Genomic DNA, 288,358 nt, shown 5'->3' with positions numbered 1-288,358 from the left:
TATGATTGAAAATAGTCAAAATTTAAAATTTTCGAATTTCAAAAAACTGAATGTTGTGCCAATTTGTGCTAGGTTAGTACTCATTTGTGCCGTTTGAATCAACTTTCTATCTCAAACCGTTTTGGAGATATTCGCAAAAACTTTTTTTAAAAAATGCCAATTTATGATTGAAAATAGTCAAAATTTAAAATTTTCGAATTTCAAAAAACTGAATGTTGTGCCAATTTGTGCTAGGTTAGTACTCATTTGTGCCGTTTGAATCAACTTTCTATCTCAAACCGTTTTGGAGATATTCGCAAAAACTTTTTTTAAAAAATGCCAATTTATGATTGAAAATAGTCAAAATTTAAAATTTTCGAATTTCAAAAAACTGAATGTTGTGCCAATTTGTGCTAGGTTAGTACTCATTTGTGCCGTTTGAATCAACTTTCTATCTCAAACCGTTTTGGAGATATTCGCAAAAACTTTTTTTAAAAAATGCCAATTTATGATTGAAAATAGTCAAAATTTAAAATTTTCGAATTTCAAAAAACTGAATGTTGTGCCAATTTGTGCTAGGTTAGTACTCATTTGTGCCGTTTGAATCAACTTTCTATCTCAAACCGTTTTGGAGATATTCGCAAAAACTTTTTTTAAAAAATGCCAATTTATGATTGAAAATAGTCAAAATTTAAAATTTTCGAATTTCAAAAAACTGAATGTTGTGCCAATTTGTGCTAGGTTAGTACTCATTTGTGCCGTTTGAATCAACTTTCTATCTCAAACCGTTTTGGAGATATTCGCAAAAACTTTTTTTAAAAAATGCCAATTTATGATTGAAAATAGTCAAAATTTAAAATTTTCGAATTTCAAAAAACTGAATGTTGTGCCAATTTGTGCTAGGTTAGTACTCATTTGTGCCGTTTGAATCAACTTTCTATCTCAAACCGTTTTGGAGATATTCGCAAAAACTTTTTTTAAAAAATGCCAATTTATGATTGAAAATAGTCAAAATTTAAAATTTTCGAATTTCAAAAAACTGAATGTTGTGCCAATTTGTGCTAGGTTAGTACTCATTTGTGCCGTTTGAATCAACTTTCTATCTCAAACCGTTTTGGAGATATTCGCAAAAACTTTTTTTAAAAAATGCCAATTTATGATTGAAAATAGTCAAAATTTAAAATTTTCGAATTTCAAAAAACTGAATGTTGTGCCAATTTGTGCTAGGTTAGTACTCATTTGTGCCGTTTGAATCAACTTTCTATCTCAAACCGTTTTGGAGATATTCGCAAAAACTTTTTTTAAAAAATGCCAATTTATGATTGAAAATAGTCAAAATTTAAAATTTTCGAATTTCAAAAAACTGAATGTTGTGCCAATTTGTGCTAGGTTAGTACTCATTTGTGCCGTTTGAATCAACTTTCTATCTCAAACCGTTTTGGAGATATTCGCAAAAACTTTTTTTAAAAAATGCCAATTTATGATTGAAAATAGTCAAAATTTAAAATTTTCGAATTTCAAAAAACTGAATGTTGTGCCAATTTGTGCTAGGTTAGTACTCATTTGTGCCGTTTGAATCAACTTTCTATCTCAAACCGTTTTGGAGATATTCGCAAAAACTTTTTTTAAAAAATGCCAATTTATGATTGAAAATAGTCAAAATTTAAAATTTTCGAATTTCAAAAAACTGAATGTTGTGCCAATTTGTGCTAGGTTAGTACTCATTTGTGCCGTTTGAATCAACTTTCTATCTCAAACCGTTTTGGAGATATTCGCAAAAACTTTTTTTAAAAAATGCCAATTTATGATTGAAAATAGTCAAAATTTAAAATTTTCGAATTTCAAAAAACTGAATATTGTGCCAATTTGTGCTAGGTTAGTACTCATTTGTGCCGTTTGAATCAACTTTCTATCTCAAACCGTTTTGGAGATATTCGCAAAAACTTTTTTTAAAAAATGCCAATTTATGATTGAAAATAGTCAAAATTTAAAATTTTCGAATTTCAAAAAACTGAATGTTGTGCCAATTTGTGCTAGGTTAGTACTCATTTGTGCCGTTTGAATCAACTTTCTATCTCAAACCGTTTTGGAGATATTAGCAAATTTTTTCTAAAAAATAGCAACTTGGCTTTGTATTCAGTTTCCAAGTTTTATAAGGCTTGAATGTAGTGATATCCCAATGGGTCCCATAAAAAGACTATTCATTGATTTGAATGTATTTATTTTAATAATAAGCTTAAACCTCTATATTACGATGGTCAACATCACAAGTCTTCAAGCTTTGTATAAAATATAATTTGAGGATCAACTAGTGTGTTAATATTAACACCAGTTGGAGATTTTTCTGATGATAAGTCATCGTATTCCAACCAGTGGTGATTTATTCGCACATAGCCAGTGTAGTGTCCAATCGATGTAGTGCTGTAATTGCCTCTGTAGCCGACGAATCCCGCAATCTTGTACTTAGGGCCCCCACAAATTTGTATTTCGGTGGGTATATCACAAACTTTTAGCCGGTTATCCAAACCAATATCGACACTAACTAGAAGATGGGGACTGTAGTAGCAGTTGCATAGCATGTCCTGGCTGCAACATCTTTTGACTCTATTTGTGAAGTCCAATGCCTCCGCAAGATGTTTTATTCCTCTCTGTTTTATGATGTCGAGATGAATCCGAGTATCTACAAACACATCTGTCTTCGAAGAGTTGCATATTTGACATTGATACATGACGACATAGCTAGGTGCTCCGGAGAGTAGTTCCTTTGCCAAATCGGTGATGTTACACTCGCAACTAATGTTTTCCATGGTGCACGTTGATTTGTAATTGTTAGTGAATTTCGAAATTCTTCTTTGAGCAGTCCGCATTGATCGGAGTATAGATGCTCGCTCACGAAATAGTTTTGCACAAAGCCTTTCCTTCAAGAACATCCTGGCACAGCTAAACAAAGGAATGTCCACGTTTTGTAATTGTTCAGCATACGAAGACTCGTTCGCCAGTGCAATACACACAATCTCAAAAAAGCTATCGAATGCACATGTGTTAGACAAAGACACAGAACATCCCTTTAGCTTCACATTTGGACAACGGGATCCGTTTGGAATAACAGGGAGGTAGGTTCCTTTATCTTTCGTAGATGGTTCAAATTCTGGATATTTTTCACCATACCGTGCCCGCTTTATTTTAACCTTTTTGGATTTCTCTGATTGGAATCGTTTGAAGTCGGATACTACTTCTATTTCACTCTCAGAATCAGGAGAATCTTCCGGCAAAACTGCAAATTCTGCTTCATTTGTATTTCTTTTGTTGTTTTTCTTCCGCCAATCTAACTCCAAAGAAAGTTCATTCTCAATATTTACATTTTGTTGAATTCGCTTAGGTTGTGATGGGCATGTTTTTGATGTATTCTCCAATATTATTTTCCCTTCGATGTCGGTAGATTTTGCTATATAATCGACGTCTCCATCTTTGTTTAATTTGAAGCACCCGGTTGTAGACTCATACAACGTTTTTTGAATTTCACGTATGTGTATTGCGGCGAATTTATCCACACGAAGCGGAAGACCTACCGCCCGAAACTGCCTGTGCTTCAGATCGTTAAAATAGGATTCCACGGGTGCAGACGTTGCATTTACTCTTCCTTCTCCACGAAGACCACGCATAATTTCGGTAAATATTGGAAAATACATCATTAATTTTTTTAACTTCACAGCGAAGTCGGGAAGCATATATCCATTAAGGTCATCGTCGATATCCATATACTCCCTTTTGGCGTTTTCAGCAACTTCGTTGTATGTGTTATTCACATAGGTCTGAATACTTGAATATGGTTCTTCTTCTATATGATGTTCTTCGACTTCTGAGTCCTCCAGTTCAGAAGAATATAATTGGTCATCAAAATTAAGTTCTGGACTTCCCTTTATTTTGGACCTCAAGTACTCTTTGGCTTCAAATGCCGGACTTCCTTTTTCGCCACTTTTGTGCAATGCCAATTTCAAAATTGAAATGAATATTTTATGCATCTCTGAAAAATCACTTTGGGTCCTCAAAATACATAAAGAACGCATGTACATTGCTCTTACTCCAGTCTGGTGTTTGGAATAGCACTTCCACCGAGCAATTATGTTCGTAAAATGACACACGTCTAAACGTAAAATACAAGAGGGAAATGTTTTATTATTACCGCAAATAATATCGAAGCACCAATCTAGATAGTGGTGCAAACTATTTGCATTCGAGAAGACGCGCGATGCCGCACCTAGTAATGCTTTATCGAAGTCGCAAATAAATTCTTTCGGTACCGTTATGTTTCTCGTTTCATTTTGGCATTTTCTTAGAAATTCTAAGAACCAACTTATAATCGCAACAGTTGTTTTAACCGTGGTTAGCATTTGACATACCGGTACCGTTTTGTTGTTAATTTGAATGACCGCCTGGAACAGAAATATGTGCGAAGATTTTTCTTTGTTTGGTAAAACAATTGATTTTACTACACTGCCCGTTGCGTCCACTATTAAAGATTCGTTAAATTTCGAAAATAGGTACATTTGATCTCTCGACCAATAGTGAACAAAAAATGGATCAAGACCGATATTGTGAATTGACGCAGAGTATTTGGTTGTGTATTTTAAATTGTAAATTCCGTCTATTGCATTTGTACCCGTTATTCCTAACATTCTATTCATAGCTTCCTGTTTCGCTTTCCCTAGGTTTTCAACTTTAGTCAAATTCGGCGGACTGGTATCTCCAAGCGTTTCAATTAACCGGTGAGCTTCGTTTCTTCTATATTGACACGGCAATAAATTTTTCTCTACCAAATTATTACCGATGGCTTTTCGTAAATTGCCTCGAAGCGGTCTCTTTTTTACGTGATTTACACTACCGTCAAAATCGCTAATACTACAATACATTTTGACAATTTCACCTTCATTAGGCTCTTGAGGAATTCTGCCCAGAAATTTGCAGGGACATTCAGGACATTGACCAGATACCGATATATATATTCCCGATTCGGACACTTGAGATTTTTTAAAAATGAATGGGCATGGAATATTTGTTACATTATGAATCTCTTCGTAAAGAACATACGTCCATGTATTTTTTTTCAACGTTTTTATGGTACGATCACGATTTTTGAAAATATGTAAACTACTTTCTGGTTTTAAACTAGACCAAATCTCCGTAATGTCTATATTGAATTCAACGATGTTAGATGATGTATCGGATGAACTGTTAACCTCGTTTGATTCGTTGCACGGACAGTCAATGTTAAGGATCGATACCAAATACGTATACAAACTATAACGGTTCGCTTTGAAAAGAGTATAAATATACTTCGGTTTCATTTTATTACAATTTTGTAACGAATCACTTAAATTTTTATACACGTTTGCGGAGGGAGGGGCTACATTTCCTTTTGAATCAATCACGTTGGAAAATTTGGGTTCACGAATAAGTTCTCTTAAATTTTCGATTTTATTATGAACTTGATTTGCAGACGATTTCTTCACTTTACTAATTTCTGGAACGACGTTAGTTTTATTGTTATCAACGGATTCACTATTGATCGAACTCTTTCCCGAACTCATTTTAGATTTCACTTTTATAAAAATTGATACAAAAGTTGGCACAGAAACTTCGAATATAAGCACTTTTGATATGACTATGTAGGTGTTTACAGTTTGAGGTTACGGTTTTAATTGATTGGGAAAGTGTAAACCACGCTTCATTGAATAGGATAAATTCTTACAAATCATAAATGAGTACAGGTACACTCTATACGTGGTAGATCACATGTGTTTTCAACTCTCACATTATTGGGAAATCCTATAATTCGATTTGTTACCTCTTATTCATTCACAGATAAGGAAGTCTATTCAGAATTTATGAATGAATCGGTGGATTGTTACCTGTATTGCAGTGGTACGGAGCACGGATTTCCCAAATTTACCTGTATATGGACCCCGACCTACATTTTGCCTGTATATGACCACGTCTGAAATTGCCTGTTATCACCAACGAATTAAGTCATGGAAACCTGTGATCATACAGAAATAGAAGACGATTAATGATAATACTATTATAGGACCATTTTAAACAATATGTTTGCCATTTCCTTTCCATTGGCACAACATTCAGTTTTTTTGAAATTCGAAAATTTTAAATTTTGACTATTTTCAATCATAAATTGGCATTTTTTAAAAAAAGTTTTTGCGAATATCTCCAAAACGGTTTGAGATAGAAAGTTGATTCAAACGGCACAAATGAGTACTAACCTAGCACAAATTGGCACAACATTCAGTTTTTTGAAATTCGAAAATTTTAAATTTTGACTATTTTCAATCATAAATTGGCATTTTTTAAAAAAAGTTTTTGCGAATATCTCCAAAACGGTTTGAGATAGAAAGTTGATTCAAACGGCACAAATGAGTACTAACCTAGCACAAATTGGCACAACATTCAGTTTTTTGAAATTCGAAAATTTTAAATTTTGACTATTTTCAATCATAAATTGGCATTTTTTAAAAAAAGTTTTTGCGAATATCTCCAAAACGGTTTGAGATAGAAAGTTGATTCAAACGGCACAAATGAGTACTAACCTAGCACAAATTGGCACAACATTCAGTTTTTTGAAATTCGAAAATTTTAAATTTTGACTATTTTCAATCATAAATTGGCATTTTTTAAAAAAAGTTTTTGCGAATATCTCCAAAACGGTTTGAGATAGAAAGTTGATTCAAACGGCACAAATGAGTACTAACCTAGCACAAATTGGCACAACATTCAGTTTTTTGAAATTCGAAAATTTTAAATTTTGACTATTTTCAATCATAAATTGGCATTTTTTAAAAAAAGTTTTTGCGAATATCTCCAAAACGGTTTGAGATAGAAAGTTGATTCAAACGGCACAAATGAGTACTAACCTAGCACAAATTGGCACAACATTCAGTTTTTTGAAATTCGAAAATTTTAAATTTTGACTATTTTCAATCATAAATTGGCATTTTTTAAAAAAAGTTTTTGCGAATATCTCCAAAACGGTTTGAGATAGAAAGTTGATTCAAACGGCACAAATGAGTACTAACCTAGCACAAATTGGCACAACATTCAGTTTTTTGAAATTCGAAAATTTTAAATTTTGACTATTTTCAATCATAAATTGGCATTTTTTAAAAAAAGTTTTTGCGAATATCTCCAAAACGGTTTGAGATAGAAAGTTGATTCGAACGGCACAAATGAGTACTGAACTAGCACAAATTGACACAACATTCAGTTTTTTGAAATTCGAAAATTTAAATTTTGGCGTTTTTCAAACACATATTTTTGAACTTTGTTAAAAATTTAATTTGGCTGTTTCTCGGAAACGGCTTGAGATAGAAAGGTGATCTCAACGGCACAACTTAGCACAAGTCGATAACGGTTTAATACAATATTAAAATTTTCGAAATTCGAAAATGGCGATTCTGGAAATTTTTCGAAATTTTAGAATTTCTCGAAAACTATAAGAGATAGAATTTTTATTTAAACGGCACAATAATGTACTCGGCTAGCACAACTCAGCACAACTGTCAAAATGTCGAATTTCGAAAATGGCGATTCTGGCAAAAATTTTGTTGAAAAAAGTTTTTTCGAAATATCTCGGCTATTTGATAAAATTTAAAAAAACAAATTGCAGCACAAATCGGCACAAACCTAGCACAATGCAGCACAACTTTCAAATTTTCGAAATTCGAAAATGGCAATTCTACTTTCTTGGACATGAAGATCAGTGATGACAATTTAAATTCAGAAAACCACTCATAATTGAAGTAAAAAATAGACTCCCTCCAAATATTAATATTTCAAAATTTAATGGGGATAAAATGTTTTTCTCCGCTGAAAAAAAAAATAGTGCGCAATTTGAAAGACATTACTGATCAAAATTAATGGGATGATCAAGGTGTGCACTTGAAAAGAGGTTCATAAGTCCATAAAATTAAAAATGCGTCAAATCAATAAACAAAAATTCTATAATACATCTTTGGAAGTTTTTATTTTTTTTTTTTTTTTAGTAGAGCATTGAATTTTAGCTGGCTTTAGAAGTTTTTGGTGGTGGGAATTGATATGTTAGAATTTATAATATATTGTTACGTTTTTATATAATTAAAACACAGTTCTTTTCAAATAACGACAATTTATTTGCATAACTGGTAGTTTTCACTTATTTGCTCTACGTTGTGTACTGTTTGCCTTTTTAGTTTACGACTGACTTCACAGCAGTGCTGCCGCTAGTGAAAAATTGAGTGAAGTAGATTTTGGAAAAAAGTGGAGTAGATTGAATAAAATTGAAGTAGCATACATTTTTGAAAACAAAACAATAGAATTCATTTTATTAAACCCTCCACCATAGGATATTAACTTTGTTATTTGTATATTAACTTTGTCATTCCGTTTGTAACACATCGAAATATTACTCTAAGACCCCATAAAGTATATATATTCTGGGTCGTGGTGAAATTCTGAGTCGATCTGAGCATGTCCGTCCGTCCGTCTGTTGAAATCACGCTAACTTCCGAACGAAACAAGCTATCGACTTGAAACTTGGCACAAGTAGTTGCTATTGATGTAGGTCGGATGGTATTGCAAATGGGCCATATCGGTCCACTTTTACGTATAGCCTCCATATAAACGGACCCCCAAATTTGGCTTGCAGACCCTCTAAGAGAAGCAAATTTCATCCGATCCGGCTGAAATTTGGTACATGGTGTTAGTCTATGGTCTCGAACAACCATGCAAAAATTGGTTTACATCGGTCCATAATTATATATAGCCCCATATAAACTGATCCCCCGATTTGGCCTGCGGAGCCTCTAAGAGAACCAAATTTCATCCGATCCGGCTGAAATTTGGTACATGGTGTTGGTATATGTTCTCTAATGACCATGTAAAAATTGGTCCACATCGGTTAATAATTCAATGATTAAATCCGCTATGTTCATCGTAATTAAAGGAATAGGACAAATAATTAGGTAATATGGGGAAAAATTTAAAAAATTGAAGCAGAACAAAAAGTGAAGCAGATTTTTGGAAGAAGGAGTGACGAAGTAAATTTTGTGAAAATGAAGCAAAATACTTCGATTGAAGTAGTAGCGGCAGCACTGCTTCACAGCTCCCTCTGTCAACTCTTTTATAGAACTGGGGGCTAATCACGGCATTCGATATCGAATTCATAATCGTATCGAAAAAATTGTCGATACGATTAAAAGTTTGGATCACGGCATTCGATCGAAATTTGATGCAATTTCTCAAGCGTTGCCAACAGCAAAAAACGAAGCAGAGCAAAATGAAATGACAAAACTAAGTTAGCGTCACAAAATAGAATGTAGAAAAAAACATGTTTTTGGAGGTTTCAAAGTAAAAAGTAAATTGTATTGCATTATATCTTATGGACCCATATCTCTTTTTACATTCCTCCAAATTCCTTCCTAATTGGAGGATGAGATGAATATAAAATAATTCGGCGACAAATAAGGAATAAAAGTGCACATTGTTATTGGTGTAAGTACATGGGTTTGAAATGGTGTGCACTGTTAGAAAGTCACCTTTTGTAGGCTCAATGGACGATTTCGGCTGACGAAGGAGGCGTTCAAATGGAAAATAATTTTTGGTGGCATGTCAACGTCAATTTTATCACTTTACAATTGTCTGCCGTCTTAAAACTTTTTGCGAGTGGGAGCCTTCATAATTCACTATTCTTACAAGGTGGTCCAGAAGCGTTATGTTGTCACGGAATGGTACGGTATTTGGTCGATCACAATCTCTTGAATATCGATCTAGCATGTGCGCTTTATATATGGTTCTTTGCCAAGCTAGAATGCTCGCTGCGAACACTACTATGACCAATTTTTGTTTAACTTTTATTGGAATTGCATTGGTCCTAAATATTAAAAATATGTTCATTATATGTAAATTTACTACAAACTAGCAACAATTCGAACTAAAACTAATATATTTACTATTCCTATATGGCGAAAACAATGTAAAAAACATGTGAAAAATGTTTTACGATTGCAATTTACCAATCGAAAAAATTGTCGATCAAAAAAACTCGATATCGACTCCCGTGATCCGAAAAATTTCTCGATATCGAATGCCGTGATTAGCCCCCTGTATACAGCGTTACCACAATGAATTTTTATTTTGGACCAATATTTTTCCAAAATTGGACCAAAATTCGAACCAGCATACTATTTTTCCAAGTTAAATTAAATTAATATATAAATTAATGGTTCTTCAAGCTCGAGGTCTTTTTAAAATATTTTATTTATTATTCCCAATATTTCGCGATTACGATATTGAATCGCTTCCTCAGGGGTCTACAATAGATTTATAGAAATTACATTTCATAAATATCACAGTATTAAACATTTAATAATTTAAAATAAGTGTAAATCTTAATTACTTTTAGTTAATAATCTTAAATGGTATTATAGGATAATATAATTATACAAAAATCGGACAGACATATCTTAATCTCATTTTTCAAGTATCAGGCGAACAGAAAAATTAAAACAGTAACACAACCAATGACTTACATGTATAGTATCCACAACACAAAATACTTAAAGCTACTGTAGATTCACTACCCTCGTCAGCTGTCTGTATTGCACTGAGTTGTTTTTACTATTGCACGATGATCACTACCATGTATTTGTTGTTTCCTTTTCCGAAGCAAATGCCTGTAACAGTGAGCGATGTTTTCTGTATCAACTTTGAAGTTCATTCGTTTGCTTGCAGGTACATTGTTTATGTGAAGTGTTTCTAGTGTAAACCTTTTGCTGTAATTATTCTCTCTTTCTAATATTCTTACGTCGTCAAAGTTTGGGGTATGATTGTTTCTCGCACAGTGGTCTGCTAGTGCCGTTTTTGTGGTATTCGAGTTGGTGCGTAATTTAATATCCGATTTATGTCCTGAAATTCTTGTTTTTAATTTGTTTTTGGATGTTCCTACCTAAACTTTTTCACATTTTTCTTTATTATTTCCACCGCACGGTATTTCATAAATCGTATTATGTTTTTCCATAGTGGGGATCTTGGTTTTCATGTTGGAAAATAATTTTTTGAGAGTATTGTTTGACTTGTGTGCTAAAGTGTATTGTCCTTTATCAAAGATTTCAGAGTTTGTAATTCGTTCTGATAATTTGTTGACATATACTAGTGACTTGTATATTGTTTCCTCGTTTTTATTTTCGTTTTGTTTTTTCCCCTCCGGTTTAAATTGTGATATTAAGTCATTAATTAAATATTTTGGAAAATTATTGTTGTGTAGAATATCTCTAATAATGGATTTGTTTTTAGAATGATATTCTTTGTCACTTATGTTTAACACCCTGTTTATAAGATTTTTTGCTGTGTTAATCACTATCCTTTTTGGGTGTTGTGAAAAATAATTCATTATTCTCCCCGATGCTGTTGGTTTTTGGTACCAATCTAAACCAAGTTTATAATTTTCCTTCCTGATAACCAGCGTGTCTAAGTATGGAATTCTGCCGTTTTTCTCTATTTCTACCGTGAATTTTATGCTATTATGGAAGCCATTTAATGTTGTCAAGATCTCATGTATTGCACCTTCCCGAACCACAGCAAATATATCGTCCACATATTTCGTCAAGATTTTTGGTTTTGTTGTCAAGTTTTTCATGCAGTTGTCCAGTAAATGTTCCATAACTATATCAGCTACAATAGGTGAAGCAGATGATCCCATCGGCAGTCCTCTCTTTTGTTTATATGTTTTGTCTTCATACGTAAAGTATCTATTCTCCACTATGCAGAATTTTAAAATTTTCATAAATATATTCTTTGTAAGTCTAGTATGGCCCTCCAATTCTTGCCATCTACTTTCGATGATTTTTAAAGCTAAGTCAACCGGTACACTTGGGAATAGGGACACAACGTCAAAAGATACTAATTTTTCATCCTCCTTGATAGTCAGGTTCTTGATCTTATTTTTAAATTGCAGGGAGTCCTTTATATTGTACTTCGAGTCCTGTGTTAAAATTTTTAAAAGGTTTCCAATGTACTTGCAGAGATTGCTCGAAGGTGAATCTATAGATGAGCAAATTGGCCGTAATGGATAACCATCTTTATGTGTTTTTGGCAAGCCATAAATCCTTGGTGCTGTAGCTACGTCCATTTTTAGTCGCTTTTTCTCTGCAGGCGAAATCATGTTGTTTCTGTCCAGTTCCTCCACTAATTCGTTATTTTTTCTTTGCAACGATGTCGTTGGATCCTTGTTGATTCTTTGATACATCATCATGTCGCTTATAATATTCATCATTCTCTGTTGATATTCACTTTTTTCCATAGCAACTGTTGTATTGCCTTTGTCTGCATTTAAAATTAATATATTTTTATTTTTCTTTAGAAATTGTCGAGTTTGCTCCACTGTTCTTGTAACGAACTTCTCCCTACTGTTGTATTTCATTTTATTTAAATGAGTTTCTAAAGTTGTTGCGAACATTGTTCTCGCAGTTTCCTGTTCTTCCTTTTCTTTGCGAGAACAATGTTCGCAACAACTTTAGAAACTCATTTAAATAAAATGAAATACAACAGTAGGGAGAAGTTCGTTACAAGAACAGTGGAGCAAACTCGACAATTTCTAAAGAAAAATAAAAATATATTAATTTTAAATGCAGACAAAGGCAATACAACAGTTGCTATGGAAAAAAGTGAATATCAACAGAGAATGATGAATATTATAAGCGACATGATGATGTATCAAAGAATCAACAAGGATCCAACGACATCGTTGCAAAGAAAAAATAACGAATTAGTGGAGGAACTGGACAGAAACAACATGATTTCGCCTGCAGAGAAAAAGCGACTAAAAATGGACGTAGCTACAGCACCAAGGATTTATGGCTTGCCAAAAACACATAAAGATGGTTATCCATTACGGCCAATTTGCTCATCTATAGATTCACCTTCGAGCAATCTCTGCAAGTACATTGGAAACCTTTTAAAAATTTTAACACAGGACTCGAAGTACAATATAAAGGACTCCCTGCAATTTAAAAATAAGATCAAGAACCTGACTATCAAGGAGGATGAAAAATTAGTATCTTTTGACGTTGTGTCCCTATTCCCAAGTGTACCGGTTGACTTAGCTTTAAAAATCATCGAAAGTAGATGGCAAGAATTGGAGGGCCATACTAGACTTACAAAGAATATATTTATGAAAATTTTAAAATTCTGCATAGTGGAGAATAGATACTTTACGTATGAAGACAAAACATATAAACAAAAGAGAGGACTGCCGATGGGATCATCTGCTTCACCTATTGTAGCTGATATAGTTATGGAACATTTACTGGACAACTGCATGAAAAACTTGACAACAAAACCAAAAATCTTGACGAAATATGTGGACGATATATTTGCTGTGGTTCGGGAAAGTGCAATACATGAGATCTTGACAACATTAAATGGCTTCCATAATAGCATAAAATTCACGGTAGAAATAGAGAAAAACGGCAGAATTCCATACTTAGACACGCTGGTTATCAGGAAGGAAAATTATAAACTTGGTTTAGATTGGTACCAAAAACCAACAGCATCGGGGAGAATAATGAATTATTTTTCACAACACCCAAAAAGGATAGTGATTAACACAGCAAAAAATCTTATAAACAGGGTGTTAAACATAAGTGACAAAGAATATCATTCTAAAAACAAATCCATTATTAGAGATATTCTACACAACAATAATTTTCCAAAATATTTAATTAATGACTTAATATCACAATTTAAACCGGAGGGGAAAAAACAAAACGAAAATAAAAACGAGGAAACAATATACAAGTCACTAGTATATGTCAACAAATTATCAGAACGAATTACAAACTCTGAAATCTTTGATAAAGGACAATACACTTTAGCACACAAGTCAAACAATACTCTCAAAAAATTATTTTCCAACATGAAAACCAAGATCCCCACTATGGAAAAACATAATACGATTTATGAAATACCGTGCGGTGGAAATAATAAAGAAAAATGTGAAAAAGTTTAGGTAGGAACATCCAAAAACAAATTAAAAACAAGAATTTCAGGACATAAATCGGATATTAAATTACGCACCAACTCGAATACCACAAAAACGGCACTAGCAGACCACTGTGCGAGAAACAATCATACCCCAAACTTTGACGACGTAAGAATATTAGAAAGAGAGAATAATTACAGCAAAAGGTTTACACTAGAAACACTTCACATAAACAATGTACCTGCAAGCAAACGAATGAACTTCAAAGTTGATACAGAAAACATCGCTCACTGTTACAGGCATTTGCTTCGGAAAAGGAAACAACAAATACATGGTAGTGATCATCGTGCAATAGTAAAAACAACTCAGTGCAATACAGACAGCTGACGAGGGTAGTGAATCTACAGTAGCTTTAAGTATTTTGTGTTGTGGATACTATACATGTAAGTCATTGGTTGTGTTACTGTTTTAATTTTTCTGTTCGCCTGATACTTGAAAAATGAGATTAAGATATGTCTGTCCGATTTTTGTATAATTATATTATCCTATAATACCATTTAAGATTATTAACTAAAAGTAATTAAGATTTACACTTATTTTAAATTATTAAATGTTTAATACTGTGATATTTATGAAATGTAATTTCTATAAATCTATTGTAGACCCCTGAGGAAGCGATTCAATATCGTAATCGCGAAATATTGGGAATAATAAATAAAATATTTTAAAAAGACCTCGAGCTTGAAGAACCATTAATTTATAATTCTAACAAAAAGGTCGACCAAAAATCAAACAAAACTTAATAATTAAATTAATATAATTTAAAAGTTAAAAATTTTCCAAAATTTTACTTCGATAGAATATTTTTCTATAGAAAATTTTGTCAAAATTTTATTTCTATAGAAAATTTTGTCAAAATTTTATTTCTATAGAAAATTTTGTCAAAATTTTATTTCTATAGAAAATTTTGTCAAAATTTTATTTCTATAGAAAATTTTGTCAAAATTTTATTTCTATAGAAAATTTTGTCAAAATTTAATTTCTATAGAAAATTTTGTCAAAATTTTATTTCTACAGAAAATTTTGTCAAAATTTAATTTCTTAAGGAAATTTTGTCAAAATTTAATTTCTTAAGGGAATTTTGTCAAAATTTTATTTTTAAGGAAATTTTGTCAACATTTTATTTCTACAGAAAATTTTGTCAAAATTTTATTTCTACACACAAAAAATTTTTTTTGATTTCAATCACGAAAATCGCGGATTCAATCATTTTTTTAATTGAAATGTCTTCAATCACGAAAATGATAGTATCAATCACCCATTTTGATTGAAAACCAACACGATTTTCAATTAAAAATTTAATTGACTTTTGTAACGGAATCAATTATTTGTGTGATTGAATCAATTAAAAACGTGATTGATTTTTAACATAAAATTCAATCACAGTTTTAATTGAATCAATTAAAATTTTAATTAATTTCGCGACAAAAATTAATCAACTATTTGATTCATTCAATTAAATAATTAATTGAAATTGGCTAAAATTTCAATCAAAAAATTTATATATTGCGCCCCCAAAATCGTATTTAGTTTTATTTGAAATAAAAGAAAATATGTGTTTCTTATAAAACATATTTAATATTTTATTATTTTTTGAATTATGCAATAGACAAATAAATTTGGTTCTTGTCATTTGTGTTTTGTTCTAACTAACTTACAAATACAATTACTATCAATAACAACTATAGGGTGAAAAAATAGACTATATAAATCATTATCTTCCTTATCATAATAACCATGTCAGCATGTTCCATCTAATATGTAAATGCGCCTAGATTTCCAATAAATCAGCAACCTGTAAGCTAAATTAGTTTTTCTGAAAGTAAACAGAATAATTCGAATTTAATTTTTTTCAATTAAAAGTTAATTTTCCTAAAACTTACCTGCATAGAATATCAAGTTAAATTCTTAGTTACAGGTTGCAGATTCATAATCTTCTTTTGCAGTTGTAGTCTTCTAGTATCAAAAGGGTGTATTAAGGAGCTCGGTAATTTAATTTTAGTACAATTCCTTTCCAAAATTTCCACACACTGAAATCGTCTATTAAAACTTGAACCAATCAAAGACAAAAATAATGGCAAAACAATGAAATATTTGGTATTATGTTTATGATACTTTGCAAATTCTGGAAATAGAAAAAATATAAATGGAAAATACATATTTTTATTATTTTCGGATATTTTTCATATTTTTAAATTCAAAGGAAAGAACTTTTTTACCGTTACATAATTCAGCTCATTAGTTTATATATCAGATATACTGCTGTCTACTTGGGTTCCAACTGAAAAAGACAGGTAAAACAAAAATTCAATCTAATGCCAACGCTACTTCGCAACTTCAAGACCCATACCAACAAACCCACACCGCTCTTGGTTTTAAGAAAACTAGGAGTGAAAATAATTATAATTTTAAAAGATCAATATGGTACCCACCTTTTGATTGCAAACATATTCTTATATTCTTATATATTTGATAAAATGATGCAGTTGATTGATTGACCAATTTCACGAAATAAAATTGCTCACTAAAATAAATGAATAAAAAATATATTATTTTACTTTGTTTAATGTAAACAAGCTTCAATAGAAAACGGTATTCACATTTCACAATGTCTTACCTTCAATAAACGTAGATTGTTTTCCATTTTTACAATACCACAAACACAGGTAATTTCTAATGCGTTCTGTCATATATTTTTTCAAACGTTTACCACGTGGCCATTTGTTGTTGCACACTTTATTTATTTCAACCCTTTGCTATGATTTGTTGTTGCGTTCAAAATATTTATGCACACATTTTGAATGCAGCAGACAGAATGTCGCCAATCATGTTTTTCAATTTACGCGAAAAACAAAAACCCAACCGTTCGTTACGAGTTACTTCCACAGACTGATCTCTCCATCATACATTGTTGAATAAATACCTATACTCTTGTTCTCTTTTCGCTCTTTCCATTGCTCAAAATTATTCAGTTTCAATCACAAAGGTGATTGGATCAATCACATGTGTAATTGGAAACGGAAAAAATTTCAATCACGTTTGTAATTGAAAATTATTTCCGAATTGATTAACAAATTGATTGAATCAATTAATATTTTAATTGGAAACGTAACAACTATCAATCATTTTTTTAATTGGTTTTTATTCGGATTTGATTAAATAATTAATTGAATCAATTAACATATTAATTGAATCCGTTTCCAAATTCAGTTAAATGTTTAATTGAAAAAATTTTGGTGATAATTTTTTCTATATATAGAAAATTTTGTCAACATTTTATTTCTTAAGGAAATTTTGTCAAAATAATTTTTTTTAAAAAGTTTTCTTCCTATACAAAATTTTTGCATAATTTTGTATCCATACATTTTTTTTTAATTTTATTTCTGGCAAAATTTTATTTCTATAGAAATTTTTGTCAAAATTTTATTTCTACAGAAAATTAAAAAAATTTGGGCAAATTAACGATTTGACGAAAATGGACCATCGAACCAAATTTAAAATTTAACAGCCTATTTCTGCTATGCGAATTCTAGTCTTTGTTCGCATACAAAACGAAAAACAGCTGATTTTGGTTTCTCTAAGGGGTGTCTAAACGAAATTCGAAACGAAAGTCAATGCGAACGAAGACGTAACGTAAGATCTAAAATTGGGTTTCTCTAACTAGATTCGTTCGCATTTTGACGAACTGAAATGTCAAAACCACTCACTTGGTAAAGACCTTTCGTTTTGTGGAAAAAGGCATTTATAAATGGAAAAACTTAATAATTGATTAAAGCTTTTATTGTAAATTTGTAATAAAAGTTAATTATATCGATCTATTTTTTCTTTATAACCGCCATAGAGACCGTTTAAGGGAAAGTCTAACACGAACAAACACATACATTTCGAATGAAACACTCATTAAAAGGAGAACTGAACTGTAATTATTTTAGAAATATGGAAATTCAAATCCTTATCTCTCTACGCGGGCTAATTTGTTAAAAAAATCATTGAGCTAGCGGGAAAAATTTGCCAAAAGAACGGCGATGCCAGATTGAATTTTATGGAAAATAATAATTTTTAAAATGTATGGATATTTTTCAGGAAATTTAAATAATTGAGATCTGGTAATGCTAGCATTTGACAGTAACGTAAGCCATGCGAACGAACGAAAGGAATTGATTTCGATTTGGACCAATTTTTGTCCGATCGGACCAAAATGGCAACCCTGACTGTATAACGATACCCACCTGACCACAACGTTCGTTATCGTATTCGATATAGAAACATTCTCGGTTTTTCCTCGAAGAAAACTATCGAAAACGATATCGAGAATGGTTCGAAAAAATTTCGAAAAACGTTCATCTGTCGTGCTGTTACTGCCAGCAAACTCTTCGTTTTCGAAGGCTTGCTAGTGATTCGTTGGAGAAGGTTTCGCGATATCTATAATTGATCGTTAACGAATCTATTTCGAATTCGTTTTCGTATTCGATATCATTTCGCTTTCGAAGGTTTTCTATACTGTTTTATTCCCATTTTGTTCCCATTATAAGTTGTGTAGTAAAAGAAAATGTTCAAGTTTGTTTTTATTTTATTACAACACAATATAGATAATTATAATACAAAATAATGTAGATATTAGGGTTGCGAACAAAATACTAGAAATATTTAAATTTAGGAGTATATATTTAAAGTGATTTAAGGCACTGCTTTGACTCCTTTGCGCGGAATTTCTTATTAAACCGGTCGTGGCTATGCCATTGAAAAGGACTATAAACAATGAGAAACATTTTCCTGGATACATCTGCAACTTAAACAAGAAAGAAAATTGGTTTTTTTTAAATATATATAAATAAATTACTTACCTCTTTTAGATTCGCTAAGACACTTCACCCGCACTTAACAATTTCTTAAACTGCAATGACTTTTTAATCTCTGTATGGCGGAACACCAACAAATAAGCCGAAAAATATTCGTTATTACTTCGAAACAACGAACGTTCGAAATTTTTCTATTATCGAACTTTTCTCGAATAATGTGCGCGTTAATTTATTTCGAAAAATGTTCGCTTTAGCGAACCTTCGCCATTTCTCGGCACTTTGGTGGGGTGGGTATCGAAAATTGCCGGTAGTCTGGGGCCAAATCGCCGCAGTCTAAATCGAGTACTTCGTCATCGTAATGTAGTTTACGCGAATTGTTTGTACTCGAAGTTGAACATGCATGCTATCGAAAACGAAGTATGTAGTGATTTTTGAGCAGAAAAAAGGTAAACAAAAAGAAAAAAGTTGGTGAAAATGTAATTATTATTCTATTTTGGCAAAATACATTTAAGAAAATATAATCGGGAAATAAAACCGCATGAAAGACTTGCGGGGAATTGTTCCCGTAGGGGTTGTTCTGCATGCAACCTTGAGAAAACGCATTGAAACTTTTCTAATTGAAAATATGTGTGTTAATGCTTTTTAGATTACAACGAAGTATGTATGAATATGATAATGCTTAAATTTTAAAAAGAAAACAAACACATTTTTGAACCAGATAAGACAAATTAAAACAATATTTTTGATCACAGATTTGCTATAAACGATGGGGCAACATAACTTCTGCAAAGTGCCGCACGCAAGAGTCAGTCAATTATAATAAACTGCGTTAGAAATTGTCGGCATCGAGAGAAAAAATTTATGCTTCATTAAATTATTTGTTTTTATTTATATATAGAAACATAAAATACAAAATAATACGCATTTTTCGAATTTAAAGGACGATGAAAATTCATAATTACATTTGCAATAGATTTTAGTGCGAATATCAATATTTTTTTCCAAAAGCGTTAAATGTTTTGCGTGCAGTCCTAGTTCCTCAAATTTGGAGCTTGACTCTGAACTCTTACAATAGTAAACAAAACATAATTGGCCGAAAATGTAAGAACGATTTAATAATTAATTTAATAATTATAAGTATTTTACAATCCAGTAGTTTTTCTTTAGATTGCAGAACATGAGTTTCTTCGTATTTCCTTAACATTTTACCACAAACTTAGAAATAAAAGGATTTTGCCACATATTTGATTATATGTTTACATTTTTCTCTGCAAATCATATGATCTGCAGACTATGACTTTTCGGCAAGCGATTTCAAAAAATCTTGTTTCACGGGAAACCAAGAACAACCAAAAATTTTTGGGAGGAAATCAAAGTGGAAGGTGAAATCTTTTTGAAGGGAAATCCAGAACATACCCGAATATTACTTGCATTTAGGGAAACGGATCAAAGAAAGGAATGCTCAGTAGCCACTTCAAAAAAACTTATTTTTCAAGAACATATTTAAAAGCTTAAAAACACAATTAATTAAAAGTACTCACTTCAAAATAGAATCATTACTCTACTTCAGGCAATGCTAAAGTACTGCTTTTTTTCACGAATACTTTTCCTTATTAATGCCACTTTGTACTCATTCTCTGAATCCGAAGACGAGGAAACCAAAAAAACAGTTGGATTCATAATATATTTTTACACATATATTTTAGCACACAAAAACAATATAAATATCTCAGAAAAACCATAATTTGATAACCAAAAATTATTTTGAAATTCTACTCTCTTTCAATTTCTTATTACCATATGTTTACAGCAATGTAAAAAAAAGTAGTAGACAAAATAAATTACGATCGAATGCGGTGATCCAAAAATTTAATGCGATCTCTATACGAAACAGAACTCGATGACGAATGCGGTGATTTGGCCCCATGGTAGGCTGTCCATTACATCTCTTTTAAAGAGAACATGTTCTCTTTTTGTGTTCGTGTCTATTTGTTCACTCTCTTTATTTGGTGCCGTATTTTTATGTCCAAAAGTGCTCTTTATGTACTCTATTTAAAAAAAATCCTAGATTGATGGAATTTTATTTATTTAGTAAGAATTCGCCACAATTGTTCGCCACTAATTGTTTACTGGGTTGCGACTTTTCGACGTACTGCGTAAAAATTAGAAATAGATGTAATTGAACGTACGACGTAAATACGCCAATACGTTGTCGTCGTCAATTGTGGGTGAGATCATAGGAACATGTGTGTTTTATTTCTGACAGCGTATTTTTGAATTTATTATGTAAACTCTTTTTTAGTTAAAATGTTCTCTTTTTTTAAAGCGAAAGTTCTCTTTTGAAAATTATCCATATGGAAACCCTACCCCAGGGGCCTACAACATTCTAGTTCTACTACTATCTGGTAGATGTCGCACGGGCGATATCACACATATTTATCGGCTTATGCTAATTGTCTTGGCTACAATCATCTAGAACATTCTACTATCTGGCCGATGTCGCACAGGGATACATGATTATGGTCATATTAATACAACTATAACAATAAACAATGAAGATAACAAAACAAAAGGGGTTACTTTACAATGAACGATTGGGAAACTAAGAACACAAAAGATGTTTAGGAAAGTACTAGAAAATAAAGAAATGATTTTGACAAGTGATGACGCAATTTGACCGTTACAATTTGAAATTTTAAATTAACGGAAACTAATTTGAATAAACTTAAATCTAGAAATATCAAATTCGTACTACTGCCTCCCGCTTAAGCCTGGGGCCAAATCGCCGCATTCGTCAACGAGCTCTGTTTCGTATCGAGAAACATTTCGATCGCTGTAAAATTTTGGATCACCGCATTCGATCGTAAATTATTTTGTCTACTACTTTTTTTTACATTGCTGTAAACATATGGTAATAAGAAATTGGAAACAAAAGATGATTTCAAAATAAATTTTTGTGATCAAAATATGTATATGTGTAAAAATTATTATGAATCCATGTGTTTTTGTTTTCCTCGTCTTCGGATTCAGAGGTCGAGTACAAAGTGGCATTAATAAGGAAAAATATTCGAGACAAAATCAGTCGTTTAGCATTGCCTGAAGTGCATTGCCTGTAAGTGATTCTATTTTGAAGTGAGTGCTTTTAACTATTTGTGTTTTTAACATCCATAGATTTAAAAGACGCTTTTGTCTGTCAAAAGAAGTTTTTAAATATCTTCTTGAAAAAAATGAGTTTTTTTGAAGCGGCTACTGAGCATTACTTTCTTTGTTCCGTTTCCCTAAATGCAAGTAATATTATATTTTCTTAAATGTATTTTGCCAAAATATATTAATAATACTTCCATTTTCACCAACTACTTGTTTCTTTTTGTTTACCTTTTTTCTGCTCAAAAATCACTACATACTTCGTTTTCGATAGCATGCTACCTATCGTGTTCAACTTCGAGTATAAACCATTCGATAACGACTGCGGTGATCCGTGTAAACTACATTACGACGACGAAGTACTCGATTTCGACTGCGGTGATTTGGCCCCTGTTCGTCCCGAATAGGCACAGTATCCGTTCCGTAAGTAGCCAAACGTTCCAGATGTACAACTTTCATCTTTGACCTTGGGCTGTCGTCTTTTTGAATGCGGTATACAACATCCCTGCCAACATTTTTTGAATTTGAGGGCGCTTCTGAGATTCCCCACTACGTCGAAAACAGTCGTATACGATATCCAAAACTCCTCGGAAAAGCGCCGTCACTATTGAGAAGTTGTACCACGCCAAGTTACTACAAAAAAGTATCGGATGAGTGCAATTATTAGGTGCCCTTCTGGATACATTTAGAAGAACGCCAATAAGAGCCCCTTCAAACAATCAGACAAAGTGCATTTTAAGATAGTTGTAAAAGAATCATTGTGGTCAAGTAAAACACGATTGTTTAGATGTTTATTAATTTTATTAAACATTTATAAATTCTCATAAATATAACATTTATACGACTATCACATCACATTTAACATATTTTATGCATTAATAAAATATTGATGTTGAGTTACAAGTTGCAAGTTACAAGTTGTAGCGTCTATCCGCCAGTGCTTTTATTCCCAATGGAGGCAGCGTGTCTGGAAAAATATTTGAAAAACTATCACTTTATTCCATTTGGAAGTCAACAATTATTCACCAATATACCTTTCACAATTTTAAGCGAAATAACTATGTTTTCAGCACTTCATTATCGTTTTTATTTAAATAAATTATAAGAAGCTGATTGTGCTTGGTGGTTCACAAAATATAAAATGGCTCTTGTAACAATAGTGATGGCAAAATACTTTCATGCGAATAGCGATGGCAAAATACTATCACAGTTGTCGATTGTTGCAGTGTCACTTACGAGTCTGTGGTAGCGATGAGGATGAAATTGAACTTTGAAATGCTGGCAGGGATCAGGGCTGTTTTATTTTTGCACTGATAACCAGTGCTAAAATAAAACGCAAAAATAATCTCAGCTCAAATTTCGATTTTTGATTGGCAACACTTGGTCCCCAGCTGTCAAAATGAAATTTTTTGTTTACAAATGAAAAAATGAATGACCGCCAATATATAGCAACAAGTGAATTTTGATAATATTAAATACAGATACATAAACAAAAAATTAATAAACCAAAGTTTGTGGTGGTAATTTGCATAATTGTTTTTGCCCTAAATCAACTTGTCGGTAGTGAAATGGATTTGGAAAATGGATGGATTTAAATAGTTCTGTAAACAAGTGGAACAATTCCAAAAGCTATTGAGAGCTTTACAAAATGAACACAGTTATTTGTATGAAGTGATCAAGTAAAATAATGTTGAAATTCCACCTATATCTGCCTTACCCCCAGAGCCTGAGCCACTACAAACAAAGCCGATTACAAGTGTTGCGGACACGGATAAAATGGAAATTATGTCCAAGAATTGTGCAGAACTAAGGCAGACACTGGCAAACAATTGCAAGTCCAAGAAGAAACAAAAGGAAAAGTCTAAATCTAAAAAGAATGATAGCAATCAAGTGACCAATATCAGTAAGGAATCATAACCAGCCATATCGGAGGAAGTAGTCGCCAAGGTACAAGAATCCAGCGAGGTGCAAGAAAATAGTATAAGCAATACAAATGGTGACGTTGAGACGAATAAAAAGAGGCTGTCAATGAAATACTAGCGCATGCCGCGGAAGTTCCTTCTCCCAATGACATAATTGTAACAGAAGAGTCTGTTGAACCCAGGGCTGTGGAGTCGAGTCAATTTTGCTCGACTCCGACTCCAGCATTTTTCATCAGCTCGACTCCGACTCCGGGCAATATAACTAAATATCATTTTAATTTGTAGTTCTATTGTGGGGGTATCATAAATGGATCGATATAAAGTATCGTATTTATTTATGTGTAGAAAAATGGTCTTAATTTCACACTTGTTGCCAATTGAACTATATATTTCAAATTTAGGGCAATGTCTGTCCTATATTTACAAATATATTTACAATTTTTGATGGCAATTTCGGAACAACGCATTTATGATTCATCAGTCGATAGATATGTATTAGAGGTATAGGAAAATTTGAGTCATTTTTACAAGTTTTCGGCTTAGGTAGTGAGTATCAGTGAGCATCAGTAAGAAAAAAATTGAGAAAATTTGTTATAGAAATAAAATGTGTAAAAAGTGAAAAATTGCTATAGAAATACAATTTTGAAAAAAAAAAATTGTAGAAATAAAATTTTGAAAAAAAAAATATCAATAGAAATACAAATTTGAAAAAAAATTGTGTATTGAACAAAATTTTGCAAAATTTTCCATAGAAGTGATATTTTGCAAAAATTTCCTATAGAATAAAATTTGGAAAAATTTTCAATAGAAGTAAAATTTTGCAAAATTATCTAAAGACACAAAATTTTGAATAAATTTTTTTATAGAAAAAGAATTTTGACATAATTTTCTATAGAAATAAAATTTTAAAAACATGTTTGTGTAGTAAGTAAAATTTTGCAAAATTTTCTATATAATCAAAATTTTGAATAAATTTTTTATAGAAATAAAAATTTGACAAAATTTTCTATAGAAATAAAATTTTTACACAATAAAATTTTGAATACAAATTTTTTATAGAAATAAAATTTTGACAAAATTACAATAGAAATAAAATTTTGAAAAAGTGTAGTAAATAAAATTTTGCAAAATTTTCTGTAGAAATAAAATTTTGCAAAATATTATATAGAAACAAAATATTGACTAAATTTTCTATTGAAATAAAATTTTTACAAAATTTTCTGCAGAAATAAAATGTTGACTAAATTTTTATATAGAAATAAAATTTTGACTAAATTTTCTATAGGAAACAAATATTTATATAGTAATAAAATTTTGACAAAATTTTCTATAATAACAACTTTGAAAAAATTTTCTGTCAATATTTCAAATAAATTTATATGGATCGATTCGGCCCATCTGCTAACATTCTAGGAAACATAAAATGATCTCCGTAATTGGAAGTTGATTTTCATTTACAGTCGTGCCGTACATTGCTCGAATGAATAACGCAATGGAAACTAATTTTCGTACAAACGTGTTTACTTACAAAAATATGAAGTGTTGTAAAAAATTTAGTTTAGCCGGAGTCGGAGTCGAGCAAAATTTTTGATACTCCGGCTCCAGCAAAATCTTCAGACTCCGCCTCCACAGCCCTTGTTGAACCAGTGCCAGTTTCTAATTAGATATACAATACCAAATTTTATTATATGTATCTCTTTCTTGCACTTGCTGCTCTCTCTTTACACATTTAAATTGTTCCTATCATATGGACTTATAATTACTGATATTGTTCCAAATTAGCCCTTTGGCCTTGGTACATTGACGTAATTTATAAAAAATAAATAAAAATGTTGCTACATTTAGTTCATTAAAGAATAACCATAAATCCATACGATATTATATCAAGCTCTTCAATTGTTCTAAGGGCTTTAATTCACCACCACATATTTCTCTTTCTCATTTATATCATATTAAACGAAAACAATATCTATTTCGTATTTGTTTATTTTTTTTTATTAAAACGATAAATAATAAATGACTTTCGTCTTACTTGTTAAAGAAGATTGTAAAAGCTTTTAATTATTGGATTAGTGATAGGCTTTGTTATAGTCATGGCATGCAAATACACGAAAAGTCTGCGTGTATGTAATCCTCTTTTCTATATTATCCATTTTTTGAGGCTCAACAAATGATTTCTCACCTGCCCAAAGCATGCGAACGTGTATTTAATTGTTTGTAATTATCCTTTGGTGTGATGTTGGCGGTAGTTTTATGTAGGCATCCAAGTTTCTAACCCACCAAAAATGGCGCATTCAACAAGTTAGTTTTGGTTTGATAAAATTTTCTAAGAAATAAAAAATTAAAAAAATTTCTATAGAAATACAGATTTCGTAGATTATTTTTGGCGATATGGACCAAATGTTGTGTGATTGGCCATTGGCTATATTTAACTAAAGACCGATGTGGACCAATTTTTGCATGGCTGTTAGAGACAATGTACTAACCCACGTACCAAATTTCAACCGGATCGGATGATTTTACTCTTTCAAGAGGCTCCTGAGGTCAAATCTTGGGATCGGTTTATATGAGGGCTATATATAATTATGGACCGATATCGACCAATTTGGGCATGTTTGTTAGAGACCTTATACTTACACCACGTACCAAATTTCAACCGAATCGGATAACTTTTGTTCCTCCCAGAGGCTCTGGTGGTCCGTTTATATGGAGGGTATAAGTAAAAGTGGTCCGATATAGCCCATTTTCAATACCATCCGTCCTACATCAATAATAACTACATGTTTCGTCTCCTTCTGATTGTTGCAAACATATGCACTAACTGGTCCACAGTGTGGACAAGGTTTAAAAAGGGGGGAGCTCGTAGCCTGAAAGTGAACATTACTGATTCAGGCGTTCGAATACTACAAACTCCACGAGAGTAAAAGTGAGTACTAAGTTCGAGTTTAATCACTAAAGTGAAAACTAATTCAGCAAAAAAGGCATAAAATTATACATAGAATAGCCCAAAGCAAATTTTCACAAAGTTTGTATTCCTTAAAATGGATTATTAGGAATTCCTTGGATATAATTTTGAACAATATGTTTCATTGCGTAAATTGATTTGTTTCTATAAGGCTATTCAGTGATTGCCACCCGCGGATTTACTTTCGAAATTTATTTTCTCCCACTCTGTTAGGAACCCACAGATTAACATACCTCAGATTTCATGTTCTACATTCGAGAGATCGTACTAGAATTTGGAATTCTCTCCCGATAACACTCAGCTGCTTCAACTTTACTGTTTACCAATTTAACCCTGGACAGTCATGCTTCCTCAAAATCACGACGCGTAATTTCATTTTCGATCTAAAATGTATTTTAGTCGATTGGGAAATGATAAATTTAAGCTATACTATTTCAACTATTTTATGAATTTTTGTTTTATACTAATTAAAAACAAATTGAATAAGAAAATAAACTCAATTTTCTCATTTTTGCTCACGATGCGAATTATAGCTGTTTGGAATAAGCCGTAGTCAAAATGACGAAGGATGACGTTAGCGTACAAAAAATAAGGATGACTTTCCAGGGTTAAGCAATTCTTTTTAAAGAGTTTTCTGAATGAATGATTTATAGAAGAATAAATTAATTAATAAAGATTTCTGTCATTGCCAATGGTAGTTACCCTTATTTTCTGGAATAAGTATTGGTGGATATTATTTGAACCTTTAGCCATATTTTTATTTTTTACTTTTTAGTTTTATTTTTATTATTTGCTTTATTTTTGCTTATTTCGTTTACACTTATATATTCTACACTTTTCTAAAAATTCATTCATATTGTTCTTTAATTAAATAGTAAATTTATTTTAGATTTTATATAATTAATTACTTATATAGGCAATGCGTAAATAAATAAATAAATAAATTATGCTTGAAAATAGTCAAAATTTAAAATTTTCGAATTTCAAAAAACTGAATGTTGTGCCATTTGTGCTAGGTGATTTATGCTTGAAAATAGTAAAAATTTAAAATTTTCGGATTTCAAAAAACTGAATGTTGTGCCAATTTGCGCTAGGTTAGTACTCATTTGTGCCGTTTGAATCAACCTTCTATCTCAAAACATTTTGGAGATATTCTCAAAAAATGCCAATTTAAATGCCAATTTTTGCTTGAAAATAGTCAAAATTTAAAATTTTCGAATTTCAAAAAACTGTTGTGCCAATTTGCGCTAGATTGGTACTCATTTGTGCCATTTGAATCAACTTTCTATCTCAAACCGTTTTGGAGATATTCGCCAAAACTTTTTTTTAAATGCCAATTTATGCTTGAAAATAGTCTTACAGTCTCTTCAAAAATTGAGTCTATTATCAAATTCCATTGATATTGAATCAAAAATCATAAATTAGTAAGGCTATATAGCTACATATTTATTTGTTTTTGTTCTAAAACCAATGACAATTTGTATTTGATAACCAAGATAATTTTGTTTTGTTCCTTATAATTTTTTGGGGAATGGTAATTTACAATCCTATTAATTAGCTCTGTGGGGAAGGAAGAAATTAATATATGTTAAATTTTTGCAATGCAAAACTCACCAATTCTCCTTATCTTATTAATTTTATGCACTTTATCCATTTTATTATTTGTTTTAAGGAAAATCTGCTACACAAACAATCTATAATCAACGGCCAATTGTCAAAAAGTGTCAAATTAAAGTAGTGATAAAGAAGGGTAAGACCTACAATAAATTTTTGTAACTTATGAAGAAGTTATTAAACATATTATAGGCTATTTTATGTTTATGAATGAGGTTACAGCAAAGATAGCCTATTTTCTTTTGATAAACCTTTGTTAAAAATTTATGAATACGGCTGTTAATCTTTCATTTCTGTAATTTAGGAAATTCTTCCCATTAAACATTTTTCTTATACCAGCCTTTTATTATCAAAGAAACACACATTCTTAAATTCTATTGGTTTATCCTTGTGTTTTATTGATAAATTTTACAATTTTATGTTCACTAAATAAATTTCTAATTAGAGAAACTTACTTTCTTGAACATATAAAAAGATAATTTTATAAAATTTCGGCAAACACGTCTCTACAAGATCTGCAACAAAACTTAGCAAAGGATTAGACTTAAAAATAGAAGAAAAGTTTAGATGTTACTAACACTGTTATGTTTATAAATATTTTACACCTAACACTTATCTAACACTGACTGTCATATATATTTTATTTTATTTGTTCGACATGTAGTTTTTGTTTATTATTTATCCCAAAGATTTGAATTAAAATTTGTGCAAATTCGTATTAATTCTTTATTATGAAACAATATTTTCCATTTTTTTATATAAATTTCTTCATAATTATTCATTTTCTAATACTGTTTTTAGTCATTCATATCCGAATAGAGCCTTGACCACTTCAGTATGTTTTTGTTTCCATTTATGCTTTTTCTATAACTCCTTCGAATTTTCTTGGGAACAAGCTTGGAAGGGTATGGCAAATACAAAGGGTCATGGGTTCGAGTCTTTTACCATCCAAATCCCAAATCGAATTAATTTCGAAACAGACCTAGGTAAAAGAAATAGCGTCTCGTTGTATCAATACTTACCTTACCATATGACTATGAAAATGCATCTTTCATAGACGCGGGTACTCTATGATGAACGCAGCATCGAACTAGACAAATGGGTAAATATAAATACGAAGAAATCCCTGGAAAGAGAATATGGACCGATCAAGATAGAAGAAAATCACACAATGCGCACCTTATCAATCGCAATTTCTTGTTCGTTTACTACGTAAGATTTCATTACGAGTTAAAAGTTCTGATCACTTATTCCTACTCATCAGGTAGGTTAGGTTAGGTGGGAGCCATCGTGGTGCAATGGTTAGCATGCCCGCCTTGCATACACAAGGTCGTGGGTTCGATTCCTGCTTCGACCGAACACCAAAAAGTTTTTCAGCGGTGGATTATCCCACCTCAGTAATGCTGGTGGCATTTCTGAGGGTTTCAAAGCTTATCTAAGTGGTTTCACTGCAATGTGGAAAGCCGTTCGGACTCGGCTATAAAAAGGAGGTCCCTTGTCATTGAGCTTAACATGGAATCGGGCAGCACTCAGTGATAAGAAAGCCTGATACATCGGGCTGCCACCTAACCTAACCTACTCTCCAGGTAAATTATTTCATTCTCTCTTTCGTCGTTCACAGATACTCGCCAAAGTTTCCAATTTTGATTAACATGATTTATTTTTTATCTAACGCCACTGTTTACGATCGTTAAGCCCGATTGAAAACATCTCATACACTTATTCAAATTCCTACCCAACATCCGTCAGGGTACATAATTCGAGTTGTTGTTAATTGTTTTTGTCCATATATGAATTTATGGAATTATTTTGATCTGGAAGATCAGTTGTCTCATATTGGCTAAACTTCGAGGAGATAATCATACGATATTTATTCCATGGAAGTGTATTCGCTTAGGAACATGTTATAATTTGTATAAATGCAGTCAATTCTGCAAGAGGACAATTTTATAATTTCAGAATATCATGATCTTCAAATGGATACCTACAAAAGATAGGTATCACACTCAAATTAAATTTCGTTTATGGAAAATTATGACCACCATCTTCCATAGGATAACAAGCGCACGTTACTTTTAAAACAAGATATATTGGAATTTTGTCTGTCCTCCGTAATACGTATTTGTTATTTACATTCAGTTTTGACCAGGGATCCGGAGCGGAGCGGAGCGAAGCAAGCCCTTTTTTTGCCGGAGCGGAGCGGTTTCCAAATGAAAAACCGCTCCGCTCCGCTCCGAATAAAATATTACTTGAATGAAATGTGTAACTTTGAAATTACACTGTGTAGGTAATTTAAAATATAGCTAGTACTTAGCGTAGTGTGAGTAAACGTTTAAAATGTACGATATGTATTTTTGTACGTACGTACATCGGGGAAAACACAACGTGTTTTTTTAGTAATTGTTTTCAAAAACGGCAAATGTCAAAATATATCTCTAGTATGTGTTGTAAAAGTAACAACAGTACTTTCGATCAATTTCATCCCATATTACTACAAAGACGTTTGTAATGAACGTCAAATAAATGCAATTAAACGATCTTATTTATATTTAATGTTTTAGTTTTCTACACTGAAAAAAATATTATCGTGAAGTCAAAGATTTCGTGTCCTTAGAATAAGAATGCAAATTTTGCTTAACATGGAAGACGCATTTCTCTAAAATAAAGTTTTTTTCCTCGTCCAAAAGTCAATAAACTTTGGAATGAAGTTGTAATGTCCTTATAATTAAGTTATTTTACTTAAAAATGTGTATCATAACATGAAAGATAAAATTTTTGAGGTAAGGTCAACGTGACTTTAATAATTAAGAAAATTTCTTTTTTTCAGTGTAAGGACATTCATATTTGCTTTACTATTGTACTATATCCTAGCATTCTCTTATTTCTGATATTAGTTCTCGAAAATTTAATTAAAATTATGGATAGTTTCAATTTTGGTTGAAAAATGTGCGCATATACAATTTTTTCAATACATAATTTTTTCTCACATTGAAAAATAATGACTTGATTTGTATTATTGCATGTTATCTACTTTTTTTGAGAACGAACATTTCTTAAAAACGCTGTTCGAAAATGTATTTTTACAATAAAGGGGAAAAAAGCGAAATTAGGTAACACTAGATCTGAGTAAGAATATTCGTAGGTATACCACGGACTGATTTCGATGGAGTTTGTTGCAAACATAAACACAAACATACACACACATTACAAATATAACAAAACCTCTTCTCTACGTCTGTTGCAAAACAAAAAAAACTTTCGGAGAGTAGTTACTTCTACTCTGAGTATAGACTTTCAATTCCAATCAGCATTGCCGTTTTGGTCCGATCGGACCAAAATTGGTCCAAAAGATTTCTAATTTTTAAATTTGGTCCGATGGTCGGACCAAACAGAATTTGGTCCATTTTCATAAATTTGGTTTCTAAAGGGTGATTTGTTAAGAGCTTGATAACTTTTTTTTAAAAAAAAACGCATAAAATTTGCAAAATCTCATCGGTTCTTTATTTGAAACGTTAGATTGGTCCATGACATTTACTTTTTGAAGATAATTTCATTTAAATGTTGACCGCGGCTGCGTCTTAGGTGGTCCATTCGGAAAGTCCAATTTTGGGCAACTTTTTCGAGCATTTCGGCCGGAATAGCCCGAATTTCTTCGGAAATGTTGTCTTCCAAAGCTGGAATAGTTGCTGGCTTATTTCTGTAGACTTTAGACTTGACGTAGCCCCACAAAAAATAGTCTAAAGGCGTCAAATCGCATGATCTTGGTGGCCAACTTACCGGTCCATTTCTTGAGATGAATTGTTCTCCGAAGTTTTCCCTCAAAATGGCCATAGAATCGCGAGCTGTGTGGCATGTAGCGCCATCTTGTTGAAACCACATGTCAACCAAGTTCAGTTCTTCCATTTTTGGCAACAAAAAGTTTGTTAGCATCGAACGATAGCGATCGCCATTCACCGTAACGTTGCGTCCAACAGCATCTTTGAAAAAATACGGTCCAATGATTCCACCAGCGTACAAACCACACCAAACAGTACATTTTTCGGGATGCATGGGCAGTTCTTGAACGGCTTCTGGTTGCTCTTCACTCCAAATGCGGCAATTTTGCTTATTTACGTAGCCATTCAACCAGAAATGAGCCTCATCGCTGAACAAAATTTGTCGATAAAAAAGCGGATTTTCTGCCAACTTTTCTAGGGCCCATTCACTGAAAATTCGACGTTGTGGCTCGTTAGTAAGTCTATTCATGATGAAATGTCAAAGCATACTGAGCATCTTTCTCTTTGACACCATGTCTGAAATCCCACGTGATCTGTCAAATACTAATGCATGAAAATCCTAACCTCAAAAGAATCACCCTTTATCACATATTAAATAGTAGATGATGCACTGCAAAGAATATTGTCGGGAGGCCAAATATTTCACTTGCTTAAAATACGAATACGAATTTTGCTTAGAATAGAAGACGTATTTCTCTGAAAAAAAGTTTTTCCTTGTCTAAAAGTCTCTAAACTTTTCACTGAAGTCTGTTTGTCCTTATAGCTAAGTGATTCGACATAAAAATGTGTATCCTAACATGAATGCAAATTTCGTTTTAATGAAGTCAAAATGGATTTAATATTTCTGAAAAAATCTTCAAAATTAATAAAATGTTTCAACACATTGTTTTAAAGTCATTATACCCTAAACCACATAATGGTTAGGGTATAATAAGTTTGATCTGCCAAAAAATGTGCCTACAAGAAGTATTGATTTTAGACCCCATAAAATATATACCGATCGAATCGGAATCACCTCCTGGTGCTTGGTGTCCGTCCGTCCATCCGTCCGTTTGTCCATGTATTTGTTGTTCACAGGATTTCGGTCGCAATTATTAACCGATTTTGATGAAATTTGGTACAGGGAGTTTTTTGGGCACAAGGACGAACGTTATTGAATTTGGAAGAAATCGGATCAAATTTAGATATAGCTCCCATATATATGTATTGCCCGATTTCGACAAATGGGGTCACGTTGCACTTTTTTACTAACCGATCGTCGTCAAATTTAGCACAAAATAATCTTCTGTATCACCCTTTAAGTCTGAAAATTTCTTATTTATCAACCGATCTTACTCAAAGTTGGCGAAATGTAATCTTCTATAGCACTAACTATATGTGCAAAAAATCATCGAAATCGGTTCAGATTTAGCTATAGCTCCCATATATGTACCGCCCGGGAGTGGAGCGGAGCGAAAAAAATGGACCGCTCCGGATCCCTGGGTTTGACATTTGTAAATAAACAACATTAGGAACCTACACGACATCAAATGCGCAACGACCACATTTGACGAAATGTTATAGCATCATATAACATTTTTATGAGATTCCCTCTTTTTAGCTACACAGGTTTCATGAAAAGAGCTGGCTTTGTGACGGCTACTATTTTTTAGTATTTTCTTTGGAATTACTTTTGAGTTCCCATTGTATTTTTGGTTGGACGATTTATTGATTTGAAAATAATGACATTTACAGCCTATTTCTGCTATCCGAATTCTAGTCTTCGTTCGCATACGAAACGAAAAACAGCTGATTTTGGTTTCTCTAAGGGGTGTCTAAACGAAATTCGAAACGAAAGTCAATGCGAACGAAAACGTAACGTAAGCTCTAAAATTGGGTTTCTCTAACTCGATTCGTTCGCATTTTGACGAACTGAAATGTCAAAACCACTCACTTGGTAAAGACCTTTCGTTTTGTGGAAAAAGGCATTTATAAATAGGAAAAATTTATTTACAACCTATTTCTGATATCCGAACGAAAGCAATTGCGAACGAACGGCAGTCACTCACTTTCGTCTAGATTTGGGTTTCTCTAACTTCCTTTCGTTCGTTCGCATGGCTTACATTACTGACAAATGATAAATTACCAGATCTCAATTATTTCAATTACTTGAAAAAGGCCCATACATTTTAACAATTATTTTCTATAAAATTCAATCTCGCATCGCTGTTTATTTTGCAAATTTTTCTCATTGTTGATATTTGGTTTAGCTCAATATTTTTTTAAAGAAATTATCCCTCGTAGAGATATATGTATTTGTATTTCTATATATTTGCAATAATTACGTTTCGGTTTTCCTTTTAATGAGTGTTTCATTCCAAATGTATGTGTTTGTTCATTTTAGAATTTCCTTTAAACGGTCTATATGGCGGTTATAAAGAGAAATAGATCGATATTAACCACTTTTATCATGTATTTTCACCAAAAAGCGTTAATCAATTTACCAATTATTAAGTTTTTCTCTATTTATGAATGCCTTTTTCCACAAAACGAAAGGTTGTACAAAGTGAGTGGATTTGACATTTCTGTTCGACAAAATGCGAACGAATGGAATTAGAGAAACCCAATTTTAGTGGTAACATTACGTTTTCGTTCGCATTGATTTTCGTCTCAGTTGTCGTTTAGATAGAGCTTAGAGAAACCGAAATCAGCTGATTTTCGTTTTGTATGCGAACGAACAGCAGAATTCGGATATCAGAAATAGGCTGTTATTTTATTTATTTACAAGATATATTTCATAAAATAAATTTATAAAATATAATTAAAAGGCACCGGATTACACGATAACAGATCATTTGTGCCTGTTGTATAGTTAAATTATTGGTTTAAATTTTATTTATGTACATAATATGAACAATCTTTAATTGATAATGATATTAATATGGTTTTAGAATATATAAAAGAAAAAATTAGATGTTTTAGATTCCATGAATTCTAAAGGATTCTCGTATTTTCGGGATCATTACTTTTTATTCTGGATGATGGACAATCGGAAAGAATATGTTTCACAGAGAGGTAATCGTCACAAAAACTACATTTGGCGGGTTCAGTTTGATCATAATAGTGTTGTGTATTGAAAAGCGTTTTATTCACCCTAAGGCGAGCATTCCGATCTACTAAGGCGAGAGTTGTAGTTAGATCTATTTATAGTAGGGTCTATCAAGCTAAGAAATACACTGGAGTCGCACCAAATCCTAGTGTTAATAATGGTCTTTTTGGACAAACAAGGTGGAGTTACGATTCGATTCGAATTCAAGGATCTCTTTGCAATCTCGTCCGCGTACTCATTACCGCTTATATCGATGTGGGAAGGTATCCACATTATTACAATGTTAGATCGAGAGGCGTGGAAAATTAAGTGGTCGAAAACTTGAGCCTTGTTGGATTGAATGGCTCTTAACACACTAAGGCTGTCGGTACAGATTAGTGTTCTGCCGAGTTGCTCTGGAGCATATGCAATGGCAGCTAACTCAGCAGAGAATATGCCCAGAATATGAAAACCCAGTACGAATTCCATCAAAGGAACCGTCTGTATATAATACAGTCTGTGGGTTATAAAGATTTATTTTCTCAGCCATCAGAGACTTATATACATGGGGAGCAGTAAGATCTTTGTTGTATCTGCTTAGACCGTCGTCGAAAATAATTCTGTTGTTAAAGTCGAATAGTTCGACGGGTCTATCAGGAATATATATGTCAAAGTCGGAAAGTAAGCTCATAATTTTGTTGATAGCAGACTTCGGTAACTGAGATCCATTTTCGATATGTTCCCAAAAGGCCTGATGGAGTCCATGCCTGATCATGGTGATTGCTCGAGAGGCCAAACATATACAGTATTTCTCATGTAATTCACGAAAACTTTTAAATTTACCCTCATGCCTTAACGATTCGATTGGTGTCGATTTCAGTAAATCAGTAGCCGTTCGATAACACTTATTAATGGAAATGTCAAGTTTGGAAATATTGGACTGCGAAGTCCATCCATATAATGTTGTACCATGTGAGAGAATTCCTGATACGAGTAACCTACATATATGGATCGCAACGTCCATGTGAGGACCCTTGGTTCTAGAGCAGATAAGTCTCAATAAGTTATTGACCTTTGTCAATTTACTTACTAAGTACGTTATCTGATCATTCCATAATAGATTCCTACACTCATAGAAAAAAGTCTGCTAAAAACAGCAGTCGATATCTGCTGTTATATTTTTGTACTTCAGGGCGTAATGAACAACAATTTATAAAATTTTTAGGTTATAAAATTTTCCCCAAAGCCTATTTAAGAACCAAAATTAGTTTTTGGTATATTTTTGCACTGTAAAATACTTACAAGCTCCTAAATACGATCAGCAAACATTTTGTTTGCTGTTATGCCTCAATTCGATAAATATTCAGATTTTTGGTCAAATACTATAGATATTCATAAAATATTGTGTTAATTATGTTAGGATAGCTCCTAAGTTGACATTTTTATTTGTTTTAGCCAAAATAAAACATGTTTTAGTGTAATCGAGCTTCAAAAATTGCAGGAAATGTTTGCTATTTCAGCAAACAGTGACTGCTGTCCCTTTTTCAGCAGACTTTCTGCTGTTTTCGCAGACTTTTCTGCTGTCCCTACTAACAAATTTCTTTGGGTGTAGTAAAGATAATTCCTAGGATTTTAATACGTGTTTGAATAGAGATATAATCGTTACCGAGACGAAGATTGTCGATGCGACAATTTCTTTTCCTACATACGTGAAGGAGTTCTGTCTTCGAGTCAGGAATGATTGCTCCCGAATATTTAGCCCAGTCCTGAACACGATTGTTAAAACTTTGTTAAACGACATAATCGATAGATTGGTGAGTCACCATGGAATCGTCAAGGCTATTGGCATAGATATTGTAAAGTACAACGGACAAGGGAGACCCCTGTGGAATCCCATTGTCAAGTTCGAATGTTTGGGAATAGTGACCATCGACCTTAACCACGATTCTTCGATTTGATAAAAATGAATGAAGTAAATGAAGTATAGACGAATTCATTCCGCATCTTTTCAATTCCGATATTATCGGAGTTAGAGTGACGCGATCGAAGGCTTTTTCCAAATCGGAAGACATAAGGATGGAATGTTTCCTATTGGAGATATTACTACGGAGCCTTTCCTCGATTTGATGGCAAATGCTATGTACACCTTGTCTCGGTATAAATGCATGTTGGATCCGAGAGATTCTGCCCTGAGTATATGCAAAGAATCGTCGCGCTATTATCTTCTCCAGGATCTTCGACATTATCGGTAACAGCGATATAGGTCTGTAGCCTTCTAGACGGTTATGGACCTTTCCCGGTTTTGGTATTGGGGACAATGTCGCAGTTTTCCAATCTTGTGGGTAGGTTCCAGATTGGATAATGTTATTATAAAGTTTGCATATCCTTTCTTTTATAATAACAGGTGCATTGTCGACCATTGGATAACAAAGTTGAACCCCTAAGGGTCATCAGAGTCTGATCCAGTTCGGAAACGTCAATATCTTGTACCATACCTGGAAAGTGGTCCACATGCGACGTGATAGTAGAAATAATGCCGAATTTCTCTCTAATTACAGCGGGGTCAATAGCTTCGTCAGAGCTCAGAGAACTCCTGAAGGACGCAAATTCAGAAGCAATTTCCTGGGGTTGTGATATACTTCTCCCGGAGACAGTGATCATAGGAAAGCATAGGAATTTTTGCGATCTTAGGCGTTTCACCTTGTCCCAGAGTAAACGAATGTCTAAACAGGGGTCGAAAGAATTTAGAAAGTTTGTCCATGTCTGGCGTTTGGAGATTTTACATTCTCTCTTAACCATTGCACAGGCCCTTCTATAGAGTCTACAGTTTTCGTTAGACCGGGATCTTCTAAAGGTAATCCAGGCCTTATTTCTTGCATAAATTAATTTGCCAATATACCTGTTGAACCAAATGGGGTTATTTCGATTGGTAGGTTTTCGGGTTAACGGCATAGATTCGTTAGCTGCCTTTCGAAAAAGACGCCCAATTTGAGCGGCTTCTCTGTTGACATCATTAGAATGTTCAAAGTAGTCGTTAAACTGTGATAATTTCGATCGAAATAGAGGCCAGTCGGCTCTCTTAACTATGAGTCGCGGTATGAAATTTCTACTGTGGGTTGGTGAGGGCTGCACATGGTTACATCGATGGCAGTAAAAGTATTGCGTGTACTGAGAAGCGTCGGTGAACCGTCATTCAAAAAGACCAAGTCTGTCTTCTGCAAAGTTTACCCAAAGATTGCCCAGAGGTGAATCTGTGCAGGATCCCCATACGCTAATATGTGCGTTGAGATCTCCCAGAACTATATTGTACCCGGTTGTAACTAATGGTATCCTATCAATCACCTCAGCAGATAAGGTGATGTCATGTTCATGATAGATATTCGTGATGGTCGTCGGGTGACCAATATCAACTGTTACTGCCTGAAAGAGTAATGTATCTGTGGATATGATTTTAAGCGAAAAGTGTAAGCCATTTCTGATAAAAATGGCAATACCTTCTTTAGCATAATTATAATTCTTGTTGTGAAATAAAACTGACTAGCCGGGTAAATGTAGTACACCCAAAGAAATTTGTTAGTAGGGACAGCAGAAAGTCTGCTGAAAAAGGGACAGCAGTCATTGTTTGCTGAAATAGCAAACATTTCCTGCTATTTTTGAAGCTCGATTACACTAAAATATGTTTTATTTTGGCTAAAACAAATAAAAATGTCAACTTAGGAGCTATCCTAACATAATTAACACAATATTTTATGAATATCTATAGTATTTGACCAAAAATCTGAATATTTATCGAATTGAGGCATAACAGCAAACAAAATGTTTGCTGATCGTATTTAGGAGCTTGTAAGTATATTACAGTGCAAAAATATACCAAAAACTACTTTTTGTTCTTAAATAGACTTTGGCGAAAATTTTATAAACTAAAAATTTTATAAATTGTTGTTCATTACGCCCTGAAGTACAAAAATATAACAGCAGACATCGACTGCTGTTTTTAGCAGACTTTTTTCTATGAGTGTATAATGTGTGTTTCTTGTAAAGCGATTATGTTCGGTTTATGTTTAGCAACAAGCATTTCTAATGCGAAATAATGGCATAAGAATCCCTGAATATTCCATTGTAGAATCTTAACATCTAAATTTGTCATATTTGAAATCTAAAAAAGAGGAAAAAAGATATGTAATTAATTTATGATTTATGGTTAGATTTTGATGATGTTTTTCTGTAAGTTTCAGGTGTTATTAATACTTTTAAATCTGGAAACATTTTGAAGGCCTGCGAACAGGGAGACATTTCTATGTCGTTGAGATATGAATTGTCCCTAGGGTGTGATTTGTAGAGATGATAGTGGATTTAGAGTTGGAACTAGTGGTTGGTTCACTTTGAATAAGATTGATGCTGTTGAAAGAATTTTGGTCGTGTGTTTCATTATTTTCGTTTGAGTATTTTGAAGTTGTGGTTGTTGTTTTTTCAGGATTATTTGCTGATATAGCTAAGTTGTTTATTATTATTTGGTGAGAAGCTATTTATGAGTGAGTTAAAGGTTGTTGGTTGTGGTAAGTTGGTGGTTTGCTGTCTTATATGTTGAGGTGGTGGAGAAAGTGAATTTGGTGGTGGAGTGATTTCTGCAGAGTGTAATTTAGTAGTTTGGTTATTGGTGCAGTAGTCATTGCTGGCTACCTGAGCGTATGTGGCGTTTGGAGTATAAGGAGTTATTAGGTGAGCTGATGGATTGGAGTTAAAAATTTTCCAGGCTTCTCGGACTGTGCATCGATTGTTAATTTTTATCTTATTCACAGATTTGTGTTTCAAAAACGTTGGGCATTTTGGATCATTGGATGTATGTGATTCGATATTGCAGTTATAGGCCGGTATGCACCTCTAGCGAAATTTTCGGTAGCAAAAATTTATTTAAGTCTACAACAAAAAAACAGGGCTGTGTACACAAATTTTAAACCAGCTGATCGCTTTTAAAAATTGTTAATATATGTTCCAAATATTCCTCAAATAAATTGTTTATTATTTACAGACCTTTTAAAACTTTTACGCACACAATGATTGTAATAAATTAAATGTTTGCTGCCAAAATATGCTTTTGACAACCCTGTTATTTTCATTAGAGGTGCGTAACAGCTTTCATTAGAGGTGCGTAAAATTGAACGCTACCGAAAATTTCGTTAGCATAAATAGCAATGCATTTCTTATGGGAATGAAATTTTTCGCTAGAGGTGCATACCGGCCTTAACGCAAAATTTTCTGTTGCAAACATCATGAGGTGGTGGTTGAGCACATTCCCCACAAAGTGCGACATTCTTACAATGGTTTTTTGTATGACCGAGTTTTTGGCAGTTTCTGCACTTTAGTGGATTTGGTATATGCTCAAATACTGTGCACATGTTGTAGCCTACTTTGATGCGTGACGGGCGATGTTGTGTTTTGTTTTTTCGTTTTTTGTCCGGGGAAGGGTCCAGTGATAAAACACTGAACTTGTTGTGGTTGGGGGGGTAAATCCCATTCATTTTTATTTACAATGAAAGTTCTTTGATTCTCTTTTATGTAATATGACGTAGAGAGAAAATAAAAACAAACGAAAGAAGAGCGCAGGAAAGACGTGAGAGAATAAAATAAACTGTTAGTGCCTTTGATTTGCTTTAACCGTGTAGACGCAAAGATGATGTTTGCTCTGGCGATAGCCCAATCAAGACTGTTGGAGGAAAAACTTAATAATTGATAAATTGATTAAAGCTTTTATTGTAAATATGTGATAAAAGTTAATTATATCGATCTATTTTTTCTTTATAACCGCCATAGAGACCGTTTAAGGGAAAGTCAAACACGAGCAAACACACACATTTCGAATGAAACACTCATTAAAAGGACAACTGAACTGTAATTATTGTAGAAATATGGATTACAAATCCTTATCTCTCTACGCGGGCTAATTTGTTGAAAAAAAATTTTGAGCTAAACCAAATATCAAAAGCGGGAAATGTTTGCCAAATGAACGGCGATGCCAGATTGAATTTTATGGAAAATCATTTTTAAAATGTATGGGCCTTTTTCAGGAAATTGAAATAATTGAGATCTGGTAATGCTAGCATTTGATAGTCAAAGATAATTGAGAAGAAGATGCAGTCTTGTCATAGCAAAACTGAAGCACCAGAGGACTCTGCCAACAAAATATCATAAAGTTTGCGCCGACGTGTCTCTCAAATGTACTGCCGTTTGCGTCGGAAAATATCATAACATTTGTGTTTTTCATAAATTTTTGAATAAAACCCCATAAAAGTAATACCAAAACGATTGTAGAAAATTAAAATAAAACGTATGTGTATTTTAAAGCGAATATTCAATATGGTTTTATGTGAATATTGCCGTTTTAAATTTATTCCTGGGCAGAGCTGCTTTGGAAAAAATGGACAAATAAAACAATTTTTATAAGAGCACAACCCAATAAACACAGAATGAGCGATTTTCAAATGCGACAACTTTTCAGTTTGAGGGTAAATATAATTTTCAACATAAATTCAACTTGAATTGAAATAGCTCATCTTCAATAAATCTTCAAATTGTTTGCGAATTACTTCAAATTTGCCAAAATGTTGACGAAATCTTTGAAAAGGTGTTGAAGATAATATGAGAAAACTTTGACAAAACACTACCCTAAAATGCAACGAAAAAACCATGTGGTTTTCAATACTTATTTGTACAACGAAGTTCGTGGCCAATTGCAAGAAATAAAAAATGGGAAAATTTTAGACAAATAACCAAATAGTTTATAAAAATAGGAAATAAAACTGAAAGTAAAAAATGAAATGAAGCTTTAAGGAAGTCATTAAATGTATATCTCTTTGCAGAAAACTAAAATTATGGATTCTACGTTCTTGATGATATTAAAAAGCAGACCAATGAAAAAATGGTTGACAATTAACTGGAACTGCTTCAAATAGTTTATAATAATTGGTACGTCAATATGAAAAATTAAATCAACACTTTAAAGAAGTCACTAAATTTAAATCTCTTTGCAGAAAACTAAAATCTTTGGATGCTACATTCTTGCAAACATTAAGAAGCTGACCAGTGAAAACTGAGGCTTATCGACAAGAAAAAGTTTCCAGAAACATTACAAGTGCAACCAATTAAAATTGTTAAAAACAACAAATTGTTGAAATCAACAACTTCTGGATGAAAATGTGCACCACATCGTCAGTTTAATTCATATGCTATTATCAGTTTAAAATGGATATTTTGTGAATTCCTTCTGCTGGAAATCAATTCTAACACGCGGTCCAGTACGTTCCTAATTTCAAATTGCCCGCATGTTAATAAATTTTAATGCTGTTTTATGACACCAAAAGGAAATCGAATTATCAATGCAAAAGTGTTTACTAACAATGTTTAAGATATTTAAAGTTTTGTTGTTTGTTTTTTTTTTTTTTTTTTGTTCTTATTTGTTGATATGTTTAATAAGATTATTATTATCAATTGGTATTGTAGTGTATTATTATATATTTTATTTAGATGAAAATGAATAAATTATACAAAATTCATAGAATTTTGGCTTTGACTTTCAATTTGAAGTGGGGATATCATTCATACAAATTTAGGTTGAAAAGTATTTGCAACGATGTTAATTTTGAATTTGACTCGCATCGAAAATTGTTTGACAAATTATTGAGTAGCGATGCATTTCAATTTGAGGATAACACTTGAGATATTATTGGTAATGTGTTGAATTTCACTGTTGAGGGTAATGTCTGTTTTTTGTTGAGAACGCGATTTTCTCAACAATTTCTCAACTTGAATATTACCCTAATCCTTTGAAAAAATGTTTGAAAAATTGTTGAAATTTAGCATTTTTCAAACGTTTGTGTTTATTGGGAATGCTTAATCTTGTTATACTCAATTATCTTTGTGATAGTAACGTACAGTGTTGCCAATTTGGTGCTTTTAGCACCAAATGTAGTGCTTTTTGATTTCTAAAAAGCACCAAATTGCCTTTTTGGTGCCTTTTCAAAAAAAGCACCAACTTGGTGCTTTCTGGCATTTTCATTTAGTGCTTTTGGTGCTTTTTTTATTTTGAACAGTATTAAGTTTAATTGATACAAAATTTTTGATTAGACTTTAGCCGAAGAAACTCAAATTTATTGCCAAATATAGAATTTGATTGTTATGAAGTTGGTATTGATTATTTTTTAATTAATACTGTTATTTAGGGTATTCTGTAGGAAAGTCGAGCGATGAGTGTCGAATTTTCGAATTTGGTAAAGATGTCATTAAAATCGTTTGTATTAAATTCACAAAAGCACGCACAACTGAAATAAGACTCCTTCCATATATTAATATAGACTCCGTCCATATATTAATATTTTGAAAGTTGAAAAACATCACTGATCAAAATGAATTGGACGAAAGCATTAAAACTGATCAAAGTGTATACTTGAATAGCGGTTCATAATGGCGAGTACTAAGTTCGAGTTTTGCCGCTAAAGTGAAAACTATATCAGTAAAAAAGGCATAAAATTATGCATATTTGCTGCAAATTTTATTATAACTTGATGGGGAATAGCCAAAAGCAAATTTTCACAAAGTTTGTATTCCTTAAAATGAATTATTAAAGAAATTGTAATTGTCAAAAAATTACTATTTTAGCAGCTAAACTCGATCTTAATACCCACCTTAACTTCTTAAAATTCAATTCACAAAAGTTCTATAATAGGTACATCTTCGGAAGTTTTTTTTTTTTTTTTTTTTTTTTAGTAGAGCATTTAATTTTCGATTTTGTGGTGGAAGGTGGTATGTTAGAATTTATAATATATTTTTAGTGCTTTTTGGCCTTGGGGAGTTGGCAACACTGGTAACGTAAGCCATGCGAACGAACGAAAGGAAGTTAGAGAAACCCAAATTTAGACGAAAGTTAGTGACTGCCGTTCGTTCGCAATTGCTTTCGTTCGGATATCAGAAATAGGCTGTTAAATATAGCTATCGATGGCACGGTTATAACGGCTAGATATTGACAAGCGACGACGTTAACATAGGACAGGGATGTTTTTTATAAGAGAGTGGATTTGGAATGATCAGAGTTTTGACATCGCTCTTTCTAGCTCGACTCTTCACCCAAGCCACAACTAGTTCTGCAGTAAAATTAAAGTGTATATTCCGCAAACCAAGCGATTTTTAATAATTAAAGTGAAGATATCATACAGTGCAATTTATTAATTTTATTTCCCTTTTTAGTTGATTTTGAGGAGGAAGGTAAGAAATACAAAATGGTTGTGGCAATTGCGTTAATAAATTTCATTTTGCGGTGATATTCATGATCTTGTTGGAAATAAAATTTTCTCAATATTACAAAAATTAATTCTTCTTTAACTTGTTGTGCTAAAAAAATGATAAAGCATTTAATTGGGAAGGCTTAAATCTACAGTACAAGTGGTCCGATTGGTCCAATTGCGTGTATACTTTTCGATTCTAAACACAAAATGTAATATACCACCCGATTTTCAGATGTCGACATCTCGAAAACTAGGCTTTTCCGCCAAATTGTTTACTTTACATATTCGATTTGAAATCCCTTCTCCTACACTCAAAAAAATTTGGTTTATTTTTAACAACTTGTGCTAAAGTAGATTTGTTCCCCTAGTATTTATCAAAACACGTGGATCATGAATAAATCCCAATGAATATTCCGATTATTAAATTGTAATTTTTTCAAAATCTTTGCTCTAAACAAAATAGGTTTTTTTGGCGATAACGCCATCTCATGCATTTTACACGTGGCTCACATGTGCTCAACTAGACATACGTGAAGTTAAATGGCGCTGAGAAATCCAAGCCACAAATGTAGAAAAATAAAACAATAAACAATACAAAAAAATAATAGCATATATTTTTACTCATAAACAGAGCAAACCAAAGTTATATTAGCATCGATTAATACTTTCTACAAAAAATTACACCCTTAAATTTAATTAAAAATTAAAAAAAAATAACATGCTGAATTTCCTTTATATAATATATTAATAGAATATTGATTCTTAGTTTGACATCCAGATTAAAATATATATATTTTAAAAAACACAAATATGATACATTTGTTAATCCTAAGAAATTTTCTTGAATTATGATGTACATGTTATACTTTGAAAAAATTTTAAAAATAAATTCCACAGAACCGTAACTAAAATATATTTCTAGTTCAATATAAAAGATTACACTACATTTTTCGCTATCAATCTTGTTTATATTTTTTTAATGTTTCTTACTATAAATTTTTACTGTTCATTATTATTATAATTTTAGAAATATTTAATGTCATAAAACGTATTTCCAAATAATAATAAAAAAAAAAAATTTGTAGAGAACTGTAAAATAAGTTAAGGCGACGAAAACACCATGGATAACCTATTGAGACATTAACATCTGTCTCACACATAAATCCGAAATTTAAAATCAAATTTGAAATGTAACGGTCGATTAATCTCCAAACATTACACTTCAATTCCGATTAATTTTTTTTAATCACACTTGTAACTGACAGTATACTCAATTTAAAATGAATGGTACGAAAATGTTTGTGATGCTTCAGCGGAAAAGAATCCCCCAGAATCTTCTCTCTATTATCTTTGATCAGAACTTTATTAAATAGTTCAATAAAGGGGTATGTTTAATGTATACAAACAATTAAACAGCTATGATTTACACAGAGCAATCACGAACACGCCCTATCTCTTCTCTTGTTTTTTTTTTCTATTCTAAGGTGGGTATTAAGTTCGAGTTTAAGTGGGTATTAAGTTCGAGTTTAAGTGGGTATTAAGTTCGAGTTTAGCCGCTAAAACTGAAATTAAATCAGTAAAAACAGTATGAAATTATACCTCTTTGATGCAAATTCTATTAAAACTTTAAAAGCGGCTAAAGCTGAATACTATGTTCAGTTTTCAAACTGAAAACCAGCTTATTTTCCCGGTTACTTTTTTAACAACATTAGATAAACAGCATCAATTTCTGCAAAGTTATTTCATTTATTTCCGCTAAATGTGCGGTGCAATATACAGGGACGAATTATTGAACAATTGCAAGCATTTAATATCACATCACACATTGTTTGTATGATGCGTTACAATATCCAATCATTTATTGACAAGGGCAAGACGGATACGACATCACGTTCAAGATGGTCGATCCAATTACAGGTACACACCAAACCTCTGCAACGAATACACAAGCGAATACTTCAAGCACACGCCACACAATTCGAGTAGTAACTTCAGTGTCCATTTCTCAAACGAGTGAAATAGAAACCTTGCACATTGTGAACCAAAACAAATAGAACCCAGTAAAGCAAGCACCCAACAATGTTTTGAAGTATTCGAATGTAATCGGAATTCCAAATGCATTCGTTTTATAATTTCCATTTCTGTGTAGATGAAGTTATTTCGTTTTCTCAACTATAATAGTATGCTACACACACATACACACCATTCCTATTTTGTTTATTGTTTGCACATACAATAAAAAGCACAGACCCGCTCACAGCCTGCATTCATTGACTTCTGCCAATCAACTGATCGACGATTGTGTTTGGCTTTTGTTTGATAGTTACTTCGTGTCTCATACGAAGTTTCGTCGTTGCTAATGCAAAGTATTCTATCTTCACTAAAAATGTTTTGATTTACTCGTATCGTGACGATTACTTCAAAACCAAAATATTGAAAAGAACTGTAAAACGATTCCTTTTGAATGTTATGGCTCTGCAATGCTTGACACTGTAATCGCTTTACAGTGGTTTTGTTTTATTCATAAATCGAAGTATTCGAAGTATTCGTGGAGTGTATTGCCTTCACTAGAACATCGATTACTTCGAATAGGCTTGTGCAGGCCTTTGGTACACACTAATTATTGCTATTATTTGTTTCCATTAACAATTCATTTAATTTTGCAGGGGCATCAACGAATAAAAATCTAAGCGCAATGAATTACTATGCGTATCGTATGATGATTCGTACACATGAGGAGAATGTCATTCTTAAGTGCCGTCGGCTATTCCAGCAATTCGCTGCCGATATGTATGTCAAAGTCGAGACCGAACGTTTATGGTTCATCCGATTCAATCAGGCAAAGCTACGATCTGAGGACTATATACACTTCCGTGATTCCATTCATTCAGATGTTCAGAATATTGGACTGACGATTCTCCCATCATCTTATACCAGAAGCCCACGTCACATGCACGAATACGCTCAAGACGCTATGACGTACGTGCGAAATTATGGAACTCCGGATTTATTTATTTTATTTATTGTTTATTTTAATCATACAGTAAATGTATGATAAAAAGAGAAAAGTAGCATTGACTGCTAAGGCCATCAGCTAGGATTTATTTATTACGTTCACATGCAATTCGAAGTGGACGGAAATTGAACGTGAGTTGGTACTGGGCCAAAAAACTCAAGATCGCCATGACATAATCGTATTTCAGCAAAAACTCAAGGTTATGATGGATGTCCTTACTAAGTATCGAGTTTTTGGTGACACACGTTGTTATATGTACTCGGTGGAATGGCAGAAGCGTGGACTACCGCATGCTCATATACTAATTTGGTTGCTGAACAAATTATAATCAAATGAAGTGGATGTCACCATATCCGCTGAAATTCCTGATCCATTTCCATTATCGCCTTGCATGGCTGATGGAAAGTGCACAATACGATACCTGCGAAACAGTCACAGGTAACGAAGATAAGGGTCGAACTATCCAAATTAAAGTCAAAATTCAAGATATTGAGATCGGAAATGAATTTATTGTACCATATTACCCGCTTTTATCACGAATTTTCGAAACATGAGAGTTGTCATTCGGCAAAATCAATCAAATATTTGTGCAAGTATGTCACAAAAGGCAGTGACATGGCTGTGTTTGGTTTGCGTCGGAAAATGCGAATGACGAAATCAGTAACTTCCAAATGGGCAGATATGTCAGTACTAACGAAGCATTGTGGCGATTATTTTCATTTCAAATTCATGAAAGATATCCCACAGTTGTACACTTAGCAGTGCATTTGGAAAATGGCCAAAGAGATTACTTCACTGAGGCTAATGCGGCACAACGAGCTGAGAGACAACCATCGACAACATTGACTAGCAATCTTTGGGATTGACATTGCATCTTTGCAATGTCAATCCCACGGCGGCGGGTTCTACGCACCGGATTGACCCGATGGATACCAGCCATCGGCCAGCGGCGGCCACCTCAGCGTACGTGTTGTCTCGTCCGTTTTTTCGTGTTGGAGAAGGTGCGTCCCGGGGAGCCTTCTCCGCCTGCTTTTGGCCCGAGCCGGGATAGAGGAAAACCCCGGACCATGGTACTGTGCCGTCTTCCGAAATCGAATTCACCATCGCTCGGTAGTCCATTGTGATACCACATTAACTAAAAGTACCTATTACATATGGGCACTTCTAGTTTTAACCGTTGAACCTTCTCGATTATTTTCTTCTGTTGAACCAACCAGATTGTTCCAAAAACATTAGCAGACTGCTTAAGTTAACGTTTTCCAGGTCCGCTAGTAATCTGAAGCTATATGCCCCTAAAATTTGCTTACGCCTTACACAAAATGCAGGACACTCACACAAGAGGTGTTTCATTGATTCCTTTTCCTCCGCATCATGACAGCTCATACAATAGTCATTATACTTCGCATCAATAGTTTTTGCAAAATCGCCTATCAGGCAGCGACCCGTTATAGCAGATATCAGGAGTGATATCTGGCGACTCGAGAACACTAGCATATCTAGTGTGCGGTTTAAGTTTAAATGGGGCCATATTTGCTTGGTGTCGTTACAACCCTTACAATTCTCCCATCGAACATTTGCCATCATGACAGCCTTCTCACGCAGTAAGAGCTTGCAGGTAGCCAGAGGCACACCAACAGATTCTAGTTCCCCTGGAATACGTAAGGTAGTTCCTAGCCTTGCTAGCTCATCTGCTTCGCAGTTCCCCGGTATGTTCCTGTGGCCAGGCACCCATATTAGGTGAATATTGTGCTGCTCAGCCATCTCATTGAGAGATTTGCGGCAGTCGGTGGCCGTTTTCGAGTTGAGGAACACAGAGTCCAAGGATTTTATTGCAGGTTGACTGTCTGAGTATATATTAATGCCAATATTGCTTGGAGCATTACTTCTCAGCCAATTCACCACTTCTCTTATTGCTAATATTTCAGCCTGAAAAAACACTACAGTGATCAGGTAATCTTTTCGCTATTCGAAGTTCCAGATGTTTAGAATATACTCCGAAACCCACTTGGACATCCAATTTGGAGCCATCAGTGTAGAAATCTATATATCTTTTATTCCCCGGGGTCCGTGTACACCACGCCTCACTGTTGGGAATTAGAGTCTCAAACTTTTTGTCGAAAAGTGGACTCGGCAAAGTGTAATCCACTACGTTAGGCACATCTGTCATTATTTTGAGGACCGAACTGTGACCGTAACTTTTTTCCGACAACCAATAGCTCGCGCAACCGCACAGCCGTTGTTGCAGCTGACTGTTTGGCCAAAATGTCTAAAGGCAATAGATGCAGTATGACATTAAGGGAGTTTGTTCCTGTCTTGCTGAATGCACCTGAGATACACAAGCACGCCATACGCTAAACTTAGTCTAAACTTTTCGGCTGGTGAAGTGCCGGCCACCAGACTACAACACCATATAGCATTATAGGTCTAACCACTGCCGTGTATAGCCAATGTACAATTTTTGGTTTTAGTCCCCACTTTTTCCCTATTGCCTTTTTGCACGAGTATAAAGCTACCGTTGCTTTCCTCGCCCTTTCTTCAATATTAAGCCTAAAGTTCAGCTTCCTGTCCAAAATAACGCCAAGGTATTTTGCACACTCCCTAAAGGGAATTTCAATACCCCCTAAGGAAATGGGCCTAACCGTGGGAGTTTTTCGATTTTTGCAGTACATGACTATTTCTGTCTTTGCAGGATTTACCCCAAGACCATTATCTTTCGCCCATTTCTCAGTCATCCGGAGGGCTCTCTGTATAATATCTCTAACTGTTGATGGGAATTTTCCCCTGACTGCTAGTGCCACATCATCTGCGTATGCCACCACTTGTATCCTTTCTTTTTCTAGGGAAATCAGAAGGTCGTTTATAGCAACATTCCAAAGAAGAGGTGATAGAACTCCTCCTTGAGGAGTGCCTCTGTTCACATACCTTTGTATGTTTGCTTGTCCTAGTGTGGCTGAAATGCGTCTCTTCCTTAGAAGTTCGTCTAACAGCCTAAGTATACCTGGATCAACATTCAGAGTTGTCAGTCCATTTAATATCGAGCTCGGATGGACGTTATTGAACGCCCCTTCGATATCTAGAAATGCCACGATTGTGTATTCTTTGACAGATAGTGAGCTTTCAATAAAGCTGACTAGTTCATGTAGTGCGGTCTCAGTAGACCTGCCCTTCGAGTATGCATGCTGTCGTTTCGAGAACAAACTTGAATCGACGCTAGTTCTAAGATAAATATCTATCATCCTCTCCAGAGTCTTAAGTAGGAATGATGATAAGCTGATTGGTCGGAAATCCTTCGCATTCGAGTGAGAGGCTTTTCCCGCTTTAGGTATGAAAACGACTTTTGATTCTCTCCACTTTCGTGGAATATATGCTAAGTTGATACATCCTATATATCGCCGACAACCAGGGGATAATTCTGTCAGCCACCGCTTTTATCTTCGCCGGAGTAATTCCATCAGGTCCGGGGGATTTGAATGATCCAAAGCTATTTAATGCCCATTTTATTCTAGATTCTGATACAATTTCCTCGATAGGAAACGCTGAGCCACTGTGGCACCGCCAGTGCATGGTTCAACCGTCTGATTTCCGGGAAAATGTGTGTCCAATAGTACCTCCAGCGTCTCCTCACTGGACGTTGTCCAATTGCCCTCCGATGTTTTAATGAAACCTTGAGCGGAGCTCGTGGATGCTAGTACCTTCCGTAGTCTGGAAGCCTCGGCCATATTCTCAATGCTGCTGCAGTAATCATTCCAAGAGTTATGCTGAGCCTTTCTCAGTTCTCGCTTGTATCCTCTCAGATTCTTCTTGTAAGCGTCCCAATCCACAGGAGCTCTGGTGGACTTTGCTTGGGTGCACCACCTCCCCATAATTCTCACCATCAACCGACCCTCCGATTTCATAACCTCTGAACGCCGGACGTTTATTAATCAAAAGAAAGCCAACTGGGAAGTCTTCAGAGAATACACCGATCGCCGCTTCAGTGAGCTCCCGTCCCCCTCACATGTTCATGTTGCCCAGAGGGAGTTCCGGGACATCATCAACGCAGCAGCCGCTCGCTTCATACCCGCTGGTCGAATTGCCCAAGTGAGGCCCAACTTCCCAGCCGAAGCGGCGAGACTCGCAGACAAGCGTGATGAACGCTCGTGCTAACCCTGCTGATCCTAGAATCAGAGAACTAAATCTAGAGATTAGTAAGATAGTCGACGAGCACAAGCGGAACACTTGGTTAGAGCACCTGAAGCAATGTAACTTAGGAACAGGAACTGGTAAATTGTGGTCAACAGTTAGAGCCCTCTCGAACCCCTCCACAAGGGATGATGGGATTTCAGTCACATTTGGCGACGTGACTGTGACTGATCCGAAGAGGTGCGCCAAATACTTCAACCGACAGTTTGTCGAGCATCCCGAGAGTGATAGAGCGAAAAGGAGAGCCACCCGTCGTGAACGTGGTCTCCGAGCCGATGACACACCACAATTTACTGCAGCCGAAGTTACCAATGTCATCAACAGCGCGAAACCATCTAAGGCGCTGGGCCCTGACGGAATTTCAATGCTAATGCTGAAGCATCTGGGAATTCTGGGATTTCAGTACCTGACCAGACTCCTCAATTTGTCTTTGGAATCACACATTATACCCGATGTCTGGAAAATGGGAAACCGGGCAAAGATTCGAGCAAAGGTGAATCGTACAGACCGATATTCCTTCTTTCGCCAGTAGCCAAGACACTTGAGACATTACTCCTCCCCAGCCTTGTGGAGAATTTTCCAGCTGCCCACCATCAACATGGATTCCGTAAGGTACATAGTACGACAACAGCCTTACATGCCATTTCGACACATATTAATAAGGGACTTAACCAGCCCAGGCCGTGTCATAGGCGCCAGCCCAGGCCGTGTCGTGGCGCTTGACCTATCGAAAGCATTCGATACGGTCAACCATGCCACATTATTTGAGGACATCGAGAATACGTCCCTACCGGCAGGAGCGAAGCGTTGGGTGCTGAATTATATGTGTGGACGCCAGTCGTACGTGGAATTCAGGCACAGAAAGTCAAGACCGCGTAGAGTTAAAAAGGGAGTTCCCCAAGGTGGGGTGATATCTCCGGCACTGTTTAACCTCTACATGTCGATTCCACCCCCTCCTGACGGCGTCGAGATTGTATCATATGCAGATGACTGTACAATCTTGGCATCTGGGCCCAATGTTGATGACATTTGCGATCGGTTGAACGTCTACATAGCTAATCTTACCAGTTATTTCACTGCGAGAAACTTGAGGATATCCCCCATCAAATCCTCAGCCACACTATTTACTACATGGACGGCAGAAGTGCGCAGGCAGTTGAATATCAGAGTCGATGGAGTAATAATTCCGACCACAAATTACCCCAAGATTCTTGGGGTCACATTCGACAGCCTTTTTAGGTCATCTGCCCATGCCACTGCAATTTGTAATAAGCTCCGTGGTAGAAACAAGGTCCTCAAGTCACTTGCCGGCAGTACTTGGGGTGCGGACAAAGAAACCTTGCTAACTACTTATAAGGCAATTGGCCGGTCAGTGGTAAACTATGCAGCGCCAGTGTGGACACCGCAGACCAGTGATACGCAGTGGAATAACATACAAACCTGCCAGAACGCTGCTCTTAGAACTGCGACTGGGTGTCTCCGCAGCACACCCCTGGATCACCTTTATGTGGAGACAAAGATCATCCCTGTGCGAAGACACAACTACATGTTGTCAAAGCAGTATCTCCTGGGTTGTTATCGCAGTAATCATCCAAACCACCATCTTATGGATACACAACCACCACCCAGGAACGTAAGGGTTGATATACATAATCTAGAGCGCGAGATCCAGCGCTATAAAAGAGAGCCTCTAGATCAAGCAGCGTACCAGGCAGGTTTGAACAGGATTAATGAGGATACTGTAGCTGAAGCGGTGAGAAGCTACAAGGTTAATCCTGTTCTTGGAGTCCGACCACCGCCCATAGCACCGGAGGAAAGAGACCTCCCACGGCAGACCAGGGTAGTTTTGGCCCAATTAAGATCAGGCAAGTGCAGCCGCCTCAATTCCTACTTATCGGTGATTGATAGCAGCGTAGCTGACGTTTGCCCAATTTGCAACCAAGGGCCACACGACACGCGTCATCTTTTCTCTTGCCCAGCCAAACCAACCCGACTTACCAACAGATCACTCTGGACACACCCCACCTTAGTCGCAGAGTTCCTTGATCTGCCAACAAGCTGATGTACCAAGCGTATAACATGAAATGGATGAGATCACTATAAACTGTTACAACAACAACAACATCTTTGCAATGTGTGAAGCAGATCAATTCGCAGCGACGCTGATGTACATTGAAATGCCAAAGTATTGCACTTGGAATTAATCAACAAAGAAATTGTTGATAGATTGGCCACAAGTGTTTTCCACTGATGCACTAGGTCGCATGTATACTGTTCATCCTAGAAATGATGAATGTTTTTATTTGCGACTGCTGTTGGTAAATGTACGTGGATCAAAATCCTTCGCGCATTTGAAGACTGTGAATGGGCACCAATGTCAAACATATCGAGAAGCATATTTAAAAGCATTGATATTATTATACCCTTCACCACTAATGTGGTACAGGGTATAATAAGTTTGTGCATTTGTATGTAACGCCAAGAAGGAGTAATCATAGACCAACCTTTTAGTATACGGATCGGCTTAGAATTAAATTCTGAGTCGATTTAGCGATGTCCGTCTGTCCGTCTGTCTGTCCGTCCGTCTGTTGATGTATTTTTGTGTGCAAAGTACAGCTCGCAGTTTTAGTCCGATTGTCCTAAAATTTGGTATAGGATCCTGTTTCGGCTCAAAGACGATCCCTATTGATTTTGGAAAAAATCGGTTCAGATTTAGATATAGCTGCCATATATATTTTTCACCGATCTGGTCATAATTGGCGTGTATATCAACCGATCTTCCTCAAATTCCGTACATCCGAATATTTTATGAGTCTCGAAAAACTTGCAAAATATCAGCAAAATCGGTTCAGATTTAGATATAGCTCCCATATATAGCTTTCGCCCGATTTACACTCATTTGCCCACAGAGGCCAATTTTTTGTTCCGATTTAGTTGAACTTTTGCATTGGGAGTAGAATTAGCATTGCAACTATGCGTGCCAAATTTGGTTGAAATCGGTTCAGATTTGGATATATCTCCCATATATAGCTTTTGCCCGATTTACACTCATATGACAACAGAGGCCAATTTTTAACTCCGATTTAGTTGAAATTTTGCACAGGGAGTAGAATTGGCATTGTAGCTATGCGTTCCAAATTTGGTTGACATCGGTTCAGATTTAGGTATAGCTCCCATATATATGTTTTTCTGATTTCGACAAAAATGGTCAAAATACCAACATTTTCCTTGTAAAATCGCCACTGCTTAGTCGAAAAGTTGTAAAAATGACTCTAATTTTCCTAAACTTCTAATACATATATATCGAGCGATAAATCATAAGTAAACTTTTGCGAAGTTTCCTTAAAATTGCTTCAGATTTAAACGTTTCCCATATTTTTTACTAACATTGTGTTCCACCCTAGTGCATTAGCCGACTTAAATTTTGAGTCTATAGATTTTGTAGATGTCTATCAAATTCTTCCAGATCGAGTGATATTTAAATTTATGTATTTGGGACAAACCTTTATATATAGCCCCCAACACATTTGACGGATGTGATATGGTATCGAAAATTTAGATCTACAAAGTGGTGCAGGGTATAATATAGTCGGCCCCGCCCGACTTTAGACTTTCCTTACTGGTTTTGTTTTAAAATACGTTATTTACTGTTGAAGTACTATGAGAATGTTCTTTAAACGCTTGGCTGAATTAAGTAATTATTTTTGGAAAAATATTTTCTAAGTTAATACCTTAAATCCTTTTGAGTAAATCGATATATCATATAAATACAAAACACTCTTGTGCAATTTTTTTTAAACATTTATTTATTATGAATAAATCCATTTATGCTAAATACATCGATTTGATACACAGCTTTTGTAATGTAAATTTGTAATCCATTTCTCATAATCTGTATGATTATGGATAGGTTATGTATTGATTATTGTAATAATAAAAAATCCAGACACAACGACAGGTAGATTTTGTCACAAAAAATGTAAGAACAACAAATAGCGAACAAAAGTTTTTTTAGTTCGTTAAATAAAAATAGTTCCAGCCTATCCTCTGCCAATGAAACACTTAAAACTATTTATTTGAATGTTGACTTCAAAAATCGATATTTTTCCGATACATTCACATGAGACGTGGGTTTAGCGAACAAATAGCGAATGCAAAAACTAATTAATTTGGGCAACTTAATACCAAGAATGGAACGGCCTACACGTAATCGGATGGCAAATGACGTTTACAATTTTGTGCAAATGTAATTTATATCGTGAAACTGTACATTTGAAAAATAAAATGATGGAAGGCCGTATAATACCGAAATGGTCGGTATAAAAATTAATTTTCGGAAAGCGGTACTATCTCCCATGTTCCAAAAGTCGGAATCGCAAATCGCAAGAATTTATTTTACTTGTAACGAAAAAATAGGAAATATATTACCAAGATTTAAGTATACAAGTTTCAGGGTTATGAAATTATGGCCAAACGAAAATTTTGCGATTCCGAATTTCGGTGCATGGGAGTATGATCGGTTTTCTCATGAAAGCTACTGTAAATTCCATGAATTTTTCTCAAACATTGCAAAATTTTGTAAGAAATGTTCCAGCGCCCCTTTTGATTTCATTTTTTATTTTTAATTCACATAAATGGCACTCTGCAAATTTATCAAGCATGAATATGAGGCTGTCCCACATAGAACTTATTTTTGCACCCATGGAAATATTGACTTCTAAAACATAGGCATTTTCTTTAAGAAACCACGAAAATATTCAATATAATTTTGTGATAAAGATTTATTTCTGATTGGTTATTTCACATTTCATGTTGCAAAATACAAAATAAACGCGTATATCTTATGTGTATATCATTCTTGTGTACGCCAAAATAAATAATATATTACAAAAATTTTGTTTTTTTACTTGTATAAAATTGGCAATAACTATAAGGGTATACTTTAAGCTCCGTTTTTTTTATATGTACATCATTTCTGCCATCGATGACATCTTCTTGGGGATGTGTACAAATGTATCGAAATAACTAGCCAATTCAGTAATAGTGACATCGTCGGATGACGATGTTGAACTATTACCAGCGGCTTGTTGAGAACATGTTGTGCTACATCGTTGTTCGGTAGAACCATTTCGTTGAGAATTTGAAGGAGGCTGTGTCAATCCATTCATATGATTATCACATACGAAATCACTGACACAGCCTCCAAGTTTAATTTTTGTTTCTGAAATTTCAAGCGCATTTTGCTTTTGATGCGTTTTGTTGCGAGATTTACTGCTGATTTGTTTTTGCATTTTCGTGAATGTTTTAGAATTTCTATTAGGGAAATTATTCGGTTCTAAGCCGTTATTAAATTTAACTTCATCCTTAAGGAGATTTTGGCATTCATCAATTAAATCGCGAAAATCGCTCATACCCTTTGGTGTTAAATGGAGAACATCACTATTTTGTTTATGGTAATTTATTCCCGATTTTTCAAAATTTGGCGAACCAATGAGTTTTCTTCTTACGTTACTTTGAGGATGCAAACAAAATGATAGCGCCTTTAAAACAGGTTCCCGCAATAATAGTTTGCGATAGCCAGGAATACCAGTTGATACAGATTTCTTGAGTGATTGCTTTAACACTCCGCATGAGGGCGATAAACGGGAAGATTCCGACGTGGTTGAAGGAGACGTGGAATGCGCCATTTCATCTAAGACATTGCTTTCCGATGCTCGTCTTAGGCGACATCTACGACAATTTAAAGTTTTTGACAGTGTCTGTGAAGCCTCTCTTTGTTTGTTATCGCTATGCTTTTCTTCAGCACCAGTTGTAAAATTCATCTCATCAACAACAGCATCATAGAAGGGATTCAGTGGTAAGGGAAGGTTATCGCCCAGCTTAACTTGTGGTAAAACGGGAGTTATTTCCAGCCTTTCCAATTTTTCTGGCAATTCCTCTTCGCTTGACATAGCTACTGGTCCAATTTCTTATGGTTTTACAAGGGTTATTTTAACTTGATAAAAGATCGGTCAAATATTGGATTGCTTGATCTTAGAGGAATCCAATTGACGTCTTTGAATCTATAGTACCAGAATTCAATTTTTAACTACCCAAATGTATCATTTTCAGACTTCCTGCATCTCTCTCTGATGCCATATATTAGTAAGATAAAAATCCCCCACAAATTATTTGCAAACTTTAATTTCTTTCCAAATCGATAATTTCTGAGTTCTTAAATTTTTTCTGTTCGGTTACTTCACTCCTCATTTATCTGTAATTTATTCATAGAAATGCCACTTGCGTTTTGGTTAAAGTCACTATTGGCATTATATTTTTATTTGATAAATGATTACAACTCAGTAATACTTTATTACAATTATAGCAATTTACTCCCAATGATTATTCTTTTCTATTTTGCTTCGTTTTTACTGTCAATAATATATTCCCATTGTTTATGCGTTCTATCATTTGATTGACGTTTATAGAGTTGTATTCTGGCACGTACAAAGACGATAGATTAAGATAGAGTTCTCGATGAAAGAGCAAATGTGAAAACTCTAGATGGCTCTGAGAGTTGAAATTGCCGAATAACATTCCAAAACAAACACAGGACGCCCAATAAACACAAACGTTGAAAAATGCTAAATTTCTACAATTCTTCAAACATTTTAGGATTAGAGAAATATTCAAGTTGAGAAATTGTTGAGAAAATCGCGCTCTCAACAAAAAACAGACATTACCCTCAACAGTAAAATTCAACACATTAAGGTGGGTATTAAGTTCGAGTTTTTTCACTAAAGTGAAAACTAAATCAGTAAAAAAAGGAATAAAATTATACATATTTGTTGCAGATTTTATTATAACTTGATGGGGAATAGCCCAAAGCAAGTTTTCACAAAGTTTGTATTCCTTAAAAAGTATTATTAAAGAAAAGTAATCGTGAAAAAATTGCGATTTTAAGGTGGGTATTAAGTTCGAGTTTTTTCACTAAAGTGAAAACTAAATCAATAAAAAAAGGAATAAAATTATACATATTTGTTGCAGATTTTACTATAACTTGATGGGGAATAGCCCAAAGCAAGTTTTCACAAAGTTTGTATTCCTTAAAAAGTATTATTAAAGAAAAGTAATCGTGAAAAAATGGCGATTTTAGCGGCTAAACTCGAACTTAATACTCACCTTTAGCGGCTAAACTCGAACTTAATACTCACCTTTAGCAATAATTTCTCAAGTGTTATCCTCAATCAATAATTTCTCAAACATTTTTCGATTCGAGTCATATTAGAAATTAACATTGTTACAAATACTGTTCAACAAAAATTTGTATAAATGATATTCCCACTTCTAACTGAAAGTCAAAGCCAAAATGGGTGAGCTTATTTCAAATTTTAGTTTAGGATATGTACCCTGTCAGCATTTCAGAGATCCATTTCATCCTCATCTCTGCCACAGACTCGTAAGTGACACTGCAATAATCGCCAACAGTGATGGGGGAAGCGTTTGAAAAAGTATGAAATGTACATAAAAGTATTTTGCCATCACTATTGTTACAAGAGCAATTTTATATTTTGTGAAACACCAAGCGCAACTAGCTTCTTATAATTTATTTAAATAAAATCGATAATGAAGAGCTGAAAATATACACCCAAAGAAATTTGTTAGTAGGGACAGCATAAAAGTCTGCAGAAAAAGGGACTGCAGTCACTGTTTGCTGAAATAGCAAACATTGTCTGCTATTTTTTTAGCTCGATTACACTAAAACACTCTACCCTAACATAATTAAACCAATATTTTATGAATATCTATAGTATTTGCCAAAAAATCTATAGTATTTACCCAAAAATCAAATTGAGGCATAACAGCAAACAAAATGTTTGCTGATCGTATTTAGGAGCTTGTAAGTATATTACAGTGCAAAAATATACCAAAACCTACTTTTGGCTCTTAATTATGCTTTGGGGAAAATTTATAACGTGAAAATTTTATAATTTGTTGTTCATTGGGCCCTGAAGTACAAAAATAATAACAGCAGACATCGACTGCTGTTTTTAGCAGACTTTTTTCTATGAGTGTAGTTATTTCGCTTAAAATTGTAAAAGGTATATTGGTGAACAATTTTTGACATTCCAAATGGAATAAAGTGATGGTTTTTCAGATATTTTACAGACACGCTGCCTCCATCGAGAATAAAAACACTGGCTGATAGACGCTGCACTTGTAAATCAACAACATTCTATTATTAATGAAAAAAATTATGTTAAATGTGTTGTGATAGTGGTATAAATGTTATATTTATAAGAATTTATAAATGTTTAATCAAATTAATAAACATCTAAACAATCGTGTTTTACTTGACCACAATGATTCTTTTACATCTATCTTAAAATTCACTTTTTCTGATTGTTTGAAGGGCCTCTTATTGGGGTCGTTCTAAATTTATTAAAAAAGGCATCTAATAATTGCACTCATGCGATACTTTTTTTGTAGTAACTTGGCATTGTACAACTTCTCAATAGTGACGGTGCTTTTCCGACGAGTTTTGGATGTCGTATACGATTGTTTTCGACGTAGTGGGGATTCTCAGAAGCGCCGTCAAATTCAACAAATGTTGGCATGGTATATATAAGTAGCATAAATTGTATTTCTATCAATATGTAGTCCAAAATGGGCTTTAATTGATTAATGCGCTTTACAGACTATCAGTTATTCCGGACGGAATGTCGGTGTTTGTAAAGAATCGTACAGTGTGTCGGATCGATACGACTTGTCGGCGATGACTAAATAATCGGTAAATGTGTTATCGATCCCATAAACATGCAGCAGTATCGATTATGCCTTCGGACTTAATTTATAATGTGCACAATATATGGGATATGTTCGACACGAGCACTGTCGTCCGGAATAACTGATAGTCTGTAAAGCGCATAATAAAGATTGAATTGAATTGAATTTTGTGTAATTTATTAATTTTTTTAAAATAAAATGTATAATAATTCACTACAATACTAATTCCTGTTGGTGTCATAAAACTGCATTAAACATAATTAATATGCGGGCAATTTGAAAGGAACGTGCTGGACCGCCTGTTAGAATACATTTCCAGCAGAAGGAATTCAAATAATATCCATTTTAAACTGCACCCAGAAAAAAGTGCCTTCGAAACTAAAGGAAAAAATTTTCATCAATATAGTTTATCCATTTTATTTCCATTAAGGTAAAATTTTGTGAGAAATAATAAAATTTACTCGTTTCAGTAAAAATATCCTATACTGTAAGCAGTTAGGAACAGTTTATTAACTAGAATAAGGCATGGAATTTTACTCATACTATTTTCTTCGCTGGGTATAAGAATTTACTACTGAACAAGAAAATTTTATTCACCGGTAACAAAGCATTCGTAAAAATAAACAAAACCCGAACTAAAACCAAGTTTCCTCAAAATTAGTAAAATTTCTTATAAAATGATAATTGCGACTTCCTTTATAATAGAAAGTTTTTCATACATACGAACAACACTTGGCATAGAAAAATATTTTAGTTCATTCGTACTAAGAAGTATGCAATCCAATCAAAACTTAAGGAAACACACTTGTTAGAATATAGGAAATTTTCCTATATTTCTATTGTCTACCTGTAAAGGCCGGTACTATGTTCATTCTTGCGAAAAATTTTTATGGAAACCATTATTTCGCACATAGAAAGCGGCGTTTTTTTAGGTAGCTTGGAGCGCTATTTTACAGGGAGCGATATTGGATTAAGTTGGTGGTGTTGCTTGTTTTTACAAAATAACATTTTATATTTCCTTGGGCAATTGATCTGCTATTCCTTTGATCCTTTGTATAGTTTCGGAACAAAAATATGGTCCGTGTTTGATTTATAAACCCGCACAAATAGTTTTTAATAAATAAATTATTTCTTAATTCACATTGCAAATGGCGCCGTGCTATAAACGTCAGTTTTTCAACACGAAAAAACAAAGTATCACAAATGGAAAAAATTTCGCAAATTTTTCGCATTTTTTGGTTTTGTATGGAGTTTCAACGCGAAAACCGAACAGAGTACCGGCCTTAATCGATACCTGTCATCGCAATCGATGTGTTTGCGCGTGGGTGTAATCGATATGTTTGCGCGTGGGTTGTTTTTTTAGTTGGAAACGCGTTGTTGTGGTATACGGAAAGATTGTTAAAAAATAATATTGTAAAATAATATAATAAATAACAAATAAAATATATAAAATATTTATTATTTTAAATTAGTGAGAAAAATTTTCGTTTTTTGAAAATAAATCTATCAATGTTCGTGATGGTATATAAAGAAAGAAAAAACCAGCAGAATAACAACCCTTTCATTTGTCTTCATTTTGGAATCTTCAATTATCAGTGACGCTAACCTTTTGTAACAAAAATGGTTTATGATTTTTTATATTTGTAGGTATTGAAATTGTAAAAGGAGGACAAAATCGTTAGGCAGCAACTTATTAAAAGTGAAAAGTACAAGAAGAAGAAAAAGTGCGTTTTACAGTTGATAATATCACATGGAAATTGGAAATAGCGGAATAATAAACTAATATTTCAAGGAGATTCGATGCTGTTGATTCTTAATAAATATATTCAATGTATTAATAAAACATGTCTTTTATTGAAGATAAAATTGCTCATATAAATAAATAAAATTGTATTTAAAAACGAAGGTAAGCAGTTCTAATTATGGGTAGGTACTATGTTCGGTTTTCGAGTTGAAAACCACTTTATTTTCGCGATTACTTTTCCTTAAATAATCAAAATTATAAATGAAAACAAACTTATTCCTGTAAAGTCTTGCCGAAATCTAGAGGAACAAGAAACCACGCATCAATTGTGTTGATTTGTCTGCTTTATATTGAACTGTTTTAATAAAGTAACCACGAAAATTTCAACGCGAAAAGCGAACATAGTACTTACCTTATGAAGTAAAAGTTTTACCACAAATGTGTAAGATTTGTCCAAATGAATGAAAAAATTTCAATAAAATCATTCCATATATGAATTCAAATCAGTTAAATTTTATCATTCTGTAGTATAGTGGTACATAAATATAGGAAAATGTTAACTAATATATGGAATGCATTATACCTAATTTCTACGAAAATCACATCGTTCAAACAAATAAAAATGTCTTTGGCGCTATACGAAGTTCAACTTTCTTCACAATGAGTTCATTTTAACTTAAAGAAGGGGTCACATTTTTTTGGGTGTGATAATAGGATGTAAATTAAACTAAAACGATGTGATGCACATTTTCATCCAGAAGTTAATGATATGGAATAATATCAAGTTTTTAACACTTTTAATTGGTTTAAATAATTAATAAATAAATAAATAATTTAATTGGTTGAAATCTTTTCACCGGCCAGCGTTATAATGTTTTCAAGAACGTAGAATCCATAATTTAAGTTTTCGGCAAAGAGATAATTTAGTTACTTCCTTAATGTTTTATTTCAATTTTTATTTTTACTTACCTATCATTATAAACTATTTGGAGTAAATTCACTTATTTGTCTAAAATTTTCCATTTTTTTTATTTCTTCCAATTATTCAACACATCTTCAAATTGTTTGCGAATTACTTCCAATTTTCCAAAATGTTGACGAAATCTTTGAAAAGGCGTTGAAGATAATATGAGAAAACTTTGACAAAACACTACCCTAACATGCAACGAAAAAACCATGTGTTTTTCAATATTTCTTTGTGTAACAAAGTTCGTGGTCAATTTGAACACCCAGAAAAAAGTGACCACTTCTTTAAGTTAAAATGAACTCATTGTGAAGAAAGTTGAACTTGGTATAGCACCAAAGACATTTTTATTTGTTGGAACGATATGATTTTCGTAGAAATTAGATAGAATGCATTCCATATATTAGTTAACATTTTCCTATATTTATGTACCACTATAGTACAGAATGAAAAAATTTAACTGAATTGAATTCATATATGGAATGATTTTATTGAACTTTTTTCATTCATTTGGATAAATCTTACATATTTGTGGTAAACCTTTTACTTCAAAATTAGAACTGCTTACCTTCGTTTTTAAGTACAGTTTTATTTATTTATATAGGCATTTTTTCTTCAATAAAAGACATGTTTTATTAATATATTAAATATATTTATTAAGAATTAACAACATCGACTGGCCTTGAAATATTAGTTTATTATTCCACTATTTCCAATTTCCATGTAAAGTTACCAACTGTAAAACGTAATGCTTTTCTTCTCTTGTTCCTTTCACTTTTAATAAGATGCTGCGTAACGATTCTATCCTCCTTTTACAATTTCAATATAAAAAATCATAAACCAATTTTTTCACAAAAGGTTAGCATCACTGTATGAATGTTACTTGATAATTGAAGATTCCAAAAAGAAGACGAATGGAGGGGTTGTTATTCTGTTGCTGTTTTCTTTCTTTATACACCATCACGAACATTGATAGACTTATGGCCTGTTCCTGTATGTCGAACGAAAGCTTTCTTTCGTATTCCAGACGAAAGAAAATTGATTTTTGTTCTTCTATTTCGAAAGGCAAATCACTTCATATTTTGTTGTCGAGCAATAAACGAACATATACAATAAGTGTCAAGAAAAAAGTAAAAACATTGTTAACATTTGAATGAATTCTCAAGCTAAAAATTTGAAAATACTCATTTTTGATATTCAATGTCTTCTCATACAACCGAAACGAACTTTCAAAAATATAAAAACTGAAATTCATTCGAATTCGAGTGACTGCCTTTCTTTCGAATGGGGTTTCGTTCGATATTTCAATAATTTTGAAAAAACGAAAAATTGTCTCACTAATTTAAAATAACAAATATTTTATTTGTTATTTATTATATTATTTTTTTAACAATCTCTCCGTATACAATAACGATTCCAACTTAAAAAACAACCAACGCGCAAACATATCGATTACATCGATGACAGGTATCGATTACAGGTAGATAAAAGAAATATAGGAAAATTTCCTATATTCAGCAAGTGTGTTTCCTTAAGTTTTGAAAGGATTGAATATTTCTTAGTACTAATGAACTATAATATTTTTATAAGAATTTTTTTATAAGAAATTTTACTAAATTTGAGGAAACTTGGTTTTAGTTCGGTTTTTTATTTTTACGAATGCTTTATTATCAGTGAATAAAAATTTCTTGTTCAGTAGTAAATTCTTATACCCAGCGAAGAAAACAGTATAGTAAAATTCCATGCCTTATTCTAGTTAACGAACTATTCCTAACTGCTTTCAGTTTAGGATTTTTTACTAAAACAAGTAAATTTTATTATTTCACACAAAAATTTAACTTAATGGAAATAAAATTGATTGATAAATTGATAAACATTTTTTTCTTTAGTTTCGAAGGCACTTTTTTCTGGGTGTATAGGGCGACCCAGCATGTATATGAGGGCAAGCTAAGATAGATTTTCCCAAGTGTAGATGACTGCACACAAAAAATTATCACCAACATTTTTTTAATTAAACACTTAATTGAATTTGAAAACGGATTCAATTAATATGTTAATTGATTCAATTAATTATTTAATCAAATCCGAATAAAATCCAATTAAAAAATGATTGATATTTGCTTCGTTTCCAATTAAAATATTAATTGATTCAATCAATTTGTTAATCAATTCGGAAATAATTTTCAATTACAAACCTTTCCCAATTAAACATGTGATTGATTCAATCACCTTTATGATGGAAATAAAACTGAATAAGAGTTAGGGGGCGCAAAAATATTTTTTTTGGTCCAAATTTATTGCCAATTTCAATTAATTATTTAATTTAATCAATCAAATAGGTGATTGATTTTTGTCGCGAAATTAATTAAAATGTTGATTGATTCAATTAAAACATTGATTGAATTTTTGTCAAAAACCAATTACGATTTTAATTGATTCAATCACACAATTAATCGTGTTTGTTTTCAATCAAAATGGGTGATTGATACTATCATTTTTGTGATTGAAGACATTTCAATAAAATAAATGATTGAATCCGTGAATTTCGTGATTGAAATAAAAAAAACTTTTTGTGTGTGGGAGGAAAAGCGCATACTTTTTGAAGATCTGAATATTTATACGGACGGATCGAAGATGGCTGAAGGCACGGGCAGTGGTATTTACTGCGAGGAGCTAGGAATTAGGGAGTCATATCCCTGCCAGCATTTCAACGTTCCATTTCATCCTCATCGCTATCACAGACTCGTAAGTGACACTGCAACTATCGCCAACTGTGATGGGGTAAACATATCAAAAAGTACAAAATGTACATGGAAGTATTTTGCCATCACTATTGTTACAAGAGCCATTTTATATTTTGTGAAACACCAAGCACAACTAGCTTCTTATATTTTATTTAAATAAAAATGATAATGAAGTGCTGAAAACATAGTTATTTCGCTTAAAATTGTGAAAGGTATATTGGTGAAACATATTTTGACTTTCGAAATGGAATAAAGTGATAGTTTTTCAAATATTTTTCCAGACACGCTGCCTCCATTGGGAATAAAAGCACTGACAGATAGATGCTACAACATGTAACTTGCAACTTGTAACTCAACATCAATCTTTTATTAATGCATAAAAATATGTTAAATGTGATGTGATAGTCGTATAAATGTTATATTTATGAGAATTTATAAATGTTTAATAACAATAATCATCTAAAAAGTCGTGTTTTACTTGGCCACAATGATTCTTTTACAACTATCTTAAAATGCATTTTTTCTGATTGTTTGAAGGGGCTCTCATTGGGGTCGTTCTAAATTTATTAAAAAAGGCACCTAATTATTGCACTCATGCGATACTTTTTTGTAGTAACTCAGCGTGGTATAACTTCTCAATAGTGACGGCGCTTTTCCGAGGAATTTTGGATATCGTATACGACTGTTTTCGACGTAGTGGGGATTCTCAGAAGCGCCCCCAAATTCAAAAAATGTTGGCAGGGATGGAATGGACAACACATGCAGTATCTTACAGGCGGATGTACTTGCTATTGCCAAAGCTTCGAAGCTCCTGTTGATGAGGCCGATATTCAGAAGCGATATCTGCTTCTTCATCGACAGTCAGGCAGCAATGAAGACCTTGGATGATACAAACATAACGTCGAAGGTAGTCAGCCGCTGTCGTAGAGATCTCAGGGTTATCGCTGAACAGCATAATATAACTCTGTGCTGGGTACTTGGACATTATGGAATAAGGGGCAATGAGGAGGCAGATGTACTGGCAAAGGAAGGTGCACGCGGCACGGATAGCATCTTCACGGACGTTTTTCCAACGCTATCTTTATATACTAAATATGATGAACTGTGGAAGGAACGATGGAATTCCTCTTGGGGTTGCGAGCAGACCAAGCTGATATGGAGCGATAAGAGTAATAGGAACTCAGGATTTCTAATGGCGACGAATAGAGAGGATTTGAGGCCATTGATAGGCATCATCACGGGACACAATACTCTTGGGAAGCATATGGTAAGGATTAGCTTAAGGGCCGATGATATTTGTAGATAGTGCCTTGACCCGTAGGCTACAGAAGACTCTTACCATTTTCTGTGCCAGTGTCCGGCATTATCTTTTAGAAAAAAAAAACAAGATACTGGGCTCTTTTTTCTTTCAGGATATTACTGAGGTACGGGACTGTAATTTAAAGGATGTACTCGCATTTATCAAGGCTTCAGGATGGAAACCCTAGAGAACCGTAAAGGAGATGTGACCGACCAGGGCAGAGGAAGACAGATGTCGAAGAGGAAAGAAACAACCATGAGGAACCACAATGGACCAGCATGGTCTAAGTGGACACCATTTTTCCGTACTACGGATTTGGTGTCATCCTCTATAACCCAACCTAATCATCCCAACTTCTAATTGAAAGACAAAGCCAAAATTCTATGAATTTGGATAATTTATTAATTTTCGTTAAAATGAAATATATAATAATACCCAGCAAAAAAAGTGGAAGTTCTTCCAAAGGCACAACTTTAAAAGCACTTCCAAAAGATGTACTCCCAAAGATGTTCTTTATTTCAACTATACAGGAAGTTCTTTTAATTCAATTATTTATAACTCGCTTTTTTCTTATTTTTAATGGGTAAATTTAATTTTTTTGTTTCAAAAAGGTTAAAACCAAAAAAATCAAAAAAGTTAAAAACAGAGTAAGCTTTAATAAAATGGTACAAATTATTGAAATTTTGTCGAAAAAAAATCTAAATCCATTCAAGAAATATTGTAAATTTTTCAAAATATTTTAATTCAAACGTCTCGGACAAGCGTTAGAATGCATTAAAAATCATAAAAATTATAAAAATTACTTATGTGTCAAAATATGACAACATTTTTTAATTCACATCCAAAACACTGAATTTAAATCACAGAGTAAGAAGTGATGCAAATTCAGTGCAACGGCTGTTGATATGGTGGACATCCGTCCTATGCCAAGCTCTTGTTAAATTTGTCGCTTCTGCGCCAATTTTGCACTACTTCCGGATCCAAAAAGAACATTTTCACTACTTTTTTGGCGACGCTTTTTTTACTGGGTACTCAGTGAGTGAAGATAAATTGTAAATAGCTAAGACACAAACCAGACAGATTTAGCCGCGCACCGAATGGGTTAATTGAGTTATGCTAAGGCGTCCAAAAAATGGTTATATATATTTTGACTACTTTTGACCGATAATAAATTAACTAAGCGACCAATTTGATGCCATAATAAAGGCCTAGGAGCGCACTTTCAGAAAATAAGGCCATATAGATCAAAAACACAATAACGATTGGGATATTGTAGAAATAAAACCGCAGTAATGGATCCTTAATTTTTATAAATTCAGGCCACTGTGCAAAACTGCCCAGGATATTTTAGTATCGGGAGAAAGGGCGTGGCGTGCACTTTATGCCTAAAAGGTTTTTATATTCAATACCAATCCAGAAATTTGTGTTTTGTCCAATTTTATGCAAAAATTTTCTATATTCGAAATCAATCCAGAAAATTGTGTTTTATTCAAGTTAATAGGAAAAATACAAACTATGATAGAAATATAAAGAAAACTGGCCCACTGTGCAATCCTGCCCAGGATATTTTGGTATCAGAAGAAAGGGCGTGACGTGTACTTTATGGCTATGTGTCTATATTCTCCTGATACCAAAATATCCTGGGCAGGATTGCACAGTGGCTTTTTAGACATAAAGTACACGACACGCCCTTTCTCCCGATACCAAAATATCCTGGGCAGGATTATACAGTGGGGCATTGTTCCTTATATTAATCCATCCAAGTTAGTATTTTTCCATTAAATTGGATAAAACACAACGCCAAATTGACGCAGAAGCGATGAATTTAACATGGGCTTGTCATAGGACGGATGTTCACCATTTCAACAGCCGATGCACTTCTTAAGGTGTGAAGAATCACTTCTTAAGGTGTGAAGCGAATTCAGTGTTTTGGATGTGAATTAAGAAATTTTGTGATATTTTGACAAATAAATAATTTTCAAAATTTTTTATGATTTTTAATGCATTATAACGCTTGTCTGGAACTTTTTGATCAAATATTTTCAAAAATTCGAAATTTTTCTACAAAGGATTTAGCTTTTTTTCTGATAAATTTAAATAATTTGTACCATTTTATTAATTCCTAATATGTTTTTAAACTATTTGAAACACAAAACAATAAATTTCCCATTAAAAATATGAGAAAAGCGAGTTATAAATAAATCGACTCAAATGAACTTCCTGTGCAGTTAAAATAAAGAACGTCTTTGGGAGAGCATTTTTGGAAGTTCTTTTAAAGTTGTGCCTTGCGAAGAACTTCCAAATTTTTTTTGCTGGGATACTATAAAAAGCACAATTTCATCAAAAATCTAACTAAACGATAAGAACATCCTTTGAACAATGAGTTCATGTGAAATGGAATTTGTGTCACATAAAATAAAAAGCAATGATAAAATGTCGGTCAAAAATATGGCAAGATCGAGTTTATTTGATAAAAATTTGGATGCCTTGATAGATTTAAGAAGTTAATTAAAACGATGCAGTACAAAAGGATTAACGCAAGTGTACGAAAATATACTTAAAATGTTTTGCTGAGTAAGATAGTGATATGAAATTGGGTTTTATTTTTGTTATAATTTTTTGTTTTTCTTTTCATCACATTGTTCAGTTGAACTAAGTGTTTCTTAAGTACTATAGCAATTTGTAATTGTTTTTTTTAATTAACTCTTATGTTCTTTTGTTATTTTTAGTCAATAAAATTGAATGAAATTAAATTGGTTTAATGTACAACAATTTTTTGGCGATGTAGATTGTTATTACATAAAATATTTAGAGAATCCCGAAAATTTCAGGATCCCGTAAAAAATCCCGGGATCCTGCAATTCTGTATTTAGAAATCCCGAATCCCAGGATTTAAAAAAATCGTTTCCGAATGACAGCCCTAGATAACACAAGTTTACAAAATAATATTTTTTCATGTACATTTGATGAGAGGTGACATTTTTTATGTATTTTCATCTGCTGAATTCGAAAATAAAGGCAAAATTTTTTTAAACAGTTTTTGAGATATCCTTATATTTTTAGTTTTCCACTAGAAAAATCATATCTCGAGCTAGAAATGTCCGATAATATGGTTGTTAGTACATAAATACAAGGTATTGAGATGTTAAAAAGGACGAAAAACTTAAAATATAAAGATATCTCAAAAACTGTTCCATAAAAAATTTGTAACCTTTATTTTCGGATTCAGCAGATGAAAATACATAAAAGTCACCTCTCATCCAATGTACATTTTTGGTGTAAACTACTGTAATTGGTAGATGTGCCGTTAACACCTTTTGCCCGAAAATGTACTTTTTAGGTTCTTTTCTAAAAAAAAACAGGCAAAAGTGCGAAAAGGCGTCGAATTTTGTTGTGGAAATAGCGCCACGCATAGAGGCAAATTGCGGGCATTTTCGGCACTGCCAACAAACGAGAGTGCTGCGATTGCTGTGTTTCCTTCTTTGAATTCTTTTCTGCTGAAATTATACCATTTTTTTTGTTGCTGCACCCATAGAAAAATTATTACCATACGGTCTCAAAACGATACCGTACGTTATTGATAGTTAGCCTACCCCATATGGTACAATGTCAATACCGAATGGTACAGCCGGTACGCAAAGCATGAAAGTAGCTTTCGGTATTATGAAAGTACCAATATGGTAATGAAAATAACACCTAAGCGGTATTATTATCTATACCATAAAGGTATTGATGTACGAACAGGGGGGTTACGAAAGTTTGAACAACTCGAAAGTTGTATTCGATCCGAATTTATAGTCTTACCATGTAAGAGTTTTGAATCGAGTGAAAAGTGATTTCACTATTTCTTAACATTTTTGGCAGTACTTTCGAATGTTTTATTCAGAGTTGGCAACATCTATTACATGAAATGTCAAAACAATTAAAATAAAAAGTAAATAATATTTGTGCGTTACAAAAATGGATTCGTTTGCCCTTTGGATGGAAAATGAAGATGAGCCATAGCCCAATCTCTAAGAAATCAAATAAAAAACAATCTATAACATGCATTTATTAGTAATCATTTATTCATTTATTTAGTAATCCATAGGTTTATTTCAATTTCTAACATATCTCTCTTTAATTCGATTCTTTCGTCGTTTGCCCTTAAGATGGGTCTTGTGATCCGCTCAAACCTAAAAAGAAATAATTAATTTCCATTTATGGGCAAACTATCAATTGCATACCTTTTTCAAACTGACCATTTCCCGCATTGGGGGACCGGCTGCATTTAGCTCTTCTGTCAATCGAGACCATTAATTATTGGTGGCTTGTTTGGCTTCCGGAGCTTTGATGTAACCCTTAGCCAACTGCGGATGCTCCTTCATAAAATTTAGCATGATCTCAAACTGTCGTTTGGTATATATATATATATATATATATATATATATATATATATATATATATATATATATATATATATATATATATATATATATATATATATATATATATATATATATATATATATATATATATATATATATATATATATATATATATATATATATATATATATATATATATATATATATATATATATATATATATATATATATATATATATATATATATATATATATATATATATATATATATATATATATATATATATATATATATATATATATATATATATATATATATATATATATATATATATATATATATATATATATATATATATATATATATATATATATATATATATATATATATATATATATATATATATATATATATATATATATATATATATATAATATATATATATATATATATATATATATATATATATATATATATATATATATATATATATATATATATATATATATATATATATATACATATATATATATATATATATATATAAAATATTGTTAAATTTGTACATATTACGAAAGAGCACGAAAAATTTGCCACTGAGTCCAAATTTCATAATAATCGGATAAATATTGTTGAAATGGCAAGAGTGTCAAAAATGATATATTTACATATGTATATTGTGCCAAAGCTAAGGGTTTTTTTTATTTAAGCACAAATATTGTATTACATGCCTATTATATTACTACAACTAGTCTTTTTACAGTTGTGACTAACTAGTAGTTTATGTCAGTGTGTTTTTAAATGTAAGAACTTAATTTAATAAAACAAAATTAAATTAAGGTTAAAGAGAAAGAAAAAAATGATAATGTGTTACCAATTGATGAACCGGTTTAGTAAATCGTGTGGCTTGGTTGCTTCGACATTAGAGGTGTGCGCGTGAGTGAAATTTCTCTCACACTCACGCACATTCACGAAGACAAATATTTATTCACGCACGCTCACGCACGATAAGTGTCGTAGCCACTCCCAGTCACGCACATTCACGAAATGAAAAGCAGTAATCACGCACGCTCACGCACGAAGTACTTTTACAGACTCACGCTCACGCACGATTCACGACAATTCACGTGATCCACGACAAATTCACGAGACTCATGGCATTTTCCCATCGGGAATGAGCAAGGGTAATAAAATTCATAAATAAAATATAGTTCGACAACTAAATCAATTTCAGTTAACATACGAGTAAGAATTAAATCTTGATTTTTTTTCGTGAGCGTGATTTTGCAGAAATTTTCACGAACCGATTTTATTACTCACTCACACTCACGCATGACATATTTGTTTTAGTCCCATTTACGCACATTCACGAGAGTTGCTTCAGATTTTATTCACGACTCACGTGATTCACGCGTGTCAAGATAATTTCGTGTCACGCGCACACCTCTATTCCACATTTTGATGTGCCTGAAGTCGTTCTTGGTGTTTTTTGGAGTAGGATGTTATTTCTTCCTTGACGTATTTGATGTTCAGTCTCTATGAAGATCACTATTTCGGATAAACCATTGTGCATTTACCGCTTGCCGAATAACTTTCTTTTGAAAGACTTGAATTTTTTCAATTATGTTATTTTTCGCACATCCCCATATCTGTATTCCGTAGAGCCATATTGGTTTCAGGCCTTGTTGGTAAATCATCAATTTGTTATCCAACGATAAAATTGAGTTTCTACCTACTAGCAAATGTAGGTTTCTATATTTTATTTCCATCTCATCTCGTTTCTTTTCTACATGTTCTTTCCAATTTAGTTTGCAATCTAGCAACATTCCCAAATATTTGGTTGAGTTTGAGTGTGGAATTTATTTGTTTTTTATGTATAAGGGTTTGTAATTAGTTCTTATATGAGCAAAATCAACATGGGTGGATTTTTCACTGTTCAGTTTTAGACCCCAATTCTCTGTCCATTTAGCTACGCAATTAAGGCATTTTTGTAAGCGTTTTGTCGATTCTGTTGTTGATTTAAGACTGTATCGTCAGCAAATTGTAGATGACATTAAGACTGTATCGTCAGCAAAAGTGCCAATAAAACAGTCGTTTTCTAGTGGAACGTCGTGTGTATATAGTAGGTATAGTATGGGTCCCAGTATACTTCCTTGGGGTACACCAGACTTAATAGGATGTAAATCCGAATACTCATTTTCATATCGCACTCGAAAAAATCTATCATTTAGATAAGATGACAAAATGTCGCAAAAGTGCTTCGGAAGAAGACTTTTGAGTTTTTGTAAGAGACGATCGTGCCATATCCCATAGAAGGCTTGTGAAATATCTAGAAATACTGCTGAGCATACTTTTTTTTCTTCTATAACTTGGGTCACTCTATGGATTTGTTCCACTGTTGAGTGTTTCTTTCGAAACCCAAATTGATGACTTGGTATTAAATTGAGCTGGTGAACAAGAGGTTCTAGTCGAGCAAAGAACAGCTTTTAAAAAAGTTTTCCAATATGTGTACTGTTAGAAAAATATGTTTTTCATATGTTCCGATATAAACAAAATGTGTTTCGGGCACAATTTTTAAACACAATATATTTAAGTGCACAAATGTAATGTTCCTAAACTAACACTAAATGTTTGGGACACATAGGTTGAATGTTTCATGAAAATAATATGTGTGAATGTAAACATATATAAATTTACAAATATGTTGTGATATTTTATTCAGAGAGTGACAGAGAGAGAGTATAGAGAAAGAAATAGAGATGGAAACCAGGAGGGTTGACGAAAGGTATCAACATAACCCAGCGAGAGAATCAAAAGAGAGCAATTTCTGTGAAATCGCTTGTATGTTGTTTCGGAAAACTGTTTTATGATACGGCCAAAAATTTGATATGCTTAAGTCTAAATATTATTTAATTTGAATATTAGAATGAGTATTCGGAGTAAAGAGAATAGACATTCGGAACCAAGAGAATAGACATTTAAAAAAACTGCATGTGTTTTCGCCTTGACAGCAGCATTTTATGTATGTGTGGACATGTGTTTTGTTTATCATTTTGGCATTATGGGCACAATTTTTTTCTTGGTTCGTTACAAGAAATCGGAACGTACGAGGAATAAGTCAAAATATTCAGGCAAAGGAAATTAAAAAAAAAACGGTGGAAAATAAAAAAAAATACAAAGGGGTCTTCATAAAAATAACGAAAGGGTACTATACTCTTTTTAGAGTTGGGACAGTAAAATGAAAAAAGGAGGAAATAGTGAAAAAGTAAACAGTAAAATGTATAAAAACAAAGTTTAGTTCCTCTAAAACAATTGAAAAAGTTTATTTTCTTTAAAAAGAATACCGGCCTTAAAGGTAACAAGTATATATAGTAGTAGGTTCGGCCGAGCCGAATCTTAAATACCTACCACCATGAATCAAATATAATAATTTCCTTTCAAAATTTCAGGGGGGTTTGATGACAGATATTTTCCCAAGCAGATCATTTCAACCAGTACGTTTCCCACAGATAAATGTAAAGATTTTACCTATGAAGACTAGATCTGATTCAGAATTTATAAGAACCATTTTTTGTTTGAGTTTTAGAGGAATCATAAACGTCTCTTGTAAGTGCAAGAAAATGATGAAATAACGCCTTGATTTGAAATCTATAATCTGTGGATTTTCATCCCAATTATTTAAACGACTACGAGAAGTAAAATCTGAAAATTTTGCATTCAGTTTCAAGCAATTTTTATGATTCTATACCCTCAATAAATGAAATCGGTCTATATGGAGGTCTTACCAAATGGACCGATAAAACTAAATCATATACACTTTGTTATGGGTCTAAAATGCCACTATATTTTCAATTTGTGGCAAATCGGATAAAAACTACAATTTCTAGAAACCCTAGGAGTTAAATCGGGAGTTCGGTGTAATGGGGGCTATAACAAAACATGGAAGGATACACACAGTATTCAGCACATTTAATTGTAGTTCTAGAATCTAGACCCCAAATCGGAGGGCCGGTTTATAAGGGGGCTATATATATATCAAAAACTGTACCGATACTCAATATATTCGGCACACCCCTTTATGGTCCTAGACTACCTCTAAATTTCCAATTTCAGGCAAATTGGATAAAAACTACGGATTCTAGAAGCCCAAGAAATAAAATCGGGAGATCGGTTTATATGGGGGCTATATCAAAACATCGACCGATACTCACCATTTTCAGCACACGTCTTTAAAGTCCTAGAATACCTCTAGATTTCCGATTTGAGGCAAATTGGGTGAAAATTACGGATTCTAGAAGACCAAGAAATAAAATCGGGAGATCGGTCTATATGGGAGCTATATCAAAAAATGGACCGATGCACCCTATTTTCGGCACACCTCTTTATGGCCCTAGAATACCTCTAGATTTCCAATTTCAGGCAAATCGGATAGAAAATACGCTTTCTAGACGCACAAGAAGCAAAATCGGGAAATCGGTCCATATGGGGGCTATACCAAAATATGGACCGATAGGCACCATTTTCGGTACACTTTTGGATGGTCCTAAAATACATCTAGATTTTTTTTTATATTTTTTATATATGGGGACTATATCAAAACTTGGACCGATATAGCCCATGACCTGCCTGCAAACAAAAGACGAATCTGTGCCAAATTTCAGGACAAAGCGCCATTATTGAAGGCTGTAGCGTGATTACAACAGACAGACGGACAGAATTTCTCCCTGATCAAGAATGTATATACTTTATATGATCGGAAATCAATATTTCGATGTGTTACAAACGGAATGACAAACTTATTATACCCCCGTCACCATTCTATGGTGGTGGGTATAAAAATTAATTTAAGTACAAAACACGATAAGTTTTAAATGCATTTAAAATTGTGTTAAATGCTAGTAAAAAACTGTTCACGACTAAATAAATTAATGTGTATATTATGAAATTATTTTTGTATGTTTATACTCGACTCCACGTTCTTCTTTTGTTAGAGTTTTTGAATTCCTTCCAAAATTTCAAACTTTTATACCAAAAACAGTTTTTTGTTACAAAATTGTTATTTTTGCAATAAAAAAATAATATTTTATCCAAAACCTCAGTCCATTTCGTTTACATAAAGCACTGTTCCTTTCTGACTCTAAATCTTTAATAACCCACATTTCGAAGTTTCATTATAAAAATTTAATATAGTATAAATATAAATGTGTAAATTAAACAAACAATGATGTTCGGTCGGAACAGGGATTGAACCCACGACCCTTTGCATGCAAGGCAGACATGCTAACCACTGCTCCACGTGACCAACAAATGTATATTTCTGTTAAATAATGTTATGTTTGCATGGGCTCGTGGGCGCTGCGAACTATGCTATAGAAATGTAACTTACAACGATAATTGTCTATTGGTGACTATAACAGCTACATAGCCCAGTGGATAGTGTGTTAGCTTACAAACTGTATGGTCCTCGGTTCGATTCTCCGTCCAGGCGAAAGGTAAAATTTAAAAAATGTATAAAATTGAATAATTTCTTCAACATTATTTATATTATAGACAAAGGTGCCAAGAACTAACAAATTTCGTGGAAGTGAAAATTATGTGAGGGAATGAACACAATCTTCTTTGGGGAAAATTCTTCCAAGCATATAATATTTTTGAGCTCAAACTGCTTCCAAACATATAATATGTTTACATAAAACAAACATATTAAGTCGAATCCTGACGACTTTCGTGTGTTTAAATATTTTATTTGGTTAACCACTTCCTGTATTGTTATTTTTTCTAGTGGAAAGTTGTTAAGATGCGTATTTTCCTCATATGATGCGTTATTTGTATGAGCACATGTTGTTGTTGGGTTTGTATGAGAAACATTACTTGAAAATATTTTACACAAATGACTCGCGAACTGTTTTGCTTTTTCAGAATTGTTCTTTGCCCATTCACCATTTGGCGTTAGGATTGGTGATTTGTGAGTTATCGGCCTGTTACACATACGTGTCGCTTTCCAAATTGAATAATCCGTCTGTTTGTCATATGTTAAGATCTGTAACGACATTTTCAACTTTTGTTAATTAAATTTACAGATTATTCTGCTTGTTTTTTTGTGTGATGTTATTCAGTAATCTTCTATCCTCAGGCGATCGAGACAACTGCCATCTTTTTCTCCGTTTCTTTTTAATGAGTTCTACAATTTCAGAAGGATACGATTTTGACATACGTATAGCTGGCAGTGGTGGAGTACTTTTCCAAGCTGCATCTTGAACTAGTTTTGTAAATATGTGAACCTCATTTTCTAAATCATTTATATTTTCTATTTGATTGAATCTAGTGGTAGATGTGATTAAGTATTTGAAATAGTCCCAATCTGTATATTTGTTTACAGGGCTTGGAGAATTTGTGTTTTGTAATGCTTGCCCTTGTAGGTTTAGATAAATGGGCGAATGGTCCGAATTCAGGTCATATCCGACAAATACCATGATTGTGTTGGTAGCTACTTTTCATATTATGAAAAAGTCTATTAGATCCGGTGTTTTTGCTGCGTCGGATGGCCAATAGGTCGGTTTTGCTGTCGATACGGCATGACAATCAGTACTATTCATCGCTTTCAAAAGTTCTTTACCTTTTGGTGATATTAGGCGAGAACTCCATTGGGTATGTTTTGCGTTGAAGTCCCTACCCATAATAAATCGGTATTTATGTGATTCCAGTAGCTGGCGGTACGATTCATTATGCCGTGGAGGGCTGTAAAGTAACGTTATTGAAATAGGCGATTTATTTTGTATGATTGTAACGGTTGTTGCTTGAAACTGTTCAGAACTTATTTGGTTTTCCAACCAGTGTTCAATGTAAAAGCTAGGGTTAAATGGGGCCATATTTGCTTGGTGTCGTTACAACCCTTCCAATTCTCCCATCGAACATTTGCCATCATAACAGCCTTCTTCGCAGTTCCCCGGTATGTTTCTATGGCACCCATATTAGGTGAATATTGTGCTGCTCAGCCATCTCATTGAGAGATTTGCGGCAGTGGATGGCCGTTTTCGAGTTAAGGAACTCAGAGTCCAAGGATTTTATTGCAGGTTGACTGTCTGAGTATATATTAATGCCAACATTTTGTGGAACATTACTTCTCAGCCGATTCGCCACCTCTCTTATTGCTAATATTTTAGCCTGAAAAACACTACAGTGATTAGGTAATCTTTTCGCTATTCGAAGTTTCATTTCTTTAGAATACACACAAAAAATTATAACCAAATTTTTTTCAATTAAACACTTAATTGAATTTGGAAACGTATTCAATTAATATGTTAATTGATTCAATTAATTATTTAATCAAATCCGAATAAAAACCAATTAAAAAAATGATTGATATTTGTTACCTTTCCAACTAAAATATTAATTGATTCAATCAATTTGTTAATCAATTCGGAAATAATTTTCAATTACAAACGTGATTGAAAATTTTTCCGTTTCCGATTACACATGTGATTGATCCAATCACCTTTGTCATTGAAATTGAATAATTTTGAGCTATGGAAAGAGCGAAAAGAGAACAAGAGAATGGGTATTTATTCAACAACGTATGATGGAGAGATCAGTCTGTGGAAGTAACTCGTAACGAACGGTTGGGTTTTTGTTTTTCGCGTAAATTGAAAAACATGATTGGCGACATTCTGTCTGCTGCATTCAAAATGTGTGCATAAATATTTTGAACGCAATAACAAATCATAGCAAAGGGTTGAAATAAATAAAGTGTGCAACAACAAACGGCCACGTGGTAAAGGTTTGAAAAAAATATATGAGAGAACGCATTTGAAATTACCTGTGTTTGTGTTTTGTGGTATTGTAAAAATGGAAAACAATCTACGTTTATTAAAGGTAAGAAATTGTGAAATGTGAATACCGTTTTCCATTGAAGCCTGTTTACATTAAACTGTCTTTTAGTGCCCAATTTTATTTCGTTAAATGGACCAATCAATCCCATCAACTCCATAATTTTGTCAAATATATAAGAATATGTTTGCAATCAAAAGGTGGGTACCGTATTGATCTTTTAAAATTATAAATTTTTTCACTCCTAGTTTTCTTAAAACCAAGAGTGGTATGGGTTTGTTGGAAGATTCACCTTCAAGTTGCGAAGTAGCGTTGGCATTAAATTAATTTTTGTTTTACCTGCCTTTTTCAGTTTGAACCCAAGTAGAGAGCAGTATGTCTGATATATAAACTAATGAGCTGAATTATGTAATGGTTAAAAAGTTCTTTCTTTTGCATTTAAAAATATGAAAAATATCCGAAAATAATAAAAATATGTATTTTCCATTTATATTTTTTTCTATTTCCAGAATTTGCAAGTTATCATCAATATAATACCAAATATTACATTGTCAATGTGTGGACATTTTGGAAAGGAATTAAATTACCGAGCTCTTTAATACACCTTTTTATGCTAAAAGACTACAACTGCAAAAGAAGATTATAAATCTGTAACCTGGAACTAAGAATTGAACTTGATATTCTATGCAGGTAATGTTTAACAAAATTAACTTTTAATTGAACAAAATAAAATTCGAATTATTCTGTTTACTTTCAGAAAAGCTAATTTAGCTTACAGGCTGCTGATTTATTGGAAATCTAGGCGCATCTACATGTTAGAAGGAACATGCTGATATGATTATTATAATAAGAACGATAATGATTTATATAGTTTATTTTTTCACCCTATAGTTGTTATTGATAGTAATTGTATGTGTAAGTTATGCTAGAACAAAACACACAATTGAGAAGAACCAAATTTATATTGCATAATTCAAAAAATAATAAAATATTGAATATTTTTAATAAGAAACACATATTTTCTTTTATTTAAAATAAAACTAAATACGATTTTGGGGGTGCAATATATAATTTTTTTGAATGAAATTTATAGCCAATTTCAATTAATTATTTAATTGAATGAATCAAATAGTTGATTGATTTTTGCGGCGAAATTATTTAAAAGTTTGATTGATTCAATTAAAACTGTGATTGAATTATATGTTAAAAATCAATCACGTTTTTAATTGATTCAATCACACAATTAATTGATTCCGTGACAAAAGTCAATTAAATTTTTAATTGAAAATCGTGTTGGTTTTCAATCATAATGGGTGATTGATACTATCATTTTCGTGATTGAAGACATTTCAATTAAAAAAATGATTGAATCCGCGATTTTCGTGATTGAAATCAAAAAAAAATTTTTGTGTGTATACTCCGAAACCCACTTGTCCATCCAATTTGGAGCCATCAGTGTAGAAATCTATATATCGTTTATTCCCCGGGCCTGTGTGCACCACGCCTCACTGTTGGGAATTAGAGTGTCAAACTTTTTGTCGAAAAGTGGTGTCGCTAAAGTATAATCCACTACGTTAGGCATATGTGGCATTATTTTGAGGACCGAACTGTGACCGTAACTTTTTTCCGAATGACTGACAGCTGACTGTTTGGCCAAAATGTCTAAAGGCAATAGATGCAGCATGACATTAAGGGAATTTGTTCCTGTCTTGCTGAATGCGTATGCCACCACTTTTATCCGTTCTTTTTCTAGGGAAACCAGAAGGTTGTTTATAGCAACATTATGTTTGCTTGTCCTAGTGTGGCTGAAATACGTCTCTTCGTTAGAAGTTCGTCTAACAGCCTAAGTATACCTGTATCAACATTCAGAGTTGTCAGTCCATTTAAAATCGAGCTCGGATGGATGTTGCTGAACGCCCATTCGATGTCTAGGAACGCCATCTGTGTATTCTTTGACAGATAGTGAGCTTTCAATAAAGCTGACTAGTTCATGTAATGCGGTGTCAGTAGACCTGCCCTTCGAGTATGCATACTGTCGTTTCGAGAGCAAACTTGAATCGATGCTAGTTCTAAGATAAATATCTTTCATCCTCTCCAGAGTCTTAAGTAGGAATGAGGATAAGCTGATTGGTCGGAAATCCTTCGCACTCGAGTGATAGGCTTTTCCTCGATAGGAAACGACCGCTGAGCCCCTGTGGCACCCCCAGAACATGGTTCGACCGTCTGATTTCCAGGAAATTTTGTGTCCAATAGTACCTCCAGCGTCTCCTCACTGGACGTTGTCCAATTGCCCTCCGATGTTTTAATGAAAAAACTGAAGCGGAGTTAGTGGATGCTAGTACCTTCCGTAGTCTGGAAGCCTCGGACGTATTTTCAATACTGCTGCAGCCTTTCTCAGTTCTCGCTTGTATTCTCTCAGATTCTTCTTGTAAGCGTCCCAATGCTCAGGAGCTCTGGTGGACTACCACCTAACCTAACCTAATGTGTCGAACCAAACGCGTAAACGACAAGTAGGGAACTAGCGCCGCCAATGGTTTGATATTCTCAGCAGCCAATTTCCCCTCTTCCTAAGTCTTTGATTCCAATTCTCGTTCGCAAGCAAACAATCGAATGCATTTGGTGAAACGGGATAATCGAGAACACTCGAACATTTAACGGGTGTTTTGGGTATTTGCAAAATTCTCGCGTATGTTATAACAAGAAATGGAATCATGCTTGATGAGAAAAGAAGTCATTTAGTTGGCGTTGCTTTAAGTATAAGTGTGTAATTTAGAGTTAAGCTAATGGAAAATAAAATGAGTGATTTTAACAAGGTAAATGTTTCATTTTTTAAGTTCTGAAATGTAATTAGCAAAAGTAAATTTATAAATATAAAAATAAAAAGAAATTAAGTACAGGAAATAAATTTCCACAAACGGGAAAATGTATTTTTTTTGTTATTGCCTAAAATTTAACATTGTTTCATTAAGAAAATTAAGTTTTTCATTTAACAAAATAAAAACGAAAAACAAATAAAAAAGTTACAAACATGTATGAACCTACGACGGTAAATGCAACATTTGGTGTGACGCATTTCCAGTTTATTTTAAATTTTGTTCCCAGAATCAAATAAGAACAACTTACTTTGAAAAGTGAATTGCATCTTTCAAGAATCCTTAGTATAATGCTCAAAAATATCATCAAACCAATTTTTTCCCCAAATGTTTCTCTTAAAAACTAGAGCAATATTTTTTGTTATTACCCTGCCAGCATTTAAATGTTCCATTTCATCCTCATCGCTACCACAGATTCGTAAGTGACACTGCAACAATCGCCAACTGTGATGGGGGAAACGTATGCAAAAGTATGAAATGTACATGAAAGTATTTTGCCATCACTGTTGTTACAAGAGCTATTTTATATTTTGTGAAATACCAAGCGCAACTAGCTTCTTATAATTTATTTAAATAAAATCGATAATGAAGTGCTGAAAACATAGTTATTTCGCTTAAAATTGTAAAAGGTATATTGGTGAACAATTTTTGACTTTCCACACGGAATAAAGTGATTGTTTTTCAGATATTTTACAGACACGCGGCCTGCATCGAGAATAAAAACACTGGCTGATAGACGTAAACGCTGCAACATGTAACTTGCCACTAGCAAATTAACATCATTCTATTATTAATGAAAACATAATGTTAAATGTGATAGTGGTATAAATGTAATATTTATAAGAATTTATAAATGTTTAATCAAATTAATAAACGTCTAAACAATCGTGTTTTACTTGAACACTATGATTCTTTTACAACTATAGGCCGGTACTATGTTCATTCTTGCGAAAAATTTTTATGGAAACCATTGTTTCGCACATAGAAAGCGGCGTTTTTTTAGGTAGCTTGGAGCGCTATTTTACAGGGAGCGATATTGGATTAAGTTGGTGGTGTTGCTTGTTTTTACAAAATAACATTTTATTTTTCCTTGGGCAATTGATCTGATATTCCTTTGATCCTTTGTATAGTTTCGGAACAAAAATATGGTCCGTGTTTGATTTATAAACCCGCACAAATAGTTTTTAATAAATAAATTATTTCTTAATTCACATTGCAAATGGCGCCGTGCTATAAACGTCAGTTTTTCAACACGAAAAAACAAAGTATCACAAATGGAAAAAATTTCGCAAATTTTTCGCATTTTTTGGTTTTGTATGGAGTTTCAACGCGAAAACCGAACAGAGTACCGGCCTTATCTTAAAATGCACTTTTTCTTTAAAAAAATCGATCCCGAATGACAGCCCCATAGACAATAGAATATACATAGATGAGCCACTTGTCTTTTAAAAAAATGTGTCAGTTCCAAAAATTAATTTTCTGACATTTCGTTTTTATTTTTTCGTAAAGAGTCAGTCCCAAACATTAATTTCCGTGCATTTGCTTTTGTGTTGTTCGTAAAGAGCAATGCTGCTCAAAATTAAATTTCGTATTTTCGCGGTTTTGGTCACAATTTTTTGTTCAAATATGAACTTTAATAATTTATTAATTTATTTATAAATCCTCTGGTGCATCAGAAACGTTCTAATTTTGTGTAAAATTGGCAAACTACAAAAAGGAAAACGAAAGAGAATGTAAGTGTGCTCTTATTTTCTTCGTTTATTCTTAATCTTCGGAACTGTCAAACATCGTTTAACACCGATGGATCATCTATATATATTATATTGTCTATGGGTTTCTCTAACTTCGTTTCGTTCGTTCGCATGGATAACGTTACTGTCAAATGTTAGCATTACCAGATCTCAATTATTTCAATTTCCTGAAAAAGGCCCATACATTTTAAAAATTATTTTCCATAAAATTCAATCTGGCATCGCCGTTCATTTGGCAAACTTTTCCCATAGACAATAGAATATATATAGATGATCCATCGGTGTTAAACGATGTTTGACAGTTCCGAAGATTAAGAACAAACGAAGAAAATAAGAACACGCTTACATTCTTTTTCGTCTTCCTTTTTGTAGTTTGCCAATTTTACACAAAATTAGAACGTTTCTGATGCACCAGAGTATTTATAATGCTATGTTCCCACTGACTCGTTTTCCTCATTCGCTTTTCCAAAACATTTCACCGTTCACACCGAGTTGAGATGTTTTAGTTTGACGGTTGCCATGGAATCTCGAAATTCCCATTTACTCTAAATTCACATATATGTAACGAATGTTCAAATAATTACCGCGAACGCAAAGGGAAACAATTTTTTAAGTTATTTTCACATGTCCATGTTCTTCAAAGCCTTTTTTTATTCTTTTTTTCTATGAAATTTATTTTAATATTTTGACATACAGTATGTCAAGAAAGTGTTTTGACAATAGGTTAAAAATTATGTTTTGTTTCAAAATTAAATATAATGAAATTTAAAAAAATATTTTATTATGTATTTTGCAAAGTATACTTACGTACACAGCATTGCTGCAAAAAAATAAAATATTTAATATTTCAATAATTTCTGGAATTTGAAATATTTGGCAATGTCAAAAGACTTTCTTGACATACTGTATATTGGGAATAGGGTATGTTATTCGGGGTATATTCCAGATTAGGTGGGTTCACATTCCAAAATAGACGTGTTTTGGAAGAAAACTTGTGTTTTGAACTTGTTTTTTAGTATGGCGAAAACGACTCGTTTTGAAGTGCTTATAAAGGGAAATCATTTCAAACCCCAAAACATGCTTGGTGAGAACACCGTATAAATAAATTAATATATTAAAAGTTCATATTTGAACAAAAAATTGTGACCAAAACCGCGAAAATACGAAATTTAATTTTGAGCAGCATTGCTCTTCACGAACAACACAAAAGCAAATGCACGAAACTCTTTACGAAAAAATCAAAACGAAATGTTAGAAAATTAATTTTTGGAACTGACATTTTTTTAAAGAGACAAGTGGATTGTCTATTGTCTATGGAAATAGGCTGTAATTTTTTTTTTTGTTTTTGAGAGTAACACTCATAGTAACAAGCACCGGCAGTGCTCGGTTGCGTTGATTACACAATGGTTCTGTTGATTTAGAACTGAATATTGTTTTTAAGGTTATTGGGACGCTGAATTCAAATCTGCTCTTTGTTTTTTTTTCTCTATCAGCTCGAATTTTCGAGATATACCGTTATGTTCAAACTTAAGGCACTTCCGCTACATATATTGGAATAACGTGAAAACGATTCACCATATTAAATTAAACACAAAATCTGAAACTCCCAAACAATATTCTCTTTAAGCCGTTCTTACATTGTTTCTCAATTTTCCAAGTAGTTTTAGAGATATCGTTGAAGCTTTGAAAAAAACTAAAATTTTCAACAAAAAATCATTTTTTTGTTTTTTAAAAATTCGTAAAAAATAAAATTTTGATATTATTCACGATTTACTGAATTGATATAAATCGCGATTTCCATTCAAAAATAACATTTTCTAACGGGTACGTGTTTGTATGTAGTAAGTTAGTTTTTTATAATTCTAAGAATTAAACAAAATAATTAATAAAAACAGATTATTTTATTTTTATAGTTGCGGTAGCAAACTCAAGGCATATTAATTAAAGGTAAAGTCACGAACAAACGTGTGTACATCCCATGATATTTAGAAAGTCAAACTAAAATGGCAGGTCACTTAAGTTGACATTTTATGTATGTGTAGTGTTGTTGTATTGTAATATTTATGTACACAAAGAATGTAAACAAACCTACTAAACGTAAACAAAGCCTTTGACAAGATGAATGTCGATATTAGTCACCTGATTGCATGACTTTACCTCTTTAATATGCCTTGGTTCTTAATCAACAGAACCATAAAAAAACTAATTTATTACATATACTTACACATTAGAAAATGTTATTTTTGTATGGAAATCGCGATTTATATCAATTCAGTAAATCGTGAACAAAATCAAAAGTTGTGCACCGATTGTAATGAATTAAAGCTCATTTTATTTGAAATATATTTAACTGTTTCGAGACAAAAACAGTGATTTATGTCCCATTTTTATTTTTTAGGAATTTTTAAACAAATAAAATTTTGTTTTTGTTACAAATTTTAATTTTTTTTAAACGTCAACGCTATCTCTAAAACTACTTGGAAAATTGAAAAACAATGTAAGCACGGCTTAAAGAGAATATTGTTTGGGAGTTTCGGATTTTGTTTTTAATTTAATATTGTGAACCGTTTTCAAGTTATTCCAAAATATGTAGCTGAAGTGCCTTAATTTTGAACATAACGGTATATCTCGAAAAGTCAAGCTGATAGAAAAAAAAACAAAGTGCAGATTTGGATTCAGCGACCACAAATTAGTAAAAATTTGCTATAAAATTCAAATCAACACAAAAAAGTTCAATTTTGTTCCCTTGTGTTATTGGTGGTTGAAATCAGGGCTGCCAATAAAATTTCAAGAAAAATCGTCACTTTTCGATAAAAATCGTCATAATCGGCACTTGCATTTTAAAAATCGTCAAAAAATCGGAAATGTAAATAATATTGAAATCAAACATATTTTTGGGTAAAAACAAGACAAAAACAAGAAAGAAAATTAATGTACACAACAATGCATTTCCATAAAAAACATTAACATAAAATTAATTTTCTAAAACAAACAAAACAAAATATTTCGTAAGTTTCTGTTGCACATTCTGAGTATATCATTGTTTAGGAATCATGATTATTTGTACAAATTTTGACAAAACTCGCAAAGCCAAAATAGTTTTATTTCCGAAAATTTTGTGTCAAAAATTTTATTTGCGGAAAACAACCTTAGGTCTGATAGGTTAATTAAATGGGAAAATTTTGAAAAATTTACAAATTTATTTTAATATTTTCAAAAGTTTCTTCATAATGTAAAAAGTTTAACTCCTTAAACTATGTGTCTAAAGAACGAAGCTAATACCCAATAAACACAGGATGAGCGTTTTTCAACTGCAACAACTTTTCAGTTTGAGGGTAAATATAATTTTCAACATAAATTCACACAAAAAAAATTTTTCTGATTCAATCACGAAATTAATTGATCCAATTAATTTTTTAATTGAAATGTCTTCAATCACAGAAATGATAGTATCAATTAAAAAATTAATTGAAGGTCAATTAAAAAATTAATTGATCCAATTAAAAAATTAATTGATACTATTAATTTTTGTGATTGATTTTTGTTTCAATTAAAAAAATTTAAATTTAAAATTTTTTAAAACTCAATTAAAATTTTAATTGGAAAATTTTAGTGAAATTTTTTTCTGTGTTCAACTTGACTTGAAATAGCTCATCTTCAATACATCTTCAAATTGTTTGCGAATTACTTCCAATTTGCCAAAATGTTGACGAAATCTGTGAAAAGGTGTTGAAGATAATATGAGAAAAGTTTGACAAAACACTACCCTAAAATGCAACGAAAAAACCATGTGGTTTTCAATACTTATTTGTGCATCGAAGTTCGTGGTCAATTGCAAAAAATAAAAAAATGGAAAATTTTAGACAAATAACCAAATAGTTTATAAAAATAGGTAAGTGAAAATAAAAAATGAAATAAAACTTTAAGGAAGTCACTAAATGTATATATTTTTGCAGAAAACTAAAATTATGGATTCTATGTTCTTAAAAACATTAAAAAGCTGACCGATGAAAAAATAGTGGACAATTAACTGGAACTGCTTCAAATAGTTTATAATAACTGGTACGTCAATATGAAATATTAAATCAACACTTTAGAGAAGTAACTAAATTTAAATCTCTTTGCAGAAAACTAAAATCTTTGGATGCTACATTCTTGCAAACATTAAGAAGCTGACCAATGAAAAATGAGTGGCTTATCGACAACAAAAAGTTTCCAGAAACATTACAAGTGCGACGAATTAAAATTGTTAAAAACAACAAATTGTTGATATCAACAACTTCTGGATGAAAATGTACATCACATCGTCAGTTTAATTCATATACTATTATCAGTTTAAAATGGATATTTTGTGAATTCCTTCTGCTGGAAATCAATTCTAACACGCGGTCCAGTACGTTCCTAATTTCAAATTGCCCGCATGTTAATAAATTTTAATGCTGTTTTATGACACCAAAAGGAAATCGAATTATCAATGCAAAAGTGTTTACAAATAGTGTTTAAGATATTTAAAGTTTTGTTGTTTGTTTTTTTTTTTGTTCTTATTTGTTGATATGTGTAATAAGATTATTATTTATCAATTGGTATTGTAGTGTATTATGTAGTGTAGTGTATTATTATATATTTTATTTTGATGAAAATGAATAAATTATACAAAATTCATATAATTTTGGCTTTGACTTTCAATTTGAAGTGGGGATATCATTCATACAAATTTAGGTTGAAAAATATTTGCAACGATGTTAATTTTGAATTTGACTCGCATCGAAAATTGTTTGACAAATTATTGAGTATCGATGCGTTTCAATTTTGAGGATAACACTTGAGATATTATTGTTAATGTGTTGAATTTCACTGTTGAGGGTAATGTCTGTTTTTTGTTGAGAACGCGATTTTCTCAACAATTTCTCAACTTGAATATTACCCTAATCCTTTGAAAAAATGTTTGAAAATTTTTTGAAATTTAGCATTGTTCAAACGTTTGTGTTTATTAGGTATTGTCAAAATCGGGAAAAAATCGGAGTTGTCCATTTTTTGAGTAAAAAATCGTCAAAATACCGATAAATCGGCAAAATTGGCAGCCCTGGTTGAAATTCGTTTTACCAATTGGTCCGTTCTCTGATACACAAGTTAAACCTCACTGACATGGCTGAATAAGGAGGTTGAATCACGATAACAAAAACAACAAATTTTAATATGCTGTTTACAATTTTAAGAAGTCAAAATCAGCTGATAAAAGAATCGTATGGCATTGGTAAAAGTGGCAATTATTTATTCTTTCAATTGCCCTGAAAAAAATAATTCAAATCAGAGAATAATAAAGGTTCAAATTTAATTGCGTCACCTATGAGTGATTGTGAAGTGGATAATTCATCCGAGGAACGCCGATATGAGACAAATAAGACTATAATACCTACCAAAGTTAAGAATGGAAGTCAGTCAAATGGATCTTCGCCATCTATTAACAAAAACAGTTTATGATGATTTTGGGTCTGGAATATGTTATCAAGATACTCAAGTCATCTTTGAACAATTCTCCAGCTATGAATGCGCGAGTTTGTTTGAGATGCATTTGCTATGCAGTGTCATTTGGAGAGCTGCAATCACCATAAACATATGATTTTGACATCTTAAAATTTTGTCGAAATAAAAAAATTGTAAACATATGGGCCTATGATTTAACCTTCTTGTTCAGCCATGAGACAAATAAGACTATAATACCCACCAAAGTTAAGAATGGAAGTCAGTCAAATGGATCTTCGCCATCTATTAACAAAAACAGTTTATGATGCAGTCTAAAAACTGATGTGCGTGGTATTTTGGGTCTGGAATATGTTATCAAGATACTCAAGTCATCTTTGAACAATTCTCCAGCTATGAATGCGCGAGTTGGTTTGAGATGCATTTGCTATGCAGTGTCATTTGGAGAGCTGCAATCACCATATACATATGATTTTGACATCTTAAAATTTTATCGAAATAAAAAAATTGTAATCATATGGGCCTATGATTTAACCTTGTTGTTCAGCCATGCTCACTGGGATTGAACCCATGACCCTTTCTTCTGCTTTAGTTCATATGACCCTTTCTTCTGCTTTAGTTCATATTGAGTTTATGTGTACGGTCATTGAACTTTATACTCACGTTTAGTTCATAAAATGTTTGAAAAAAGAACATTTCACAAAAATAATAATATTAAACTAGCAACAAATATTTTTTTCCGATAAAAAATAAGTTAAAATTAGCGTTAAACTACGGACTTTTTTCGGACACATGGTGTAGACTTCAACGATCAACACTAAATGGCAACATAGCATAACTTTCTTATCGGTTTTATATATATTTTACACCCAAAGAAATTTGTCAGTAGAAACAGCAGAAAAATCTGCTAAAACAGCAGAAAGTCTGCTAAAAAAGGGAAAACAGTCACTGTTTGCTGAGATATCAAACGCTGTCTGCTATTGTTTAAACTCGATTACACTAAACATGTTTTAGTTTGGCTGAAACAAATAAAAATGGCAACTTAGGGGCTATCGTAACACAAAATGTTTGCTCGTCGCATTTAGGAGCTTGTAAGTATATTACGATGCAAAAATATACCAAAAACTATTTTTGGTTATTAAATATGCTTTGGGGAAATTTTATAATTTGTTGTTTGTTAGACCCTGAAGTACAAAAATATAACAGCAGACTCGACTGCTGGTTTTAGCAGACATTTTTCTATGAGTGTAGGGTTCAAATGTCTATTGGTTGTGAGTAGAACAAGAACAAAGAACTATATAAAATATAAAGCATAATTCATGGTCATGTTATGTTTCAAAAAAGTACACAAATAGTTTGAGATCGATTTATTAATCATTAATATGTCTTTATCAAACTAAAGTCTTATTCCAACGAAATCCATATTTTTAACTAAATTCAACATGCCTGTGATGTTAAGACATTCGTTTCTATAAATTTTAAACACATGTTATACATACGTATTTTCAATCGTTTTAAAACGAATTCGGGACTCATTGTACACAAATGTAATGAAAGTTCAAGCACATAATTTATAATAATAAAGACATTCTTATTTAATTGTTGAATATGTTAAATTTATATAAAATACAATAGTCTAGTGAATGGTTATAGATCTTTAGCGTTTGCTTTGTACTTGCCTTCGCCCTTTTTTTAATTAGTGAAATTTTAGGATACCATCGATCCTCAGGGTCCAAAACGTACATATTCAAATATCTGGAATTATCGTTCCCATTGATAAATAAAATTAACAACTACTAATCGCGGTCTCTTAAAAACAGAGATACACGTACATAAATGTGTAAATAGATACACAACATAAAACGTTATTAAGATATTTGAAATTTTATATAATTTCATGTTTTATAATTATTCTATTTGATTAGTTTCGAAACAGATTTTAAATATTATTTCATTAATGCCTGTGTGGATGGGAGTGTGAATATTTAAATATTAAAAAATACATAATTTTGCTTATGAACGGATTTCTCACATTTTTATTTTTTAATATTTCATTTAATACATTAAAAACTTATTTTTTTCTATCATCATTTATTACAAGGGTTCCATTCGTTCAATCCATAACATTATGTATCATGGAACATACTGCTTGTTGACTATTACTTTGCATATACATACTTATTTATGTTCATCTCTACTCTAAACAGCATATCCTCACCGTATATGCAAAAGGCAGTAATACACTCAAATAAAATACGGAGTTATTCAACACTTTGACATTTGTTTTAATGTTTACCTTAGCTTAATAAAATGAAGTTATGGAACAAATTGTAAGATTATGACCATTTGTATTTTACGTTTTTAGAGGTAGTGCTGCTTTCTATATTTTGGAATAAATAATATATATTCGTAAAAATCTTGTTGGCAACAGTAATAGTTCGTTCTCATTTACAACGAAATTAAATTTAATTAGAGTTAAAAAGTGCTCCTTTTCAAATTATAAAAATGTTTGTATGACCTTTTGCAATTGTGGTGATGACATGTTGACCGTATACATTCGTTAGAATGCTTAGAGTACAGTAGAACTAAATATTTAATTTGGAAAAAAGAGACACGTAGACACGAATATTCGTATATAAACAAACAAATAAATTAATATCTTACATTGTTTGTTAATCATCCCCAACAGGAACCTTTCCAAAGGTTTAATTGCGGAAACTGATGCATGTTTGACGTTTATGGGGCTGAAAATTTGGTGGTAGAAAAACTTGACAAATCGACACACAATGGAAATGATTTTAATGTGCACATACATACATTTATACTTTAGAGCGATTCGAAACAAAACTTTGCTATTTTTACGCGTCATATTAATGTATTATATTAATTATATTTAGTTTCAAACTTTAAAATTTCAAAAATACAATTTGTGTGCAATTTATTCATTTTATTTTCCTTGTATTTGCTTGTGTTTTCGTGTGTTTATGATGGAGGCAATAATAATAAGTTTTTGTTTTTCATATTTAATTTAACTACACTCACAGAATTATTGAACATTTTTATTAACCCGAGATAAAAATAAAAGGAAGAAATACTAAATACTTTTGTATCTTACTGTTAGTTAAAATTTGTATAGAAATAATAATCATAATTATAATAACATGTAGAATAATAATCGTAATAATTAAAAATAACTATGAGAAATACGAAGATGCTCATTACGATGGAAAGAAAGTACAATTATTATATGTATATATGTTTGTATGTTTTTTTTTATATATTTCATATATTTATCTTTAAGATCACAATAATGGTGAAGCACTTTTTTGTTGAAACATCATCCAGTAGCATAAATCAGAGAATCGGAGCTTGCACCAAATGTTATCAACGTTATAGATTCTTCTCCAGTTGTATCAAAACCAACATTCACTCACGATTTGTGTTGTATTGCATAATATTTGTGTTTCAATGCTGAATCTAATGGTAACGACGATGATACAAGTAGAACTAGTACGGATGTGATTATTTCTCCAATCGATATTATAATCACCAAAAACATATGTAGTAAATAATAAAATGCAGGTTACGTTGTTTTTTGTTTGTTGATCTTTTTCATTTAAAGATGTTTACCTTCTCATTCTCATTATCGGCAATCATAGATCACTGCCAACTTTATACCGCCTGATGATCGGGTTGTCGTTCAGTAAATTTAAGAGTTTCCTCAAAAATTAATGTTTTCAATGTCTCTCTTGGAAGATCGTCCAGTTCCATGCCATAACGGAATGGCACTTCCGCTACAGGCTAAAAAAAAAGATTTGTATATATTGTTAATATATTTTACCAATATTCCTACAATATAGATATCTCCCTTGTCCAAGCACATCACCGGATATATGTCTTACATAGATAATTATCAAGATTTGTTACAGTTTTTAAAATTGAAACAAATAAAATAATCAATCGGCACCAGAGATGGTCCGAGTAGCATTTTTTGAGTTTTCTACTGTCAAAATTTGTAAACGTCGAAAACGTCACATACCTGTATAAAACATAGTAAATGTCAAAAACACCTACAGGATCCTTAGATTTGATTTCAAAAACTATTTTTAATATCCTAAGTCATAGAAACGTCATATTGAAGTATTTTAGATTTTTTTTTTATAATTTAAATTAAATTTTTACTCAAAGGCAATTTGCACGATTTGCAGGCATAAACGTTTGATTGCAACGCGTTTTCAAATTGCTGAAACTGTGAAAATTGTTGTAGCAAAAATAGGATTTAGGTACAACGTGTGGGTATGCAAAATACCAAGCACGTAGATTTAAATTTATCATTTACTCCGAATTTAATACGGCTATGTGAAATCCAACTGACAGGAGTACGCCTATTTTTACTATTTTTTATAAGGTATTTTCAAATCAAGTAAAACATAAATGGTTCTAAAAGACGTATACTGTACAAAAAATACTTATATTGCAAAAAACTAAGTATTTTACGAAGGTTAACATTTTATTTTAAAGAAACGAATGCCTTTCGTAAATACAAAAATTGTAAAAAAGTACGTAATAAACGGTCAGAAAAAAGGGTAGTACAAATTCTTATATTGTCAAAAACTATGTATTTTCAGTTTTACGACGTTTTTGACGTATGTTAAAATATGTCGTAAATGTATGTCAAATATGTCACCTTGATTTGCTTCAAATTTTGCACAAGGAGTACAATTTATGGTATCTTTCCCATTTACTTGAAATTTTGCACTAAGAGTAGTGACGATAAGTATTCAATCCCACGGCGGCGTGTTCTATGCACCGGATTGACCCGATGGATTTTATTCACCGGCCAGCGGCTGCCACATCAGTGCACGTGTTGTTTCATCCGTTTTTTTGTGTTGGGGAAGGTGCATCTCGGGGAGCCTTCTCCGAACCAAATTCACCATCGTTCGGTTTCGGTGAGGTGTAACCGGTGCTTGGAATGGGTGTACTTCCGGAACTGTTCCGGCTTAACATCGCTACGGGAGTATAGTCATACTGACTACGTGGCAGGATGCTGTGCCAGTGATAGCAGCAGTGGGTCATCAGACTATGCGATCAGCATCACCTGGTCTGATAAATGACGTTTCCTGGCAACCCGTCATTTCATTGAGATCAGAGCACCTCCCCATAATTCTCATCATTAACCGACCCTCCGATTTCATAACCTCTGAACTCCGGACATTTATAAACCAAAAGAAAGCCAACTGGGAAGGCTTCAGAGAATATACAGATCGCCGCTTCAGTGAGCTCCCGTCCCCATCTCTCATGGTCATGTTGCCCAGAGGGTGTTCCGGGACATCATAAAACGCAGCAGCCACTCGCTTTATACCCGCTGATCGAATTGCCCAAGTGGGGCCCAACTTCCCAGCTGAAGCGGCGGGACTCGCAGACGAGCGTGATGAACGCCATCGCGCTAACCCTAGAATCAAGTAACTGAATCTAGAGATTAGTAAGATAGTCGATGAGCACAAGCGGAACATGGTTAGAGCACTTGAAGCAATGTAACCTAGGCACAGGAACAGGTAAATTGTGGTCAACAGTGAGAGCCCTCTCGAACCCCGCTACGAGGGATGATGGGAATTCAGTCACCTGGGAGACGTGACCGTGACTGATCCGAAGAGTTGCGCTTCACTTATATAGCAAGGGTGAATCGTACAGACCGATATCCCTTCTCTCGCCAGTAGCCAAGACAATTGAGGCACTACTCCTAACCAGCCTTGTGGAGAATTTTCCATCTGCCCACCATCAACATGGATTCCGCTAGGTTCATAGTACGACGACAGCATTGCATGCCATTTCAGCACACATTAATATGGTACTCAATCAGCCCAAACCGTGTCACAGGACGGTTCTCGTGGCGCTTGACCTATCGAAGGCATTCGACGGTCAACCATGCCACACTATTCGATGACATCGAGAATACGTCCCTACCGGCGGGAACCAAGCGTTGGGTTCTGAATTATCTGTGCGCCAGTCGTACGTGGAATTCAGGGACAAGAAGTCAAAACCCCGTAGAGTTAAACAGGGAGTTCCCCAGGGTAGGGTGATATCTCCGGCACTGTTTAATCTCTACCTGTCCTCCTAACGGCGTCGAAATTGTATCATATGCGGACGACTGTACAATCCTGGCATCCGGGCCCATTGTTGATGACATATGCGATCGTTTAAACGTCTATATTGCTGGTCTTACCAGTTATTTCACTACTAGAAATTTGAGGCTATCCGCCACCAAATCCTCAGCAACACTGTTCACTACATGGACGGCGGAAGTACGTAGGCAGTTGAATGTTAGAGTTGATGGCGAAATAATTCCGACAGTGAACTACCTCAAGATACTCGGGGACACATTCGACAGCCTTTTTAAGTCGTCTGCCCATGCCACTGCAATTTGTAACAAGCTCCGCGGTAGAAACAAGGTCCTCAAGTCTCTTGCCTGCAGTACTTGGGGTGCGGACAAAGAAACCTTGTTGGCCGGTCAGTGGACACCTCAGACAAGCGACACGCAGTGGAATAAAATCCAGACCTTTCAGAACGCTGCCCTTAGAACTGCAACAGGATGTCTCCGCAGTACACCCCAGGATCACCTATATGCGGAGACCAAGACCATCCCGGTGCGTCGACACAATTACATGTTGTCCTGGGTTGCTATCGAAAATGTCATTCAAATCACCATCTTGTGGATAGGCAATCTCCACCCAGGAATGTAAGGGTTGATCTTCATCTTCTAGAGCCCGAGATCCAGCGTTACAAAAGTAAGCCTCTAGATCAGGCAGCATATCAGACAGGTCTTAATAGGCAGCATATCAGACAGGTCTTAATAGCTCGGAGTCCGACCACCGCCCATAGCACCGGTGGAAAGAGACCTCCCAAGGCAGGGTGGTTTTAGCCCAATTAAGATCAGGCAAGTGCAGCCGCCTAAATTCCTACCTATCTGTGATTGATAGCAGCGTAGCTGACGTGTGTCCCATCTGTAACCAAGGGCCACATGACACTCGTCACATTTTCGCTTGTCCAGCTAAACCTACCCGACTTACCACCAGATCACTCTGTACGCACCCCACCCCTGTTACAGAGTTCCTAGTTCTGGACACCAGCTGAAGTACCAAAGCATTAAACAAATTGGATGAAAGAACATTAAAAACTGTTACAACAACAACAACAACAACGATAAGTATAAATCAAGTTCACTTATCTGCCGAATTGTGCCTTAAAACAGTATTGTTTTGTTGACGATTTTGTTCTAAAGTCAAGTTTACCCAATCACTTCATTATATTAAGAAAATTTGTTATTAAAATTGAGCAAATATAACAAATTCGTTGATATAACGAAAATTTTCGTTATTACAGCGAATTTTCCGTTAACTAACGAAAAGTTTCGTACTATTAACGAATACTTTCATTGTCTTAGTTGCGATTTCGATTCTATTTCCTGTTCCGACTATCGCAAAAAGTTTGCGGTGTGAATTCGGTTGTATTTTTTGCGATTTTGAAGTTTAAACCGATCATTTTTAATTTGAACACTTGGAAAATATGTTTAAAATAATAAACATTTTTAACCATAATATGTTAGGAGTTTGATTATGAAAAGTGATGTGGCAATTTGACCAATAGATTATTTAAAAAGTTACGTTTGCCGATCTGTTGCGACTGTGTTGAATGAGAAAAGCAGACGGAAAAGAAAACTGTCCACCTTGTTTTATAAGTTACTTCCCTGTAATTTGGAAGTGACCCATTAAAAAGCATAAATAAACCAAACTCGTCACCAGCTAAATTATAAACAAACACAATATATCGTTTATTTTTGCTACCAGCAGCCCAAAAACATATGTTATAATTTTTACGGGTAGAAAAGAATTCAAAGCAGCAAACATGGCGAATGTAAAATAAACGCCAAAACAATAAAAATAAACTATAAACAATCTCGGGTGTCCCTTATTTGTAATAATATATATTTCTTTGGTTAAGGGTTAAAAACATTGAAATTAATATTTTCATTAAATCATTCATTAAATTAAAAATCACCATCAACTACATATGCAACCCTGCTTTTAGGACAAACGCAACACTCCCCTAGGTCAGCAGTACTGAAAATGCCCTCAATTTGCCACTATGTGTTGTAGAACATTGGAGATGGAAACGAAGGAAAAGTAAATAACTAACCTAGAGGTGTGCGATCACTCTAGCCACATGTTCTTACTAGACTTCGACCGAACCGGGTTTTTTTGGCTGAAGCCGATGTTCGGCAAAAAAGCATGTTTTTGGCATAGTACCCATATAGACTGATTTCCCGATTTTACTTCTTGGGCTTATATAAACCGTAGTTTTTATCGGATTTACCTGAAATTGTAACGAATTTAGTTTTTATCCCAGCAAAAAATACTTCAGCAGTAAGAGTGTAGTTGCGCTTTTTGGTATACAATAAAGTAGGCAGTGCATCAACACTGCATGAATCGGTGGCAATAACGTAAACCGAGTAATCAAACTAGTTTATGATTATTCGTTTACGTTATTGCAACCAATTCATGCAGTATTGATGCATGGAAGGTAGTGCTGTTTTCCTTCACGCCAACAATGCTATACTCAAGATTATATATCACTTCTGAGCAATATTTCTATTAAAATGAGCAACTATATCAGCGCTATGTTGAAGCTGCTCTAAATCGGGACATCGCTCACAAAAATCAGCGCTGATTCGGTTGTTTTTTAAGCAGTGGGTACTGCCTCTCTCCCTTACAATACTGCTGAAATAGTGCTCCACTTTCTGCTGGGATTGCTCCATTTGGTAAGGCCTCCATATAGACCGATTTCACTTCTTGAGGATATAGAAGGCCGCATTGATCATGAAAATTGCTTGAAACTTAAAGTAAAATTTACTTCTTCTAACCATTTGAATAATGGGGATAAAAATCTAAAGATTTTAGATTTTAAATCAAGGCGTTCTTTAATCATTTCTATATATTATCAAGTAACCCGCTACGACGAAGAGTTTTCAAAGGAAGCTGTTATATGTGATTCATGGTGTTGGGTAGTTAAGATTCGGCACGGGCGAACTTACTACTGTCTTTCGAATCATCAGCTATCACTTGAGCAGTAAATGTAAAAAATTAACGCAAATGTCTAATTTTATTTCAAATTCACCTTTTTCTGCGAAATGCATTTTTAAAAATTATAACTCAAGTCTATACTCTCACCCAACATTTCAAAGTTCGACTTTATCCCTATCACTACTATAGACTCTTTAGTGACACTATAACACTCCGCAACTCGGATGCGATATCCAAATTCCCAGTATCGAAAGGCATTACAAAAGAAGCAGCGATTGTTATCGCAGAGCTTAAGTTTGTTTGCCAAAACCGAAAGTAATATGCCAGTAAATATGAGTTTAAGAGGTTCCAACATATTTAGGAATATCAAAGACTGCAGACAATGACTACACAATGGCGTATATGCAAATTTAGCAATTGATAAAATATGGACAACTATTTTCGAAAAATGTGACTGTTTTTACTTGTCCTGATAAATCCCAGAATACGGAGCAATGTCCCGGATTTCCGCAACCATCATCTGGCAACCCTAGTTCTCAATGTATGATATTTACATTAGATATAAAAAATGGGCAGTTATGTTTTTGTTTTACATAATAAATAAAATTTTATATGAAATTGAAACTGAAATGCGACTCTTTTTGCTTGTCCCGACAAATCCCGAAATGTACGGCGCAAAATCCCGGATTTCGGCAACCATCATCTGGCAACCCTAATCCCATAGCTAGAGATGTGAGACCACTCTAGCCACGCGCTCCTATAATTCCTCATCCTTTTCTATTCCATAGCTGGAGGCGTGCGATCATTTTAGCCACGTGTTCCCACATTTCCTCATTCGTTCCTAATCCACGACTAGAGGTGTGTAACCACTCTAGGCAACGTTCTCCTACTTACCCACATATTTCCCCAGTCCTCAGCTAGAGGTGTGTGTGATCACTCTAGACCCGTTGACCTTGTCTACTCATTCTCCTCAACGCAGCCAGCCACGTGTTCTCCTCGCCATCAGCTAGGGGTGTGTGATCACCCTAACATTACATTCCCCCAGTCCCAGAGTTCCTCTGGAGTAATCTGACCTCTCCAACAATTTTCCAGTCCATCCCTCTCAGCAAGCATCCTGTGTACCGCCTACCCGACACCGCTCATCAAAGACCGAGGACCGACGGGCCTCGGCGCACGCCATATCCAACTCCTCATTGCCTCTACCACAGGAAAATACTGTTAGCAAATTTCTTTGAACTGCGCAAAAAAGAGAACCTTCTCTGAAAAATAGAAGACCTAGTCTTCTTCTTTCCTTTGTCCAAACTTAATTCTTTTCTGTGACGTACCCCAGCCAAGAGAGGGAAACCCGTCGTTACACTGTTCAAAATCAAACATCTATGAGCTACCCGTTATTTTTGTAATTTTTAACACACGTATAACAACTTTATTCTTCATCTGATCTATAAACAAAGACAGAAGATCAAAAATATATTCTTTGCATATAATATCTCGATTGTGTGTAGATAAAACTGTTAAATTTATTGTAATAAAAAGTTTAAAATTTTACTACCATGTAATGAAGATTTTTGGAGAATTTTATACTTAATCTGCGCAATGTCCCCAGATGGGGACACCCTTTAACCCTTCTGTGCGTGATGAGGTCCCACTGGACCTTTTTGATTTTTATTCATACATAAATTTATCTTTTATATGAATTTCAGCTTGATGGTTTATTACTTCTTGTACTGAAGTGTTTTAAGTTCAAAACTTTAAATTTTTATGTGATTGAATCATTAAATCGGTTTTTATAGGTATTTGAAAAAGTTTAGTGCGATTCTGCGTGATGAGGTCCAATGGGACCTACCATTAATTACATTAGTGGTTTTAGCACAGTTTAAAAAGCAGCGTAAAGATATTGCGATTTTCGTATTTGGAACAATTAATAACACTAACATATTTTCAGAAAATACCGTTATTTGGAAGGATTTGTCATTTTTGAAGTTTCCATTGGTTTCGTTGCTTGGTAGTACATAATTTTATGTCTTCCGTGGATATATCCACTATAGTGAAACTAAAAGTGCAAAAAAAGTTATTTGAACTTCATCGAAATCTTGGTCGATCTAAGTTTTCATATTTCTATACATGTTCCAGACCCATCGGCTCCTGGAATTTGGCAAGATGTGCCTCAATTTGGACCAAGTTTGAAACAACCACTATGCACATAAACTGTGAACAAAACAAACGCCACTAAATAAATCGTATTGTTTTTCCTTCAAAAATCCAGTTTGTGAAGAACGTTCGACTACCAAAACAATATATTGTTGCTTCAATTTACATATACATCGTCGTTCGACACCTTGGTAACAGCCTTGGAAGAAAAATGGAAGAATTGGCTTTGAAAGTGGTCGAAATTAGTCTGGAACAAGAGTATCGAAAAATGTTGAAAGACGAAACGAAGAACTCAGCTTTGAAGTCTGCACCAGCGCACATTGGGCCAAATGACCGAAATCTCACGCATAAAATCAATTTTTGAACTTGTGAAAATTAAATATTTGGTGCTACGAAAAAGTTGACAACACATTACCAAAAACAAATCCAAAATGGTAAAACAATATGGCAACCCGTTTGGTAGTTTCAGACCGACGAAGTGGCAACTCTTTGTTATTGATTTTTTTCTTGAATTCATAGTTTAGCGAGGTGCTTTAAAGATTTTGCTGGTAAAAAAAAGTTTTTAAGGTTATAAACTTAATTTAAAATGTAAAATTTAAGTCAAGGTATGTACTTTTAGTAAAAATTAACAGCGATTGTAAATATTGTTTGGTTATTTATGAAAAATGTGTGGCAAAAAGCATATTTCTTCTTTGCTTAATTTAATGTATGTCCCATGTTGTATGGAGTAGAACTTACTATATTGGAACGTATTGGTAGAGTTTTATACCGCGTTTGAAAGGTTGAGATGTTGTCTTTCTTGCAAACATAAATTTGTCTGCTTATAAGTGCTAATGAAGGTACCCCATTATAATTATTGTTTTACAATAAAAACGCAGAAATTATTAAATATTGGATAGAAAACAACTCCCAGTGCTGTAATAATAATGTAAAAACATTAAAAAGAGAGAAGTCTACCATGACAACTTGAAGAAAAAAGTAAAATAATTGTGCAAGGAAATAGAATGAAGTAGCGTTACTTTGTTTAATAGAAACATCTGGACAAAACAATGGTAACGAATGAGCAATTTGGGTAAATCTGCAATATCTACCATATCATTAATAATAGGTATATAAAATAAAATGTCGTCCTGGGTGTCTTACTGTAACTGATTCGTCGATACAGGTCCCGTTACAAAATTTGCTAAATCATAAATCTAATATTTATATATAGACTTATGGCCTGTTCCTGTATATCGAACGAAAGCTTCCCTTCATATTCCAAACGAAAGAAAATTGATTTTTGTTCTTCAATTTCAAAAGGCAAGTCACTTCATAATTTTTTGTCGAGCAATAAACGAAGAATTTGACTGAATTCTCAGCCTAAAAATTGTAAAATACTAATTTTTGATAATCAATGTATTCTCATACAAATGAAACGAACTTTCAAAAATATAAAAAACCCAAATTCATTCGAATTCGTGTGACTGCCTTTCTTTCGAATGGGTTTTCGTTCGATATACAGGAACAGGGCATTACATATAGCAGAGTGTCAAGGTAGTGACACCTACAGAAGTAATATGATCACTTCAAACGTGTTTCAACAACAAAATTTTTGGAAACGCAAAAATGTTTTTTTTTCTACAAACACATACAGGGTTGGTAAAATCTGGACATTTTGTAATATTTTCTACATAGTGTTGCAGAAATAATTGTTTTTAAATTTTTTTAGGTAAAATGAGAGAGTAAGAGATTGAATTGAACTAAAATTGCTGAGTAACAGCATCAGTTATAATGTAGATTTTCAGTTTCCAATGTTACTACATATTGATATATTTAATTTGGTGTATGATAGTTCAAAGTGGTTGAGATACATTCCCCATTAGAAAGTGGGCGTGGCAGTGGACGGATCGGTCCGAAATGTTGATCATACTTTATTCTCATCCCCAGTGATACATGTACAAAATTTCAGAGCTCTAGACGCTTCCTTTAGGTTGAAATACACCCTTCATTTGAAAGTGGGCGTGGCAGTGGGCGGATCGGTCCAAATTTTTTATCATACTTTTTTCTCATCCCCAGTGGTACATGTACAAAATTTCAGAAGTCTAGGCGCTTCCTTTGGGTTGAAATTGGCCTTCATTTGAAAGTGGGCGTGACAGTGGGCGGATCGGTCCAAAATTTTTATCATACTTTATTCTCATCCCCAGTGGTATATGTACAAAATTTCAGAGCTCTGGGTGCTTCCGTTGATTTAATGCGTCAAAAACATGTCATTTGGCCCACTGTGCAGCGTCTGCAATAAAAAAGCCCATATAAAGAAGAACTGCTGGAAAATGAAGAACAGTCAAATCAGGACAGGTCAAGCGCATTAGTCCAAAATGTGCGAAAATGAAAAAGGAAACATTTGTTTCCTTTGTTGTTTTGATTGAGTTTTAAACTCCGGTGCAACTTGCCATATTGGTATTGTAAATAAAGAAACTGCATATGCTGATAACAAGGATGGTTTGTTCCGTTTACGTCAACCTAAAGTCAATAAAATTATGGTTGCTGAATGCAAGATGTAAAATTGTCAGCATTACTGGCATAGAGTTTTTGGCCATCGAAGTATTGACGCAGATATGGACCACTTTTGGCATGGTTGTTAAATATCATATACTACCACCACGTACCAAATTTCAAGCAGATCGGATGAATTTTGCTTCTCCAAAAGGCACCGGAGGTCAAATCGGGATCGGTTTATATGGGAGCTATATATAATTATGGACTGATAGGAACCAATTCCTGCATGGTTGTTGGATACCATATACTAACATCACGTACCAAATTCCAACCGAATGGGAAGAATTTTGCTCTTCCAAGGGGCTCTGGAGGTCAAATCTGGGGATCGGTTTATATGGGGCCTATATATAATTATGGACCGATATCGACCAATTTTTGCATGGGAGTTTGAGGCCATATATTAACACCACGTACCAAATTTCAACTGAATCAGATGAATTTTGGTCTTCCAAGAGGTTCCGGAGGTCAAATCTGGTGATCGGTTTATATGGGGGCTATATATAATTATGAACCGATGTGGACCAATTTTTGCATGGTTGTTAGGGACCATATACTAACATCACGTACCAAATTTCAGCCGGATCGGATGAAATTTGCTTCTCTTAGAGGCCTCGCAAGCCAAATCGGGGGATCGGTTTATATGGGGGCTATATATAATTATGGACCGATGTGGACCAATTTTTGCATGGTTGTTAGAGACCATATACTGACACAATGTACCAAATTTCAGCCGGATCGGATGAAATTTGCTTCTCTTAGGGGCCTCGCAAGCCAAATCGGGGGATCGGTTTATATGGGGGCTACATATAATTATGGACCGATGTGGACCAATTTTTGCATGGTTGTTAGAGACCATATACTAACACCATGTACCAAATTTCAGCCGGATCGGATGAAATTTGCTTCTCTTAGAGGCCTCGCAAGCCAAATCGGGGGATCGGACGGACGGACATGCTCAGATCGACTCAGAATTTCACCACGACCCAGAATATATATACTTTATGGGGTCTTAGAGCAATATTTCGATGTGTTACAAACGGAATGACAAAGTTAATATACCCCCCATCCTATGGTGGTGGGTATAAAAACAGATATTTAGTTGAAATTTTTGGATGTCTTCTAAATGATTCAAATTTGACGAAATACTTGTGGGGAGAAGCTTTGATGACAGCAAATTATCTACAAAATCGTTTCGTGACTAGTTGTATTTCGAATACTCCGTATGAGACATGGGAGGTAAAGCAACCAGACATTTGTCATTTACACATTTATGTTCTAACGGCTTACTCTTTGACACCAAAAGAAAATATGAAGAAGTTGGAAATAGAAGCGAACAATTGGTATTTGTTGGTTACGATGAAAACAGAAAGGGATACCGTTTATTGCATTTGAAAAAAATGATAACTTACCGTAGAGATGTTAAATTTTTATCGGAGCCATTTAACAATTATAACTGGGATTCTGTTGATAAGGAAGTACCCCTTGAAGTACTATGCCCTAACAAGGATGAACCATGCAGAGATGGTAACATTATCTCCGAAAAGCAAAATCATTGCCCTCCAAATTTGGAAAATACAACTTCTGAGGATGATTTTTGCAGCCTAGATGAAGAGGTGGTCGATGAAATTTCAAACAGTGATAAATATCAAACAGACCAGAAACACGAAGCGTTGGTAAGACGCTCCAAGAGAAGTACGAAAGGAAAAATGCCATCCCGTTTTGTAAATAAAGCAATTAACACCATAACTGAACCAAACAAGTTTTGATGAAGCTATAAATTGCCCTCAATCTGCAGAGAGGAATTTAGCTATGGACGAAGAGATGGAAATTCTAAAGAAGAATGATACATGGAACTTGGTAACCGTGCCACCAGATACTAACAACGTTGACTCTAAGTGGACATATAAAATCAAACGTGATGAAAATTGCAATATAAAGAAATACAGTAATCCCTCGATTTACGTCGTGATTGGTTCCGAAATTTGACGACGTTAATCGAAACGAAGTAAACCGAATTAAAAATTGCTCATACTTACTCCTAAGCCCATTTATGTATATTAGGTTAGGTTAGGTGGCAGCCCGATATTTCAAGCTCACTTAGACTATTCAGTCCATTGTGATACCACATTGGTGAACTTCTCTCTTATCACTGAGTGCTGCCCGATTCCATGTTAAGCTCAATGACAAGGGACCTCCTTTTTATAGCCGAGTCCGAACGGCGTTCCACATTGCAGTGAAACCACTTAGACAAGCTTTGAAATCCTCAGAAATGTCACCAGCATTACTGAGGTGGGATAATCCACCGCTGAAAAACTTTTTGGTGTTCGGTCGAAGCAGGAATCGAACCCACGACCTTGTGTATGCAAGGCGGGCATGTTAACCATTGCACCACGGTGGCTCCCATTTATGTATGTTTGTGCGTGTCCATAATAAAAAACTTTAAAAATAAAGGTAATTCTGTAATTTCGGTAAGAATTTCAGAAAAAAAATGTTTCGATATCATCATTGTTGATACTTATTTTACTTATGGAAGGCGCTTCTGATGGGCAAAAAAATCGACGACGTAAATCCTAGTTTGATGGAACAAAAAATTTGACGACGTAAATCGAAACAACGTAAACCTCAACTACGTTAATCGAGGGATTACTGTATTTTTTTAATTGATTCAATTAAAAACCTAATTGATGTTTGTTCAATACATAATTTTTAATTAAAAACGCAACTATTTTCATTTACATTCTTAACTGACTTTAATTTGATTAAAAAAAAAAGTATTGTTTTATTATGTTTCATATTTCCATTTTTTAACTGAATTAGTCTTCCGAGTCTATTGATTTTTTAACTGAATAAGTTTTCAGAGATTCAATCAACTTTTTTCTGTGTATAGACTAATTATATGCAAAAAGAATTTTGAATTACATATGTTTTTATTTGGAAATATTTTTTTTTAATTAAATAACATTTTAATTGGATTAATTAATATTTCAATGAAAAAATGTCAATCATTTCTTAATTGGCTTTATTTTTTAATTTGATTACAAACTTAATTGCATCAGTAAATTTATTAATTGATTATTTGACTTCAATCAAATGTTTAATTGAAAATATTTTGGTGATATTTTTTCTGTGTATGAACTATTTTGTGCGAATTTCGAATGAAGTACCATGTCTTTAAAGTCCATAGTTCATGTCATAGAGTAAGCAACAAATAATTAAAATAAAGAAAATTTTCTCACATTTCTAAATATAACAAAAATCCACTAATTTTCATGAACTAAATTAAAATTAAACCGGTGTTGTCTTCTTTGTATCTCAACAATGGATGCTCTTTTATTTCATCATCTTTTCAGGCGTCACATAGTGGTATAAACAAGAACGAGGCGGTTCGGAAACTTCTTAGCCTACCAATGAAAGAAAATAGTTAGTTTTTCAAAAATATTTTTATTTTTCAATATAATCTCCTGAAACTTCAATACACTTAGCCCAACGCTTTTCTAGCAATTCTATCCCTTGATTAAAATAGTTTTCCTCAAGGTCTTCAAAATAGTGATTTACAACTGTAATTGCATCTTCATTTCAGGTAAAACGCTTGCCAGCAAGGATTTTTTTAGATTTGGGAACAAGTAAAAGTCACTGGGAGCTGAATCAGGAGAATAAGGTGGGTGGTCAAGCATCTCGTACTTTAATTGGTTGATTTTAGCCATTGTTAAAACACTCTTGTGCGCTGGTGCGTTGTCTTGATGAAAAATTATTTTTTTGCATTGTAAGCCAGGACGTTTTTCTTAAATTTGTACATTTAATTGATCCAAATTACATAATTGCAATAGTATTTATTGTTTTACCCTTTTGCAGATAGTCAATCAATAAAATACCTTTGAAGTCCCAAAAACCCGTTGCCATAACCTTACCAGCCGATTGAATTGTTTTTGCCTTCTTTGGGGCACTTCCTCCAACTTCAGTCCATTGTTTGGATTGTTCTTTTGTCTCTGGAGTATAGTGGTCGATCCATGTCTCATCAACAGTTATGAAACGACGCTTAAAATCCATTTTATTTCGCTTAAAACGATCCAAAAAAGCTTGAGAAATGTTCATTCTTATGCGTTTTTGATCGACTGTTAACAAATGCGGCACCCATCTTGCCGAAAGCTTTTTCATCTGTAGTTCTTCATCCAAAATTAAATGGACTCGATCATTTGAGATGCCCATGATATTAGCAATTTCACGCACTTTTATTCGTCGATCATTTAATACCATATCATGCACTTTGGCTACAATTTCTGTTGTTGTTTTTGGACGTCCACTACGTGGTTCATGTTCAATGCTTGTACGACCACGTTTAAATTCAGCAACCCACTGTTGCATATGAAGGAGCACTTTCACCTAACACATTCACCATATCATTATGAATTTCTTGTCCCGATAAACCTTTTTTATGTAAATATTTAATGACAGCACGCATTTCTATATGAAGGAGTTGCCAGATCGAAACAAAAAACTTTTTTCTGTTTATACCGCGCTTTTTGTGCTGGGCTAAGAAGTTTCCGAACTATCCTCGTAGTTATAATTCTTTTACATTTTACAATATTAAACCAGAGATGCAATACAATCGATCAGGGGTTTGCGCCAATAAAACACATTTGTGTCGTCAAACGCCGTGAGGCCGATTCTACTACAGCTCGGCCAACCTGACGAGAGTGATCGACCCGATCACAACTATTTATTAGGAAGAGTAGGCCTTTGTCTTCTGGGAGCATAGACCTCCAAAGTATAATATTACATGCCTCTATAACTCCCTCACATGGGATCTGGGTTATCTGGTAACCCTCTATGTCGCCTATAACATACCGGTCATTCGGCAGGACCTTCCGCACAACATAGGGGTCCTTAAATTTCGGAAGTAGCTTCTTATTAATCCCAACGGTGTTATCCACATTCCTAATAACCACAAAATCACCCTCCTTAAAGGAGACTATACCCCTCGAGTGATTGGTTATCCTACTCTCGTTGTATCTTTGGGTCCTTAATATATTTTCATTAGCCCGTTCCCTTATGGCGTCTCGCCCCTCCCCAGGGCCTGAAAAGTTCTCCTCTAAGTACTCCGTCAGCTTGTCCACTATCTCGCCCCCAAAAAGTGCCTTGCTAGGCGTGGTGCCGGATGGTCTATCCACAGAATTATTAAAAGCAAATTCTATCTTACTTAATTGTTTCACCCAGTCCGGATGGGAATCGGTTCGCTATACTTAGCCAACATACCTATCAAAGTCCTATTAACCCTCTCTACCTGTCCATTTGCTTGGGGAGAGTGCACCGCTACCTTCACATGTGTTACATTCCTCTCTTTCAGAATTTACTTCTTTGGTGCTAGTGGACAGGACAGGATATAACCTCACACACTTCGTAAAAGCATCGATAAAGACCAAGATTTCTTTCTTTTCGACTGGAGTGAGGGAAGCGGTCATAAGTGATCCAAGTGAATAGTGTGGAAAGGTTTTGGATCTTTCGGTATACTATGCAAAACTCGCGTATTTCTAGTGGGGGCTGCATAGATTATGCACTTTATGCAATTCCTAATAAACGCACCAATCTTTTGCTTCATGGAGGGAAACCAATAGTTCTCCCTCATACGCAAATAACATTTATCAATGCCTAAATGTCCCATCTGCTCATGAACGCCTCTAATAACCTCGTTCTCAATCTCATTCGGTACATACAACAACAGTTTACCGCCTATCTCCTTCCTGTAAACAACACCATTTTCCATCGCAAACTTTTCTAAGTCCTCCTCTTCCTCAACCCGCGTATAACCGCATCTCTCTTCTGTAAAGCGCATAGTTGAAAATCAATATCCTCAATTTCGACAGTGGCGATAGTCTCGCAGTCAAACTCATTCCTTGACAACGCATCTACATGTCCCATCCTTACTACACCCGGTCTGTGCCGTATAACATAATTATAATTTTCAAGCACAAGCGCCCATCGAGCGATGCGACTATTAACAGTGCTCTTAGCCAAGGTAAGGGTCAACGAGTTGCAGTCCGTCACTATTTTAAATGGAATGCCCTCCAAATAAACTCTGAATCGTCTTAGTGCATATATTATCGCCAGCGTCTCCAGCTCGAAGCAATGATTCCGCGTCTCGGCATCGGTAGTCCTCTTAGAAAAATAGGCAACGGGATGATACGCCCCATCATCCTGCCTCTGTAACAGTATAGCCCCGAACCCCATTCCACTGGCGTCGCAATGTAGCTCCGTCTCCCTTCCCGGGTTATATATAACCAAAACTGGGCCTGAAACCAAAATCCTCTTCAACTCATCGAAAGACTTTTTACATTCCTACGAAAATACGAAAACGCCCTCTTTTGTCAAATTACAAAGAGGACGTGAAATAACAGCAAATTCCTTTACAAATTTCCTAAAATACGAGCATAAGCCAAGGAATGACTTCAATTGCCTCACATTAACAGGAATTGGATAAGAAGTTATAGCCCTTATATGACCCTCCGATGGACTTATACCCCACCTAGAAACTGTGTAGCCTAAATACTCAATTCTGGTATACGCGAACTTACACTTCTGAAGCTTCAACTCCAAACCATTCTCCGCAAGCCTTGTCAAAACTCTTCCCACCAATTCCTTGTGGTCGTCAAGTGTCGACGACGCTACTGCTATATCGTCCATGTGTATCACAACCTCATTCTTCTCTAAAAAAATCCTTAAATATAACCCCAATGAAGCGCTAAAATATAGCCGATAGATGGTATAACAAATGATGTATACTTAACCGAATCCTCAGCCAAGTGAACCTGATAGAACCCCGACTTCAAATCCATAACCGTAAAATATGTCTTGCCCTCCAAATGATCTCCGCCTCCAACACCTCTGAACCTCGATATTCGTTCCCTATCCAATTGTGCAAAAGGTACCGCCGACTGAACCAAAGATCGTCTTACAAAACTATTGGAGCTACCAGTATCAAAAAGAGACATAATATCCAACTTTGTGTCACACTTAAATCCACAAAAGCTTACTCTTACCTTTACATTAAATTCTTTATCTGAAACGTCATTTATAGCCCCTACAGTTCTAAGGGGACAGCTTCCACGAATATGATCCGTCTTTCCACATATATAGCACGATCCTCTGGGTATCTTCTCCTTCGGGCAATTTAGGGCATAGTGTCCGAAATCAGAGCAGTTGTAACAACGTACCTTTCGAATGTCGTTTTTGTTGCCATCCGATTTTCTTTATTCACTTTTGCATCTGCTATAATTTTCTCATAACGTGGTATTAGCCTCTTGATCTCAGAAATATTTGTCGCATTATAAAATATTGACGGCTGGAGTTTTATCACGTAACCCTTCAACTATGTATTCAACGAGCTCAGCCTCAGTGATGGATGCATTCTGCGAAATTTCCTGCATAGACAGTACAAAACGGTGGAGGCTTTCCTTTCTTCTATCCCACGTTCTGGTTTCTAATTTCTTTAATACGTCCCTAGCACTTAGCGTTTTGTGAAATTCTGCACATAACTTGGCTTTCAGGTCGTCCCACGTGTCAGATGAAACCATCTTTAAATAAATGTTCGCGCTACAAATCATCTTTCCTCTAGCCAATATAAATTTTTCATCGAGGGTGCAGCCTTGGATGTTTGTGATTGCCTCGAAGTCTGCAATCCACTTCATTACGCTGTACTCATCATCTCCACTGAAACTCGGAAGTGAATTCTCAATATCCGAAATATTCACATTATTTCTTCCAACACTTTCTTGACATCTTCCAGTTTCCAGGTCTCGTATTTCCTTTTGTAGCTTAAGTATTCGTAAGCGTTGTATCAATCTTTCCTCTATTTCTCCATAATTCTCATAATTAACAGACAAATGTACGCCTTCAGCCCGCAAATGGCTAGGTACACAAATTCTAACGATTGATTTTGAGCAGATGTCTCATTGTCTTGCGACGCTGCAGCTCCAACAACTCCTTGCAGTAACACTCTAAGCTGGGTTAGTGTTGCGGATTCTGGGAATTCTATTCCCAAAGATCTTAACTGGGATGCAATTTCATCCCTCGGATTCTTAGAATGATCCGACTCCATAATTTATTTCTCCAAATTTACTTAAGTCACCAACTTCTTTAATTTTGTATGAGCGTTGTTCTGTACACACCTGACGTTGTTGTCTTCTTTGTATCTCAACAATGAATGCTCTTTTATTTCATCATATTTTCAGGCGTCACATAGTCGTATAAACAAGTAGTTATAATTCTTTTACATTTTACAATAGGGCTGTTTTCTTTTAGCGCTGGATACTCTAAGCAGTCACGGACTAAAAGAAAACAGCGTACTCATTTATCCAGGACATCTCCAAAAAATGCAACACAGTCATCAGCAGTTTAAAAACAATCACAGAAAACAAGGTAAATCTCACATTTTTAATGTATGAAATGTCCAAATAGTAATAAATATTTACTGCTGCGATTATTTATGAGACTGTACCACTTTGAATTTAATGTTATTCGATAAATTAGTAACAATAAATTGCTATTGTGAATATAAAAAGCGTCACTTTATCAAAACGCAATCTGGCAACACCGACGCGACTTGCACTGATGAGATGTTGTGGATAGAACACCAGTGCAACGATCGTTGCCAATCGACCCAATAAACACAGGATGAGCGTTTTTCAAATGCAACAACTTTTCAGTTTGAGGGTAAATATAATTTTCAACATAAATTCAACTTGACTTGAAATAGCTCATCTTCAATACATCTTCAAATTGTTTGCGAATTACTTTCAATTTGCCAAAATGTTGACGAAATCTTTGAAAAGTTGTTGAAGATAATATGAGAAAACTTTGACAAAACACTACCCTAAAATGCAACGAAAAAACCATGTGGTTTTCAATACTTATTTGTGCAACGAAGTTCGTGGTCAATTGCAAGAAATAAAAAAAATGGAAAATTTTAGACAAATAACCAAATAGTTTATAAAAATAGGTAAGTGAAAATAAAAAATGAAATAAAACTTTAAGGAAGTCACTAAATGTATATCTCTTTGCAGAAAACTAAAATTATGGATTCTACGTTCTTGAAAACATTAAAAAGCTGACCGATGAAAAAATGGTGGACAATTATCATCTTCAATACATCTTCAAATTGTTTGCGAATTACTTTCAATTTGCCAAAATGTTGACGAAATCTTTGAAAAGTTGTTGAAGATAATATGAGAAAACTTTGACAAAACACTACCCTAAAATGCAACGAAAAAACCATGTGGTTTTCAATACTTATTTGTGCAACGAAGTTCGTGGTCAATTGCAAGAAATAAAAAAAATGGAAAATTTTAGACAAATAACCAAATAGTTTATAAAAATAGGTAAGTGAAAATAAAAAATGAAATAAAACTTTAAGGAAGTCACTAAATGTATATCTCTTTGCAGAAAACTAAAATTATGGATTCTACGTTCTTGAAAACATTAAAAAGCTGACCGATGAAAAAATGGTGGACAATTAACTGGAACTGCTTCAAATAGTTTATAATAACTGGTACGTCAATATGAAAAATTAAATCAACACTTTAGAGAAGTCACTAAATTTAAATCTCTCTGCAGAAAACCAAAATCTTTGGATGCTACATTCTTGCAAACATTAAGAAGCTGACCAATGAAAAATGAGTGGCTTATCGATAAGAAAAAGTTTCCAGAAACATTACAAGTGCAACCAATTAAAATTGTTAAAAACAACAAATTGTTGAAATCAACAACTTCTGGATGAAAATGTGCATCACATCGTCAGTTTAATTCATATGCTATTACCAGTTTAAAATGGATATTTTGTTAATTCCTTCTGCTGGAAATCAATTCTAACACGCGGTCCAGTACGTTCCTAATTTCAAATTGCCCGCATGTTAATAAATGTTAATGCTGTTTTATGACACCAAAAGGAAGGAAATCGAATTATCAATGCAAAAGCGTTTCCTAATAATGTTTAAGATATTTAAAGTTTTGTTGTTTGTTTTTTGTTCTTATTTGTTGATATGTTTAATAAGATTATTATTTATCAATTGGTAATGTAGTGTATTATGTAGTGTAGTGTATTATTATATATTTTATTTTGATGAAAATTAATAAATTATTCAAAATTCATAGAATTTTGGCTTTGACTTTCAATTTGAAGTGGGGATATCATTCATACAAATTTAGGTTGAAAAGTTTGTGTTTATTGGGGATGTTCTGGACAGCCCATACAAATGTTGCATCCAGTGCTAAAAGAAAACAGCCCCAATATTAAACCAGAGATGCAATACAATCGATCAGGGGTTTGCGCCAATAAAACACATTTGTGTCGTCAAACGCCGCGAATGCGATTCTACTACACCGGTTAACGAACATTTGTGGATTTCTTTCTAATTATAATTTCTTTTAAAAAAGAAAAATATGTCTATAATTTATTTTTGGTTTATTACAGTAATTTAACCTAGATCATGGAATCTTTCAGTACACCAAAGGGATAGTCCGTTTAAAACAAATAAATACAATAAACTGAATTGAATAAGTAATAGATTGCGACAAGAGAAATTAATTGCTATATATGTATAACATTTTTTAATTAGAATAATGTTACCTCATCTCCTGGGTCGTAATACTGTTCCAGATAAGGATGCGCTAATGCTTCTTCAACGGGTATTCTATTGTGTGGATTAAATGTTAACATTTTCCCTAGCAAATCCAAAGCCAAATCATCAGCGTTAGGAAATAGCCGTGGCCATGGCACTTTTGGTTTGAATGGTAATGATTCCAAGTAATTTCGTGCCTATTGAATAAAAATATTTAAAAAAATGAGGTTACATTGAAAAACACTATACATTTAAGGTCGAAAACCTATGTTGTTAGCACCTATATTTCCTGTTTAGTTTCATAATTCATTATGATTGTAAATATATAAATAAAACCATTTAGTTTCATAATTCATTATGATTGTAAATATATAAATAAAACCATTTATGCTATTTTGTTTAATCGATATTTTCCTACTAAGAAACAAAACTTGTATACCAATTAAATGAAATGGTCTTCCTGATATAGACCCCTTTATAACCCGATCTACAGAAATTTGGTACCAAAAACTAATTTCTGATTATTGATATTCACGGAATAGTCAAAATAATTCCGTAGATTCATAACCCCCATAAAACATGAAGTATGCTCCATGTTTACAACTTTGCACACTATATGTCAATATTGAGTAAAATAAAGCTTCATAATATGAATAATAATTTTGAAATCTTTGTCAGCCTACATAAATTTAAAATTTCCTTTTAACTATAGGAAAAATTTATCAAGGTACTGGTGGTCAAGTATGTAGGAGAAGAAGCATTGTCCTAATGAAAGGAGGAACGTTGGAGCAGAAGCATTGTCCCAATGTTATTTTATCTACGGTATGCATACTTCTTCTTTTATTAGATATTTTTACGACTATAAAAGTTCTCTTCTCCTACGCTAATAATGTGAGTACAATTTTATGTATAAATATAGGGCATAGATTAGGAAGATATCAAATCGAAACCAATGAAGCATATGTCGAACAAAGAACGTCACATGAGAAGTGCCTTTCGATAAGTCTATGACTTTTTAATTTTTCTTGAAAATATAATCCAAATCTTGGTTATAAATTTCTCATATATGACCACGTCGTTAAACAAATTACGTAGATGGCTATTTATAGGATTGTCTGAACAATATTTTAATTAAGGACTATTAGCTCACCTTTTCATTTATGATGCATTCTAAATCTTCTTTGGATGGCGATCCGAGTACCCCCAATATATGATTTAATTGATCTAGATAATGTTTGCCAGGGAAAATAGGTCGATTGCTAAGCATTTCTGCTAAAATGCATCCTACCGACCAAATGTCTATAGATTTGGTGTAGCCCTTTGAATTGAGCATAATTTCTGGTGCGCGATACCACCGGGTTGCTACATACTCTGTTAGGAAACCGGTATGGTCATGCTCAGGATCAGCAACGCGAGCCAAGCCAAAATCGCAAATCTAAAACAAATAAAAACATACCAAAACAATTTAATTATATACATTTGAAACTTTTCAATTTTAGTTACCTTCAGGTCGCAAGTTGTATTCAATAGTAGATTGCTGGGTTTTAAATCACGATGTAGTACATTAGCTGAATGTATGTACTTAAGACCGCGCAATATTTGATAGAGAAAATAGCAGATGTGATCATTGCTTAGCCTCTGTTTCAAAGTAAATAAAAAAATCAGGATCAAAATAGGATTGGGTTCTTTCCATTACAATAAGATTAATTCAAATGAGATATAATTATTAACAATCCAATTTCATTTAACGACGGAACTTGAACGATTATGCGCTCCCTTACAATTCCATTGCCCTGTGATGTTGGCTGTTAATTCGTACAACCCAGTGATCGCACTCTTGCCTGATCGAAAACCATATTGATTTTCTGCCAACATCAAATGTTCTGCCAAATGGGAAAATCTTACTCACAGGCGAAAGTAGAGTAATTGCCCATGGAAGGCCCTAGGGAGCTGACTGGCATAAAGACTAACACACTTGTATAGTGTTAAGTTATCCACGTGGCAAGAAATTGTAGTGACTCACACGTAATTCGTGAGTATGCGCGAGTAACGATTTTCGGAAAAATAGGTTCACGAAAATAATCCCTCTGACGAATATATAACGCTTGTGAAATTAATTCGCTTACGATTTTAGTGACACTATACTGGTAGGAAATCTTCGTTGGGCAGGTAAACTACTTATAGAATTCTAGGATATCTTAAAACGAATATCACATTATTCTCGTCGAAAAAAAGTAAACTTCAACCGGAACATACGACTCAATGGCGAGTTACCAACATGGGAACGAAAGTTAGTCACGACATTTCAGATCGTGAGTGTGAGTATTAACAAGAATTTCGCGAGTGAGTGTGCGTGAATCCTTCAAAAATATCGTGCGTAAGCAAAATTTTTCAGTCGTGAATGTGAGTACAATATTACCCACGTGCACACCTCGTGACATTTATAGCGATAAGGATATTCTTTCAGTCGATGACATCCGTGATTTCAATAATCTTCCTTGTTTGCTGGTTTTAGTAGCATTTAGGGATCTTGAGACCACTGTGTGGACAATGTGGTTCCCGCCTATGGTTGCGTCCGTTGCTTACTGGTCTGTACTTGCCGCTGACAAGGAACACTGTGCTATTGTTTATTGACCATTGTCGATGAATGGGGTTGCTGAAATTGAATTCTGTGGCTGACGGATCCAAAAAATACATTCCTGAGGACTGAGCACCTCACGTGTATCGAGGTCTTGCAGATGGTGCAACAGATTTGTTTAGCTGATTCATAGACCCATAGTCGAATTTTGTGACAAATATTATTTCAATTCAATACCAATATAATTCTTCGCAATTCTATAGTGAAACCTCTCAAACGTGGACACTCTGAAAACCGAGCACCCCCAAAAATATGGAAAGTTATCTGGGGACATTTGCTATATTAACACATTAAAATTAACTTCTCATACCTGGACACCTCTCAAAGGTCGACAAAATTTAGAGGACCGTGGGTGTCCACCATTCAGAGGTTTCACCGTACAATGAAATAAAGTTTTACCTGAGTTTTAAGTAATTTGTATAGATCAGTCTCCATTAAACACTGTACAATATATACATCTCGCATTTGTTCTATGCTGTCCACTCTCAAAATATCGCGTATATCAATTATCTGAAATAAAAGAATTCACAACTTGGGTAGTAGCAAACGTAACCAACATTAAAAATCTAATTTGTAAAAATGTATTATATTTTCAAAAACAATTGTTACACAGAAAAAAATATCTCCAGAATAATTCTAATTAATTGAAACCGAAAACATAGTCAATGTTTTCGATACAAATTTTTTGTTTTTAATTAAAGGTGGGCATTAAGTTCGAGTTTACCAGCTAAAATCGCCATTTTCACGATTACATTTCTTTACTAACCCTTTTTAAACAATATAAACTTTATGAAAAGTTGCTTTAGGCTTTTCCCCATCAAGCTATAATAAAATTTGCATCAGAGAGGTAAAATTTTATACTTTTTTATTGTTTTTTATTTTAGCGGCTAAACTCGAACTTAATGCCTACCTTAAAATACTAATTATCCCAATTAGCATATTGATTAAATAAACACATATTTTCAATTAAAACTACATTTCAAAATTTTGTTCCGAAATATTTATTTTCTATATATAGGTTAGGTATAGTGACAGCCAAATATTCCAAGCTCACTTAGACTATTCACTCGATTGTTATACCACAGTGGTGAACTTCTCTCTTATCACTGAGTGCTGCCCGAGTCTATGTTAAGCTCAATGACAAGGGACGTCCTTTTTATAGCCGAGTCCGAACGGCGTTCCACATTGCAGTGAAACCACTTACAGAAGCTTTGAAAAACTCAGAAATGTCACCAACATTGCTGAGGTGTGATAATCCACCGCTGCACAGTTGTTCCAAATCGTTTCTTTTTTTAAATAATTCTGCAACTTTTTAACGGATAAAGATATCAACATATTTTTTTAGTATATTAATGTTAGAATTAAGAGAATTGTTTTGAGTAGTATTTAAAATGTTGTTTTAAGTAACTGTACAAGGCCTTTGTAAGGCTTAGTTAGATATGAAAATAAATAAATTAAATAATAAAATAAGTTTGCAAGTTTGTGAGTCCCTAGTGGGTCCACGGGCTGACCTGTAGGCGTTGAAAGTTGGTCACCTCGAGGGTATAAAATTTAGTTTTAGCCGTCAAATCCGCAATTATGAACCGATTTCCGATGATTTTTTCTTTGCTGGATAGAACTTGTAAAACCCTTCAAAGCGAGTGCGAGTATATTTAATAGTTTGCGAGATATGGGCCCACAATTTATTTATTTATTTATTTTTGCAAAATTTTAACAAAGTGGTGTCAGTATTTTGAACCTACAGTTTAGAATTTAAAAAAAATGCAGAATTTTGACCACTTTTTTCGAGACATTCCCATATTTTTTCTGTCGTAAATTTTTTTGTATATATTTCCCAATCTTTTTTTGTTTATTTCTGTTAGAACGCCAAATAAAGATACGTTTTAAGCTTTTATCCGTTATTTTGGTCAAGTAGTGTACGAGTTATTATCATCCCAAAATCGGCATTTTTAAAAATTATAAAATTTTTTTTTTTTTGAAAAATACTCATTTGGCAAAACACCGATTGTTAAGCCGATCTTTTTTCCAAAAAGCTCCATGTCTCCACTAACTAACTGTAAAAGGTTTCAACATCCTACCGGTAAACAGGAAAATGACCAAAAAATCGAAATTCGTTGGCAACACTATGTTGAGATAAACCATCGTAATAATTTCCTCTGCGTTGAGATCGAATTAAACTAAATAAGTGAGAGTAATAGTGTAAAATAACTATTAAAAAGTGTTGAAGACAGAGTTGGTGACATCTGTCATATGAAGTTTTGTACAAACTCGATCCATTTAATTAATTTGATACACTGAAAGAAGAGTTTTCTTTTCTGAGGAACGAAATTTCAGACAAGCGTAGTTTTCTTTTGACGCTAAAGATTTCTCTTTAAAAGCAAATAAAAAAGTTTAGGGGCTCATTCTGCGTCTGACTCTTGTCGAGTCATCATCATTCTTTTTGAGTGCGGACTTTTGATTCGATTTTTAGTTGTCTCTGAGGAGCATACGGTAGTTTCTAACGGTTTTTTACCGCTTGATTACATTTTTTATTGAGTTTAAAGAAAGAAGGAAACCTCTGGGTGTTTTTTTGTGGAGTAGACCAAAATGAACGGGGTTTATCCCCCTAACCACAACAGGTTTGACCTATTGGATACAACCAGGAAAAAAACGAGCAAGGGTACAAGCAAGAGGATTCGTGTAGATCCTGATGAATTCCTTCCATTGTCGATTGACCTACCGAACTACGACCATCTGCCAAGATTTGTAGTCGCTTCAGCTGTATCAATCGACACAAATTCAGAAACCAAACCTCTATCCGTCTATAATGTGTTCCAGATCGGCAGCGGTATATCTCATATTTCCAAGGAATACACAGAGGTCACAGAGCTTAAGAGCGGTGATCTTTTAATAAAGGTTAACAATTTAAAGGCATCCGAAAAATTCTTAGCTGCTTAATTTGGCAAAATCTTCTCATGTCCTTGAGGAAGAAATTTTGAGAGACATAGACCCGAAATGCAAAGCGATTGGAGGAAGCAAATTCAAAACTAGAGATGAAACCGATAAGGAGAAATGGGTTTGCACAGGAGGTGCAGTCTTAACTTTCGATTTAATTCATCCTCCAAAGACTTGTCAAGTTGGTTGGCAAGCAGTTACGGTAGAGGAATGTATTCCAAATCCTTTAAAATGCAAAAATTGTCAACGTCTGGGGGCATACAAAGAACCACTGCAAACGTATTGAAATTTGCCAAGAATGTGGTTTCCCTCCCCCACACTCAATGTTTAAGAAAGTTTTGCGTTAATTGTAATATGAACACACACACATCATATGATCCTAACTGTCCCAGTTTCCTTAAACATAAATCCGTCAGTAAGATTAAGTACCGTACGTGATGCCTGGATCATTTTTAATAGTAACCCCTCTGCTCACCTTATCGAAGGACGCACACCCCGACAATTATACGGTAGTGTAGCAAGTGGAGGCGTTACCAATCCTAGCTTTAATAACAACGCACTAACAGAAAGTAACACTTCCAATTCTTCACCAAATCATCAACAAGTTAGCAATACTCCTAAATTGACATTTACTTTACCCAAATCAACATCACCAGAGGAACCAGAAATAATCGCACAACAAAATACACAAGAGCAACCAACAGCTACCAGCAAACAGCAATCAAAACAAAATAAAAGTGGTCAAAAATCAAAAATAACGGCACAATCACCAAGCAAAAGAATTAATTCAAAAGAACATCTACCACAAGAAAATTTAACACATACAACAAACTCAGCAATTGATTTTTCACAGAAAAATATGAGCAAAAATTCACCCAAGAAAATAGAATACACTGACATTACCATGGACTTCTTCATTCAACCGTCGAAGGGAACGGACGTGTTTTTTAATAGCGGATAAAATCATCGTAATAAGTACCTACTACGAATTTCAAGTGTGGTGGGATATTAGGCCACCATGCAGCGAAATTCAAAGACATCCACTGGGTGCTAGCTTCAGGGCCCAGTGGACGGGTATCGACTGGAGTTATAAATTTGGGCAATGACCAAGAGTTAGGCCCAATTAGTCGACCTGTAGACGGGTCGACAGGTGGCGACACTTTGACAAGTCGAACCTTTTCCAAGGTAACAGCATCAAAAGGAGGTAATCCATCACGAAATCTCTTTCAAAGAACGCAGAAATGCTTTATCCTAAAGAAATTAGGATCAGTCGACCCAATCACGTTGTTGGCTAAACAAAGCGATTCCTTAAAATGGACTCAAGGAATTCTTGAGGGTGGAGGTCTATAGAATGTTTTAAAGCTGCTCTGATACTAATTGGTGAAGTTTGGGAAGGAGCTGTTCTAGAGTTAGTCGAGAAGAAAGACATACCGGCTAGACCTAGAGCACATGCGTGGATACCTGCAAACCCTCCTGACCCTGAATCTATTTTAAATGGACTGAAACAATGCAATCCAGATCTTCCAACAGCTGATTGGAAGGTTGGCCGTTTGGATGAAGTGGATGGACCAAGACGGCATGCAGTGTTTATATTGATCACTCAGTCTTTGCCACATCTAGCAAAATCTCAGGACCGTGTATGTTATGGCTTTCATTATATACAAATGAAAGTATATAAAAACGATCAGCTAAAGGATTCGGAAATCGACAAGCCTCTGTCTGAATCAGATATAAGCGGATCATCTTGCGAAGTCGAGGGAGATACCAAAGATGCAGACTTGGATAAACACCGTATGCGAGAGGAGGTTTCTACTGCCTCAAAACTCACCAAACTTGAACCTATGGTTATTGCGAGAGTCACCGAGATCTCTGAAGGACATTCTTGATGACTCGATTGAAACGGCTGATGTGACGGTTGTTGAAAATCTCGATGGTCCTACGGATCCTCCAGATAAATCTTCACCATTGTAAGGCTGCATGTGCTGCCCTAAAAGTTCTCCTGATGAAAGGGGAGAACTTCACCTTCTTATTCAAAAACCGTATGTTTATAGAAACAAAATATGTGAATTAAGTACTCCGGGGTTCAAACTATTGCAGTATACTGGTAATGATGTAAATCGAGCCTGTATAATTGCTAAAAACGAGCTCAACTTGTTTTTGCTTCCTTCAATGTGCAATACAGACACTGTCGTTGCCAGTTTAGAAATAGCCAAATGCAAATATTGGGTATCTTCGGTCTACATGGGACATGATAGGGAGATGCCTCCATGTGCCGTTAACACCTCAGTTGAGGAGTCATTGAAAACAAAGACAAAACTCATTATGGGATGCGATGCAAATGCACATCATAGTATATGGGGAAGTGGTGACATTAATACAGGAGGAGAGTCACTCCTAGAGTTTATTTTGCGTACTAATTTGGTAGTTTGCAATAAGGGAGATGCCCCAACCTTTGTTACTAAAAACAGGCAAGAGGTTTTGAACGTCACCTTGGCCTCGCAAGAACTGAATGAAATGATACCTGATTGGCAGGTTTAAGTGAACATAGCTTCTCAGATCATCGCTACATCAGTTTCAAATTTGATGTTCATACCACCAAGACTATATTTCCGCCATATGTTAGGAAAGTTGACTGGAATAGGTATAGGGAATCGTTCAACATGATGATACCGGAAATACCAGAGACAAATATGAGCACTGTGCAAGTTATCGAACACGCAGTGGAGACGATTACTAAGGCCTTCAACATTTCACTGAAAGCTGCATGCCCTAGAGGGAAGCTAAGGGGGGGAAATCGACCACCATGGTGGTCTACGGAGTTAGGTAATATGAGGAAATCGTGCAGGAAGCTCTTTAACAAAGCAAAGTCCACCAGAGCTCCTGTGGATTGGGACGCTTACAAGAAGAATCTGAGAGGATACAAGTGAGAACTGAGAAAGGCTCAGCATAACTCTTGGAATGATTACTGCAGCAGCATTGAGAATACGTCCGAGGCTTCCAGACGACGGAAGGTGCTAGCATCCACGAACTCCGCTCCAGGTTTCATTAAAACATCGGAGGGCAATTGGACAACGTCCAGTGAGGAGACGCTGGAGGTACTATTGGACACACATTTTCCCGGAAATCGTTTCCTATCGAGGAAATTGTATCGGAATCTAGAATAAAATGGGCGTTAAATAGCTTTGGATCATTCAAATCCCCCGGACCTGATGGAATTACTCCGGCGGTGTTACAAGCGTTGGCTGACAGAATTATCACCTGGTTGTCGGCGATATATATAGGATGTATCAACTTAGCATATATTCCAGAAAAGTGGAGAGAAACAAAAGTCGTTTTCATACCTAAAGCGGGAAAAGCCTCTCATTCGAGGGCGAAGGATTTCCGACCAATCAGCTTATCCTCGTTCCTACTTAAGACCCTGGAGAGGATGATAGACATGTATCTTAGAACTAGCGTGGATTCAAGTTTGCTCTCGAAACGACAGCATGCATACTCGAAGGGCAGGTCTGCTGAGACCGCTTTGCATGAACTAGTCAGCTTTATTGAAAGCTCACTATCTGTCAAAGAATACACAATCGTGGCGTTTCTAGACATCGAAGGGGCGTTCAATAATGTCCATCCGAGCTGGATATTAAATGGACTGACAACTTTGAATGTTGATCCAGGTATACTTAGGCTGTTAGACGAACTTCTAATAAAGAGACGTATTTCAGCCACACTAGGGCAAGCAAACATACAAAGGTATGTGAACAGAGGCACTCCCCAAGGAGGAGTTCTATCACCTCTTCTTTGGAATGTTGCTATAAATAACCTTCTGGTTACCCTAAAAAAGAAAGGATAAAAGTGGTGGCATACGCAGATGATGTGGCTCTAGCAGTCAGGGGAAAATTCCCATCCACAATCAGAGATATTATTCAGACGGCCCTCCGGATGACTGAGAAATGGGCGAAAGACAATGGTCTTGGGGTAAATCTTGCAAAGACGGAACTAGTCATGTACTGCAAAGATCGCAAAACTCCCACGGTTAGGCCCATTTCCTTAGGGGGTATTGAAATTCCCTTTGGTGAGTGTGCAAAATACCTTGGCGTTATTTTGGACAGGAAGCTGAACTTTAAGCTTAATATTGAAGAAAGGGCGAGAGAAGCAACGGTAGCTTTGTACTCGTGCAAAAAGGCAATAGGAAAAAAGTGGGGACTAAAACCAAAAATTGTGCATTGGCTATACACGGCAGTGGTTAGACCCATAATGCTATATGGTATTGTAGTCTGGTGGCCGGCACTTCACCAGCCGACAAGTTTAGACAAAGTTCAGCGTATGGCGTGCTTGTGTATCTCAGGCGTATTCAGCAAGACAGGAACAAGTTCCCTTAATGTCATACTGCAGCTATTGTCTTTAGACATTTTGGGCAAACAGTCAGCTGCAACAACGGCTGTTCGGTTGCGCCAGCTATCGCTGTGGTCGGAAAAAAAGTTACGGTCACAGTTCGGTCCTCAAAATAATGCCAGATGTGTCTAACGTAGTGGATTACACTTTGGCGAGTCCACTTTTCGACAAAAAGTTTGAGACTCTAATCCCCAACAGTGAGGCGTGGTGCACACAGACCCGGGGAATAAAGAATATATAGATTTCTACACTGATGGCTCCAAATTGGATGGACAATTGGATGGACAATTGGGTTTCGGAGTATATTCTAATGATCTGGAACTTAGAATAGCGAAAAGATTACCTAATCACTGTAGTGTTTTTCAGGATGAAATATTAGCAATAAGAGAGGTGGCGAATTGGCTGAGAAGTAATGTTCCAAAAAATGCGGGCATTAATATATACTTAGACAGTCAACCAGCAATAAAATCCTTGGACTCTATGTTCCTCAATTCGAAAACGGCCATCGACTGCCGCAAATCTCTCAATGAGATGGCTGAGCAGTACAATATTCACCTAATATGGGTGCCTGGGCATAGGAACATACCGGGGAACTGCGAAGCGGATGAGTTGGCAAGGCTAGGGACTACTTTACATATTCCAACGGAACTAGAATCTGTTGGTATGCCCTGGCTACCTGCAAACTCATGCTGCGTGAGAAGGCTGTTATGATGGCAAATGTTCGATGGGAGAATTGCAAGGGCTGTAACGACACCAAGCAAATGTGGCCCCATTTAAACTTAAACCACACACTAGATATGCTAGTGTTCTCGGGTCGCTGCCTGATAGGCGATTTTGCAAAAACTATAGGCGCGAAGTATAATGACTATTGTATGAGCTGTCATGATGCGGAGGAAAAGGAATCAATTAAACACCTCTTTTGTGAGTGTCCTGCATTTTGTGTAAAGCGCAAGCAACTTTTAGGAGGATATAGCTTCAGATTACTGGCGGATCTGGAAAACGTTAACTTAAGCAGTCTGTTAATGTTTTTGGAACAATCTGGTTGGTTCAACAAAGAAAAATAATCAAGAAGGTTCAGCGGTTAAAACTAGAAGTGCCCATATGTAATAGGTACTTTTAGTTAATGTGGTATCACAATGGACTGAATAGTCTAAGTGAGCCTGAATCTTAATCGGGTTGCCACTTTAACATAACCTAACCTAAGTACTTATTACGATGAAATAATCCGCTATTAAAAAACGCGTCCGTTCAGTTCGACGGTTGAATAGAATATATATGAATTATAACGATAATCTTGGTCCTATAGCCAGTGACAATCAAATGTTAAATAACATGATATCTAATAACTCGAACAATTTAAATATTGGGCATATAAATGCATAAAGTTTATGTCTATCAAACTCGAGTTGTAAACTTGATGAGTTCAGGAATACATTTTTTAAATCATTGGTATATCGGAAACGTAGTTCAGACGTAATATTGTTTCTAGTGCTTTACGATTCCGAACTATACTTTAGTCAGGAATGACCTTCAAATTCCCGAAGAGGTGGAGGAATCTGTCTTTACATTTCAACTAATCTGCGTTACAAAGTTATTTTTCGAGGAACACAATATGGAGTATGCGAATAAGTTTTTGTTGAAATTTTCGATACGAACTCATCAGTAATAGGCGGCGTAGTGTATTTACCAAGTGGAAATGGTTTTTGAAGAAATTCATGGAGATGTTTTTGACAGGTATCCGAATATTATAAATTTGGGCGACTTTAATTATAATCTTTTTGATGTTGTTAAATCGCGTAATTTACGATATCTCAGTACAAGCGATTTTCAGCTACCTCCTTCATTTAACATGGGTGATGTTAATCTACAGTTATCGATTCTTAATGACGTTATTAATCATCTTCATTCTTTTGTCCCCGTGTCAAGAAGAAGTTCTAGCATAGGCGATAATTTTATGAATTCGAGAGCCATTTTGGAAGCCATAAAGGAGAGAGATCGCGCTTACGGCCGATTTATTAGAAATCGTTCGGATTTGAATTGGAGGACGTATTGTCGACTTAGAATTAGGGCTAAGTCGGTTATTAGAAAAACACGGTTTGAGTATGGTAAAAGGCTATTTGAAGGTGGTACCAATTCTCAGTTGTGGAAAATAATTCGCAGACTTGGCTGTGTTGGACGAGGGGACATGGAGGTTGATGAAGGGGATGTTCAATTAGTGGCTGACAGTTTCTTAAGTAATATGCGACCGAGTGATGGGCATATTTTAGATTTTGACGGTACATACCGATATGCAACCGATATATCTATCAGATTTGTTAAACAAATCTTACCTCTAATTTTGCCTATGTTCCTCCACTTGATAAACACAATACTTACAGTTTCAATTTTTCCGGATGCTTGGAAATTAGGTCGTGTTGTACCCATTCCCAAAGATGGACGAAGCGATATTGGGAATTTGATACATATAAGCATTTTGCCGCCAATGTCGAAAATCCTAGAGAATTTAATGAAGACGCAGATCCTGGAACATATTGAAAGTAACTCACTTTTCCACAGCTTGAAAATTAATTTTTTCATACTTAACGGATAGATCACAGTATGTTTCTATTAATGGTTCCAGATCAAGTATTGGAAGAGTTACGTCGGGTGTACCCCAAGGGTCAGTTTTGGGCCCGATACTTTTTCTGGCATTTATTAATGACATAATTTGCTCCATGGAGAATTCTTTTTGTCAACCGTTTTGTTTTGGCGATGCTATTTTTCTTCTATTTAATGGCGACACTACTGAACTCTCTATTAATTCCCATCTTGAATATATCGTGGGACTTTTAACGACAAATGGTCTTGTCATAAAACCTTCCAAAACAAAGGCAATATTTTTTCACTCCAGGAATCGTTCAAATGTTTCTCTTACACTTTCAATTGAGGGTCAGACAATTAATTATGTTGATTCTTTAAGGTGCCTTGGTATTATCCTTGACTCCAGCCTTTGTTTTGACAATCATATTGATACTATGGGTTATAGGGTATGTCTGACATTGATGAGACTCTATGCTTTGCGCGCATATACGCCAAAGCATGTTCGTCTTCGTTTAGAACATTCTTTCTTGATGTCGCAGCTTAATTACGGTATTGAGGTTTATTCCGGGACCTGGTCATATAACTTGGATCGAATGGAGAGAAGAAGATTGTCCGATATGTGTTCAATTTACGGGTTCGGGAACATGATCTAGTTAACCAGTGTATTCCTGATATCTTAGGATGTTCCTTCAGGAACTATATTAAGATGAAGTATCTTTTTCACTTTTACAAAATTTCTAAGTATGCGAAGCCGGAAGCTTTAACCCGTAAATTTGCATTTATCTATTCAACAGATTGATGTCCCTAGAATTCAGTCTAATATATACGAACAATCCTTTCTGGTCCGAGTTTTTCGTTTGTGGAATGGATTGCCTTCTGATCTTAAAGTTTTCTCCATTTCTTGTAACGCATATCGAAGGAAACTAATTGACTATTTAAATAATACGAGTAGCATTGTTTTCTGGCACTTATAGGACTTTTTATTCTTTTTTTTTGTATTTATTATATTATATCCATGTGGGGAGCCATATACATTTGTTATAAAATAATTTCAAGGTATTTAAAATTAGATTTACAATATCTGGCATAGCTTTTTATTACAATACATGTATAATAGGCCTTTAGTGGCTTCCTTTGTATTGATGTCTTAATATATGAAATGAAATAATGGTTTTGGGGTTTTTGGGGATTTTTGATACGAATTTTGGGAAGAGTATATTCAGCAACATTTCCTTAAATACGTTTCCCTGCAAAACTCAATAAAAATCATAATGATGTAATAATTAGTTCAAAAGTTATATAGATTTCAATATATATTTGTAATTCCCCAAAAAATTGAATTTATTAAAAAAATGGTTGCTTGCCCCAAAAACGTTCAATTTACGTAATTTTTGTTTTACAAAATCCGATGTTACTGCCATAATGCAGAATCAGAGTTTTACTCAGATTTTCTTGAAATTTTGCCAAAAAAAAAACCAAAGTGGGGACATATGTTAAAAAAAAACGTTACTTTTTGGTAATTTCGCTGCCTGATAGGCGAATTTGCAAAAACTATTGGTGCGAAGTATAATGACTATTGTATGAGCTGCCATGATGCGGAGGAAAAGGAATCAATTAAACACCTCTTGTGTGAGTGTCCTGCATTTTGTGTAAGGCGTAAGCAATTTTAGGGGCATATAGCTTTAGATTACTGGCGGACCTGGAAAACGTTCTTTATTTTAACTACCCAGGAAGTTCTTTTGATTCAATTTTTTATAACTTGGTTTTTTTCATACTTTCAATAGGTAATTTTAACTTTTTTTTTTGCAAATATGTTAAAAATAGAGTAGGAATTCATAAAATGATACAAATCATTTAAATTTTGTCGAAAAAATGCTGAATCCAATCTGAAAAAATTCTGAATTTTTGAAAATATTTGAGGTCAAACGTTTCCGACAGGCGTTAGAATCCATTAAAAATTATAAAAAATTATAAAAATTATTTATTTGACAAAATATCACAGAATTTTGTAATTTACATCCAAAACATTGAATTCGGATCACACCTAAAGAAGTGATGCAAATTCAGTGCAACGGCTGTTGAAGTGGAGGACTTCCGTCCTATGACAAGCCCATGTTAAATTCATCGCTTCTGCGTCAATTTTGCACCACTTCCGGATCCAAAAAGAAAATTTTCATTACTTTTTTGGCGACACTTTTTTGGCTGAGAATTTGCATATTTCTCTACTGTTTACCGGTAGGATGTTGAAACCTTTTACAGTTAGTTAGTGGACACATGGGGCTTTTTTGGAAAAGAGATCGGCTTAACAATCAGTGCTTTGCCACATGAGAATTTTTCAAAACAAAATTTGTTCATTTTTAAATATTGCCGATTTTGGGATGAGAATAACTCATACACTACTTGACCAAAATAACCGATAAAAGCTTAAAACGTACCTTTATTTGGTGTTCTATAAGAAACAAACAAAAAAATTGGGAAATATATACAAAAAAAAATTACGACAGAAAGAATTTTTTTCGGAAAAAGTGGTCTTTTTTCGAAAAAAGTGGCCTTGTTGAAACTCTAAATTGTGGAGTTCACAACTTTTAATCTAAATCGCATAGGTACACAATTTTTTCTTCTTATATTAGAACTTTGTAGGGATTGCAGTTCATAAAAGAAACCCAGGATCGGCCCAAAAACGGACCCTGTAGGATACTCCAATCTATCAGCTCACCTAATAACTCCTCATTCTGCAAAAGTCACATACGCTCAAGCAGCCAACAATTGCGACTCCACCAATAACCAAGCTACGAAATTAGACTCTGCAGGAATCACTCCACCGCCCAATTCACTTTCTTCACCACCTCAGAATATAAGACAGCAAACCACAAACTTACCACAACCAATAACCACCACTCATAATATACCAATAACCACCACTCATAAATAACACCTCACCAAAAATAGTAAACAACTCAACTATATCAGCAAATAATTCTGAAAAAACAACACCCCCAACTTCAAAATATTCAAACGAAAATAATGAAACACACAACCATAATTCTTTCAGCAGCAACAATCTTATTCAAAGTGAACCAACCACTAATTCCAACTCTAAATCCGCTAACCTGTCTACAAATCCCTTGAAATCATCCCCTAGTGACAATTCAGATCTCGACGATATAGAAATGTCTCCCTGTTCCCAGGCCTTTAAAAAGTTCCCAGATTTAAAAGTATTAATTTATAGAAAAACATCATCAAAATCGAACTATAAATTATAAATTAATTATAAATTAATTGGATTTTAAATATGCCAAATTTAGATGTAAAGATTCTACAATGGAATATTCAGGGATTCTTATGTCGTAAATACTTGTTTCTAAACATAAACCGAACAGAATTGCTTTACAAGAAACACACATTATAGAAAGGAACTCCCATCTACTACATTTACCCGGGTATTCAGTTTTATTTCATAATAAGAATTATAATTATGCTAAAGCAGATATTGAAATTTTTATCAAAAATGGCTTACACTTATTGCCTAAAATCACATTCACTGATACATTACTTTTTCAGACAATAACAGTTGATATTGGTCACCCGGCGACCATCACAAATATCTATCGAGAACATGACATTACCTTATCTGCTGAGGCGATTGATAGAATACGATTAGTTAGACCCGGGTATAATATAGTTCTGGGATATCTCAACGCACATATTAGCGTATGGGGATCCTCCACAGATTCACCTCTGGGCAATCTTTGGGTAAACTTTGCAGAAGACAGAGACTTGGTCTTTTTGAATGACGGTTCACCGACGCTTCTCAGTACACGCAATACTTTTACTGCCATCGATGTAACCATGTGCAGCCCCGATTTAGCCCCAAATATTTCTTGGTGTCGTTTGGATTTACCTGAATCAGGTGACCACTTCCTATTTCATACCGCGATTCATATTTAAGAAAGCCTCTATTTCGATCGAAATTATCACAGTTTAACGAATCCTTTGAAGACTTTATAGAAGGGCGTTTGCCATGGTTAAGAGAGAATGCAAAATCTCCTAACGCCATTCATGGACAAACATTCTAAATTCTCTCGACCCCTTTTTAGACAATCGTTTACTCTGGGACAAGATAAAACGTCTAAGATCGCCAAAATTTCTTTGCTTTCCTATGATCACTGTCTCCGGGAGAAGAATCAAAACCCCAAGAAAATGCGTCTGAATTTGGATCCTTCTGGAGTTCTCTGAGCTCTGACGAAGCCTTTGACCCCGTTGTAATTAGAGAGAAATTCGCCATTGTTTCTACTATCACATCGGATGTAGACCACTTTCCAAGTATGATACAAGACATTGACGAACTGAATCAGACTCTGATGACCCTTAAGGGTTCAACCCCCTCACGGGACAAACTTTGTTATCCAATGGTCAACAATGCACCTGTTATTAACAGGTTGGCTGATAAGTCCCCGGTCTAACAAAGAAAAACTAATTTTTTTTTGTCAAAATTCGTTTTTATTATTCAACACAGTTCCCTTCAAGAGCGATACAACGATTATAAAGACCTTCCAAGTTTTTGATACCATTTTGGTAGTACTCCTTCGGTTTTGCCTCAAAATAGGCCTCAGTTTCGGCGATCACCTCTTCATTGCAGCCAATTTTTTTCCCTGCGAACATCCTTTTGAGGTCTGAGAATAAGAAAAAATCGCTGGGGCCAGATCTGGAGAATACGGTGGGTGGGGAAGCAATTCGAAACCCAATTCCTGAATTTTTGCCATCGTTCTCAATGACTTGTGGCACGGTGCGTTGTCTTGGTGGAACAACACTTTTTTCTTCTTCATATGGGGCCGTTTTGCCGCGATTTCGACCTTTTTTTGATGTTTTCGTCGGGCGTCCACTGCGTTCACCGTCCTCCGTGCTCATTTCACCACGCTTGAATTTTGCATACCAATCAATTATTGTTGATTTCCTTGGGGCAGAGTCCGGAAACTCATTATCAAGCCAAGTTTGTGCTTCCACCGTATTTTTTCCCTTCAGAAAACAGTATTTTATCAAAACACGAAATTCCTTTTTTCCATTTTTTTCGCAATAACAAAAGTTGCTTCACAAAAGAAAATTGACTTATATACGTCAAATTTTGACACGAATCATTTGAAGGTTGGTACTATATAAAAGTAATATGCATTTAATACAAGCGACGCCATCTATGTGTCAGACCGGGGACTTATCAGCCAACCTGTTATAAAGGAAAGGATATGCAAACTTTGTAATAACATTATCCAATCTGGGACCTACCCACAAGATTGGAAAACTGTGACATTGTCCCCAATACCAAAACCTGGAAAGGACCATAACCGTCTAGAAGGCTACAGACCTATATCGCTGTTACCAATAATGTGAAAGAGCCTGGAGAAGATAATAGCACGATTTTTTAGCATATACTCAGGACAGAATCTCCCAAATTCAACACGCGTTTATACCGAGACACGGTGTACATAGCATTTGTCATAAATCGAAGAAAAGCTTCGAAGTAATATCTAAAACAGGAAACATTCCATCCTTATGTCTTCCGATTTGGAAAAAGCCTTCGATCGCATCATTCTAACTCCGATATCGGAATTGAAAAGATGGGCAATGAATTCGTCTATACTTCATTTACTTCATTCATTTTTGTCAAATCGAAGAATCGTTGTTAAGGTCGATGGCCACTATTCCCAAACATTCGAACTTGACAATGGGATTCCACAGGGGTCTCCCCTATCCGTTGTGCTTTACAATATCTATGCCAATAGCCTTGCCGATTCCATGGTAACGCTATCTTATCTGGAAACTATGGTGACATAGATTTCAATGTGAATATTGTGCATTGGCTGTACACGGCAGTGGCTATATGGTGTTGTGGTCTGGTGGCCGGCACTTCACCCGCAGACAAGTTAAGATAAAGTTCAGCGAATGGCGTGCTTGTGCATCTCAGACGCATTCAGTGAGACAGGGACAAATTCCCTTAATATCATGCTGAATCTATTGCCTTTAGATATTTTGGCCAAACTGTCAGCTGCAACAACGGCAGTACGGTTGCGTGAACTATCGCTGTGATCGGAAAAAATTAGGTCACAGTTTGGTCCTCAAAATAATGCCAAATGTACCAAACGTAGTGGATTACACTCCGGCGAAAACGCTTTTCAACAAAAAGTTTGAAACTCTAATTCCCAACATACACTGGAGGATAAACGTGCACTAATGCCAACTCCCGAAGTGCAAAAAGCACCAAAAATATATTATAAATTCTAACATACCGGTTCCCACTACAAAAACTACTCCCGTCCGGTGAAATTCAATGTGCTACTACCAAAAAAAAACTTCCAAAGGTATTATAGAACTTTTGGGTATCGATTTCCTTTGAAGCATTTTTACGCAATTATGAATGCCTATCCAGGTTAGGTTAGGTTATGTGGCAGCCCGATGTATCAGGCTCACTTAGACTATTCAGTCCATTGTGATACCACAGTGGTGAACTTCTCTCTTATCTCTGAGTGCTGCCCGATTCCATGTTAAGCTCAATGACAAGGGACCTCCTTTTTATAGCCGAGTCCGAACGGCGTTCCACATTCCAGTGAAACCACTTAGAGAAGCTTTGAAACCCTCAGAAATGTCACCAGCATTACTGAGGTGAGATAATCCACCGCTGAAAAACTTTTTGGTGTTCGGTCGTAGCAGGAATCGAACCCACGACCTTGTGTATGCAAGGCGGGCATGCTAACCATTGCACCACGGTGGCAATGCCTATCCAAGTGTACATCTTTATAATTTTTAATGCTTATTTTACACTCATTCAACTAATTTTTATCAGTAATGAATTTCAACATGTGTTTTTTCAGAGGAGAAAATAAATGTTTCCGACTTTAAATTTGGAAATATTAATATTTGCTGGGAGTCTATTCCTGCTTTCAATTTTGTGTGTTTTGGTGAATTTAATACCAACGTTTTTAATGACTTCTTTACCAAGTGCAGAAATTCTGCACTCGTCGCAAGAATTTTAAAAAGAATAACAATATTGATTATTAAAAAAAGAAAGTGTGTTTCACAGTATATTCTAAAGACCTGGAACTTCAAATAGTGAAAAGATTGCCTACTCACTGTAGTGTTTTTCAGAATGAAATATTAGCAATAAAAGAGATGGCAAATTGGCTGAGAAGTACTGTCCCAACAAATGTTGGCATTAATATATTCTCAGACAGTCAAGCTGCCATAAAATCCTTGGACTCTGTGTTCCTCAACTCGAAAACGGTCATCAACTGCCGCACATCTCTCAGCAATATAGCTGAGCAGTACAATATTCACCTAATATGGGTGCCTGACCACAGGAACATACCGGGGAACTGCGAAGCGGATGAGTTAGCAAGGCTAGGAACTCTTTACATATTCCAGGGGAACTAAAATCTGTTTGTATGCCTCTGGCTACCAGATTACTGCGTGAGAAGGGTGTTATGATGGCTAATGCCCGATGGGAGAATTGCAAAGGTTGTAACGACACCAAGCAAATATGGCATCAATTAAACTTAAACCGCACACTAGATAGATCATTCCTGATCGTGTCTCTTGATTTGTCGAAAACTTTTCACTCAATTTGCCTCTTACGGTTTGTTAGTAAAATCAAAGATCTTTTTTAATTTCTCTCGGACAGAATGCAAACTCGTTCTTTCGTACCTTAGTAATAGGACTAAATTAGTCTCAGATTCCGCCTATTTGATTAACTGCTACTAACAGTATGTTCACACTGAGCAAATATTTGGCGGAAATCAAATAAGAATTCGTCGCCCAAGTCAAACCTGCAAACATTTTTTTCTCATATTGAATATATTACATCACAGTAGGAGTATTTACCAAGAACGAAAATAGTCACGTCTTTAATTAAAAAATTAATTAATAATTATATTTTATTAAAGAATTAAATGTTCCAATTAACAAATTATTCAAAATTTAATCGATGTCGATTGCAAAACTCAATTAATTGTTTATTCAATTCAAACATTTATTAAAAGTTTAACTATATTATTAATAGAATCAATTAAAAACTGAGTTTTAAAATCGACATCAATTTTTTGCAATCAACATCAATTAAATTAATTGAAATTGTGAAACTAAATCAATTAATTTTTAATCACATATTTTTTATGCCCGATTAAATCTGTGATTGATACCATCATTTTCGTGATTGAAGACTTTCCAATTAAACAATTAATTGGATCAAATAATTTCGTGACTGAATCAGATTTTTTGTGTGTAGTTGGAAAGATTTTTGTAATCGTTTAGTTTCCTGTATAAGAAATTATTATATATAAGTTATGTTTTATTTCAACTTGTAAAACGAATCCAAACCAATTTTGAATCTAAGATAATGCATGTAAAACAATTTACTTATAAGACACTTACATTTTCATGTTTAAAACGTGTTAGAATTTTAATTTCACGCAGAGTACGTTGACAGTACGTTTGATGTTCGAATGGTGATATCTTTTTAATTGCCACTTTTGTATTTGTTTGTGTATCGTAAGCAGATCTGAAAATAAAGCAAAAATTATACCATTAGTTCAATCAAAGGGATCAATAACAAGTTATACGGCCGGACTAAACCATATGTATTCTACACCAGGAATGAGGTCATAGATGGAAACTCAACTTAATGCTGATCTAGTGTTTTCTAGACAGGACTTTAATTATGTACATTATGTTCACAATAAATGTGAAAATGAACTCATATTAGTTGTGACCTTTCGGCTACCCAAGAAATCAAATATTTAAATTTAAATTAAACAAGCCCCTTTTTTACCGAATTTCAAGCGGATCGGATTAAAAATAAAGTAAAAAGTGTCTAGTTAATTTAAATAGGTTTTTTATAATATCTTATCAGCATTTTACTAAAATTTAGTTCATTTTTCGTATCTTCGACGAATATTAACAACTCAAAAGGAAAAAAATTACGAATTTTAAGTAACAATGGAAATTTTCTTAACTGGTAGTTACAAATGCATTTGTTCTTGGAACCTTTACTTTCCAAGTTACATTTAAATGATGTTAATAATCTTCAACTGGCCGGAAAGGTATTTATGTATTCGGATGATTTGTGTATGCTTTATCCCTATAAATAAGAAATAGTTTTAAAAACCATTCTAGAAAGTCATGCTGCGTTGTTATTGTAAACACCAATAGGATGAAATTTATACGTTTTGAGTCCCCTCCAAATCGCAATCCCGCTAGTTGTTGGGTATGCATTAATAACCTTGCAGTAAAATCTTAGTTGGAAACTTTATAGAGAAGAGCTTCATAAGAATGTTTCTTCAATAATTATATCAAAAATAAACTCAATGAAGAGTGTAAGAGAAGCAGTTGTCTTAAATCGTTGCAAATACTACTGTTTGTATAGGTATTATTCAAATGAGCATAACTTAAGTACCCGAAATAGTTCAAATTTGGCAGTTGTAAGATGTCGTTTTAAACGAAGGTTCTTTATAAGAATTGAAAATTTCGTTTCGGAGGAAACAATTTTTTTTTTGTTAACTAAACAATGAATAGGTCATATTGGTAGTAAAGAATATAATGAATTACCGAATTATATAAAAGGAATGCGTATAATATCTTTATTTAAATATTGTTTAAAAGAATATCTTTTTTTATCATCAAGATATTGATATGCTTCCTTTATGGAATCAATAATTGCGTAGAACTAATAATGTTTTGTTAATTAATATATTAAGTAATACAAATGTAATTATGTAAATACTAAAATTTTCTGATGTTGCCAACTGTCTCACTAAAGCCCTGGAGGCGTGAGGCGAATAGTTTATTGAATAATTTTAGTTTCTTTTTTTATTAATAAAATAAAACATGTAAACTATATTCTAAATAAGTGCAAATCACTATAAGAATTTTTGCACGAAAAAATATTTTTTTTACGAAACTTGAACTTGAAAACGGATAGTAATTTCATACAGTTTTTTTTATTAATTTCAAGTTAAAAGATGTATGTGATATACCACACTCAGAGAAGGAATATGATCACTTCACACATATTTTAAGAGCACCACGTTACTTTTTCGCATGAAGCATGTAGCATTTCTGTCGCAAAAATACTCTTTTCTCGTCTAACATAATATGCTTATCGAGATAAGTTACACATTTTTCGAGAATATAACATGATTCCGACAAATCCGGATAAGAGCCAATTAAGAAAATTATTGATATTTGTTACGTTTCCACATAAAAAATTGATTCAATTAACTGATAATCAATTCGGAAACAATTTTCATTTACAAACGAGATTAAAAAATTTTCCATTCCCAATTAAACATGTAATTAATTTAATCACCTTTGTGATTGAAATTTAATAGTTTTGAGCGATGGAGAAAGAGCGAAAAGAGAACAAGACAATGTGTGAGAGCCCTGTCGGGAAATAGAATAATCTAAGCGAGCCTGAAATAAAGAGGGCCACAACCTAAACCTAAATTATACCGCTCTGATAACTAATTAACAGAGCTCTGCCTATAAAGTGGTATGTGTCTGTGCTATCTAAATTCGGAATTAATTCTCACACACATACTAGTTCATATTTCATTCATATTGTTGTTTGAGCCTTTAAATATAGAAGTTACGGATAGCTATGTCCCCGATGACAATGCATTAAATTTTATCTAATTGGATCTGTTCAGATATTGGTTCAGATATAATCATATCTGCGCAGATATGGTATACATGGCGCTAGATCTGGTTAGATATAATCGCAGATATCATCATATATAGTGTAATATCTAATTATATCTCCCATATCTAATAATATATGCTTGGATAGGACCATGTATACCACTATATCTAATAAGATATGGTATATATAACATCATATCTGACTATATATGGGGTTAAATACGGTCCAAAAGATAATAAAGAAATCATGAACACGTTAAAACTACTTGAAATACACCGCTTTATATATAAAAAAAAAAACTTTCGTTATATATACACAAAGTTGCAGATGGAAAATAACTTTTATTTATTTATTTTTAATCGCAATATCTTAGATTCCGGAAACATTTCCAGCAAAATAACAACGGTTTGGTTACTTGTGTGGCACGTAATTGTTAAAAACAAACGTTGTCCAAATGACCAAACAGTCGTACCTTGCGGATGTAGGAGCTTCTCAACAATACCTTGGTTTTCTGAGCTTCAGATAGGTTTTCTGAGCTTCAGATAGGACAATTTTACTTATTGACGCAGGCACCGAAGGTTAATGAAATCATTAGTCAAGATGATTATCCGATGGAATTCCGGATTCTGTGTCTACAACAATGGTTTTTTAATATTTATATAGTAAATTTAATTTAATGCGTTTTACTTTTATTAATTGCGTAAATTGTACTTATTAAATAAATACCAAAAGTTTATTTTTTTCTATCTATCATATCGATGTTCTCTTTCTAGAGAACGCTAAGTCGACTTAGCATTTTTTGCTGGAGTTCCTTGTTTTTTATTCGGATTGATGTGAATTGTATCCTGTCAAAAGATCGAATTTATTGGACACTTCTATCAAAAGTTATTGTTAATATTGTACGAAGCATGTGACTAAAGTTTTAAAAATTTCAAATCCAAAAAGGGCAAAAAGCTTTGTTCGGTCTAAAGTGGTCTAAGTCATTTTTAGCCTTGTTCTATTATCACTATTTTCAATTCGTACATACTAAAAAATTCACAATAAACATGATTTTTTATTTTCACTTTTTTCCTGGCCAATATCTATTCACAATATAAAAACACGAATGCTGGGCATGCCTTTTTCACCAAAAAATTGTTTTTTTTTAATGCGTTCCACAAAAAAATTGTCCCTTTTGAAGCAAAACTTGTTTTTTTTTTTTTTAATGCGTTCCACAAATAGACAGTAGTCACAAAATTAACTCGCCGAGTTCTTCTTCACAACCCACATAATGCAATTATAAAACTATTTGTATCTTATTGAACGTAAAGCTCTTAGTGATCAGTTTTTTATGTATTTATAAACGACTGGGGAGTCAAATATACTCTGGATAAGTACATCTTTTATTATTTTAGGCAATCTATTTTGAAATTGTGTAAATGAAATAGAAATAAAAAAAAACATCACATTTTTTAAAAGAAGTCTTCTTTTACAATTGCCTTGCGAAACGCGTTGCGTGCCATGAAAACAGTCCATAATCTTGTACTTAGTCAAGTTACCACAAAAAATTTAGCGAAAAACCAAATTGTTTATAAAAATTTCGATCATCTTTGGGATACGGGTACATAACTTATATATAAAGGTTTTATGCGTACATAGCATACACACTATTAGGAATACTTACACGACCATACCGTAAGCACCTTCTCCAATATAGGCTAAGTTACGATAACGAGGTCCTACTTCAAAAATTTGACCACGAATAACTTCTGCATTGGGATTATCCGTATGTGTTACTGCTGCTGAACCGCTATTGTTGTTGGATTGTTGCTGGTTGGAACCACCTGCTGCGGGAGCACTGGCTGCTTCTGCCATAACTATGGTTGTGTTTCGCCGACGATATGTGATGTAAAGCAAGCTTAAGTAGTTGTAGTATTACTTGAATGTGCCACAAGTAGCAGGAACTAACACAGTAGCCGGCAACAAGAATTATCTCGGAGGAAGGATTTGAAAAATATGGTTAACGCCTATAGCAGTTCACGAACAACAGGTACCTTCGGACAATTTGCAATTATTCTTACGTTATAATTTCTCTGCTAACGCAGTATACATCATAACACTACGACGGCGCATACACAACTCATACATAGAGAAATAATACAACAATAACAAAAAGATATCACTTCTGTGTTGTATGTTGTTTTTTTTTTTGTATATTTTTAAGAGTATGGTATAAAGCCAGCAGGAGTTGTTCGTTCTGGATACTGGGCAAGAAACTAGACAAGATGGAGAGGGAATTCTACCAATGAAAGACGATGGTGGGGTTGGTCCACATCAAATTAATGTAAGAATTTTAAAATCAAGGATGTTTAGTTTATGTTGTGCAAGTTATTTTGACCGTTTAGCAATTAAATGCGACAGACAACACCCCTTACTTCACCAAGCTCGAAGACAATTGTGGCTTGTGCTTATTTGCAATTTTTCGCAGGGTCACATAAAAGAACTGAAGAAACCAATCCCCACTGGCAGCAGGGAGAGACTGTAACTTTATGACCAGCAAAATACTTGACTTCCAGCACACAATTTTCTCTGCTCTTATATATTACTTCTAAACGAAAATTTTGGAAAAATTTCTTTAGATTGCGTTTATTTCTTCACGAACATGCTCAACTTTATTGCAAATTTGTATAGAGCCTCCGTGCACTTTCCACTGTTGTCACTAGATACATTCCTGCGTCTCTTCGTACGATTTGATTTGCGATTCAACGAAAATATACGACGGGAGCCGGAACAGAATAAATAAAACACCGATGTCTGAAAGTTGTAGAATAAAATCCTGAAATTGGCTCTTTCTATTTGTAGTTTTTATCTCACTTTTAAATCAAATATTTAAAATCTTTTATTAACTTTTAAGTAATGTGAGTCACAGTGCAAATATTTTCTGTGGTGACAAACGGATGTCGTTTACTCTTGGTTCTTCTTTGCACAAGGGATGTGAAAACTTGATTTACTTAAGTACGAATACACCACTAATTTGTACTCTTATACGAATGCATATAGGACCAATTTAACAAAGAACGTAAGTTGCACAAAACCAAAATGCGTGCCCAGATAAACCCATACACAATACCCAATAAACACAGGATGATCGTTTTTGAAATGCAATAACTTTTCAGTTTGTTTTCATACAAAACGAAAAACAGCTAATTTTGTTTTCTCTAATGCGCTTTACAGACTATCAGTTATTCCGGACGGAATGCCGGTGTTTGTAAAGAATCTTACAGTGTGTCGGATCGATACGACTTGTTGGCGATGACTAAATAATCGGTAAATGTGTTATCGATCCCATAAACATGCAGCAGTATCGATTATGCCTTCGGACTTACCTTATATTATGCACAATATATGGGATATGTTCGACACGGAATAACTGATAGTCTGTAATACGCTTTACAGATTATCACTTATTCCGGACGACAGTGCTCATGTGGAAGTGCCCATATGTAATAGGTACTTATAGTTAATGCGCTTTACAGACTATCAGTTATTCCGGCTCGTGTCGAACATATCCCATATATTGTGCACATATAAGTTAAGTCCGAAAGCATAATCGATACTACTGCATGTTTATGGGATCGATAACACATTTACCGATTATTTAGTCATCGCCGACAAGTCGTATCGATCCGACACACTGTAAAGCGGACCTTAGACGGTCGGATAAACACTCCGACAGAGGTTCGTCTATTTGTTGTGTGTTCGTTCAAGTTTTGCCCTTACACTGCACGAACAAATGTGATGACAACATGAAAAAATAAGAAGAAGCATAAACAAACAATGAAGTTGTACGAAGATTTATGGGTGAAACCATTTTTTACTGAAAAACTGGAAGAAGATAATAAAAAAAATCCTGGTATATGTGTCAAAACAATGATTCATGAAGTAATCCACATTTAATATATTACAAATTACTTGAATTTCAAAATACTTGTCGCCTGGTTTCCCATTGATTGGAAGTGGAATTTTTCCACGTTTTTGTCACAATACTGGTTTAGATTTATATATTTCTTTAATTTTCAACCAGAATTGGCGATCCATCATTAATTTCGTTGCATAAATGCCTGTTTTTAATGTAAAAATAAATTTGTCTTTGATAATGTTTGTCGAACATCCCCTTACACTCAATGATTTGTACCACCCAACCAGAAAAAATCAAAGTTGTTTTGATTTTATGCCAACACGTCCCCCCGACAACCGAACACGACCTTATACAATCGGATTTGTCGCCGCAACGTGTTGTGTCGCAGGGTTTATCCGACCGTATAAGGTGCCCTTAAGATTCTTTACAAACACCGACATTCCGTCCGGAATAACTGATAGCCTGTAAAGCGCATTACGCTAGGCGTTTCACAAAATATAAAATGGCTCTTCAAACAATAGTGATGGCTTCCATGTACATTTTGTACTTTTTGATATGCCTCCCCCATTACAGTTGGCGATTGTTGCAGTGTCATTTAGGAGTCTGTGATAGCGATGAGGATGAAATGGAACTTTGAAATGCTGGCAGGGGTTCCATGAGAAGTTTTCTTTTCATTCGTCAATTTGTTGTGTGTTCGTTCAAGTTTTACCCATACACTGCACGAACAAATGTGATGACAACATGAAAAAATAAGAAGAAGCATAAACACACAATGAAGTTGTACGAAGATTTATGGGTGAAACCATTATTTACTGAAAAAATGGAAGAAAATAATAAAAAAATCCTGGTATATGTGTCAAAACAATGATTCCTGAAGTAATCCTCATTTAATATATTACAAATTACTTGATGAATTTAAAATACTTGTCGCCTGGTTTCCCATTGATTGGAAGTGGAATTTTTCCACGTTTTTGCCACAATACTGGTTTAGATTTATATATTTCTTTAATTTTCAACAAGAATTGGCGATCCATCATTAATTTCATTGCAGAAATGCCTATTTTTAATGTAAAAATAAATTTGTCTTTGATAATGTTTGTCGAACATCCCCTTACACTCAATGATTTGTACCACCCAACCAGAAAAAAAGTTGTTTTGATTTTATGCCAACGCGACAGCCGAACACGACCTTATACAATCGGATTTGTCGCCGCAACGTGTTGTGTCGCAGGGTTTATCCGACTGTATAAGGTGCCCTTTACAGTGTGTCGGAACGATACGACTTGTCGGCGATGACTAAATAATCGGTAAATGTGTTATCGATCCCCTACAAACTATAAGAAAAAGTGCATTTTAAGGTAGTTGTAAAAGAATCATTGCGGTCAAGAATATGTTTATTAATTTGATTACACATTTATAAATTCTTATAAATATAACATTTCTACGACCATCCCATCACATTTAGCATAATTTTTTGCATTAATAAAAGAATGCTGTTGTGTTACATGTAGCAAGTTGCAGCATCTATCAGCCGGTGTTTTTATTCTCGCAAGGCATATTAATTAAAGGTAAAGTCACGAGCAAACGTGTGTACACCCCATGATATTTAGAAAGTCAAACTAAAATGACAGGTCACTTAAGTTGACATTTTGTGTATGTGTAGTGTTGTTGTATTGTAATATTTATGTACACAAATAATGTAAACAAACCTACTAAACGTAAACAAAGCCTTTGACAAGTTGAATGTCGATATTAGTCACCTGATTGCATGACTTTACCTTTTTAATATGCCTTGTTATTCTCGATGGAGGTGTCTGAAAAACAATCACTTTATTCTATTTGGAAAGTCAAAAATTGTTCACCATATACCTTTCACAATTTTTTATTTATAATAAGCTAGTTGCGCTTGGCGTTTCACAAAATGGCTCTTCTAACAGTAGTGATGGCATAATACTTTGATGTATATTTTGTACTTTTTGATATGCTTCACCCATCACAGTTGGCGATTGTTGTAGTGACATTTACGATGAGGATGAAATGAAACTTTGAAATGCTGGCAGGGAATTTAGTACAATCGACACAGAAATTTTGCGTATAGTTTTAAGAAAATAGTAAAATAAAAATTGTCGGCATCAAACCAATAAGTTCCGTTCGCTTTTCCTCAATCCTGCCATCATTTTTTGAATTTTACGGCGCTTCTGTAGGTTGAATAACACACCATGCGTTGATGGAAGGGTTGATTTTTTTCTGTTTTCGGCAGACTATTCGAGCTTTTGATTTCAAAGAGAAATTTCCACTCTTCAATCATCGGACGCATTGAACGCATAATATGTAATTCTACCTTGAGAATTCCCACCACGTCGAAAAAATCGTATACGACATCCAAAACTCGTCGGAAAAGCGCCGTCACTATTGAGAAGTTGTACTACGCCATATTACTACAAAAAAGTTTCTCACCAGTGCAATTATTAGGTGCCTTTTAACGACGCCAATAAGAGCCCCTTCAACTAATCAGAAAGAGTGCATTTTAAGATATGTAGTTGTAAAAGAATCATTGTGGCCAAGTAAAACACGATTGTTTAGATGCTTATTAATTTGTTTAAACATTTATAAATTCTTATATATATATATATATATATATATATATATACATATATATATATATATATATATATATATATATATATATATATATATATATATATATATATATATATATATATATATATATATATATATATATATATATATATATATATATATATATATATATATATATATATATATATATATATATATATATATATATATATATATATATATATATATATATATATAAGTCTCTATAATTTCTTTAATATATGACGTACTGCGATAAGAGCGGCAAAAAAATAATTGTGTATGCTCTCTCTTTGTCTAAGAATGTGAAGAACCGTTATAAATATTTGCTTTTCATATTAATTTTGTAGTTTCAGCAACGTACTTTGCGCATTTGTAAAAATGAGTGGAAGATGTAAGTTTGCAAATATATTAAAATTATTTAAATTGTGGAATATTTCATCAAATAAGTGTTTTCAATAAGAAAACATTTTAAATATTGTATGCAAACAGTAACTTCGTGATTATTTTGTGTTTTTTGATATTTTTACGTCCGGACTTTTACCGGAATTTACCGGACTGCAACAATTGTACGTATCCTGAAAAAACAGGATACAGGATCAAACTGAACAAACTTAATAATTTAAATTGTTCTATGTACACATAAATAACAGAATTCAAAAATTTAGGAAAATCTATCACGTGGATCGGCTATAGGTCGGAAAGGGATATATATATATAACATTTATACCACTATCACAACACATTTAACATAAGGGCTGTTTTCTTTTTGCACTGATAACCAGTGCTAAAAGAAAACGCAAAAAGTTATCAGTTCAAATTTCGATTTTGATTGGCAACACTTGGCCCCCAGCTGTCAAAATCAATCTTATTTTTGTAAACAATAAAAATACGCGGTAGAAAATTAATTTAAACCAAAAACGAAAGAGTTCTTATTTCTCAAAATAATAACTCATTGAGGGTTTGCTGGCTACCTTTCCACAACTAATGATACGTGGACACTGATTCAGTGCGTTAAGTTTATCAACCAATCGAGAAGCTGAAGTTGCCCTTGACGAGAAGAAATTGTCGCCTTGAGTTATAGGAGTGTAATTTTAGCTCAAATTAAAATCTTTGTTGAGGTGAACTCACGAGAAGATTATATCAAGTGGTGTGACAAAACAAAGCCAAAGAGCTACAACGATGACATATGGAGACGACCAAACGAGTTTGTTCCATGGGTGGATGTATGGGAAATCGCTCAATTAGTGTAGTTAGTGCAATTGAATTTGGAGCTAATACAACAAGCATGAGAAATAGAGAGACATTAGTGAAGGACCATCAATTGAAATGGATAAACTGTCTGCGCGGCAAAACAAAAAGATGTTGACAGACTCGTTGAACAACTCAACAGTGAAGTTGAAAAAAAAAAAAACAGATTACAAAAATGAATCCAACTTCCACGTAATGCAGTGACTGCCGCCGTCAAAGCTAAAATAATTTCGGATGTTCCAATGGAATACTCATTTGTCTTTTGTGTGGTCTTCAACAATCTAAACTATCTGATCTGGTAGCATATTTGTTGCTTTGGAGAATGATGACACACATGGTATTCAATTGCAAAAACATCCAGATGAGGGCAAGGAATTATTCAAAAAACGAGCGATTGTTGTTTATACCGATGTTGATGTATAGAAGGTGCTAAGCCAACTATTAATGAAAAGTAACCATTAAAAATACTATTTTCGCCAAACACTCTCAAAATCAGTGAACCCTCTAGGATACTACCCTGCCAGCATTTCAATGTTCCATTTCATCCTCATCGCTACCACAGACTCGTAAGTGACACTGCAACAATCGACAACTGTGATAGTATTTTGCCATCACTATTCGCATGAAAGTATTTTGCCATCACTATTGTTACAAGAGCCATTTTATATTTTGTGAAACACCAAGCGCAACTGGCTTATTATAATTTATTTCAATGAGAAAGAAAATAAAGTGCTGAAAATATAGTTATTACGCTTAAAATTGTGAAAAGTAAATTGGTGAACAATTTTTGACTTTCCAAATGGAATAAAGTGATAGTTTTTCAAATATTTTTCCAGACACGCTGCCTCCATTGGGAATAAAAGTACTGGCTGATAGACGCTACAACATTTAACTTACAACTTGTAACTCAACATCAATCTCTTATTAATGCATAAAAATGCGTTAAATGTGATGTGATAGCCGTATAAATGTTATATTCATGAGAATTTATAAATGTTTCATAAAATTAATAAACATCTAAACAATCGTGTTTTACTTGACCACAATGATTCTTTTACAACTATCTTAAAATGCACTTTGTCTGATTGTTTGAAGGGGCTCTCATTGGCGTCCTTCTAAATGTATCCAGAAGGGCTCCTAATAATTGCACTCATGCGATACTTTTTTGTAGTAACTTGGCGTGGTACAACTTCTCAATAGTGACGGCGCTTTTCCGAGGAGTTTTGGATATCGTATACGACTGTTTTCGACGTAGTGGGGATTCTCTGAAGCGCCCCCAAATTCAAAAAATGTTGGCAGGGTAAGGGCCAGTTTCTCAATGTCTTGTTATTACTTATCGTGTCGATAAAACAGCTGATCCCATATAAAAATTTTACTAACCGGAGGTCTATCCTCCGCTTAAAATGAATCGGAGGATGAGAAACTGGCCATTAAACTGAAAAAATTTCGGCAGTTAAGTTGTTAACTGGCGTATGTTATATATAGGCAGCATGACAGGTATGTCCTTGTACGATTTTAAAGTTCTTTAGCTAACGGAGCTTCATTTAAATGGTGGTATAATTATAGCGAGAACATATGTATGTATGTATGTATTTATTAAGTACAAATATCGATATAAAGAAATATGTATAATAAATAAAATGCTAATATAATGGAAGAAACAAGTTTAAAAGAGTTAAATATATGTCATCCGAAGAAAATTAACAAGTATATACGGCCGTAAGTTCGGCCAGGCCGAATCTTATGTACCCCCCACCATGGATTGCATAGAAACTTCAGTAAAGACTGTCATCCACAATATAATTACATGGGTTAACCTCATCTTCTAAATTGTAAGTTAGTCCATATGGGGTATATATTAAACCAAAAAAACCGATTTAATACGTATATACTTTAGTTTGACAAATTTTCGATAGAGATAAAATTTTGACAAACTTTATTTCTTTTTTGATAAAAATTTTCTATAGAAATAAAATTTTGACAAAATTTTCCATAAACATTTTTTTTTGCAAAATAATAAAATAAAATTTTGAGAAAAATTTCTATAGAAATAAAATTTTGAGATATTTTCTTATAGAAATAAAATTTTGAGAAAATTTTTTAAAGCAATAAAATTTCGACAAAACTTTCTATGGAAATAAAATTTTGAGAAAATTTTCTATAGAAATTAAATTTTGACAATATTTTCTATAGAACTACAATTTTGACAAAATTTTCTATAGAAATAAAATTTTGACAAATTATTCTATAGAAATAAAATTTTGACGAAATTTTCTCTGGAAATAAAGTTTTGATAGATTATTTTTGGCGATATGGACCAATTGTTGTGTGATTGGCCATCGGCTATATATAACTAAAAACCGATATGGACCAATTTTTGAATGACTGTTAGCGGCTATATACTAACGCAATGTACCAAATTTCAAACGAATCGGATGAATTTTGCTCCTCCAAGAGCTTCCGGAGGTCAAATCTGGAGATCGGTTTATATGGGGGCTATATATAGTTATGGACCGATATCGACCAATTTTGGCATGGTTAGGTTAGGTTAGATGACAGCCCGATGTATCAGGCTCACTTAGACTATTCAGTCCATTGTGATACCACATTGGTGAACTTCTCTCTTATCACTGAGTGCTTCCCGATTCCATGTTAAGCTCAATGACAAGGGACCTCCTCCGAGTCCGAACGGCGTTCCACATTGCAGTGAAACCACTTAGAGAAGCTTTGAAACCCTCAGAAATGTCACCAGCATTATTGAGGTGGGATAATCCACCGCTGAAAAACTTTTTGGTGTTCGGTCGAAGCAGGAATCGATTGCAAATTATATGAGGCAAATGTTTTTGAGGACTCTGGTCAATAATTTGTCCAGAAAATGACCCCCAGACCATAATATTGCCCCCACCATGATTGATGAAACTTTTTGGATGGATTGGATTAAAATTGCGACCTCGCCTTTGATTACAAATTTTGTTCACAGACACTGCTAGATCGACCCAGGGGACGGAACGTCTCGTTCGACTATTACACATTCCACGAGAGTAAAGTACTAAGTTTGAGTTTAGCCGCAAAAGTGAAAACTAAATCAGCAAAAAAGGCATAAAATTATACATAGAATAACCCAAAACAAATTTTCACAAAGTTTGCATTCCTTAAAATGGATTATTAAAGGAAAGTAATCGTGAAAAAACGACGAATTTAGCGGCTTGAACTTGAAACTTGAAACTTGAACTTAATACCCACCTTAACGCAAAATCCAAACAAATTAGTATTTGTGTATTTACTTTTTACCATTTAACCATGTTCGTTTCTTCTTCTTTTCTCTATTTGACATTCACTTGAGATGTGTTCCTTTCCGAGTATTACATTAGTTGCCAACTCATATTTTGACAACTACAAAATTCGCATATCATGGTGACTCTGGTGCGACTTGCACTGATAGATGTTCTGGAAAGAACACCAGTGCAACGATTGCCATACTAAAGTTGTAATCAGTGCAAAAAGAAAACAGCCCTAATGTTAATTTTTAATTTGACTCGCATCGAAAATTGTTTGAGAAATTGTGGAGTAGCGATGCATTTCAATTTGAGGATAACACTTGAGAAATTATTGCTATTGTATCGAATTTTACTGTTGAGGGTAATGTCTGTTTTTTATTGAGAACGCGATTTTCTCAACAATTTCTCAACTTGAATATTACACTAATCCTTTGAAAAAATGTTTGAAAAATTGTTGAAATTTAGCATTTTTCAAACGTTTGTGTTTATTAGGAACTAACATTTCGATATGAAAATAAGCAAACAAAAGAACATAAAAGAAATTTAGGAAAGTACCAGAAAATGAATAGATGATTCCAACAAGTTATAACGAAATTTTATCCTTCCAATTTGAAATTTTAAATTAACGGAAACTAATTTAAATAAACTTGAATCTATAATTATCAAATTCGTAACATTATTAAAGATTTTGGGAACACGATTAAAACATTCGACATCTTATCATCCACAATCGAATGGATTAAGAGTTTCAGTAAAAGATGGTATATATTGCCCTCCAGCCGAAATTGTGTATGGCGAAATACTTCATGTACCTGGTCAAATTTTTAGCGAAACTAATACCGTTATAGATTCAGACGATTTTCTATTGCATCTTCAAACATTAATGTCAAGAATTAAGTCCGCAACAACTTCATGTAAAAATAGTCCAAAAACATTTATTAACAAGGATTTGAATATATGCTCTCATGTGTGGATAAGAAGTGATCACGTACTAAAACCTCTTGAGCCAAAATTTAACGGACCATACAGAGGGATCAAAAGATTCCCAAAATATTTTACCCTCGGAAGCAAAACAGAAAATATCACAATTGATCTATTAAAACCAGCATTTACAGAAGTTGAATTATTAGAAATTTATATAAGTCAACAGATTGTCCCTATCAAACCGAAAGAGAAATCAGTATCGTTTTCACTAGGAAGGGGGTAGTGTAGGGACACACTTTACAAGTTTGTACTTGTAAAATTTTTATCACATAGTCTTTGAAATTTGTATATGGGAAAGAAAAAAAGAAAAATTATTTTTTTGGGTAGAGTGTTTTTTTGGATTTAGAGAAGATAGAAACTAAATAAAAACAGTTCATTAATTTATAATTGCGCCTTTGTTTAAATTCCTTAAAAATATAAAACCACGCACCCATAATACCATAGATAACCTAACTAATAGATGACCCATCGGTGTTAAACGCAGTCTGACATTTCCCAAAATGAGGAATAAACGAAGAAAATAGGGGGAATTACAAATTCTCTCTGACCCTGCCAGCATTTTAAAGCTACCACACACTCGTAAATGTCACCACAACCATCGCGAACTGTGATGGAAGCATATCAAAAAGTACAAAATGTACATGAAAGTATTTTGCCATCACTACTGTTAGAAGAGCCATTTTATTTTTTGTGAAACGACAAGCGCAACCAGCTTGTTATATTTTATTTAAATAAAAACGAAAATAAAGTTCTGAAAACATAGATATTACGCTTAAAATTGTGAAAGGTATATGGTGAACAATTTTCGATTTTCCAAATAGAATAAAGTGATCGTTTTTCAAATATTTTTCCAGGCACCCTGTCTCCATCGAAAATAAACAAACTGGCTGATAGACGCTGCAATATGTAACTTGCTACTTAAAACTCAACATCATTCTTTTACTAATGCAAAAAATTATGTTAAATGTGATGAGATAAACCGAAAAATGTTATATTTATAAGAAATTATAAATGTTTAATCAAATCAATAAACATCTACACAATCGTGTTTTACTTGACCACAATGATTCTTCTACAATTACCTTAAAATGCACTTTTTCTGATAGTTTGCAGGGGTTCTTACCCTGCCAGCATTTCAAAGATCCATTTCATCCTCATCGCTACCACAGACTCGTAAATGTCACCACAACCATCGCGAACTGTAATGGGGAAGCATATCAAAAAGTACAAAATGTACATGAAAGTATTTTGCCATCACTACTGTTAGAAGAGCCATTTTATTTTTTGTGAAACGCCAAGCGCAACCAGCTTGTTATATTTTATTTAAATAAAAACGAAAATAAAGTTCTGAAAACATAGATATTACACTTAAAATTGTGAAAGGTATATGGTGAACAATTTTCGACTTTCTAAATAGAATAAAGTGATCGTTTTTCAAATATTTTTCCAGGCACCCTGTCTCCATCGAAAATAAACAAACTGGCTGATAGACGCTGCAATATGTAACTTGCTACTTAAAACTCAACATCATTCTTTTACTAATGCAAAAAATTATGTTAAATGTGATGAGATAAACCGAAAAATGTTATATTTATAAGAAATTATAAGTATTTAATCAAGTCAATAAACATCTACTCAATCGTGCTTTACTTGACCACAATGATTCTTCTACAATTACCTTAAAATGCACTTTTTCTGATAGTTTGCAGGGGTTCTTATTGGCGTCCTTCGAAATTGATCTAAATAGGCACCTAATAATTGCACTGATGAGAAACTTTTTCGTAGTAACTTGGCGTGGTACAACTTCTCAATAGTGACGGCGCTTTTCCGACGAGTTTTTGATGTCGTATATGATTGTTTTCGACGTAGTGGGGATTCTCAGAAGCGCCCCCAAATTCAAAAAATGTTGGCAGGGTATTGGCGTCCTTCGAAATTGATCTAAATTGGCACCTAATAATTGCACTGATGAGAAACTTTTTCGTAGTAACTTGGCGTGGTACAACTTCTCAATAGTGACGGCGCTTTTCCGACGACTTTTTGATGTCGTATATGATTGTTTTCGACGTAGTGGGGATTCTCAGAAGCGCCCCCAAATTCAAAAAATGTTGGCAGGGGAGATTCGATTTTACATTTTTTCTATTATATCCACAATTTGAACATTTTTGATACACGAGATGATTTATAATCAAATTAAATATTCAAAAGTTTATAGTTGAACAAAAAAATACGACTAAAACTGCGAAACTACAAAATTTAATTTTTTAGCAAATGTTCTCTTTACGAAAAACACAAAACGATGTGTCAAAAAATTCATTTGGGCTTCTTCAACATTTTCTGGTCGGAGAGCGACGGGCCATTTATTAGTTAGGTTATCTATGATCTATGGTTTATACTAAGGCATATTAATTAAAGGTAAAGTCACGAGCAAACGTGTGTACACCCCATGATATTTAGAAAGTCAAACTAAAATGGCAGGTCACTTAAGTTGACATTTTGTGTATGTGTAGTGTTCCCTGCCAACATTTTTTGAATTTGGGGGCGCTTCTGAGAATCCCCACTACGTCGAAAACAATCATATACGACATCAAAAACTCGTCGGAAAAGCGCCGTCACTATTGAGAAGTTGTACCACGCCAAGTTACTACGAAAAAGTTTCTCATCAGTGCAATTATTAGGTGCCTATTTAGATCAATTTCGAAGGACGCCAATAAGAACCCCTGCAAATTATCAGAAAAAGTGCATTTTAAGGTAATTGTAGAAGAATCATTGTGGTCAAGTAAAGCACGATTGTGTAGATGTTTATTGACTTGATTAAATATTTATAATTTCTTATAAATATAACATTTTTCGGTTTATCTCATCACATTTAACATAATTTTTTGCATTAGTAAAAGAATGATGTTGAGTTTTAAGTAGCAAGTTACATCCCTGCCAACATTTTTTTAATTTGGGGGCGCTTCAGAGAATCCCCACTACGTCGAAAACAGTCGTATACGATATCCAAAACTCCTCGGAAAAGCGCCGTCACTATTGAGAAGTTGTACCACGCCAAGTTACTACAAAAAAGTATCGCATGAGTGCAATTATTAGGAGCCCTTCTGGATACATTTAGAAGGACGCCAATAAGAGCCCCTTCAAACAATCAGACAAAGTGCATTTTAAGATAAGGCCTGTTTTCTTTTTGCACTGGATACAACATTTGTATGGGCTATTCAGAACATCGTTGCACTGGTGTTCTATCCAGAACATCTCATCAGTGCAAGTCGCGCCGATCTTGCCAGATTGTGTTTTGATAAAGTGACGCTTCATCGATTCACAATAGCACTTTATTGTGACTAATTTATCGAAAAACATGAAATTCAAAGTGGTATAGTGTCATAAATAATCGCACCAGTAAATATTTATTACTAATTGGAGCATTTCATACATTAAAAATGCAAGATTTCACTTCTCTTCTGTGATTGTTTTTAAACAGCTGATGACAGTGTTGTATATTTTTGGAGCTGTCCTGCATAAACGAGTACTCTGTTTTCTTTTAGTCCTTCACGGCTAAGGGTATCCAGTGCTAAAAGAAAACAGCCCTATAGTTGTAAAAGAATCATTGTGGTCAAGTAAAACACGATTGTTTAGATGTTTATTAATTTTATGAAACATTTATAAATTCTCATAAATATAACATTTATACGGCTATCACATCACATTTAACACATTTTTATGCATTAAGGTAAGTACTATGTTCGCTTTTCGCGTTGAAATTTTCGTGGTTACTTTATTAAAACAGTTCAATATAAAGCAGACAAATTAACTCAATTGATGCGTAGTTTCTTGTTCCTCTAGATTTCGGCAACACTTTACAGGAATAAGTTTGTTTTCATTTATAATTTTGGTTATTTAAGGAAAAGTAATCGCGAAAATAAAGTGGTTTTCAACTCGAAAACCGAACATAGTACCTACCCTTAATAAGAGATTGATGTTGAGTTACAAGTTGTAAGTTAAATGTTGTAGCGTCTACCAGCCAGTACTTTTATTCCCAATGGAGGCAGCGTGTCTGGAAAAAAATATTTGAAAAACTATCACTTTATTCCATTTGGAAAGTCAAAAATTGTTCACCAATTTACTTTTCACAATTTTAAGCGTAATAACTATGTTTTCAGCACTTTATTTTCGTTCTTATTTAAATAAAATATAACAAGCTGGTAGCGCTTGGCGTTTCACAAAAAATAAAATGGCTCTTCTAACAGTAGTGATGGCAAAATACTTTCATGTACATTTTGTACTTTTTGATATGCTTCCCATTACAGTTCGCGATGGTTGTGGTGACATTTACGAGTCTGTGGTAGCGATGAGGATGAAATGGAACTTTGAAATGCTGGCAGGGATATTGCAGCGTCTATCAGCCAGTTTGTTTATTTTCGATGGAGACAGCGTGCCTGGAAAAATATTTGAAAAACGATCACTTTATTCTATTTGGAAAGTCGAAAATTGTTCACCATATACCTTTCACAATTTTAAGCGTAATATCTATGTTTTCAGAACTTTATTTTCGTTTTTATTTAAATAAAATGTAACAAGCTGGTTGCGCTTGGCGTTTCACAAAAAATAAAATGGCTCTTCTAACAGTAGTGATGGCAAAATACTTTCATGTACATTTTATACTTTTTGATATGCTTCCCCCATCACAGTTCGCGATGGTTGTGGTGACATTTACGAGTCTGTGGTAGCGATGAGGATGAAATGGAACTTTGAAATGCTGGCAGGGTTGTTGTATTTTAATATTTATGTACACAAAGAATGTAAACAAACCTACTAAACGTAAACAAAGCCTTTGACAAGATGAATGTCGATATTAGTCACCTGGTTGCATGACTTTACCTCTTTAAGGCCGGTATGCACCTCTAGCGAAAAATTTCATTCCCATAAGAAATGCATTGCTATTTATGCTAACGAAATTTTCGGTAGCGTTCAATTTCATAAGCTGGTACGCACTTCTAATGAAAATAACAGGGTTGTCAAAAGCATATTTTGGCAGCAAACATTTGATTTATTACAATCATTGTGTGCGTAAAAGTTTTAAAAGGTCTGTAAATAATAAACAATTTATTTGAGGAATATTTGGAACATATATTAACAATTTTTAAAAGCAATTAGCTGGTTTAAAATTTGTGTACACAGCCCTGTTTTTTTTTGTTGTAGACTTAAATAAATTTTTGCTACCGAAAATTTCGCTAGAGGTGCATGCCGGCCTTTAATATGCCTTGGGTTTATACAATAGAAAATTTCATCCTCTTCATTTGAAAAATATTTGAAAAAGTTTTGAAGTACTGCATTTTGCCGACCTTGTTGTTTATTTGGAATTAGGACTACTTCAATATTGGCACCACTGGTGACGGTTGTCAGAAAACAAACAATACGATACCACTGTCACGCACGAAATATAAACAAACTTGAAAAAAACGGGGAAGAACGAACGATAAGAGTCAATTTTATGAGTGGTGACATGACTAATAATTCAAGGATACCATCCAATATAGCAAATATATTTCCAGAAATATAGACGTAAGTATACCTGGAATTTGTTCTTAAATATATCGTAATTTTCCATATTGTTCACCCTAAAGAAATGCGAAAATTAGTATATGTCCACAGGAGTCAAATATCGTTCATCGCATTTATTGCTTTTATGTTATATCGAGCTGGACACATCATAACATACCTCAATAAGCTCGTAGTATGTGTGTTTTCTTTTGATCTTTTTTATTTGGTGTTTTGTTTCTTTTATTTTCCCTTTAGTGTATAAACACACAGCACAATCTGCGATTCTGTGGCATTGGACAATGGATGCCTGTACAAATTCCAAATATGCAGTCGTCAGTAGAAAAGCTAAGCTACGTCTGTACGTTCCTCCAGAGATACCTCATGAAAAGGGGAGTGGTAGAGGTGATATCAGTAATGAAATTACTGTTCCTGCCGGAACATTGGTACAAGTGTTCCATACAAAGGAATCTTCTAAGTCTGGGTCAAAAATGTGTACTGTTCAAGTGCGAGACTTTGTTAATCATCTCCCTATTTATGAAAATCTATATGTATGCCTTCAAAATCAATTGTTAAAAGTGGATGAGGAATTGTGGCCTTATGTGATCAGTATTATCGATCCAGCTGAGCGCATGCTCCTGATGGATAATCCCAACCATTGTAAATGGATTATCTATGTAAAGGTCAATGATTTTGTGCGTGTTTCCGGCGAAATGTTTTCCCAACCAAAACTCCAATTTGATTGTATTGTCCGTTACGTAGGACTAGTGAGTGAAATGCATCCAGTGGGTTACTTTTTCGGATTGGAATTACTGGTAGGACCTTCATTCATTTCTTTATGTACATATATGTTTATATTTACATTAAGGTACTCCAAGTTATTAAAATTTTAGTACCATACAATATCTATCAAGCGCAATGTTATCTTAATATATGTTCCGTTCTCGTAGCGTCGTTTCTTTTTGTGAGTGCGAGTATGAGTAATGATTTTCAAAAATGACTATTTTTTAATTTTGTTGATCTGAGAACTTATTAAAACTATTAAAAAAAAAATACTTTTCTCGACAAATATTGTACACGTTCGTTTCGTACTTGATAAAAAATATGATGTGTCTCGCCTTTCGAAGTAGTAGAAGTATGATATGTAACATTTTCACATTTGCAAGGATCTTTTGATATCGCGTTAATTGTGTCAACCCAACGTTATGGAATGCTAATTGGCGTCGCTAGGGGATATCGGTAGAATTTTTTAGCCATCATACCTTTGAATTCGAATAATACTTTATGTATATAACTTTTTATATATGGAAAGACTTTATTTATTTTATTGATACCGTATAAAATAATTTTTTAAAGAACGGCCGAAAGTTTAAAATCTAAGATACTTGAGTTTGTAAGTCGAAGATCCAGACATGTAAACCTGAAATATATGTGTCGAATGTATTGAATATTATTCGATAAGAACCGTCCTAATTTCTATTTATGTAGCTTAAAGGACAGCCTAAAGTTATATAAATATTTTTCGACAAATTCAAGAAAATTTATTAGACATAATTATTTTTTTTTTCACTTTTTTCAAAATATTTCGTAGTTTGAAGGGAGAAATTGGGGTTCAAAATCGCAAATATTTCTTTAATGCCATAAGGCATTAAAGGATGGACGCATATGGAAAAATTTAAAAATTTTTAGAAAATCTGAACTATTTATTAGTTTCGTCAATGGGAATGCTTGAATTTAAAATTTTGTATGAGTTGGGCCCAACTAAAGATAATGTACGCGTGTAAGTAGTAGATGTGTGCGCGTAACTGAAATTTTACTCCCATTCACGCACATTCACGAAGCAAAATGTTTATTCACGTGTTGTAGCCAATCCCACTCACGCACATTCACGAAATTAAAACCGTGCGTGAGCGTGCGTACTCACCCCCCAAATTTGGCTTGCGAGGCCTCTAAGAGAAGCAAATTTCATCCGATCCGGCTAAAATTTGGTACATGGTGTTAGTATATGGTCTCCAACAACCATGCAAAAATTGGTCCACATCGGTCCATAATTATATATAGCCCCCATATAAACCGATCCCCGATTTGGCTTGCGAGGCCTCTAAGAGAAGCAAATTTCATCCGATCCGGCTGAAATTTGGTACATGGTGTTAGTATATGGTCTCTAACAACCATGCAAAAACTGGTCCACTTCGGTCCATAATTATATATAGCCCCCATATAAACCGATCCCCCGATTTGGCTTGCGAGGCCTCTAAGAGAAGCAAATTTCATCCGATCCGGCTGAAATTTGGTACATGGTGTTAGTATATGGTCTCTAACAACCATGCAAAAATTGGTCCACATCGGTCCATAATTATATATAGCCCCCATATAAACCGATCACCAGATTTGACCTCCGGAGCCTCTTGGAAGACCAAAATTCATCTGATTCAGTTGAAATTTGGTACGTAGTGTTAATATATGGCCTCAAACTCCTATGCAAAAATTGGTCGAAATCGGTCCATAATTATATATAGCCCCCATATAAACCGATCCCCAGATTTGACCTCCGGAGCCCCTTGGAAGAGCAAACTTCATCCGATTCGGTTGAAATTTGGTACGTGATATTAGTATATGGTATCCAACAACCATGCAGGAATTGGTTCATATCAGTCCATAATTATATATAGCACCCATATTAACCGATCCACAGATTTGACCTCCGGTGCCTTTTGGAGAAGCAAAATTCATCCGATGTGGTTGAAATTTTGTACGTGGTGGTAGTTTTAACAACCATGCCAAAAGTGGTCCATATCAGTCCATAATCATATATAGCCCCCATATAAACCGATCCCGAGATTTGGTTTTGGAGCCTGTTGGAGGAGCAATTTCATCCGAGTTAGTTGAAATTTGGTACATTGTGCTAATATGGCCGTTAACAACCATGCCTAACAAGGTGCATATCGGTCTATAGTTTATATAGCCCTCAGATTAATCGATTCCCAATCACACAAAAATTGGTCCATATCAATAATTGTATATAGCCCCCATATAAGCGACCCCCATATTGCAATTCTGGCTCCCTACGTACCGTGCAAAAGTCCATATCGATTCGTAATTATTTGTAGACTTACCTACACATAGTTTTTTTGTCTAATGTATACCACGTATGGACTAACACACAATTTAGAAAACGAATTAAGATACCACAACCCAAGTAATTCGATTGACGCAATCCATGGTGGAGGGTACATAAGATTCGGCCTGGCCGAACTTACGGCCGTTTATACTTGTTTTAAAATTAAATAGGTACTATCTGGAATCCTTAGTGGTCCATTTTTTTCGCTCCTCTCCGCTCTCGCTGCGGAGAAAAACAATTGATCCGCCCCAGGAAAAAATATTTCCCTCTGCTCCATAGAAAATTATAGTACTTGTCGTTTATCCCAAAATTTAATCAATATTTTTTCTGAATCAATCTGACAAATAAAGACAGTCTAAAGTCGGGCTGATCGGACTATATTATACCATTCTCCACTTTGTTTAAATTCATTTCCGATCTCAAAATCTTGATTTTTGACTTTAACTTTGATAGTTTGACCATTATCTTCGTTACCTGTGACTGTTTCGCGGGTATCGTTTTGTGCACTTTCCTCAGCCATGCAAGGTGATAATGGATTTAATGCACCGCACAGTCCATGCACCATCTGTGTTGTCACAATGTCGTGTAGATGGGGATCAGTGACTGGATCAGGAATTTCAGCGGATATGTTGCCATCCACTTTATTTGAATGTAATTTATTCAGCAACAAAATTAGTATATGAGCATGCGGTAGTCCACGCTTCTACCATTTCACCGAGTACATATAACAACGTGTATCACCAAAAACTCGATACTTAGTAAGGACATCCATCATAACCTTGAGTTTTTGCTAAAATACTCTGGCGATTATTCCATGGCGATCTTGCGGTTTTTGGCCCAGTTCCAACTAACGCTCAATTTCCATCCACTTCGAATTGCATTTGAACGTAATAAATAAATCCGGAGTTTCATAATTTCGCACGTACGTCATAGCGTCTTGACCGTATCGTGCATGTGACGTGGGCTTCCGATATAAGACGATGGGAGAATAGTCAGACGTCCAATATTCTGAACATCACCATCTGAATGAATAGCATCACGGAAGTGTATATAGTCCTCAGATCGTGGCTTTGCCTGATTGAATCGTATGAACCATAAACGTTCGGTCTCGACTTTGACATACATATGCACAGCGAATTGCTGGAATAGCCGACAGCACTTAAGAATTGTGTTGGTGTGAGTGATTGGATAAGTGAGTTGTATCTTTTACCTTGCAAGTCGGCATAAAGACGCCTCCTCGAATGATATTAGCTCCAAAGGAAGTCATGCAAAAGCAGTTATTGTATTCAAGGATGTGTTGAAGAAAATTGCTGGAATCGGGATCACTTCCATCGAACAATGATTTCAGTGGCTGTGGTGGTGTAAGTAATGGATCCAGTTTGACTTTTCCACTTGCGCAGCACAATCCAGCCGTTTCTCTTTTTAACTTTAACGCATTGCAATATCTGCATATAGTCGTCATTGGTCCAATATCTAAATTTCTAAATCATCACTGTAGTTCGCAATGGGATCATATTGGAATGCCAAGCGATTATATGATGCCAATGATCTTCGTGTGCTCACGCGTTGTCTCAATCGGGCATTTTCTCTTATTATATTGAATACACTTGTTGCTGGCTTGTATGTCTTGTGCGGCGACCGATGTTCGCACGTCGCCCTAAAGGCATTTTGGTCTATGGACAGAGTGGTGAAGTTAACTTCAAATGCACGATCCACATAATTTATACAGTTCAACTTACTACCTTAAAGACAAATGTCTGCTGTTTAAATTCACAAAAAAATTTGCACAAAACACGTAATTGATTTGATGATTTCCAATTGAAATGTTAGTTAATGATTAAGTTATTTTTTTAAATATTTTTTTCACAATTTCACAGTGTACACAATGCCGGTTTGTCACATGAAAATTTGTCGCATCACTTTTGCATACTAAAAATTAGCACAAAACACGTAATTGGTTTGATGATGTGCACTGTATTTAAAAAAAAAGATTTTCCCACTTTTCCGTTGAAACTTTTCTTGAATTTTCTATATGTATAAACCTCACAGCACCCGAGACCTTTCCAACGAATGCAAAACCGTGGAAATCGTTTCGTGCGTTCTGGAGTTGCATCAAAGGCGGCGCTGTATGTAAAAAAAGATTTCCCCGCTTTTCCGTTCAAAATTTTCTTGAATTTTCTGAGCTATTAACCTCACGGAGCCCGGGACCTTTCCAACGAATGCAAAACCGTGGAAATCGTTTCGTGCGATCCGGAGATGCATCCGAAATGCATCCGTGGAAATCGGTTCGTGATTTTATAAAGTAGAAGAAGATCAAATTAATGTGATTAAGTTTAATTTATATAAATAGTTGGGACGGTAAATTGTTTCACAATCGCGTAGTATATATTAAGAGTTGCCTACCCGATACCAGGTAACGTATCCTATATGGGATGCGGCAATTGAGACGATTCGACCGAGTGAAATTGAGTTTTTGATAGATGTATTTTGGTTCCGATGAGAATAATATCTTCTGGATTTGAAGTAAGCATTTAAATCTAAGCACTTGTTCAAATTAATTATATAAAGCGGAGTCATAGTTTGAGATATTTCTATAACGGCCAACGCAATAGGCAAATCTGGTTACATCATTGAATAAAATTTATAATTTTCTTTTATGAATAGCATCACAGTTCGCATAGATTTAGCAACAATATGTGATCCTAGGAATCAGATATGTCTTCGCAATTAAAACACGTATATGCGTTGGTATGAGGTATTGGACATTCCATAGTGAGCAGAGCATTCCGTAAACTGTCCCTACTGTTAAGGTAATATGTTTATTACAAGACAAATTACTATCGAATGTAATACCTAAATTCTTCGCATATGTGTCATATTTGATTATGCAGCCGTTAACAGTCAATACCGATAAGAGGCTTAAATCAATAGCGCTCTGCGATATCACTAAGTATTTGGTCTTGGTAGGATTTAGGTGCAGTCCATTTAGTGAAGCCCAATGGCTAATCCTACTAAGTTGTCATTAATATTGTTAATGCAAGCTCGGGTATCGGAAATGTCGTTCGAAAAACAAAGTTGTACGTCGTCGGCAAATAAATGCATCCCACAACCTTGAGAAACTTCTACTATATCGTTAATAAAGGGTGGTTAAATTGTAAGGGCCGATGTTGAATGTGAACCACACCTAAACGCTAAGTTTTTTTCCGAATTTTATTTGACATTTCTCTATTTTAGACTTACTCAATTTGAACCATGGACGACGTGAACGGGCAGAATGGTTCCAAGAAATGGCAACAGTGGATGATCAATTTTCGAAGAAAATCATCTTCAGTGATGAGGCACATTTTCACCTCAGTGGATTCGCCAATAAACAGAATGCCGCATTTGGGCGAATGAAAATCCAAGAGTGATTGTCGAAAAACCAATGCACCCACAAAGAGTGACTGTTTGGTGCGATTTATGGGCTGGCGGCGTCATCGGGCCGTATTTTTTCCAAAATGAGGCCAGTCAGGCAGTTACTGTGAATGGTGTTCGCTATCGTGAGATGATAACGAACTTTTTATGGCCCGAATTGGAAGATATGGATGTGGACGATATGTGGTTTCAGCAGGACGGTGCCACTTGCCACACAGCTAACGAAACAATGGCTCTTTTGCGCAACAAATTCAATGGCCGTGTTATCTCACGTAATGGCGATGTCAATTGGCCGCCAAGATCATGTGATTTGACACCGTTGGATTTTTTTCTTTGGGGTTATTTGAAAGAAAAGGTGTACGTCGATAAGCCAGCATCAATTCAAGAGCTAAAGGATGAGATAATTCGGCACATTAACGGCATAGAAACTCCATTATGCCTCAGCGTCATCGAAAATTTGGACCATCGGATGAAATAGTTTGTGTTTTATTCAAAATCAACATCGGCCCCTGAAATTTTAACCACCCTTTATATAGCGAGAAAAGCATAGGACCTAAAATAGATCCATGTGATACTCCTCTATTGAGGTTCAACGGTCTCAAATACTTGCTGCCCGAAAGCACTACTTGCGTCCTTCCAGTAAGATAGAAGGACAGAAGAAAACACGAGCACGAATCAAAATTAAATTGGCGTACAAGTTTTTCCAACAAATTCTGGTGGTTTTGGAGTGATCCAAAACTACTAAGAAACAGTATCGATTTCTGTCAATGTTTCTTCTGATTTCCTCGATTACATGAATAAGCACGGTCTTACGATAACCTGATTGCTTGTCAGTTGAGTTCATTCCGCATCATATATTAATTTATCTGGTTGTACATCAAGTTCTCCAACGCCTTGGACAAGAAAGGAAGAAGAGCAATAGGTCTACATTCACCATTAGTCTTTGAGATAGGGATGACTTTTGCACACTTCCAGATAATAGGAAATGTGGATGTTGTTAAAACATGGTTAAAAATATGTGTTATAAACGGTAGTATAGATGGAAGAAAAATCTTTACAAATCGAGGATCTAAATTATCCAAATCTATCGCAGTCGATTTAATTGACAATACTAATTGAAGTGTGTCATTATGGGAGACACATTGGAAAGTAAATGAATTTTCTCTTGAATAGAATTTTCCCTACTTTATCGAATTGGATATTGAGTCAACAAATGGAATATGATGATTTGTAAATCTGGAACATCGCTGCTTTTCTCAGAAGAGCCCGATTTTCCAATACTGTTCTCACTGTTTACAGCCCTTCTAAATTTCTCACCGTAGAGGTGTGCGCGTGACTGAAATTTCACTCACACTCGCGCACATTTACGAAGCAACATGTTTATTCACGCACGCTCACACACGATACGTGTGGTAGCCAATCCCACTCATGCACATTCACGAAATGAAAACCAGTACTCACGCACGCTCACGCACGAACTACTTTTAAAGACTCACGCACGATTCACGGCAATTCACGTGATTCACTACATTTTCCAAACGGAAATCAGCAAAGGCAACAAAATTCAAAAATAGAATATAGTTCGAGAGCTAAATTAATATCAGTTAACATACGAGTATGAATTAAATCTTGATTTTTTCGTGAGTGATTTCGCAGAAATGTTATTCACGCACATTCACGAACCGTTTTTATTTCTCACGCACGACATATTTATTTTAGTCCCATTCACGCACATTCACGAGAGTTGCTTTGGATTTTGTTCACGACTCACGTGATTCACGCGTAATGATATCACTAGAAAACAATCAGCTGATGTGGAAAAAATGAAATTTAATTTTTTCGGTTTAAAATATTTGTATTTCTGACGCAATTCTAAGTCGGAAAAATCAAGAAAAAATATTTAATTTGGAGAGGTAAAAATTGATATATATTCAAGGACAGTAAAAGCTTCCAAAACTATAAAAATGGCGACGACGCTGAGATCAATGGCACAAGGATCATCGTGAAAGAAAACAATCAGCTGATGTGCAAAACTGAATTTTAATTATTTGCGTTTAAAATGTTGTTTTTATACCCTCCATTTTGTCAAAATGTTATTACTATAGAAAATTTTGTCAAAATTTTATTTCTATAGAAAATTTTGTCAAAATTTTATTTCTATAGAGAATTTTGTCAAAATTTTATTTCTATAGAAAATTTTGTCAAAATTTTATTTGTATAGAAAATTTTGTCAAAATTTTATTTCTATAGAAAATTTTGTCACAATTTCATTTCTATAGAAAATTTTGTCAAAATTTTATTTATATAGAAAATTTTGTCAAAATTTTATTTCTATAGAAAAGTTTGTCAAAATTTTATTACTATACAAAATTTGTCAAGATTTTATTTCTATAGAAAATTTTGTCAACATTTTATTACTACAGAAAGTTTTGTCAAAATTTTATTTCTATAGAAAATTTTGTCAAACTGAATTATATACGTATTTAATCGGCATTTTTTATTTATGTTTAATCTATATCCCGTTGGACTTTAGTACAAGTTTCTATGCAATCCATGGTGGAGGGTACATAAGATTCGGCCTGGCCGAACTTACGGCCGTATATACTTGCGTTTTTTGTAATCCAATTTTGACTTGGAAAACCAAAATAAATGATAAATTTGACTCGGGAAATGATTTAGATACCTACATAAGGACAACAACATCCAGCCTATACAATTGGAAGGACGCTGACATTATGTGTCCAAGGATAATTTAAAGACACAATTGTTATTTAAGTTTGGTACTAAATAAAATACATTGGCCTTGAAAGGTTTCTATGAAAAATGGATTTGAAAATCACCACCTTTACTTTAATTGTGCAGGTTTCCTTTCTATGATGTGAATGTGACGACCATAACTACTATATATACAGATCAATAGATTTGTGATCGTGGTCAGCTCAGGACTCCTTGATATAGAACATGAGTTCCTCAAAGAGTGGAAGCTGGCATAAATACTTGAACAATAGAGTTTTTTTTAATAATAGTTACAACTTTTCTACCATTTATTACAAACAGAGACAAATTTCTAAAGGCCAAAGTCATTGAAATACAAACCATTTGTTCCCATTGGTTTAAATCGTTAGAGTCAGTCTACCTCATCTAATGGCTGATCTCTAGTTTCTTTTTTTCATTTTTTTTGTATTTTTTGAAGATTTACTTCTTACCAATTTCCATTTTTTAAAATCTATTTTTCAATTGTTCGATTAATAAAGTCTAAAAGGCTTCTTACAAAAATAATCACTAAATTCGTCGTCGTTAAATTTAACGGCGAAAAAAGGCGACAAAAAGCGACACCAAGAATACCGATTTTCGTCGGTAGCAGATCGGAATACCAATTAGTGGCGACAGACGAAAAGTGATGGCGAGGGTGACTTCAGGAATAAGGGTGAATGTTTCCAAGAATTCACCCAGAAAAAAGTGACCACTTTTTTAAGTTAAAATGAACTCATTGTGAAGAAAGTTGAACTTCGTATATCGCCAAATACATTTTTATTTGTTTGAACGATGTGATTTTTGTAGAAATTAGGTAGAATGCATTTCATATATTAGTTAACATTTTCCTATATTTATGTACCACTACACTCCAGAATGAAAAGATTTAACTGAATTGAATTCATAAAGGGTGATTTGTTAAGAGCTTGATAACTTTTTTTTAAAAAAAAAACGCATAAAATTTGCAAAATCTCATCGGTTCTTTATTTGAAACGTTAGATTGGTCCATGACATTTACTTTTTTAAGATAATTTCATTTAAATGTTGACCGCGGCTGCGTCTTAGGTGGTCCATTCGGAAAGTCCAATTTTGGGCAACTTTTTCGAGCATTTCGGCCGGAATAGCCCGAATTTCTTCGGAAATGTTGTCTTCCAAAGCTGGAATAGTTGCTGGCTTATTTCTGTAGACTTTAGACTTGACGTAGCCCCACAAAAAATAGTCTAAAGGCGTCAAATCGCATGATCTTGGTGGCCAACTTACCGGTCCATTTCTTGAGATGAATTGTTCTCCGAAGTTTTCCCTCAAAATGGCCATAGAATCGCGAGCTGTGTGGCATGTAGCGCCATCTTGTTGAAACCACATGTCAACCAAGTTCAGTTCTTCCATTTTTGGCAACAAAAAGTTTGTTAGCATCGAACGATAGCGATCGCCATTCACCGTAACGTTGCGTCCAACAGCATCTTTGAAAAAATACGGTCCAATGATTCCACCAGCGTACAAACCACACCACACAATGGACTGAATAGTCTAAGTGAGCCTGAATCTTAATCGGGCTGCCACTTTAACCTAACCACACCAAACAGTGCATTTTTCGGGATGCATGGGCAGTTCTTGAACGGCTTCTGGTTGCTCTTCACTCCAAATGCGGCAATTTTGCTTATTTACGTAGCCATTCAACCAGAAATGAGCCTCATCGCTGAACAAAATTTGTCGATAAAAAAGCGGATTTTCTGCCAACTTTTCTAGGGCCCATTCACTGAAAATTCGACGTTGTGGCTCGTTAGTAAGTCTATTCATGATGAAATGTCAAAGCATACTGAGCATCTTTCTCTTTGACACCATGTCTGAAATCCCACGGGATCTGTCAAATACTAATGCATGAAAATCCTAACCTCAAAAGAATCACCCTTTATATGGAATGATTTTATTGAACTTTTTTCATTCACCGTGGTGCAATGGTTAGCATGCCCGCCTTGCATACACAAGGTCGTGGGTTCGATTCCTGCTTCGACCGAACACCAAAAAGTTTTTCAACGGTGGATTATCCCACCTCAGTAATGCTGGTGACATTTCTGAGAATTTCAAAGCTTCTCTAAGTGGTTTCACTGCAATGTGGAACGCCGTTCGGACTCGGCTATAAAAAGGATGTCCCTTGTCATTGAGCTTAACATGGAATCGGGCAGCACTCAGTGATAAGAGAGAAGTTCACTAATGTGGTTTCACAATGTACTGAATAGTCTAAGTGAGCCTGATACATCGGGCTGCCACCTAACCTAACCTAACCTAACCTAACCTAACCTAACCTTCATTCATTTGGACAAATCTTACATATTTGTGGTAAACCTTTTACTTCAAAATTAGAACTGCTTACCTTCGATTTTAAATACAGTTTTATTTATATAGGCATTTTTTTTTTCTTCAATAAAAGACATGTTTTATTAATATATTAAATATATTTATTAAGAATTAACAGCATCGACTGGTCTTGCAATATTAGTTTATTATTCCACTATTTCCAATTTCCATGTAAAGTTACCAACTGTAAAACGTAATTCTTTTCTTCTTCTTATTCCTTTCACTTTTAATGAGATGCTGCGTAACGATTTTGTCCTCCTTTTACAATTTCAATACCTACGAATATAAAAAATCATAAACCAATTTTTTCACAAAAGGTTAGCGTCACTGTATGAATGTTACCTGATAATCGTAGATTCCAAGATGAAGACACATAATAGAGATGTGCAATTAGTGTAAAGTTATGCTTTAAAAGATTTCTAACAATGAAGGAAATGCAAGATAAATATTATTCCCGTATATTTTTTTTTGTAGTTTTCTTTTGCTTTTATTTTTTGTTATTGACAACTTTATTTTCAGAATTTGGATAGTGGCTATTCTCCGCAAGCTGAAATAATTCCTTTCACCTCAAATTATATGCAATGCAACCCAGAGCTGGCTATTTTTACAACAGCTGCTTGGATCTCTGAAATTCCAAAGGAGGTGCAAAAGAAGCTCTCAACCCGCGAGTTTCTTGCTGGAACATTTGAGAAATTGAAATCTGCAATTGGGCCAGCGAGTGCTGTGACTGGTAGCGTTGGCAGTAATAGCCTTTCTCCGAAGTGTGATAAAAAAGAGAAATCAAAACATAAGGAAGCGACCGCTCTCTTTTATGACACTACACCAAACAGCACGACAAGAAATATAGAAGAAATGGATTTTAAAACTGAAACCTCCAATGTTGCCTCTCCTGCTGGTAGCGAAGAATTTAAGTCGGAGAACTGTGACAAAAGCTTAGAACGCCGAAGTACTAACACCGTACAAACACAAACGCAACCTTATGCCAGTATATTGAAGCATACACACAATGATCAAGTCAGACCATCACAAATGATGTCGATGGGCAATCGTGATATTGTTGTTATAGATAACAAAGATATAGACGAATCAACACGCAATGAAGTTATAGTATTCGATAAACCGAAGGACATTGATCTAGTGGAATTGTTGAGTGGTACTAATTGGCCAAAGATGGCTGGTGACACTGCTGCGATAATTAATAACAAACAAAATGCGAGCACAACACGTCAGCCATCGGCTGGGGTTGGAGGTGCAGGTATTGAAATTACCCACACTGGTACACAAAAACGCAATCGAAATAAGTCATCATCAAATACAAAAAAATCAAGTGATAGCATAGGCGGGCAGAAGAAAAATATCGATAAAAAGCATCAAAGTAAGTATGACAAATAATTAATATTAATTAAAAACTATAGATTAACACATTTTAAGAATAATTAAGACTAAGTTTTTAATAAACCCTTGCGAAGAAGGCGTATATAAACTTGACTTCAGTCTAGTACGATGTCCAAAATCAACTACGTTTAAGCGATCCAGTTTCCGTTCCAAAAAGCGAAATCGGATATGAGTTTTCATTGATCCGAAAACCGAGTTTTAACAATGGTTTAACGTTCTTCTTGTTGAAATACTTCTTTCAATCAAGTTAGCATACAATTGGAGTTTAATATATCAGTTTGTTCTGGGAATAGCTTTTTTTGTCAGTCTTTGAAAAATTATTATTTGAATTATATTAAAACGATTTCTTATAAATTCCTTCAAAATTTGGAGCGTTTCATTTTGCTATTAAAGGGTGATACGGTCAAAATTTGGTCAATATAAACTTGACGTATTTCTTTCAATTTTGCATTTAAAAAACCTGAACACCCCTCATTTTGAAGGTGTGTGTGTGTAGAATGTTGCTCCTATTTTGATTTTGGAATTCACTCTTCAGTTGTCAAAATGCCGTCCAAGCAAGAAGAGCAGAGTATCAAAATTTTGCTCGCGCATCGCGAAAATCCGAGCTACTCGCACGCAAAGCTGGCAAAATCGCTAAAAGTTGCCAAATCAACCGTTAGAAATGTAATTAAAGTGTTTGGGGAACGTTTGTCGACAGCCAGGAAGTCTGGATCGGGGGGAAATCGAAAACCGGAAGCCGCTGAGACGACAAAGAGAGTTGCCGGTAGTTTAAAGCGAAACCCTAACCTCTCTCTCCGAGATGCCGCAAATAAGCTGGGTGTATCGTCTACAACCGTACAACGAGCCAAAAAACGAGCCGGACTATCGACTTACAAGAAGGTAGTGACTCCAAATCGCGATGATAAACAAAATACGACGGCCAAAGCGCGATCCCGGAGGCTGTACACGACGATGCTGACGAAGTTTGACTGCGTGGTAATGGACGACGAAACCTACGTCAAAGCCGACTACAAGCAGCTTCCGGGACAGGAGTTTTATACGGCAAAAGGAAGGGGGAAGGTAGCAGATATTTTCAAGCACATAAAACTGTCAAATTTCGCAAAGAAATATCTGGTTTGGCAAGCCATCTGTACCTGTGGCTTGAAAAGCAGCATTTTCATAGCTTCCGGGACTGTCATCCAAGAAATTTACGTGAAAGAGTGTTTGAATAAACGTCTGCTGCTTTTCCTGAAGAAACACGGTTGTTCCGTACTGTTTTGGCCGGATTTGGCATCTTGCCATTACGGTAAAAAGGCCATGGAGTGGTACGCCGCCAACAACGTGCAGGTGGTTCCCAAGGACAAGAACCCTCCAAACATGCCAGAGCTCCACCCAATTGAGAAATACTGGGCTATTGTCAAGCGGAACCTAAAGAAGACCAAAAAACCTGCTAAGGACGAGCAGCAGTTCAAGGCAAACTGGCTTTCTGCGGCGAAGAAGGTGGACAAGGTGGCTGTACAAAATCTGATGGCAGGTGTCAAGCGTGAGGCCCGGCAATTCGGATTTGGAAAAGCGAAAGCCTAACTGAATATTTTTCCTGAATTTTATACTAATTGAACTTGAAAAAGAAATTTAATTTGATTTTTTAAATAAACGATTTCACCGATTTACACGCGTTTTCCCTTGACCAAATTTTGACCGTATCACCCTTTAGAAGAAGTTATGGGCGACGCAAAAGAAACTCACGGTCAGCGTTGCCAGAATTGTTTCGCCAAAAACCACTAGATTTGTCCAAAAAACTAGACAAAAAAAAGCTAAAAAATTTTAAAAAATAGCTAGAAAAAAAGCTAAATTTTTTTGTATCAAAAAGTCACATTTTGATTGAAATTTAACAAACTTAAAGGCTTTATTTAAAATGCATATTATTTTAATTGTATTAATTTTATTTCCATTTCTGTGAGACTGAAAGAAAATCTAAGTCATATTACCTCTGTTTGCGTACTCGATACATTTTGATTACTATCACAAATTTTTACTGGAAGTCCTTCATTTATATTTCCTAGTAAAACTTTTTTCCCGGTAAACTTGTAATTATCAGCTGGTTAATCATCAACAAGTCCAATGTCACATAGAACTGCATTAGAAAATATCAATATATTTCGTTTTAACTGAATTAATAATAAATTCGTTATTCGAAAATTTCACATACAAATCTATTGTTGTCCAATTTTCGTAAATGTAAATCCATTCCATGAAAAAATAGCAGATTTGTTTTTTATTGCATTTTTTGATGTTAAAAAATAATACCTCATTCAAAACTTTATTTCCTTAATTATTTCTATGTTCGGTTCCAAAGATTTTGTACACTAAAGATTTTGGTATTGATTCCGAGTCAAATTTTAATTTATTCGTTTTTTCAGCTTTTTCTTCATGAGCTATCACAGTGCTTTAAAAACGTGCTAACGACAACTTAAATTTCCAAATTCAGACTCGACTTTAAGTAGAAATTATTATGTGTATACGTTTTTAAAATAAAATGATGAAAAACCTCTTCTATTTTTGAACGCTATTTTGGTTTGTGGTCAAGATACAAAAAATCCACAAATTTAAAGAGTATTTAAGAATTTTTTAGAATTGACCCTAGCCTTCTTTCATGAAAAGATACCCATTTTTAAGTTGAATCACTGAACTATAAGGACAAAACGATTTTATCGGCTTTTGGACAAGGGAAACAGTTTATATAAGAGAAATTCACAAATGCTATTACAACCAAAATTCGCGTTCGTATTTTAAAGACATGAAATCTTTGGCCTCACGACAAAATTTTTTCAGTGTACAAAGCAATTCACATCTACTATTTTAATTTAGTAATATCATAATAACTTTAGAATACGTATTATAATAACATAAAAAGGATAAACGAGTCAAATGCTATTATTCCTAATAATTTACTGACAGTTTATATAAGGAATTTGTATGGTAATAGTAGATTTAATGTTTGCGGTAACTTTTATGAATACGAGGAAAAAACTTTGCAACAAAGTGTATTTGCTGCAAAAATGCCCGCATAATGGCTGGAATAATTATAAGGGCTTCAATTGAGCTTTGAAATATGTGGAAACCCTTATTCTGGCAGCAAGACTTAAGGTGAGTACTATGTTCGTATTTTTCACCAAAACACTAAATTAAAAGTACAAAAATCTATATGAAGACGATTATATTTATGAAAAGTCTTGCGAAATAATGAATGGAAAAGATCGAAGCAATTGATTGTGAACCATTTTGTATTTATAATTTAATTAAATTAAAAAAGTAACCGTGAAAATAAGCGGGTTTCAGCTTGAAAACTGAACATAGTACTCAGCTTTAGATAAAAACGAAGTTTTATCCATGTCGAAAATAAAAAAAGCCAAAAATAGCTAAAAGGGCCATAAAAAAAAGCTAAATGCATTTTTTCCCCGCAAAACGTCTTAAAAAAAAGCCAAATCTAGCGGGAAAAAAGCTAAATTGGCAACGCTGCTCACGTTATACCCCAATTCAGAGGGGAAGGATTTGATGACTGGCAGTTCGCTGTGAAAATTCACCTGGACTCGCAAAACTTATTGGATGTTCTAACCAGCATGCCTCCAAGTGATGCAGCTGCCTTAACGGAATTCAGGAAGAAGGATAAGAAAGTAAAGGACCTAATCGTAAGCTTTGTCCATTGGGATCGTTTAAGCTTCATTCGCGATAAGGAAAGTGCCAAGGATATGTGGGGCAGTCTGCATGCGGCATTTGCCAAAAAGTCTGTGGTAAACCAATTGCTTTTAAGGAAGAAACTAGCCATTTTGCAAATGAATGATGGAGATTCAATAATAACGCATATATTAGCATTCGAAAACTTGGTGAGACAGCTGAAATTGGTTGGTGCAACGATGGAAGACTCAGACCTCAACTGTTTCTAACACTAAAGGGTGATACGGTCAAAATTTGGTCAAGGGAAAACGCGTGTAAATCGGTGAAATCGTTTATTTAAAAAATCAAATTAAATTTCTTTTTCAAGTTCAATTAGTATAAAATTCAGGAAAAATATTCAGTTAGGCTTTCGCTTTTCCAAATCCGAATTGCCGGGCCTCACGCTTGACACCTGCCATCAGATTTTGTACAGCCACCTTGTCCACCTTCTTCGCCGCAGAAAGCCAGTTTGCCTTGAACTGCTGCTCGTCCTTAGCAGGTTTTTTGGTCTTCTTTAGGTTCCGCTTGACAATAGCCCAGTATTTCTCAATTGGGTGGAGCTTTGGCGTGTTGGGAGGGTTATTGTCCTTGGGAACCACCTGCACGTTGTTGGCGGCGTACCACTCCATGGCCTTTTTACCGTAATGGCAACCGTGTTTCTTCAGGAAAGGCAGCAGACGTTTATTCAAACACTCTTTCACGTAAATTTCTTGGTTGACAGTCCCGGAAGCTATGAAAATGCTGCTTTTCAAGCCACAGGTACAGATGGCTTGCCAAACCAGATATTTCTTTGCGAACTTTGACAGTTTTATGTGCTTGAAAATATCTGCTACCTTTCCCCTTCCTTTTGCCGTATAAAACTCCTGTCCCGGAAGCTGCTTGTAGTCGGCTTTGACGTAGGTTTCGTCGTCCATTACCACGCAGTCAAACTTCGTCAGCATCGTCGGGGATCGCGCTTTGGCCGTCGTATTTTGTTTATCATCGCGATTTGGAGTCACTACCTTCTTGTAAGTCGATAGTCCGGCTCGTTTTTTGGCTCGATGCACGGTTGTAGACGATACACCCAGCTTATTTGCGGCATCTTGGAGAGAGAGGATAGGGTTTCGCTTGAAACTACCGGCAACTCTCTTTGTCGTCTCAGCGGCTTCCGGTTTTCGATTTCCCCCCGATCCAGACTTGTCATCGCCACGTTGAAGTAAGTGACAAGATAGCATTTTCAGGGAAAAAGGTCATCAGGAAAAAGAAGAATTTCAACGGTATGTGTTATAAATGCAATAAATACGGCCATCAAGCAAAGGATTGTTGGTAAGCAGACGCAAGATCAGCAAAATCAAAAGCTGTTTCCTTTTTGGTCAACACCAGAAATGATGGCCGATAAGAAAATGTAGCCAAAATTGCATTCAAGATCGACTCTGGAAGACAGCGATCATATGGCTAAAGAAAAATCAATGACGAAACTAAGGGCCCCAGTAGAAATAAATGTAGGGAAAATAGTGAATCTATAGTTGCAAATTATGTAGGGGATATAAATGGAATTAGTAATAAAGAAGTTGAATTCTATATGAAAGACGTTTTATACACTCTAGATCTGAGAGATAATTTATTATCTGTCCGAAAACTAACTAAAGCGGGTTTAGTAGTCAGATTTTTGGATCATACTGCCATAATTGCCAAATGGGATAGACAAAATAGCAGTTGTATATCTGCGTTGAAACCTTCACGAACTCTCACTAAGCCTTGATTTAAAATCAGCAATGATATGTAACATAAATGATGTTATCTGGAAAGGAAAAACTAAAACGTATGAAAATGCTAAACGAACGGGTACTTACCCATTTAATGTTTCCAGACAAAGGTCAACAAGACTACTTGAGATAATTCACTCTGATGTATGTGGCCCTATCACACCTAGCTCATGGGATGCATTTTGTCTCTTCATAGACGATTTTTCTCACTTCGCCATCATATTTTGCTTCAAGTTTTTGAGAAATTTAAAGAATATGCTGCATTGGTGACAGCCATGTCCCTCATTTATTTATTTATTTTTGATAGATTATGAGAGATTTAATCGCATAGTAACTGAAAAGATCAGATCAATGCTAATAGAGTCCAATTCCCCTAAGTATTTATGGAATATGATGCTGTGACCGAATGCGAAATATCTCCTGTTGATTCGTCCACAAATTTGGAAGATGAATCCATACAAGAATCAAGTATTATCGGAAGTCAATTATTTGAAAATTTAGAAGACATCCCATCAGATGTTGAAATTGAGCAGGGAAACACAACAAGAAATAGTGGAAAAATATCTCGTTTGCCAACAAAACTGTTTGATTATATAAAAGGCTTCAATGCAGAAATAATACAAAATAATTTCCCAGAAAACTATGAAGATATTTTTTAAAGAAACGACGCAGACAAATGGAAATGTGGAGTGGATGATGAACTTAAGTCTATGAAGGATAATAAAGTTTGGAAAATTGTGGCTGCCACTCATAAATCAAAGTTGCTGACGTCGAAATGGGTCTTTCGAATAAAGGAAGATGAAAATGGAAACCCAAAACCTGTCGCAGAGTTAACTACTCTTCGAATAGTTCTAGCTGTTGGAATGATATTGGATGGATATTTCTTTCATCAGCTAGACGTGAAAACTGCTTTTCTGCACGGAAATTTAAATGAAAATATATACGTGGTATTGGAAAAATTTGGTCTTCAAGATTGCAATCCAGTTGAAACACCAATGGAAAAGGGGCTTCATTTGGAACACTTTGAAAACGAAGAAATTACGAAACAGCCATTCAGGGAACTTTTGGGAAGTCTAATGTACATTATGTAATGTTCAAGGCCAGATATATACCAAGTTGTCTATCTTGGATGGTTTCAAGAAAATTCATCAGATGTACATTGACAACATTTAAAGAGAATTGCAAGATATCTTAAAGGCACTGTAACCACCGAGCTTATATTTAAAAATTGTGAATCTGAGCCCATTATTTGGTACGCAGATGCGGATTGGGCATCAGAAATTATAGACAGAAAATCTGTAAATGCACGCACAGAAAAAACATGTTTGGACATGGTTGCCGCATCCATTTAATGCTTATTTAGAGTATGTAATTGTCGCGAAAACCATGTATTTTGTCTTTGTAAAAATAATTTTCGAGCGGAGAAAAATATATGTTGGTAATAAGCATTTAAATGGTTCTCAAATGCCGCAAACATGTTCTATTATTTAAATGATAGAATTTGAGACCATTATATGGTCAGGAAAATCATGTATCTGACCATTCAATTTTTTGACTTTTTTGCAGAGAAAAAAATATTTTTATAGTTTACGTATAGACATGTCTACAACCATTACATGGCCATAAAGACCATGTACATTGTTTTCGTGACCATTTAATTTTTTAATTTTTTTGCAGCGACAAGAATTTTATAAAAACATTGAGCAGGTACACACGATTTTCATTTTGCGCGTCAGTCGTGTGTTGATTGTTTCTTGAAATGGACGGAGAATACGGAATTATTGTGTTTTGTGTTAATTTATTTATTCAGAAATGGCACGTGGTTTTATGTGAATGCAAAAAAGGAAAGTGTAATTCAAAAAAAAAAAATATACCTGGTTTTTGTTCTGCATTTTGATATATGGTTTTATTTTATTTTTATTTGCAGTTACATGATGTCTGCGTTTGTACATTTGATGGGCACGAAGTAAATATGGAATGATTACTTATTGTTGAAATTGAACCAAACTAGAGTGTGTAAAAATATGTGAAGTTTGCTTGCACGACATTATAAATACAAATAAACAATGAATTAGTTTATAAATAAATAAAAACAAATAATTAAAGTTGATTTTGTGTTTTCTTTTCTCAAGTGGCGTCCTTTTTTCGACGACGAAAAAAGTTTTTTCATAAAAATCAAAACATTTTAGGTTGTGACCATGTTCTTTTAACTAGAAGAAAAACATTTTTGACGAATAACATAACATTTTAGATCGTGACCATTGTCTTTTAATGGAAACAAAATTCTTTTTATCAATATAATAACATTTTAGATGAGGACAATTGTATTTTTCTTAGAACCATGTTCACTGAGCCAACATGGTTGCAGGTTAAAATGTTACATGGTCGCCGCAAAAATAGCTGCTATCATATTATTTTGCTCTTCGAATATGATTGTGGCAATCATGTTTCTTCTCTGCGTGTGGATATATATTCAAACTGTTTGGTTATGCAGTCGCCTGGTGCGTCAACTTCATAATCTGAGGCAGAATATGTGGCACTCAGTATGGCAACAGCAGAAGCTGTGTGGATGCGGGGCGTTATGCAAGATCTTATGGAAATAGATGAACATTACAGAGTCAGATCATATGAAGATAACAACGGTTGTATCAAGATGGCAAATAATTTAGAAAGTACACGTGTGAAGCACTTTGACGTGAAACACTATTTTATAAGGGACCACATTGCAAACGGAACTATTTCCGTAGAAACAGCTTAACAGACAATTCATGTATAGACGTCTCATGTTCGATCACAATTATTTTGTTTATTTTTTGTGCGCAATCAAGCGAATCAAAACAATTTGCATTACATATTTGGTGTTTTATCGAAAGAACAAAGGGAAGAAACAAATTACATCCAAGTATGAGAAGTTTCATTGTATTATTAAACAAGTAAGTAAAGTAGAAAGTCGGGCGGGGCCGACTATATCATACCCTAAACCACCATTACAGAATTAGTAATCATAAGCATTGTGGGGTAACATATAGGTCTGGGAGATAAGAAAATTAAGGGGTACATGTCTATGGGTGCTTTGTGTCAATCTGACTATAGCTCATAGTCAATGTTGCCACGGAAAATGTTCGGTATACCCTACAAGGACAAAACAAGTTCCCTACTTTCCCATACATTCCCAAACAATTTTCCCTACTATATTTTTCGTTAAATTTAAAAAAATTTACAAAACAAAAATGGTTCTAAGTAAGTATCATCTTAAAACATGAATATGCAACGTATATAACTTAGAATATAAATTTGTATTACCACCATGGTTGCCACAGTTGGTAGAATTCTACCCAAATTAGTTATCTTTTTTGTTAAATCTCTATAAAAATAAAATTTTGGAAAAAGTTTCTATAAAGCAATTTTTGTGAGAAATTTTTCTATAGAAATAAAATTGAGAAATTTTTTTATAGAAATAATATTTTGAAAAAAATTCTATAGAACATTTTGTCAAAATTGTATCTCATTTTGACAAAATGTTCTATAGAAATAAAATGTTGACAAAATCCTGTACAGGAATAAAGTTTACCACACGTTGTTAAAGATCAAGCCTTGCCGGCTTCTAATTTCCTCCTCTAGAGCGAAAATCTAGCAACACTGGCTGTGTTGATATTGCGCCTACGAAGTTAGTATGCCACTAATATTGAGCCCATTATTAAAAAAGAGAAAATCGTTAAATTAGTGTGAGTAATAAATACAAATTTGTAAAAATCGAGCAATATTCTTATGTAAGAGCTACAAGTACGTATAAGTACGATCGGCTAGTACATCAAAATTTGAAAATTGAGTAACATTGGTTAATAAATAAGAGTACTATGGCCAAATTTGGGAAAATCGAGCGATGCATACACACAAAAAAAATTTTTTTGATTTCAATCACGAAAATCGCGGATTCAATCATTTTTTTAATTGAAATGTCTTCAATCACGAAAATGATAGTATCAATCACCCATTTTGATTGAAAACCAACACGATTTTTAATTAAAAATTTAATTGACTTTTGTCACGGAATCAATTAATTGTGTGATTGAATCAATTAAAAACGTGATTGATTTTTAACATAAAATTCAATCACAGTTTTAATTGAATCAATTAAAATTTTAATTAATTTCGCGACAAAAATCAATCAACTATTTGATTCATTCAATTAAATAATTAATTGAAATTGGCTATAAATTTCGATCAACAAATTTATATATTGCGACCCCAAAATCGTATTTAGTTTTATTTGAAATAAAAGAAAATGTGTGTTTCTCATAAAACATATTTAATATATTATTATTTTTTGAATTATGCAATAGACAAATAAATTTGGTTCTTGTCATTTGTGTTTTGTTCTAACATAACTTACAAATACAATTACTATCAATAACAACTATAGGGTGAAAAAATAAATTATATAAATCACTATCTTCCTTATAATAATAACCATGTTAGCATATTCCTTCTAATATGTAGATGCGCCTAGATTTCCAATAAATCAGCAGCCTTAGTTTTTCTGAAAGTAAACAAAATAATTCGAATTTAATTTTGTTCAATTAAAAGTTAATTTTGTTAAACATTACCTGCATAGAATATCAAGTTCAATTCTTAGTTCCAGGTTGCAGATTTATAATCTTCTTTTGCAGTGGTAGTCTTTTAGCATAAAATGGTGTATTAAGGAGCTCGGTAATTTAATTTTAGTAACAATTCCTTTCCAAAATTTCCACACATTGAAATCGTCTATTAAAATTTGAACCACTCAAAGACAAAAATAATGGGAAAGCAATGTAATATTTGGTATTATATTGATGATACTTTGCAAATTCTGGAAATAGCAAAAATATAAATGGAAAATACATATTTTTATTATTTTCGGATATTTTTCATTTTTTTAAATCCAAAAGAAAGAACTTTTTTACCATTACATAATTCAGCTCATTAGTTTATATATCAGATATACTGCTCTCTATTTGGGTTCAAACTGAAAATGGCAGGTAAAACAAAAATGCAATTTAACGCCAACGCCACTTCGCAACTTCAAGGTGAATCTTCCAACAAACCCATACCGCTCTTGGTTTTAAGAACTAGGAGTGAAAAAAATTTATAATTTTAAGAGATTAATACGGTACCCACTTTTTTATTGCAAACATATTCTTATATATTATAATTGATAAAATGAGGGATTTGATTGGATTGATTGGTAAATTTCACGAAATAAAATTGGTCACTAAAAGAAATGAATAAAAAAATATATTATTTTAGTCCGTTTAATGTAAACAGGCTTCAATGGAAAACGGTATTCACATTTCACAATTTCTTACCAATAAACGTAGATTGTTTTCCATTTTTACAATACCACAAAACACAAACAAAGGTAATTTCAAATGCATTTTCTCATATATTTTTTTCAAACCTTTACCACGTGGCCGTTTGTTGTTGCACACTTTATTTATTTCAACCCTTTGCTATGATTTGTTGTTGCGTTCAAAATATTTATGCACACATTTTGAATGCAGCAGACAGAATGTCGCCAATCATGTTTTTCAATTTACGCGAAAAACAAAAACCCAACCGTTCGTTACGAGTTACTTCCACAGACTGATCTCTCTATCATACATTGTTGAATAAAACCCCATTCTCTTGTTCTCTTTTCGCTCTTTCCATTGCTCAAAATTATTCAGTTTCAATCACAAAGGTGATTGGATCAATCACATGTGTAATTGGAAACGGAAAAAATTTCAATCACGTTTGTAATTGAAAATTATTTCCGAATTGATTAAGAAATTGATTGAATCAATTAATATTTTAATTGGAAACGTAAAAAATATCAATCATGTTTTTAATTGGTTTTTATTCGGATTTGATTAAATAATTAATTGAATCAATTAACATATTAATTGAATCCGTTTCCAAATTCAATTAAGTATTTAATTGAAAAAATGTTGGTGATAATTTTTTGTGTGCAGAGAACATTTTTCTCGCAAATGTAGTCGGGAGGAATGCAATTGAGACATATTGAATAGGTTCCTACTTAGTTCAGATCCAATCCTATCTGGTAAATCAAAATTGCCAAAAAAAATCCACCAACTTCCAAAATCAGTGGTAGATCTACTTGTTTCGCATTCAGTTTTGACGAACGTGACACCAGAAGGCACAAATCATGAAACAGATGACGATATGATGATTATATGGAGGACAATGCATTGGAGTTTGATGACTTTTGGCATTTTTAAAATAGCAGGTCAGAAACACATGTCTTATAAAATAAAACGACTAGCTTCGTTTGGTGACTAAAAGATGAAGAAAAATTTTTAAATTTGTTTTACATTTTAAAAAGAAAAATTTTATTTCATTTCACAATAATGAATTTATTCCAATTACAAAAACAAAGTGTTATTTAGTTGAACTTGTCTAAATGAAAGTGAATCCAAAGTAATAACTGAATCGAAGCGTTGTACGTGTCCGCAAATTATTCGTTTCATTGAAGTGCTCTTTTGTAAACCACATTTTTTGTTTTTTGGTCTAACGTCAACATAAACAAACCGTATGGTTTCCCAACTCGTGAACACGCAACGTATAACTGACCATGTAAAAACAATGATTTTCTAAATTTATCCCGCCATCACTAAGCGATTGGCCTTGCGACTTACTAATGGTCATTGCGAACTGGAAATCTTTTGAAGTCAGACGGAAGATCAGTCGGAATCATTGATATTCGAGGAATGCATAAATTTACACCTGCGTATTTTCCGTTAATAATTCGGCATAAGTCTTTTTACCGAAAGTCGAGTTCCGTTGCAAAGTCGCGCTTCTATCACGAATGTTTCGAAAATTCGCGATTTCCGATCTCAATATCTGGATTTTTGACTTTAATTTTGATAGTTCGACCATTATCTTCATTTGAACGCCGACGATTAACTGGATATCCATCGTTACCTGTGACTGTTTCAGCAACTAACGGTCGCGGATATCGTTTTGTGCACTTTCCATCAGCCATGCAAGGTGATAACGGATTTAATGCACCGCACGGTCCATGCACCATCTGTGTTGTCGCAATGTCGTGTAGATGGGGATCAGTGACTGGATCAGGAATTTCAGCGGATATGATGACATCCACTTCATTTGATTGTAATTTGTTCAGCAACCAAATTAGTATATGAGCATGCGGTAGTCCACGCATCTGCCATTCCACCGAGTACATATAACATCGTGTGTCACCAAAAACTCGATACTTAGTAAGGACATCCATCATAACCTTGAGTTGTTGCTGAAATACTCTGGCTATTATGTCATGGCGATCTTGCGGTTTTTGGCCCGGTTCCAACCCACGTTCAGTTTCCGTCCAATTCGGATTGCATGTGAACGTAATAAATAAATCCGGAGTTCCATATTAGTGCATGTGACGTGGGCTTCCGTATAAGATGATGGGAGAATCGTCAGACGTCTAATATTCTGAAAATCACCATCTGAATGAATAGCATCACGCATGTGTATTTAGTCCTCAGCTTTGCCTGATTGAATCGGATGAACCCTAAACGTTCGGTCTCAACTTTGACATACATATCGACAGCGAATTGCTGGAATAGCCGACAGCACTTAAGAATGACATTCTCCTCATGTGTACGAATCATCATACGATACGAATAGTAATTCACTGCGCTTAGATTTTTATTCGTTGATACCCCTGAAAATGCAAAATTAAATGAATTGTTAATGGAAACAAATAATAGATTGCTATTAGTGTGTACCTGTAAATGGATCGACCATCTTCAACGTGATGTCGTATCCGTCTTGCCCTTGTCAATAAATGATTGGATATTGTAACGCATCATACAAACGATGTGTCTTGTTTGCACGATGCATGATATTTCTTCTTCGCTGAACGACAATGTCTCGCGATTTAGTTGGATCACCAACAATAATAGCAGCAACATCATTAACTGTGGGTGCATTGAATCTTCACACATGTTCACCTGTTGGGGTACAGTCCGCTCTTATGACAAATTTGGGCGTATCCGATGGCATTCGTTCCAATGCTGTTTTAAACATATTAATAACAGCGGTACTGGCGTGAAAAAATGCTTGCAATTGTTCAATAATTCGTCTCTTTAACTGTTGTGTTTCCTGTATATTGCACACATACACATTTAGTTGATCCACCATCCACGAAATGAAATAAATTTGCAGAAATTGATGCGGTTTATCTAAAGTTGGCACCATTGAACCATGCAAATGATATATTTGTCATTGTATCTGTAGTTGCAAACAATCATTTATTGAAGAAATACGGTGTAACTTCTGATCGAGTGGTGTATACGTAGTTGTTATGTGTTGCAATTCATTGTGTTGGTGTGAGTGATTGGTTATGTGTGTTATATCTTTTACCTTGCAAGTCGGCATGAAGCCGCCTTCTCGAATGATATTAGCTCCAAAGGAAGTCATGCGAAAGCAGTTATTGTATTCAAGGATGTGTTGAAGAAAATTGCTGGAATCGGGCTCACTTCCATCGAACAATGATTTCAGTGGCTGTGGTGGTGTAATTAATGGATACAGTTTGACTTTTCCACTTGCGCAGCACAATCCAGACGTTTCTCTTTTGAACTTTAACACATTGCAATATCGGCATTTAGTCGTCATTAGTCCAATATCTAAATTTTCATCATCACTGTAGCTCGCAATGGGATCATATTGGAATACCAAGCGATTGTATGATGCCAATGATCTTTGTGTGCTCACGCGTTGTCTCAATCGGCCATTTTCTCTTATTATATTTTGTCTTTCTTTCCTTAAATTCTGTGAATACACTTGTTGCTGCCCTGCATGTCTTGTGCGGCGGCCGATGTTCGCACGTCGCCCTAAAGGCATTTTGGTATATGGGCAGAGTGGTGAAGTTAACTTCAAATGCACGATCCACATAATTTACACAGTTCAACTTACTACCTTAAAGACAAATGTCTTCTGTTTAAATTCACAAAAATTTGCACAATACACGTATTTGATTTGATGATTTCCAATTGAAGTGTTAGTAAACGATTAAGTTATTTTTTTAATATTTTTTCACAATTTCACAGTGTACACAATGCCGATTTGTCACATCACTTCTTAAATCTTTCGCAATATAAAAATATATTTTATTGAATGACAATTCATGTAAAAAAATAAAATTAAAAATAAAAGCAACTGCGATGAATTCAAGTAATAATTATTTGTAATGTGCACTGTATGTAAAAAAAGATTTTCTGGAGTTTTCTATATGTAAAAACTTCACAGAGCCCGAGACCTTTCCAACGAATGCAAAACCGTGGAAATCGGTTATGCAAAACCGCGGAAATCGGTTCGTGCGTTCCGGAGATGCATCCGAAATAGCGCTGTATATAAAAAAGATTTTCCCGCTTTTCCGTTGAAACTTTTGTTTCAACGTTACAGAGCGCGAGACCTTTCCAACGAATGCAGAACCGTAGAAATCGGTTCGTGCGTTCTGGAGTTATTGCGTCAGGAAGGAAAACCTGACTTATTTATATATAGTAGATATATATAAAAATGTATGTATATACCGAATTTAGTTACATACTCGTATATGATACAACAATCCCCCTTTCGTCAACATTATTATAATAACACTAAATTGATTACTATGTGAAAATTGTATTGATTTTTTCCAAAAAAAATCCGACTGAGCCAGAACATGTTTTTAAAGGGCGCCCTATTCCATCTTTGATGTAATTCATACACACCAAAAATTATCACCAAAATTTTTTCAATTAAACACTTAATTGAATTTGGAAACGGATTCAATTAATGTGTTAATTGATTCAATTAATTGTTTAATCAAATCCGAATAAAAACCAATTAAAAAAGTGATTGATATTTGTTACATTTTCAATTAAAATATTAATTGATTCAATCAATTTGTTATTCAATTCGAAAATAATTTTCAACTACAAACGTGATTGAAAATTTTTCCGTTTCCAATTACACATGTGATTGATCCCATCACCTTTGTGATTGAAATTGAATAATTTTGAGCAATGGAAAGAGCGAAAATAGAACAAGAGAATGGGTATTTATTAAAAAATGTATGATGGAGAGATCAGTTTGAGGAAGTAGCTCGTAACGAACGGTTGGGTTTTTGTTTTTCGCGTAAATTGAAAAACATGACTGGCGACATTCTGTCTGCAGCATTAAAAATGTGTGCATAAATATTTTGAACGCAACAACAAATCATAGCAAAGAGTTGAAATGAATAAAGTGTGCAACAACAAATGGCCACGTGGTAAAGGTTTGACAAAATATATTACAGAACGCATTTGAAATTACCTGTGTTTGTGTTTTGTGGTATTGTAAAAATGGAAAACAATCTACGTTTATTGAAGGTAAGAAATTGTGAAATGTGAATACCGTTTTCCATTGAAGCCTGTTTACATAAACGGACTAAAATAATATATTTTTTATTCATTTCTTTTAGTGAGCAATTTTATTTCGTGAAATTGACCTATCAATCCCATCAACTCCATCATTTTATCAAATATATAAGAATATGTTTGCAATCAAAATGTGGGTACCGTATTGATCTTTTAATATTATAATTTTTTTCACTCCTAGTTGTTTTTTAAAACCAAGAGCGGTATGGGTTTGCTGGATGATTCACCTTGAAGTTGCGAAGTAGCGTTGGCATTAAATTGAATTTTTGTTTATATGTTATCTGATATATAAACTAATGGGCTGAATTATGTAATGGTAAAAAAGTTCTTTCTTTTGGATTTAAAAATATGAAAAATAACCGAAAATAATAAAAATATGTATTTTCCATTTATATTTTTTCCTATTTCCAGAATTTGCAAAGTATCATCAATATTATACCAAATACTACATTGCTTTCCCATTATTTTTGTCTTTGGTTGGTTCAAATTTTAATAGACGATTTCAATGTGTGGAAATTTTGGAAAGGAATTGTTACTAAAATTACCGAGCTCCTTAATACATCTTTTTATGCTAAAAGACTTCCATTGCTCAAAATTATTCAATTTCAATCACAAAGGTGATTGGATCAATCACATGTGTAATTGGAAACGGAAAAATTTTCAAGCACGTTTGTAATTGAAAATTATTTCCGAATTGATTAACAAATTAATTGAATCAATTAATATTTTAATTGAATTGTATTTATACGCACACAAAAACATTTTTCCAATTAAAATTTTAATTGAGTTTTAAAAAAGTATTCAATTAAAAATTTAATTGATTCAACAAATTTTTTAATTGAAACAAAAATAATAGTATCAATTAATTTTTTAATTGGATCAATTAACTTTTTAATTGAACTTCAATTAATTTTTTAACTGATACTGTGATTGAAAACATTTCAATGCGTGTGCGTTTTTATTCGGATTTGATTAAATAATTAATTGAATCAATTAACACATTAATTGAATCCGTTTCCAAATTCAATTAAATGTTTAATTGAAAAAAATTTTGGTGATAATTTTTTGTGTACACCGCCACATCAGCCGTTTTGATTGAGTCATCAAGAATTTTCTCCTCACAGATCTCGGTGACTCTCGCAACAATCCACGGTTAAACTTTGGAGAGTTTTGACTCTGTAGAACCTGTTCACTTCTGACTCAGGTGAAGGTCTGTCCGCTTCGGAATCCTTCGGTTGATCGTTTTTGTATACCATCATTTGGATATTATGGAAGCCATAACACACACGACCCTGTGATGTGGTGTCATGGTCAATCAACTTTATCCAAATGTCCAACCTTCCAGTCAGCGGCTGGAAGATCTGGATCACATTCCTTTAGTTTGTTTAATATAGATTTAGTATCAGGAGGGTTTGTAGAGATGCATGTGCTCTAGGTATAACCGGTGTGTCCTTCTTCTCGACTAACTATAGAGCGGCACCGTCACCAATTAGCATCAATGCAGCTTTAAAACAATCCATAGACCTCAGGTTTGCAAATGTGATTAGCATAAATCGTCCTTGGTACCAACCAGCCTCTTGGTGTCGGGGATTTGGACCGGGAAACTTTTCGCCTCATTTGTTCTTTGGAACCATACAGCCCATTGATCCCCTGTTAATGATAGCCCTCTTCTGGATGCTGCCAGTCAGCGTTGCCAATTTAGCTTTTTTCCCGCTAGATTTGGCTTTTTTTGAAGACGTTTAGCGGGGAAAAAATGCATTTAGCTTTTAGCTTTTTTTCTGGCTTTTTTTTTCATTACCCTTTTAGCTATTTTTGGTTTTTTTTTATTTTCGACATATTCCTATTGAAATATGGATAAAACTTCGTTTTTATCTAAGCCTTGCTGCCAGAATAAGGTTTTCCACATATTTCAAAACTCAATTGAAACATTAATAATTATTCCAGCCATTATGCGGGCATTTTTGCAGCAAATACACCTTGTTGTAAAGTTTTTTTCCTCGTATTCATAAAAGTTATCGTAAACTTTAAATCTACTATTACCATCCAAATTCCTTATATAAACTGTCAGAAATTATTAGGAATAATAGCATTTGACCCGTTTATCCTTTTTATGTTATTATAATATTCTAAACTTATTATGATATTACTAAATTAAAATAGTAGATGTGAATTGCTTTGTACACTGAAAAAATATTGTGGTGAGGCCAAAGATTTCATGTCCTAAAATACGAACGCGAATTTTGGTTATAATAGCATTTGTGAATTTCTCTTATAAAGGGTGATTCTTTTGAGGTTAGGATTTTCATGCATTAGTATTTGACAGATCACGTGGGATTTCAGACATGGTGTCAAAGAGAAAGATGCTCAGTATGCTTTGACATTTCATCATGAATAGACTTACTAACGAGCAACGCTTGCAAATCATTGAATTTTATTACCAAAATCAGTGGCAGAAAATCCGCTTTTTTATCGACAAATTTTGTTCAGCGAGGAGGCTCATTTCTGGTTGAATGGCTACGTAAATAAGCAAAATTGCCGCATTTGGAGTGAAGAGCAACCAGAAGCCGTTCAAGAACTGCCCATGCATCCCGAAAAATGCACTGTTTGGTGTGGTTTGTACGCTGGTGGAATCATTGTACCGTATTTTTTCAAAGATGCTGTTGGACGCAACGTTACGGTGAATGGCGATCGCTATCGTTCGATGCTAACAAACTTTTTGTTGCCAAAAATGGAAGAACTGAACTTGGTTGACATGTGGTTTCAACAAGATGGCGCTACATGCCACACAGCTCGCGATTCTATGGCCATTTTGAGGGAAAACTTCGGAGAACAATTCATCTCAAGAAATGGACCGGTAAGTTGGCCACCAAGATCATGCGATTTGACGCCTTTAGACTATTTTTTGTGGGGCTACGTCAAGTCTAAAGTCTACAGAAATAAGCCAGCAACTATTCCAGCTTTGGAAGACAACATTTCCGAAGAAATTCGGGCTATTCCGGCCGAAATGCTCGAAAAAGTTGCCCAAAATTGGACTTTCCGAATGGACCACCTAAGACGCAGCCGCGGTCAACATTTAAATGAAATTATCTTCAAAAAGTAAATGTCATGGACCAATCTAACGTTTCAAATAAAGAACCGATGAGATTTTGCAAATTTTATGCGTTTTTTTTAAAAAAAAAGTTATCAAGCTCTTAACAAATCACCCTTTATAAAACTTTCCTTTGCCCAAAGCCTATAAAGTCGTTTTGTCCTTATAGTTAAGTGATTTGACTTAAAAATGGGTATCTTTTCATGAAAGAAGGCTAGGGTCAATTCTAAAAAATTCTGAAAATTAATGAAATAGTCTTTAAATTTGTGGAGTTTTTGTATCTTGACCACAAACCAAAATAGCGTTCAAAAGTAGGTTTGTATGGGAAATTTTCGAACAAAAGTTATTCAATATAAACTTGCAAGACAGTTAGAATGGGTTTTATTCTCTTGGGTAAAATTAGGAGAAGTGTACACCTTTACGAATTTATCATTAATTCAGTTAAAACGAAATATATTGATATTTTCTAATGCAGTTCTATGTGACATTCTGCAATATATCGCACATTGGACTTGTTGATGATTGACAAGCTGACAATTGCAAGTTTACTGGGAAAAATGTGTTTACTAGGAAATATAAACGAAGGACTTCCAGTAAAAATTTGTGATAGTAATCAAAATGTATCGAGTACCAAAAAAAATTTAGCTTTTTTTCTAGCTATTTTTTAAATTTTTTTAGCTTTTTTTGGCTAGTTTTTTGGACAAATCTAGCGGTTTTTTGTGAAACAATTCTGGGAACGCTGCTGCCAGTTCATCCGGCGATCGTTTCCTTTTGCCAGCTTCAACAACTCCTTGCGCCTATTTTAAAGAAATTTCATTGCTTAGACGACAACGTGCTTGGGTCCACTGATTCAAATATCTTTAGGACAAACTTTATCCTTGAATTTTACCTAATTACATAATAACTGGTACCGACGCTCCAATTTATTTTAGTTTATTTATTCAGTCATCAATACAGATAATAGGCCAATAAAGGCCAAGGTGTATTGTAGCAAAAAATCTATGTTAAAATCTAAGCTTAAAAATTAGATAAGTATTTCAGATTATTTATAATTTAGATGGCTCCCCAACCACACGAAATTCATACAAGATATATAAAAAAATATGATAAATGATCCTATGATGCCTTCAAATCGTGAGAATAAAACTATAAAATTCAAATGAATACGAGAATGACTTAAGGTCATTAGGGAGATGATCCCAAACCCGAAAAACTCTACTCAGAAACGAATGCTCATATATAGAAGAGCGAATAATGGAAATATCAATCTGAATATTCCTGGTAAAATTAATAAGAGCGAATTCACACTTCAATACTTCTGGTTGTCCATATATAAAAGCTTTATAAAAGTAGATATAGACCACAAGTTGATTTAATTCCTAAGAGAACATCCTAGCAACTCAGGAATTGCAGCTTCAACATGGTCACAAATCTGTAAACTAAATACGTAACGAACAATTTTCTTTACCACCCTTTCGATTCTATCTATATTGTAATTCCACGTCCCAAAATTAACTTCTAATCAGTAATTGAATTGTGTGATCAATAACGAATGTCCTAGCTGAAGCTTCACATGCTGGGACGCATAATAACTCAATCCTCCCCAAAATAACACATACCCTGTTCGCAACATTATTAATATGATGGTCAAAGCAGAGATTTGAATCTAGGGTAAAAGACATCTAAGAGAATTGACTAAGTTGGCGGGATTAATAACAAGGCCATTAGCTTCAAGGAGACTAAAAATGTAGCTTAGTTAATGACAGTAAAGATTACAAGAGCAAAAGTAGAAAAATGTTGTCAGCAAACACAAAAGGTATGCAAAAATCTTTTCTCATATCTGAAATAATGTCATTAACAAAAGACAAAAATAATATAGGGGCTAAAACTGACCCTTGAGAGACAACTGACGTTGCCGCCCCTATCCCAGATCTACATTCCTTAATCGAAACATACTTAGCAAAAACTCTCATTACCCGGTAATCTTGTAGGTAATCGCAATCAAAAAGAAATAACCACTTATAAATTGGAATCGCTTCGGATTACATTTACATACGCATGTACTAGGAGGAAAGTACTTCTCCCCAGGCATACTTTCAGCCATGAAATAAGTAGTGCTTTTAAAGCATACCTAATATGTAATCACTTATTCGTAGATACACCAAAGCTTGCACAATAGCCACTTATTGTCTCAGGCAATCAAATCTCGAAAATATTCACCCTTATTCCTGAAGTCGCCCTCGCTCTCGCCGTCGCTTTTTGTCGTTTGTCGCTTTTAAGTCGTCTCGTCATTCAATTGGTATTCCTGTGAAGTGGCGACGGCGACGACGACGATTACTTTTTGTACCAATTACAATACTCGATAATAAAAGACCGGTATCACTAGAAAACAATCAGTTGATGTGCAAAAAATGAAATTTAATTTTTTCGGTTTAAAATATTGTTATTTCCGACGCATTTCTATGTCGGAAAATCAAGAAAAATATTTAATTTGACGCGGGAAAAAATGTGGATATATATTCAAGGACAGTAAGAGCTTCCAAAACTATAAAAATGGAGACGACGCTGAGATCAATGGCACAAGGATCATCATGAAAGAAAACAATCAGCTGATATACAAAACTGAATTTTAGTTATTTGCGTTTAAAATGATATTTCTTTGTAATCCAATTTTGACTTGGAAAATCAAAATAAATGATAAATTTGACTCGGGAAATGATTTAGATATCCACATTAGGACAATAACAAGATCCGGCATATACAATTGGAACGACGTTGACATTATGTGCCCAAGGATCATTCAAAGTTCGTGAAGGACACATTTGTTATCTAAGTTTGATGCTAAATAAAATACATTGGCCTTGAAGGTTTTCTATTAAAAATAAATGGAATTGAAAATCAACACGTTTACTTTAATTGTACAGTGTTTTTTTATGATGTGAAGGCGATGACCACAACTGCTATATATACTGATTTTTCCAATTTTTTTGTAATTGTTGAAGATTAGTCACTTTACTTCTTACCAATTTCTATTTTTTAAATTTATTTTTCAATTGTTCGATTAATAAAGTCTAAAAAACTTCTTCAAAAATTAAACACTAAACTCGTCGGTGGTAAATTTAAAGGCGACAAAAAGCAACGATATTGGCGACAAAAAGCGACACCAGGAATACCGATTTTCTTCGATAGCAGAATATATCGACGAACGGAATACCAATTAGTGGCGACAGACGAAAAGCGACAAAAGGCGACGGCGAGGGCGGATTCAGGAATAAGGGTGATTGATTTCTATCGCCTATTACAATGGATAAAAATATGGCGAGCACCACTTGAATAGAAACGAATATTGTATAAATAAACAAAAAATTAAAATCAAATACACGCAAATTAATCTCACACTTAAAATAGAAATAAATGTAGGTTGTTTAAGGGAGTTGGATTCGTGAATTACGTTATAATATATCCAATAGCCAATTTACATTAGGTTCGAAATCTACTAAAAGTGGATTTTAAGCCCCTTTTTTATAAGGCAAATGACATTTGAAATCTAGTTTAAGTGCATTTTGGAAGTGTAATGTGAATGAGGTATAAGAAAGCATTTATTTAAAACATAATACGATAATGTCATTTATTTAAAACACAATTATTATGAATTATTTGTGATACAAATTTCTTTTTGATTTTTTAAGTAAATGCTCAATTACGTGAATAATTATACCTAATGGTACCATCATTTTTTCTACTTTATTAAGTTATTAACAGCCAACTGCCTAAAAGTTTGAAAATAACAATTCGAAAATTACCGAGAAGTATTTATTTTTGTCATTACAAGTTAGTCATTATAACTCACCGCAATGTAATGCAACGTGTAATGACAGCTTTACTCCTGGTAATGCCAATTGTAATGCGATGTGGTTACCTAGTTTTTGCTGGGTATTAACATCATTCTATCAAATAGGATTAAACAAGTTTACATGCAGTACAAGAAAATTTTAAATTTGTCTCCATTTGTATACCCTAAACCACATAGTGGTTAGGGTATAATAAGTTTGATCTGCCAAAAAATGTGCCTACCAGAAATATTGATTTTAGACCCCATAAAATATATACCGATCGACTCAGAATCACCTCCTGAGTCGATCTAGCGCTTGGTGTCCGTCCGTCCGTCCGTCTGTCCATGTATTTGTTGTTCACAGGATTCCGGTCGCAATTATTAACCGATTTTGATGCAATTTGGTACAGGGAGTTTTTTGGGCACAAGGACGAACGCTATTGAATTTGGAAGAAATCGGATCGAATTTAGCTATAGCTCCCATATATATGTATCGCCCGATTTCGACAAATGGGGTCACATTGCACTTTTTTACTAACCGATCATCATCAAATTTGGTACAAAGTAATCTTCTGCATCACCCTTTAAGTCTGCAAAATTTCATCCAAATCGGTTCAGATTTAGATATAGCTCTCATATATATGTATCGCCCGATTTTCCCAAATTTGGCCACAAAACCTTTATTTATCAACCGATCTTACTCAAAGTTGGCTAAATATAATCTTCTATAGCACTAACTATATGTGCAAAAAATCATCGAAATCGGTTCAGATTTAGCTATAGCTCCCATATATATGTACCGCCCGATTTTTCTAAATTTGGCCATAAAACCCTTATTTATCAACCGATCTTACTAAAAATTGGCTAGATCCAGTCATCTATAGTACTAACTATATGTGCAAAATTTCATCGAAATCGGTTCAGATGTAGATATAGCTCCCATATATGTATCACCCGATTTTGAAAAATTCGCCCCTAATAACCTTATGTTTGACCATACAAGCCTCATTTCTTAACTGATCTTACTCAAATCTTGCACAAGGTAACCTTTTGTGGTATTAATCAAACCCGCAAAATATTATGCAAATTGGTTCAGATTTAGATATAGCTTCCATATATACACACAAAAAATTATCACCAAAATTTTTTTAATTAAACACTTAACTGAATTTGGAAACGGATTCAATTAATATGTTAATTGATTCAATTAATTATTTAATCAAATCCGAATAAAAACAAATTAAAAAAATGATTGATATTTGTTACGTTTCCAATTAAAATATTAATTGATTCAATCAATTTGTTAATCAATTCGGAAATAATTTTGAATTACAAACGTGATTGAAAATTTTCCCGTTTCCAATTACACATGTGATTGATCCAATCACCTTTGTGATTGAAATTGAATAATTTTGAGCAATGGAAAGAGCGAAAAGAGAACAAGAGAATGGGTATTTATTCAACAATGTATGATGGAGAGATCAGTCTGTGGAAGTAACTCGTAACGAACGGTTGGGTTTTTGTTTTTCGCGTAAATTGAATAGTGTGCAACAACAAACTGCCACGTGGTAAAGGTTTGAAAAAAATATATGAGAAAATGCATTTGAAATTACCTTTGTTTGTGTTTTGTGGTATTGTAAAAATGGAAAACAATCTACGTTTATTGGTAAGAAATTGTGAAATGTGAATACCGTTTTCCATTGAAGCCTGTTTACATTAAACGGACTAAAATAATATATTTTTTTATTCATTTCTTTTAGTGACCAATTTTATTTCGTGAAATTTACCAATCAATCCAATCAAATCCCTCATTTTATCAATTATAATATATAAGAATATGTTTGCAATAAAAAAGTAAATTAATCTCTTAAAATTATAAATTTTTTTCACTCCTAGTTCTTAAAAGCAAGAGCGGTATGGGTTTGTTGGAAGATTCACCTTGAAGTTGCGAAGTGGCGTTGGCAGTAAATTGCATTTTTGTTTTACCTGCCATTTTCAGTTTGAACCCAAATAGAGAGCAGTATATCTGATATATAAACTAATGAGCTGAATTATGTAATGGTAAAAAAGTTCTTTCTTTTGGATTTAAAAAAATGAAAAATATCCGAAAATAATAAAAATATGTATTTTCCATTTATATTTTTGCTATTTCCAGAATTTGCAAAGTATCATCAATATAATACCAAATATTACATTGCTTTCCCATTATTTTTGTCTTTGAGTGGTTCAAATTTTAATAGACGATTTCAATGTGTGGAAATTTTGGAAAGGAATTGTTACTAAAATTAAATTACCGAGCTCTTTAATACACCTTTTTATGCTAAAAGACTACCACTGCAAAAGAAGATTATAAATCTGCAACCTGGAACTAAGAATTGAACTTGATATTCTATGCAGGTAATGTTTAACAAAATTAACTTTTAATTGAACAAAATTAAATTCGAATTATTTTGTTTACTTTCAGAAAAACTAAGGCTGCTGATTTATTGGAAATCTAGGCGCATCTACATATTAGAAGGAACATGCTAACATGGCTATTATTATAAGGAAGATAATGATTTATATAGTCTATTTTTTCTCCCTATAGTTGTTAGTGATAGTAGTTGTATTTGTAAGTTATGTTAGAACAAAACACAAATGACAAGAACCAAATTTATCTGTCTATTGCATAATTCAAAAAATAATAAAATATTAAATATGTTTTATAAGAAACACATTTCTTTTATTTCAAAAGAAAAAAAAAACTAAATACGATTTTGGGTTCGCAATATATAAATTTTTTGATCGAAATTTATAGCCAATTTCAATTAATTATTTAATTGAATGAATCAAATAGTTGATTGATTTTTGTCGCGAAATTAATTAAAATTTTAATTGATTCAATTAAAACTGTGATTGAATTTTATGTTAAAAATCAATCACGTTTTTAATTGATTCAATCACACAATTAATTGATTCCGTGACAAAAGTCAATTAAATTTTTAATTAAAAATCGTGTTGGTTTTCAATCAAAATGGGTGATTGATACTATCATTTTCGTGATTGAAGACATTTCAATTAAAAAAATGATTGAATCCGCGATTTTCGTGATTGAAATCAAAAAAAAAATTTTATGTGTGTAGTTCTTAAAATCTTTGTTTCGGGCTTCCGGGGTTACCCAATCACAAATTTTATATCACTTTTAACACGTTTGGCGTTTTCACATTTCAATACACAACACATACGCACAATAACAAAACTTATCATTGTAACACATAATAGCTAACGATGTACAAAAACAACAATTATAACAAAGAAAACGAAGAAAAAACTAACAAAGGACAAGAATTTGTGTTTTTTGCTTGAGTAACTATTTTCACAGTTAATTTAATAAAAAAAATCGCGCAACATGTTATAACTTAATATGAAAGCCTAGGAATTGTAGTTTACAAAAACATTAATTTCTGACGCCAAGTGACCCCATTCATATTTAACTATCCAAGAATATTTCGAAAATAGCCAAAATTTAGATACATTTTTCAAATATGTTTTCAAAATATTTATACACATATTTTGTTTACACAATTTTTGTAGAACAACGCTAAAATACCTGAGGTTGAAGATTCCATAGTGAAAGTATATTAAGCACCGAAATATAACGAATTTCAACAAAAAAAACACTACTTAGCGCGAATAGCTCAAAAATTAATTAACTTTAATACAATGCAGCTTGACAAATAAACAACATATGCCATTAAAATTTACAGTATTGATGTATAATTTTATATACTTTAATCGAATACTAAGTATTTTTCAAAAAAAAAAAAAAACATTTTTCAATTAATCTCAATTTTTTGCGATTTTGCCTCACTGCCTCGTATAGTTGCCAAAAACGAACTAAACTTATTTCTACAATGCAGACATTGTGGTAGCCAGTCTATAGATAGCCAAATACAAATATTGGATAACTTCAGTCTACATGGGAGATGATAGGGAGATGCCTCCCTATGGCGCTAAGACCTCGGTTAAGGGGTCACTGAAAACTAAGACAAAACTCATTATGGGATGTGATGTAAATGCACATCATAGTATTCGGTGAAGTAGTGATATTAGTGTTTGAAGAACTGTTTCACAGAACTAATTATGGATTGATTGAACCATTCAGTAGGTGTATACATTTATTCAAAAATTGTTGCCATGATTTGGATATTACTATTTTATATTATATTCAAGAAGAAATTGTTCAAAAATTTTGAGGATAATGTATAGATTACACACAGTTTACACTGAAAATATACATTTGATGAGAATTGACTTTTTCTTATGTATTTTGATCTGCTGAATTCGAAAAAAAAAATGTTAAAAAAAAAAATATGGAACAGTTTTTGAGATATCCCGTTATTTTTAGTTTTCTCGCTCTTTTTTCACTAAACAAATTATATCTCGAGTTAGAAATGTTTGATTATATCGTTGTTGATACTTAAATGAAAGGTATTGCGATGGCGAACAATCGTGTATAATTGAATTTGTAATAAGTTAAGAGGTTCAAAAAATATCGATGCATAAAGGGCAAAATTAAAAAAAATGTTTTACATCGACCCTTTTTCTCCGGAAAAGCAGATCAAAATACATAAAAAAAGTCACAACTCATCAAATGTACATGAAAAAAATTGTTTTTGTAAACCAGTGTTATTATTAGCATTTATAATGAAAACATATATGTAATCTGTTAGAGCTAAGAGCCCGCAACCTCAAAAAAAAAAATCGCTTCTGTACCATATACCCCAAACACATTTTACTTCAAGCATATATATTTTCAGGATTTGTCCAAAGAAAATATTCTTTGTATTGTTAAAACATATTATGTTTCACCTAAGGCATACACTGGTAGAAAAAAAAATTAATATAATTTTCTTTGTGTATATATATTTTTAAGGCGCCAATTGGTTACTTCCATTCTTTTACTTGCAGCATACTCTCTAAGTCTCTCTTTCGAAATACATATATGTTTATAGGCTATTTCTAAATTAATATATGTTTGAATATGAAAAACAGTATTTTTCGTCCGTGCGGTAGCTGAAATAAAGATATAAAATGAAATGGAATTAATGCAAGATAAGAGTCACTAATAGAGTTTATCTTGCGTACTAACCTGGTAGTTTGCACTAAGGGAGATGCACGAAGGTCATTAATAACCACGCAACGGGTTTTGGATGTTATCTTGGCCTCTCCGGAACTAAATGATAAGATATCTGAGTGGCAAGTTTTAGGCGATCTGAGAAGCTATGTTTTCAGACCATTGCTAAATCAGTTTCAAATTGGCTGTTCGTATTTCAAAGACTCTATTTCCCCCAAATGTGAGGTAAGCTGATTGAAATAGGTATATGGATGGATTCGTTCATGTGTGCACCGAAAAAAGTAAACTGTTTCATAGGAAGTATGAACTACCTCGCACGAAAATTGAACTAAATTCTACTCCACATGAACCATGAACCATGAACATTTAATGCCCTATTGTACTTTTTAACTGCAGTTCACGAAATTATATCCTTTCATAGAAGAAAAAATTAACTAAAAGTAAAGAAGAAAATCATTGGCGCCAAATCATGACCATTTTAACCATACAGTAGTTCATTCTTATTATTTTTAGGAATCGTACGAAAATCTTCTTTTGCTTTAGTTCACATTGAACTTATGTGTATGGTCATTAAAATTTTTATCCACGTTTAGTTCATAAAATTGTTGAGACATACTTACAAAATGTAAAATTTCATTAAACTGTGGAAAATTTCGAAAAGATAATAAAATTTAACTACTAGTAAATAATTTTAAATAATAAAAATAACTTAAATTTAGCGTTCGTTTAAATTCGGATTTTTTTTCTATGTGTATATATGTGACTCAACAGTCAGGTGAAAATTCCCATCCTCAATTAGATATATATACAGAGAGCCCTCTCGATGACTGAGAAATAGGCATAAGACAGACCTAGTCATGTACTGCAAACAGCGTTGCCGTTTTGGTCCGATCGGACCCAAATTGGTCCAAAAGATTTCTAATTTTTAAAATTGATCCGATGGTCGGACCAAACGGAATTTGGCCCATTTTGGTCCATTTTCATAAATTTGGTAAAATTTATAAATTTTTTCTAGTATTTAAAAATCTATCACATATTCAATAATAAATATAAAAATATTGCCGGGAGGCCAAAGATTTCATGTGCTTAAAATACGAATGCGAATTTTGCTTAGCATCCCAGCAAAAACTCTCATTACCCGGTAATCTTGTAGGTAAGCCTATTTAAAAATTAATAACCACTTATTAATTGGCATCGCTTCGGATTACATTTACATACGCATGTCCTAGAAGGAAAGTACTTCTCCCCAGGCATACTTTCGGCCATAAAATAGATAGTGCATTTAAAGCATATAATCACCTAATATATAATGACTTATTCGTAGATACACCAAAGCTTGCAAAATAGCCACTTATTGTCTCAGGCAACCAAATCTCGAAAATATTGATTTCTATCGCCGATTACAATGGATCAAAATATGGCGAGTGGTGCTGTAATAGGAGAACTACTTGAATAGAAATAGAACATTGTATAAATAAACAAAAAATCTAATAAATAATCTAAATAAGATTACACTCAAATTAATGTCAACACTTAAAATAGAAATAAATGTAGGTTGTTTAAGGGAGTTGGATTCGTGAATTACGTTATAATATATCCAATAGCCAATTCACATAAGGTTCAAAATCTACTAAAAGTAGATTTTAAGTCTCTTTTTTATAAGGCAAATGGCATTTGAAATTTAGTTTAAGCGAATTTTGGAAGTGTAATGTGAATGAGGTATAAGAAAGCATTTATTTAAAACATAATATGACAATGTCATTAAACACAATTATTATGAAATATTTGTGATAAAAATTTCTTAACGGAAAAATTTTCAGAATTACCGTTACATTACATATTCTTTTTGATTTTTTTTATGTAAGTGCTCGATTATGTGAATAATTATACCTAATGGTATCATCATTTATTCTTTTTATTAATTCGTTAACTACAACTACATAAAATTTGAGAATAACAATTCGAAAATTACCGAGAAGTATTTATTTTTGTCATTACAAGTTAGTCATTATAAATCGCCGCAATGTAATGCAACGTGTAATGACAGCTTTACTCCTGGTAATGTCAATTGTAATGAGATGTGGTTACCTAGTTTTTGCTGGGATAGAAGTTATTTCTCTGAAATAAAGTTTTTTCCTTATCCAAAAGTCTATAAATTTTTCAATGAAGTCGGTTTGTCCTTATAGTTAAGTGATTCGACATAAAATTAGGTATCCTAACATGAAAAATTTCGTTTTACTAAAGTCAAAATGGCTTTAATACTCCTGAAAAAATATTCAAAATTAATTAAACATTGTTGACGTTTTGCATCTTGACTTTAAAACTAAAAGCTTTTAAAAATAGGAGGTGTTTTTTAACTCATTATTTTAAAGTCGTTTTTTACTTGAAACATAAAATAGTTTTCACTTGTATTCTATTCTCTGCTTCTTTGGCTCGGAATCAATCCCAAAATCATAAGCGTAAAGACAAAATCTTTGGAGCCGTGAATGCTTTTTTTCAGTGTGGGATTAGATACCATTTCAATCACAGAAAATCGAATGAAAATTTTGTGTTGATGTCAACTAAATTGACTTCGACCTTTTCAAAAAGTCTATTTTTTCAAATTGAAAAGTATTTAACTTTTTTAATAAAAGAACTATGTACAACAATAAATTATTTTTTAAAGCATTTTTCTTCGAAATTGGAAATTTGGTCCGATTTTGGAAAAATTTTGGTCCAAAATAAAATTTCGTAGTGGCAACGCTGACTGCAAAGAAAACAAAATTCCCACGGTTAGGCCATCACCTAATTGTGGTATTTAAATTCTCTTTGGTGGGTGTGCAAAATACCTTGGGGTTATACTGAACAGGAGCCGAAGTTTAAGCTCAATATTGCAAAAAGGGCGAGAAAAGCCACGGTAGCTTTATACTAGTGCAAAGTGGCAATAGGGAAAAAATTGTGAATTGGCTGTACGCGGCAGTGGTTAGAAGTTTTGGATATATAGATTCCCAATTTAATAATAGATATTAATATATCTAATTATATATTGAAAAAAAAAAACCTATTTTAAAGGCTTGAAAATTTTAATATTTTTCTCTAGGTGTCAAATAGACAATGTTATCTATACTTCCTTATTATACAGAAAAACAAAAACAAATAATTACACAATACGCTCAATTCATAAAAATGCCAAAGAAATATATTGCCAAATAAGTTGTTATTTATGTATTGCAATGAACTGTATTTTTATACCCTCACCACTACTGTGGTACAGGTTATAATAAGTTTGTGCATTTGTATGTAACGCCAAAAAGGAAAAGTCGGAGACCCATCGTTTAGTATACAGATCGTCTTAGAATTGAATTCTGAATCGATTTAGCCATGTCCGTCTATTTGTCTGTTCATGTATGTATGCAAAGTGCAGGTCGCAGTTTAAGCACGATCGTCCTCAAATTTGGCACAGGGTCTTTTTTCCGGAAAGAGATATTCGCAATTGATTTTGGAAAAAATCGGTTCATATTTAGATATAGCTGTCGTCTTATATTCGAATATTGTATGACTCTCGAAAAATATCAGCCAAATATATAAATATACAGTGCACTCAAAAAAAAAGTGAACCCTATATTTCACTAAAGCCGATTTAGTCGAACCACATTCTCTGTTGAAAATAAACCGTAATTATAATGAAAACCAAACTTTTAATGCAATGGAACTAACGACAAAGACTAAAATTATTTAAAAATAAGAATTTTCACCTGTTCAAAACATTTGCAACTACTATTGTCAACTATATTTAAAATAATTAAAGTTTTTGTAACTTTTAACTATAAATGTTAATAGTTGATACTATAGCCATGCCGTTTGATTACTTCTGGAAACTTCTTGCCACTGGTTCAGATTAAATGCTCATTGATACCCTATGGTTCAGGTTTAAATAGAGATTATAAGCCTTATGCATAAATTTAGTACCATTTTTTCGTTTTACAACTCTCTAAAGGTTATTTTATGACTTTTACATTAGGCAACTGAGCAGGCCAGTCAAACACCCGCAATTTTTCATTGGAAATCCAATGTTTTACTACCTTACACGTGTGCTGGAGGTCATGACCGCGCTGAATAATCCACGTAGACGGCATTTCTCGGAATGCTTATGACAATATCACATTGGACAAAATGTTTTCTTAGGCTTCCAACAGAATAAAACCTTCGACTCTATAAATCCGGCCAATAACTTATACAGAAAAACACCCCCACACCATAATATTGCCCCCATCATATTGCATTTCTTGTATTCTTGTATCTTCGTATTAAACTTCTACCATCCGAACTATGCAAGTTATACTTTGATACATAGGAAAATATAACACATTTCCACTGCTCCTCAAGCTATTTAAGGTATTTTTGTGAAAATTGAAGGCGCTCTAACCTAGTTTCCTTGGAAATAAGTGATTTTTGACATTTTGTATAATCGCATTCCGACTTCTAATGCTCTACATCTAATCGTTATGGTGGATATACCCAGTTGAATTTAATTTTTGACTTCTTTAGATTATGTTTGATTGAATTGTTGCATAGTTCTTTTGATTATATGATCTTCTTTTGGCGTAGTCTTATATCGAAATTGAACTAAATTTTGCGTTGTTAAAACCAGGAAAAATTAATGCCCTGTTGTACTTTTTAACTACAGTCCACGAACTAACAAATAATTTTTTTACAATAAAAATAAGTTAAATTTAGCGTTAGTTTAACAACGGAAATTTTTTTCTGTGTAGGTTTTCTTCTACCCCATTGTACAGTTTTGGTGCATCCATTGTTTATAACTCGAGACGCAGTTGGTTTTTGGACATTGTGCTCTTCCGAAATTCATTTTTGTGATACACCAACTAAAAAATCATCGATATTTTGCTTTTTATTATGTACTTTAGTTGTCGATATTTGGGCGGGGAGGGGGACCTCCCTTTGCCCGACTTTTTTAAAAGTACAGTGAAAATAAAACTCCTACTGAAATTTTACTGAAAAACTGGGTGAGGTTATGAAATTTATATCAGGTTCCTGTTTTTTAATATTTGTTCGGGGAAAAGGGCATAGAGAGATATCCGCTTTTCCTTAAGTACATACAGAGAAAAATTAAAATTTCCCAACTTACTTGAAATTAAGTCAAAAACCTTTGTTGTTAGCACCTAATTTTTTTATATGTATTTGCATAATTTATTATGATTGTAAATTTTGTAATAAATAAATAAACTTAAGTTAAATAGAAAACCCATAGTCATCTCAAAATGGAATAGAAGCACTTTTTGTGGGTATGCCATTCTATTTTTATCACAACTTCACATTTTTATGAATTTCGGAAATGATTTAAATTTTCTATTAGAACTCTCGTTGATGACCATACAAATTTCAACGGCTCTTAGCCCAACAGAAAAAGTGAAAGAAAATTGGTTATTTTTAGAAGCTTTAGTATTTACCTTAGTGATGTTGAAACATGCATCATCCCGAAGCGACTACAAAAGTACGGAAGTATTCGGTAAATTCGAAAATTATGGGACAATCCAGATGCGACAGAGTATGAACTAACTGAAAATATTTTCGATGCTAATATATTATAATAAAGAATAAAAACCTGAATAGTGGTCAAAAGCCTATATTATTACGATTTTGAGGAGAGAAGTAGTGTAACACCAATGCAACATATATTTTCCTTAATCATTCATATACAGAAACAATTCAAAAAAAAAACGCTTCTGTAAAATTTAGAAAAACAGTTAAACAATGCATAGTTGAAAAATTTTACCCATATGTTTAGTTGGTCTTTATTATTTGTATATTTTGGTTTTGTGAGGAACGAGAAAACAAGAAAAAAGATTAGCAATGTAAGTAAAAACGGGAAATTATACACCCAGAAAAAAGTGACCCCTTCTTTAAGTTAAAATGAACTCATTCGTATAGCGCCAAAGACGTTATTTTTATTTGTTTGAACGATGTGATTTTCGTAGAAATTAGGTAGAATGCAATCTCAGTATACCATAACAACGCGATTCCAACTAAAAAAACAACCCACGCGCAAACACATCGATTACATCGATGACAGGTATCGATTACAGGTAGATAAAAGAAATGTAGGAAAGTTTCCTATATTCTAACAAGTGTGTTTCCCTAAGTTTTGAAAGGATTGAATACTTCTTAGTACGAATGAACTAAAATATTTTTCTATGCCAAGTGTTATTCGTATGTATGATAAGCTTTCTATAATAAGGGAAGTCAGAATTATCATTTTATAAGAAATCTTACTAAACTTGAGGAAACTTTTTTTAGTTCTAGTTCATATTTTGTTTATTTTTACGAATGCTTTGTTATCAGTGAATAAAATTTTCTTTTCCAGTAGTAAATTCTTATACCCAGCGAAGAAAACAGTATTAGTAAAATGCCATGCCTTATACTAATTAATGAACTATTCCTAACTGCTTTCAGTTTAGGATTTTTTTTACTGAAACAAGTAAATTTTATTATTTCACACAAAAATTTAACTGAATGGAAATAAAATAGCTAAACTAAATTGATGAACATTTGTTCCTTTAGTTTCGAAGACACTTTTTTCTGGGTGTATATAATCTCAAAAAAATCTTTAGAAAATGTTTTCGATTCGATTGCTCAGTATTTGTTGTGCTTTCCATTTGCAAAAGCTTTCAATTAGAGGTGTGCGCGTGACACGAAATTCTCGTGGCACGCGTGAATCACGTGAGTCGCGAACAAAATCTGAAGCAACTCTCGTGAATGTGCATGAATGGGACTAAAATAAATATGTCGTGCGTGAGCGTGCGTGAGAAATAAAATCGGTTCGTGAATGTGCGTGAATAAAATTTCTGCAAAATCACGCTCACGAAAATAATCAAGATTTAATTCACGCTCGTATGTTAACTGAAATTAATTTAACTCTCGAACTGTATTCTATTTTTCAATTTTGTTTCCTTGTTTGATTTCCGTTTTTGAAAATATTGTGTCTCGTGAATTTGTCGTGAATCACGTGGATCGTGCGTGAACGTGAGTCTTTAAAAGTAGTTCGTGCGTGAGCGTGCGTGAGTACTGGTTTTCATTTTGTGAATGTGCGTGGGTGGGATTGGCTACCACACGTAACGTGCGTGAGCGTGCGTGAATAAATATTGTGCACTCGCACACCTCTACTTGCAATCTTCTTTCCATAGATCCATAAATTTTCTATGGGGTTTAGGTCGGGACTTGGAACGTTTGTATCTATAACACTTGACTGACATAAATATGATTTATGCTTTGGATCATTGTCCTGGTTTCATTAATATTTATACCTTTGGCAGTTATCTGGATGAACCACTACAAAATAATTCTTTAAAATTTTAAGCTATTTATTGAAGTCCTCATTGTTAAGTGATTTGACTTAACATGAAAGAAAATTCCGTTTGACAAAGGTCAACTTGGCTTTAATAATTCTGAAAATTTATTTAAAACTGAACAAATCGTTTATATCTTATATTACGTTTCGACAACTCCTTGTTGTCTTCTTCAGGGGCTTCGTCGATATGAATAAAATACAGTAATCCCTCGATTTACGTGGTGATTGCTTCCGGAATTTTACGGCGTTAATCGAAACGACGTAAACCGAATTAAAAATTGATCATACTTACTCCTAAGTCAGTTAATTATCCAGCAAGAAAAGCGTCGCCAAAAAAGTAGTGAAAATGTTCTTTTTGGATCCGGAAGTAGTGCAAAATTGTCGCAGAAGTGATGCATTTAACATGGGCTTGCCATAGGATGGATGGTGGACCATTTTAACAGCCGTTGCACTTTTTTTATGATTTTTAATGCTTGTCTGAAACGTTTGAAAATTTTGTCAAAATTTTATTTCTATAGAAAATTTAGTCAAAATTTTATTTCTCTAGAAAATTTTGTAAATTTTTTTATTACTATCGTCCACATATGGTGTGGACGAATGTGGTATAGACAATATTCCTCTCAAAAATGTTGAGATCCTGTAATAAAAACTAAAATATCCTCATTTTGGAATATGTTAATTTCTTCAATGTTCGCTATTTATAATTTTTAGAGTTGAGTTGATATCTGAGAAACGTTCACATTTCGTGCAGTATAACTCTATATGGAATAAGTGTGATGAAAAAGTACCAAATGGCTCGCGGTCGTGTCACGCTGCTTTTGGCAGTCGAAATGTTTAAAAAAGCACAAAAGTGTCAACTTTATCAACCCTGACCTATGTACACAAGATCACAGTTTTGATTATTACATTCAATGTGAAATATGTGATGAAGTTTTGCATCTAGATAGGGATTCGTCTTTAAGATGGCTGACTTTTCTATCGTAGTGCTCAAAAATAAATATTTTTAAAGACGATTTTTACTTGAAACCTAGCATAATTTCTACTTCAAGTCGGGTCTTAAATTTGGAAATTTAAGTTGTCGGTAACACGTTTTTAAATAGCACACGAAAATTGAAAAAAATAAGATTTGTTTCCTATAGAATAAAGTACACAAAACTCAAATTTTAAAGAGAATTTGATCTTATAAGTATCCCTACTTCAATTCGCCACTTCTTTGGCTCGGAATGATTTTACACTGAAAAAATACTAACATACACCCAGAAAAAAGTGACCCCTTCTTTAAGTTAAAATGAACTCATTGTGAAGAAAGTTGAACTTCGTATAGCGCCAAAGACATTTTTATTTGTTTGAACGATGTGATTTTCGTAGAAATTAGGAATAATGCATTCCATATATTAGTTAACATTTTCCTATATTTATATACCACTATACTACAGAATGAAAAAATTTAACTAATTTGAATTCATATATGGAATGATTTTATTGAAATTTTTTCATTCATTTCGACAAATCTTACACATTTGTGGTAAAACTTTTACTTCATAATTAGAACTGCTTACCTTCGTTTTTAAATACAATTTTATTTATTTCTATAAGCAATTTTATCTTCAATAAAAGACATGTTTTATTAATATATTGAATATATTTATTAAGAATCAACAGCATCGAATCTCTTTGAAATATTAGTTTATTATTCCACTATTTCCAATTTCCGTGTGATATTATCAACTGTAAAACGCACTTTTTCTTCTTCTTGTACTTTTCACTTTTAATAAGTTGCTGCCTAACGATTTTGTCCTCCTTTTACAATTTCAAAACCTACAAATATAAAAAATCATAAAACATTTTTGTTGCAAAAGGTTAGCGTCACTGAATATTACCTGATAATTGAAGATTCCAAAATGAAGACAAATGAAAGGGTTGTTATTCTGCTGGTGTTTTCTTTCTTTATACACTATCACGAACATTGATAGATTTATTTAAAAAAAAACGAAAATTTTTCTCACTAATTTAAAATAACAAATATTTTATATATTTTATTTGTTATTTATTATTTATTATATTATTTTACCATATTATTTTTTAACAATCTCTCCGTATACCAAAACAACGCGATTCCAACTAAAAAAACAACCGACGCGCAAATATATCGATTACACCCACGCGCAAACACATCGATTACGATGACAGGTATCGATTACAGGTAGACAATAGAAATATAGGAAAATTTCCTATATTCTAACAAGTGTGTTTCCTTAAGTTTTGAAAGGATTGCATACTTCTTAGTACGAATGAACTAAAATATTTTTCTATGCCAAGTGTTGTTCGTATGTATGAACAACTTTCTATTATAAAGGAAGTCGCAATTATCATTTTATAAGAAATTTTACTAATTTTGAGGAAACTTGGTTTTAGTTCGGTTTTTGTTTATTTTTACGAATGCTTTGTTATCGGTGAATAAAATTTTCTTTTTCAGTAGTAAATTCTTATACCCAGCGAAGAAAATAGTATGAGTAAAATTCCATGCCTTATTCTAGTTAATGAACTATTCCTAACTGCTTACAGTTTAGGATTTTTTTACTGAAACGAGTAAATTTTATTATTTTTCACAAAAATTTACCTTAATGGAAATAAAATGGATAAACTATATTGATGAAAATTTTTTCCTTTAGTTTCGAAGGCACTTTTTTCTGGGTGTATGACAGGTATATATACTTAAATAAATAAAGTTTGTTTTCTTAGTAATCTCTGAATCGTTGATTAGTACACGGATAAAAAAGTATGTGTTTTATATGTTTCCGTGATTCGTGCTGGATTTTTTAAAATAAGGTATTGAAAAACATATCCTATTTTTAGACGCTTATTGCATTTTTAGTCAATATAAAAAAGTCTACAACTTTAAAGAAAATTTCATTGCTTTTGAAGAAGTTTTTAGAATTATTTTCATTCACGTTAGGATACCCAAAATGAATCACTTTCCAGCAAAACAAATTTTTGAAGTACTTCTAAAGGCCCAACTTTAAAAGAACTTTCAAAAGTGTCATCCCAAAAATGTTCTTTATTTTAACAATTCAGGAAGTTATTTTGATTCAATTTCTTATAACTCAAATTTTTTGCACCACAAAGAAAATTTTTACTATTTTGGCGACGTTTTGCTGGTACAAAATTACATCTTTGAAAAGTAATCGAATTTTGTACAAGGAAAAAACTTTATATCAGAGAACTGTGTCTTCTATGCTAAGCAAACTACGCATTCCTATTTTAAGGACATGAAAACTTGAACCTCACGACAATATTTTCTTCAGTGTACAGTTTGTCAAACAATTTTTTTGAATATTTCACTTTAATTGTTAATAATTGAAAAATGTTCACATTTTATATAATTATTATACCCACCACAATAGAATTGTGACGGGGGTATAATAAGTTTGTCATTCCGTTTGTAACACATCGAAATATCGATTTCCGACTATATAAAGTATATATATTCTTGATCAGGGGAAATTCTAAGACGATATAACGATGTCGGTACGGACGTCTGTCTGTCTGTCTGTTGTAATCACGCTACAGTCTTCAATAATGAAGCAATCGTGCTGAAATTTTGCACAAACTCGTCTTTTGTCTGCAGGCAGGTCAAGTTCGAAGATGGGTTATATCGGTCCAGGTTTTGATATAGTCCCCATATAAACCGACCCCCCGATTTGGGGTCTTGGGTTTATAGAAATCGTAGTTTTTATCCAATTTGCCTGAAATTGGAAATCTAGAGGTGTTTTCGGACCATAAAGAGGTGTGCCAAAAATGGTGAGTATCGGTCCATGTTTTGGTATAGCCCCCATATTGACGCCCTGAAACGTAAAAAATATTGGAAATATAAAGCTAAAGTCATTTTATTTATTGCACAAAAGTCCATTTATGATTTATCCGGCGATACACATGTATTAGAGGTATATGACAATTTGAGAAATTTTTATTTATGTTAGCAGTGGTGATTTCACAAAGATATTGCCTAAATTTCACTAAGATAGGTGGTCACTCGTGGGTTTGTGACAATATTTGCGACATCGAGCGACATTTACACGGGCGAAACCTTATCTAAATTTTCTGTGGAATGTATCGGGGACATTTTCGCTGACGTTGTTCCAGGTTTGGCTAAATCGGAAGAATATATGGCGCATTTTCTAAATATGAACCGATTTGGATAAAATTCGACACAGGTAATATGTTAAATCTTTTTTCTGTGTAAAATAAAATCTATTACAATAAAATTCCAAGATTTCAAGTAAATCGAAAAGAAAAGAAAGATATGTATGGGAGCTAAAGGGTGATACGGTCAAAATTTGGTCAATATAAACTTGACGTGTTTCTTTCAATTTTGCATTTAAAAAACCTGAACACCCCTCATTTTGAAGGTGTGTGTGTGTACAATGTTGCTCCTATTTTGATTTTGGAATTCACTCTTCAGCCAGGAAGTCTGGATCGGGGGGAAATCGAAAACCGGAAGCCGCTGAGACGACAAAGAGAGTTGCCGGTAGTTTCAAGCGAAACCCTAACCTATCTCTCCGAGATGCCGCAAATAAGCTGGGTGTATCGTCTACAACCGTGCATCGAGCCAAAAAACGAGCCGGACTATCGACTTACAAGAAGGTAGTGACTCCAAATCGCGATGATAAACAAAATACGACGGCCAAAGCGCGATCCCCGACGATGCTGACGAAGTTTGACTGCGTGGTAATGGACGACGAAACCTACGTCAAAGCCGACTACAAGCAGCTTCCGGGACAGGAGTTTTATACGGCAAAAGGAAGAGGAAAGGTAGCAGATATTTTCAAGCACATAAAACTGTCAAAGTTCGCAAAGAAATATTTGGTTTGGCAAGCCATCTGTACCTGTGGCTTGAAAAGCAGCATTTTCATAGCTTCCGAGACTGTCAACCAAGAAATTTACGTGAATGAGTGTTTGAATAAACGTCTGCTGTCTTTCCTGAAGAAACACGGTTGTTCCGTACTGTTTTGGCCGGATTTGGCATCTTGCCATTACGGTAAAAAGGCCATGGAGTGGTACGCCACCAACAACGTGCAGGTGGTTCCCAAGGACAAGAACCCTCCCAACACGCCAGAGCTCCGCCCAATTGAGAAATACTGGGCTATTGTCAAGCGGAACCTAAAGAAGACCAAAAAAACTGCTAAGGACGAGCAGCAGTTCAAGGCAAACTGGCTTTCTGCGGCGAAGAAGGTGGACAAGGTGGCTGTACAAAATCTTATGCCAGGTATCAAGCGTGAGGCCCGGCAATTCGGATTTGGAAAAGCGAAAGCCTAACTGAATATTTTTCCTGAATTTTATACTAATTGAACTTGAAAAAGAAATTTAATTTGATTTTTTAAATAAACGATTTCACCGATTTACACGCGTTTTCCCTTGACCAAATTTTGACCGTATCACCCTTTATATCTAAATCTGAACCGATTTCAACGAAAATTAGTAAAAGATAAAATTCTAGCCTCTAGGACCAATTAAATCCATATCGTGCGAAACATATATATTGGAGCTATAACAAAATCTGGCCGATTTTAACCAAATTTGGCATGGATAGCTATAATACAAATTGTACTCCCTCTGCATAGCCTCACATAAATCGGACTAAAACTTTAGCCTCTATGGTCATATGAGTCTAAATCGGATGTACGGAATTTGAAGAAGATCGGTTGATAAATACGCCAATTATGACCAGATCGGTGGTAAATATATATGGCAGCTATATCTAAATCTAAACCGATTCTTTTCCAAAATCAATAGCGATTGTCTTTGTCCCGAAAACAGACCCTATTTCATTTTGAGGACGATCGGTATGAAGGGTATAAAAATCGGAAATTTGTTGCGATTACGATTATGGGAACATGCCCGATAGTATTGGTAGCGTAAACTCGTAAATAAAAAGTGTCACAACGTATAAGTTGGCACAAAAATTAAAATGCATGGCATATGTGGCACAACAACAAAATTATACAAAAGGAGGCAGATTCATAATTTCAAATGGGTTGTGTTTCAAACTTTAAAGAAAAAATATTATAGTGTAAAAGGTATTACACTATAGAGTGGCACAAAAATGGAAAAAGTATGACATTTACTCGCATACGACAATCATCGTATTGGCAAATTTGTCCCTAAAATGGCACAACGGTAACACTGATGTTTACTCACGTTCATATTGAGAACTTGTGTGTTTGGCCGATTGTATACGGAATTTCCCAATGTCGTAAACTTTTTCATTGAATGATGCCGCCCAACCGATTATTTTTTAAACAAATAGATATGCTATCTATCTCTCTCTCTCTCGTTCTTCTATCCAAAGAGATCATTCGCACTAGCGTAAGATTCGTGCATCCATAGTTTGTATATTTAGCCCTTCAACATGACTTTTAGAATTTTAGTTATTTGTTTAGATTGCAACGGTCCGGTTCTCTCGTTTCGATTATTTTTCTAAAATTGTGCTTTTTTTATACATACATTTGTGCATACATAGATAGTATTATATATATATGTATGTACTTTTATAAATACGGCCCTAATAAATATTAGATACGTCGCACTGAAACAATGGAAATAGAACGTGCATCGACAGCCACTCCCAGTGAGGCATCATTGTATCACAATATACCACTGACCGTTTTAGAATTGTTCACCTCATCTCCGATCGGAAGTCCCATTGAATATGGTTCATATATGTTGTCAGGTTATACATGTACTCATATGTTACTAAACACAATAAAAATACATACACACGTACACAGAGAAAAAGTGAAACATCTATATAAAGAGAAACATAAAGTATAAATAAATTTGCAACTTGCAAATAGCGAGATACTGTGCTAACTCAAACATTTAATCCAAACTAGAAGTGTGCGCGTGAAACGAAATTGTCGTGACACCCGTGAATCACGTGAGTACTGGTTTTCATTTCGTGAATGTGCGTGAGTGGCTACCATACATATCGTGCGTGAGCGTGCGTGAATAAACATTTTGCTTCGACAATGTGCGTGAGTGTGAGTGACATTTCACTCACGCGCACACCTCTAGTCCTTACTCAACTTCTACAGCGTTTTGATCAAACCTGTGCAGATCATTTTGTTGACATTTGATTGAAATAAGACAAAAGTATGACATTTCGCCGGGGGGTTTTGTTGTAAAATGGTTTTTATGTGGGAAAATAAAATTTTTTTGTACCAAAAGTCAATTTTTTATTGAAATAAAAAATATATAAGCTTTATTTAACATAAAAGCAACATAATTATATTAGTTTCAATTGAATTTTTGTGAGACTGACAATATTAAGCCATATTAGCTCCTTTGGCGTGCCGAATAATTTTTGGTAATTACTACAATTGTTTACTGGAAGTCGTTCGGGTTCTCAAAAAAGCCAACAAAGAAAATTTTCGAAAAATAGAGAAGCTCCACGTTTTTGCTGGAAAAAACTTTCCAGGGAAGAATTTGTAATAAATAACAAACAATTATCAGCAGTTTTTAGTCAAAAACAAAACATAAATATGTGCTGCAATATATTGCATAGTGTCAATTAGATGGGTAGTAGAAAATATGAATATGTTCAATGTTTTAATTGCCCAGCAAAAACTCTCATTACCCGGTAATCTTGTAGGTAATCGCAATCAAAAAGAAATATCCACTTATAAATTGGAATCGCTTCGTATTACATTTACATACGCATGTCCTACGAGGAAAGTACTTCACCCCACACATACCTTCCGTCATGAAATAAGTAGTGCATTTAGAGCATATGTTCGCCTAATATGTAATCACTTATTTGTAGATATACAAAAGTTTGTAAAATAACCACTTATTGACTCTGGTAACCAAATATCGGAAATAATGACTGCACTCGCCGATTACATTGGCTCAAAATACGGCGAGTAATGCTGTAAGATGAACAATACTTGAGTAGGAACGAATATTGTAGAAATAGAAAATCAAAAAAATTATATAGTTGTCTTTAATGAGATGTTTAAAATGAAATTGGATTAAAGACCGTTATTTTCTTAAAGAAAAGTAATTTCTTACGACTTGCGATTCCGAATATTACAACATGGGGCAATATATTCATCTAAGTAAAATTAAACGTGAACTAAATTCACGCTTAAAATGGAAATAAAAATTGGTTGTTTAAGGGAGTTGGATTCGTGAAATACTTTATAATATAATGACACTTTTACTACTGGTAATGCAAATTGTAATGAGATGTGGTTACCTAGTTTTTGGGTGGTTTAAAAGCTGTAAATGAGTTTCTTAACATCCCAGCAAAAAAAAAAAAATTTAAAAGTACTTCTAAAGGAACAACTTTAAAAGCACTTCTAAAAAATGTCCTCCCAAAGATGTTCTTTATTTTAACTACTTAGGAAGTTCTTTTGATTCAATTTTTTAAAACTCCCCTTTTTCATATTTTTAAAGGATAATAGTTACTTTTTATACCTACCACCATAGAATGGTGATGGGGGGTATAATAAGTTTGTCATTCCATTTGTAACACATCGAAATATCGATTTCCGACTATATAAATTATATATATAAAGATGATATAACCATTTCCGTCTGTCTGTTGTAATCACGCTATAGACTTCAAGTATGACGCTATCAAAGTTGGCACAGAATCGTTGTTTTGCAGGCAGGTTAAGTTCGAAGATGTGCTATATCGGTCCAGGTTTTGATATATTCCCCATATAAACCGAATTCCCGATTTGGGGTCTTGGGCTTCTAGAAACCGTAGTTTTTATCCAATTGGAAATCTAGCAGTATTCTTGGATCACAAATTGTGTGCCCAAACTGGTGGGTATTGGTCCATGTTTTGGTATAGCCCCCATATAGACCGATCTCCCAATTTTACTTCTTGGGCTTCCAGAAACCATATTTTTTATCCAATTTGCCTGAAATTGTAAATCTAGTAGTTTTTTACGACTACAAATAGGTGTGCCGAAAATGGTGTGTATTGGTCTATGTTTTGGTACAGCTCCATATAGATCGATCGTTCGATTTTTCTTCTTAGTCTCTTAAAAACCGTAGTTTTTATCCAATTTGCCTGAAATTGGAAACCTAGAGGTGTTTTCGGACCGTAAACAGGTTTGCTGAATACGGTGTGCATCGGTCCATGATTTGGTATAGCTCCCATAGAGACCAATCTCCCAATTTTACTTCTTGGGCTTCTAGAAAACTTAGTTGTTATTCAATTTGCCTGAAATTGGATATCTAGAGGTTTTTAGGACCATATATAGGTGTGTCGAATATATTGTATATCGGTGCAGGATTTGATATAGCCCCTTTATAAATCGGCCCTCCGGTTTGGGGTTTAGCTTCTGTAGGTTTTTCAGAACCACATTCATGTGTGCTGAATATGGTGTGTATCGGTCCATGTTTTTGGCATAACCCCCATATAGACCGATATCCCGATTTAACTCCTTGGGCTTCTAGAAACCATAGTTTTTATTCGATTTGCCTTATATTATATACTGGTATATTAGACCCACATACTGGTATTATTTAAGACGCAAAAAAAACCTATATTGCAATTTGTTTCTATCGGTCCATTTGCTAAGGCCTCCACTGATCATGAAAATTGCTTGAAACTGAAAGTAGAAATTCCACATTTTACTTCTCGTAATCATTTGAATAATGGGGGTAAAAATCTAAAGATTTTAGATTTCAAATCAAGGCGTTATTTCATGATTTTCGTGCACACTTACACGCAAATGTTTATGATTCCTCTAAAACTCAAAACATAAATGGTTCTTATAAATCAAGAATCTCATTTAGTCTTCATACGAGGGCGGTTCGGAAACTTCTTAGCCTAGCAATGAAAGAGAATAGTTAGTTTTTCAAAAATATTTTTATTTTTCAATACAATCTCCTGAAACTTCAATACACTTCACGCTTTTCTAGCAATTCTATCCCTTGATTAAAATAGTTTTCCTCAAGGTCTTCAAAATAGTGATTTACAACTGTAATTGCATCTTCATTTGAGGTAAAACGCTTGCCAGCAAGGAATTTTTTTTAGATTTCGCAACAAGTAAAAGTCACTGGGAGCTAAATCAGGAGAATCAAGGTGGGTGGTTAAGCAAGTCGTGCTTTAATTCGTTGATTTTAGCCATTGTTAAAACACTGTTGTGCGCTGGTGTGTTGTCTTGATGTAAAATTATTTTTTTGTGTTGTAAGCCAGGACGTTTTTCTCGAATTTGTACATAACCTTACCAGCCGATTGAATTGTTTTTGCCTTCTTTGGGGCACTTCCTCCAGCTTTAGTCCATTATTTGGATTGTTCTTTTGTCTCTGGAGTATAGTGGTGGATCCAAGACTCATCAACAGTTATGAAACGACGCTTAAAATCTATTTTATTTCGCTTAAAACGATCCAAACAAGCTTGAGAAATGTTCATTCTTATGCGTTTGTGATCGACTGTTAACAAATGCGGCACTCATCTTGCAGAAAGCTTTTTCATCTGTGTTCTTCATGCAAAATTAAATGGACTCGATCATTTGAGATGCCCATGATATTAGCACGCTTTTTTTCGCACTTTTATTCGTCGATCATTTAATACTATATCATGCTCTTTGGCTACAATTTCTGTTGTTGTTGCTGTTTTTGGACGTCCACTACGTGGTTCATCTTCAATGCTTGTACGACCACGTTTAAATTCAGCAACCCAAGTTTTTACTGTTGCATATGAAGGAGCACTTTCACCTAACACATTCACCATATCATTATAAATTTCTTGTCCCGATAAACCTTTTTTATGTAAATATTTAATGACAGCACACATTTCTAATTTTTCCATTGTAAAAAAATGCGGATGCGTCTTTTTTGAACACCTGTTTCTATATGAAGGAGTTGCCAGATCGAAACAAAATTTAACATGAGATGGAACAGAGATGGAAGTTTCCAAAACACTTAACTTTTTTCTGTTTATACCGAGCTTCTTGTGCTAGCCTAAGAAGTTTCCGAACTGCTCTCGTAAGTAGAATTTTTAAATTTATCTGGGGGAAGCGTGCTGGTTGAACTGATCTGCTTAGAGGGATGTCTGTCATTAAATCACCCTGAAGTTCTATGTATTCTGAAGTCGAAGAGTTTTCAAAGGAAATTATTATATTTGATTCATGGTGGTGGGTATTTAGATTCGGCCCGGCCGAAATTATTGCTGTATATGCTTGTTTTGTTTCAAATAGGTTAAAAAAAGATTAAGCATTAATAAATAAAATGGTACAAATTTTTAAATTTTTTGTTCTAGAAAATTCTAGAAAATTTGCGAATTTTGGAAAATACACCCAGACAAGGAATATGATCAGCTCAAACATGTTTCAAGAGCAAAATGTTATTTTTGGATGGAGAACATGTAACATGTTTGTTGCAAAAATGTTATTTTCTCGAAAAATATGTATCCGATTTCGGCAACCATGTATATGTTACATGTTCCCCGTCCAAAAATAACATTTTGCTATTGAAACATGTTTGGTGTGATCATATTCCTTTTCTGCGTGTATTTGAGGTCAAGCGTTTAAGATAACCATAAAAATTTTTCAAAATTATTTATCAAACTATCAAAAAAAAATTTTAAATTCACATCCAAAACACTGAATTCGGATTGCGCCTTAAGAATAGATGCATATTCAGTGCAACGACTGTTGAAATGGTGGATATCCGTCCTCTGACAAGCCCATGTTAAATGTATCGCTTCTGCGCCAATTTTACACCACTTCGATCCAAAAAGAACATTTTCAATACTTTTTTGGCGACGCTTTTTTTACTGGGATAGAAGTTACTATAAAAATATGTTAACAACATTGGAAAAAATATTGTACTATGCAGAAAGTTTTACTGTTCTTTAAATCAATATGGGCTTTTGAAGGCGTTGTGTCCTTAGAATTAGACGATTCGACTTTACGATTGGCTTTAATAAATCTAAAACAATTCTTTAATATTATTAAAATCGTTCTTAATTTATTTGGATGTTTTTTTTTTATTAACATAACTTTGTTAAAAGAATTAAAAAAGGTGAAGTTTTTTATTAGATGATTAAACCTAAAGCAGGCACTACCATATATACAAATGTAAATATTTCAAAGCGAGATCCCCGAAAAAGTTTATATTTTCGCAACCATTGGATTTTTTTGTAATCCAATTTAAAACCGCCTTTAACAACCGAAAATTTGCTACCTGACGCCACTAATTCAGATAGTTCTTCATCGCTTTCCTTAGTCTCTTCCCTCACTTCATTCATTCTTCATTAACCAGAGCTCTTTCTCTTGCATCGGACAAAATTTCCACCACAATATTATGGTTTTAACAATCTTGTTATTAAAAAATTTTCATTAGAAATTGAACGCTACCGAAAATTATTATCATAAATGACAATGTATTTCTTATGGGAAAGAAATTTTTCGCGAGAGGTGCATACCGGCCTTAAAGATAAAATCGTTGGAACTGGGCACTAAATACAAATTAACTCTAGTTCATGGAAGTTATTATTATACCCTGCTCCACACTGTGGAACAGGGTATTATAAGTTAGTGCATATGTTTGCAACACCCAGAAGGAGACGAGATAGGCACATGGTGTCTTTGGCAAAAATGCTCAGGGTGGGCTCTTGAGTCGATATAGCGATGTCCGTCTGTCCGTCTGTCCGTGAACACATTTTTGTAATCAAAGTCTAGGTCGCAGTTTTAGTCCAATCGACTTCAAATTTGGCACAAGTATGTGTTTTGGCTCAGAATAGATCCCTATTGATTTTGAAAGAAATCGGTTCAGATTTAGATATAGCTCCCATATATATATTTCGCCCGATATGGACTTATATGGCCCCAGAAGCCAGAGTTTTAACCTAATTTGCTTAAAATTTTGCACAAGAAGAACAATTAGTACTGTAGTCAAGTGTGCCAAATTTTATTGAAATCGGTTCAGATTTAGATATAGCTCCCATATATATCTTTCGCCCGATATGGACTAATACGGTCCCAGAAGCCAGAGTTTTACCCCAATTTGTTTGAAATTTAGCACAGGGAGTAGAATTAGCATTGTAGCTATGCGTGCCAAATTTGGTTGAAATCGGTTCAGATTTAGATATAGCTCCCATATATAGCTTTCGGCCGATTTACACTCATTTGACCATAGAGACCAATTTTTTGCTCCGATTTAGTTGAAATTTTGCACAGGGAGTAGAATTAGCATTGTAGCTATGCGTGCCAAATTTGGTTGAAATCGGTTCAGATTTAGATATATCTCCCATATATAGCTTTCGCCCGATTTACACTCGTATGACCACAGAGGCCAATTTTTAACTAGTTGAAATTTTGTACAGGGAGTAGAATAAGCATTGTTGCTATGCGTGCCGAATTTGGTTGAAATCGGTTCAGATTTAGATATAGCTCCCATATATATGTTTTTCTGATTTCGACAAAAACGGTCAAAATACCAACATTTTCCTTGTAAAATCGCCACTGCTTAGTCGAAAAGTTGTAAAAATGACTCTAATTTTCCTAAATTTCTAATACATGTATATCGAGCGATAAATCATAAATAAACTTTTTCGAAGTTTCCTTAAAATTGCTTCAGATTTAAACGTTTCCCATATTTTTTTACTAAAATTGTGTTCCACCCTAGTGAATTAGCCGACTTAAATTTTGAGTCTATAGATTTTGTAGAAGTCTATCAAATTCTGTTCAGATCGAGTGATATTTAAATGTATGTGTTTGGGACAAACCTTTATATATAGCCCCCAACATATTTGACGGATGTGATATGGTATCGAAAATTTAGATCTACAAAGTGGTGCAGGGTATAATATAGTCGGCCCCGCCCGACTTTAGACTTTCCTTACTTGTTTTTTAGTTAAAATTAATCCAATATGAGAAAGTTTCCTTGAGTTTAATAATTTTTTTTTTTTGCACGTTAATAAATGAACTAAAATAAGGGGAAAATTATACAAGAATGTAAGATAAATATTTGCTACAATCGTATTTCCTACACAGAAAAAATGTTCGTTAGTTTAACTACGCAAAACTTAACTTATTTTTATTGCAAAAAATATATTTGTTTGTAGTTAAATTTTATAATTTTTACGAAATTTTCCACAGCCCAATGAAATTTTGCGTTTATGAATGTCTCAAACATTTTACGAAGTAAACGTGGGTATAAAGTTCAATGACCGTACACATAAGTTCAATATGAACTAAAGCTATATGGTTATGGTTTGGCACCAATGATTTCGTTCTCTACTTTTAGTTCATAAATATTTACTTATTTTTGTTATATCAATCTAATAGAGTTTTGTTAAAATTAACCTACATTTTCCTTTCTGGTAGATTCACTTTTTTGTAGTGTGTAAATTTACCGTAAATTAAGGCAAAAAATGTTTGCTGATCGCTTTCGACAGCTTTTAAGAAAATTATAATGCCTGGAATATACATAAAAGTTGTTTTCGCTTATGAAAATAACTGCACCCAAAACAAGCGATTCCATTATGAAAATAATTTATTGTTTCATATGTTTAATTGTTTGCTTGGTCAATATTTTCTGCTCCTTTTATGTTTTATTTAGCTAATTGGACCTAAATTCATTGATGTAAAGAAGAAAACCTTTTTACATTTTTATCCCAACGTTTCGTAAAATTTATTGTTTCTTTTTAGAAAATATTTAAAAAATATTTTTGTCAATTTAAAAAAAAAAAAACTTATTAGAGTTAATTTTTTATTTCATTCTTATAATGCCTTTGGACAATAAGAAGTTCAAGACAAAAAAACAAAATGAACTACCTCGCGCGAAAATTGAATTAAATTGTACTCCACACAGAAAAAAATTTCCGTAGTTAAACTAACACTAAATTTAACTTTATTTTATTGGAAACAAATTATTTGCTAGTAGTTACCAGGACTGTGGAGTCGGAGTCTGAAGATTTTGCTGGAGTCGGAACCGGAGTCGTAGAAATTTTGCTCGACTCCGACGAAACAAAATTTTAAAAACACTTCATATCTTTTTAACTAAACAAATATTTCGACAAATTAGATTTCATTAGGGTTTTCAATCGAAGAACGAAAAACGAAGTACTGGATTTCATGCCATTCTGTGTGTATTTATACGGGTGAAATTTCACGGTGATGTAAAAATTAGGTTTGACTAGAATATGGGCTGAATTGGTCAATTGCATTGTCCGTTTTTAACATATTAAAATATCGATTTTTGAGCCTATATACACTCCTGATAAAGGTAAAATTTTAAGGCAATATAACAGTAGAACCTAACGTTCTGAATTTTTGGCAGGCATATCGAGTTTGATGATAGGTCATACCGGACAATTTTGTGATATAGCAACACATTTAAACCCAACTTCCGATTTTTTAAAGAGATTTTTCCCAGTCTAAAATTTTCATAAGATTTATCAGAAATTTTGAATTTAGAGTTATTTGAGATTCATAAAAAAATGCGGAATTTCCAGTCGGCCCAGATTTTGAGATGGCCCTACATAATTACTTCAGAAATATACACCCGATATCTTTGGAAGCTGTAATTTTAAATTAAACCACTGCCGGTCTTTTGGGAGAAAGTTTGTTTCATCAAAGCCACTCGAAATTCTTTACATTAAATGAATGACCTGTAATCCGTAACTGTCCAGCTATTCCTGTCATATGTTGTATGGTAGTTGTTATTTAAAATTCTGCTCGCCCTAATTTTTAGCAGTTTATGTTTGTTTTATATATCCGACACATTAAATTTTTTAACATCTAAGCATTCTATCTGAGTAGTCCGACATTTTGAATATTATTTTTATACCCTCCACCATAGGATGGGGGGTATATTAACTTTGTCATTCCGTTTGTAACACATCGAAATATTGCTGTAAGACCCCATAAAGTATATATATTCTGGGTCGTGGTGAAATTCTGAGTCGATCTAAGCATGTCCGTCCGTCTGTTGAAATCACGCTAACTTCCGAACGAAACAAGCTATCGACTTGAAACTTGGCACAAGTAGTTGTTATTGATGTAGGTCGGATGGTATTGCAAATGGGCCATATCGGACCACTTTTACGTATAGCTCCCATATAAACCGACGCTCAGATTTGGCTTGTGGAGCCTCTTGGAGGAGCAAAATTCATTCCATTCGTTTGAAATTTGGTACATGGTGTTAGTATATGGTCTCTAACAACCATGCAAACTTTGGTTCACATCGGTCCATAATTATATATAGCCCTCATATAAACCGATCCCCAGATTTGACCTCCGGAGCCTCATGGAGAAGAAAAATTCATCCGATTCGGTTGAAATTTGGTACGTGGTGTTAGTATATGGTCTCTGACAACCATGCAGGAATTGGTCCATATCGGTCCATAATTATATGTAGCCCCCATATAAACCGATCCCAGATTTGAAGTCCGGAGCCCCTTGGAAGAGCAAAATTCACCCGATCCGGTTGAAATTTGGTACGTGGTGAAATTTGGTACATTGCGCTAGTATATGGCCACTAACAACCATGCAAAAATTTGTCCATATCTATAGTAATATCGGTTTTTACTATAGAAAATTTTGTCAAAACTTTATTACTATCGAAAAATTTGGTCAAAATTTTAGTACTATAGAAAATTTTGTCAATATTTTATTACTATAGAAAATTTTGTCCAAATTTTATTACTATACAAAATTTTGTCAAGATTTTATTTCTATAGAAAATTTTGTCAAAATTTTATTTCTATAGAAAATTTTGTCAAAATTTTAATACTATAGAAAATTTTGTTAAAATTTTATTACTATAGAAAATTTTGTCAACATTTTATTACTATACAAAATTTGGTCAAAATTTTATTTCTATAGAAAAGTTTGTCAAAATTTTATTTCTATAGAAAATTTTGTCAAAATTTTAATACTATAGAAAATTTTGTCAAAATTTTATTACTATAGAATATTTTGTCAAAATTTTATTTCTATGGAAAATTTTGTCAAAGTTTATTGCTATAGAAAATGTTGCCCTAATTTTATTTCTATAGAACATTTTGTCAAAATTTTATTCCTATAGAAAATGTTGTCAAAATTATATTTTTAAAGAAAAATTTTGAAAAATTTATTTCTATAGAAAATTTTGTCAAAATTTAATTCCTATAGAAAATTTTGTTTCTATGGAAAATTTTGTCTAAATTTTATTTCTATAGAAAACTTTGTCAAAATTTTAATAAAATTTACGTAAAATTTTATTTCTATGAAATTCAAAATTTTACTTCTGTAGAAAATTTTGTCAAAATTTTATTCCTTATCTACCCATATTTTGATGTGGTCTCTATATAGTCTTGTGTCGTATTTTAATTTATTGACCTGAAATTAAAATGTAGAGTTCGTTACAACCTAAAACTGCTGAGATTTGTCGTCGAGTCGTATCAACATTTCTTTTGGACATCTTTTGGGCAGTTCTTTTGGACATATAAACACATATGGCAAAATAGAATACTTAAGTATATCGGTCTATTTGTGGAACCTTAAAAATACAATTGGAATACTGTTAAAATGAGATTTATGTACACCACCTGGAGTCGACTCCGGAGTCGGAGTCGAGGCTAATAAGGAATGCTGGAGTCGGAGTCGGAGTCGAGCAAAATTGACTCGGCTTCACAGCCCTTGTAGTTACATTTTATTATTTTTTCGAAATTTTCCACAGCTTCATGAAATTTTACTTTTTTTAAGTATGTCTCAAAAATTTTATGAACTAAACGTGGGTATAAAGTTCAATGACCGTACATATAAGTTCAATATGAACTAAAGCAAAAGAGGATTTTCGTACGATTCCCAAAATTAGTAAGAATGAACTACTGTATGGTCAACATGGTCATGGTTTGGCGCCAATGATTTTCTTCTTTACTTTTAGTTAATTTTTTCTTCTATGAGAGGATGTAATTTCGTGAACTGCAGTTAAAAAGTACAACCGTGCATTAAATTTTCCCGGTTTTAACAACGCTTTGTGGAAATCTCAAAATGTGGAGTAAAATTTAGTTCAATTTTCATTCTTCTTATAAAACAGTTTACTTTTTTTCGGTGCACATTTTGAGATTTCCACCAAGCGGTTTTAAAACCAGGAAATTTAATGCCCAATTGTACTTTTTAACTACAACTCACGAAATTACACCCTCTCGTGGGAGAAAAAATGAACTAAAAGTAAAGAACAAAATCATTAGCGCCAAATCATGACCATTCTACCCATAGAGTACACTGAAAAAACAGTGAACCCTTTTCCATTGCAAAATGAACTGAACTGTAGTAATATTGACCATGATTTAGCCCTTAAGATTTTTTCTGCTTGTCTAGTTTAAAATTCTGTTAAATTTTAGTTCATCTATGGCATTGTATTTTAGTTCAATTGTACACCACCATAAGATATACATACCCCTACCAAGTTAAGAAACCTGTATTAATTTGGTTAACTTGACTATTTTTTGGGAAACCCCATAGTAAAAGTTCGTTAACAATATCTTTAAAATGTCGACAAATAAACTATTTTTAAATAAATCTTTCCAAAATACAGAGAAATTAAATAATTAAAGGAAACACAAACCGCTATACTATTATGCAAATCTTCATACATTAAAAATAAACATTATTTAAGCAAATGTACTTTATTATAAAAACTTATGAAGAAAGTTCATAATACAATGGTTTTTGTAAATAAAAATTATGGCCGCGTGGAACAAGACAGTAGTTTGTTTTAACTCGCCGTTTGAACATTTTGACTTATCCTTAGTTCTTTATTGTAAGTATATTTTGCAAACATCTTGCTGAAGAAATGGAAGGAGTAATGAAAATTATAAAAATTTACCCCATGTAATTAAAAAATATTAATCATATTAGCTTTTAACTTACTTGGGAGCATTTTATAAAATGGTATAAGGATTTCAACTTTTCTTTGGTAAACGTATCTCATAAAATTTGTAACAGGAAACAATTAGAGAAATAATGAAGTAAGCTATTTTAACTCAAAAAACTGTGTTGTTGTTGATATGAAGGACATAGAAAAACTAAATGTTCTAGTTCAAAGAAAGCCAACAATTTTAAAGAGAACTTACCAATTCTCTATTAAATTATATGCTGAGGGAAATATACAAATTTGTGCAAATTCATTTAGGGTTACTCTGAAATTAATTTTTTTTTACATTAAATTGGTTTTCAAAAAATTCTTATTAAAGTAATAATAAAATAAGGTATTAAAAACTGTGTTTTTGGCGATATAAAGGTAATAATTACGTAAATATTTTAGTTAACAGAAAGCCAAATTTTTTAAAGAAAATTTACCAATTCTCTATTACATTATACGCCGAAATATAAAAATTTGTCCGAATTCATTTGGGGTGCTCTGAAATTAAATATTTTTTACAAGGAAAACATTAAACTGGTTTCAAAAAAAAAAAAAAAAATAATTAACTGTAATAATAATAATAAAAACATATCTTTAAAAGGAAGCTACATTTTTAAAAAGAAAACTTACCAATTTACGATTAAAATATAAGCTGAGGTGTTCCAAATTCATCTCGGATTACTCTGAAATTGAATATTTTTGTACATGGAATAATATTAAATTAGATTTCTATAAAACAACTTCAATATACTTTCCATTCCAACATGTTTTTTTTTCAAGATTGAACATTTTTTCAAGCTTCCGATCACCGTCGTAAAGGCACATCAGTTTAAGAACGATGAAAAGTTTAACTTAAAATTAACAAAACCTTCATGAAATGTTATCAACCGATTTTTGACAAAAATTTCCATAAATTTAATTACATGTGAACTAAAAATATTACATTGAGAAATATTCTACCAACTATAGGAATTGCCAGTAAGAAATTGCTATCCGCTTTCAAGTTCATTTTTCGTAAAAAAATATTTTCTCATACAAAAAAATCACTTATGCACTTATTATTTAGAATGTACTTTACATTTCACAAGTAGTTTTATAGTATGACAAACGAATTTTTACTACCACACTGGTAGAAAAAGTGTCGTTAACCCTTTCACTACTGATGTCCACTTAGAAGGACATTCGAAAAAGACACCAAATTCTATTTTCCCACTTAGTTTCGATTTATTTCTCGATGTTATTTTAAAGTAGAGGCTTTCATTTAAATAAGCTATATATATTGTCCATATTGGTGAGGTCTAAAATACATTTTTATAAACTTCTTTAACAATAAAAGAAAAATACGAAAATTTGAGACAATTTTCGTACTGTGTGTTTGTAATAAATGGACATTTATACAAAAACTATAGCTGATATTTTTACGGGTTCTTTTTTGTATTTTTTCTCACACTTTGAAAGATATTATAGGCCAAATAGCGCTTATTTTCGAAAGGTCATTTGGTCACAATTCAAGAATCAAGTTTTCAGAAGAAGCTCATATAGCTCTTGAAGTAATTGAGGTAGGTTTTCAAAATGACAATTTTTGTTTTACATGCTGTTAGCACAAGTAAAAAAATAAGAAAAATAAAAGTTTTTATCATTAGGTTTATTTCGGTAGTGAAAGGGTTAATACGATGAATTTCTACGTTGTATTAACGAAATTCTTCATTAAACGTCAGCCAACGTAGCATTTCATTATAACAACGTAATTTTACGTTATATTTACGAAACCCTTTATGGAATACATTTCGTAGTATTAACGAATAATTACGTTGCTATTACGTAGCCTTTTCGTTGTATTAACGAATATTATTCGTTGTATGAATGAAATTTATTACGTTGTATGAACGAAAATCATTCATTGTATGAACCCAGTTTTCTCATTGTATGAATGAAAGGCGAATGTTGTATAAATGCACACAAACGTTATATTAATGAAACCCAACCAATTATTGCATTTAAGTGTAGTCATTGGTAGTGTATTATTTTTTGTTAAGATCTTTGAAATAGGATTTATATACTCGTACAGTACACTGTTAGAAAAATATGTTTTTAATATGTTCCGATATAAACAAAATGTGTTTCGGGCACAATTTTTAAACACAATATATTTAAGTGCAAACATGTAATGTTCCTAAACTAACACAAAATGTTTGGGATACATATGTTAATATGTTAGAATATATTATGTTTGGGGCATGAATGTTTCATAAAAATAATATGTGTGAATGTAAACATATATAAATTTACAAATTTCGAGTAAACATATATATGTTGTGATACTTTATTCAAAGAGCGCCAGAGAGAGAGAGAGTTAGTATAGAGAAATAAATAGAGATGGAAACCGGGATGGTTGAATAAAAAGATATCAACATAACACAGCGATAGAATGAAATGAGAGCAATTTCTGTGAAACCGCTTGTATGTTGGTTCGGAAAACTGTTTCATGATAAGGCCATAAATTTTATATGCTTAAGTCTAATTACTATTTAATTTGAATATTAGAATGAGTATTCAGAATAAAGAGAATATACATTCGGAACCAAGAGAATAGACATTTGAAAGAAAAAACAGCATATTTGTATTACAGAAAAAGATGCGAAGAACTCAAAAATTTCGTGGTAGTGAAAATTATGTGAGGGAATAAGCACAATCTTCTTTGGGGAATTCTTCCAAACAAATACTATTTTTGGACTCAAAATGCTTCCAAACATATAATACGCTCAGATAAAACAAACATATTAATGTTTCTGCAGTATCCAATAATATATGTGTTTCCTGCAAAATATGTTTGGAACATATGTTAGAGAAGCGATTTTTTTTGAGGGTGTAGGAAATAATATTTATTGATAAATTAAGTAATTTAATAATCATATAGTGTAACTTTCACTTAAGAAAAAAGCCTCTAATTTCTAAGACCAAAAAATGATAACGATTATCATCGCCGTGTCCATTTATCCAATTTATTTTTGCAACCAAGGTTCATTACGGTAATTGTTCCGCCTTCTTCACTGAAACTTCACTTCCCCGTTGCATTTTTTCTAAAGATTAAAAATTTACACTAAATTTCTTGCGAATATACAAAACACACCAATTTTACTCACCCACCATCTATGTTTATTATTCACAACGAAACTGTAATAAGCCTGTGCAATCTTCAGCAAAAAGAACGTAAATGTTGTTAAGGTTTGCCCATCAGACAAGTTTCCTGTTGAACTTTTTACCGTTTGTTTTTCAAGACGCACACGCAAACATGTGTTTACTGCCATGCTTAGATGTGTACTTACCAGGGATGGAGACTACAATTTTTAAGAAAGTACAAAAACGGTATCTTTTTTTTAGCGAAAAAGTACTTTTCACTAAATTTCAACAAAAAATTCATTGTCAAGAACTCCTTTAGACTAAATTTTGTTTATCAACTCCTCAATTTTAAATAATTTACAAAGACTCTTCTTACAAAGACTACCGTAGTATTGTAATCGCAGTTGCCACAGTAGATAGAATTCTTCCAAAAATAGTAAAAATAAAAATAAATTTTTGACACAATTTTCTACCGAATAAAATTTTGGAAAAATTTTCTATAGAAATTTTGACAAAATTTTCTATAGGAATAATATTTTGTTTTTTGTTTTTTGATCTCAGCTTAAAGCCATGCATTGACTAAACTACAAGTGTAGCTTAACCAACAGAGGAAAAGTATGCTTGTCAAATTTATTTGGGCAAAGCCCTATAGACTGCAAGATGGTTGGATGTACAGCTGTTTCGGAATTACCACATTCCTCATCAGCATCCTCTACTTGCAGCAAAACTATCAACCAATTATCAGAATAAATTCGGGTAATTCACTCAACCCAACGTGAACTACACTTGAACCTCCCGAAAAAGGGTTTGATAGTCGGCTACTGCCTAAACAAATTTGCCAGCATATCTCTTTTCCTTTGCCAAACTCAAATCATCGATTTGTATGTATTTGGCTGGGTTTGTTTTTGAGCGTGCTTCCTCTATCTTCATTCGTTTTGTTTGTTTTTGTTGGCTTCTCTTCAATCGTTATTGTTGTTTTTTGTTTTTTGATCTCAGCTTAAAGCCATGCATTGACTAAACTACAAGTGTAGCTTAACCAACAGAGGAAAAGTATGCTTGTCAAATTTATTTGGGCAAAGCCCTATAGACTGCAAGATGGTTGGATGTACAGCTGTTTCGGAATTACCACATTCCTCATCAGCATCCTCTACTTGCAGCAAAACTATCAACCAATTATCAGAATAAATTCGGGTAATTCACTCAACCCAACGTGAACTACACTTGAACCTCCCGAAAAAGGGTTTGATAGTCTGCTACTGCCTAAACAAATTTGCCAGCATATCTCTTTTCCTTTGCCAAACTCAAATCATCGATTTGTATGTATTTGGCTGGGTTTGTTTTTGAGCGTGCTTCCTCTATCTTCATTCGTTTTGTTTGTTTTTGTTGGCTTCTCTTCAATCGTTATTGTTGTTTTTTGTTTTTTGATCTCAGCTTAAAGCCATGCATTGACTAAACTACAAGTGTAGCTTAACCAACAGAGGAAAAGTATGCTTGTCAAATTTATTTGGGCAAAGCCCTATAGACTGCAAGATGGTTGGATGTACAGCTGTTTCGGAATTACCACATTCCTCATCAGCATCCTCTACTTGCAGCAAAACTATCAACCAATTATCAGTAGTTTAGTCAATGCATGGCTTTAAGCTGAGATCAAAAAACAAAAAACAACAATAACGATTGAAGAGAAGCCAACAAAAACAAACAAAACGAATGAAGATAGAGGAAGCACGCTCAAAAACAAACCCAGCCAAATACATACAAATCGATGATTTGAGTTTGGCAAAGGAAAAGAGATATGCTGGCAAATTTGTTTAGGCAGTAGCCGACTATCAAACCCTTTTTCGGGAGGTTCAAGTGTAGTTCACGTTGGGTTGAGTGAATTACCCGAATTTATTCTGATAATTGGTTGATAGTTTTGCTGCAAGTAGAGGATGCTGATGAGGAATGTGGTAATTCCGAAACAGCTGTACATCCAACCATCTTGCAGTCTATAGGGCTTTGCCCAAATAAATTTGACAAGCATACTTTTCCTCTGTTGGTTAAGCTACACTTGTAGTTTAGTCAATGCATGGCTTTAAGCTGAGATCAAAAAACAAAAAACAACAATAACGATTGAAGAGAAGCCAACAAAAACAAACAAAAGGAATAATATTTTGACAAAATTTTCTATAGAAATAACATTTTGACAAAACTTTCTATAGAAATAAAATTTTGACAAAATTTTCTATAGAAATAAAATTTTGATAAAATTTTCTATAGAAATAAAATTTTGACCAAATTTTCTATAAAAATAAAATTTTGATAAGATTTTCTATAGAAATAAAATTTTGAAAAAAAAATTTCTGGAGAATACAATTTTGATAAAATTTTCTATAGAATAAAGTTTTGACAAAATTTTTTCAATAGAAATAAAATTTTGTAAAAAACCATTAGTAAATAAGTTTGTTAAAGACTTGCTCAAAATATTTTGCCAAAACTATTGTACCATAAGTCTGATATCGGCTCAAAACTGTATACACAAAAAGTACTAAATCATTCTCGGGGGTACTACGGTACTGACCAAGGTGAAAAGGTATTGGAAAAAGTAGTATAGTACTGCATTTTCCATCCCTGGTACGTACAAATTACATAGACGCTACAGACCAGGACTGCCAATTTTGCCGATTTATCGACATTTTGACGATTTTTTACTCACAAAATGGACAATTCCGATTTTCCCGATTTTTACGATATTAACTCCGTACTTTAGACACATAGTTAAGGGAGTTAAAGTTTTTACATTTTGAAGAAATTTTTGAAAATATTAAAATAAATTTGAAAATTTTTTGGGAAAAAATTCGGACAAAACGTGGAGTACTTTGGCTTTTCGGGTTTTGTCAAAATTCGTACAAATAATCATGATTCTTCCACACTCCACAGCAAACGTAGAAAGCAAAAAACTAAAATTAGATTATAGTTGGAGAATAATTCATTGGAAGGAATATTCTGTTCAAAAAATAACCTGAAATGAAATAACTCAAGTTGTTTTAATATCAAAATTGATAATGATTTACTCAGAATGTGCAATAGAAACTTTTACTAATTATGATAAAATTCTAGTACAGTACAAAAAAAAAAAAAAAATAACCACATATAGACGTATCTATCGGAAACACCATAAAAAATCACGTGTTTTGGAAAACACGGGACTTTTTCTTGAGTTTCAAAATATTTACTGAAATAATAGAAATATTTTAGAAAAATAGATTGTTTATACAAAACTTACGAAATATTTTTGTTTAACCAGAAAGCGATTTTTATGTTAGGTTAGGTTAAAGTGGCTGCCCGATTTAGTTAGTTTTCGAGTTAAGGAACACAGAGTCCAAGGATTTTATTGCAGGTTGACTGTCTGAGTATATATTAATGCCAACATTTTTTGGATCGCTAATGTTTCAGCCTGAAAAGCACTACAGTGATTAGGTAATGTTTTCTCTATTCGAAGTTCCAGATCCTTAGAATATACTCCGAAACGCACTAGTCCATCCAATTTGAAGCTATAAGTGTAGAAATCTATATAGGGTTTATTCCCTTAACATTTTATGTTAATGTTATTTGTATACAAAACTGACTTCTTTATATTTTTTTATTGAATATGAAGTAAATATATGTTTTGTATATGAAGTAAATACTTTTGTTTTGTGTTTACCCAAAAACTATGTTTAATATTAATATTATTTATATTGCCGATTTTTTTGACGATTTTTAAAATGCAAGTGCCGATTATGACGATTTTTATCGAAAAAAGTGACGATTTTTCTCGAAATTTTACTGGCAGCCCTGCTACAGACGTATTAGAGAGAGTATGGAGAGACGTTTTAGAGAGAGAGAGAGATAGAGAGTGCGGAGAGGCAGAAATACTCAATATTACCATTCGTATTATTAATGAACATATTTCATTAATATGACGAAATATAACAATTTAAAATTTATTTTTTAACGATCCATATCATTATATTAACGATCGATTTCGTTTTATAAATGAAATTTTCAATTCCAGTTTCGAAGTATATAAAACGACTGTTTTAAGGGCTAAAAGTTCCTGAAAATTACTCTCTATGTGCAAATGATTATAATAATTTCATCTTGGAAAAATGTTTTATTCTAATTCTTGAAAAAATTACAAAGTTAATATTCGTAATATTAACGAAACGTGTTTTTTTTAGTTAATATAACGAAATACCAAAACGCAAAATTGTCTTTTAACGATTGATTTCGTTGTATTAACGATGACTTTCGTTCTTATAACGAAAAATTTCGTAATATTAACGAAAAGTAATCAACGAAGCCCGTTCTTTAATAGTACGAAACATTTTTCTACCAGAGCAGTTAAGAAAAATTTTAAGGAAATTTCCATCGTATTTTGTAGGTCATGAACTAACATAAACCATTCCTACTCAAAATTTGTAAAATTTCCTTTCGAGTAGTTAATTTTCGTTGAAAATACCAAAAATGAACTAAAATTCTGGAAAACGATTTTTACAATAATTTATTACAAATTTATTGTAAACATCTTTTTAAATTTACGAGACCCTTTTTTGTGTTCATTTTTACTATTTTTGGGAATCCTACGACAATTTTCCTTTGCGTTAGTTCATATTGAACTTATACAGTGCTGCAACCACATTCCCTGTTGAAAATAAACCGTAATTATAATGAACATACAAATATTAAAACCAAAATTTTGAAGATTTTTTGATAATTTAAAATTTAAAAAAAAAAATTGAGTTTTCGCCTGTTCAAAACATTTGCAACTAATATTAAGTGTCACATATTAAATATAATTAAAATTTTTGTAACTTTTTACGATAAATGTTAATAGTTGATACTATAGCCATGCCGTTGGATTACTTCTGCGCAAGTTTTTGCCATTAGTTAGGATTAAATGGTCAATCATATCCTATGGTTCAGGTTCAAATAGATTTCGTAACCCTTTTGCAAAAATTTCGTACCAATTTTTCATTTTACAGCTTTCCAAAGCTTGTTTTATGACTTTTACTTTATGCGACTGAAAATTCTAGTCAAGCACCCGCAATTTTTCATCGGAAACAAAAAATTATACATATTTGTGGCAAATTTTATTATAACTTGATGGTGTTTGTGAAAATAGCCCAAAGCAAATTTTCACAAACACCGAAAAAAAAGTGAACTGTTTTATAGGAAGAATGAACTACCTCGCACGAAAATTGAATTAAATTTTACTCCACATTTTGAGATTTCCACAAAGCGTTGTTAAAACCAGGAAATGTTAATGCCCTGGTGTACTTTTTAACTGCAGTTGACGAAATTACATCATCTCATAGAAGAAAAAATTAACTAAAAGTAAAGAAAAAAATCATTGGCGCCAAATCATGACCATTTTAACCATACCGTAGTTCATTCTTACTATTTTTGGGAATCGTACGAAAATTTTCATTTGTTTTAGTTCATATTGAACTTATGTGTACGGTCATTGAACTTTATATACACGTTTAGTTCATAACATTTTTGAAACATTCTAAAAAAAGTAAGATTTCATTAAGCTGTGGAAAATTTCGATAAAAAATAATAAAATTTAACTACAAGCAAATAAATTTTTTCCGATAAAAATAAGTTAAATATAGCGTTAGTTTAACTACGGAATTTTTTTTCTGTGAAGTTTATATTCCTTAAAGTGGATTAATTAAGAAAAGTAATCGTGAAAAAATGGCCACCATTAGAGGAAAACACTTCAGCTTTCACACACCGAAAATTATGTTGAGATCGTTACCCATTCAAAAGTTTCAAAATTATTTCCAAAATAAGCGATTTGGAACCACTGTGCACCGTCTGTTCTCCGTTTGACACCACATGTGTGTTGATTCAATTTCACGAACGTGATTTTTTCTATGGTTTTGTCAACTTTGAGTAATAAATAAGGCTTTTATGGCCAAATTTGGCTAAATCGGGCGATACATATATATGGGTGCTATATATAAATTTGATCCGATTCAATAGCGTTCGTCCTTGTGCACTACCAAATGTCATCATAATCAGTTAATAGTTGTGACCGCAACCCTGCGAGCAAGAAATACATGGACAGACTGACAGACGCCAAGGGCTAGATCGACTCAGGAGGTGATTCTGAGTCGATCCGTATATGTTTTATGGAATCTTAAATCAATATTTTTGTTAGGCACATTCTTTGGCAGATCAAAGTTATCATACCCTGACCACTATGTGCTTTAGGGTATAAAAAGGGACAACCTTAAAAAACAATCATCTAAAATTTCTGGAGCTAGCTAAATAAATACACGAAAACTTTTATTAGTATTTTCTTACTTTGAATATATGAGATAAGTCCCCGGTCTAACAAAGAAAAACAATTTTTTTTGTCAAAATTCGTTTTTATTATTCAACATAGTACCCTTCAAGAGCGATGCAACGATTATAGCGACCTTCCAATTTTTTGATAACATTTTGTTAGTACTCCTACGGGAAGCAATTCGAAGCCCAATCCATGAATTTTTGCCATCGTTCTCAATGACTTGTGGCACGGTGCGTTGTCTTGGTGGAACAACACTTTTTTCTTCTTCAAAAGGGGCAGTTTTGCCGCGATTTCGACCTTCAAACGCACAATAACGCCATATAATAGTCACTGTTGATGGTTTTTCCCTTCTCAAGATAATCGATAAAAATTATTCCATGCACATCCCAAAAAACAGAGGCCATTACTTTGCCAGCGGACTTTTGAGTCTTTCCACGCTTCGGAGACGGTTCACCGGTCGCTGTCCACTCAGCCGACTGTCGATTGGACTCAGGAGTGTAGTGATGGAGCCATGTTTCATCCATTGTCACATATCGACGGAAAAACTCGGGTGTATTACGAGTTAACAGCTGCAAACACCGCTCAGAATCATCAACACGTTGTTGTTTTTGGTCAAATGTGAGCTCGCGCGGCACCCATTTTGCACAGAGCTTCCGCATATCCAAATATTGATGAATGATATGACCAACACGTTCCTTTGATATTTTTATGGCCTCTGCTATGGATTTTTTGATGTTTTTGTCAGTAACCACCTCTTTCGGGCGTCCACTGCGTTCACCGTCCTCCGTGCTCATTTCACCACGCTTGAATTTTGCATACCAATCAATTATTGTTCATTTCCCTGGTGCAGAGTCCGGAAACTCATTATCAAGCCAAGTTTTTGCTTCCACCGTATTTTTTCCCTTCAGAAAACAGTATTTTATCAAAACACGAAATTCCTTTTTTTCAATTTTTTTTCACAATAACAAAAGTTGCTTCACAAAAGACGCTCTATCTCACAAACTAATTAACTTACAGACGTCAAATTTTGACACGAATCATTTGAAGGTTGGTACTATATAAAAATAATATGCATTTAATACTAGCGACGCCATCTATGTGTCAGACCGGGGACTTATCAGCCAACCTCTTATGTTAATGATATGTACATTGAAACAAATTATTGATGTAACATGAAAGATTAGGGAACATAGATTTGAAGACACAAAATATAACTGACATTAAGACCAATATAAGATGACCGTATTATTACTAACGTAATTGCTTTTCATATATGTCTCATTTTTGAATATAATCCTTTTTAATTATAACAATTTTTCGGATTTGATCAGATTCAAACATATCAGCTCTTTTAATATTCACGCGTGTTTTTTCAATTCTCTGTATAAGATGGTTCACTATTTTTCCTGTGTTCTAACTCAAGTCCACTAACAAACATTTCGTGGGTGATCCGATATGTAATTAGCCTCACCCCCTGCACTGATAAAAAAGCATACTCGGTTCCAAAGATTTTGTCTTTACTTTAAAAAATTTGGTATTGATTCCGAGCCAAAGAAGCGGAGAATACAAGTAAGGATACTTTTAAGACACAATTCTCTTTTAAATTTAGGTTTTGTGCACTTGCTTCTAGGAAGCAAATTTTAATTTTTCGCTTTCTCAGCTTTTTTTCTTCATATGCTATCAAAGTCCTTTAAAAACGAGTTAACGGCAACTTTATTTTCCAAATTAGGACTCGACTTCCAGTAGAAATTATGCTATGTTTGAAGTAAAAAACTTCTTTAAAATAAAGTTTTGAAAAACATGTCCTATATTTGAACGATTTTTTGCTTTGTAGTCAAGATGCAAAAAGACAACAAATTTAAAGACAATTTCATTAAATTTAAAGAATTTTTCTAAATTATCAAGGTCAAGCCTATAAATTTTTTCTTTCATGTTAAGATACCCATTTTTAAGTCAAATCACTTAATTATAAGCAGGGATCCGGAGCGGTCCATTTTTTTCGCTCCGCTCCGCTCCCGCTCCGGAGAAAAAAAAACCGCTCCGCTCCTCGCTCCGCTCCGAGAAAAAAAAAATCGCTCCGCTCCACGCTCCGCTCCGCTCCTCTTCGAGAAAATTATAGTACAAACATTGTATTATTTGTTCAATTGAGTTTTATTTTATTTAGAAAAATCGGGCGGTACATATATGGGAGCTATAGCTAAATCTGAACCGATTTCGATGATTTTTTGCACATATAGTTAGTGCTATAGAATATTACATTTCGCCAACTTTGAGTAAGATCGGTTATAAGGGTTTTATGACCTAATTTGACAAAATCGGGCGATACATATATATGGGACCTACACAGTCTTACACAAGTTTACATACGGTTTAAGAAATTGTATTTTCTTTAATTAATAAAATTTGCATATATATGCTTTAGATTTTGTAAATTAACTTGAAAAACAAAGTATTTGTCAATTTTCAAGAAGATTTTTTTAGTCTGGATTATAAACAACAACAAGAAACATGTTTAGTTATAAGGTAAAAACCTCAAGGGTATGTAAACTTATGTGAGACTGTGTATATCTAAATCTGAACCGATTTCGATGAAATTTTCAGACTTAAAGGGTGATACAGAAGATTTTTTGTGCTAAATTTGACGACGATCGGTTAATAAAAAAAGTGCAACGTGACCCCATTCGTCGAAATCGGGCAATACATATAGTATATGGAAGCCATATCTAAATTTGATCCGATTTCTTCCAAATTCAATAACGTTCGTCTTTGTGCCCAAAAAAACTCCCTGTACCAAATTTCATCAAAATCGGTTAATAATTGCGACCGGAATCCTGTGAACAACAAATACATGGACAGACGGATGGACGGACGGACGCCAAGCGCTAGATCGATTCAGGAGGTGATTCTGAGTCGATCGGTATATATTTTATGGGGTCTAAAATCAATATTTCTTGTAGGCACATTTTTTGGCAGATCAAACTTATTATACCCTAACACCTATGTGGTTTAGGGTATAATGACTTTAAAACAATGTGTTGAAATATTTTATTAATTTTGAAGATTTTTTCAGAAATATTAAATCCATTTTGACTTCATTAAAACGAAATTTGCATTCATGTTAGGATACACATTTTTATGTCGAATCACTTAGCTATAAGGACAAACAGACTTCATTGAAAAGTTTAGAGACTTTTAGACAAGGAAAAACTTTTTTTCAGAGAAATACGTCTTCTATTCTAAGCAAAATTCGTATTCGTATTTTAAGCATGTGAAATATTTGGCCTCCCGACAATATTCTTTGCGGTGCACCATCTACTATTTAATATATGATAGAAACCAAATTTATGAAAATGGACCAAATTCTGTTTGGTCTGACCATCGGACCAAATTTAAAAATTAGAAATCTTTTGGACCAATTTTGGTCCGATCGGACCAAAACGGCAACGCTGATTGGAATTGAAAGTCTATACACAGAGTAGAAGTAACTACTCTCGGAAAGTTTTTTTTGTTTTGCAACAGACGTAGAGAAGAGGTTTTGTTATATTTGTAATGTGTGTATGTTTATGTTTGCAACAACCTCCATCGACATCAGTCCGTGGTATACCTACGAATATTCTTACTCAGATCTAGTGTTACCTAATTTCGCTTTTTTCCCCTTTATTGTATAATAAATATATATGCGCACATTTTTCAACCAAAATTGAAATTTTAATTAAATTTTCGAGAACTAATATCAGAAATAAGAGAATGCTAGGATATAGTACAATAGTAAAGCAAATGTGAATGAAAAAAAGCATGCCCGGTTCCAAAGATTTTTTCTTTACTTTAACAGTTTGGGTATTAATTCCGAGCCAAAGAAGCGGAGAATACAAGTAAGGATACTTTAAAGACGTAATTCTCTTTTAAATTTGGGGGCTATGTACTTGCTTCTAGGAAGCAAATGTTAATTTTTCATTTTTTTTAGATTTTTTTCGTCAGTTGTTATCAAAATCCTTTAAAAACGAGTTAACGAGTTATTTTTTTCCATATTAAGACTCGACTTCCAGTAGAAATTATGCTATGTTTCAAGTAAAAAGCGTCTTTAAAATAAAGTGTTGAAAAACATGTCTAATTTTTTAACGATTTTTTGCTTTGTAGGCAAGATGCAAAAAGGAAACAAATTTAAAGACAATTTTATTAATTTTAAAGAATTTTTCTTAATTATTAAAGTCACGTTGACCTTACCTCAAAAATTTTATCTTTCATGTTATGATACACATTTTTAAGTAAAATCACTTAATTATAAGGACATTACAACTTCATTCAAAAGTTTATTGCCTTTTGGACAAGAAAAAAAACTTTATTTTAGAGAAATGCGTCTTCCATGTTAAGCAAAATTTGCATTCTTATTCTAAGGACATGGAATCTTCGACTTCACGACAATATTTTTTTCAGTGTAGAAAACTAAAAAATTAAATATAAATAAGATCGTTTAATTGCATTTATTTGACGTTCATTACAAACATCTTTGTTGTTACTGTTGTTACTTTTACAACACATACTATATATATATTTTGACATTTGCCGTTTTTGTGTTTTCCCCAATGTACGTACGTACAAAAATACATATCGTACATTTTAAACGTTTACTCACACTACGCTAAGTACTAGCTAAATTTGAAATTACCTACACAGTGTAATTTCAAAGTTACATATTTCATTCAAGTAATATTTTATTCGGAGCGGAGCGGTTTTTCATTTGGAAACCGCTCCCGCTCCGCTCCGGATTTTAGAAATGCCGCTCCCGCTCCGCTCCCGCTCCGGCAAAAAAAAAGGCTTGCTCCGCTCCGCTCCACGCTCCGCTCCGCTCCGCTCCGGATCCCTGATTATAAGGACAATACGACTTCATTGAAAAGCTTATCGACTTTTGGACAAGGAAAATAACTTTATTTTAGAGAAATGCGTCTTCTATGCTAAGCAAAATTTGTATTCGTATTTTAAAGACATGAAATCTTTGACCTCACGACAATATTTTTTTCAGTGTGCTTTAAGAGCAATTCGGCTAAATTTGCGTCGAATTGGACTTGTTTTTACTGCTTGTAGAGCATGGGAGTATTCTTGCTTTATAGGCTTAGTACTTATCTGATCACCCACGCAAACTATTGTTGTCACCAAAGATAAAAGAAGTTAAAGATTTTATTAATATCTAAACGTCTTAAATATCTTAACATTTAAGGCTCCAATTGCGTCATCTTTCCCCGCCAGATCTACAGTGAAGATTATGCAAATGTTGACTCGCTGGTACTGAAACTGTATAGCTGATAATGGATATAGGAAATTCGGAAAACCCCACAGGCAATCCTTGTTTAAAAGAATAAATTATCTTATAAACAAACATTTGTACATTAGGTTAGGTTAGGACAGGGGGCAGCCCGATGTATCAGGCTCACTTAGACTATTCAGTCCATTGTGATACCACATTGGTGAACTTTTCCCTTATCACTGTGTGCTGCCCGATTCCATAAAGAATGAATTAAAATGAAAATGCATTATAATAAAAATAAGCAAAAGTTGAAATAAATTAAAATTAATCTTTTTATACTTTTCTAAAGGTGACTAACGCAGCCTTCTGGAAGAGCAAATTTCATCTAAGCGGTTGACCACAACCGTGCAAATATTTGTCCATATCGTTCCTCAATTATATATAGCTCCCATATAAACCGACCCTCCCAAGATTTAACTTCGGAAGCATCATGAAGAAACAAAATTCATCTGATGAAAATTAGTTCATATCGCTTCATAATTCATATCGTTTTATATAGAAGAGTCTCCTCATAAAACCATCAAGAACTAATGAGGCTGTCAGTGCTTATTTGTTAATTTTTGCAGAGAAATTGTTACAAAGAGTGTTGATGGATTTCAAATAAGAGTTATTTTGAAGTTTTGAGGCATCTCTTTTGACAGGGGTATCTTTCATAAGCACTTTATTTTTCTGTTTATTGTTTGTAGGACCTTTTTTTTGCTAAAAAAAATTGGTATATTCTTTCACGTTTGTGGGTTTATTTCATTTTCTATTTCGGATTTTTATTTCATTAATATGTGCGTTTGTATTATTTAATTTTTTGTGGGGCTTTATACTGAATTGGTGTGTTAGATTTTGTAGAGAAGTCTGGCATTTGCTTCTGAATTGTCTTTGGGTACAACAATTTCCTAACATTTTTATGTTAAGGTTTGCATGCACTACAGTAAATACTTTATACTCATCCGTTTGTTTACACCTTGTCCATTGTATTCAATCAATTAATCAATCCAGATAACCAAAAGAATGCTGCCCGAAATAGTAGTTATCCTTCTCAGACATGTTATGAAAATTATGATAAATGTAAAAGTCAACCACTATATGCTAATACCTCCAATGATGATATGATTGATACAGATGCCTATGATACGCCTAATGGACTTTTACCAGCAGTTCTGGATGGAAGCTTTACGGAATATTCACCGTTAGAGGAACTCGACGACACTGGTCTAAGTGTTGGCTCGATGGTGGAGGTGAATGTTCCAGAAGTCGAAACACATTTATATGGCGTTATACGTTGGATTGGTGTCCCGCCGAATGCGAATAAAAAAATGGTTGGTGTTGAATTGGAAGAAGATTGTATTGATAAACAGTTATTAACAACGGATGGAGGTTTCGATGGCATTTCGTAAGTATTTATTTTATTTTGAATCAATTATATAAGAAACAGAGATAATTAGAATAAAAATAACGACATTTCAACGTTTTCATAATTAGAATCAACTTTGCAAATTCACCTGCTTGCCTCAACTTTTACACTCATGCCATGTTAGTGGTGTAGTGGGTAGTATACCCGCGGTTCCTATAAATGAGTCTCACGTTCGACATGGTTGGCCATTTTTAAATTTAATTTTTTGTTTTAATTTAATTTATTATCGTATTTACCAAGCCTTATAAAGGCCTTATACAGTTACTTAACCCAACATTTTAAAAACTACTCAAACAACTATCTTAAGCTCTAAAACGACAATGTATGTACGGCTTAATGAGAATATTGTTAAAGAGTTTCGGATTTTTTTTAAGTTAATATCGTGAACTGTTTCCAAGTTATTCCAATATATGTAGCGGAAGTGCCTTAAGTTTGAACATAATGGTATATCTCGCATAGTCGAACTGATAGAAAAACACCCAAGTGCAGATTTGGATTCAGCGTCCCAAATTACCCTAAAAAATAATATTAAATTCTTAATAAACTGAACCATAAAAAAATAACTTATTACATAACAGGTTGGCTGAAAATCCCCGGTCTAACAAAGAAAAACACTTTTTCTTTGTCAAAATTCGTTTTTTTTTATACAACATAGTTCCCTTCAAGAGCGATACAACGATTATAACGACCTTCCAATTTTTTGGACCAATCGAGTCCTCAGGAGTGTAGTGATGGAACCATGTTTCATCCATTGTCACATATCGACGGAAAAACTCGGGTGTATTACGAGTTAACTGCTGCAAACACCGCTCAGAATCATCAACACGTTGTTGTTTTTGGTCAAATGTGAGCTCGCGCGGCACCCATTTTGCACCGAGCTTCCGCATATTCAAATATTGATGAATGATATGACCAACACGTTCCTTTGATATCTTTAAGGCCTCTGCTATCTCGATCAACTTCATTTTACGGTCATTCAAAATCATTTTGTGGATTTTTTGATGTTTTCGTCGGTAACCACCTCTTTCGGGCGTCCACTGCGTTCACCGTCCTCCTTGCTCATTTCACCACGCTTGAATTTTGCATACCAATCAATTATTGTTCATTTCCCTGGGGTAGAGTCCGGAAACTCATTATCAAGCCAAGTTTTTGCTTCCACCGTATTTTTTCCCCTTCAGAAAACAGTATTTTATCAAAACACGAAATTCCTTTTTTCCATTTTTTTCACAATAACAAAAGTTGCTTCACAAAAGACGCTCTATCTCAGAAACTAATTGACTTACAGACGTCAAATTTTGACACGAATCATTTGAAGGTTGGTACTATAAAAATAATATGCATTTAATACTAGCGACGCCATCTATGTGTCAGACCGGGGACTTATCAGCCAACCTGTACAAACACTTACACATTAGAAAATGTTATTTTTGTATGGAAATCGCGATTTATATCAATTCAGTAAATCGTGAACAAAATCAAAAGTTGTGCACCGATTATGATGAAATGAAGCTCATTTAATCCGAAATATATGTAACTAACTGTTTCTAGACAAAGACTGTGATTTTTGTCGATTTTTTTTTTATTTAACTCATTTTACAACCAAGCCGAAATGGCCATATACGGTTACAGGGATACTCAAAATAAAGAATTACATTAAATTTACTTAAAAAAAATTATAAAAATAATTAGGACTACAATCAAGGACTGCAAAAACTTGACATTATTACACCTTATTACTAAGTATATATCTTAAAATTTAAAAACAATGTAAGCACGGCTTAAAAAGAATATTGTTTGGGAGTTTCGGATTTTTTTCTAATTTAATATGGTGAACCGTTTTCAAGTTATTCCTACCCAGCGAAAACTAGGTAACCACATTTCATTACAATTTGCATTACCAGTAGTAAAGCTGCCATTACACATTTCATTATATTGCGGTGATTTATAGTGACTAACTTGTAATGACAATAATAAATACTTCTTGGTAATTTTCGAATTGTTATTCTCAACATGTAATGCATTTGGCTGTTAAAGGGTGATACGGTCAAAATTTGGTCAAGCGAAAACGCGTGTAAATCGGTGAAATCGTTTATTTAAAAAATCAAATTAAATTTCTTTTTCAAGTTCAATTAGTATAAAATTCAGAAAAAATATTCAGTTAGGCTTTCGCTTTTCCAAATCCGAATTGCCGGGCCTCACGCTTGACACCTGCCATCAGATTTTGTACAGCCACATTGTCCACCTTCTTCGCCGCAGAAAGCCAGTTTGCCTTGAACTGCTGCTCGTCCTTAGCAGTTTTTTGGTCTTCTTTAGGTTCCGCTTGACAATAGCCCAGTATTTCTCAATTGGGCGGAGCTCTGGCGTGTTGGGAGGGTTCTTGTCCTTGGGAACCACCTGCACGTTGTTGGCGGCGTACCACTCCATGGCCTTTTTACCGTAATGGCAAGATGCTAAATCCGGCCAAAACAGTACGGAACAACCGTGTTTCTTCAGGAAAGGCAGCAGACGTTTATTCAAACACTCTTTCAAGTAAATTTCTTGGTTGACAGTCCCGGAAGATATGAAAATGCTGCTTTTCAAGCCACAGGTACAGATGGCTTGCCAAACCAGATATTTCTTTGCGAACTTTGACAGTTTTATGTGCTTGAAAATATCTGCTACCTTTCCCCTTCCTTTTGCCGTATAAAACTCCTGTCCCGGATGCTGATTGTAGTCGGCTTTGACGTAGGTTTCGTCGTCCATTACCACGCAGTCAAACTTCGTCAGCATCGTCGGGGATCGCGCTTTGGCCGTCGTATTTTGTTTATCATCGCGATTTGGAGTCACTACCTTCTTGTAAGTCGAGAGAGAGGTTAGGGTTTCGCTTGAAACTACCGGCAACTCTCTTTGTCGTCTCAGCGGCTTCCGGTTTTCGATTTCCCCCCGATCCAGACTTCCTGGCTGTCGACAAACGTTCCCCAAACACTTTAATTACATTTGTAACGGTTGATTTGGCAACTTTTAGCGATTTTGCCAGCTTTGCGTGCGAGTAGCTCGAACCGTCTCCGAAGCGTGGAAAGACTCAAAAGGCCGCTGGCAAAGTAATGGCCTCTGTTTTTGGGATGCGCATGGAATAATTGTTATCTATTATCTTGAGAAGGGGAAAACCATCAACAGTGACTATTATATGGCGTTATTGGAGCGTTTGAAGGTCGAAATCGCGGCAAAATGGCCCCATATGAAGAAGAAAAAAGTGTTGTTCTACCAAGACAACGCATCGTGCCACAAGTCATTGAGAACGATGGCAAAAATTCATGTATTGGGCTTCGAATTGCTTCTCCACCCATCGTATTCTCCAGATCTGACCCCCAGCGACTTTTTCTTGTTCTCAGACCTCAAAAGGATGCTCGCAGGGAAAAAAATTGGCTGCAATGAAGTGGTGATCGCCGAAACTGAGGCCTATTTTGAGGCAAAACCGAAGGAGTACTACCAAAATGGTATCAAAAAATTGGAAGGTCGTTATAATCGTTGTATCGCTGTTGAAGGGAACTATGTTGAATAATAAAAACGAATTTTGACAAAAAAATGTGTTTTTCTTTGTTAGACCTGTTATTGCAATCAAATTTGCCTGAGTTTCTGGAGGTTTGCTCCTACCTTGAGGATTAAGTGGTTTTTCAAAAAGACGGCAAACCCAAGTATACTTACAAAATAGTAAGGAAATAGTTGTCGGAACACAGTTCTCAAAGGCTCAAAAGGCTATCACAAAGCCCCGATTTCAATCCCATCCAGAATTTATGGTCTCTGGCTAAAAAGTGCTTGAGATTACACCAAAAAGCACCAAAAAATAGCGATGAGATATTGAGCCAAGTTCAGCACAATTAGTCGGATATTCCAAAAGAAATAATAAAAAAATGTAGTAGAAGTATGTCAAGACGACTTAAAACCATAATTAGAAATAAAGGACTATGGGCTAAATACTAAGACATTGGATTTTAATGTATTCCATAAATTGCAAAACTGGATTCAGACTTAAAAAAAAAATTATTTGCTTGTAGTTAAGTTTTATTATTTTTTGCAAAACTTTCCACAGTCCAATGAAATTTTCGTTTTTTTAAGTATGTCTCAAACATTTTATGAACTAAACGTGAGTATAAAGTTCAATGACCGTACACATAAGTTCAATATGAACTAAAACAAATGAAAAATTTCGTACTATTCCCAAAAATAGTAAGAATGAACTACTGTATGGTTAAAATGGTCATGATTTGGCGCCAATGACTTTTTTTCTTTACTTTTTGTTAATTTTTTCTTCTATGAGATGATGTAGTTTCGTGAATTGCAACAGGGCATTAAAATTTCCAGGTTTAACAACGCTTTGTGGAAATCTCAAAATGTGGGGTAAAATTTTGTTCAATTTTCGTGCGTGGTAGTTCATTCTTCCCATAAAACAGTTCACTTTTTTCGGTGTTCGCTCGGTTTTGCTCCCCACTGTGTGACCCATCTGGGTCGCTACCTTATTAGAAAAAGTATGAACCGAATCAATTCATTTAAACAGTTATCGTAAGAGAAGTCTAGAGGTTTGCACGTGGCACGAAATTGTCGTGACTCACTCACATGACAACGGCGTAAGTGTGCCGTGAGCGTGATTAACAAACCAAAATGTTGTGAGTGGGCGTGAGTCATGAGTTATGCTTACGAAAATAATCCCCCTCACCAACATCAAACGATTAAGAGTTAAATTCATTTACATTTTTAGTGACACCTAGGATGTTAGAGAGTTTAATAACTTTCTCGATTTTAATCGTGCTCATGATTTCAGACACGCCCCTCAGGTAAATTACTCACAAAATTATTCGTGAGTCACGACATTGTCGTACGTGAGTACAAATTTTCTTTTCGTGAGTGTGCGCGCGACCAACCAAACAATATTGTGCATGAGTAAGATTTTTTCCGCCGCGAGTGTGCGTGAGTGAAATATTACTCACGTGCACACCTCTAATTGATACACTAAAAGAAACCCACTTCAGACAACTAATACTTGGAATAGAGAAAGATTTAACTTAATTTTCGTATATTTCCATATTTTTTTCGTATTTATAACTTTTCCACACACAAAGTATGCATAAATGTTCCAAAATCAGCTACATGTGTTATGCGCCGATAGAATCCAATTATACGAAAATTGGTTAATAAATGAAGATTTTATAGCGGAAATGGGACATATATGTACTATTCGTCATCAAAGGGTTAACCTTAATACAGGACCTGGCAGCACTCATTGTTTAGGTTTTAGGTTTAGGTTGTAGACGATGATAACAATTCTTGGATCTACCACTATAGGTCCATTGTGATTCCTCAGGGTCATTTTCTAATATCTTCTTTCGTCTTCCTAAAAGTTGCTTAAAACCGAGGCCCTGATAAAGGCGAGTATATTCCATAAGCTACACTCCCGCAGATCGATGTGAGCGTGAAAGAAAAATTAGCCCAGTGTCTTGTTCCTTCTAAAGGATAATGCGGGGGACTGACACAGGAAGTGATAGGTGTCATCCGTAACTTCCGGGTCCAGACACCATCTGCAAATGGCATCATCTTTGAGGCCAATATGTTTCCCAAAGTGTGTTATCTCCAGTTATAATTCCAATTAAAGGTCTCATCTCATGTATATTCATCACTATCAGAATATTACACAAAAGTACCATTCTGTAGTTGTATTCTAATACATTATTTTGTTTTTAATATGTCTTTATTCTTTGCAGCCTCTTTAAATGTCCATCTGGGCGGGGATTATTTGTTACCCCTGATCAATGTTCCAGTGACAGGCGTTTTATAGACGAAGAAGGTGCAGTTGCGAAAGACGTTAGTTCGGTTAACAACAATTACAAGTCAAAACAACTGAATGGATCAAACGAAGAACATCAAACATTCGGACACATGGATTGCCCAATAGTTCCAGGAGCTATTGCGCCGATAAGTATGTCCATTTAAACATCATTAATATACTTCCTTTCGCCGGGTTATTAGTAGATGGTGCTAATTACTTTCGTAATAATTTTGTACTAATATCATAACAATTTAGAGTACATATCAAAAACTCCACCTTCCAATTGTAATTCTGTACTTTTTTATTGTCAAAGTGTATAAATTTCGATAAATAACTCTAACCCCCATTTTCATGAAGCTCCGTTAGTGCTACGTTAGCTAACGAACTTTTAAACCGTGATATCTACATATCTGTCATCTTGCGTATATATTCCATATGCCAGTTAGAAACTTAACTGCTGACAATTTTTCAGTTAAAGTTAACCGGAGAAAAGATATTTCCATTTTTCTTTCTGTTAACTGTCAGTTAAAGCCTAACGGAGCTACATGAAAATGGCCGTAATTCGTATTTCTCAAATACCTTTGTACATATATTTAGGTATATAAAAAGACACAACTTGAAACGAAACAAAATGCAGTGCACTCGCGGTAACGTGAACACGGTCTATCGTGAACACCGCATAACGTGAAAACGCTTTTTCTTACATTAACTACCATACACCAACTACCATACCCACTGATATTTTTCCAATTTCTCTTTTTTTAATTTTTTCATGAATTTAAATTAAGTTTTTAATATAACTAATAACAAAAATAAAAGACTATCACGCTATAACGTGTACGAATCCCGAATATGGCTATGTTTTGTTCTGAAATTCGCTGAAGTTCGCTAACGTTAACTCTTGGTTTTAGTTAGTTCACGTTACCGCGAGTGCACTGTAAAAACATTAACACTGATCTCTTTTATTAGTTGGATTGTGCTCATAATTATGACATTTCCTATCCGGCTAGACAATTCCACCCTTGTTGAAAAAAATCAAATACCACGAATGCCTTACTTCACCTGATTGCGTCGTTTACATTATTTTCCCCTTTAAGACCAGAAGATTGGAGAGACCAATCCAATCTTTCCTTTTGTCTATAAATGTATCTTGTCATATTTAAAATATCTATTATACAAAATTGCAATACCTTAATGAATAAGGCCGTTGTGATATTTTTGTATTTTTCTATTTCGTCCCATCTGTCTTCTATAATCCGGAGGGCGAGGTTTACCGATACACTATGAAAAAGTGACACCACATCAAACGATTTCAATTTTTAGTCCTGTTTTTATAGTCATAACTTTAATCTTATTTGTAAATTGTATTTAGATCCTGTGGTAGTTTTTTGAATATATCTACCACAAATTTACTCATTGCTGCTGACGGTGTGTTAATTGACTATTTCCCCCTTTTCTGGCTTACGAATTCGCAAAATTTTTCTCTATCGCTAGTTCTCGAACCACAATGATACGAAAGTTTTTCATACTGTTCTTATGGATAAGGAAATTAAATGGAAGAAATTTCTTGGCAAGATATGAAGTGGTACAGTTTAAAATTTTTTTGTTTTGCGAATTCGTAAACCAGAACATTGGAGCCGTTGCAATTTCTGTCTTTATTCTTAGAACTTTCATATGGAAAAAAGATAGAAAAAGCACGAAATATAAAATTAATTTATTTTTCATATATAAAATTCATATTTATAAAAAATAAGTGACGATGACACTTTATTTTCTTAGAATGTTACAGCTTAAAAGATTTGGAAGATTTATGCGGGAAATTCAAAGGAATCCAAGGACACCACAATTCATGCTATTTAGATGTAACGCTCTTTTCCATGTTTGCATTCACACCAGTGTTTGATGCTGTGCTATATAGGCCACCAGATAAAGAGGTAAATATGTCATAAAATATAAATTACTTAATTCAATATATAAATATGAAAAACAAAATTACTTTAGGATATTAGCCATTATTTGGAAGTTCAAACAGTTTTGCGAGAAGAGATCGTAAACCCCCTACGTAAAAATATGTTTGTAAGAGCTGATCGTGTTATGAAATTAAGGCAACTGTTGGATAAGCTAAGTTCGGTCAGTGGATTGACCAGTGAAGAGAAAGATCCCGAAGAGTTTTTGAATTGTATATTGGCACAGATATTGAGAGCTGAGCCCTTTCTTAAGGTTTACACATTACACAAACACAAATATTGCACATACTTAATCAATTTGTATCATCCTACTTTAGCTGAATTCTGGTCAAGACGCCTACTACTACCAGTTATTTGTGGAGAAAGACGATCGCTTGTCCTTTCCCAGCGTTCAGCAACTATTCGAACAAAGCTTTTACACATCAGATATTAAACTGAAGGAGGTACCATCATGCCTTATAATACAAATGCCCAGATTTGGTAAAAATTACAAAATGTATCCCCGCATATTGCCGTCGCAAGTTTTGGATGTAACCGATATTATTGAAGACTGTAAGTACGCATAAATGTTAGACATGTTTTGACTACAAGCAATAGCCATACTTTCATAGTAACTTATGAGAGCTATTTTCAGTAATAAAAACTGAAAGAGGCTATTTATATAATAGGTACTTTTAGTTAATTTGGTATCACAATGGACCGAATTGTCCAAGTGAGTCTTAACATAAGTAAACCAGACTGCCAACTTATCCTTATTTTCTTTGTTTTGGAATTGTAACTGTTTTGGAAAATAGAAGAAGAAAAATAACAGATCTAGCTAGTTATATTGAAATTTCCATTTGGATAGAAAAAAGTGTAAAAATATGTACAATACCAGATCGTAAAGACTCCTCGGTATTATGAAAGTTTTTTTTTACCGCATAATTAAAATGTCACCCTAGACATCAATGGTGATTTAGTTTGGGAAAAAAGTGTTGTATACAAATGGTACAACATTTTATGGTGTTACCACCATGTTCCCGAAAGCCCCTGCAAAAACCAAACTGGTTGTTGTTGTTGTTGTAGCCCTTTGGAGTTGGTATTTTCGAGTTTTTCGGGAAATAAGCATACTCCAAATGGGGGTTTGCAGTCCTTGGACAGGGTTGAAAACCCTGTGTCCGCCCCGGGCCGTAGACCCGACTGCAATGAGGGCGGTTGTTGTTGTTCTTGTTGTTGTAACAGTTTTTAATGTAGTTTCATCAATTTTATTCTATGAGTATGTAGTTCAATTAGTAGCCAGATCAAGGGACTCTGCGACAAGGATGGGGTGTGTCCAGAGTGATCTGGTGGTGAGGCGGGTAGGCTTAGCAGGACAAGCGAAAAGGTGACGAGTGTCATGTGGCCCTTGATTACAGATGGGACACACGTCAGCTACGCTACTATCAATCACTGATAAGTAGGAATTGAGACGGCTGCACTTGCCTGATCTTAGATGTGTCAAAACTACCTGGTCTGCCTAGGGAGGTCTCTCTCCTCCGGTGCTATGGGTGGTGCTCGGATTAACCTTGTAGCTTCTCAACGCTTCTGCTACAGTATCCTCATGAATCCTGTTCAGATCTGTCTGGTATACTGACTGATCAAGAGGCTCTCTTTTATAACGCTGGATCGCGCTCTAAAAGGTGAAGATCAACCCTTACATTCCTGGGTGAATGTTGTCTATCCACAAGATGGTGATTTGGAGCACTGCTTCGATTGCAACCCAAGAGGTACTGCTTTGACAACATGTAATTGCGGACACATCCTGTTGCAGTTCCAAAGACAACGTTTCGCAGGTATGTATGTTATTCCACTGCGTGTCGCACGTTTGAGTTTTCCACACTGGCGCTGCATAGTTTACCACTGACCGGCCATTTTTCTTATATATAGTCAACAAGGATTCTTTATTCGCATCCCAAGTGCTACCGGCACGCGACTTGAGGACCTTGTTTCTACCGCGGACCATATCACAAATTGCAGTGGCATGGACGGACGACTTAAAGAGGCTGTCGAATGTGACCCCGAGAATCTTGGGGTAATTTTTGGTCGGAATTATTTCGCCGTCGACTCTGACATTCAGCTGCCTGCGTACTTCCGCCATCCATGTAGTGAATAGTGTGGCTGAGGATTTGGTGAGAGATATCCTCAAATTTCTTGCAGTGAAATAACTAACATATGTCATCAACAATGGGCCCGGATTCCATGATTGTATAATCGTTCGCATATGATACAATCTCGTCGCCGTCAGGAGGGGGAGGAATCGAGGACATGTAGATATTAAATGTTGAAGTACCATTTGGAAGTATTATGTGCTGTTGTATATTTTATTATATGAAGTAGTAGTTTTGAAAATGATTTTGAAGTTTGTGTATAGATTTTTTCCATTCAGTACAAAATAAAATTTAACTACAAAAGGTTATGTGCCCAGGAAGCCCTGCAATAGAATTCAATATTTAAAAAGAAAAAATGGATTTCTCGAAACACATCAAGCCATTAAAGGAGGAAACGGAGTATCCAATTTGGAAGCGTAAGAAGATGCGTGATTTTTGGGATTACCACGAAGGTGGGCTAAACTCTAGTTTAGCTATACCTCTCAGATTTTTTTCAAAACTTCACAGATGGTAGTACTCTTTGAGCAGATTACAACAACAACTTTTTTTCTCGGCGGTCGTAACCGGATAACCGGTTATTCGGTTCTAAAGTGTAAGTTAAAAATCCTTAATATATCCGGTTCTATAGGACCGATTACTTTGAAAAGTACATCACTAGAAAGGTCTTGAAGAGACCTTTAAAATGATGTATGAACCGTTATATAAGCTTCATCCGTTCCAGCTGTACGGGTAAAAACTTGTAGTTTTCGGAACCGGTTTTTTATAAATAAGCTTATATCTCAAAAACTGCTCCATATAAAAGTACTAAATAACGGATTGCATTGTGTAGCTAACACTTCTACCTTTCCATCAAGGTCAAAATCAAGCTGCTATCTTTACTATAACCGGTGATATTAACTATTATATATCCATATACGGTTTGAAAAATAAAAAATTTTTTCAAAAAAATCGCGCGATTTTTTTGAAAAAATTTTTTGCCTGCGGCGCTTTTTTATTCCTGCAGACATATTTCCCAGATCCTATCCATATCCGGTTCAAAAAGACAAAATGAAAAATTTTTTCAAAAAAAAACGCGCGATTTCGCCTTTTATTTCTAAACCAAAAATTTCATATAATTGTGTGACCCGCGTGATTTCCATTTTTGCAAACAATTAACTTTTGAAGCACATGGTTGCATTTAACGCCACAGCCGATGTTATAACGGCACTTTTCATATTTCGTGTACTTCCCCATTTTTTGCTTAGTGATGTGGCTTTAGGAACAGTCAGTTCATTCAAACCATAACCGGTTTTAAAACGGATCTGTTTTCATTCCACCCCGAAAACAACTTTGAATTAAAATTGAATGCAATTCTTTTTTAGCAAAATTCAAATTTTACGGTAACAATTACATTTCAGATCAAATATATCCGGTTCTAACGGCGATATCGGCAAGCAAATGACTTTAACGGATAGGTAGAAGTGTTAGCTACACAATGCAATTATTACTTTTGTACCTTTACATTGAGCGTTTTTGGATTAAAAGCCGGTTTTGTAAAAAAAACCGGTTCAAAAACACCTATTTTTCCATCTAAAACCTAAACTGATAACCGGATAAACTCAAATTGTACCTCATTTGAAAGGTCGTACCTTTAGCTTTCTAGTGATGTATATTTTAAAGTAATCGGTTCACTAAAACCGGTTTTATTAACGATAAATTCAAATTTTACGGTTACAATTACATTTCAGATCAAATATATCCGGTTCTAAGGCAGATATCGGCAAGCAAATGACTTTAACGGATAGGTAGAAGTGTAAGCTACACAATGCAATTAGTAATTTTGTACCTTTACATCGAGCGTTTTTGGATTAAAGGACGGTTTTGTCAAAAAAAACCGGTTCAAAAATACGTATTTTTTCATATAAAACCTAAACTAATAACCGGATAATCTCACCTCATTTGAAAGGTCGTATCTCTAGCTTTCTAGTGATGTACATTTGAAAGTAATCGGTTCACTAAAACCGGTTTTATTAACGATTATTTGCTTACACTTTAGGTTCAAATAACCGGTTAACCGGTTACGACCGCCAACCGGTTACTCTTTATTTCGATATTAAATTTAATTCTCTATCGACCCAAAAAAAAAAATTTTTTTTTTTACGAGGTATAGCTAAACTAGAGTTGCTCCCGAAGGTGCAATCGACGTAATAGATGGAAGATTAAGAAAGCCAACACCTCCTTCAGGTAACGCAACAGCCGAAGAGAAGAAGAAGTTCAAGGAATTGTCAGACTTATACAGAAAAGCAAATAGTTATGCTAAATCGATGATTGCAAGCGCGGTAAGTGACGAAGTGTACCAAAAAATGGGCAAGGAAACTGTCGTTGAGGCTTAGAAATCATTGAAGATCAAGTTTGAAGCCAGATCAAAGGATAATTTGTTCAAAATATGTATCGATTTCTTCTCGTTTACTTGGAATACAAATGACGATGTTAGTTTGCATATTGCAAAATTAAAAAAAGCTTGTGGATAGAGTTGAATAATGGACTTAAAGGACGGAATGACAATCAATTGTCCAACTTGATTTGACTTGGCAAAATTTGAAGAATTTTACATACAAATAAAACTTCGGTATGTAAAATTCTTCAAATTTTGCCAAGTCAATATGACACATTTAAATCAAGTTGGACGCTTTTGACGAAAAATGAAGAAAATAATTTTGAAGAAATGTCGGCACAGATCTGTATGTATGAAAGAAATTTCAAGAGTGCTGATGTTGCGAAGAATGGTGAAGCATTGATGTTAAATAATAAAAGAGGTCAGAATTACAGAAACAATCAAGTCAAAAAAGATGATGTGTGTAATTATTGCAAGAAAAAAGGACATTGGCTGCGTGAGTGCCGAAAATGGATAAGTGATGATAAGCCTAATAAAGACAAAAATGCGGATGTTGAGAAAGCAACCCATCAGATTCTACCAATATTTTGCGATGAAGTTAATACTATTAAAGAACATTTTTCAAATAACTGGTGGTTAGCCAATGGCGCAACTCGTCATGTTACGAATAATATAAATCTGTTCAAAACTTTTGAAAATTTAACGAATCATGTAAAATCGAAGCAGCTGGCAAAGAATTATTGGACGTAATTGGAAAAGGTACTATAGAGATAAGTTCCAAACCAGGATCAGAACTTGTTTTATTCTTACCTTGATTATACTTGCATAAATATGGACAATTTGCTATGTGATATAGAAAGTGTAGATTTTACGCCTCTTTATCTCACAAATGATACCGATTCTCATATAACTCTTCTGAATTGCATTTTGAATGAGTTACTTGGGAGAAATGTACCTGAGCGAATAAGGGCAATTAATAGCGTCAGACCACGCTGGTATGACAATGATGATATTAGGCAAGCTGTTTGACATCGTGACTTAGCGTACCGTGCTTATATTGAGAATCAGTGTATTAGTAATAGAGACACATACAAAAGATACAGATCAATAGCTCGGAGGGCAATAAGACGTGCTAAACGAGCGTATGGTCTTCGCATGTTTCAGGGTACGTCCAATGCCAAGGAACTCTGGTCTCGGATTAGTTCCACTGACAACGCCTGTGATAATAACTGTGATATAGATCTTGACCTGTTGAATAATTATTATACATCCTCACAATCTAACTATGTGCAATCTAGTATTAATTATGATGTTTTGCGTGATAACAACTTTAATTTTAGGAATGTATATCTGGACGAGTTACACAGTGCAATATTTAGAATTAAGTCCAATGCCTTAGGAACTGACGGTATTCCCATTCGCTTCATTAAGATAGTATTTCCGTACATTTGTCATCACATATTACATGTATTTAACACAATACTTATGACTAGTTGTTTTCCGGCTTCATGGAAGCTAGCAAGAGTTACGCCTCTCAAGAAGAAGGGCACTTCGGGTTCAAATTGCAGTGATTTCAGGCCTATTTCCATTCTTCCAGCGCTGTCGAAATGCTTTGAAATCTTGATAAAGGATCAGCTAATTGCGTATCTGGATAATTTTTCTTTAATTGATCCATGTGAATCAGGCTTTAGAAGACGCCATAGCACGACGTCGCTTATGGTAAAGCTTACAGATGATATCAGACGTGTAATTGACAAGAGAGATCCCGGAATTCTTGCTGCTCTTGATTTAAGCAAGGCTTTTGATTCCGTGGATCACAACTAATTAATACATAAACTCTACCGGCAATTTGATCTGTCGGTTTTTTCCTGTAGACTTATTTCGTCCTTTTTATCGAACAATTTGTACATAGTGATGGCCGTAGTTCATGTGTAAACCCAATTTCTTCAGGTGTTCCACAGGGATCTATCCTTGGTCCTATACTGTTTATGTTATATATTAATGACATTGTACATTGTGTTCAACATGTTGATATGGCTATATATGCCGATGATATTCAATTATTTAGTACCTGCGCATCTGGCACGACGCAAGATGCTCTATTGAATTTGGATCATGACATCGGTCATATTTATGACTGGGCTGGCAGAAATAACTTGTCCATTAATGTCAGTAAAACAAAGATCATGGCTTTTGAAAATCCCCGCCAGCCGATCACACAGAGATATTGTGATCCAAGACAATTTAATTAGTTTTAGTGACTCCATTATTTCTCTTGGGTTTCACATTGACCATAGACTTTTAAATTCGATTTCCATATAGCCAAGATATGTTCAAAAGTTATCTTCGTTCTGAACGTTTGAACGTTATTCTCCCGCTTCCTGTGAAACGAATGCTGGCGCATTCACTACTTATGCCACATATTTTATACGGTGTAGAGGTTTATATGGGGTCAAGTAGATCAAGTTTGTCTAAACTTACTTCATGTTTCCATTCTCTGCTTCGTTTTGTATTCGGTAAAAAAACTATAGACACAACTATTCACGCTTTGCTAATGAATTTCTGGGATGCTCGTTTGAGCGTTATCTTGATATTCGATGTCTTTGTTTTCTTTATGGTGTTTTGAAATCAGGTAAACCAGAATATCTTATATCTTATTTCCGGTTCTTGAGTACAACAAGGACCACTCAAATACGCATTGAAAATTTCAACCATAATATTCTGGAGCGCTCGTTTGCAATTCGAGTTACCAGACTGTGGAACTCCTTACCTCAAAACATAAAGCAATTATCGAATAGTGTTCATGTTTTCAAAAAAAAGTTAATATCCCATTTTTTTCACGAAGCTTAGCAGTTTAGTCATTGACAATCTCTGTCTCACACTTATTCATTATTTTTTTTAGAAATGTGCATTGAGGATTTTGCTAGATTTTTAGATTTTTAGATTTTTAAGTTTTTTTTTTTATAGTTTTAGAATTTTTCGTGTTAGTGCCTTAGCAATTTTTGATGTATGTAATTAATATTTTAAATCTCATTATTGCTCTACTTTATATATCTATCAACATATGGCCCATGGGGGCTCAGTTTGATTAAAAATACAATTTTGACAAAATATTTTGACAAAGTAAATAACAAATATTATATAATTAGGTTGAGCGATGTTTGGTACGTCCCAAGCATATCGAGAAATTTATTTTCTGTTTTAGCTGCGCATGATAAAAGAACGAACGGCGAGTTCAAGTCGACATCTACAGAATGTAAACTGATTGTTGATGATGGAGTTTTATTATTAAGACACAGGGAGGTAGGAGGCTCTCTATACAAGGCCGACATAGACGCTATATTTCCAACAAAGCCAAAGGAAATCAATTACGTAGAATCCGATAAAACTTTACAATTGTATCATGAACGTTGGGGACACCAGGATAAACGTCACATTCAAAAGAAACAAGACTGAACTTGGTATTGAAGTGAAAATGGACCAAAACGTTTGTGAGCCCTGTATTTATGGAAAATCACATCGTTTACTATTTGGAACAAGGATGAAATCAAGAAGCCCAGGTGAATTTATGTCAGCTGATGTCAGTGGTCCTTTCCCTCCTTCATTTAACAAGTTCAAATATTTAGTTGTGTTTAAAGACACGTATACTAAGTATTGTTTTGGCTATTTTCTGAAAGAAAAATCTGGAGTCAAGGATGCTTTAAAGGAAGTCCTGTGCTTAGCCAAGAACCAAGGAAACTCAATTAAAGAATTTTTAAGTGACAATGTAGGAGAGTTTGACAGTTTTGAGATTCGTCAAATATTGAAAGAATATGGTGTTATACAAAGGCTCACTGCACCCTATACACCAGAGCAAAATGGCTCAAGCGAAAGAGAAAACAGAACAATAATTGAGATGGCTCGAACATTCATGTATTCAAACAAAAATATTCAGTTTCCGGATGCTATATGTGCCGAACTGGTGAGTACATCTATATACATTTTAAATCGTACACGTAAGACCGATATTGATGGCAAGAGCCCACATGAACTATGCTTTGGGAGAATGTATATGTCCCAAAACAGAAAAGGAAGAAAATGGAGTCCAACGCCAAAAAGGGATTTTTGATTGGATATGACACAGAAGAAAGATACCGAATTTATATGAAGGAGAATCACAGCATAGTATTGTCGAGGGGTGTGAGCCGGAGCCGGAGTCGGAGTCTTGGAGTCTGAAGATTTTGCTGGATAATATTACAGTTTCCAGTTTAGTTTAGTTTCCGTTGCGTTATTCATTCGATCAATGTACAGCATGATTGTAAATGAAAATCAACTTCCAATTACGGCTATCTTTTTATGTTTCCTAGAATGTTAGACTAGCAGATGGGCTGGATCGATCCATTTTAATGCCCATATCAATTTATTTGAAATATTTCGAACAATCGAAATTATTTTTTTTAATTTTATTTTAAGGCCATATAAATACATATGTGGAATATTGACAGAAAATTGTTTTTTATAGAAAATTTTGTCAAAATGTTATTTCTATAAAAAGTTTTGTCAAAATTTTATTTCTATAGCAAATTTTGTCAAACTTTCATTTCCATAAAAAATTTATTCAAAATTTTATTACTATAGAAATATTTTTTCTATAGAAAATTTTGCCAAAATTTTATAGTAATAGATTTTTTTATTAGAAAATTTGGTCAAAATTTTGTTTCTATAGAAAATTTTGCCAAAATTTTATAGTAATAGATTTTTTTTAGAAAACTTTGTCAAAATTTTATTTCTATAGAAAATTTAGTCAAAATGTTGTTTCTGTAGAATATTTTGCAGAATTTTATTTACTACACAAAAATTTTTCTAAAATTGTATATTTATTGATAATTTTTTCAAAATTTTATTTCTATAAGAAAAAATTGTCAAATTTTATTTCTACAGCAAATTTTCTCAAAATTTTTGTTTGCTACACAATTTTTTTTAATTGTATTTCTATTGACAATTTTTTCAAACTTTTATTTCTAAAAAAAATTTTGCCAAATTTTATTTCTATAAAAATTTTATTCAAAATTTTATTTCTATACATTTGGTCAAAATTTTATTTCTATAGAAAATTTAGTCAAAATTTTGTTTCTGTAGAAAATTTTGCAAAATTTTATTTCTATATAAAATTTTGCAAAAATTTTGTATGCTCACTGATACTGCTAAGTCGAAAACTTGTAGAAATGACTCAAATTTTCAAAATTTTCAATGAATGAATCATAAATGCATTTTTGCGAAATTGTCTAAACAATTATAAATATTTCCCAAATATTGCCCGATATTTTGTAGAAGTCTGATTTGAGATTTTATCAAAATGTAGATCTAAATACAAAGTTGTGTAGAGTATATTAGACTTTAGACTTTCCTTGCATTTTTATTTTTTGTTAAAATTTTAAGTAAATAGATTTTGTAGAAGTATATACAATTTTGCCTAAATCGATTCAGATTCAAATTCATGCATATGGGAATATAAACCAACAAATTTAAAGGATTTGAGATGGTATCAATAATTTTGGTCCACAAATTTATCATTATTTTATTTATTATTTATTTATTTTTATCATTATTTTATTTATTAAACATTGCCCTAAATTTGAAATATAGAGTTCAATTGGCATCTAATGTGAAATTAAGACCTTTTTTGCACACATAAATAAATACGATACTTTATATCGATCCACTTACGGTACCCCCACAATAGAACTACAAATTAGTGGTATTAAAATGAGATTTAGTTATATTACCCGGAGTCGACTCCGGAGTCGGAGTCGAGCTGATGAAAAATGCTGGAGTCGGAGTCGAGCAAAATTGGCTCGACTCCACAGCCCTAGTATTGTCAAAAGATGTTCGCTTTTGTGAAGAGATAACAAGTTGTCAAGACAATTCTGACATCATAGAGGACACAATTTCCAAAGAAGGTAATAAAGAAGTGAATTATTTTTCAAAAATTACGAAAAAGCACCGCAAGCAAATTCAGAAGAAGAATATAGCGAAGAGAATATGCCACAGGAAACTGAACAAGAAATCATACCCAGTGAAGATGACTTTGAAGAATGTGATAACGGTGATTTTCACAGATTTGAAACAAATGAAAATTCAAATACACAGAGCAAATATAGCTGAAGAGACCGCTCAAATTTAAAAAAATAAAAAATTGACAATTTTGTGATGGAAACTCAGGGTTTCGTCAAAAATATAAAGACTCCATTATCGTATGAAGATGTAAAGAAAAGCTCTGAAAAGGTACAATGGATAGAAGCTATGCAAAGAGTTTAAAGTTAATTCAAATCCTAATGGAACTCTGGACAAATTTAAGGTCAGACTTGTCATAAAAGATGACAAGCAGTCTAAAGGTATGAATTACGAAGAAACATTCAGTCCAAGAATGGAAGCTATAAGGGCAATTTTAAGTATAGCTGCAGTTCAAGGCATGCATTCAGCGCAGTTCGATGTATCAACGGCGTTTCTTTATGGAAATCTAGAAGAAACAATTTTCGTGAAACAACCTGAAGGTTTTGAAGACGGTACAGGGAGAGTATGCAGATTAAAAAGGAGCTTATATGGATTAAAACAAGCACCACGTTGTTTGAATCAAAAAATTGGCAGCTATTTGCAAAAGCTTGGTTTTAAAATAAGCGTAGCTGATCCATGCATCTACACAAAGGACACTAAAGGAAACAAAATAATACTAGCTCTGTATGTAGATGCGGTCTAGTAGCTGCAACAAATCTTCATGATATCAAAATTCTTCTGGAACAATTAAAAAAGGAATTCAAGATAACAACAAAGGAAGCGTTTTACTTTTTGGGATTGGAAATCAAATGTAATGAAGAGGGTATAGAAATCAGCCAACAAGCATATGCCAGAAAAATTTTAGAAAGATTTAATTTTTCTGAGTGCAGTCCGGTTTCAACGCCTACGATAAAAGAAGGAATTTGCGAATCGAGGAAAGTAGTAGAAACTGATTTTCATTTCCTTATCGCCAAGCTGTTGGAGTCCTTATGTACCTAATGTTGGGAACAAGGCCAGATGTTGGCTTCCTCTCAAAATCTTTAGAAAACCATCAAAGGAAGATATAACTCGCATAAAAAGAGATTTTCGATATATTTCTGGCACTGCAAGCTATTGCATTCAATACAAAAGGCAAATAAAAGAAGAATTACAATGCTTTAGTGATGCGGATTTTGGAGGATGTCTCAAAACTCGAAGATCCGAAACAGGAGTTGTAGCTATGTATGGTAACGGTGTGGTATCTTGGAAAAGCCAACGACAAGCAATGCTTACAACTTCCACAACTGAAGCCGAGATAGTTGCTGCCTCTGAAGCTGCTAAGGAAGTTATTTGGCTCAAACGTTTATATACAGAACTAACGCGTTTAAATGATGTTCCGACTTTGTATATAGATAATTCAGCTGCTGTTAAACTAGCACAAAATCCGGAATATCATAAGAGAACAAAGCATATCAGTTTGAAGCATTTCTTTGTTCGCGAAAAAGTCTCTGAAAAGGAACTGACAGTTCAACAAATATCTACGGAAAAGAATTAGCTGATTTGATGACGAAGCCTTTGCAACAAACCAGATTGGCAGAGCTTTACTCTCAACTTGGATTACAAACCTCTAACATCACATAACAAGGGAAAGTGTTGAAGTACCATTTGGAAGTGTTATTTGCTGTTGTATATTTTATTATATGAAGTAGTAGTTTTGAAAATGATTTTGAAGTTTGTGTATAGATTTTTCCATTCAGTACAAAATAAAATTTAACTACAATATTAAACAGTGCCGGAGATATCAGATAATGCACACATAATTCAGAACCCAACGCTTGGTTCCTGGCGGTAGGGACGTATTCCCGATGTCCTCGATTAGTGTGGCATGGTTGACCGTATCGAATGCCTTCGATAGGTCAAGCGCCACGAGGGCCGTCTTGTGACACGGCTTGGGCTAATTGAGTCCCATATTAATGTGTGCTGAAGTGGCATGCAAGACTGTCGTCGTGCTATGTACCTTACTCCATGTTGATGGTGGGCAACTGGAAAATTCTCCACAAGGCTGGGGAGGAGTAGTGCCTCAAGTGTCTTGGCTACTGGCGAGAGAAGGGATATCGGTCTGTACGATTCACCTTTACTCGAATCTTTACCTGGCTTCAGTAATGGAATCATCCTCCGCGCTGTTGATGACATTAGTGATGGTGTGTCATCGGCTCGGAGACCACGTATGTGACGAGTGGCTCTCCTTTGCACTCTATCACTCTCGGGATGCCCGACAAACTGTCGGTTGAAAAATCTGGCGCATCTCTTCGGATCAGTCACCGTCATGTCGCCAAATGTGACTGCGATTCCATCAACCCTTGTGGTGGGGTTCGAGAGGGCTCTCACTATAATCCACAATTTACAAGTTCCTGTGCCTAAGTTACATTGCTTCAGGTGCTCTAACCAAGTGTTCCGCTTGCACCCAGAAAAAAGTGACCACTTCTTTAAGTTAAAATGAACTCATTGTGAAGAAAGTTGAACTTCGTATAGCGCCAAAGACATTTTTATTTGTTTGAACGATGTGAATTTCGTAGAAATTAGGTAGAATGCATTCCATATATTAGTTAGCATTTTACTATATTTATGTACCACTATGCTACAGAATGAAAAAATGTAACTGAATTGAATTCATATATGGAATGATTTTATTGAACTTTTTTCATTCATTTGGATAAATCTTACATATTTGTGGTAAACCTCTTACTTCAAAATTAGAACTGCTTACCTTCGTTTTTAAAAACAGTTTTATTTATTTATATAGGCATTTTTTCTTCAATAAAAGACATGTTTTTATTAATATATTAAATATATTTATTAAGAATTAACAGGCCTTGAAATATTAGTTTATTATTCCACTATTTCCAATTTCCATGTAAAGTTACCAACTGTAAAACGTAATGCTTTTCTTCTTCTTGTTCCTTTCATTTTTAATAAGATGCTGCGTAACGATTTTGTCCTCCTTTTACAATTTCAATACCTACAAATATAAAAAATTTTTTCACAAAAGGTTAGCGTCACTATATGAATGTTACCTGCTAATCGTAGATTCCAAGATGAAGACGAATGAAGGGGTTGTTATTCTGTTGCTGTTTTCTTTCTTTATACACCATTACGAACATTGATAGACTTATTGTTTTTTATTTATGTTCAATAATTTTGAAAAAAAAAAAACGAAAAATTTTTTCACCAATTTAAAATAACAAATATTTTATATGTTATATATTATATTATTTTACTATTTTATTTTTTAACAATCTCTCCGTATACCATAACAACGCGATTCCAACTAAAAAAACAACCCACGCGCAAACTTATCGATTACATCGATGACAGGTATTGATTATAAGAAATATAGGAAAATTTCCTATATTCTAAGAAGTGTGTTTGTGGGTTCGATTCCTGCTTCGACCGAACACCAAAAGGGTTTTCAGCGGTGGATTATCCCACCTCAGTAATGCTGGTGACATTTCTCAGAGTTTCTAAGTGGTTTCCCTGCAATATGGAACGCCGTTCGGACTCGGCTATAAAAAGGAGGTCCCTTGTCATTGAGCTTAACATGGAATCGGGCAGCACTCAGTGATAAGAGAGAAGTTCACCAATGTGGTACCACAATGGTCTGAATAGTCTAAGTGAGCCTGATACATCGGGCTGCAATGCAATGCAACATTTGGTGTGACGCATTGATTAAAATGTCAAAAGGAAAACAAACATGAATATGCAGGAATATGTACATTCAAAAATGTAAACCTTCTAGGGCACTAAAGTCAATTTAAGTCTATTTTAGCAAAGACAATAAACTTGAGAAAGATGGGAAATTGGCTACTGAGGAGATCAAACCATTTACCGTGTTAGTTTCATACTCGAACCAAACGCGTATACGACAAGTATTGACATAGCATTAAAATGCAAATAAAAAGAAATTAAGTGCACGAAATAAATTTCAATAGAGGGGAAAATGTAATTTTTTTGTTGTTGCTTAAAATTTAACATTGTTTCATTTTTCATTTCATTTATTTATTTTTGGGTTCCTAATACACAAGATATATATCTTATAATGAGTATTAGAATCAATAATGTTATAATAAATATAATAAGTAGATATTTTACGATATTTTAAGAAGAAAATTAAGTTTTTCATTTAAAAAATAAAAACGAAAAACAAATAAAAAATTACAAACATGTATGGAACTAACATGGTAAATGCAACATTTGGTATGACGCAAGCCAATTTCCTATCTTCCTCAAGTTTATTGTCTTTGTATTTTAGATCATAGAATTAACAGGTTGGCTGATAAGTCCCCGGTCTGACACATAGATGGCGTCGCTAGTATTAAATGCATATTATTTTTATATAGTACCAACCTTCAAATGATTCGTGTCAAAATATGACGTCTGTAAGTCAATTAGTTTGTGAGATAGAGCGTCTTTTGTGAAGCAACTTTTGTTATTGTGAAAAAAATGGAAAAAAGGAATTTCGTGTTTTCATAAAATACTGTTTTCTGAAGGGAAAAAATACGGTGGTAGCAAAAACTTGGTTTGAGTTTCCGGACTCTGCACTAGTGTTGTAAATTTTGATTACTTTTGACTACTCGTTACTACTCGTTACTTTTCAATTGAGTACTCGTTACTACTCGTTACTTTTGTAAAAAAATTAAAAAAGACATTGTGGGCACTTTTTAATAATATCTTCCTCTTTTTTAAATTTAAAAACAGTATAGAAAAGCAAATTACATTATCCAGTTTTATTCTAGTGTTATAAAATGTGGTGTTGTAGATATATGGGTCTCGTTAGAAAAAGATTTTCACCAATCATTCAAATATTTAGAGCCAATTTCGTATTCACTATTTGGAATTTTTTCGTCAGGGTTCTCTGAAAACAATTGGATTGAACCAGCTGAAGTCAACGACATTATTATTCATACTATTCGCATGAGACGTGATCCATGTGATTCTTTAAATTAAAGCTCCCACATACACCCAATGCAATTTTTTTTCAAATGCAAACGTTTTTAAGAAATCAGATAAATTTTTCACTTTCTTCAAATATGAAGCCATATATCCTTTTCGTGTCATTTTAACTGATAAAACGATTTTCGAAAACTTCAATTAATACTTTCCAACCAACTTACTTACCGTTAGAAGAAAAAAACTGGCATTGAAGATATTGAGTACTCATTTTCTCGTAACGAGTACTCAAAAAATTAGTCAGTAACGAGTACTTGTAATCAAATACTCGTTACTTTCCCAACACTACTCTGCACCAGGGAAATCAACAATAATTGATTGGTATGCAAAATTCAAGAGTGGTTAAATGAGCACGGAGGACGGTGAACGCACTGGACGCCCGAAAGAGGTGGTTACCGACGAAAACATCAAAAAAATCCACAAAATGATTTTGAATGACCGTAAAATGAAGTTGATCGAGATATAAGAGGCCTTAAAGATATCAAAGGAACTTGTTGGTCATATCTTTCATCAATATTTGGATATGCGGAAGCTCTGTGCAAAATGGGTGCCGCGCGAGCTCACATTTGACCAAAAACAACAACGTGTTGATGATTCTGAGCGGTGTTTGCAGCTGTTAACTCGTAATACACCCGAGTTTTTCCGTCGATATGTGACAATGGATGAAACATGGCTCCATCACTACACCCCTGAGTCCAATCGACAGTCGGCTGAGTGGACAGCGACCGGTGAACCGTCTCCAAAGCGTGGAAAGACTCAAAAGTCCGCTTGCAAAGTAATGGCCTCTGTTTTTGGGAAGCGCATGGAATAATTTTTATCGATTATCTTGAGAAGGGAAAAACCATCAACAGTGACTATTATATGGCGTTATTGGAGCGTTTGAAGGTCGAAATCGCGGCAAAACGGCCCCATATGAAGAAGAAAAAAGTGTTGTTCCACCAAGACAACGCACCGTGCCACAAGTCATTGAGAACGATGGCAAAAATTCATGAATTGGGCTTCGAATTGCTTCACCACCCACCGTATTCTCCAGATCTGACCCCAGCGACTTTTTCTTGTTCTCAGACCTCAAAAGGATGGTCGTAGGGAAAAAATTTGGCTGCAATGAAGAGGTGATCGCCGAAACTGAGGCCTATTTTGAGGCAAAACCGAAGGAGTACTACCAAAATGGTATCAAGAAATTGGAAGGTCGCTATAATCGTTGTATCGCTCTTGAAGGGAACTATGTTGAATAATAAAAACGGATTTTGACAAAAAATGTGTTTTTCTTTGTTAGACCGGGGACTTATCAGCCAACCTATTATTAGGTTTTGGGAAAATTTCCATGACTTAATTTTTTTGCTAACGTTACTTAAATGAACAAAAATGGACAACAAATTAAATACAGAAATGAAGCAAAAGATTTACCAAATTCGTATCACCCATAAAATAGTCAAGAGTTTCTTAAAATTTGTAAATTTTACCAAAACTGCGTCAATCCAAGTTATTCCCTTCAAACTACGAAATTTTCTTTAACAAGTGACAAAAACTTTTGTCCAATAAATTTCCTTGAATTTGTCGAAAAATGTAGTTCAGCTTGATATCGACGATTATAATAAAGTTTAGTTAAAATGTTCCTGGTGTGTTCACTCTTTTTTGAGTGTTATTATTTTTTTGAATAGAGCTCGTAGAAAAAATATGACTGAATGAAACTAAATAATTGTTTTGATTTTGTTCGTATTAGAAAAGGTACTTTTTAGCTCGTGGAAGTACTTTGGCATGTTAAAATAACTGCATATTTGATCCCTGATCCCTGTAGAAGATGTGTGGACTGTATGAGCGTGTGTGTGTGATTTGTTTTATTATTTCTCAAAGTAATGAAAAATAATAAACGATGTGTTAATGGAATGAAACCCAACCGGAAAAGTAACGAAAAAATTACAAAAAGATGTTTCAGTTTTCAGAGTTAAGTTAATATTTATTGAGTAGTTGATTATAGAGATGAACCAATAGAGATGAGATATTATGCTTACCGTTGTGTAGTTGGAGAAGAAGTGAAGTGAAAGTAAGGATCTTAAGTTATGATGGCAAATGTTCGATGGGAGAATTGCAAGGGTTGTAACGACACCAGGCAAATATGGCCCCATTTGAACTTAAACCGCACACTAGATATGCTAGTGTTCTCAAGACGTCAGATATCACTTCTGATATCCGCTATAACGGGTCGCTGCCTGATAGGCGATGTTGTAAAAACTATTGGCGCGAAGTATAGGTACAGTAATCCCTCGATTTACGTTGTTTCGATTTACGTCGTCAAATTTTTTGTTCCTTCAAACTTCGATTTACGACGCGATTCGATTTACGTCGTCGACTTTTTTGCCCACATTATAAAAAAACGCCTTCCATAAGTACAATAAGTATCAACGATGATGACATCGAAACATTTTTTTTTCTGAAATTCTTACTGAATTGCCTTTATTTTTGAAGATTTTTTATTATGTACACACACATACATACATAAATGGACTTAGGAATAAGTATGAGCAATTTTTAATTCGGTTTACGTCGTTTCGATTAACGTCGTCAAATTCCGGAACCAATCACGACGTAAATCGAGGGATTACTGTATAGTGGCAGCCTCATATTTCAGGCTCACTTTGACTATTCAGTCCATTGTAATGCGAAGTATAATGACTATTGTACGAGCTGTCATGATGCGGTGGAAAAAGGAATCAATTAAACACCTCTTGTGTGAGTGACCTGCATTTTGTGTAAGGCGTAAGCAAATTTTAGAGGCATGTAGCTTTAGATGACTGGCGGACCTGGAAAACGTTAACTTAAGCAGTCTGCTAATGTTTTTGGAACAATCTGGTTAGTTCAACAGAAGAAAATAATCGAGAAGGTTCATCGGTTAAAACTAGAAGTACCCATATGTAATAGATAATTTTAGTTAATGTGGTATCACAATGGACCGAATAGTCTAAGTGAGCCTGGATTTTAATCGGGCTGCCACTTCAACCTACCTAAGAATCTTAAGGAATATATAGCTTAGTATATTAAATTTTATAAAGCTAAATTTCACAATAGGCGTTATTGATATTAAAGGCCTGCACAAGACGTCTTATAAGACATATCAAGACATTTTTGTCTATTGATGGTCAGTGTTTACTCTCATTTGTTCCCGCAAATTATTGTATTTTTCCCTACACATGAACTATTATCTTGTGTGTACAAACACAAAAACTCACGCCAAATACTATTTACATATTCAGCATTTGCAAACCTACACACATCTCGCGTATTTGACGATTTATCGGCATTTTGACGATTTTTTACTCACAAAATGGACAATTCCGATTTTAACGATAATATCTACGTTCTTTAGACACATAGTTCAGGCAGTTAAAGTTTTTACATTTTGAAGAAATTTTTGAAAATATTAAAATACATTTGACAAATTTTGGGGAAAAAAATTCGGAAACAAAACGTGGAGTACTTTGGCTTTTCGAATTTTGTCAAAATTCGTACAAATAATCATGATTCTTCCAAACTCCAGAGCAACCGTAGAAATTTTTAAGCAAAAAACTAAAATTAGATGATAGCTGAAGAATAATTCATTGGATGGAATATTCTAAAATGAAATAACTCAAGTTGTTTTAATACCAAAATTGATAATGATTTACTCAGAATGTGCAATAGAAACTTGTACTAATTATGATAAAATTCTAGTACAGTATAAACAAGTATATACGGCCGTAAGTTTGGCCAGGCCGAATCTTATGTACCCTCCACCATGGATTGCGTAGAAACTTCTACGAAAGACTGTCATCCACAAATTTCAACTCACATGGTTGTTAAATATCATATGCTACCACCACGTACCAAATTTCAACCAGATCGGATGAAATTAGCTTCTCTTAGAGGCACCGGAGGTCAAATCTGGGGATCGGTTTATATGGGAGCTATATATTATTATGGACTGATAGGAACCAATTCCTGCATGGTTGTTGGATACCCTATACTAACATCACGTACCAAATTTCAACCGAATGGGAAGAATTTTGCTCTTCCAAGGTGCTCCAGAGGTCAAATCTGGGGATCGGTTTATATGGGGCCTATATATAATTATGGACCGATATCGACCAATTTTTGCATAGGTGTTTGAGGCCATAAATTAACATCACGTACCAAATTTCAACTGAATCAAATTTCAGCCGGATCGGATGAAATTAGCTTCTCTTAGAGGCTCCGCAAGCCAAATCGGGGGATCGGTTTATATGGGAGCTATATATTATTATGGACTGATAGGAACCAATTCCTGCATGGTTGTTGGATACCCTATACTAACATCACGTACCAAATTTCAACCGAATGGGAAGAATTTTGCTCTTCCAAGGTGCTCCAGAGGTCAAATCTGGGGATCGGTTTATATGGGGCCTATATATAATAATGGACCGATATCGACCAATTTTTGCATAGGTGTTTGAGGCCATAAATTAACATCACGTACCAAATTTCAACTGAATCAAATTTCAGCCGGATCGGATGAAATTAGCTTCTCTTAGAGGCTCCGCAAGCCAAATCGGGGGATCGGTTTATATGGGGGCTATATATAATTATGGACCGATATGGACCAATTTTTGCATGGTTGTTAGAGACCATATACTAATACCATGTACCAAATTTCAGTCGGATCGGATGAAAATTGTTTCTCTTAGAGGCTCTGCAAGCCAAATCGGGGGATCGGTTTATATGGGGGCTATATATAATTATGGACCGATGTGGACCAATTTTTGCATGGTTGTTAGAGACAATATACTAACATCATGTACCAAATTTCAGCCAGATCGGATGAAATTTGCTTCTCTTAGAGGCCTCGCAAGCCAAATTTGGGGGTCCGTTTATATGGGGGCTATACGTAAAAGTGGACCGATATGGCCCATTTGCAATACCATCCGACCTACATCAATAACAACTACCTGTGCCAAGTTTCAAGTCGATAGCTTGTTTCGTTCGGAAGTTAGCGTGATTTCGACAGACGGACGGACGGACATGCTCAGATCGACTCAGAATTTCACCACGACCCAGAATATATATACTTTATGGGGTCTTAGAGCAATATTTCGATGTGTTACAAACGGAATGACAAAGTTAATATACCCCCCATCCAATGGTGGAGGGTATAAAAATAACCACATATAGGCATATCTATCGGAAACACCATAAAAAATCACTGGACTTTTTCTTTAGTTTCAAAATATTTACTTTTTAAATAAAAATGTTACTCAATTAATAACAATATGTTAGAAAAATAGATTTTTTGTACAAAAATTACGAAATTTTATTGTTTAACCAGAAAATGATTTTTATGGAATGCTATTTGTATACAAAACTGGTTTCTTTATATAGTTTTTTTATTGAAATGCATGGTTGTGTACATTATTTTTTTGTTTTGTATATGAAATGAATACTTTTGTTTTGTGTTTACCCAAAAACTATGTTTAATTTTAATATTATTTATATTGCCGACTTTTAAAATGCAAATGCCGATTATCACGATTTTTATCAAAAAAAGTGACGATTTTTCTTGAAATTTTATTGGCAGTCCTGCCACCACCATTTGTTTGGAGTTGGGAGTAAGTGAGAGAAGGAGAAACTGAGAAGCAGAAGAGAGCAATATAATGTCAAGTAGGGATGCCATATCACAATAAAGCTAATGAGATTGATGGTAATTGCGGTGGTAATAATAATTGGAAATATATTTTTATATTCAAATTCCTAAATATTTTTTGGTTTAAACTAGATAATAATTCATTGGACAAAAGGTTTAGCAGCAAAAAAAGATTTTCTAATAAGCAACAATGAAAATATTTGATTTTTTTATTTTTATTATAAAATATAATTATTCAAAAGTAATTATTACAAAGCAGTACTATGTTCATATTTACATATTATAATAAAAAATACCCTGACCACTATGTGGTTTAGGGTATAAGAATGAACGTAATTAATCGAAACGCAGTCAAAAAATACCACTGTGTTGCTATTTTTGCTTCCTACAAGTTGGCAACTCTGACTAACAAATGCACCACAAAAGCATAGCAAAGCAAAGAGATGAATCTCTAGGAATACTCGGTCGCTATGTTTCGTGTCCCGAGTATTTGATGTTGTTTTGTGTATTTATTCAATATCGATGAATGTGTTTATGCATTTTGCTTTTGCAAAGAGAGTATTTCAGTTTGCGGGATCAGGGCAAAGATTGCAAGTAAGAGTATTTGTTGAAATAAATACACACTATGTTTAATTTGCTCAGAGCTTCTTCGGTTACAAATACTATTTGTACTCTCATTTATACTCGCATGTCTTGACTTTGGCCGTAAACACCATTTGGTATTTGCCAGCCAAATATATTTGTGCAGGACTCTAACTGATATCAACTCTGAAAATTATCGATATCAATTCAGAAAATGTATAAAATTCATAGACAATTCAAACGTATTGATAATTATAACTAGCCCAATTCTGAATATTCCCTGGGAATTCATTTTCCCCTGGAATAAAATCCTCCTATTCTAAACAGTATGGGAAGGTAATAAAAAGGGAGAAATAATTTAGAGTATTCGAAGTCAGCTGTTTTACTTCAACTGTTTTATTTTAATAAAAATTTTGAATTGAAATTGTATTGAATTGTTGATTTAAAAGCGAAAAACGTGAAAACCCTTTAGGGTCGTGTTTATGATAGTAGCTGAGGAAGAGGCGCATGAACGTGGCAATGTCCAAAGGATAGAAAGAAGAAAGCACGCGGTGCCATTAACCAACTTGAGTTGCCTGAATCTATGTAACTATATACTTGTACATGAAGCGGTTGTTACTTAGTTAATGGGATGCGTTTTCAAGGTTTCACATCCCATTTCAACGCAGTTAATTTGGATTACCCCCACTAGTAAAATAAGTGCTACGATTCTTTGGTCTACTGAGTTAAGTAATATGAGGAAATCCTGCAGGAAGCTCTTTAACAAAGTCCACCAGAGCTTCGGAGGATTGGGACGCTTACAAGAAGAATCTGAAAGGATACAAGAGAGAACTGAGAAAGGCTCAGCATAACTCTTGAAATGGTTATTGCAGCAGTATTGAAAATACGTCCAAGGCTTCCAGACTACTGAGGGTACTACTGGAAATCAGACGGTTGAGCCATGTTCTGGCGGTGCCACAGCGGCTCGAGGGAATTGTATTGGAATCTAGAATAAAATGGGCGTTAAATAGTTTTGGAATCCCCCGGACCTGATGAAATTACTCCGGCGGAGTTACAAGCAGTGACCTAAAGCGGGAAAAGCCCCTCACTCGAGTGCGAAGGATTTCCGACCAATTAGCTTATCCTCATTCCTACTCAAGACTCAGGAGAGGATGATAGATATATATCTTAGATCTAGCGTCGATTCCAGTTTGCTCTCTAAACGACAGCATGCATACTCGAAGGGCAGGTATACTGAGACCGCATTGCATGAACTAGTCAGCTTTATTGAAAGCTCACTATCGTTCAATGATTACACAATCGTGGCTTTTTTAGACATCGAAGGGGCATTCAATAACGTCCATCCGAGCTCGATATTAAATGGACTGGCAACTCTGAAGGTTGATCCAGGTATACTTAGACTGTTAGATGAACTTCTAATGAAGAGACGTATTTCAGCCACACCAGGACAAGCAAACATATAATGGTATGTGAACAGATGCACTCCCCAAGAAGGAGTTCTATCACATCTTGCTATAAACAACCTTATGGATTCCCTAGAAAAAGAAAGGATACAAGTGGTGGCATACGCAGACGATGTAGCTCTAGCAGTCAGGGGAAAATTCCCATCCACAATCGGAGATATTATACAGAGAGCCCTCCGGATGACTGAGAAGACAGAACTGGTCATCACAAAACTCCTACGGTTAAGCCTATATCCTTATGGGTATTGAAATTCCATTTGGTGAGGGTGCAAATTACTTTGGCGTTATTTTGGACAGGAAGCTAAACATTAAGCTTAATGTTGAAGAAAGGGCAATAAAAGCAACGGTAGCTTTGTACTCGTGTAAAAGTGCAATAGGAAAAAAGTGGGGACAAAACCCGAAAATTGTAAATTGGCTATACACGGCAGTGGTTAGACCTATAATACTATATGGTGTTGTAGTCAGCAGCCGACAAGTTTATATAAAGTTCAAGGTACGGCTTGTTTGTGTATCTCAGGCGCATTCAGTAAGACAGGAACAGATTCCCTTAATGTCATGCTGCATCAATTGCCCTTAGACATTTTGGCCAAAAAGTCAGCTGCAACAACGGCTGGTTGCGCGAGCTATCGCTGTGGTCGGAAAAAGGTACGGTCACAGTTCGGTCCTCAAAATAATGCCAGATGTTCCAAACGTAGTGGATTAAAATTTGGCAAACCACTTTTCGACAAAATGTTTGAAACTTATTCCCTTATAGTGAGGTTGGTGCACACAGTCGCCAGGGAATAAACGTTATATAGATTTCTACACTATTGGCTCCAAACTTGATGGATAAGTGGGTTTCGGAGTATATTCTAAAGACCTGGAACCTCGAATAGCGAAACGATTACCCAAAAGAGGTGGCGAATTGGCTGAGAAGTAAGGAGGTTCCAACAAATGTTGGCATTAATATATACTCAGACAGTCAACCTGCAATAAAATCCGTGGATTCTGTGTTCCTTAACTCGAAAACGGCGATCGACTGCCGCAAATCTCTCAACGAGATGCCTGAGCAGTACAATATTCACCTAATATGGATGCCTGGCCATAGGAACATACCGGGGAACTGCGAAGCGGATGAGTTAGCAAGGCTAGGAACTACCTTACATATTCCAGGGGAACTATAATCTGTTGGTATGCCTCTGGCTACCTGCAAGTTCTTACTGCGTCAGAAGGTTATTATGATGGCAAATGTTCGATGGGAGAATTGCAAGTAAATATGGCCCCATTTAAACTTAAACCGCACACTAGATATGGTAGTGTTCTCAAGACGTCAGATATCACTCCTGACATCTGCTATAACAGGCGATTTTGCAAAAACTGCTAATGTTTTTTGGAACAATCTGGTTTGTTCAATAGAAGAGAATAATCGAGAAGGTTGAGCGGTTAAAACTAGAAGTGCCCATATGTAATAGGTACTTTTAGTTAATGTGGAATCACAATGGACTGAGTAGTCGAAGTGAGCCTGAAACTTAATCGGGCTGCAACTATTGAAGTTTTTTTATGTTTAATCAATATCACAGCTAATTAAAAAATTATTCCATTAAATCATTTGATTCTTTATATTAAAGGAAATTTTCCTTACTTTAAGGGCCTAAACTTTGACAGAGGGACGAACATTTCAAAGATTAGTATTTAGATTAGATTAGTAGTAACTCAATTATTTTCAAAAATTAATAAATAAGTATTTTTTTATTTTAGCCCCCCGACAGTGCTCAGTGTGTGGAAAATTAGCAGAGTTCGAATGCCGTGACTGCTTCGGTGTCTTACAAAGTGGTGTAGGCCTTGAATCTACATCATTTTGTCCAAAGTGCTTAGAAACGGTGCATATGCATGTGAAAAGGTATACATACATATATATTAGTTCATCTCGTAGCTATTGCACCTTAAATGTTCTCCATGTATTTCTAGATCTAACCATAAGTATCGTGAGCTTTCAGTGCCTCAAGATTTTAAGGTGATGGCAAACCACATGACAGTTCCACGTCTTTATATGGAACTTTTTGCAGTGGTTTGCATTGAAACATCCCATTATGTAACATTTGTCAAGGCTGGTTCCGGTCCCGATGCTCCTTGGTGTTTTTTTGATTCCATGGCTGATAGAAAAGGTAAGTAAGAATACCAAGAAAGAAATAGGTCTTCGTTAAACTCACCACCTTAAATTCTTCGAAAAGGACAAGGGAGAAAAAGAATGTCCTGACGAAGAAAATTATCCCCTAAAACCTCTATTGGTGATTAAGCGAAAATGGACTGGTGGTATGACTTGGGATGTTCACTCTACTCTCTCGACAGCCGCCAACGTCTTTTCACTTACAAATGATTTTAGTTAGCATGATAATACAAAAAGTTAAACGTAATGTATCAAAATGTTTCTATTCCAACATGTAAAATGTACGAAAATCAATGAAAATTTGTGTAATTTTGATTGTGCTGCGTAGGTATGAGTGATTCTATTAAATACAAATCGAAGAATTTTGGATGGAAATGTAAATAACGTAGTCGCGGAGATTGTTCTATATATTCACCCTTATTCCTGAAGTCGCTCTCCCTCTCGCTGTCGCTTTTTGTCTTCTGTCGCTTTTAAGTCGTCTCGTCATTCATTTGGTATTCCTGTGAAGTGGCGACGGCGAGACGACGATTACTTTTTGCACCAATTACAATACTCTGTAAAAAAAGGCCGATATCACTAGAAAACAATCAGCTGATGTGCAAAAAATGTATTTTAATTTTTCCGTTTTAAAATATTTTTATTTCTTACGCAATTCAAGAAAAAATATTTGATTTGACGCTGGAAAAATATGGATATATATTCAAGGACAGAAAAACCTTCCAAAACTATAAAAATGGCGACGACGCTGAGATCAATTGCACAAGGATCATCGTGAAAGAAAACAATCAGCTGATGTGCAAAACTGAATTTTAATTATTTGCTTTTAAAAATAATAAATGATAAATTTGACTCGGGAGATGATTTACATTATAAGTTTGGTGCTAAATAAAATACATTGGCCTTGAAGGGTTTCTATTGAAAATGAATGGAAAAATCAACACGTTTACTTTAATTGTGCAGTTTTCTTTTATATGATACATATCAATTTGGTATAAATAGCGCATTTTTATATCAATAGATTTGTGATCGTGGTCAGCTCAGAACATGAGTTCCTCAAAGAGTGGAAGCTGGAATAAATCGCTAACGTGAACTCGCTTGGTTTTAATTTGTTCACGTTACCGCGAGTGCACTGTATATGTAAACATAAATCAATTCCCAGCGTAGAGAATAGACTTCGTCCCTGGTTCGAATAACATTAAACGTTATTGCCAATTTGAAATACAAAATCACCCTTATACCTGAAGTCGCCGTCGCTTTTCGTGAGTCGCCACTAATTTGTATTCCGTTCGTCGATATATTCTGCTATCGAAGAAAATCGGTATTCCTGGTGTCGCTTTTTGTCGCCTTTAAATTTACCACCGACGAGTTTAGTGTTTAATTTTTGAAGAAGTTTTTTAGACTTTATTAATCGAACAATTGAAAAATAAATGTAAAAAATGGAAATTGGTAAGAGGTAAAGTGACTAATCTTCAACAATTACAAAAAAATGGGAAAAATCAGTATATATAGCAGTTATGGTCATCACATTCAAATCATAGAAAAGAACACTGTACAATTAAAGTAAACGTGTTGATTTTCAATTCCATTTATTTTTAATAGAAATCCTTCAAGGCCAATGTATTTTATTTAGCACCAAACTTAGGTAACAATTGTATCGAACTTTGAATGATCCTTGGACACATAATGTCAACGTCGTTCCAATTATACATGCCGGATGTTGTTATTGCCATAATGTAGATATCTAAATCATTTCCCGAGTCAAATTTATCATTTATTTTGATTTTCCAAGTCCACATTGGATTACAAACAAACAGCATTTTAAACGCAAATAAAATTAAATTCAGTTTTGCACATCAGCTGATTGTTTTCCTTCACGATGATCCTTGTGCCATTGATCTCAGCGTCGTCGCCATTTTTGTAGTTTTGGAAGCTTTAACTGTCCTCGAATATATATCCACATTTTTTCCGCGTCAAATTAAGTATTTTTTCTTGATTTTCCGACTTAGAATTGCGTCAGAAATAAAAATTTTTTAAAGCGAAAAAATTAAAATTCTTTTTTTGCACATCGGCTGATTGTTTTCTAGTGATATCGGCCTTTTATTACCGAGTATTGTAATTGGTACAAAAAGTAATCGTCGTCGTCGCCACTTCGCAGGAATAACAAATGAATGACGAGACGACTCAAAAGCGACAGACGACAAAAAGCGGCGGCGAGAGCGAGGGCGACTTCAGGAATAAGGGTGATGATGATCCTAAAAAAATAAGCAATTTCAATTAACAATTAAAATTCACGGAAAAGAGCCAATCTATATCATTAAAAAAATCCGTATGTGTATTCGAAATTGTACTTGGCATTGTGAATCTGCTTTAACCCTTTCACTACCGATGTCCACATAGAAGGACATTCAAAAAAGGCACCAAATTCTGTTTTCCCACTTAGTTTCGATTTATTTCTCGATGTTATTTTAAAGTAGAGGCTTTAATCTAATTAAGCTATAAATATTGTCCACATGGGTGAGGTCTAAAATACATTTTTATAAACTTCTTTAACAATAAACGAAAAATACGAAAATTTGAGACAATTTTTGTACTGTATGTTTCTAGTAAATGGGCATTTATACAAAAACTATAGGTGATACTTTTACATGTTCTTTTTTTATTTTTTCTCACACTATGAAAGATATTATAGGCCAAATAGCGCTTATTTTCGTAAGGCTATTTGGTCACAATTCAAGAATCAAGTTTTCAGAACAAGCTCATATAGCTCTTGAAGTATTTGAGGTAGGTTTTCAAAATGACAATTTTTGTTCTAAACGATGTTAGTATAAGTAAAAACAGAAGAAAAATAAAAGTTTTTATCATTAGTTTTATTTCGGTAGTGAAAGGGTTAAACGTCAAATTTCATGTTTTTCAGCGTTAAGGTGAGTATTAAGTTCGAGTTTAGCCGCTAAAGTGAAAACTAAATCAGTAAGAAAAGGCATAAAATTGTACACATTTGTTGCAAATTTTATTATAACTTGGGAATATCCCAAAGCAAATTTTTACAAAGTTTTTATTCCTCAAAATGGATTATTAAAGAAAAGTAATCGTGAAAAAATGACGATTTTAAGGTGGGTATTAAGTTGGAGTTTATGGTGGGTATTAAGTTCGAGTTTAGCAGCTAAAATCGTCATTTTTTCACGATTACTTTTCTTTAATAATCCATTTTATGGAATACAAACTTTGTGAAAATTTGCTTTGGGCTATTCTCCATCAAGTTATAATGAAATCTGCAACAAATATGTATAATTTTATGCCTTTTTTTACTTAATTAGTTTTCATTTTAGTGAAAAAATGACGATTTTAGCGACTAAACTCGAACTTAATACTCACCTTTAGCGGCTAAACTCGAACTTAATACCCACCTTTACGGAGTAGTTAGTGTATGAAAAAGCGAGTTCACGTTATGCGGTGTTAACGTTACCGCGAGTGCGCTGTATATAACAACCCAATAAACACAAACGTTTGAAAAATGCTAGATTTCAACAATTTTTCAAACATTTTTGAAAGGATTAGGGTAATATTCAAGTTGAGAAATTGTTGAGAAAATCGCGTTCTCAACAAAAAAACAGACATTACCCTCAACAGTAAAATTCGATACAATAGCAATAATTTCTCAAGTGTTCTCCTCAAATTGAAATGCATCGCTACTCAACAATTTCTCAAACAATTTTCGATGCGAGTCAAATTAAAAATTAACATTGTTGCAAACACTTTTCGACCAAAATTTGTATAAATGTTATCGCCACTTCTAATTGAAAGTCAAAGCCAAAATTCTATGAATTTTGTATAATTTATTCATTTTCGTCAAATTAATATATATAATAATACACTACACTACAATACTAATTGAAAAATAAATATCTTATTAAACATATAAACAAATAAGAACAAAACAACAAAACTTTAAATATCTTAAACATTATTTGTAAACACTTTTGCATTGATAATTCGATTTCCTTCCTGCTTATGTCATAAAACTGCATTGAAATTAATATGCGGGCAATTTGAAATTAGGAACGTGATGGACCGCGTGTTAGCATAGATTTCCAGCAGAAGGAATTCACATAATATCCATTTTAAGCTGACAATAGGATGTAAATTAAACTGACGATGTGATGCACATTTTCATCCAGAAGTTAATGATATGGAATAATATCAAGTTTTTAACAATTTTAATTGGTTGCACTTTGAAATCTTTCTGGAAACTTTTTCTGATAAGCCATTCATTTTTCATCGGCCAGCTTCATAATGTTTGCAAGAATGTAGCACCAAAGATTTTAGTTTTCTGCAAAAATATTTAAATTTAGTGACTTCTCAAAAATGTTGATTTAATTTTTCATATTGACTTATCAATTATTATAAACTACTTGAAACAGTTCCACTTAATTGTCCAACATTTTTTCATCGATCAGCTTTTTAATGTTTTCAAAAACGTAGAATCCATAATTTTAGTTTTCGGCAAAGAGATATATATACATTTAGTGACTTCCTTAAAATTTTATTTAATTTTTTTTTTCACTTACCTATTATTATAAACTATTTGCAGCAAATTTGTCTAAAATTTTCCATTTTTTTTTATTTCTTCCACTTGACCACGAACTTCGTTGCACAAAGAAGTATTAAAAACCACATGGTTTTTGCGTTGCATTTTTAGGGTAGTGGTGTTTTGTCAAAGTTTTCTCATATTATCTTCAACACCTTTTCAATGATTTCGTCAACATTTTGGCAAATTGAATGTAATTTACAACCAATTTGAAGATGTATTGAAGATGAGCTGTTTTAAGTCAAGTTGAATTTATATTGAAAATTACATTTACCCTCAAACCGAAAACTTGTTGCATTTGAAAAACGCTCATCCTGTGTTTATTGGGAATGGACTGAATAGTCTAAGTGCTGCCACTTTAACCTAACCTACATATAGCACTCATACATTTATTATGTGTGCAAAATTGTATTTTAATCGGTTACAATTTAGATCTATGTCCATAGTTAACTGGTTTGTCAGTTATGACCACAAATTCCCTATCAAATATTGACTTACAATGTGGTCAAGCGGATAATACAGTAGGTACTTGTTTTTCATAGGGTGGTTTGATGTGTGGCAATGGTTTTTATTATGTGGAGTTAGTAGATGCATTTGGAAAAATGTTGTTGTTGTAACAGTTTTTAATGTAGTTTCATCCATTTTGTTCTATGCTTGTGTAGTTCAGCTGGTAGCCAGATCAAGGAACTCTGCGACAAGGATGGGGAGCAGCGTTGCCAATTTAGCTTTTTTCCCGCTAGATTTGGCTTTTTTTGAAGACGTTTAGCGGGAAAAAAATGCATTTAGCTTTTAGCTTTTTTTCTGGCTTTTTTTCATGACCCTTTTAGCTATTTTTGGCTTTTTTTATTTTCGACATGTTTCTATTGAAATATGGATAAATCGGCGTTTTTATCTAAGCCTTGCTGCAAGTATAAGGGTTTCCACATATTTCAAAGCTCAGGTGAAACATTAATAATGAGTCCAGCCATTATGCGGGCATTTTTGTAGCAAATACACCTTGTTGTAAAGTTTTTTCATTATATACATAAAAGTTATCGTAAACTTTAAATCTACTATTACCATACAAATTTGTTAGATAAACTGTCAGTAAATTATTGGGAATATTATCATTTGACTCGTTTATCCTTTTTATGTTATTATAATATTCTAAAGTTATTACGATATTACTAAATTAAAATAGTAGAATATTGTCGTCTCCTTAAAATACGAACGCGAATTTTGGTTATAATATATAAACTGTTTTCCTTGTCCAAAAGACGATAAAGTCGTTTTGTCCTTATAATTAAGTGATTCAACTTAAAAATGGGTATGTTTTCATGAAAGAAGGAAGAATTAATGAAATAGTCTTTAAATGTGAGGAGTTTTTGCATCTTAACCACAAACCAAAATAGCGTTCAAAAATAGAAGATGTTTTTCAACACTTTATTTTAAAAACGTATATATACAATAATTTCTACTTGAAGTCGAGTCTGAATTTGGAAATTTAAGTTTGCGTTAGCACGTTTTTAAAGCACTTTGATAGCTCATGAAGAAAAGGAAAATGTTTTTACTGAGAAATGTAAACTATAGGTATTTTCTACAATTTAAATAAAAGTAATGTATTTCGAATTTTTTCACAATTTCAAATCCAAACTAAAATTTTATTTTAAAAAATGACAAATCATTTTTTTACCAAATCTAAAGCATGCTTAGATCATTTAATATTTTAAAATAACAAGTAAATAAAATAGAGGTGTTGGGAAGGTAGCTCCCACAAAACGAAGGACTTCCAGTAAAAAATTTGTGATAGTAATCAAAATGTATCGAATACGCAAACAGAGCTAATATGCCTTAGATATTGTTACAGTCTCACAGAAGTGGAATTAAAATGAAAATAATATGCATTGTAAGTGAAATAAAGCCTTTAAGTTTGTTAAATTTCAATCAAAAATGTGACTTTTGATACAAACAATTTAGCTTTTTTTCTAGCTATTTTTTAGCATTTTTTAGCTTTTTTTAGCTATTTTTTTGGGCAAATCTAGCGGTTTTTGGTGAAACAATTCTGGCAACGCTGATGGGGAGTGTCCAGAGTGATCTGGTAGTGAGACGGGTAGGATTAGCTGGGCAAGCAAAAAGGTGACGATTGTCATGTGGCCCTTGATTACAGATGGGACACACGTCAGCTACGCTGCTATCAATCACTGATAAGTATGAATTGAGGCGGCTGCACTTGCCTGATCTTAGTTGGGCCAAAACTACCCTTGTCTGCCGTGGGAGGTCTCTCTCCTCCGGTGCTATAGGCGGCGGTCGGACTCCGAGAACAGTATTAAACTTGTAGGCTCTCACCGCTTCAGCTACAGTATCCTCATGAATCCTGTTCAGACCCGTCTGGTATGCTGTCTGATCTAGAGGCTCTCTTTTGTAACGCTGGATCTCGGGCTCTAGAATGTGAAGGTCAACCCTTACATTCCTGGGTGGAGGTTGTCTATCCACAAGATAGTGATTCGGATGACAACTTCGATGGCAACCCAAGAGGCACTGCTATGACAACATGTAGTTGTGTCGACGCACTGGGATGATCTTGGTCTCCGCATAAAGGTGATCCAGGTTGCGGTTCTAAGGGCAGCGTTCTGACAGGTCTGTATGTTATTCCACTGCGTATCGCTCGTTTGAGGTGTCCACACTGGCGCTGCATAGTTTACCACTGACCGGCCAATTGCCTGGAAAAATAAAAGCTACTGCTGTTGGCTATGACCAATTTGGTTTGAAGTATTTAAAGGTTATGTTTCCGTATATTGGCCATTATGTCCTACATGTTTTCAATACATTGTTAACTACGTCTGTGTTTTCGTCTGACTGGACGATAGCGAAAATAGTCCCGATACCAAATGGAAGTAGAAGTGAAGAATATAGGCCAATATCTATAATGCCGATTTTGTCGAAAGTGGTTGAGCATTGGATGAAATTTCAGATTTACGATTACATAAGTAAATCCTCACTGCTTCATGATTGTCAATATTCCATTAGATACAGTGACAGTGTCCATTTTGTAATAATGTTATAAATGTTGTGACCTCTGTTAAGTGTCTTGGTGTAATTATTGATGACAAGATGGTCTTTGAAGCGCAAATAAACTCTGTGATTTCCAAAGTAAACTTTATGTTACGAAAGTTATACAATTTGGATCTGAATGAAGAGGCTTATTGTACATGCGCTTATTATGCCTATATTTGTGTATGGTCTGGCAGTTTCTTCAGGTAGCTACGGCTAATTAGTAAGGAAACTCCGGTTGCTATTTCATCGTGTGTTGCGTTATGTGTACTCTGTCAAATGGTATGATCATATTACTTATTTTGTGTTGGACTTCCTCGGTTGTACGTTTAATGATTTCGTGAATATTATAAGATTATTAGGGCTCAGGAGCCTTTATTTGTAGTTGAATTGTTTAAATTTGGTAGGTCTACTAGAAATTCCCATATTGTCATTCCAAAGTTATGTTCTGTGTTAGAAAAATCGTTTCTTGTAGGAGTTGCTCGGGTGTTTAACATTTTTGCCTGCCTCTTTAAAGACTTTTTAATCAAATACGAATTCCCCTACACATTCTACTACATTTATAAGTAGTAGAATGTGGCTAAGTTGTCATTCTTAGTGATTTGTTATTGAACTCAGTTTTATATTGTTCTTTTCATTCCGTGTTATTTATTATTATTATAAAAAAAATATTATTAGATCTATACAGTAATCCCTCGATTTACGTCGTGATTGGTTCCGGAATTTGACGACGTTAATCGAAACGATGTAAACCGAATTAAAAATTGCTCATTCTTACTTCTAAGTCCATTTATGTATGTATGTACGTGTACATAATAAAAAACTTCAAAAATAAAGGTAATTCAGTAATTTCGGTAAGAGTTTCACAAAAAAAAAAAATGTTTCGATGTCATCATCGTTGATACTTATTTTCTTATGAAAGGCGTTTCTGATAAAGTGGGCAAAAAATCGACGACGTAAATCGAATGGCGATTTAAAACGGAGTTTGATGGAACAAAAAACTCGACGACGTAAATCGAAACAACGTAAACCGAGACGACGTAAATCGAGGGATTACCGTATTTTTATTTGTTATTTATATATTTTTATATTTAAGTGTTTCTAGCAGTAATTGTAACAGTCACATGGTCTAATCGACTATGTTACGTTCATGAAGAAATAAATTTAAATTAAATTAAAATATTATCTGTTAATTATATTAGTGATGCTAAAACAATAATATATTTTTGTATTTTACTCATATGTTTTTCGTTTTAATGCAGGTGAACAAAATGGCTACAATATTCCAGAAATGATAACAGTGCCCGATTTGCCACAATGGCTCTCCGAAGAAGGTTCTCGTGTGGTGAATGAAACATCTTCAAATGATAAAATGTTACCGGAACATGCCAAGCGCCTATTTTGTGATGCCTACATGTGCATGTACCAGAGCACTGATGTTATGATGTATCGTTAATTCTTATTGTTATTATTATTATTTTCGTAATTAGTTATTTTGCACTTTAGATGACTGCAGTTAATTTAGGAAAATAACAACAATGTTATTGAAATGTAAAATGTATACTAAATTTAACAATAAATACAAAGAAAATCCAAACATTTTTGCATTTTACTTATTAGATTCAGTCACATTCAAAAGTTAAATTATAAGAGTTGATAAAACTCATAAAAAGATACGCTTTCAAAAAGATATAATTTTGCAAAAACTTATACTTCAGGCATTTTCAGACTCTTTGAGTAAAAAAACCGTAGAAAGGTAAAGTTTTGTATTCGAAACAGCGTTTCTGGCGAAAACTTAAAATTTACGCACACTAATCCCTCGATTTACGTCGTGATTGGTTTCGAAGATTGAAACGACGTAAACCAAATTAAAAATTGCTGATACTTAGTTCTATGTGCATTTAATTATGTATGTATATGCGTGTACATAATAAAAAACTTCAAAAAACTTCAGTCTTTTATTCATTCATATTTTCAGAATTTGACGAATTTTCGGTAAGAATTTCAGAAATAAATGTTTCGATGTCATTAGCGTTGGTACTTATTTCACTTATGGAAGGCGTTTCTGATTAAGTTGGCAAAAAATCGACGACGTAAATCGAAGTTGGATGGAACAAAAAATTTGACGACGTAAATCGAAACAACGTGAACCGAGGCGACGTAAATCGAGGGATTGCAGTATTTTTGGGATTAAGTTGGACATATAGTTAGTTGTAGAACGTGATAGGGCTCCAATTTTTGTTCGTGTTTTGTATAATCACATTAAAATAAAAAAAATTGCAGGTATTTCGTTCATTTTTTGCGATATATCAACGCAGGTATTCATGTATACCCGTGTAAAAATTGGTGAATCTGGCCAGATATTATTAGATCCCCTGCTGTATCTCATTAGATATGGTAGTATACACTCAAAAAAAAGTTTACTTGGATCCAAAGATTTTGACCTTCCCTTAAAGATTGTGGTATTGATTCCAAGCCAAAGATGCGGCTTCTTTAAAATAAAGACAATTTTTCGGACCTCCCTGGCTTTAAATTTAGGATCAATAAAATTAAATTGGATACAGATCTCATTCATCGAACTATTATTCTCTTTTTGCGATATATTAAGTACAAACAATATTAATTTAAGTACAAACAAATTCTAATTTCAAAATCCAAATTATGCCAGATTCTTCAAAGTAAAAACCGTTTTCTTCATGCTAAAAAAAAGTTAAACCAAAGATGCAAATCCTTAAAATAAGTCTTAGCCTAAATTTGAAGAGTTTTTATATTAAATTTAAAAATTCAATATGTTAGTTACATTAGTTATTATTTAGTTTACGTTCAATCTCCTGTGAACGTAGTCATAAGGAAAAACATCTGTGATATTTTAATTTAGTTTTGTAATTATTTTTGAAATTATTTTAAATATTTGTTTAATGTCGTGGTATTACTGTGCCGTCGCTTTTTACAATTTAAAAATTATCAAAAATATGACAAAAGACTAAATGTAAGTTTAGAGTTTAACTTATGATACGCTACATAGAAATAATTGTGTCTTTTTGTTTACATTATGGTTGCCCGAAAAAGTTGGAAATCACCAACGAAACGTTGGATGTAAATATGAAATAAAGTTTTTTATTTGCATATTGAGAGACCTTGAAAGCCCATTTTAGAAAAGATCTAAAAATAACCAATAAGAAAAAATAAGAAAATCTCTGTTTGTTATAGAAATTTGTCCTTAATATTGTGTAAATTGTGTATCTTAAAGTAAAGGTTGCATAATCTTTCATACTAATTCAATATTACGTAATATTAAATAAACCTACATTTTAGGATGCGAAATTTACAATTTAACATATTACATATTAAGGACAAATTTCTTTAAAATAATGAAATTTTAATTAAAATAAAGTTTATAATCTTTGCTTCAAACATTTGTTTCATTAAATTTCGGACATACATTTTGTAAATTTGCGTCGCATGTCTTTTAACTAAAGCAAATTTTCCTTAAAGTAAAGAAACATATGTTTGATTTAAAGAAATTGACCTTAAATTAACTGAAATATTGAAACTTTAGATTTAAGATAAAAACGCTTTATAGGCGGCTTAGACTTATTTTGAGGATTTAGTGTCTCTGGATTAAAGTTTTTTTGGAATTAAGACAGTTTTTACTTTGAAGTATCCGTTAAATTTACAATTTAACATATTACATATTAAGGACAAATTTCTTTAAAATAATGAAATTTTAATTAAAATAAAGTTTATAATCTTTGCTTCAAACATTTGTTTCATTAAATTTCGGACATACATTTTGTAAATTTGCGTCGCATGTCTTTTAACTAAAGCAAATTTTCCTTAAAGTAAAGAAACATATGTTTGATTTAAAGAAATTGACCTTAAATTAACTGAAATATTGAAACTTTAGATTTAAGATAAAAACGCTTTATAGGCGGCTTAGACTTATTTTGAGGATTTAGTGTCTCTGGATTAAAGTTTTTTTGGAATTAAGACAGTTTTTACTTTGAAGTATCCGTTAAATTTACAATTTAACATATTACATATTAAGGACATACATTTTGTAAATTTGCGTCGCATGTCTTTTAACTAAAGCAAATTTTCCTTAAAGTAAAGAAACATATGTTTGATTTAAAGAAATTGACCTTAAATTAACTGAAATATTGAAACTTTAGATTTAAGATAAAAACGCTTTATAGGCGGCTTAGACTTATTTTGAGGATTTAGTGATTCTGGATTAAAGTTTTTTTGGAATTAAGACAGTTTTTACTTTGAAGTATCCGTTATAATTTGGATTTTTAAACTGGCATTTGTTTGTTCGTGAGTACCTTTATTAATAAACCGCGACAAGAGAATGAAAATTTGATAAATGAGATCTGTATACTAATTTTAATTTTATTGGTCCTAGATTTAAAGCCAGATAGGTCGCTAAAAAATTTCTGTATTTTAAAGAAGTCGCATCTTTGGCTCGGAATCAATACCAAAACCCTTAAGGGAAGGTTAAAATCTTTGGATCTAAGTAAACTTTTTTTGAGTGTAGGTGCAGTTTGATCACTAAATGGTTACTAGAGTTTGTTTCCCTCTAGCTTTTGAAAATATATTTACATATAGAGGAGGTATATATAACTCTCATTAGGTTTGAATAAAACAAAGTAGATGTGCTTGCCACTCCAAAAAAACACAGTTTGTTCACCATTAAAGAAACATTGGTTGCGTACTATGCGATATAAACTCAAATTGGGTGATGATATGTACACTAGATAGGGTCACGAAAAAAGTTGATGCGGTCACCCCCCAGTTTTGTAGCATATTCGAAGACAATTCCAGAACACCAAAACTTTTTTTTTCCGTGCACCCTACGACCCCCCGAAATACAATTTATTGTGCTGTGTCGTCATTTGAAGTCCGATCGAAAAGAAACGCATATCGTTATTCGTGGTTGATCAGGGGCATTGGTTCGTGCATTGGTCATTTTTGACTCCGAAGTCAAATTTGATTTTTAATTTTTTTATTTCGCTTCGTATACCCCTATGATGCCCATTTCTGATAAGCATTATAAAGATCTTAACAAAATATGAAACTTTTGCTTTTGAAGCATTTACTTATATTCATAAACAAAAAAGTTACAGAGATTTTAAAAAGTCAATAGGTCACCCTACACACCACCAATAGTTTGCTGTGTTGTCATGATGTCCGATCGAAACCACATGCACATCGTTATTCACATCTACGAAATTAATTTATAAGGCATTTAGAACACAAAACCTGTTTGTCTGTAAATTTCTAACGGTACCTTTGTTGTTTGCGCTACGGCATTTTCTGCGTTATGCAAAGTGCATGTGTTTTTGCTAGAACAATTTGAGAGCCTACTGTTTTAAAATTCTAACAATCACTTTCGCTACATGATTTTTTAAGTCTGTCCATATTTTTGTGAGAGAAGGCTGTTGATAATATTTGAAAAAAGTGCAAACAACAGCCTTCTCTCACAAAAATATGGACAGACTTAAAAAATCATGTAGCGAAAGTGATTGTTAGAATTTTAAAACAGTAGGCTCTCAAATTGTTCTAGCAAAAACACATGCACTTTGCATAACGCAGAAAATGCCGTAGTGCAAACAACGAGCAAACAACAAAGGTACCGTTAGAAATTTTCAGACAAACAGGTTTTGTGTTCTAAATGCCTTATAAATTAATTTCGTAGATGTGAATAACGATGTGCATGTGGTTTCGATCGGACATCATGACAACACAGCAAACTATTGGTGGTGTGTAGGGTGACCTATTGACTTTTTAAAAGCTCTGTAACTTTTTTGTTTATGAATATAAGTAAATGCTTCAAAAGCAAAAGTTTCACATTTGGTTAAGATCTTTATAATGCTTATCAGAAATGGGCATCATAGGGGTATACGAAGCGAAATAAAAAAATTAAAAATCAAATTTGACTTCGGAGTCAAAAATGACCAATGCACGAAATATAGCCCCTGATCAACCACGAATAACGATATGCGTTTCTTTTCGATCGGACTTCAAATGACACAGCACAATAAATTGTATTTCGGGGGGTTGTAGGGTGCACGGAAAAAAAAGTTTTGGTGTTCTGGAATTGTCTTCGAATATGCTACAAAACTGGGGGGTGACCGCATCAACTTTTTTTTTCCTTTAGGCCGTGATCCTATCTAATGTACACGCAGAAAAAAGCGCCTTCGAAACTAAAGGAAAAAATTCAAAACTTTAGTTTCGCCAAAATTCTAAACTGAAAGCAGTTAGGAATAGTTTATTACCTAGAATAAGGCATGGTATTTTACTAATACTGTTTTCTTCGTGGGGTATAAGAATTTACTACTGAAAAAGAAAATTTAATTCAATGTTTGTTATCAGTTCGTAAAAATAAACAAAAACCGAATTAAAACCAAGTTTCCTCAAATTTAGTACTAAGAAGTATTCAATCCTTTCAAACCTTAAGGAAACACACTTGTTAGAATATAGGAAAATTTCATATATTTCTTTTATCTACTTGTAATCGATACCTGTCATCGATGTAATCGATATGTCGACTATATTATACCCTGCACCACTTTGTAGATCTAAATTTTCGATACCATATCACATCCGTCAAATGTGTTGGGGGCTATATATAAAGGTTTGTCCCAAATACATACATTTAAATATCACTCGATCTGGAAGAATTTGATAGACTTCTACAAAATCTATAGACTCAAAATTTAAGACGGCTAATGCACTAGGGTGGAACACAATGTTAGTAAAAAATATGGGAAACGTTTAAATCTGAAGCAATTTTAAGGAAACGTCAAAAAAGTTTATTTATGATTTATCGCTCGATATATATGTATTAGAAGTTTAGGAAAATTAGAGTCATTTTTACAACCTTTCGACTAAGCAGTGGCGATTTTACAAGGAAAATGTTGGTATTTTGACCATTTTTGTCGAAATCAGAAAAACATATATATGGAAGCTATATCTAAATCTGAACGGATTTCAACCAAATTTGGCACGCATAGCAACAATGCTAATTCTACTCTCTGTGCAAAATTTCAACTAAATCGGAGTTAAAAATTGGCCTCTGTGGTCATATGAGTGTAAATCGGGCGAAAGCTATATATGGGAGATATATCTAAATCTGAACCGATTTCAACCAAATTTGGCACGCATAGTAACAATGCTAATTCTACTCCCTGTGCAAAATTTCAACTAAATCGGAGTTAAAAATTGGCCTCTGTGGGCAAATGAGTGTAAATCGGGCGAAAGCTATATATGGGAGCTATATCTAAATCTGAACCGATTTGGCTGATATTTTGCAAGTTTTTCGAGACCCATAAAATATTCGGATGTACGGAATTTGAGGAAGATCGGTTGATACACACGCCAATTATGACCAGATCGGTGAAAAATATATATGGCAGCTATATCTAAATCTGAACCGATTTTTTCCAAAATCAATAGGGATCGTCTTTGAGCCGAAACAGGACCCTACACCAAATTTTAGGACAATCGGACTAAAACTGCGAGCTGTACTTTGCACACAAAAATACATCAATAGACAGACGGACAGACAGACAGACAGACAGACGGACATCGCTAAATCGACTCAGAATTTAATTCTAAGCCGATCCGTATACTAAAAGGTTGGTCTATGATTACTCCTTGGCGTTACATACAAATGCACAAACTTATTATACCCTGTACCACAGTAGTGGTGAAGGGTATAAAAATTGTATTTGAAAGTGTAAGTAAGCAGTTCCAATCTTGAAGTAAAAGGTTTACTACAAATTTGTAAGATTTGTCCAAATGAATGGAAAATGTTCAATAAAATCATTCCATATATGAATTCGGTTTTATGTGGGGTTTTACTTTTCCAGAAGGTAAAGATAGCATTTTTATCCTTTTTTCAGTCAAAATGAGAAAATTCGCTATTTTTATTTTCACTATTTGTAGAAAAATTACATTTATTTTAGTATGGGCAAATTTGGGCAGACAAACTTTATGTAAAGAAGATTTTCATTAACAATCGTTAACAACTCTAGTTCTATTCCTCGCAAATATACGTATGTACTAAATTTTTCACATGAAAATAGCACTGTTGAATCCAAAAATTCAAGTTCAAAAACAAAAATATGTTTTAAAGTGTTTACAACATTTTGAACTACTAATCCTTAAAAGTTTTTTTTATTCACTTTTATTACGAAAAAATTAGGCACGAAAAATTTCAATTTTTGCTCTGCTTGGTTACACGAAATTTGCATAAATTTTGGTAAACATTGGCAGGTTTTTTTCTCCTGGACAGGGTTGCCACGTTTTAAATTTACCTTCGATTTGTACTTTCCAAAATGTTCTAAAGTAATTTCAATTGGAACATCCAATAATTTTTCGTTTTGAAAATTTGACTTTTCGCCGCTGTTTTGCTATTTCCGCCCATAGTGCAATGGTAGAAAAAAATTATAATGAAATTCTCATTGCGTATTTATAGTTTTAAGACGCCAATTGGTTACTTCCATTCTTTTACTTGCAGCATACTCTTTAGATCTCTCTTTCTAAACACATATATGTTCATAGGCTATTTCTAAATTAATATTTGTTTGCATCCAAGCATATTATATTTACAAGCATTTTATTTATTTTTTTTATCATTACTTCATATCACATTCAAATATAAATATAAATCTACTATATAAAAATAAGTCGGGTTTTCCTTCCTGACGCAATAACTCCAGAAGGCACGAACCGATTTCCACGGTTTTACATTCGTTAGAAAGGTCTCGCGCTCCACGATTGTGCATAACCGATTTCCACGGTTTTGCATTCCTTGGAAAGGTCGCGGGCTCCGTGAGGTTTATAGCTCAGAAAATTCAAGAAAAGTTTCAACGGAAAAGCGGGAAAATCTTTTTTTACATACAGCGCCGTCTTTGATGCAACTCCAGAACGCATGAATCGATTTCCACGGGTTTGCATTCGTTGGAAAGGTCTCGGGCTCAGTGAGGTTTATAAAGGGTGATTTGTTAAGAGCTTGATAACTTTTTTTTTTAAAAAAAACGCATAAAATTTGCAAAATCTCATCGGTTCTTTATTTGAAACGTTAGATTGGTCCATGACATTTACTTTTTGAAGATAATTTCATTTAAATGTTGACCGCGGCTGCGTCTTAGGTGGTCCATTCGGAAAGTCCAATTTTGGGCAACTTTTTCGAGCATTTCGGCCGGAATAGCCCGAATTTCTTCGGAAATGTTGTCTTCCAAAGCTGGAATAGTTGCTGGCTTATTTCTGTAGACTTTAGACTTGACGTAGCCCCACAAAAAATAGTCTAAAGGCGTCAAATCGCATGATCTTGGTGGCCAACTTACCGGTCCATTTCTTGAGATGAATTGTTCTCCGAAGTTTTCCCTCAAAATGGCCATAGAATCGCGAGCTGTGTGGCATGTAGCGCCATCTTGTTGAAACCACATGTCAACCAAGTTCAGTTCTTCCATTTTTGGCAACAAAAAGTT

The 288,358-nt window shown here is 33.9% G+C and overlaps 6 protein-coding genes, 11 long non-coding RNA genes and 1 pseudogene across 24 annotated transcripts; 10 read left to right on the top strand and 8 right to left on the bottom strand.

Moving 5' to 3' along the window:
- Positions 1-9,165: 9,165 nt before the first annotated feature.
- Positions 9,166-9,965, top strand: LOC142223109 (uncharacterized). Its single transcript, XR_012718571.1, has 2 exons — positions 9,166-9,516; positions 9,570-9,965. It is a non-coding gene; the product is annotated as an uncharacterized LOC142223109 (long non-coding RNA).
- Positions 9,966-11,372: 1,407 nt separating this feature from the next.
- Positions 11,373-12,478, bottom strand: LOC142224711 (uncharacterized). The gene is made up of 2 exons (XM_075294500.1): positions 11,528-12,478; positions 11,373-11,384 (listed from the first exon to the last, which is right to left on the bottom strand). The coding sequence occupies exons 1-2, from the start codon at positions 12,476-12,478 to the stop codon at positions 11,373-11,375; spliced, it is 963 nt and encodes a 320-aa protein (XP_075150615.1).
- A 42-nt stretch (positions 12,479-12,520) lies between these two features.
- Positions 12,521-13,626, top strand: LOC142224710 (uncharacterized). Its single transcript, XM_075294498.1, has 2 exons — positions 12,521-13,471; positions 13,615-13,626. Exons 1-2 carry the CDS (start codon positions 12,521-12,523, stop codon positions 13,624-13,626), a joined length of 963 nt encoding a protein of 320 aa, XP_075150613.1.
- A 412-nt stretch (positions 13,627-14,038) lies between these two features.
- LOC142223108 (uncharacterized) lies at positions 14,039-42,541 on the top strand. Its single transcript, XR_012718570.1, has 3 exons — positions 14,039-14,445; positions 42,207-42,312; positions 42,378-42,541. It is a non-coding gene; the product is annotated as an uncharacterized LOC142223108 (long non-coding RNA).
- A 5,431-nt stretch (positions 42,542-47,972) lies between these two features.
- LOC142224709 (uncharacterized) lies at positions 47,973-54,370 on the top strand (annotated as a pseudogene).
- A 2,215-nt stretch (positions 54,371-56,585) lies between these two features.
- Positions 56,586-58,234, bottom strand: LOC142225650 (uncharacterized). The gene has a single exon (XM_075295457.1). The coding sequence runs from the start codon at positions 57,771-57,773 to the stop codon at positions 56,781-56,783; it is 993 nt and encodes a 330-aa protein (XP_075151572.1). The 5' UTR covers positions 57,774-58,234; the 3' UTR covers positions 56,586-56,780.
- Positions 58,235-65,901: 7,667 nt separating this feature from the next.
- On the top strand, positions 65,902-66,493 carry LOC142223107 (uncharacterized). The gene is made up of 2 exons (XR_012718569.1): positions 65,902-66,252; positions 66,322-66,493. It is a non-coding gene; the product is annotated as an uncharacterized LOC142223107 (long non-coding RNA).
- Positions 66,494-71,380: 4,887 nt separating this feature from the next.
- LOC142223106 (uncharacterized) lies at positions 71,381-73,837 on the bottom strand. Its single transcript, XR_012718568.1, has 3 exons — positions 72,275-73,837; positions 71,567-71,728; positions 71,381-71,515 (listed from the first exon to the last, which is right to left on the bottom strand). It is a non-coding gene; the product is annotated as an uncharacterized LOC142223106 (long non-coding RNA).
- Positions 73,838-80,131: 6,294 nt separating this feature from the next.
- Positions 80,132-80,551, top strand: LOC142223104 (uncharacterized). Its single transcript, XR_012718567.1, has 2 exons — positions 80,132-80,225; positions 80,293-80,551. It is a non-coding gene; the product is annotated as an uncharacterized LOC142223104 (long non-coding RNA).
- Positions 80,552-91,647: 11,096 nt separating this feature from the next.
- On the bottom strand, positions 91,648-140,213 carry rl (Mitogen-activated protein kinase rl). 2 transcript variants are annotated; one of them, XM_075295456.1, is made up of 8 exons: positions 140,086-140,213; positions 138,896-140,025; positions 134,967-135,093; positions 117,051-117,161; positions 115,517-115,651; positions 115,164-115,448; positions 114,022-114,210; positions 91,648-93,441 (listed from the first exon to the last, which is right to left on the bottom strand). In XM_075295456.1, exons 2-8 carry the CDS (start codon positions 139,084-139,086, stop codon positions 93,313-93,315), a joined length of 1,167 nt encoding a protein of 388 aa, XP_075151571.1. In that variant the 5' UTR covers positions 139,087-140,025; positions 140,086-140,213; the 3' UTR covers positions 91,648-93,312. The 2 variants fall into 2 exon arrangements, with proteins under 2 accessions (XP_075151571.1, XP_075151570.1); XM_075295455.1 differs by having other exon boundaries at positions 138,896-140,201.
- LOC142225649 (uncharacterized) lies at positions 112,058-113,567 on the top strand. Its single transcript, XR_012719353.1, has 4 exons — positions 112,058-112,395; positions 112,460-112,774; positions 112,839-112,944; positions 113,010-113,567. It is a non-coding gene; the product is annotated as an uncharacterized LOC142225649 (long non-coding RNA).
- A 2,290-nt stretch (positions 140,214-142,503) lies between the features above and the next one.
- Positions 142,504-143,678, bottom strand: LOC142223102 (uncharacterized). The gene is made up of 2 exons (XR_012718565.1): positions 143,000-143,678; positions 142,504-142,944 (listed from the first exon to the last, which is right to left on the bottom strand). It is a non-coding gene; the product is annotated as an uncharacterized LOC142223102 (long non-coding RNA).
- A 303-nt stretch (positions 143,679-143,981) lies between these two features.
- On the top strand, positions 143,982-146,046 carry LOC142223101 (uncharacterized). The gene is made up of 2 exons (XR_012718564.1): positions 143,982-145,768; positions 145,837-146,046. It is a non-coding gene; the product is annotated as an uncharacterized LOC142223101 (long non-coding RNA).
- Positions 146,047-150,476: 4,430 nt separating this feature from the next.
- Positions 150,477-150,906, top strand: LOC142224237 (uncharacterized). Its single transcript, XR_012719086.1, has 2 exons — positions 150,477-150,645; positions 150,713-150,906. It is a non-coding gene; the product is annotated as an uncharacterized LOC142224237 (long non-coding RNA).
- Positions 150,907-152,884: 1,978 nt separating this feature from the next.
- On the bottom strand, positions 152,885-154,019 carry LOC142223100 (uncharacterized). Its single transcript, XR_012718563.1, has 3 exons — positions 153,760-154,019; positions 153,381-153,692; positions 152,885-153,310 (listed from the first exon to the last, which is right to left on the bottom strand). It is a non-coding gene; the product is annotated as an uncharacterized LOC142223100 (long non-coding RNA).
- A 642-nt stretch (positions 154,020-154,661) lies between these two features.
- CYLD (ubiquitin carboxyl-terminal hydrolase CYLD) lies at positions 154,662-280,458 on the top strand. 7 transcript variants are annotated; one of them, XM_075295462.1, is made up of 11 exons: positions 154,662-154,818; positions 155,053-155,609; positions 166,958-167,813; positions 237,828-238,098; positions 243,855-244,069; positions 245,699-245,853; positions 245,921-246,139; positions 246,204-246,438; positions 270,838-270,979; positions 271,048-271,244; positions 280,124-280,458. In XM_075295462.1, the coding sequence occupies exons 2-11, from the start codon at positions 155,097-155,099 to the stop codon at positions 280,315-280,317; spliced, it is 2,997 nt and encodes a 998-aa protein (XP_075151577.1). In that variant the 5' UTR covers positions 154,662-154,818; positions 155,053-155,096; the 3' UTR covers positions 280,318-280,458. The 7 variants fall into 7 exon arrangements, with proteins under 7 accessions (XP_075151577.1, XP_075151576.1, XP_075151578.1 ...); XM_075295461.1 differs by having other exon boundaries at positions 237,705-238,098; XM_075295463.1 differs by lacking the exon at positions 155,053-155,609 and having other exon boundaries at positions 154,673-154,818; positions 237,705-238,098.
- Positions 177,697-178,373, bottom strand: LOC142225655 (uncharacterized). Its single transcript, XR_012719354.1, has 3 exons — positions 178,215-178,373; positions 177,879-178,120; positions 177,697-177,811 (listed from the first exon to the last, which is right to left on the bottom strand). It is a non-coding gene; the product is annotated as an uncharacterized LOC142225655 (long non-coding RNA).
- Positions 179,639-180,959, bottom strand: LOC142225654 (uncharacterized). Its single transcript, XM_075295468.1, has one exon. The coding sequence runs from the start codon at positions 180,545-180,547 to the stop codon at positions 180,110-180,112; it is 438 nt and encodes a 145-aa protein (XP_075151583.1). The 5' UTR covers positions 180,548-180,959; the 3' UTR covers positions 179,639-180,109.
- Positions 280,459-288,358: the final 7,900 nt, after the last annotated feature.

Source organism: Haematobia irritans, chromosome 2 (genome assembly GCF_050003625.1).
Source record: "Haematobia irritans isolate KBUSLIRL chromosome 2, ASM5000362v1, whole genome shotgun sequence".
In the NCBI taxonomy this organism is placed as follows: Eukaryota; Metazoa; Arthropoda; class Insecta; order Diptera; family Muscidae; genus Haematobia; species Haematobia irritans.
The sequence above is the reverse complement of the archived record's forward strand: the minus strand, read 5'-3'. Positions and strand labels throughout refer to the sequence as shown.

Coding starts and splice junctions, on each gene's coding strand:
- LOC142224711 (XM_075294500.1), bottom strand. CDS start 12,478: ATGTTCGCAACAACTTTAGAAACTCATTTAAATAAAATGAAATACAAC.
- LOC142224710 (XM_075294498.1), top strand. CDS start 12,521: ATGTTCGCAACAACTTTAGAAACTCATTTAAATAAAATGAAATACAAC.
- LOC142225650 (XM_075295457.1), bottom strand. CDS start 57,773: ATGTCAAGCGAAGAGGAATTGCCAGAAAAATTGGAAAGGCTGGAAATA.
- rl (XM_075295456.1), bottom strand. CDS start 139,086: ATGGCAGAAGCAGCCAGTGCTCCCGCAGCAGGTGGTTCCAACCAGCAA. Junction 115,652..117,050: donor ACAAATTACTTAAAACTCAG/GTAAAACTTTAT, acceptor ACTTTGAAACAG/AGGCTAAGCAATGATCACAT. Junction 93,442..114,021: donor ATTACGACCCAGGAGATGAG/GTAACATTATTC, acceptor CTTTTTTTTTAG/CCTGTAGCGGAAGTGCCATT.
- CYLD (XM_075295461.1), top strand. CDS start 155,097: ATGGATGCCTGTACAAATTCCAAATATGCAGTCGTCAGTAGAAAAGCT. Junction 245,854..245,920: donor ATAGGCCACCAGATAAAGAG/GTAAATATGTCA, acceptor AAATTACTTTAG/GATATTAGCCATTATTTGGA. Junction 246,439..270,837: donor AACCGATATTATTGAAGACT/GTAAGTACGCAT, acceptor TTTTTATTTTAG/CCCCCCGACAGTGCTCAGTG.
- LOC142225654 (XM_075295468.1), bottom strand. CDS start 180,547: ATGATGGATGTCCTTACTAAGTATCGAGTTTTTGGTGACACACGATGT.